Source organism: Anas acuta, chromosome 11, assembly GCF_963932015.1.
Source record: "Anas acuta chromosome 11, bAnaAcu1.1, whole genome shotgun sequence".
NCBI classification, from domain to species: Eukaryota; Metazoa; Chordata; class Aves; order Anseriformes; family Anatidae; genus Anas; species Anas acuta.
Window position 1 is genome coordinate 6286188 of NC_088989.1, and position 243793 is coordinate 6529980.

The window sequence follows — 243793 nt, forward strand, 5'->3', positions numbered from 1 at the left end:
TCATTTTACAGGCTTATAGCAAGAGGTTGTCCTTAGAACCATACATATGAGCATTTCCTCGGTCTAACCAGAACTTTAACTTATGCCACTTGAACGAGATGATGATGTGATGACAGCAAGCCTCTACCATCAGTCTTTCTGAAAGCACCATGAAGATAACTTCTGTGATGTTTGGTGAAATTCAAAACTTTTAAAGAGCACATTTGAGTAGCACTAAAAAAGGGGATGAAAGTTTAGGTCGGTAAGAGTGACACGATTCACCAAACCTGTGACCTTATTATTATCTGCTTAGCACCTACCATAATCTCCCTGTCTCCAGGCCTCCAGTAGTAAGATGTTGCATAGGGTATTTTCCCTGCAGAGTGACAGAGAACCTGCTGTCAAAGAAACAAACAAGTAATGGCATACTCTGCCTTTGCCTTATGTAGAAATGCTACGTACATGTGTGTAGAAATAGAAATATTGACAGTATTTCTAAAATTCCCACAAAAGCCTATGGGATATTCAAGACAGTTCTGTTCAGGGGAAAATAAATAAATAAATAAATAAATAAAGGGAAAAAATAGTTATGTCCTATGACAACATCTAAGCAGCTTTTTTTCATGAATCCTTACATTCTTAACCAAAATAGACACAGGGTTTGTACTGAATCACTTACCAAATTATCAGGTGTTTCTGAATTTTGCCCCCTTCACAGGTGATGAGTTCTTTTGCAGAGCAGGAGCTGCAGGGTGGGGGAGTAATTGCTATGGAGACACCCAAACACACCAGGATTAAATCTTATGGTAAAATTATTATAAGCTTAAATGTAATTTTGAGAAGTACAAAGCAAAAAATACCACAACAAGAGATGGCGAAGAAGAAAGCCTTAAGAATAAAAGTTCAAGTATGAAGCAGGAGAAGCTGGTGTACGAGGCCGGACCCCGTTTCTTAGCTCCCATATAGCGAAAGGTTGCATTATTGCTCTGCATTCTGATTACTTCTGCTGTTGTTGGAGGCACTATTGGGCCATAAGTCAATGCACCCAAGATATCCACAGGATGTATCGATTCACTGCAGCATCTCCTTCCTTTTGCAGAAGGAAATATTGCTTAAATGCCAAAGTTACACAGCTGGGTTTCCGAAACCACTTCACCATTTGGGTAGCTTTGCTCCTACTGATATGCTGCTGATCTCTTGGAACACCAGTCTGCAGATCTAGCAGACTGGAGAGGGGTGATTTCTGAAGAAAGACCTTGTTTTTATTGTCCTAAAACTTCCAGATCATGGAAAACGCAGGAGAAGGCCCGTGCTTGGCCTCTGAAGGCAGCTCCTGCCATCCCCTCTGCTGATCCAGCCCTTCTCCCTCTTTTATTGACTGCAAAGGGAGTGGAGGAGATGAAATCCCTAATTTAACATGCTAGCCCTAGCTGACCGTGTCTTCGGAGGGAGTGTGGCATGTCATGGTCTTGCAAGATGTGTACACCATGCTGCCAAGAAAAATGCTCATCAAGGACAGTATCACATCCTGCTGTTTTTACAGTTGTCAATTTTTTTCTTCCTAAAATGGAAGCAAACCTTTGCAAATTCATCCCTGGTGTAACTACACTGAAGCCAAGTTCAGTATCAATAAATCAGTGGCTTCATCAGGAAAGCAATTGCATGGTTGTTTTTATCTGCTATTATCTGTAAGTTTAATTGGAGTACAAAAAGTAAGTAAATTTTTAATGACAGCTGCATTCCCCATCCCGGTCTGTTGTGTGACCTTCAGATATTGAAAACAAATGAATAATTGAAAACAAAGCTTCGATCATGCAACTTTTAGGTGTTTTTGAAGCTCGCCTAAGAGACCTCAAAAGGCTCTTCACTCCTACCAGAAAAAAAAAAAAAAAAAAAAAAAAAAAAAAAAAAAAAAAAAAAAAAAACTACTTTAATCAATTCTTTTAACCATTTTTCCTTTAAAAATAATTAAAATATATTACCGTACTTCTTTGGTATGACAAAAACAAAAACAAAGCAAAACAAAACAAAAAAACTATATAGGAGTTAAATATTGCTGATTTTCATGTGGGTTGCTCTAACTAATTACTGAAGATTTACACTGCCCTGCCTTTTTATATGGGAACTTCAACCTTGATATTCCTAAAATCAATCCCTATTTCATATAGAAGTACTGGATTTTGTTCCAGAAAAAGGAGGAGTTGTATTTTTTTTCCACAAAGGACTTACAAGGGCAGTGTCAGACATTCTGTCCCACCCTGGGCTGCCTTAGCTGCTGTCCCCTGCCTTTCCCTCGTGCCATTCACGCTGTGCCTGCAGCACCAGGATGGGACCCGCTGTCCTGCGGGGCCACCCGGAGAGAAATCTGCAGGTGTGGTGACAGCCAACAAACTCCTGACTGCACATGAAAGCCTTGTCTTGGTGCAAGGCTGGTGGCATGGCCAGGTTACTGCCCAAAGCCATTTTCCCTTGGCTCTGCAGCCCAGCCTGGGGCAGAGGGCGGCAGGCGCTGACCCAGCGCGGCACCCAGCTGCTCCCCAGCTGCTGCCAGCACGGCACGGCACATCTGGCAGTGTGAAGCGCTACAGAAGAAGCCCCTGAGATTTCCTGAGTTGGAAGGAAAAACATTCTCTGAATTCCCTTTTGCTTCATCCTCAAGGAAAACAGCAGGGGGGAGGGAGGGAGGGAGTGAGACTGTCCATGCTGCTGCGCCCCAGAGGACGTTCTCCTGGCCCTGCAAATAGCTGCCCATGCACAGAGCAAGGAGCAGCCTTCAGCAAAACCCATAACTGCTTGTGGTGAGAGATGACAAGCTTTTTTTTACCTGCTTGTGGCAGGTAACACAGAGCTGTTGGCAGAGGTCTGTGTGCTGAGCAGTGCCTGCAGGTCACCCTGCAGCTCCTCTGGGCATCGCCATCCATCTAAGAAGGTGTTACTGCCTTGGGACTGCTCTGGAGTTTAAAACCTCCCAGAACGACTCTAAAACATTGTGCCCTGTGGGTAAAGGCTTTCTCTGCTGCACAACTGGAAGGCGGGCAAAGGGCAACTGCAGAGGCACTTCTGGAAACTTCATTTTTTCACTTTCTTTTAATTGTAGGCGTATACAAATAGTGCAAAATGTTTAATTTATGTGTATTCCATTTTATGTTTGCAGTCAGAAAGGAAATTATTCTTCTGCATAAAACAATCAATAAGTATTAATTTCCCAGCGTGGCACAAGACAGCTTTATCCAATACTTGCAGCAGATCAGTGCACTTTCACTTGTGATAATCTTCTGTATTTGTTTGCCCTTGCTCTATGTGAGCAAAAGCAAATTCACTGTTGAGTTCGTCATTGTCCTTGGCAAAGCAGTATGGGAAAAATATGAAACTGACAGTTTTTTGTTTTTTTCTTGAAAGTTTAACTTTTTTAAAATGAATATTAACTGGAGTAAACTACTGACATTCCAGTTATTGGGATGCAATAAATGCTCCTCTTTATCTCTCTGCAGCTCTTTATGAAACAAAATGATCTTTGCACAGTTAGCAACCTCAAGCAGCATTTATCCCCAAAGGAAAATGCCACGTGTGGTATGTGAGTGATCAACAGCCCCTAAAATGAATGGAACTGCGTACTACATCCCTAAAACATCTTTGAAAAACCTCAGACTAAAACCATACTCAGATGCCTCGACCCCAGCCTGAGCGAAGCATCCAGCACAGATTTCTCCCCTTAACCTGGTTTTCATTTTGAATGTGCAGTTTAGCTTCAAGGAATTAATCTTTTATATAGGAATTGGTTTTCTTAGATGCCTGGCTATCATAAAAGGCTCCAGACACTGCCAGGAATGAGATTACAATTAATATTGATATTTGTCATGATCTGTCTGCCTCTTGCTGCTTTATTTTCTGTTTTAAACTTGAATAATCTGGGCCATGCATAATAAGCACCTGCGGCTCACACACACAGGCACATCAGGAGAAAAAAGGGCACACGTTAGTTCAGAAGTGCCCCGATACACACATCCCACAGCTATGGGAGCAGTCATTTCCATCTGCTCAGCGGGAAATGACTCTCTCCTTTGTCAGATTTTGAGGAAATTTGGAATTCCTGATTTTGAGCACAGCCAAAGCACATCCTTCCTGTTTCCAGATTACAGCCTAGCTTGGATAAAACACTGCAAAAGCACAGGCTGCAAGTACAGCTCGGGCAATGGGCAGCACTGCAGAAAATGGGGGGCTCCCCCTGCACCCCAATGGGGCACAGCTCACAAAACCCTTCCTGCTCACCTGCTGTGCCCGCTGCTTTCAATAAAATAGCAGAACAGGGCAAGTCACAGCAAGCAGGCTTTGGCTTGCAGTAAGAGTTGATGACAAAAAATAACATTTGTTTTTTTTTGGAAGGCAGGTGTGTAAAACCTTACCAAATGTGTCTGCTCCCAGCGTGCCCGCTGGACCTCGTGTGAGTTTGGGAGGTCTTGTTTGTACACATTGGTCTGCTATGCATTCGCTGGGATTTCTCTTGATTGAATAAAGCATTAATGAGATAATCAAAACAAATGTCACTCCTTGGTTGTCCCCTAAGTACGGCTGGAGCAACATTAAACTGTTTGATACAACTGCTGGAAAATAGGGATGGTGTAAAACTGCAAACAGGGTGCCATATGGCTTACATGCAGTTTCACGATCAATCAGCATCAAATTAAAAGCAGGAATTACTATTCAAGTTGAAACGAAGTACAGATAACAAATGTGAGTACTTACAACTTCTAGGTCACGCTTGAGCAAGGAAATGATGCTCAGAGCTATAATCAGTTCTCTTTCAAAGGATTCTTTAATAAGAGCTCAAAATATTTTTGGAAGGAAATAATCCTAGAGTTTACCCCCAAAGAGTATCAGAAGGCACAGAGCTCGGAGTGTGGACAGTGAGGTCTGTCCTTCCCCAACAAGACTTTTTTTTTTTTTTTTTTCTGGTGCTGCCTCAGTTCCTAAAACCTGTGAAATGGGCTAGCACTCCCAGCAGCACTGCTCAAAGCAAGGACTCAGCAGAAAGTAAAACATGGCCATCTTTTGAGGACTAAAGCAATCCTGCAGCACCCTAAGCCTAGCCCTGGCCCCACACCTTCTCCTTTTGGACCAGCCGGGCCTGGTGGGGCCGAGGCAGGACAGCACAGCTGCCCCCACCCCAATTATCTCTGGGAAGGGCAGTGTTGTTCCCGGCCACCCCCGCCTTGCATTGTATTGGCACCTGATTGCATTAGAGATTTTCTGGGAAAGCTCCTTTCCAGCTGATTAGCAGGTCCCTGTCCCACCCTACCCCAGTGAGGAGGAGTTTTGGGGTGGGAGGGCCGCAGGATCAGGGCTGGTGCTAATTTCATCTTCTTTTCTCATTCACTGACTCCCACTCTCACTTATTCGATTAAAGTTTGACTTTTTTTTTTTTCTTCTCAAATCAAAATATCTACCAATGTCTTGGGGCAACGACCTTGGAAAACCAGGCCTCTTCTGAAATGGAAGTGAAACAGGGATGTGGGGCTCAATGGGGATGGTTTGAAAAGACCGAGGGCTTGGTTTTTATTTTCAGGTATTTAAATTGGGCTAAATGAATCAGGACAAAATGAGGATCAATATGAGTGGGAAAATTAAAAAAAAAAAAAAAAGACCTTTTTCATACAACAGTTTTAAAGGGAGAGTTTTGCCCACAGTTTCCTCAAGTGCTTTGGTCACCACAAACCACAGGGGAAAAAGAACAAACGAGGCTGCTGAACTAATGATGGTTGGGAAAACCTGGACTTGCTGCTGCTCTCACCAGGCTATTTGATTATGAAAATATTATCATTAATAAATGAACTGCTACCTTACATGTCCTTGTATCCCCATCCTTGTGTCACACGGCCACATTCTCAAACCCATCACAAGCTCCCCTGCAGCCCCCCCACCCTCTTCTTGTCCCCGGCAGAGTTGTTCCTCTCAGGGGTACAAACCTTCTCATTTTCTGCCTGTTTGTGTTCATTTGTTCTGCTGCCAAACTCATACAGGATTTTTTTTTACACTATTATTTTCTAAAGAAACACGAAGTTAACTCCAAGTGCCACATCCCTTTTCTTGAGCCATGCTTTGACAGGAACGCCACAGACCCCTCGCATTTCAAGAAAATGCTTGTCTGACTTTTAAAGCCCTTTTTCAACAAGACCATCAATTGCTCTATCAAACCGGGAAAAAAAAAATAATATGTAAAGCAAACAACATGCACTTTTGCCCCATCTTTAGAAGAAAAACACACCCCATGTGCCCGGCACAGCTCCTGGCAAAAGGCCACCTTGGGGACATGGGTGAATTAGCACCTTCCGAGCAGAGCTGACAAAACTGTCCCTCCTGGCTTCATGCGGGATGCTGGCCTCGGGCAGGCTCCCCTGGGATTTCAGGTGCGAATATGGTTTGAGCTTGAAACCAGGAAAAACACTCCTGCGTGCACAGGTTCCCAGGCTGATGAAACCTGTTGTTTCCTTTCATTTGCACAAGGATGGCAAATAGCTCCGGGGCGAGAGCTGCGTCCCTGCTTGGGGATGTAGTGCCCCATCGGCGTTCAGAGGTGGCTCAGGGACAGGAGGGAGGATGGTTTATAAGTAATAGATGAATAAATAAGGAATAAAACTAACATTGCCAAGGGCCATAAGGTAAAGAAAAAGAAAAAAATAGCAATGCCAGAGCGTTATGAAATCCAGGCAGAATATGGGAGCGCTTCCTTCGCTGTGTTTGCATTACAAACAGCACCCAAAAAAAAAAGTTCACACCTGTGCTGGGAACCCTGCCTAAAAAAAGCCCAGCCAAGTATTTGAAACAAACACAGTTTCAGACTTTTCTAACCCCCAGGCATTTTCACAGGGACTGCCAAGGCTCCGAGTCGAAGCAGGGAGAGGAGAACAAACAAGGCAGCCCTCGGCCAAGCCTCCTGCCTGCTGCACCCAGCCGGCGGGCAGCCCGCGGCCCAGCACAATGTCCCCAAAGGCCAGGAGGAGCCCGGCCAGCTCGGCACCCCGATGAGGAAGGGGAGAGCACACCAACTTCAACCCTCTCTGTCGCAAAATAAGACTAGATACCGCTGCTGCACAGCGGTGTCTCAAAATGTAAAAACGTGCTCGAAGCAGAGAGCCACGAGTTAAGGGAGCAAGCTGCTCCCGGGGAGAGGATCTGCTCCCTTTCTCGGCGGGCTTTGACAGCAGCTTAGTAACTCGGTGTCACCAAAATATTGATAGGGTTTCCAGCCTCGCCGAGCCCGCGCACTGCGTGGAGACCGTTTGTATCAACAAACAAAGCAACCCCTCCGTGCTGCTCGCTGTTTAGTTAAGCACATCTTCCTGAAAGGCACCGAAAGGTAATTCCTCGGCTATTTATAGAGTGACTTAAGGCACGAGACGCTGCACACAGCCTGCCCAGGCCGTGGCCTGCGGGTGCCCGGGCTGCGTTTTGGCAGCCCACCTTGCACAGGGCTCAGCGTGTGTGGGTGGCTGCTGCCAAGCAGGAGCCAGCCGCCCCAGCAGACACAGACAATTAGCAGCCTCCCCGGTCGGCCGGCTGGACTTTCTGTGTGGTCCTGCTCTTCTAAGCATGCAGGCTCAACCCCAGGCCCACGCGGAGCGTAGGAAGGCCTCCGAGGTGGCTTGCTGAGGAGACAAATCTCCACAGAGCTGGGCCATGCCGAAAGCCGCCCCGTGAGCTTTCTGCCTCGCTTGGGGACGGGATGGGGAAGGCGAGCTGGCCTACCCGCCTGCCACATGTGGGGTCTGGCCTCCGAGTCGAGTCCTTCCCACTACAAAGGTTCCCAGGGAGGACCAGGGAGAGCCCTGCTCCACGCAAGCTGGAGGGTCCAGCAGATAAATCCGAGGTTCAGAGCCGTCCCCAGTGCAGAGTTACAAGGGATGGCCAGGCCGTGAGGGATGGGTGGCAGCCCCACAGCCAGCTTTAGGTTGGGATTTGTCCTGCTGAGAGGTGGAGAGGCACCAAGAGCAGCGTGGTCCCCTCAGTCCTCACCAAGAGGCCTCACCATGTCAACTGCTGCCAACCAGTGCTCACAGTGGGGATAAACTGGGGACAGCCACATCAGCCCCATTCCCCCTGTGGGCAATGCTAAGGTGGGAAGGCACTACTGTCATCCCCTAAACTGGGCTGCTTTTTAGCACAATGCCAGGCTCCCTGGATTACATTCAAGCTTAAATTGCAACCTTTGGATTTAAGGACATAAAACTGGAAAAGACCTCTGAATCCAGTCTCCAACCACCACAAAAGAGCTAATAAAATCTCTTTCAAAAACTCCTTTTCAAAACAGGTTCTTAGCTGTTGGTTTTCATCCCAGGCTTGTGGGAGAGGAAGGTTTCTGAAGACAGGGCTCAGTTCACATCACCCCTCTTCCCTTTTCCTTCACAGCTCTGCTGAAGGCAGGGAAAGATGGATGCAGACAGGGTCCTCTCAAACCCTATTGCTGGGAACACTCTTTGGGGAAATCTGGGAGCTTCGCTGCAAAGTTTTAGAGATAACTACACGTAAGGAAAAAAAAATATATATATTTAATAAAAATAACAAATTAAAAAGTAGATATTCCAAAAGCTCCAAAAGCAGATGGGAAAGGCAGATCCTGAGCAGAGCTAAGGTGACCAACAGCTCTTACTCAGAGGACAGATTGTGTCAGGCAAAAAGCTGTGTCACGAGTCAAGGGCGAATAGTGTGAAGTAAACACCCTCCTCCCCCTGGTATATCAGGGAAGAAGCACTGATAAACCTCTTCATCTCCTGTTTCTAGTTACTCTGGCAGAGGATTCAAAGCCTTGCTTAAATTGGCCAAATTTGTCAGTATCCAGATCCCATCTTCCCCTTTGAACATCTGAAACCTGCATGCCTGAAAGGAAAGGCACTCAGCACAGGGATTAAGGCACTGTGGCTGTGGCTGTTTTGTTTCCTGGTGGCACTTTCCACCTTGGCTCCCTTGCAGGGCAGGCTTGCTCACACATCAGACTTGCTATTTTCCAGGGAAGATGACTGCAGTCTGTTGCTGAGCTTCATCCCTCTGGCCTGGCCTTTCCAGGTTGATATCATGGGTTGATGTCCTTGTCCTCTGCTGGTGGTATCTAAAGTAACCTGAGTTGTGGGCTACATGGTGCCAACATGGGTTCTTCTCACATTTCTACGGAGAACGCTGTCCCCAGACCAAGGCAGCTCTCCTGCACCCAGCATCTGCTCTTTCTCTCTGTCTGCAAATGAAATGTGATTGCATGACTGCGACTGCTGCACCCTTGCTGGAATCTCAACAACTCTGCTAGTGTCTGGGCTCCCAAGGGAATAAACAGAGAGAGGAGAAAGAGCCAAAACACCGGGGGAAATAAGAGAGGAGACAGCGAGCTGCCAAGAAAGCCTCCCTCCTGCTTGTTCAGACAAAGGTTGTCTCCCAGCCAGAAGTGGCAGAAAAATGCTGCCCTATAAAAGCAGGCAGGGAGCAAGCATAGCAAGAGATGCCACTCGCTGCGGGCTGGACACTGGGTTTGCGTGCCAGAGGAGTGGGCTGGCTCTGCCAGACGAGGCTCCCTGCAGCCGGCGTGCTGGGCACCAGGTATTTCTGAGTGTGCACCACTGGGAGGATGCCTCGGGGTGAACGCTGGAAGGAAGGAGCAGTGAGATACCCAACTTTGCCTTCTGAAAATGCTTCTGATGGCATTAAAGCTGAGAGGGAGCTTTAATAAACAGCTTGTTTTTAAGTGTCCCTGTCCATCTTTGCTGGATTTCTCCAATCCAAATGTTGAGTCGAATCAGGTACAATGTGTCCACAGAAGCCCCAAGCGGAGTTGGGATGCTGCCTGGGTTTGAAAACCCTCCGTTTGAAAACCCCATAAGGCTTGAAGATCCTAAAGCAAAGCCCACTGGAGCTGCTGATGGACATCCCTCTCCTTCCTGCGGGCTTTTTGGCTCGCAGCTGAGCTGGGACGCAGCCGAGCGTCTGCCGATAACCCAGGGTCTGGGAGAAGATGGGGAGGCCAAGCCAAGGAGATGCAGCTGCAAGTCAGGAGACCCAGACGGAGCTACCAGCTCCACGGCTCTGGATGTGTTGTGTCCTTTCTCCATTTATTGCTGACAGCACGACAAAGTCTTGTGCAACATCAATCATCTTAAAACAATAAAACCCATAAAACAGACCAAACATCTTGCTTCCAAACACATCAACATGAGTGGCTTAGATCTGTATCAGCTATAAGTGCAGCTTTGCTCTGATAAAGTAGGCTCTGTCAGTCTGATACTCTTAGAAACAGCGACTTTAATGGGCTGGAGTTTATTTTCCTGGACTGCCACACACAGCCACTGCTGAAGAAAATGGAGAGGACCTGATGGGACACAGGGAGCACACAGATAATCCTCTGCAACTTTAAAACTGATTTAGTGCTAGCACATATGTAAGGCTCTTGGATGGTTTTAATTCAGAGAAGTTGCCCAGACGGTTGTGCTTAGGATGTCCAGAAGACAGTTTTATGTGGGCAATTAAAACACGGAGACAACCCACCCCAACCGGCACAACATCTCTGCTCTGGAAAGACTCGGTTAAATATTACTTTGTCTTGGTGGCTATTGGCACCCCAACACCTGAACCCGTAACAAGGTCAACTCCAAGAGCCCAGTTTTTGTGCCAGATGTTATTTGACAAAGCCCTGATTATTTCCCATACCTTTTCTCTCTCTCCTTTTTTTTTTTCTCTCTTTTTTTTTTTTTTTAATTATTATTATTTTTTATTTATATAATTTTGCTTGGGAACATAAAGTTCAGCTTCTGCAAATACTCCTGCCAATGACATCGTGGCCTCAAAGCTTGCATGTTCCTGCCAGTGAAGCCTGATGTACTGAGTATTGGTGAAAAGTGGATACAAAGGGTGTGATCGTAGCCCAGACAAACTCATGAAGAAATCTCAGTCAGTACCTATGACACTTTTATGGCATTCGGCCATCACCAGCCTCTTGGACCTCTCCCGCTGATGTCACAGCCAGTTGTGGGGAGGGGGAAGATCTTCAATCTTCACACAGAAGTTATCAACACTTCATTGCTAAATTAGGATAACACAACTTCACTCCAAGTGCCTTGCAGCTCTCAGCATAGCCTATAAACAGCCTAAAACCGACCCTAAGCCCAAGATGCATCCTACAGTTGTTCTAGATGTGCTTTACCCTTGAAATATCAAAATATGGAGCAAACACCAAACCCTCCCAATCATCAAATCCACAGACACTTCTCTTACAGACCAAACGGCAAGTGGAAGTGGGGCATGTGATGCTCCATCCAGAGGTGACAGAGGACTTTTTGGAAAGACTTCGCATTAATGCTTAAGAAATTTAAGAAATGCGGAAATCTTTTCACAGCTCAGGCACCGAGCCACTACCTGCCTTTCTCAGAGACTCTACCTTTCCAAAATCAGCTCGGGTTTGGGGAGTGCCTGGCACGGGGCAGAGAGCCCGAGCTCAGCCAGCTCCTCTGGGTGCTGCTAAAGTACACTCCACTACTGACATTTGCTATCATCAGCAACAGTTTTAACCATATCTTTGGATATTTGTACTTCATTGACGGGAGCTTTGTTGACTCTGAAAGAGAAAACCTGTTGTGGGTGAGGAACAGCCATGCTTTCCTCTGCCAGCTTCAATCACCTGAAACACCAACTCCAAAGAAACTTCTCCATCAGGACAGATGGCATTTACTTTCTCTAGTGAATGGGATGATAAAGCCAGTCTAAACCCACAGTAAAAATGAAATGATCCATCAGGTACATCATGGCTAGCACACTGCCAGGGCACTTGGTTTGTTGAATCCACAAAGCTTTAGCAGGAAGGCTCTTAAAATCCAGTTGTCTTGTGATACTGCAAGACATGAGGTTAAATCCCTAAAATGTGCTCCTCTGCCCTAGAATTTTGAACAGCCCTGACAGGGCGCACAGCAGTGCCCAGTGAAGGATGCTGGTAGGAACATGGTCCTCAGCCCAAGCACCTGAAGGAGGTGGGAGGCATCACCTCTTTTGGGGGTCATAATCTGAGCTTTTTCCATGTCATCTGTTGCTGACATTTCTCTTAATCCCTCCCCACCTCACCGGGTGCTCTTGCTGACCTTCGATTCAGTCCCAAACCCACCAGAGCCTTTTTGTAGTCTCCTCTGCGGGACGTGATAAACTTGTGCTAGCAGAACCAAACACAAATGGCTTCAGTCTGACCTGATGTAGCTCTTCTGGGATCAGTCTGACTTGGCCAAAGAAAAGACAAATATTCGCTCCGCACACAAAACAAGACAAAGCTGCAAAAAGTTGTTCGACAGCTTTTTGTCATACAGAGGCACTTTCAGAGTTGTCAGGACATGAAAGAAAGCACTATTAAATAATATTTGACTTGAGTATTATGTCACATGAAGTAAACATCATCTGTTGCCCTGATGGCTTGCTTCGGGTTGGAAAACAACCGTCTCTGCCAAGGCACCCAGGCAACTTTCTAAAACAGGCTCTTGCCCGAGCGGAGTTTTTCCAGCTCCGCGCTGCAGCCGAGCCGGTCGCAGAGCTCAGCACCAGCCCCACGCCTGGGGGCAAATGTGTCTGAGCAGCCCCGTGTCCCTCCAGCCAGATGAGCCGAGCTGCATCCTGCTCTGGCCCCGTTTCCTGGCTTGCACCCTCCCTAGAAAGAGCTGCAGCCGTCCTTCCTCCACCTTCCCTTCCCAGCCTAAGCCAGGCAAAACCTCCCAGTGTCTGCACCAAGGGCTCATTGCCAGCACGGGCAAGGGGACTTCTGGATCTCTTCATGGGTGAGGGGATGTGAGCCTGGTTTCCAGCAATGGGACAAGCCCAACCCGTCATCCAGATGGAGACTGCAGGCCTACAGCTTTGGGAAACCCAGTGCCAAGAGTGCAGAGGCACAAGGAGAGGTAGAGGAAGATGTGCGGAGATTTTGGCTGGGGAACAGGACTGGGTTTTTTCAGTGTTTGTGAATCCAAAAATCCATTCTGGAAACAACATTGCTTAACAAATAAAAAAAGATGTAGGGGGAAGGGTCAAATCCAGCAGGTGGCATTTTGCTTGGGGGAGAAATGCAAACTGATGCATCAGGGAGGAATCAATGCCAGCCTGGAAAATAACCCCCAGGACAAAGAGCTGCTGTAACGAGCAGGCTGGGGCATGCAAGCACCAGAAGAGGTTTTTATCTCCCCTGAGGACAACTCCATCCAGGAGGCACCGGGAGGTGCAGAGGGTGGCCACCAGCCCCTCGGGATGGCTCTTTCCCCTCTGCAGCACTGAGAGATGTGCCAGGATGCATCTACACGGGCAAGCCCTGGAACAGATCAGCTCCCAGCCGGCACGGTGAGCACCACAGGCACCCCAGGGAAAGACAAAGCTTCACAAATAATGACATCTCCTTCAGTTCAGGACGTACAAAAAACAACTGGAAAAATCAGTTTTCTTGGGAAAATTCCAGCCAAGTGCTGCTGAAGTGACTTCACCACACAGAGGTTTTGCACAAAGACTCAGCCCTGCATGGAGAAGGGACGGTCTTGGGACAAGCACAGCTCCCCCCCGGGATGATCCCTGCACCCCAGGAAATTCCCTCTGGCCAGGGAAGCTGTCAAAGAGTCTGAGCTGAGCCCAAGACAATGGGGTTGGCTGGGGAATTGCTGTGATTTTTACAGTGCTAAATTTGATAGATTACCAAGATTTATTCTGTTTGTTTTTTTAAGAAAAACACTTTATGAAACCCCAAAATATTTTGCTGACAAATATAAAAAAGCCACCTACAGAAGGCTTTGTTAGTCACCACCCAGACAAATGTTACAAAGCACAGTGTTTAAACGGGGATTGGAGCCGCGGACATTGAACACCAAGAGGCAGCACAACCTCCAGCATGGGAAGTCCCAGAGCCACCGATTGCCAGCACTCAAAATGCTGCCGAGGGTGGTATCAGGGCACTCTCGCCTTCTCCTTGGACATTTTCTCTGGGTGTCTGTTCCATGGTCCCAAACATGAGGCAAGGCTCAACTTTGCTCTGACCCAGGGGAACGGCCCTAATGTACGTGTAAGCACCTGCAAGGTGCAAACATCTCCCGGAGATACGGGGGCTTTTGCCTTTGGATGAAGTACAAGAGCCAGGTGGTGGTTTACAAATAAATGCCTAGAAGATAATTGCATGAGGTTTTTGTAGGAAAAGATGTTCTTGCAGGAAGTGAAGGGAAAGCAAATGTGAGCTAATCAGGACACAGGCAGAATAAACCGGAGTTCACAGCCAAAAACCCCTAAATTCATTGCCATAAAAGATAAAAACTGGATGAGTAATGAGAGCAGAGCTCTGCCACAGCAGGAAGAAAGCTGGATGAGGTCTTTTCACCCAGCAAATCTCTTCTACAGGAGGAAAAAGGAGAAAACATAAGAAATACAATTATCCTTCAACTGCTTAGCCAATTTTCTCTCGGTGTCCCGAGTAATAAACGCAATTTAACACTTTGGGAATACAAAGGGAGAATTGTGTAGGGGACCTGACAAACACGTGACGGACACCAGTAATGGAAATCCAAGGCTTCCCGGCGAGGCAGACGTGCTGAGGGAAGGGGCCGTGCTGCTAGGGATGGGGGGAGAGGGAAAACAGAAGGACAAGCAGAGTAAGTCTCAGTAAAGCGAGGGAAAAAGAGCAAGAAAAAAGCACCACTTAAATGGGGCCTTGCTTGGGGCATTTCCTTGGGGCATTTGGGCTTCTCGCTGTCCTGCTGCAGGGGCATTGGGGCAGCACCCGGGGGTTTTAGGAAATGCCAGTTCTAGGGGAGGTGAGGAGAAGTGAGGGGCTTCGGCCCATTCATCTGTTTGCACAGCCCCCTCTGCAAGCTGAACGATTTCCCCGGGTTTATTTTTACATAGCGCTTTTCAGTGGCCGCAGTTGTCAGCCACTTTCCATCACAGGACACTGGGTTTTCAGCTGCTGTTGCCAAAATTCAGCCAGCGGGGCTGAAATTTTCCAAGCGAGCATCTGCCTCTGTCTACATTTTGGGGGGGAAATCATTTGAAATACATCGGGTGTTTCGCAGGGTGAGCTCATGGAAAACAGGGTTGTTTTGTCTACGCTAAAGAGAAAAAAAGAAACGAATCCTTGCTGTTCTGCAGAGAAACACCAGCATTTCCATACAATAGGCTGCGAGCCTAAGCGTTGCCAAAGGAGAGGGGTGTCTGCAAGTTCAGAGCCACGAGAAGAAAGGCAATGCTGCTGGGGAGGCTGAGCAGCAGCCAGGAGGCTTCGCACACAGCTGCAAAAAGCGCTCTGCCACCGGCCAGACCCTCTCCAGGACAAACCCAGAGCCCACCCGCCGTCACCAAAATCTTGCCGGGTGGAGCAATCGCACGTGGCCGCCAGCGTGCCCGCCACATGCATGGCTCCAGGGTTCTCCCTTCGATGCCTGGCCTGAGCACAGGGGTGTTTTTTTCAGGGCAAGCACAACATGGTCGTGGCTGGAGAGCACCGTGGAGATACTCTGCGGCCGGCCCACTCGAGGCACAGCTGTGATTACCTCACTCATTAATTGGTGGCACAGATGAGGATCCCATAACTCAAGACTGAGAGGAGAGATTTCTAGTGCTCTGACACTAAAGATTAAACAGAAATAAACACACGAGTATCAGTAAAAGGGACTGCGAAGTACCAGAAGGGGTAAGTGGTTAGGAGCAGATAAAAATCAGTTGTGTTAGCTTATAACAAGTATTTAACGGGAGGGAGGAGGAAGGGACATAGAGAACACAACAAATTGACAACTTCTGTGCTGTTTATGAATAAAGGCTGTATCTGGACAAATAGAGAAGGCCTTTAGAAAGGGGAGGTGTGGGCAGGAGCCTTCCCGTGTGTAGTCCATTAGGCTGAGTGTGCTGTGTTTGAGACCTGCCTGTGCTGAGAAATGATTCAGAGGTGCCCCACAGCAGCACGCGGCGTTGAGCCCGCTCAGTTCATACCTCGTGGCCCAAAGCACTCTGCAAGAGACGACGATGTCTCCACTAGACGCAGTAGCTGCCTCTGAGGCACACATGTATCAGTAATGAAATCCTACTGCTTTCAAAATGTTTAAAAGTTAGAAGTACACAGAAAAGGCCCATAAACAAGGACAGTAGCATTAGATACATTCTTTTGAATCTTTATAGCCTGTCTGGGAACAGTTTTATACAGCCTGCCATGTGCTCCGAAAGGGATGAAATCCTACAAAGAGCAATGCCAAAACCCACATTTGTTGCTTGGGACCCCGATAGCCAAGTCAAATCTCAGTCCCTGGGACCTGCAGGTGTCCCTGACACCACCCTGGTGCCTGTGGCCAGCAGGGTTTGCTAACCCCAGGTATCCCACCTGCTTTGCCTTTTCGTAATCAGGACTTTCAGATGTAAACTGAGGATGCCACACCATTGTTTCAGTAAAGAAGCCAAGAAAATCATAGTTTTTAAGTCAATGAGTAACTGAATAAAATAACTTAAACATACCTATTCACCTTGAAGCAAAAGGAATGTTTCAGAAAAACACCTGCCTCTCCTCCCTCCCCTTTGGAAAACTTCAAATCTTCAACCCATAATGTGATTTTTCTTGATTTGAAATAAAATAGCCTACTTCACATTTGGGTTACTGAGAGTTGTTTTTAAAAAACTTTCATCTTTTGCTGATTTCCTTTTATTGCTGCCCCAAAAGACTGATTCCAAATCACTCAGATCTGAAAGATGACAAAAATGAAGCATGGTGATTTTTAGAAATCTTTTGTAGAAAAATTAAAGATTTAACAATTTCAGTCTCATTTGACAGGCGCTCCAGACCTTATTTTGAAAATAAATGTGTCCTTTTCTCCACCAATCCACCTACCCCTTTCCAGTGCATTATATATAATGTGAGGATAATTGAACTCAGAAAAGGTGCTGAGGCATCAGTGTGGGCAGGGTCCAGGTCTATCTCGTGTCTGCAGGACAGCATCTCCCTGCTGAAGGACACTGCTGGCATGGGAGCAACCACAGTAGTGTCCTGTGTGACCACCAGCCTTGGCATCCTGCAGCCACTTGCCCTAGTCAAGAGAGAGGTTACCTGTAAGGAGCACATGCTTATAAAACTCTCCAAGGTTATACAAAAAATGTAAACATTCATAGACTTAAGGAATTTCACCGTACAAATTGGGAATATTCACACAGCTGAACTTCTGAAAATGAAAAAAAAAAAAAGCCAAGAAGCATCTGTTTGATAGGAAAGATCTCCATTGCTTGCATTATCAGTGGCTTCACATCCTAAAGAACTCACAGAGGGGCTGGAGAGGACGGATGAATCCCTGAGCTATTTTTAAAGGCTATTTTAAAAATAAGGCCAGCCCATAATAAAAAATGGGAACAGCGTTCATAAAAAAGGTTTTGTTCTATCTGTTCAAGTGAAGATATTTATGGTGTCTGCTGTGTCATTCCAGATTTGTCACGGGCCATTGAATATCCACCTGGATATTGCATCATTTAACTACTGGAATGCGTAAGCATTTCTGCTGCTCGTGAAAGAGCAACTATTAGCTGTACGGGGCGTAAGTGCTCTGCTGTACCTCAACAAATAAATCAGAAAGTGGAGCAGATAATACAACTGTGTTCAGTTGTGGTAGACTGACAGTTCTGTGTATTTATTTTTTTTAACCGATCATGACAAGAATGTGAGTAAGGGCTGTATATATTATTTCTGGCCTTCCCGTGAGTTTGTTAATCTTTGCCGGGTGTCAGCAGCATTTTGGAGAGCCATCTGAGGGGTCCCTTCTTGAGCCAGATGTTGTGCAAATACCGTCAGTCTCTGCCCTGGCAGCCTCACACATGGGCACATGCATGGTATGGACTAAAAAGTATATATAATTTGCTTTGAAAATGTGCTCCAAGCTCTATGTGTCTGGATGTAGAAAGTCATTGCTTTGCCAAGGCAGCTCCGACCCGTTGAGAACTGGAAGAGGATTCTGAAACTGGGTCTCAAGTTCTGCTTTTGTGCATGAAGCATCCACACAAAACCCAACCTTTCTGACAGCCACAGTGCCTTGGAGATGCAGAGCACCCTTGATGGTGCTCCTCAGACTCACCTCTTGCCCTGGCAGAGGAAAATCAAACTTTTGGTGACACAAGGCACTGAAACACATATATCACCAAGAGAAAGCACCCGAAGCATCTCATGACTTTGGCCCCTATCGATGGCTCTGGCTTATCTAAGACAAAAAAACATATTTAATTTCCTCATAGTAAACCAATGGTTGCGTTGTGGTGCTGCAGCTGTAATGCAGTTGGGTGTTGGCATGTGGTTTACAAATTAAATAGGCAGGGACAGCTCTGGAGGGGAGCTTTTGCTGAATTCAGGGGGGTTAAAGTAGTTATATTTCATTCCAGTCCTCAGTGAGGATGGTGGGAAGAAGCCTAAATCCTCTCCAAAATCAAATTGTAGTTTTAGAATATCATCAGGAAAATGAAGTGGTTCTGGGAGCTGGGGGATCAGCCAGGCTGGGGGGAGCCAGGCACGGGGCCCCAGCAGCACCACGGCCTTTGGCCATGAGCACGTCATCCCACAGCATCCCCGGGGGCTGCAGATTTTGGGAGCGTGTCAGAAAGGTCAGGAAATCTGGCAGGTCTCTGCACAAATGACATCAGCTTTGGAAGGGCTTCGTAGCGATCGCGATCCTGCTGGGGGGGGGAAGCAAACGTCTGCAGATCAGCAGTGGTGGGGGAAGGAGAAACTCTTTCTGCAGGAGGGCTTCTGGCTGCTCCACAAGTCACCCAGCTCTGCTGGCCACCCACGTAATCCCCCTGGTTGGGATGCAAGTTGCCAAGGTGCGAGGTGGTCCCAGGTAGGAGGTTTGTCCTTCCCAAGGCCTTTCTGTAAACCACACAAGTGTGAAAAATCTCTTACAGTGCTGAAGCACATGAATAGAAAGCCTCCCTCCAGGACAGATGTATTTCAAATAAGCCCATCCGCAAGACACGCTCCAGGTTTAGAAGAAAGCAGGACCTGTGAGATCAGCTCTGCTGTTCTCGTCTTTTGAGAGGGGGAAATTCTTTTCCTTGGCATTTTCCACCCCTTTTTACCTCAGCTACAGACACGAGGGAAGCAAAACTCACAGGGCAGCGGTGGGGAGAGGAGAGGAAAAGAGAGGTGAGGAGAGGGGAGGACAGGGGACCAAGGTCCTCCAACAGGTATTGCAGCTCACAGGCAGGGAAAGCCTCAGTAAAATGAGTGATCTGTCTGACAATGCAAGGCAGAGAGCAGGCAAACAAATAATGTCATGAAAAAGAGAAAAGTGATGTTTCCAAAAATCCCATCTAAACAACACTATCATCTCACTACCACTTTGCCCTCATACAGTATTACCTCACCTTGTCCAGCTACTATTAAAGCCCAAAGGGTACTTAAAATTGGTTATTCTTTTAGTCTGAATACAACAAGACTCCGCAGAGCTATTCATTACAAAGAAAGAGGGAGGTGGAAGTGGGGACTTTGGCAACGGGACCCTTTGTCGAGCAACCTGTCTCCATAGCTAAACTTCAGCTCACAGCAACAGGTAAAAGCCAGGCTGATATTTGCTTTGCTTCTTTCCCAGAGCAAGATCTGACTAGTAACAGCTGCCTACTTTATGGCTGTCTCTTTTTATTACTTTATCCCCCACCCACTCACCCCCCAAAATAGGGGGGGAAAAAAAAAAGAATGGCTAAAATTTACGGCTAGAAGAAACCGATTACTGTTGGCAAGTCAACTGAAGGGATCAATTGTTCCATACGGCAAAAGCCAAAGAACTCAGGGCTCTATTCACAAGAAAAGACTGATGTGCTAAAGGGCATGGAAATGCCACTTTTATTGTGTGGCGGAGAATTTTCACATTTGAATCCAAATTCCATCAGAAAGCGTGGTATGCAAGAGACCCAGCTCCGAGGGCTGGCCAGACGGCATGTGCAAGCAGAGTGCGCGGGGAAAGCATAATACCCTAAGCACAAAGGTTCTGTGTTCGTGTCCTCCCGGCACAATGTTGGGCTTTCACAGGCAGGGAATTATGTGCGAAATGTCTGGAAGTCAGCACCAAACGTGCTCTGAAACAGGCAAAGCCAGAACAATGTTCTCCCCTTCCCTGCCTGAGCACGGGGCACTGGTCCCATCGCCAGTGGTGGTGAGGGAAGGCTTGGTGAAACCATGAGGATCCTTGCTTTAAGGGTGGGAAAGTGAAAACCTCGTGTTTCTGGTGAACAATGAGGGGCAGGCAGAGCGTGCAGATGAGATACAGGACATGGGGCAGAGCGGGCGCAGTTGGCAAGTCAAGAGAAGTCACAAGAGGTAGGACTCAAGGAAACATGAGACCCTTGGCTCAAGGACAGACGTGCAAAATGTTTGTGTGTTTGTACAGTGGGGCATGTTGATAGAGCAGTTAAGCACAGTGGATCCGAAGAAGCCAATTCAAGCCTTATTTTTGGACACACATCAAAGGCGTCTCCCGATAGGGAAGCGGAGGGCTGGGGGCACGGCGCTGCCCATGCAGCAGCACCAGCACACCTCTGCCATCCCGACCCTAAAAATAGGGGTTGGAATAGGGGTGCTGCTCTGAAATCTGGGAAAGATGACTCCTGCCCAACAGCTGCTGATCACTGGAAGGTTCGGTGCTTTCAGATGGACAGCTGGGCTGCAGCACAGAGCCAGACGGGAATTTTGCTTCGCAGTTTTTCAAGCAGATTGTGGGAATTGGGCCCAAATTTAATAAACTTCCAGTGACAGCTAGGTACCTCGCTCCCCAAAAGGCCTTGGAAATGACAGCCCTTGCTCAGTTCAGCTTAAAAAAAAGGAAAAAAGAAAAAATCAGAACAGCCAAGTACAAATTCTTCTAAAGTTGACTCCAGCATTGAGGTTCCCTGGGTTTTGTTTTGGGATCCTCTATCTGTGGGTATCTGAAGCTCAGGACACGTGAATATTTATGCACTTAAAGGCTGGTGGCTAAATCCAAGCAAAGATTTACAAACCGAAGTGGTGCAAAAAATGGATTTGGGAACGATTTGGACCTGCACTAGCACCGAACCGAGGGCAGAGCAGCTCCCATCTGGGCCTCGCGCTGCGGCAGGCGCGGGATCGACGCCGCTGGCCGGCTGACAGCACAGATGTCCCGCAGCTTAGCGTGTGACTAATTTTAACAAGCTGCTCGCACGGTTACAAAAGGCAGATCTGTTGGCATTTTTACTTTCAACCACCTGGCCTCGGCAAACATTCCCTGCAAATAGCACATATGTCATCAGGCTGGGCCAGGGAGGCGTGCGAGGCAGGGAGGAGCTGAGGGCCCGAGGACGGAGGCAGGGGCTGGAGGAGGTCATGGCCAGCCTGTCCCCCACCAAAGAGCACAGCATGGCCATGGGAAGAGGTGAAACTTTTATAAGATCACTGATGCAGCCTTACAAGGGCTCCTCTCGCCGTTGGGTCCCCTCTAGTTCATCCCTACTAAATGCCAAAACGAGAGACAGAGCCCAGGAGAGAGAAACCCAAAAAGGAGAGACAGGTTTGACCCTTTGAAAGAGAATATGTTGAACAGTTTTCTTAAAAGGTTTTCATTTAAAATAGCTGCTTCTGTGTTAAAGCAAGCCGGGGAGGACACAGCTAGCAAGGAGCGGGGTAATCCTAGACCCCTTCTGACACAGGCTAGATGCCTACAAAGTGCCATTTGGCTCCCTAATTTCTCTTTTTCTATGAGATCCAGGACTCAAGTGCTCTGAGGGACCTAAACCTGCAGCGATGACCTCCACAGCCCCCCTTTCCTCACCCCACAGTAACATCCATCCCCAGAATTTAGGGTGGAGGGACCTGCGAATTAGCGTTAGAAATGAAGATAAGCCAATAGAAATGAAGATAAGCCAATTCAAGCATCGTGATTAACTGCGAAGATAACAAAGGAGCTGCTAACAGTCCCTGTCCCTTGACATCTTCACTTGCAGGCCATTTTGGAGCAAGAGTTACTGGGCTCATTGCCAGGCAGGCTGGGTAAATCCCATGAATCACGAAATGCAAAGTTCCAGTTGTTGATCTTGTGATACCCTCTGCCCTTTAGAGTAATCCAGTCATTCACACGAGTTTCTTCTGATTTCCTGGAGCCTGGCACAATGAAGGGAGCTCAAGTGCAAGAGAATACAAGAGAATAATGTCAGACCAGTGGGGCCATGCCAGGACTTGACTAATTCACAGCTCCCTTTTTGCAAACAGGGATGGTGAGGGACTGCTGAAAAGCTGGTCTTTGATCACGAACGGGAGGACACCAAGTGGTGCAGAAACTATCGCAATGAAATCACGTTTTCTGCCCTTTAGCGATGAAAATGGTTCTTCTCTCTGCATCTAGAAGTAACTTACTTCGTGTTGGGCAAGGAGGGGTGGAGAAGTAGGACAGTCCTGGACGTCTGTAAACCCTTTTTCCTGCTAAAAACCTACCCTGGCTCGCAAAGTGGCATGTTTTCAGGAAATGCTAGAACAATTTTCAAACTCCATAATGAACCAAAAAGTAAAACAAATAAATAACAATCCAAGAGCTTATGTGTCAGATCAGCTGAAATGCTGGATAAATGCTGGATCTCTCCTCCCCAGAAAGTGTTTCATATTTTTACTGCAATGTTACCAGAACGGGCCCCCACTGACCTGTTACATAAAGCTCATAGTCAAAACCAGACCGCTGCAAAATCCTGCACGCAGCCTCAGTCCCCAAAAGGGTCAACCAGGACTTCCAATAGTTTGCAAAATGCACACTCTCAGCTGCCTACACAACACACAAGCTCCTCACAGCTTGTTTTAAATTAGTCGTGGGACAGCAGAGAGGAATGAGAAGGATTTTAAAAGAGAGAGATTTAGGAACAAATGATAATTTATGTCTTCCAGAAAATGCAAGTCAAACCTTGCCTATTCTGGCCCTTCAGCACTGCTGATGGGAACAAGATATGCGTTTAGCATATCTCCAAGGTATTCTCATATGAACATGACAACCGGGTGCCTACTGCGAGGACAGCTATAACAAATCACCCGCATTCTTTTCAAGCCAACGCTGCAATTGTTCTTCTTGCTGGATCATCTGGCTTCAGTGTGGGCTCCCTTCAATTTCTAACACGGAAAGTATTTCCAATAGTTGACAGATGTCTTTCCTCGCTTTACACTCCTTTCTTACCCACTTCAGTGTTAGCCTTACAGGAAATACCGAGTTAATTGGAAAGATTAGGGAAGGTCTCCTACAGCTATTGGGAGAGAAAGTGGGAGCAGACAGAAGGCGGTAAAGGGAGAATAATTCCTTTAACATTTTATTTTACTATTAAACTTGAAATATGAATAGCCAGAGGAAGGAAGGACTCTAAAATTATCTTGGATGTTTGTAATCACTCAGCACAAGGTAAAGTGATCCTTCTCGTACAGGGAAATTAATTTTAAACCAATGGTTTAATTCCTTGCCCAATTATAGAAGACATTTTCCAAGAAGCAAACATTTGTAAACAGTTACTAGAAGTATGATTTGATCATGCTGTGCATCACTACAATGTACAGTCCAGCTCAGTGGCCCCACACAGCCCCCAGGTTTTTTTGTCTATTAATTTATCTTTTATGGAAGATGCAGTACTCATTCCTAAGAGGAAAAAGGTCACAAAAAGCAATACACAGAAATTTTTGGATCTTGCAGATAAAAAAAAAAAAACTGTAGAAATTGTCTCTAATATGCTTACTGGATGTGGAAGGAGACAAAGTTGACATTAAGTTTTCTAAAGGATAAGGGAGTCAGGAGTGGGATCCAGGTTTTCACCTCCATCTCCACACCCCTCTCGCCATTTCACAGGCAAAGTGAATATCTTCACACTGGTTGTGTTTGATCTGCTGCATTCAAGTGTGAATTGTCAGTGGTTCCAAAGAGTTTTCTTCCCAAAAGAACACAAAAAAACACCCTGTCCTAAGTGTTTTCCTAAATGTACTGGGTTCCATCCAAGCTCTTCGAACAGCAGGAGAGTACAACCATAATGGAGATAAGCATCACTCAATTAAATACATTGCCACTTTTGTAGTGCTGCTCTTGCAGTAACACAGGCACTTCTCTCCTCAAAAAGAGATTTGTAATTGGGAGAAGAGAGGGAAAAATGGACACCTCTATGCTGCAGAGACCAGCTGCAAAATCCCTGCATGAAGAAATCTTTCTAAAGAGAAAAGCTTTCTGAAAGACATACAGAACTCAGCTCCTTAGGTCCAGTGCGAGATGATCAGGCATGCTGGAGCATTGATGTATAAACAGATAATAAATTAAAACCATTTTTTTTCTGTTTAAACCTAAATGGGGAAGCAGAGACAGTTAGCAAAGACACGGTAATTCGAGGAACAAGCTGGTGACAGTAACTGCAGGGCTCTACAGTGTCCTGGCAGGAAATTGCTTCATTAAGGTGCAGGTCTCTGAGCTGTTACCACCATTACGGCTGGTGGGGATAATTTGGCATAATTTTCTAGATCTGTATTATTTGTGTCATGCCAGTCAGCATTTATCCTGCAGGTCAAAACTCAGCACTCATTTAAAAGACATTTCAAAGCATTACCTGCTCAGGCATCTGGAAGTGCTTAGGGACGTGAATGTGTTTGCTATTTATGCTGCTTAACTGTTCCCATGTTGGAGCGTGGTGGAAAGTTGGGTGATAGCAAAGAAAAGAGGAAAGTGCAAGATCCAGCACCTTTTCCAAGGCAATGGTATATTAAAAATCCCCTGACAGCTGTTTGCTCTTTGGTTTCTCCTTAAATCAGGTCTTGAGCATCCTGAGGAGCAAGAGAAGGAAAGTGAAGAGTAGCCAGGATTTCAGGCAAGGAGGTGACATCAGGATGAAGACTGGAGACCGGGATCATCCAGAAGAGAATCTGCAAGGATGCAAGGAACAAAGCCTTAAAAAGGGTGTTTAAGACAAGGACACTGAGTGCATGAGATTCAGAGAGGAAAGTTCTTCACAAAGGAGCTACAAAGTCTGAAGGAAGCCCAAGAAAGTTGCCATGTAGGGCTGCAAGAACACCTCTGTTATAGTAATGAACTCCTTCAAGGAGAGCAGCACAGGGATGAGCAAGGCTGTGCCACCCTGCTGGGGGATGCTCCATCCCTGGAGGACGCAGGGCCAGGGGGAGTTCAGAGCCACTGCTCAAACACTGAAGAAAGGAAAACATTTCCTTCTGAAGGGCTGGCACAAATTACCTTAAAATAAAGCAAAAAAGAGGAGACAAATGAATCCATTTGCTGTTGTCTAAGAATAAAGCTGATGAGAATTTTCTCATTTTCTTCTCCCATAACTCCAGAATGACCAGAGCAAGGCCATTTCAGCAGACAGCAAAAGGCACAGCCTCACGCAATGTTGTCTTTGAGATGTAGAGGCTGGAAAATGAAGCCCTCTGCTAGCCTCAGGAGGCAACTGCTCATGAGGTGCACATGAATACCCAGAGCTAACTACAGAGCCTAGAGATGCTGTGCAGGGTTCTTCCTAATGCAAAGGCTTAGTGCCTTTATCTAAAACAGCTCACTTTAGGGGAAAGTGCAATGTTCTGGAGAAAAACCATCAGATTTCCCTCCTGGCCCACAACCACCCCAGCAGCAGGCCAGACAGCACTGGGCTTTACCCCTGCCCCGGTGACATGCAGCAGCCCCAGGACTGGCACCTGCCTGCTCCCACAGCCAGCAAATTCCTAATCCAGCAGCAGGGAAACAAACAAATACAACAATGACTTGCCTCAACAGCAGCTTGGGGCAGGAGTCCCGGCTTGTCTGAAGTATCAATAAATTGTTCTTTGGAAGAACGTGAGGTTTATCTGCTCCGAGAAACACCCACGCAAAGATTCAGAGAGCATGTTTCTCCTTGGCTTTGGAGCTTTTTAAGACTTTCCCCCATCATCATCCCTTGGCACACAGCCTGTGGCAGTGGTCCCTGCCAGCCCCCACTGCCCTGCAGGACACAGCACCCCCAGGTGCCCACCAACCCTCCCCCAAGGCCATTCTCCAGCCTGTGAATAGGTGCAAGGTGCAGCCATAGCTGAGGAAATCCTGCAGCAGCCTGAGCTCCACATCATAACTCCAGGACCCATAAATCTGCAGGGCACAGCCCCATCCCAGACCCTTCTCATCAGCGTCACAATACCAGGACTCTGTTCCAAGAGAAGCAGAGCCACTGCAGATCCCACCAAGATGTTTTTTCTTGTTTTAATGAGTCTAAAAAAATAATAATCCTACAATTTCATCCATAACCACGCATTAACATAATTCAGATGTCTAATATGCAGGCCTCTTTTCCTGTTTTACTCCCCTTGAGCACCTCACAGGATAGTCACTTGCCTCCCCAGACCTCCCTTTTCTTATGGTTTCAAACATCAGATGTGTAAGAGCCACAAATGTTTCAGTGGCAAATTTTATTACACCCACCCTGCTACTCCAGCAGGGCACAGCACAGCCCCCAGCACCCTGCTGGATGGGCATCACCTGTCCCCACACCACCATCACACACTGCTGTGCCACCACCTGGACGAGATCTCCATGATAAGCACCCTCCATCTCCTCCTGGCCCTGTCCTCCCACCCCTTCACACACAAATACCAAAATTTCAGTCTTTGTTTTGTCATTTTTCACTATTTTTCTTCTCCAGCTAAGTTCTTTTGCTGTTGGTCTGCCAAAGCAACACTGAAACCTCACTTTTCCTTTGAATCCCACCTTGTAATTACCAGTTATCTAAGTCTTCTGCAAGAGAAAGGAGTGCCCTTTGGTCTTTAAATCAGCTCAGGTTTGTGACCTGGCTTTAAATACATTCAGCTGAAAGCCATTAGCAGTTATTCAATTGCCTTTGCTGTAAAATGGCTTAAATTACTCAACTTTAGCCCACTATTTGAAGAAAAATAGCAATTAAACCTTTGGGTTGAGAGAACTCCCATTTGGGGGACACTTAGCTGTATTTTGGTTCTTTGTGCTTGCCACTGGCACCAAGCAGAGGCCTTCTTCCAGTCACAGCTTTCCTGGGACAGCCACGTCCCATGGCCCACGTTGTGTGTAACCCCACACAAACCCTTCAGCTGAGGGCCTTGTCTCAGGGCAGGCTTTCTCCTCTCCTTGTACAGTAGTTGGGTGCCTGAAGGAACAAGGTCAGGCACCCAAAAGGGCCGGGCTGTGTGATGTGCCAGCCCTTCCCCACCGCAGGGATGGAAACAAGCCGTCAGTCCTCATCCTTCAGCCCTTATCGCCTCAGTCACAGCTTTCTGCATGCTTCCATGCTCACTGCTGCCCTTCAGCAGGCTTGTTTTCCCTCCTGCTCTGAATTTGCCTCTTCTTTGGGGCCTGGGATGTCAAAATGCTCAATCCTGGCTGTTAAATCACCTGGGCATATAACACAGCCCCCCCAGCACCAGTCGGGTGGCTGCAATCTTCACACAGTTTGACTTCAGAACCTGAGAATCCCTGCTCTGTGTTCCGCCTCTATATTCCATAGGCACAGATATCCAAATTTGCCAAAAGAGGGAGCATTCCCTAAGCGCGTGGAGGCAGCCAGGCTGTCCTGATGGAGCACTGCTCCTGCCAGCTCCAGCCCGAAGCCTGTTCATTTTTGCCACGGGGGGAGCTGACAAAAGCCCACGGCCAGACCCATACTGGTGGCGTTGCAGGCTGTTAATGCTGCAAGGCAGCCCTGCTCATGAACAAACGAACAAGAAGCCGTCTCCTAGCCCAGGACATCTTAGGGCCCACAGCACCATGCTGGAGATGCCTGGGTCTGAGCTCACCTGCAGGGCCAGGGAACCACGGCTCGGGGCAGCCAGGAGGCAGCAGCGGATGGGGATGGGGCAGGAGACGGCTTCTTACTTGATTTTTTTGGCCATAAGCACCTTGTTTTGAAAAGTTGCTCTGAAACTGCGCTGCTTTTGGAGTAACTTCCCCCTGGATCCTTGCTCAGTACAGTCTGAAGGCAGTGATGGTTGTACCCCGACACAGCTCCCCCGAAGCGGCACCAGCACGATGCCAGCTGCCGATGCCACGGGTGATGCCACCGCAGAGGAACGCTTGGCTCACAGCTCCGAGCCAGCTTCAGATGTGGCTTCCAGGCGGCTCCGATGGAAAGACGTGAGACGTTCGGAAAGGGGGAATGGAAGCCTACAAGGCGCGAGCCTCCCCCTCTGCCTGCCAACTCCTTCCACACTATTTTCTTAACAGCGCTTTCTGGGCCTGAACGTCCCTGCTGCAGAGGAGGCCAGCATGAGATCCCAGCACCACAGTGGTGGTTTGGCAGCTTTATGACGTTTTACATCACTTTTGCAAAGAACACCATAGCTATAAAATTTGTAGTTTTCCTAAACCCCCAGAATCCATTTAATCAAAACAGGCAGGCGGCCGCACCAGCGCATTATGCAAGTGCATGGCTGCTTCTCCTTCGGCTGCTGGAGGAGGAATTTGCTGACAAGTCAAGATTAAATTTTCAGTTCCTTCTGCTCTCCCCAGTCATTATGTGCTGTTAAGAAGAAATTTCAAGTTAATTAATTCAATCTCAGGAGATGAAAATGCAGGCAGGACTTCTCTAACAGGGTACAGCTACGGAGGGAGATGCTGAATGTTTACTGCTAGGCAGAAAACAGTTCATGCTCTTCAAAACTCCCTGCTCATTTTCCACTGTAAGACGCAGGGTGTTATATGGGATAGACTCAAAAATCATTGTAGTTTAATTTTTCAGGCCCGAAAAGGAATTGCACCACCAAAACTCCTGATTTGTGTGCTACTTTTTGTACTGTGTTTTGTTTTCTTCCTAGGAACTGCTAATGCGCACGGCCCATAGCTTGGCACCAGCACCAGGAGCTGTGCCTCGCCTCCTTCCGAGACAGAGACTGGTAGGTAGGTGATGCAGCCCTATAAAACACAATTAACCTTTTCCTTAAACAACATCCCCCAAAGCAAAAACCAGGCTGCGCTTAAAGGAATGGGACTGCTTTATGTTAACCGCCCGTTTCAAACCTTAAAATAAAATATTTGCGCTTGCATAAATAGTTGGAAAGGTAAAAGTGTCATAACACTGGGTGTTTGTTATTAGAGCCGGAGCTTGCCTCCTGCCTGCAGCAGAATGTCATAACAAAGCCCGCGCTGGGCTCGCTGCGTTTATTCCTCACTGCAGTGTTTAAAAGTCACAGACGAGCCTGGGCCACAAACAGATTGCAAGACAGCTTGCAAAGGCTCCTGTCAAAGCAGAGCTTATTTTAGCACATCACGGTCCCAGCATCATCCCAGGTGCTGCGAAGCTTGCCATTTTCCCCGAATCCTACCCCAAAAGCACCACCCTGGACAGAAAGCTGCCCTTGAGTCCTCTGCAGAGCAGCACGCTCCCAAATCCGCTTTTTGCAGAGAGCATCTTGTACAGCGCGAGCTGAGCCGGGCTTTCTAACCCGCCTGAGCCCAGGGGAGGCTGGAGGGAGGCTTTTATCACACTTGGCGGAGGAGAGCAGCTTCCCAGCTGCTCGCGGCGCTGGAGGAGCCAGGGCTGAGAGCGGGGCCCACCTGCTGCAGCGGGGCGGCTTGGCGGCGGTTCAGCGCTGAGCCGATCGATCCCGCTGCTGGGAGAGCTCTCGGCACTAACACAGCTCAGGTGCACGGCAAGGAGGGGCAGGGGGGTCTGCAGGGCCTTTGCAGAAGGTCAGATCATCCCTCGAGGACCTTGGAGCAAGGACCATCCATCTCCAGCGGGTCTTTGACTCACTGCCAGCACACAGCCCCTGGGCTCGTGGGCACTGTGCCGTGTGCTCGGTGGTGGTTGCTACACCTGGACCCACCCCGGTCATTCAAAGCAAGAAGAGACGTAGCCCTATCTCACCGAGACAGGAAAACGTGGCATGAGTTGTGGCACGGTGTGAGGGCAAGTAAAGGAAAAGACATCTGTACCCAAAGAGTGTGTTGGCATCCTTTTTCTTCAAAAATGCCTTAAGTAAACTACATCTGAAGACCCGCTTTGTTAGCACAGCGAGGTACTGGTCTCTGCATCCTGTAAGCTGAGAGCAAGCAGCCCTGGAAAGCCGCTGCCCTTTTCAGTGAACCCCAAAGGCAAGGAAAGCCCGTGTGGCCGTGCCTCGTCGTGCTGCAGAATCTGCTTTTGGGGCTGCGCCTGACCGATCCAATTCTGCAGCTGTGAGCAGCTGAGGATTAACATTCAGCATAAAGCAGCATGATTCCCCCAGAACAGCTGTAGAAATACTTAGCCCAAATTAAATAAGCATTACCATAGCAGCTAGGTGCTTATTTACAAATGGAGACCTGGAGGCTGCAGCCAGAGCTGCTCGCCCCAGTCCCCGCAGACCCCCCAAAGCCAGGTCCAGAGAGCGTGCGGGTTTTGCATGGGGACAGGGCTGGATGACGGATTGGAGGATCAGGGTCAGAGGCTGTGTGCCCTCTCTGTAGCTCTCTGGGGTCCTTGCAGGGATGGGTGATGATCTCCAGGTCGCCAAAGGTCAGGGATTCTGCTCTGAAGAGCTGAGCCCATGGCAGATGCCGCCCTGATGTCTGATGGCCTGGCGCTGTGAACGGGGCTCATGTCCCGCTGCAAGCGGCCCCATGGAGAGGCTGATCCTCCCTCAGCTGAAGCAACTCTCAGACCCATCAGAGGCCCTCTCTCCTGGGCAAGGAGGTCCCCTTTTCCCTGCAACTCTGACTGTTCCCTTTCCAGCTCCCCCTGACCTGGGGACCTCCACATCAGCCAAGGTCACCAAGGCCCAGAGGGAGGCCCAGAGGCAGGGCAGAGCTGTTGGGTGCAGGATGTTCCCCTTCCCCACATGGTGCCTGCTGGTTTGGCTGGTGCCAGGCTTCTGGCATGGCCCCGGGTGGGTGTTGGGGTCTTTGGGGTGGGCACAGGTGGGATCGAGGGTGCCAACAGTGGTGGCTCCGGAGCACGCCCGGTGGGCAGGGAGCCATCGCTGCTATCACACTGGCATCAAGTTCTGCAAAACACCATGGCTCCAGATAGAAAAATGCACTTGGCTGCCCTCCAGACATCGTTGCTCCAGGGAGACACCGATAACCGTGCCCCTGGCAGACCCCTCGGGATCGTCCTTGTTGCTCCCGGCCGGGGAAGGACGCCCCGGATCCTGTCCCCTCCCGGCCCGGCCTGCCAGAGCCTCCCATTTCTCCAGAGAAATTCCTACGCAGTCGGAGGATTTTACCACTTTGTTCTCAGAATATCATAATATTTTCTTTTTTAATTAAATCACATTCCCCATCTGCCTTGCATGCATGTTTCGGGTAGTTTACTTTTGCCAAACATAAGGTCAGCAGCCACGCTACTAACTTTCTATAAAAGCGCACCAGTGCTAGAACGCTGCTTTATCTAAAACCGATGTCTGCTCACAATTCTGACCACACCCAGACGAAGGCTGTGTGACTCCACTGTCCCAGACGCCCATCGGGAGCCTTTTAACATGAAGATGCTCATTAGCAGCATACATTGTCCTGCTTTCTTCGTTAGCAGGCCGGGACCTCACAGGGATGATTTATAATATTCCCATAACAATGATGAACTTGCAGAAAGGGGTTGCTGAGCTCGATGTGGGCTGCAGGCACGCGGGCAGGGTTTAAGTTCCAGAGCTGACTGAAATCAGGGGAATTCAAAGGCAAAAAGCTGCAGGGTGGGCACCAAGGCAAGCTGAACGGAGATGGCCAGGACAAGCAAATCCCAACCTGCAGCATGGAGACCGAAAAAATAGAAAGTCTGTACAGTTGGTCTGAAAGACGAACCACATAAATATAGATCTAGCAGGCCTTCTGTGATAGATGCACCAAAATGAAAAAGCCTTACAGTACTTCTATAGGCTTCTTGTTCAGAGTTCCCAGCCTTTTCCAAGAGAGGCCCATCCTCCTACTCTCATTTTATAGAACTGAAGCACGAAGATGAATAATTCATAGCAGCTTCCATCTATATCCCTCAGTATGGAAAGGACCTGAATGCATGCACTGGCCAGCGCATTACACAAGTCCAGAAGCTCTATTTGGTTCTCAGGGGAAGGATTTTGGACAAGAGCTCACCCTTTTTCATGCCGTTGGGAGGCAGAGAGCTTCCCCTCCCCATCCTGAAGCTGAAGAAAAGACTGCGCTCAGCAATAAATCTGGACTTAGATCTGCAAGGCCAAATCAAGATAAGCTCAAAGCAGAATGTCTGCAAGTATAAACTCATCTTCTTCAAAGCCTTTCAGGCCCCAGCTGCAAATTGGTTTATTCCGAGAACAAATTGTTGCTCAACTACTTGGAAGCAGTCTTCGCAAAACTTTGGGCTAAGCATCTTTGATTGAGAAGAACAGAATATCAGCGATAAATAATATCATGTGAGAACACAGGAGGAGGTCTCAGCCTCCTCCAAAAGTGAGATAATTAGCTGTGAGGCATGTTCTATTTCTCATTGCTCCACACCAGCCACTAAGTTGCCCGAATTTTCCCCATGGTATCGTGCAGAGCGTCCTTCTTCCGCTGTGCAACCCCGAAAAACCTTCCTCCACCAAGATAAACCCAGGCTACAGAAGGACAAGTATTCACTGTTAGCAGTGGGTTGGCTGGCTCAGGAATTTGGGGTGAGTTTCAAGGATGCCCAGAAATATATTTTTGGTACTTTTCTCATTAATAGAAAAGGAAAAGTGTTAAATACATAAAAGCCTCACAGAGATACCTCAGGGAAAATACATCCTGTCAGTAACAACTCTTATTGGGTTTTTGGTGCCCTGGCACAAAACTGCATTTGTTAAGGCATGTGGGATCTGATGGACAGAACAGGTAGAGCTTCTCCATGGGAGGCGGCATGAAAAGACATGAATTGCTTCACAGAGAGCTCTGTAAAAAGCCACAAGCTCTTGCTCCGACACCCAGATGGAGAGCTGCTGATTTGCTTTAGGTGAATGCTGTGGCAGGCACGTCCAACAGCACAGCCTTTTGCCTACCTCACATAGGTATCCAAGTGGGGCAGAGCTGGGAATGGTCCAAAATGCGTTCACTGAGACACCCAATAAACACACGAGGCCATATCCTTAGGTCCCGGGCCATGGTAACTCTGTAGGGCAGCACAGTTCCATCTCCCTGGAAATATTCGGGTGCTTAGCAGGGAACGGGGAGGTGAGGGGCTGCATGTGCCTGGCCCCGCTCCCCTCGGTGTCCGTAGTGAGGCTGGGGGCCACATCTGGGGAGGAGCCCCCGCCTGCACCCGATTACTCCTTTGTGCATTGACCTCCTTTTGGCTCTCCTGCTCTGCTTTTGAAGTTCCTTCACAGAGTCAGATTTAGCAAGGTCCATACCTGGGCTGAGAAATATACGTCCCAGGGGCACTTCCTCGGCAGTCCTGGCTTTCATTAACCAGCCTTCTCCACTGTCCTTTTTTCACACCCATTAAACAGCACCAAAGGGAGCTGGCAATACATTTTCCTTTGCCCTTCTCTTTTGTGCTCCCCCTTGATGAATGGCTAAAGCAGATGCAGAGTTGTCTTTGAAGGCTCTGGCGGATGAGCATGTTGAATCAATGATGGATTGGACCGAATGAATCACAGTGTGGGAGAAAGCGCAAGGCAACGATTCCTAAGTGGCCTTCACATCTTTACACTTCAGAACTCGCTTTAAAAGCCTGTTTTCTTCTTTTTATCTGTTTCCAGTTTCTGCAGTGCCTTTGCATATGTTGAGGGAGGTAGGGGGGAAGGAGGGGAACCTTTACATATAAACAGAAGATTCCACTTCTCCATCAGACAATAATGAAGCATTGTCATTTAGGGAGTTCAAATAGCTGGGAAACCACTTCAAGGCCATGCAAAACAACTGGGTAGCATCAGAAAGAACAGCAGTTGGCAACCCGAGCGGCGGAGTCCCACACTCCAGTGTAGCAAACTAACAAAAAACCGCAGCTGGTTCAGCGGCCTACCTCCCCGCACGGCGACACGAGGGCTGCGTCGGAAAGCGGCTTTGGTGAAACAACATTTTAGGATGGGGTGAATTGCCACAGATTACCGGGTGCACAGCTGCTGCTGCTCCAACCCGGGTGAAACCCGGCATGCAGCCAAGCCCTGCGTGCCTCTCCGCAGTAGTGGGATGTCTCCGGTGCCATCCCGAGCATCAGCCACTTCCAGCTCAGCTGCTCCAGGGCCCTCTTTGTGACTGATGACATGATTCTCATCAAAGGGATGGGTTTTGCCCACAGATACACCAGGGTGAGTAGAGTAAACCGAAGCCACTGGCTTTTGCTCCAGAGGTGTCAGGTTTGGATGCAGAACGTCCTCCTGGCTGCCTGTGCAGCCCTTGCCCAGAGCCCTGCAAACACCAACCATTGGCCCCGCAGGCAGGTACACGTCTGGCTGCAGCTTTCTGCTAAATGTCCCAAATGTTTGTGGCCTGGCAAACACGGCCACAAAGGCATCTATTGCCCTCTACCCATGCAGCAATATTCATGAACTGCTGTGAGGCTGAGAAGCATTGCTTTACTCATGGATAACAAAAGTAGGGATGAGCTAAAACATGATTTCCTCAGACTGTTTTTTTTTTTTCCAGCATTACATCAGGTTTGCAATGAAAACAGGTTAAAAGGTGGCATGAGCCTGGCTGTGGCCAGAAGCTGGTACTGCAGACCACACTGCTGAGAGAAATGTGGGAAATGGAGGTGCTTGGGACAAAGAGAAGTCTGTTGCAGTAAGAAAAGACTGAATAAACAAATTTGTTTCCACTTTCAACTTCATCCAGCCAGAGCTTAAAGATAAAGAACAAGGCACTGCTGATTTCCCAGTGGTGGAAAGACAGCTGGTGGCTTCAGGGAAGTGCTCATTCAGCACAGCACTGATCCTGCACCGACTCAGTCCCCGTGAAGCTCATGCAGCAAGTGCTCGAGGGGATGAATTCCTCAATCCTTTGTGGACCCCTCCAACAGGGGAAGAGAAAGGAAAGGAAGAGATGAGAAAGGAGATCTTCCCCAGCTGGCTGCTGGAGCCATATGCGAGAATGCTTCCCCTGGTAGCCCTGCAGACACGGAGCCTGTGCAGTGTGCATGGGGATGCTGCAGGGAGCAGCCCCATAAAACCCAATATCCCCCTCTGAGGGAGCATTCACAGCTCTCCCACCACATTTCTCACCGGGTGCCAGCGCCCCGACGCACACGCTGTAACCCAGCCTCAGCTTTGAAATCCCGTCCCTCCAACAAGAGCTCCCGTCAGTATGGGAGCTCCCACCCATGCCAGGAGGTGACGGCGATTAATTACCCCCCCCACCCCCCGAGGGGGGGCTCCGCAGCAGGGTCTGGCTGACAGTGATGGCTCAGGACCATATGGCCCTTCACACTCATTAGCGCCGCGCCTGCTGCACCCCGGCCGCCCCGCGCCCAGTTTCGTCTTTCACTGGGTTGGGGAAGGCGAAATACCAAAGCTCTGGGAAAGCCTCAAGGTCAGGAAGCTCGGGGAAATATGTTTATTGAAAACCAGGCTTCTTTTCCACCACGCATGGCAGCAGCATCACACAGCAGTGGTATCGGGATCCATGCCGCTGGCTGTGCACGCAGACAGCTCCCATCTCCAAAAAGACCTTGCAGAAACGCGATGCCGAGATGCCCTAATGGAGCCCCAGCTCTCCCCAGATTCAGGAACACCACACCACTTCACCCACCTCTTTTTAGGGTCCAAACATTATGGGGCACCCAGCTGTCCTTCAAACAGGGAGGCCACAAACCAGGAGGTTCAGAGTTAAGAGCACAACTGTTGCCGAGGCTTTCAGGCTCTTTTTTTAGCATCTGTTAGCAGGCAGTGGGGCAGCACCTGTGGCTTGCAGGGATGGGCCCGCAGGATATTTTTGCTCCTCCTGGGACTGGCGGCGATTGGAAGCAACATGCCCCAACCCCACAGGCCCTGCAAGCCTCACGAGCAGGTGCAGGATGGAGAGGCACTGCCAAGGTGCCCGGTGCTGCAGGCTGCATTCGCTGCTCAATCTGGATTGAAATAGCCTCAGGTTTTTCAGGTTGTTGCCTTGTTTGTTGTTTTTTTTTTTTTTTTTTTTTTTTTTTTTTGTTTCGTTTGTTTTGTTTTTTTTTCATCCATGCAATTCATCATTTCGGGTCTCCAAGCCCAGCTGAGGGTGGTGCTGCGCTCAGACCTGCTCGGACCGGTGCATCTGTCTGCTGCAGGGGATGTTAACGAGAGCAAATTCCCAGCGAAAGCAATTCCCCCTCCTGCTGCTCCTTGCCCGCCAGCAGTGCCGAGCATGCCGCGGGGGCTGCTCCTGGCTGCTCTGCAGCAGAGCAGGGCACCTGTGGCACCCACAGGGCACGAAGAGGGATGCTTGGTGGCCGGGGATGGTGCACAACGAAAGCCCAGCTCCCTGGGGAACTGGGCTGCGCTCCAGCGAGCACTGCAGCCCGGAGTGAGAAAACGCACATGGGCTTGCTGCTCCGTGCTGCACGGCCCCCTTGGCAGGCAGCGTGGAAAATGCCAGCACTCGCAGATATGGTCTCCAAGGAGGACAGTTTCCAAAACTGAGCGGAGCAGGGGGGGCTGTCCCCAGGCCAGGGCCAGCATCCAGCACACGCAGGGTGCCAGGCACCCCTCTGCTGGTGGCCGGGGGCTGTGGCTCTGGGGTCCGCACCCAGCAGGTGCTCACCCCACAAGTGTTTTGCTCTCTTATCCCATCACTGGTTGCTGGTTTATGGGAGAAAGGGTCCAGCCAGCTCAAAAATAAATAAGCACAAAGCCAAGCAGAGGGCAGATTCCAAATGACATGGTTTCCCTTGGTTGTGCAGTTCTCATCAGGGAAAGTAGTGTTTTGTTTTTTTATTATTATTTTTTTTTCCAGAGAGGGAGCAGTTGGTGACTTCTGACCCATCCCCAATGCCCCTGCCCTGGAGCTGGGCACCGCAGTGGCCAGGAATGGCCACCAGCAGCCACCAGCTCTGGGACGCAAAGCAAACCTGTGCCCTCAGCACAGCATGAGGGCATTGGGGACCAGGGTCTGCCACACCAGCACCACCCCAGGGCCCAGGACTTGTTCCTGGGGCTCACCAGGAGAGCCCGTGGCTCCTTGATGTGGTGGTTGAGGAGACGGGACCCCACTGCCCAGCACCCAGCCATGGGCAGAGGCCCCTTTGCCGTGATGCTCCCAGTCCCTCCATTGGGGAACCCTCCCCCAGAGGCATTCAGAGCCACAACAGGGGGTCAGGAGGGAAGAGAGGTGCTGGCAGAGCAGATCCCCAGCGAGGTGCAGCCCACCCCCAGCACCCTCATGGCACGCACCTTCCCCAGCCCCACACATGCCAGCAGCCCCCGCCGCTGCCTATCTAATGTATTCCATATGGAGCGCACACCTCCGAAACATTACTTAAAATGGGAATAAATCCTTCACGGGACCTCCACATGACAGATACCACTTGATTGAATTGCCAAGCGAGGAACTTTTATTTTAAGGAAAAGTCTACAATTAACCTATTGTCACCCCGCAGCGGGGGGAAGCAATAAACTGTGTATGTCTGCTCCCCAGCCAAGTCCGCCAGGCTTAGCCACGAGCCCTTCTTAGCAAGTCTCCTCCGCGAGTTCTTTTGATACCTTACGGATTTGTTAAACATTTATAACATGAAAGGGAATATTATATACACTGCCCCAGCATAAATCACAGGGCTGATCCTCTGTGTACACTGGCGATGGAAAGGGGAGCAGGGAGGAGAAGCGGGGTTCTAGGCTGCAAGGTGAGCAGCGGCAGAGGTTTCCCCATCCCTCCATCCAGCACTATGTGCACACAAAGGGATTGTGAGAAGCTGGTCCCCCCCACAGCCCCTCCAGTTTTTCAAGTTTTACACCTGGGGAAAGAAGAATGAACAATCACTGTTCGACATCAGCGAGGTGAGCGCACAGGACATTTAAGAAGTGGAAAAACATCTGTTTAGCCCAGATAGAAACCAGATGGAGGCGGAGGGGGGTGGAGGATGGAGAAACAAGCAAGAGGAAAAACAGAAACGCGGTCAGGAAGATGGCTGCAGGAGAGGAGGGCTGCTTCCAGGAGGCAAACCATCACCACAGGGACCTGCGCGTCCTTCCCAGGGCAAACAGCAGGACAGGGCTCATCCCGGTGGGATGAGGGGCTGGCGGTCACTCAAAGAGGATGTCTTTCGGAATTTGGGGGCTGCCTGGCCACCTGGGACACCACTTGGCCACCAACAGCAAGGGTCTGGCTGGTGGGGATGACAACAAACATGGGGCTCATTCCCAGCCCCAGTGGTGCCAGGACCAAAGACACTTCTGGCAGCAGACACCCAAGATGCTTTCTGCAGCAAGTGTAGGGCTTTAAACAGTAGATTTGGCACTCTTCCCTCATCCTCTTTATCCTCACGTCCACAACAGCAATCAAGTGCTCCTCTTCTGCTATAATGCAAGTTATTGTAGGGCTTTCAGAGACACCAACATGGAGCTTTTATGGGTGTAGTAGGGGCACTAAATGAAAACGATGCCTATCAGAAAGGGTGCAGCAAGCAAAACCTAAAAGGGTATGGCACAAGGCCATGGCAAGGGCATATAGTCATCCTGGGAGATGGTGGTAGTGCCTTCGGGCACAGAACAGCAAGCAACATCAACAAGAGGGCTGGAAATCCCCCAGAGCTGAACCTTCAGGATGCTGGGGAGAAACAGCATTGCAACATCGGGGGTGCTGGGGAGAAACATTGCGCAACACCAGGAACAGGCTCTCTGGGGATGTATTTGCAAAGCAGGCAGCCAGGTTTGAAAGATCACTAAAACAGGATCACTAAAACACCCCCAGTCCAATAAACTCTGATTCCTGCTGGTTTTGTGTCTGTCTTCACTATCAGAGTCCATTTCAGCAGGCAGAGTGAATGCAAATAATAATAATAATAATAATAATAAAAAACAATATATTTTTTTAAGCTCAGGAAGACATCTCCAATAGTATCAAATACTAGAACTGATGAGCAATTTCCTCACTATACAATATTTCCTAGAGAAAAAAAAAAAAAAAAAAAAAAGCCAAAACAAACTTTTTGCAGGAAACATTTAGTTTTCAGGCTATTTTGATCCATTTTTTAAATCCAGGTGAGGTGTCCCATTACTGGCAAATGCCAAAATTGAAGATCCTTTCTTCTGTTGCCATTCAAAATGCGTTTGCTTCCAAAGCTGCAAGTAGAAAAAGGATCAAAATAACCCCCGTCATGCCCAAACAAAATTGAGTGTTTGAACTTGGGTTTTCTGTTCCCTCCCATGGCACGGGGTTGGAGCCAGATGATCTTTAAGGTCCCTTCCAACCCGAACCATTCTGTGATTCTAACCTGGCCACTGTGCTATCTAAGAATTACACTGTACAAAGGCCTCTAAAATATGGTTTGAGAAAACTATTTCCCACTCTGTTTTAAAGAAATGCATTACAAATGGCCCCGAGCTACCTCTTGGCTTGATGACCTGCTTTGCAGAAGCTGAGCAGCCCATGCTCACACAAAGCCTAACTCCAGTCCTCTGCTGTTGAGGTCTCTTCACGGTCTCTTCTCTGTCCTGCTAGTTGCATGAAGCCTGTGGAAATCTATCTGCCATGGAGACATCTAGGCCAATGTTGAATTTGGTTCAGTTTGGCCTCCCTGCAAAAGCTGTATTTCTACTGAACGCGCATTAAGCTGAGCAAGGAGAGAATTTCTGTCAGAATCAGAACATGGGGTGACCGGGAGCAATGCCTTCAAGGGGCCCACCTGGCCCTTCTGCCCAAAAAAGACACCACAAAGAAGGGAGCAAGAAGCCCAAAGGCCGCAGTAGCCATGAGGCAAGCGAGCACTTCTCATGTTCCTGCAGGTCCCGGGGGAGCCTGGTGCACGCTCAGAGCTGCTCTCCCGCCAGCTTCCTCTCCGGCCGGCTCCCAATTTGTCTGCAAACCACAAGTTTAATTGGAGCTGGCAAGCGCTTCGACTTCCAAACGTATGTAACACCTGGAAGACAAGGCTCAGCTTTAAGGGGGGAGGAAACGGGATGATATCCAAGGCTATTGTCATGCTCCCTGCTGCCTGCGTGGAGCTGCCCAAGGAAGGAGGAATCAGTAGCCGGAGGGTCCAGCGCGGGCGGGCGATACACAGGCATCTCCTTCTCACTGAAACAGGCTTCTGAGATCACTTTAAAAGGAGTTAAAAAGCCCTTTTGCAAAAAAAAAAAAAAAAAATTAGACACGTGCTTTAAAGTTGGTAGTGAATTAATTCCAAGAACTAGGAAGAGATGGTGATGAGCCACCCCCGGCCAAAACCAGAGCCCAGGAAGCAGCCATGGCCCAGCAGCTAAGGGAGAGAAGAAGCAGAGCCAAGCACCCCTCAGGCTGTGTACCTGTGAGTGTGGAGAGCTGGGCACTCAGAGGTACCCATTCCTCTCCCACAGGTCTGGGGGTGACAAATATAAAGCCTTAGGGGATATCCTAAAACAGGATAACACTGCTATGGCACAGGAACATTCTGCAGTGACACTGTGTTTTACCACATTGCACACACCTGAGAAGAACACAACCACCACTTCTCAGCTTCCCACACCAAGGTTCACCTTTTATTTTCAGGTATTATGTTGTTGAAAGCCCCACTCATTCCTTCAGTTTATCTTTATTCAATGAACACCTAGATGCAGAGCACAGAAAATTTGGAAGTCTGATAGCACAGAGGTGAATTGGCCATTTCTGCAAGTCTTTCATTCAAAACATTTAGTGAGCTTTTAATGATAGATAATAACATATGAGAAATGTTAACAGAGAATGAATGTTAAAAAAAAAAAAATGGCCTACAAGGTGTCCAACAACAGCCTGGTGATCAATGTGATGCCTATAACAGATTCCCTTCCCTTTGAGGGAACCAGGACTTTTTACCTGCTTGCTGCAAAAAGACACAGAGGGCTACCGATGCTTTTCTGGTGCAAAAGCAACACGCTGCAACTAGAAATCAAGTAGCTGTTTTATTTTTACCCCACTCCTACTCACATTGCATCCTTTTTTTTTTCCCCCCCCTGCTGTGTACATACATGTTTTTAGCCGTTTAGTGTTACATTGAGTGACTTTTTTAAACCTGGGCAAATTCTTCTGAGCCAGGTTTTGGAAAACATCCCATCTGGAAAGTTTGAGTGATACGTAAGATTGTGACACTGGCAGGATTGCCACGTGAAGGGGTAGACAGTTTAGTTCATTAAAAAAAAAAAAAAAAAAAAAAAAACACTCAAGAACTTATGCAAGCAAGAGCAAGTATAACAAAAGCATGCACTGAGCTGTCTCCTATTAACAGTTCAGATCAAATGAGCCAATGCAACTGCTTCTGCTTTGCCTAAATAAATGCCTGGATCAGTCATCAAAGTAGGATTGTTTTCCACAATACACTTCCTTGAGCAACCCAGATAGCCTTTGTGTTGGCCCCAGTAATGATGTAATGGGAAAAAGTTACAGGCATTCTGTCAAAGCCATGCAGATTGCTCAAAATACTATTTCCCAAGGCTCCAGCTTCGCAGGTGCGGACTCAGCAGCCATCAAGACTCGCTATGATTAATGACTTTTTCCAACGTGTTGCCTTACATTAATATAGCGAGCGAACTTTTATTAAATTATGGATGATATATTAGTGGATTCTGGTCACCTGCAGGCTCACATATGTGAGGAAGCTGTCGAAACTGATGCAATCTGGGTATCTCAGAGACAAAGCAGTCTAAGCTTTGTATTACCTTCATGCACGGCAGTACATACAGACCTCTTCTTTATACTGCCTTCTGCCCAGCTGCCGAAGGAAGATGTTTAGGAGAAACCCAACTCCAGTCGTGAAGCCATCAGCCAAACAGACACATAACCTGTTTGGAATGGCTCGGCGAGGAAGCCACAGCAAACCAGCACCCCATAACCCCCATAAATGCTGGGGAGAGAAATTTTCCCCCTACTGTATGCAGGCAGCCCTGGTTCAAAGGGATGGGCTGCAGAGTGAAGGTGCTGTGTATCACCAGATGGTGCTGATGGAGAGCAGAGGGTACTGCCCCAGGAGGAGGCGGTGTTGCAGGTTGCCCCAGCTGGGCGAGGAGGCAGAGGTGGCTGGCTCTCTCCCATGTGCCTGCTTAGGGAGCTTCCAAGATGCAGCAGATGAGGCTGTTGCCCAAAGAAACCAGAACAAAGAGAGCCTGGCCACAGGGGACAGAAGGGGAGTGACAGAGACATCTCAGAACAGCATGGAAGCTAAAGAGCAAAAAGAAATCACGGCTGAGTTTAGGTCTTCCCTGGAGCAGCACAGCTGTGAGACTAAACTCCGTATTTTTTTTAAAGCCAAGAGACAAATGATATCATGCTGAGTTGCTGGGTTTTGCTTTAAGTTTGGCAAGGTGGGGGAAAGGAACTGGAAGCACAAGGTGTCTTGCGCCTCCTCAAAGAGCGCTGCCTCTGGAGCACCGGTCGGTAACTGAGTTAACCTCGTTACTTCTGCGTGAGCTCTTGCATTTCAGCGTGCCTGGCTGCTAGACTGCTGGAAACCTCCTTTCGCGGGCAGAAGAAATACAATCCTCCTGGGATATAACAGACACAGGCGTCGTGCATCCCTGCAACTTCCCATGGCTGCTCACATCTTGAGGGAGACGAAGGCATGTGCGAAGCGGGTGTCACCGGGACACAATGTGCTTGCACCAGTCCCAAACACCCACCCCTGCGTCCAGGGACAAAGCTGTCCCACTACAGCAGCGCAGGCACGAGGGTGCTAGACTCACTCATGAGCCATGGCAAACTCTGAAGGAGGTTTGAGACAGTTCCCATCTACTTGTTCCCCCTGTTTCTAATTAGTTATGGCATTGGCATAAAGCGGGATCTGTGTCTATTAAGTCTTCATCTGCTCCTCCTTATTCCCACATGAAGTCATAATCCTTCATGTCATCCCAACTGCGCACTATGGAAGTGATTTAGGATGTCTCCAAACAGAGAATGACCTCAGGTACTGAATAAATCGAAGGGCTGAGGAGGAAAACAGCCCTGGTGTCACACGCTGCTGGTAACGAGCACATGCGTTAGCAGAGGGAGACGGGGAGAGAAGCTGAGGCAAAGCTGATGTATCCATAGAAGAATCCGAAGAACAATCATGAGATTTTACACATGGCAGATGTCTAAGATATTTTGAGAGATTCTTCTTGGAGGCTCTAAGCCACAGCAGGGCCCTGCCACATTTTGTTCTTCATATAATGATGCTGTGCCGTTGGTATTGCAGTATTGATGCGCTCCTGGGTGGTACCAGCAGGACAAGAAGTGTGGTTAGTAGTTGGCTTCAAGGGCCAAGCAGAAATATCAGCCTGCAGTTCAGTGCCTAGCCAAGAATGAGGCACTCAAGAGCAAGGAAACAGACGTCTTTTCTAAACAAGGGATCAAAGTGTGATGAAGCAGCGGACAAATACTAATGTCTTCCAGCCAGATGAAGCAACAAGAGGCCGTTTGGTAGCAATATCCCATGGTAATCTCAGAGGCAGTAACCGAGTACCAATAAAAGCTGTCACAAGGTATCTTGCCACATTTCCAGTATGGATAAGGATCAAGTACAACAGTTGTGGAGAAAAAAATAAATAAATCTAGCTCTGACCTGCAAGACAGCGCTTGTCTGCCAGCTCCTTCCAAAGCCTGGCTGCTGTGGTCATTCTGCAATCATCTTCCTTTAATTGTTGTATGGGAGCTGGACCTTCGAGACCAGGCGTAACTTGTGCAACTTCCAGCTAAACTTGCCTTGAAAATGCTGCCAGGCATGGACCACCCTTGCTGATGGTGCTCTTCATCTGGAGCATCGAGTTTTGACAGGGAGCTACTAAATAAATGCTCAGCCTGATGGCTTCTGAGGGGGCAGCCTGCTCTAATTCTATCTGCCTGTTTTGTTTTTTCTTAATAAATTTTAACCTTCTGAGCCTACAGAGATGTGTCAGTGTTTTGTTTTGTTTTGTTTTGTTTTGTTTTGTTTTGTTTTGTTTTGTTTTGTTTTGTTTTGGGGGGAAGTGTTGAGGTAGCTTTGTTTCCTGTGAAAGTCACTGGAAGTCCATGGCCATCAGTAAGGAAACATAAGCTTACTCTGGAAGTGCTTAGGAGACTATTACTTTTATTACTTTTATTAAGCAAGCGTGTGGCTAATTTTCCCACTTAAGTTGAGGCAAGTGTTTGCAGTAAAAGGAAGCTATTTATTATTTTTCAGATGTACCTGGATTCTCTTGCACTTTTCTAGGGGAGGCTTGTCTAGAGTGAAGAAATAGTCTCAATTTGAGGCTATCCCTATCTGAAAGAGAAATTAAACTCATCCACTCTGATACTCCCCAATCTTTTTCTGTTATTCTCTGAGCAGGGGCAGGTGCCTCCTGCTGTAGCTGGATCCCGTCTTCTTTGCTCCACTTTGATGATTTCATCTAACACATTCCTCTGGGGCTGCAAGAACTTCACACTTCAATCTCAGCCTAGAGGTGAAAGCAATGAGAAGTTACACCATATAATTATAGTTATTATGCCAGTTAATAGAGCTCTTCATAGCACAAACACTATTAGCACTAGTCACTGTCGGGAATAGCTGCGTCTCCAGCCCTGCTCTTGCCGTCAGAGGCTCGGCACGGATCTGAGTCCAAGCCCAGATGTGAAGAGCAAGCCCTGATACCTCGTGCACAGGGCCGGATCTTTCTGGGCTTGGGGAAACTTCTGGATGTGGATTCTGAGCGTGATTTGGGGATGGTAACGTCATGCTGAAACGTGAGATCCACGCAGCCAGCCAGCATTCAGGCTTCAGTCCTACCAGCCCTCTTCCTGCTCTTGGCGTTGGTCCATGGCCTTGTCTACAAAAACATGCTTTTAAGTAATCGAGTGTAAGCTCCAGCTTTGAGTACCATGGATTTACCTCCAAAGTCTCCGTCTTGTGAAATTTGCCCATCCAAAAGGCAGGCACTATTGTAGAGCTAACAGTCTGCTTTCCCTCTCCGTCTCAAGAGTAAATTGCTGCTGTGGTTTTTGAGTCTATAATTAAACAGACAAGGCACTTATATTTATGCAAAAGTTTTAAAACAAGGCCTTCAGGAGAGGGAAAAAAGGATCAGAGGTGGCAATGTTGTGACAGAACGTGGATTCAGTTAATTGGATCTAGCTATTTGCACCATCTTTTGCTAACAGCCCATGCCAGTCCCAGGCTGGGAAAGCAATTTAACTCATTGCCTGTGAAAAATGAAACGACAGCAGCTACTTGAGTGAACTTTCACATTAACGAAGCATGATCTGGTCTTGATCAAAGACTTCATGTTCCTGGAGGACCAGAGTTCAAGCCCAAGTCTCCACTTTTAAGGGAAGGAAAGGTTCACGTGTCACCGCAAGGCAAGCTCTTAGGAGCTTGAGCCCAAGGTAAACATTCTTGTCAGCACTGCCACTGCCCCATACTGAAGCTTGACTTGATTATCTCGTCCTTTAATTCTTGCTGTCGTATACTGCCTCCTCCTGCTAAGCCGAGCTGGCTTCGCCCATTACAGCAGCGAGAAGTGATGTTATCGGTAGTCCTTGCTGGTAGGCACTTCTGCATCGCGTCATGCACCTCGCACGCTGCTCCGACCGAACAAGCTCTGAGGAGCAGGGTTGGGATCCAAGGCAGACCGAGACCAGCTCTGGGTGGCAAGCAGCCACAGCATTGTCCTCGCAGATCTGGTGTAACCAGACCAACTAACACACCTCTGGAATGCTGCTGCCTTGGCTGAGCTGGTCATACCAGGGAAGGCATCTCTCACAGCCTGCCTGCCAGCAGGCAAACCGAGCAGCTTGCCATGAGCAGCTGATAGCAAAGACCACTGTCAGCTGTGTATAAATGGCACTGTTGCTGTGCTGAATGATCGCTGTGATCCTGTATGCTCTCCCCACAACGCACCTCCTGTGACCTTTTCAAGCACTTGTCACCACGATAACATCGCTGGACACATCAATGTACTGCGGGAACAACACAAGGGATCGCAGCCAGGGTGCTCAGATACTTCACAAATCTCAGCACCATCGGTGTTGGGCAGAGAGCTGTCACAAGCATTGTTAGAAGAAGATGCACTTTTTTTTGCATAGAGATTTGGGGCCACGCAGCTAAAAGCACTAAGCAGGAGATAACGAAAACTGTCAAATGCAAGGATGGTCAACATGAGCTAAGGTTTGCTCTTTTCTATCTTCACTGCCTCTGACCTTCAGTCTGGCTCCAGGAGAAGCCAAGCCCGTTGCTCAGGAAGCCTGACAGCAGTGTGACAGTTGTCCCTCCAGAGTGCCACATCCACGGGGGTGCTCTGCAGAGGCCCTGGGCAGGGAGCTCCTGCTCAGCACTTGCTCTGAAAGCCAAGACATTCATAAAACGTGACTGCAGGGACTAGACTGGTAGAAATTATTTAAAGGTATGGTTTTCAAATCCACCTAGACAGATGCACGTTTGCCAGGAAGCAGAAGAGAGAAAATAAGTTCACACTGGAGACGCAGGGTGCCCTGTGCAGGGCTTGCGTGAGCTCCTGGCTGCACCCCAGCAGCACAGGGTCGCCCGAGGTGAGTCCTCTGCGGCTCCGTTCCCCCATCTGTAAAGCAGGGATGATGCTTCTGTTCTCACCTCAGTTTGTCTTCCCTGTTTAGATTTCAAGCTCCTCAGGGCTGTGTCTTGCTACGTGTATGTACAGTTCCTAGCTTAATAGAGTCATGATCCAAACTGAAGCCTCCAGGCACTCCTGTATATTATATCATTACTAATTTCATAAGAGGTTGCAATCATATTCCTTTATCGGGCAAAAAATATCCTAGAAAAGAATAAAGAAAGCTATTAAAAACTGAGGAACATTTTTGCTGAAGTGGAAATAATGGTACTTTGTCCCAAAATGTATAAAATATGTATTGCAATTAAATTCTCTATTGGCAAATTGCTCTACAATTAAAAAACACAGCAGCTTGAGTGAGGCAATTAGAATAATAGTAGAGTGTTAATTATAGCTTGATGGATTCTGCATGCTGTCAGCAATTACCTTCCAAGTGTGCACTTTCTGAACCGAGTCCAAATCCGCAAAAAGACACCGACAGAATTAGAAATATCTTCCTTGTTGGCATGCCTTTGCCATTTTAAAATTTGTTTTCATAAATACTTTTGTAAGCTATTTAATTAGATTTAATGAGGCTCGAGGAAGAAGCATCCTCCATGCTGTACACAACTCCTCTCTAGCACAGGCAGCGATGGGGAGGTGAGGGAGCTGGTGCTGGGGACTGGTTTCCAGTGCACGGCGATGCTGTGCGAAGGCGAGGGGATGCGGCATGGCTTTGGGGAGAGCTGCGGTGGCACGGTGCGATGCCAGAGCTCTGGATTGAGCGTGTGAGATGAAATCAGCGGGGGCTCTGCTCAGGGTTGCAAGAATAATTAAAAAATCCCGGGTGTCAGGTTCGAAACCACTGTGAAAGACGGAAGCGTTTCTCATTTTCATAAGGCCTTCCCCACTGGGCAAGAGCAAGCTGCTCCATAAAAGTGCCTTAAACCTTGGGTTCCCACACTGAAGAGCTAAAGGTTTATTTTCTAATTGCATGTATATTTTTATAAGACTGTACTACTTTCTGTGATACATCTCCCCTTCCTGCTCCAGGTTCCCTCCCCGGGGACAGGAGCTGCTTGCTCGTAGTTTGCAAACAGCTTTCAAATAAATTAAAGGACTAAACCTAAGCCATTCTCCTATTTTCTCTAGTTCTCGAAGGCTGAAATAAGACTCCGAGTCAGTGTGAATCTTTTCTCTCTTTCTTTTTTTTCCTCGCTCAGCATAACAAAAGCCTAACCCCCAGGTTCTACCTAGTGAAAGCCTCTGTCTATAAATAATGCCTGCTGATTCTGCCCGGGATGATTTAGGGCCGACCCACACAATACAGGCAGTGCCTGCTGAAAGGTGAGCTGCCACAGGGGCCCTCCTGGCCCTGCTGTCAGCCGTGAGGGCACCGACACCACTGAGCATCACCCAGGGAAGGTGAGGCTCTGTGGGACTGAAGGGCCTGCTCAGCCCAGCGCTGGTGGGGTGAAGCCTTTGCAGAAGTTCAGCTTTCGGTTTGTTGGTGATCTTTGCCATCTGGCAGGTGCAACGCTGTCCCAAAGGTCAAACGGTTGTTGTGCAAGCAGACTGTTAAGAGGAAAAAGGGAAGAAAAGGGAAATGTTAGGCCGTAATCGCTAACGTTCCTTCTTGTTGTTTATGGTCGAGGTGGGGGCTGGCTGCCTGACCTGGCTGCGCGCCGTGCCAGCGTGCACGTTTTCCTCAGCTAATGACAATGAACCAAACCACCTGAACGTAACGCCTGGTGATGGTGAACTTGCTGTTTGTGTGAATTTGATACGTGTCAGTGTATCGAAGTTTGCCCATCAGGGATGTCTCTGACATGAGTTAGAACGAAGAGCACCACTTTTAGTGTGGTAAAGGCTTCGTGTGATGCCTGGCTGCACACACGCACCCATCATTGCTGTAACTACCAACGTGTCCCCAGCAAGCGAGAAGATCCCCAGTGCACTGTGTCTAATGAAATTAATTACTGCATTGATGAACCTGTAAGAAATCTATGAGAAGAGAACAGGCAGGAGATGAGAAGGTTCTCCTTTAGGGTCACAGCTTCCAGAAATAAAGCTGAGCTCCTCTCACGCTTTCCCTCCCATCATCAAAGCAGGATCTGATCGCTATGATCACTGACTCGCAAGCTCTTTGCCAAGTTTTGGGACTGCAGGCGGGAATATTGAAGCCCAGCCTTGGGAAGTCCCAACTCTTTGCCTCTCTGAACAGCTGCCCTGTGATCCCCCTTCCTCTTCGGTCAGTAGATGACAATGCTTCCCATCTTGCATTCCTTGCCTACAAGTCATTTCCAGAATTAATTAAGCGGGAATTCCAAAAAAAAAAAAAAAAAAAAAAAAAAAAGGAACCAAGCTATTTTAGGAGCAAAGATGACAACAAACTGGCAGGAAAGGACCGAGATGTTCAACCCAGTGGGGTCACACATGACTGGGAGCTTCAAAAGCCCCTCTGCGAGGCCTGGAGCATGGAGCTGGGTTGGGGTGAAGTGTAGGATGGCACGACATGGCACGGCACACACGGCATGGCATGGCACGGCACGGCACAGCATGGCATGGAGGGAGCCATGGGGGGGGGTTTCCTCTCAAGCCCCCGCGCTCGGCTCCTTTTGGGCATGTCTCTTCCCCACACGCTCGGCTCGGGCAGGCTTCCAGGCACGGGTACGGAGCAGACATGACTTCATGCTCCATGCTAGGCTCGGGGCGCTGCCAAAACCCCGTCCTGCGCCGAGCACAGCCGCTTCCAGGCCTCAGTGTGGGGGCTCCGCGCTGCGGCCGGTGAGGAACCCGCCAGCCAAACCCTCTGGGCTCTGACGCCTTTGGTCAGGCTGGCTGGCGAATTCGGCATCGTGCCACTGTCCTGGTGTAGCCATCCCATTTCTTTCACCTTGAAGCCTTTGGCCTGCTGCCTCCCATGGGGCACAGCCCGGTGACCGCAGGCACACATGGGTGAAGGCGCTGTGGGGCATGGGGCACACTGGGGGCTTCCAGCCCTAAATGCTGCATGGGCCGCATCCATGCTTGGCCAAGGGCACTTGGGTGCTCTCCATTGGGCTCAGGAGATGCCTTTATGTGCGTGTCAATGCCCTAGTGTGGGTTTTGCCCAAAATGATCTTGCTGTGGCTACTTAATGAGCCATAATATGGCTGGTTTGGGGCTGGGTGCTTTCATGGGAACCCACAGTCCCCTTGCACCCCTCTGTGCCCCCTCCTCACCCCAAAAATTGCCTTCCCACAGGGCCAGGGTGGTTTCACTGATGTGGGCAGCACAATGGGGTGGCAAAACATGGGGTCCTTCCAAAATAGGGGGGAATCTGGGGAGCCACTTAGGTTTGGGGTGAAACATTGGCAAATAGGACAACCGGTGCAGGACACATGTGTATGGTGAGCACAGCCGTTTGAGTGACTCGGGAAAAGTGACAGCAGGGCTGGAGAAAGCCTTCATGTGAAAGAGCCCACGGCGGGACACCCAAAATCGCTGTTTTTTTGGGGGGGGGCGTGCGGTGGGCGCGGCCCCTTTAAGAACGGCGCGGCGGGGAGGGGGGGGCTCACACCTGGAGTGGCAAAGGGGGGCGGGCCCCGGAGGCTTTGATTGACAGGGGCGGGGGGCGAGCCGCTACCAATGGCGGGGCGCGCGGGCCCGGGCGGCAGCCAATGGGCGGGCGGGCGGGGGGCGGCGCGCCTACATGTTGCGGGGCGGCCAACGTGGGGCCGCGGCGAGCGCAGGAGGGAGCGGCGGGGCCGGGAGGGCGCGGGTTCGAGTCCCGGCGGCGCCGCTTCGCAGTCCCGGCGGAATCCGAGCCCCAACGGCGGCGGTGAAAGAGGAGCAAAGCCGAGGAGAAGAAGAAGGGGCTGCGGATGCCGGTGCCGTGAGGGTTTGGCGATGCTGCAGGCGGCGAGGCGGCGCTGAGCGGCTCCTCCGCTCTGCTCCTGGGCTGCCCCCGCTGCTCCGCTGCGGCTCCGGACGCTCGGCGGGTGCCGGATACAAAATGGCGGGGCCGGTACCGGGCGGCGGAGGGGCGGCGGCGCTGCTGCTGCTGCCGGTGTCGGTGCTGCTGCTGCTGGGCTCGGTGCTGGGCTCGGCGGACCCCGCCGCCCCCTGCCCCGGGGGCTGCTCCTGCGACGCGGAGCTGCTGGGCTGCGGCGGGCTGGCGCTGCCCGAGGTGCCCCGGGACCTGCCCCGCTGGCCGCGACACGTGTGAGTACCGGGAGGGGGTGTCCGTGCTTGGAAAAAAATAAATTAGTTAATTAAAAGGTGGGGTTTGGGGAGCCGAGCCCTTCCTCAGCGCCTGGGGCCGCTCCGCTGCCGCCCCCCGCTGGGTCCCGGGCCGGGTCCGGGCCGAGCGGCGGCTCCGAGGCCTTATTTGGGCATCGCCGCCCCGGCTCCGCAGCCGCTTTCGGCCTTTTTTGCCCCAAAACCGGCCCCTGTGGGGCGCGCGGAGCTGGCCCCGGGGCGCACGGGGGGCGCCGAGCTGCGCGGGGCTGGTTGCTGCCCTCCCCAAAGCCCCCCGGGTCCCGTTCGTTTATTGGGGTCCTGGGGGGCTGCGGAGCGTGTGGCTGGGTTCCTGGTGGCTGGGTGTGTGCCGCGGCTCCTTTTTTCCCCTAAAACTGCGATTTGGAGAGCGTAGCCCCACGCACAGCACAGCAGGACTCTTGTCCCCAAAAGCCGGGGCTGCTGCCGCGCTGTGCAAAGGGCGACAAATTCGGCTCATCCAGCTCGGTCCCTCTGACAGCTGCTGTGTATCTGAGCACAGAGCCTGTGCACGCACCTAGATCCAGAAAAATAAACGTCCCAGACCATTAGCCAGCCTCTGGAAATGAGGGTCCAAAGAGGAGGAGGAAAAAGCGCCTGGGCTCTTCGCTTTGCTGCGCCTTTCGGCCGTTTGAGCAGATTTATAGATTATTGAATCCATAAAGCTGGCGGCTGTAACAGATACCCCGCAACTCCGCCAGGAGAAGGCGGTCACCGAAGTATGGCTGGAGATCATCCAACTTCTTATTAAGAAGAGTTATTAGGGGGCTGTCAGGTTCTCCTGGCGTTACTCGCTGCTGGCCGCAAAACGCCGTGTTTTACACGAAATCGCCCGCTGCCGCACCGAGAGCAGCCTGTGGCCCATCCTAGTAAAAGCCTGACTCGCCACGTTCACCTGTTGCTGACGGCTCCTTTGCTCAGCCTCCCCGTGAAGTTTTAATCTTTTCAGCATAATTCCAGAATCCCAGCGCTCCTTTTTAAAACAGGACAGTGCGTCTTTGTTCCTGCGGAGAAACGCATTCATAGCCCACTCTGAACAAATTTATTGTCGTGTTTTTTTTTTCTTCAGGAGTGCTAATGCCCAGGAGTGTCTTATTCATGTGGAACGGGTTTTTGAATGTCCTGAGCTCAGTTTAAATTTTATGGGTGAAATAATTGCACAAATAAATCTACAGCCTGTGGGCTGTTGGTCGTTTAGCCACTTAGACAAAAATACGGTTTGTCATTTAGCAAATTCTAAGCTAACCAACGAATTAGCTAAAGAGGAAATTTTGTGATGGCTTTCCTATCTGACAATTCAGAACTTGGGGCATTTTTCCTTTTCCCAAGCTGATATAAAAAGCAGCCATTTAAGCTCTTACACATACTTCTGGTTTTTAGAGTAATATTGTTTCTATTGCTTTTTGTGATTGCTATAGGCTCGTAACTGCTAACTTTTAATGCAGGGGGTTACTGATGCGTTTAGCAGAGCAGTTCCAGGGGCTGATTATTGGGGTCTGGGGTCCCCCAGCCCAGACACTCCATCCCCAGATGGGATTGCTCGTAGGAGGATGAGAAATCCTGTGTGCAGTGGCTTGTGCTGGCTGTGCTTTGGCTTCATTAGAGTGCTTTTGAAAATCCCTCCTTAGTAGTTATCTTATTTTTTCCTCCTAATTGGTGCCGCAGTGCTCGGGTCGGATCTCAGTGTGTTTGAGGTAAAGCTTTTGTTTGGGCTGCTGGAAATGTGGCTCCGCGCGCTGGGGAGCGTTCTGAACCGACTTAATCGCTGTGTATTTTGTCAACAGGACTATCAGTGCTGAGGAAAAGCAGTGGGATCTTTTGAAACTATTGTTATTTCTTTGTTGGCAGCAGGGCTGGGAGTTGTAATTTTTCTCCTTGGCTTTCAGAGGGCAGAAGTGATGCGCAGCGAGGGGAGCGCGCTGCGGTCGCTCACGGTTAGCGCAGCGTGGCACAGATGGGGGTTCTTAAAAGGAAAAGGAGCAGGCGGTGGGTGACACACCGTGCACTTCTGAGCACAGCCAGCTCGAGCAGTGTGCAGGACGTGGCACCATGCAGGACCCACGCAGCCCTCGTAAGAGCCGCGGCACTGAGCAAAAAGCCCCTGGCTGCAGAGGAAGCTGCCAGTCAGACTGCACCCGGCAGCTGCTGCGTTTTCTTCTTGGAGTCTCACCGTGGAGATGCTTTGTGTCAAACTCTGCCTGAAGGCTTGATGTACAGCAGAGTGTTATCTGTGCTGTAACTTTTTAGGGCTGAGCTTAAGTACAAAACGCTTCATGCTCTGAAAAGCCTGGTGCAGGGCTGTCAGTGCCGTGGCACATCAGCAGCATCTGCTGTTCCTGTCTTTCTGTGCTATCTTAATTCCTCAGGAGTGGTGAGAGGAGGGACTTTTCTGCTTCTTACTGATAGAGCACTTGCTTTTCGGGCACAGCTTCTAATGGTGAGAAAGCTCGTGGCTGTGGAAATGCAGCGCGATAGCTGACTTGTTGCTGGTGTGGTCTGAAGGAATGAAAGCTTGTTTATCTCCTAAGCAAGTCTGCGGTGGTGTGACCCAGACAACTAGATGAAGTGCTCAGGATACTGGGCACATGTGTCCGGAGGATGTATGGGTTTCCCCCTGTTGTGCTAGATGCTGTGCCAGACCCGGTGCTTCGCAGACACCTCCGGTTCTGCTCTTGGTCCCCTCTGGAGCAGCCCTCACGCATGTGAGCGCAGCTACTCTTGATTTAAAGTTGCACAAGGGAAGAATTCATCCATGCTTTGAGCTAGAGCACAGCAGCCCTGAAGGACCATGAATGTTATGTTTGCAAAACAATAGAAAGGATCAAGACCTCTGGCATCTCCCAGTTGGTGGTGGAGATGCTGGGGGAGCTCTGTGTGGAGCTTCCTGCCCTTGGGTGGTTGCAGGTGCGGGGCATTGAGCACAGCAGGGCCTCTGCAGGTTCCCTGGGGGATTTGGGTGATGTGCTGCTCTGTTTTCCCAGGGAGATGGGTTTGGATATATGGATATGTTGTCCTAAGGCATTTCCTGCAGGGGTGTTTTCTGTCTGCCTGGTGCTGCTGCTCTCTGGGGAGCTGGGTGCTCCTGGAAGTCCTGTGGATGCCTGGCCACAGGCCCTGAAAGTGCATTTGATCTGGGAGCCTGGGACAGAGCCCTGCTGTACTCGAGTACGTGCACATGGGGAGATTTTTAGAGGCTATGAGACCAGGATGTTTGTGCTCAAAATCACCTATGAACTTACACTCCTTGCTGAACCAGGGCTTTCGCGTACCAGATGTTGCTGCTGGGCTCTCCTACATTTTAGGTGGCTTCTTTGGATGGGGTGGCAATCTGTAGGGAGCTTGCTCTGCTGCTGCCTGTGTGCATGGTGCTCTCTGGGGATTGCCATGGGTCGCTTGTAGCCCCCTGAGTAACCCCTGCCCCTCTGCAGACACAAGGAGAGCCAGCAGAGGAGGCTCTGGGGGGATAGATCCCGTGAGTGGCTTGGTGTCGGTCGCTTCCCTGCATGTCCCGCTTCCAACCCTGCAGAAATAATGGAGCAAAGATTACTTAATCTTCGTTAAGTAACTTTTCTTGCCGTGCCTGGCCCCTTGCAGTTGGGGGCTGCTCCGGGGAGGTGGCTGGGGTTGAACCCCCCAGGCTGGGGCGGCCGCTTGGCTGGGGTGGTGGAGGAGCCTCTCCTCGCAGAGCAATGCCTCCGCAGGCACGAATAAATGCTCACGCTTGCAAATCAATCCGCCCTGCCTGTGAACATGTGTCTGTGGATTCACTGACCACCCTCGGCATGCCGTGATATTTATTGGCTCTTGCTGGAGAACAGCAGTCAGCAGCAGGCCCTTCACGACCGCTGTCTGATCTTCTCATCTTAATCCCTGGCTCAGCCACGGCTGGGGCGGGAGTGATCCCGACCAGACTAGGATTAGATGTGCATGTGAGATTCATAAGATGCATAATGCAGCCTCAACGGGGCAAAATATCCCCGCTGAGAAGCCTTTCTGGCTGTTACAGGACTCCCTGGCCTCACGTGAAGAGCTCTAGGACCCCTGCAGCCTCCCCTGCCTCCTCCTGGCTTCTTTTGAGAAACTTCGTGGCATTTAATCACTTTGAGGCTTTTCCTCTCCACAGCCACTGCAATTTGAAACGAAAGGGTCCCATACAAAAGGAGCAAGTGCTCAATGGGCTGTGTTAATATTCAGTGCTACTTACAATGGGTGCAGCCTGAAAAGGGGAGAATGGATGGGCTGGGAGCTGGGGGCGGAGGGAAAATTCCCAGGGCAGGGAAAGGAGCATCTCAGTAGGAATCTGAAAAAAATGAACACACCAGCAATTGTTCTCTAGGAAAAACAACCATTATGATGTTATAGTTGCAGCTCAATATTTTGTCTTCGCTCGTGCAAACTGCCCTGTAGATGAGGGGCTTGGGGGTGGCTGGGCCTCAGAGGAGTGCCTGCCTGGAGGGTGAGGGATGGAGCAGGGAGCTGTGGGGCCGGCTGCTTTCCCCAGATGCTTTTTGGCTTTCCCTTCGTGTTTTGGACCTGCTGGCATGGCCTTCCCGTGGGTGGCAGCCGCTGTGGGTGCTCTGAGCCTCCTGTGGTGAAGAGCAGCTCCTGGTGGTCCTGCAGTGCCCCCAGGCTGTGCCCACACATGGCTCCTGGCTGCCCCCATCCCTTGAGGAGGGCTCTGGGTTTTGTGTTGAAGGCCAAGCTGCCTGGTGGCTCTTGTTTCTGTCACCAGCAGTGTTAAATCCTGGTGTTTGTCCCTGGCTCTGTGTCAACCGCACCCAGAAACCCTCAGTTGGGCCCGCGGGGCTCTGCACTGATCTTGCTGGCTGTGGTGTGAGACACCTCGGATTGAGTTAGCTCGGCTCATCAGCCCTTAACGCAATCACCTCGTGCTGCTAACCTAATCACTGTGCTCCCTTCATCCCCCTGATATCGGGGCAGAGAATATCTCGGGGCTGATATCTGGTGCTGCCGGGAAGGCACAGCCCGGTGAGATCCTGGCTGTGGGCCCAGCAGCCAGGCACGAACCTAGCACCTCACTCAGACTTTGTGTAAGGCTTCATCTAAAGGTGGCTCAGAGCACCCCAAGACTGGTGAGGAGCGCTGCTGCGAGCCCCATGTGGCACATGAAGGAAGCCAAGGGAAGATGGGAAGGGCTGAGAAGCCCTTCTTGGCGCTTCCTGGTGTGCCCAGCTATTAAATGATGTGCTACCAAGTGTTTTTTTTTTCTTCCTTACTGTGCACGGGGGCCCGAGTCAAGGGCCAGGGTGCTGTTGCACTAGCGCGGAAGGCGAAATGTGTTTCATTGTTGTAGCTGAGTCATCTATTAATGGTTAACCAAACGCTGCGCTGCAGTTCAAGTCCTTCAACCCCAGCCTCCTCCAGCTCCAGCACAGGACCACAACGTGTGTAATGTGTTGTGTGCCCCTCTTCTCTTCAGCACGCTGTCTCCACAGCTGCAACCCCCTCATTTTGGGGGAGTCTAGAAGCAGGCCCCAACTTTTAGGGGGTCACCTCTCAAGAGCTGACACTGCGTTGTGCCAAAGTCCAGGAGTCTGCTGCGGTTCTCTCGGTTGCATTTTCAGTTTGCGTAGGACCTGGAGGACAGGAGGCCACCTGCCTGGCTTTGTTCAGGGTACCTGCCTTGGACACGCAGGCAGGGTGCGTGTTGCTTGCCCCAGTGCTGTGCCAGCTTTGTACTTTGTAGTGCTGTGTGAACTTCATTAGAAGTATTTCAGAGGTCCTTTATGTACTGAACAGCTTTACACAGAGCTGTGGACTTAAAATATATCTAGACACATATTCCAGTGTCTTGCAGAAGTTGCATCTAAAAATGCATTACCTGGCTGAAGCTCAGCTCTGGAGCTGAAGTGTCATGTGTGAGAGAATTTGTCATAGTAGCTGTGATACTGCTGTTCATAATGAGATGATCATTTGTTTGCAGACTCCATCATGGTCTTTTTTTGGGGCCGTATTGTTTAATTGCATTAAATTTGGAAATCTGCAGAGGTACACATTTTTCTTAAGCCCTACCCCCTTGGGCAGGCAGTGCAGAGTGCTTCACTTTCAGTGAAGGTGCCTATTTTTAGATGAATCCTTTCAGATTAGGGAACACATACCTCGAGTTCGGTGGAAATTTGGCTGTGAAACCTTGAAATACGACACGGCTCCCTAGACCACCACCTCCAGCTGGCAGCTCCTTGCTTGCTGCAGAGAGGCAGAGCAAGCCCTCAGGTGCGTGAAGGAAATAAGACCTAAAACATGAATCTGGGGCTGTGCTGCTTCTCCTGGCCGTGCTCGCTGCCCTGGAGCTGGCCATCAGTGCCATCTGCTAACCAGCATCTCGCAAAATGCCACCCTGGGAGCTGGGGACACGCTTTGTGCAGGCTGGGAATTGTCACTGTGCTGAGGCTGTTCTAGCCTGCCATGTGCCAATGTAAACACAGGTTTTCCACATTATATCTAGTGCAGAATACGGTCCTAAAAAGTGATGGCTGGCACCTGTGGGGTGGGGGGGAGCTCTCAGCTAATGCCTGGGGTTTGGAGGAAGGTGTTCAGATGGAGACAGCATGTAAAGCTACTTCCTGGAGGTGCTGTGGGTGCCCCATCAGCAGAGCTTGCTGCAGCAGCGATGGGTGATGTCCCCCATGGTGTTGGGGCAGGCCAGTGTGGCAGCCGACCCCGTGGATGTGAGAGCTGCTGGTCTGTGAAGTGTGTTGCGGGTAATAAAATGGCTATCAGAGGAAACTGCCTGGCTGGAGGCCCTGTGAAAAATCACCCCCTAAATATGTTCCAGTTGTCCAAACATCGCTGCCTCTCCTTCCTCCTCTTTGTGTGTGTGAGCTGGGGGAAGATGGGGAGAGCTGGCTGTGCCTCTGCCAGTGCCTCAAGCAGCCCTGAGCAGCTCTGCTTTGTTTTCCACAGCTTATTTCAAGTGATGCTTGGCCAGGCTGTGGGTTCAAGAGCTGCGAAAGAGCACCAGCCACCTTCCTTTACCAAAGCTCTTTAAAATAATATAAAAAATCCTCTGGAGTGGTGACCCAAACTTCTGCCTTACTCAGCATGAGGTGGTTGCTTTGGGTTTGGTGTGGGTGCTGGTGGGGACACGTGCCCACAGCAGCACCTGGTGGTTCCCTGCTTACCTCCAGGCTTCTGCTTGGTGATGGTGTGGGCAGGAGCAGCGTGGGGACGTGGTGCTGCTGGCCTCTGCTCACTTCCCTTTCACCTCTGGTGTGGCCTTGCTGGGGAGCCAGGGCAGCATCAGCACGCTCCGTTCATCTGTGCAACTCACAATAAACCTTTGTCTCCTCTCGAGCCAGGGGGCAGAGGCAGAGCAACACTTGTGCTTCATTTGTTTTGGCAAAACGGGGAGACTTGTCCCGTTTTAGGAGATTTAAACAAACCATATGATGTTTCACTTTGAACTGTGTCACAGTACTTTCCAGTCTTCCTTTGCTAAGCATGTTTTTGTGCTGTTCCTATCTATGTTGGTCTATAAACAATTCTGTTCCTCTTTTTCCTTCTTAAACCAAACAAGTCTAAGTAAGAATTCTTGGCTTTCGGATGTCTTTGGATGATTTCTGGAGTATGGCACACAAGTGCTGCATTAAACCACTAAGTAATGTGCATGTTTAGATCTCTCTGATTTGCTTTGTGAGTTCTGTGCTTTTTGTTTTTGTTTCACATGACTGTAAACCCTTTCTATGTCCCATTTCCCACTTCCAACCTTTGTGATCGAGCAGATTGCCACCCAAAAGCTGCTCAGTGAGCTTAGAGTTTGGATGACTGTTCACAAGAGTAGGTGAATGACCTCCGTGTATTGCTTGTTACAGACAGCTAGGAAATAGCCTAATGAAGGTAACAGTGCCGTGCCCAGGCAAATTCAACTCTGCATGAATGGGAGAGGTGCTGGTCTTGCTTCGGGAGAAGAAGCCGAGGCTTCACCCTGATTTTAGTGCTCTCATCTCAAGTGGTGTCGCTTGGTTTGCTGCCTCTCGAGCAAGAAGCTGCCTGGCTTTATCTCTGCTCTGCAGGGACCTGTGCTTGCCCTGCTTCAGCTCCAGGGCTCTCGGTGAATGTGTCTGTCTGAATTTATCTCCGTGGGGCTCGGCCCAGCTCCCCAGGGAAGTGGCTTGGCTTTTGATTTCTTGGTGAATTGATCCCCTTCCAGGAGCTCTGATTTCATTTTTTTTTCCGAACTCAGTGGTGGAGACGTGTGCTGGTCGTTGAGTTAATCTCCTTGGACAGAAAGCTGTGTGCATTTGACAGAACACATTTGGCTTGTACTGTGTGCTTCAAACAGCAGCTGGCTTTGCTTCTCCATGGTTTTCTGCTGGATTTGAGGCAGGTACCAGTGGTGGCATCTCCTGCATCCCGGCCTCACTGGGGACCAGCGTGGTCACTTCTCCACACACAGCAGCGCTGGTGGCCGTGGTAGGATACGTTTCAGCCAAAGCAGCAAGCCCTTGTGACGGCCACAGCTGGGAATGGTTTTTGGCGACTTGCTGCTCCCATCTCGGAGCAGAGCTTCCAGGAAGGAGAAGCTTTCGTGCCTCCCGGCCCGATGGGTGTTGAGCAATCGGCTGCAGATGGATGGGACGGCCCCAGGCGCCTGCGTGTCCCCCTGGCCTGGCAGCATCACTGCAGGCAGGGCTGGGTGCTGGGGGCTCTGTGCTGCTCTGGGGGCTCCCCAGAATTTGTATGCAGGGCCACATGGCTGTGCAGCAGCCCCAGGCAATGCCGGATAGCAGCCGGAGCTGTTTACTACAGTGTTGCTTGCTCCCAGTCTCCAGCACTTGTGTCTCAAGTGCTAGCACTTTGTGGTCTGCTCCACGAGAGCCTGCCGAGCTGTCCTTTCAGCTGGCAGGGACAGCAGGATCCTGCCTTCATCTGCGTGTCCCCAGGGCTTGCTCTGGCTGCCAGGTTATCTTCTCCTTCAGGCTGTGCAGGCTTTTTCCCCAACGCCTTCCCTGCGTGTGCTGCTGCTGTTGCTATGTCCCAGTCCTGTCTTGCAGCCCCAGTGCTCCCAGTAAGCTGCTGCTCTGCTCCCAGCCTGGCTCTTTTGCTGCTGTCTGCTGCCCTTGCCTCATCCTCCAGCTGTGAGCTCTCCGGCCAGCTCCCAGGCAAGGATTTGGAGCTCCCCATGTGCAAGTTTTAGGAATGCCAGTGTGAGGCTTGCTCAGGAACAGGCTGTGCATGACAAAGCCTTCCAGGCTTGTCATGACTTTTTTTTTTTTTGAAAGTCAAAACAACAAAAATTCACCTTTCTGGGCAGGGAGGAAACAGCAGTCCAACACTTCTGGGGCTGCGTGCTAATTAAACCACAAAGCTCCAGCTTTGTTTGGGAGAGGCACAGCTAAAAGAAGAGGAATTCATCACAGGCTGCGGGCCTGCACATTTGGAGACAAAATGTGGAAGTTTCCCTGTCCAACAATTTCCAATTACTTCCTCTCTGGTTTCCTGAGTAATCCTGACCCCTGGCTATAAAACCGTCTGCCTCGCAGGGGCAGGATGCATCCCTGCTCACATCTCCCTTCTGAAACCAGGACACCATCGTGTCCCCAGCCTGCCCAGCACTCGGGCTCGCTGCCGCGGGGTGACCTTGCTGCTCGTGGCCAGCAGGAGAAGAGCTTCTTAACCCCAGGAAGCTGTGTTCCTGATGCTGGACAATAAACAGCCTTTGTGGGACAGGGAATGGGTTGAAAATGTGCCTTTTTGTGAAGGTTTTAGTCTGTCACAGCTTGGCTGAAATTCCTTCTGGCAGCTTTCCTGCCCTGGGCACCTTTTGACTTTGAAATGCAGAATTCCTTCCCTTCTGCCTGAAGGGCTGGGGAGATGTGAAGCTGGTCCTGTTTGGGTGGGAGGGGACATCTGCAGGATTCCTCTGCAGGTCTGGGAGCATGGGTACAGCCTGAAAATGGCCCAAAACTTTAAAATAAAATTGAAAGATCCATCTCATGTAGTGTAAGCCCACAAATATTGTCCTTCAGGTGGAAGGCAGAGGTCCACAAAAAGGAAGAAATCTGGAACGTAGTGTGTATTTCTAGTGGACATCTCAGCAAGGCAGGCAACCAAATCACCTACTTGCAGTTGGTGTGACTTTGGGGCAAGAATGGGAGCAATCAGACCGCTGTTAGCCTCAATCTATGTGCAAGTCCCCTCCTCAGTTATCAACCAGGGAGCGTTGTCTGTGCGAGCAGAAGACCGAGTGCATGCCTGCGCTTTGGTGTCCGTAGACGGCGAGGCGTTGGGAAGTGGGTGGATCCTGTCTGGGGGGAAGAAGCTCTGCCAAGAGCTTTTCACAGCGCAATCATCTGCTTTGTGAAGGCCAAGAAAACTTGATCTGGAAGTCTGCTTTATTTATTCATTCTAACTCCAGCCCTGCTTTGAGGGGAGCGCATGGAGGCCACCAGCCTTGCTAGGCACACAAGCTGTCCTGGCACAGCCACGCTCCCTTGTTGGAAGATCATGATCTGGGCGAGATTTGAAATGCAGCTGCTTCTGAGCAGAAAACCCACACTTCCTTCAAAGTTTTTGACTCTTGCATTTTTCATCTTGGGCAGACTTTAAAGTTTTCTGCAGCGTTGAAGGGAACGCTTTGGTTTCCCTTTGCCCACATGTCAGCATTCCTGAACAAAACAGCCTCAAGATTTGTGGAGCGGATTCTTGAAATTCTGAGGATGTTTTGAGCCAGAAGATGCTTCCAGAAACTGCCTGACCTAACAAAAAGACTTGGTAGGACTTGGACGTGGCTTGGGGAAAATGAATAAGGCATTTTTATCCCTCCTCTGAAACGAGCATCATTCCAATCAAAACCACCATCCTCGGGAGCTGTTCCGCTCTGCCACCTTGTTGCTGTTAAACCACACTGTGCTCATTTGAACCGAGCAGATAAAGAAGATATGCATTTTAACAGTGAGGTTTGCCCTGCCTTTGCACTGATTTCCCGTGTGGTCTTGCCGATGTCGTTTGAGGTGAGCTCTGAAAAGGGGTTTAGATCTCTGAAGATGGACTGAGGTGAAAGGGAATTAGCTATGTACCTGCACACTGTGAGCCATGCTTGGGGTCCAAGCACATTGAGAAAAGATTTGGTCTTGTGGTCACAAACACCACATACCCTAAACCCTGCAACACCAGTGCTGCTGTCCTGTGTGGTCCAGGCCATTGTGCATTCTCCAAACACTCCTTCGTGGTGAGCTTCTGCAGAAGAGCTCAGTAGGAAAAAACTTTACTTCTGCCCAGAAATGCAAATGATGGAGCGGGGGGGGGCTGCTCTCTTTTGCTTTTAAATGCTGTTCAAGGAGTGATTGAACATCTCTTAGTTCCTGACAAGACTCTTGCATTTCTTTGAAGATGGGTTTGGCACCGCGGGCAGTGCAGGTATTGGGAAACAGGAGGCTGTGGTGTCCGGCACTGCTGCCCCACCTATTCCACAGCCTCATTTCTGAAGGTTACAGCAGCAGCCCTGGTGCAGACCTACTGCTATTTTGCCTGAATGCGTGGCTTTTGTTGTGTTTTGCTAGCTGGTGTGCTCAGGGATTGTGGAATTAAGGCTTTCTCTTCAGCAAGGAGGCTTGAGTGGAACCGAAATTGCTGATTGATTCCCTTTTTGCCCTCCCCCACGGTCCTGTTGAAGCTGAGAACCACTTCAAAGGCTCAGATGTGTTGGTGCCAGACGCCACACAGTTATTGTTAGAAGAACCTGAAATATAATTGAAAACAAACCTTTGTTCGGCCAGGCATATCTGGCCGTAGCCTTCATCTCAAGAGGGAGATGGGTGCTGAGGCTCTTCTGGGCTTGGTGTCCACACACTTGGCGTGGTGTGAGTGGTCCGTGAATTCTCTTGCATCTGGTAAATGTTTGCAAAATATGGAAAATGTATACTTTCAGGCTTTTTTCTTCCTACCTAGGAGCACACACTGCTGCTTAAAAGTTACCAGAGTATTGGTGGAATTCCTTGCAGTAATAAATGATCAAATTGGCCTTGGCAGGCTGATTTCAGTAGAGATGCTCCAGGTTCAGGTTCCCATGCTTGGCAAGGAAAGAGTTGTCCTCTTGCTTTAAAGACTGTCTTTTCTGTGGGATATGGGTTATTGTTTGATGTTACCTATACTGTCCATGATTTTACAAGTATTTTAGGTGTTTGCATCCATTTCAGGTTTATTTGGTGTGCAGGCAGAGACTGGGGCAGGGAGCTTGCTTAGCTTGGCAAAGCCCATGAGGCTGGAGGCTTCCAAGGGGCCCAGCAGGCTCAGGTGCTGTGCTCACAGCAGCTTCCACTTGCATGCTGCTTTCTTCTCTCTTGTGCTCCAGCTGCTCGCTAACACAGTCCCGTGGGCTTTGTGGCTGCCAGACACAATGTGTTTTGGGTTCCTGTTGCTTATAGTCCTCTCACTTACAATTGAGGAGAGTACACTAGGTCTGGCTTGGACCTTGAACTTGAACTTTTGTGCAGGTTAGCCCATGGCACTGCTTTGGGGGCCACCATATGCTTTGTGTGACCTCCCGGACTTGCTGTGTCCCTCTGTGCTGCAGATAGCTGGTTGTGACTCCATAGCACAGAGGGGACAATCTGCTGAAGCCTGAAAGATGCTAAAACTGAGACCAGGGAAGCAAGGCAGGGTTCAGCGTGCTTCCTTGTGTTCCTGTAGCTTAACTTGGAGGCACAGGACCACAAACTTTTGCCAGTCCTTCTGAAATCCAACATTCAGCTGCGTGATGCTTGCTGAATTTCTTAATTTTCTTTGCCTCCCCTACCACAAGCACCAGCCTCCTTGCATATGGCTGCCCGTCTGGTGTTTATTATCTGAGTTACGCTGTGGTTAGTGCTCACACATGATATTTCTTTGGTTTCCGTACAGACCGAGCGGGTTGTCCGCCACTGGATCCAAAAATGTAAACTATTTATAAATGAAAAATACTCTCGGGTTTTAAAGAGACGTGTTGTCCTTTCTCTCCGTAGCATGTGCACATTTGGCTGATCTCGTGTAATCCCACTGATGTAATTCCAGATCCTTAACAATTTAAGGAACCAGGGGATGTGGGGAAGGAATTTTTGATATGACCTCGTGCTGGTGGGGGGAGAGCACGAGGTGATAGTGATAAACAGGGATGGAAAAATGTTGTTTGGCTGTGCCGCAGTCAGCGCAGATGCAGGCCCAGGCTCAGATAAAACTTGCTTCAGAGTTCAAGGATTCTTGATTTTTGGTTTTCTAGTTGGGCTCATCTCCATCATAAGCAAATCTTTAAAAACAAATAAATAAAAAGGCAAACTTATTAATCTGGCATGAAAGGGCCTGAAACAACTAGAGTGTTTTTGATATTCTTTACAATTAGTGTTTGTACTCTGTATTTCAAGCGTGTAGTTACAATTTTTATTGAAGTAATACCCTGTGTTCATTCTCCCAGGGAATGCACAAGACAGGATTTGATGGCCAACTTTTTTAGGTGGCTGTAGCAACCCCAGCCAGCAGCTGTTTGACCAAAAACGATGGTGCCTTTCTCATCCTTGTGCACTTAGACAGCCTTTGCTCCATAGCTGTGGCTTGTGAGGCCGTAGGTTGTGCAAAAATCATGGATTCACAGCATGGCTGAGGTGGGAAGGGGCCTCTGGAGGCCATCTGGCCAGCCCCAGCTCCAGCAGGGTGCCAGGCCCACGTCCAAGTGCCTGTTGAAGGTCTCCAGGGAGGGGACTCCACAGCCTCTGGGCAACCCGTGCCAGCTCCGTCACTTGCCCAGCACAAAACTGCTTCCTGGTGTTCAGGCAGAGCCTCCCGTGTTCGGTTTGTGCCCTCTGCCTCTTATCTTGGCACTGGGCACCGCTGACAAGAGCCTGGCTCTGTCCTCTTTGTACCTTCCCCTCAGGTGTTTACAGAGCGAGCTCCTCCGGGCTGAGCAGTCCCAGCTCCCTTAGCCTCTCCTCACAGGAAAGATTAAAAATATCGAGTGTATCTGCATTGATAGTGACACTCCCTTACACCGTAAAACCCACTGGTAGAAGTATAGGACTTGCTTTTTCAAATTTTAAGTATCCTGTGGGAGCATCTAAGCACCTTTGCCTGTCCCCCCCCTCAGGACAGCGTTTGGTGGAGGACGACTTGCAGCCAGCGAGGCCTGCGGAACGGGGCCTTTCACATCCTGATGGCGTATTAATGAACAGCCAGGCAGGCGGGCCAGTGCCAAAAAGCAGCAAGTGAGAAAGCCAACAATATCAGCGCGAACTTTGCACTCCGGAAAGTGTGAAGTGATGTTGGTGAAAGGAGTTTATTGCAGAAGTGGAACGCTGCGGCCCTCTTTGATGCCTCAATTTCTGCACTAGCAAACCAATGACGAATGCAAACCAAGGATGAGTAACCGGACATCAGTGCCCGTCTGTTACCCGTAACGTGTTCTGCACCCTTGGAAATGCTTCCCACCCTCACATGGCTTTTTAGGGTGCTTTCTCTCAATGTGTGGGGTGGTGGGACCTTTTGGAGTGCATGCAGTGGGTTTTGTTATGGGCTGTAATGCTCCATCGGGACCCTGCTCCTCACCCAGCTTTTTCCAGAAGCAGCGGGCAAGCAAGATTCCAGCCTGAAATAATACCCAGAATGAGCCAGTGTGTGAATCAATTAATGAAACAGCTACTGACAGTGGTGTCCCCTTCCCAGTATTGGCTGAAATTGGGTTTCTTGACTCCTCACCCCATAGTTCGCCAAGCTCTTTCATCCCAAGTGTATTACTGAGTCCCCCAGCCAAGATTTTCCAGGATCCCTGTGTTTTTGGAAGGGACAGCTGGTCCCTGTGGAGCTTTCCCGGGATGTGCAGGCTGCATTTAGGACACGTCCCGTGTGATGGGTGGCCAGGGCTGGCTGTGGGGCTCAGGGCTGGTGCCTGTCAATGGGCTCGATTATAGCTCCGCTCCGGAGCTCCCCCCAGGAATGCACAGCATTTGGCGTGGGGGTTTGTATCTGCTCTGCACCGAGGGATTTCTTTTTTTCAATCTAGAACATTTAAAATATTTCAGATGATCTCGCAAATATATTTTTTTTTATAGTTGGACCCGGGCCAGTTTTTGCTTGTGTCTGATGTATAAAGTGGGTTTGAAAAAATGTTGTTGTTTCTCCCTCTCCTCCCATTTAAACATTTCAGGAATGTCAAGTCTTGTCAGCCTTGGCTTTGCTGAAAAATCTCTTGAGGAGCTTGGGATGTGTTTTTTTAATGTGATCTCAAAACCCTGAGGGAAGGTGCAGAGGGAGGGAGAGAGCAGGTAGTTAACAAAAGCTTCCTTTATCCCAAACTGTAACTAGGCATTGCCACTAAATAGCAGCAGCCACAAAAAATCAACCAACCTGGCTCTTGGGTCTCCAGCATTTGTCCCCTTGCTTCATCTTGTGCTCTGCTTCCCGTCGCAGTGTTTTCCAAGGCAGATAAACCCCAAATTTGTAACATAAACCTGTTGCAAATAAGAGCAGATTAAGGCAAAGGCTTTTATTCATGAGACTTTGCTGCCGCAGCTGCGTGTAACAGCAAGTAACGTGCGTGGAAGGAGCGGGCGAAGTCTGCTTTCCTGAGGATTTCTGTCTTTAGGGCTGACCGCCTTTTTAATTGACTTCTGCAAAGTTTGCCTGTTATCTCTGCATCGTGTTTAGTATCGCCCTCCTTCCCCCCCGGCTGTCCTTGGTGTATTTTGGGAGGGCTCTGGGCTGCCTGTTTGCTGGAGGAATCGACCCGGGCGATCACGAGCTGCTGTGCAAATGGTGCCCAGCCCCATCGCTCTCCTCTTTTTTTGGCGGAGGATTTTTGGGGCTGGGGAGCCCCAGCTGCTGCTCGCGCCTCAGCCCCGGGCAGGGCTGGACTTTGGAGCCCAGCCCTGGAAAGGGAGCGGGGAGGGGGGGAAACCACCCGAAGAAGGAAAAGGAGGAAATGTTTGTTTAATTCCTTACGTAGCGTAAGGTTCAGAGCGAGCAGATTGTGAAATAGCACGGAGCGGGGAATTGCTTTGCCCGCGGTTTGCAGATAACATGTGCGGAGCAGGCAGCGGCGGCCAGGGGGAGGGAAGCGGGGCTTATTTGTTTGTCTAGTTTGTTTTTAATTGCAATAGCCTCTATAATCCTCCTCCCTCCCAACTGTAAGCGATTCCATCTTTATGACGTCCTCTCCGTGTTATTTGGTGTGAAATACAGGCACTGCTACGATGGGGATTGATTTTCTTAATGGGCAAGGGCTGGGGGGGAATCCTGTGTGTTCCTCTGCTGCTGTGGGGTTTTGGCATCACTGATGCTGGTATGGCTCTGTCCCCTGAAATTCCCTATTGCCAGCCCCAGTTGCCTGGGGGGGATCTCTCTGGGATGAGGGGGGGGTGCACATTGCTGTACCTGGAGTGGCTTCATACAGCACCGGGGGGGCAAAAGGGATGTGATCAGGGAAAGGGCAGTGTGTTACCTGTGCCCAGGAGGATGGGAGTCAGGAGGTGCTGAGGGATGCTGTGTGCACAGCTGGGAAACACGCCGGGTCTGACAGCACTTGGGCATCCCAGCTGTTTGGGGCTTTGCACTTCCTTTATGAAAGGGGAATAAAAAAAAAAGGCGATAAAGGAGCCGTTTGCAGACTTCTCATAAATATCACAGGGATTTCACAGCAAAGTGTGGAGACTGTCGAAGCTGGTCGGGCATACCAGGAGCTTTATGAAATAGTTGGATTTGATCAACACTTAATCACTCTCAGGCTGCCTGGCTCAGCCTCTCTCACCCTCTCCCCGTTCTCTCTGCTGCTCCACTGCTGTGCCTCGGGGCATCTCTAAATGCCCAAGGTAAAATTCAGCAGGTGTTTAATGATCTGTAGCCATCCCAATTAAGCAATGTGGCAGCACCAGGCTGCTGATGACCCTTCAGGCACAGGACAGTGAATAAAATCCTCTCTACCTTCTTCCAGAGATGCTTGGAGCACCCCTGTGCCTTGCAGCGAGGTTGTACTCGTGCAGCTGGTGGGGCTGTCCCTGTCCTGCTGTGGCACCCATGGGCTGCAGCCACCAAAATCAATCTGCCAGAGCCCCGTGGGTATGTGGAGGCCAGAGTTGTGGGTTCACTGCGAATGATACCTTCATTTTACCTTCATTTTAATTGCCAGTAAGTGTTTTGGATGTGGCTTCCTCAACCCTTCTTATGCTTCCATCCCCATGCAGACAGCTTCTCTGTTCCTGGGTATCCAGGCTGCTGCTGTTCGCTGGAGGCTTTTCTCCGTGGGTTTGGAGGGGCTCTGTCTCTGCAGGCTCACGCACACGTTTTGCTTTAGCCAAGTCCTTCCCAGCCTGGAATTGCTCTGCTCTTGCATTACCTTGTGGGCACGCGTCCAAGTTCGAGCGAGGGAGAAACACACTTCTCTTTTTCTTTGTGCTGAGGCACAGCCTGCTTTTCCACGAGCAGCAAGCTTCAGATATAGGTAGGAGTTTCTAATGAATTTCATAAAGTTATTAGGAAATAGGAATGGAACATTTCTCAGCAGCAACTCTTTCCCTAAGTTTACTCATAAGGAGTTTATTGATCTTGCAAATATATGGATAACAGAAGCCCGGAGGTGTATGACAGTTAATGTGTAACCATTAAATAGACTTATTTGGACACTTTTTATGTGCTCCCATAGCAATTAAAGCTTATAAGCATGTGGAGAGTGGTTTTACGCAGGGCAAAATGAGAACCTTTATCCCAGAGAAGGTGTTCATGGAAAAGGTACAGTTTATGTAATCGGCTGCACGTGACTCCACGTAAGCGTGGGGCTGCAGAAAAACACCAGCGAGCCCCGGGCTGAGGCCGACTGCGTTCTTGCTGAGCGTTGGCTTCCCTCCCAGCGGGCAATTTGGTGTATTAAAATCAGTGCCGAGTGTTTTAGTGCGAGCCTCCTGAACTGAGGGTTACGTTGCTGCTCTGGATTATTTTTTGGCTCGTGCCCCTGTGTGTTTTTTTCATTTTGGAGCAAGTTTGGTGGCTGTGTCAAGCCTGCTGAAGAAAACAAAGCGTCTTCCCACTGGCTAACCTGGGCAGGCAGGCAGCGTGTCCCATGGCTCCCGGGGAGCCCCGTCCTGGTTAAACACTTACATTAACAGTTGCACAGAAACCCAAGCTTGGTGGGAATGTGGAAACGCTTTGGTGTCTTTTCCTTGTCTTTTTCTTCCCCAGACAGCATATTTCATGCAGAGTGATGGCTGAGATGCTGGGGATTCAGCAGGCAAAGTGCACGCGTCATGCTGTAGCTCCTCTTTTCTACTAAAAGGAAAGCTAAAAAGTAAGCTCGTTCCAGGTCTGTGCAGCAATGTGTTCCCCAAACTAGGAGAGTGTGGGCAGTGGGGGAGAAAGGATGGAGGGCAGCCTGGCTCAGCTGATGTAATCAGGATTGCAGAGCTCCAGGCAAATATTGACACCAGATTGCTTGGCAGACGCGCTGCTCCTGAGGTGCCCGGTGAGTGAAAGATCTCCGCAGCACTTACTGCAGTGTGGAGCGGTCCCTCCTGGGACCATGGGGGTGGGATGGAGAAATATGGTGCATCTCAGCCAGAGGTGCTGTAGGGTCACCTGCTGAGGTCCCTAACAAACAGCTGGGCTGGTCCTGCCGTGCTGGAGGGATGGGGTTCCTCGGTGTCTGCACTGCTGGTGGGCTGAATGCCCAGGGTGCGATCATCTGCTCTGCTCCTCGCAGACAGCCGTTACCTCTTCACGTCTTTACAAAAATAAAATAAATGCCAACTGCAGCCACAGAAGGGGAAAATCGTAAAATCCAGTCTTCCATCACCAATTGGCTGCCTGGGCGTTGTGCTGGCGGGGGTGTTTTGCTGAGCACGTGTGAGATAACCTGCTTTCCCTGCTGCAGTCCTGCGGAATACACCAGAGGATTGTTAACATCAGCCAGATACCTCCGTGCTACGGCTTTGTAGCGTAGTCTGGACAAAAGGTTAAATCAGGCAGTCGTTGCTGCGGTGTTATTTCCTATACGACACTCTGGAGAAAGTTCAGTATCACTTAGTTAACTTTTGCAGAGCCATTTCCTGGAGGTTTTGTTAGAGAAAAGCTAGATTATGTGTTTCCAGTTGCAGCAGAGCTATTTGCCCCTATAAAATGCACTACAGTTTATTTTTACGCAATTTTCATTGGTTTGCAAAAGGCTTGGGAGGGGGGGTGAGCCCGTGTGTTTGGGAGATTCGGAGAGGTTTTTATTTCATACCTCGCTTGCTGTGACAAATTGAGGAAAATGCGTTTGTTAATGTGGCGTTGCTGTAGCAGAGCCAGGCTTGGGACTCCGATTACATGTTGGAGCGGGCTCCCATGCTGGTCAGGGGCTGGCGAGCCCAGGATCCTGCTGTGGGCAGCGTCTGGTTTGGGAAGGACCCCAGCAGATAGTTGGGATGAACTGCCCCGAGGAGCAGCATCTCCCCTCGGCTGCTTTGCTGGGGCCGTTTGTTGCCCTCTTCCTTCTGTGAATCCGGTCCTGGGTGCTGGGAGGAGCTGACAGTGATAGAAAACTGTACTTTTTGTGATGCTGGTAAGTCTGTGGTTTTGCAGCTGTGGTAGTGAGTTGTGTAGGTGTTTCTCATGTGGTTTTCAGGCACATGATGTGCTCTTGCCCTTTGATCTCCTTGGACTTGTCATCTTCATCGCCTACAGGCGAGGTGCTGTGGGTCCTCCATCGTGGGACATCTCAGGATTTCATCTCCTTTGTGTGCAAAACCAAACCCTTTTCCATCCTGTGTGCTCAGAGCAAGGCTTTTCACAAACCCTAGCAACTCCTGATCCTTAGGAAATGGTATCATTGCTTCTCCTTGCCCTTCAGAGGTTAACCTGCCTGCTCTCACAAGGGCAAGGCTTGAGTTCCCTAAGCTGTGGGCACACCTGTGGCCCTCCCCAAGTGATAACAAACCTTGAGAGCACTGTCTGCCTTCATTTTTTTTAAAAAGTAATTGTGTTTTGGAGTGCGAGGTGCCGATGTGGAGCCAGCCCAGGCTGCCTCGTGCCCCAGGAGAGGCACAGGGGGAGCAGTGAATGGCAAGCACCCTGGCATGGCGCCCGGCTCCCAAGGACCACTCGGAAAAGCAGAAAGGGCATTTCTGTGCTTGGCCTGACTGGAGTGTTAGCTCTGTTTGCAACACAGCCAGGTGGCCACCCACGTGGAGTTTTGTTCTTACTGGGATTATTTCTTATTCTAAGAGCTGTCAGGCAGCTTTGAGCTGGCATCGACTTTGGGTTCTGCCTGAGTGGGGCAGCCTCAAAGCAGGAGGGAAGGACCTGGTGCTTGTTTACCACCGTCCTGCAGAAGTTGGATGAAGCCTTCCTACAGATATTCCTTCAGGTGAAGGGGTTCCCTGTGCTGGAGGCCGACTGGAGCCTCCACACCTCCTGGTGGGCAGAAATACAGCAAGACATCTGGTCTTAAACGCCAAGTGGAGCAGCGTGGTTCCAGGAATAATAGTTAAAAGGAGGTGCATTAAGCTTATCCAAATACCTCCAGAATCCAGCGGTTTCCCAAGAGATTGGGTCCTTAACTGCTTCCTGCAGCAGAAGGCTAAGGAAATGTTCCCCTTCTCATCCCAGCCCTCTGTAACACAAAGGATAAAAAGCTATAGAAGAGAGTTTGGTCCTTGGTTCAACCTCAGTAACATCTGCCCACCCTGAATTAGCTGGGATGCTCTCAGCTGCAAAACTGCCCAAACCTGAGGGTGCTCAATGAATAATAAACAGGGGTACCTCCAGGGAGGTGACAGCCTTGTCCTCTGGTGGATCAGAAAATACCTTCCCCATCTGCAGGCAAAGGGTGCTTGGTTTTGGTGCCTGGCTGATGGTAACGTGGGGTTTGAACTCAGCTGGGGAGTCACAAGCTGCAGCCTGTGGAAATGGAGGTGGCTGTTAATCCTGGGATGTCCTGAGATACCAGGCTCCAGTGGGAAGGGCAAGCTTGTGGGAAGGACTTTCTAAAGTTTTACTAGCTATAAATTTTGCTTTTTCTCAGTCCTACTGTTTGAATTGCATTAATGAAGAAGTCTGGCTTTGTAAATGGAGGGAACTGAAAAATAGCACTGAAAAGCTCTTGAACGCTTAAAAATGCATCTGTAAGAGATGTGGCATTATATATATGCTGTGGCTGAGTGTAATGAAGACCTATTAGAGCTCTTTACAACTGTCAGAAGCTGTAGAGCTGTCCCAATCTCTGATGATAAAGCTTTTAGTTGTGTACCTAACAGTGGATGCGTGATCTCTGCACTCCTGCAGATGCACACGTGTCTGTGTGGTGGTGTGTGCACCTGTACATTCACATCCAGAAAGTCACATAAATGTGCAAGTTGTTTGAGAAAACAACTTTTTGTGCTGTTCTGCTCTAAAATCCTCACAGGTATCCTGCTGCTGTCCCAGCAGTAAGCACTACTGAAGGAGTTATACAAAAAAACTGAATGCTGGTGCTGATATATAGCCATGCTTCTAGCATGGGGGCTGTCTTGTCTTCCCCCAGCAGGGGATGTGCTGCGAACCCCGATTTGCAAACATCCCCATCACACCATCACCTCTGATGTGCGGCTTCAGCCCTTTGCTGCAGCTGTGTGCCAGTGAGTGCTGCGCTCTGTGGTTCGGGGGGCGAAGGAAGCTGTCTGTGCTGTGCAGGGAGAGCAAGTTTATCTAGAAAATAGCTCTGCTTAGGACGTAAAATACGGAGTAAATTAACTTGAAAGTCTCTTCTGGCTCTTCATTGTCAAGCGAAAGGTGGTTGGGTAGATTTATTTGCCTTGTTTTGCAGCAAACACGTTATATATAGCTTGGCTTTTATTTCTCTTGATCTAGGTGGAAATGGTTTCTTTGAAATGCAGCCTTTCCATCTTGAAGGTCAATTAAAACAGGTTGGAGGTCAGATAAAATAAAGGGGCAGAACATTTGCTGCTTCGTGCATCTATTTCTGTAATGTTATCAGTGCATGTGGTTTTATTTCTAGCGTTTTGTTCCAGGGCTTCCTCTAAGGCTGAACAAATTGAGTCAGTTGGATGCAGTACAGCCTCCAATTTGGGGTTAGAAATCCATTAAATTGCTCGGTGCTTTATTGGCAATATAAAAGTGCTTGGAACGAGAGTGCATTACCATTGGACATCGATTACTCGGGAGGGGAGGGTGGATGCCTGTGTTAACCACACATCTCCAGCCTGGATGGCCAACTGAGGCGTTTTTTTTAGCTTAAAATGTGCATATTTTGCCCTTAAAATGCCGCTCGCTATTACAAAGCAGCTATTTTTAAACTGAAAATGGGGAGCTGACTTCCATATGTTCTTCATGCCTCAGGGGTGTTAGAGCTGGCCGTGCAACCCGCTGTGCTGCCAGCGTGGGTAACCGGTCCTGGACGTGGGGCTTTGGGGTTACGTGTGTCATTCCTCTGTGGGCAGGGTCTCTGCAGTCAGTCAGATGGCTGGAAATCCAAGTCGCAGCACGTGCTGAGCTGGCCGTACAGCAGATGCACGTGAAGGAGCATCAAGGTGAGGCCATGGCATAGCCACGTGTGAGAGCCAACCCTGTCTCTGGGAGATGGATGCCTCGCTGCTCTTGCACCCTTCTGTATGAGGGAGGCGATGAAAAGCAGCATCAGAGAGGTTTGGGCTGCGGTAGAAACCCTCCCGCTGTTTTTCTACGGCTTCTTCCCCCCCTTACTCTTTGCCTGACTAGTTTTAACCAGCACACAAACATTCCTTTGTGTCGCTTCCAAGCGAATGTGTTTTTTGGGGGGAGATTGGCCCTTCCTGATTAACTATTAATAAGAAGAATGGCGAGGAAACAAAGCGCCGGGCACACACTGCGGGGAGGTCACAGCCCTCCCACACCACTCACAACTGACCATGCTGGGGCACACACAGGCCCTGTGCCAGCCGTGGTGGCTTTTTGGTGGCACTGGTGGCTGCGGTACCAGGATGAGGGGCTCTGTAGAAAGGCAGCACACCAAAATTCAGCATGGGTTTGATGCTCGCCCTCCCCAGCAGCCGGGGTGGGTGCTGTTTGCAGCACGAGAGCTGTGCCTGGGGATGTTTGAATAACACTTTTGATGGACAAACCGTGGTGGTGGAGCGCTGGAAAAACTTTTTCTGAGCTTACCAGAAACATTTATGGACGTGGCTATGCTCTTGAGGGATTGACGAGGTTTCAGAGCACGCTCCGATTCTGTGTTTTGGTAGGAAATGTGTCTTAAAAATACAGGTTATTGGATATCATTGAATGATTGGCGGCCTCGGATGTTTTCTTGAACTGTGGAGACTTCTGAGCAGTGCTCGGGGAGTTTCTGGGTTATCTCTTCTCCATCTGCACTCGACCTGCAGCCCACAGCTGGATTTTGCGTGGTCATGCAGTGGGAGGCTCGAGGTTGATCTGCTGCAAGCACTGGTGAAAAATTGCACAACTTTTGGGTGAAAATATTTGCTTTGCAGGAGCAGCAATACCCGAAGCAGTAAATAGCACTTAGCGCTGATTTATCAATGCAGCTCTTGTGTGTTAGTGTCAGTTAATGGAGGCTTAGCAGTTGCTGTAAGGTAGGCATACAGTAAATTACAGAGCTGTTAATCCTCGATAAATTGGTTTAGTATGTTGAATACACAGCGGGGAACCTTAATTGAAAATGCTCGTGCAGGAGCCGTGGCCTTTATCGATTTTTTCCCTGGGAGATGTGGTGGTGGAAGCGGGAGCTGCTGGGTTCACGTGGCCGAGCAGGGCCTCCAGCCCCCCAGTAGAGAGGAGCAAGGGGCTTACCCCCAGTTTGGGTTTTAGACACGTCTTTCTCTCGAGATGTGGTGCAGCAGATTAATTAAACAAAAACAACAAACCCCATGGGGATCTGGGCAGATTAAGGGTGGGGTTTACTTGTGGGTTAAGAACTTCCACATCCTGATTTTCCTTCCAACTGCTTTACCTGCCACAGGTGGCAAACCGGGGTTGTTTTATGTTAAATTAAATCCGTTTGTTTTTATTTAGATGCTCCTGGCCCCTTTGATTATTCTTTTTTTTTTTTTTTTTTGCCTTGGGGCAATTCTTGCAGCTGATAGCTCAACGTGTTTTGGAGAGAACCTGTCTCCTTCAGCCCGTGCAGCTTACCAGCAGCAAGTAAGGTGAAAAATTGCTGCAATTAAACACTGCCCAAAGCCTTGCAGCATCCCTGCTTCCCTGCGCACAATGCTGCCTTTCACTGGGCTGTCTGGTTGAGGGCAGAGGAACATGCAGCCATAACGGGAGCTTTTGTAGCCTTAGTCACTGCAGGCAGCGTGGCTGCTGCTTTTATTTTTCAGAAGCAGAGAGAGCTGAGAATGCTGTCACACCTCCTACGTGCTGTGCCCTCTCTTCTGCTGGTTTGGGACCCCGCTGGCTGCAGGGAGAGGAAGGTGCTGGCCCTGTCCCCGTCCCGGCAGCAGCTGCTCCCTGTCCTCGCTCTGCCATTGATGTGCCTTTATACAGGGCAAGTTGAAGCTGATCCTCTTTCTTTGGGGAAAAAATTAAAACATCTGGGGTGTTTTGAGGAGATGGTCTTCCGAGCAAAGCCAAACTTCTTTTGTTTTGCTAAGGTTATTAACATAGGAAGAAATAGGATCCTAGGTTTTGTCAAAACATATCTGTATAAACTGAGCAGGGCCTGAAATAACCTGACACTGCCCTTCTAAGAGATGGGTAAGAATGGGAATTTTCCTGGTAGGAGCCTGAGAAAGCCCAGCTGCAGCTTGGTGCTACCCAGCACTTTGTGCAGGAGGAAAGGCAGGGGCTGAAGATGTTATTTGAAGTTATTCAAAGGTGGCTGGAGGAATTAGGGAACTATCTCAACCACAAGTTAAACTAAGCTGCAGACTGATACAATGGGTCTCAGTGATGTGGTTTTAATTAGTATTCTTTGCATTAATGTCTGCGTGCATCTGCTGGGATCGGCGTGGTATTGATTCTTTGGTAATCATGCTGCAGGAATTTCCTTCAGACAGCATTGTTAGTCATGGCTGGGAGGGAGTGATTCATGCTGCAGCTTTCTGGGTGTCTGGATGACCTCTCAAAGTTTGTCTTCACTGTCAAATTAGCTCATATTATGGCTTGAGGGTTGCCCTTAAGTTGACTCCCTTCTGCACATAAAGCCCCTTATATGAGTGTGCTATCAACCCAAGCTAATCTGCTGCTGATTTGAGCTCGGGCACAAGCAAAGCTTGAGCTGCTGGCAGGATCTGTCTGTGATGGGGAGATTTTTGCCCACATGAGGGCTGCTTATCCTTCCCTGCTCCTCCAGGGTCCCTCTCTCCTCTCCAAATCCCCTGCAGCAGCCGGCTGGGATGTTCCCAGGGCTCCTGCTGCAAAAGCAATCCTAAGGGGCGCAGCTCACTGCAGCCCCAGGCCTGCTGAGCTGAGTTTGGGAGCAGTGGGACAGGGGTGAGGGTGATGAGCCAGCCGGGGCTGCAGAAGCTGTGGTTTTCTACCAGCTCAGCAGGTGGATTCAAAGGGCAGGCAGGACTGGCGGTGGGAGCTGGCAATGGCTGTGGTAGCTCTTCAGCTGCTCTTGCCCCAAACGAGTGGGTTTGGGGCTTGTCATGTGCATGGAAGGGGGGGGGGAACCCTAAAGCTGCTCCTTTCTGTCCTTACAGTCCATACAACTGGCTGAACCCTTGCAGTCTCTTTGATCGCTTTGTGCCTCAGCGTTAAGCCTTGCATGTCCCTGCTTATGAGGACTCCGCCATCTCTCTGGGAGTCAAAACCTTGTTTAAAAGGGAAATTCAAGCGTGCTTTCTCCTGTGCACAGCTGTATAGTTGTTGCATGGGCGATGTGCTCCCCCGGCCCCCATCCCCAGGCTTACTCAGCTGCTGCCATGCTTTTCATACCCAATCAAGTGTGCACGGGGCCTCCACGCCGGGGCTGTAAAGCCCTCCGCAAACATGTGGGAAGAGGCTGGTGCCTATTCAGCGAGCTGCGGCCTAGGCAGCTATCTTTCGACAGATTAGCCAGAGGAATTTCTATTGCAGGGCTCGATTGTTCAGGGCCCTCGGCTCCCTTTTGTGCAGGAGCAGTGAAAAGTTGTGTTATGACAATGGTTGACAAAGTGTTTAATGAAAGCCGCGGTTGGCAGGGGCAGAGCTTGGAGCCATCCTCCTCTTTCTCCCCCTGCCTGTCATCAAAAGGTGCAGAAACGCTTTTGACACAATCTTCCCCGCTGACAGATGGAGGGGTTTGATGTGCGGCTCGGAAGCCTCCACCTCCCCGAGCAGAACTCAGCCATCATCGGGGTGAGCCGCGACCAGGAGCCACGAGTCTGAGTCCTTTGTCTGGCGAGCCAGCCACACACCTCTGATCTCCAAGGCTGGCCAAGTTCCCAACACAGAGCCCAAACTTGTCCATGAACTCCCCGTGTACCCTGCACCTTGCCTGGGGAACCAGGATCGGCATCTCGTGGGGCAGAGAGCTGGCAGATCCCATCCTTGGCAAGCACGGCTCGCTCTGTGGCAGTGCTGTGACTTTTGGGAAGTGGTGCAAAGGCAGGCCCTGTACCTGGTGACTTAACAAGGCTTTCCTTTGAGTCTCTGCCATGCTCAGTGATCCACAGTGCCATTTTCATAATGCCAAATAAAGACAAACACTGCTTTCTTATTTAATTAGAGACTGGAATGGGTAAAACAGGTGGCAGAGGGCCCTTCCCATATTGATTTGACATGCTCTTGGTTCCTCATCAAGGGCATCTTAGGGAAGTGACAAGAGGGGGGGAAAACCCTACAGTCTGGGATTAGCCAATACAAGGAAGACTTAGTGCATGTAATGGGTAAATAAGTGCAAACACTTCTCATGCCATTAAATCAAAATATGCTTTAATTAAAAACCACAACGTTACACCAGCTTCTGTTCAAACTGTGGGGAGGGAAACAAGCTGACCACTAGGAACCACTTGAGCTGGTAGCTTCAAAGCGATGCCCATCTGGTTCAGGAGAGCCCTGCTCTGGGATAGAATTGGGCTCTGGGTTTTCGGGGCTCTTTGGAGAAGACACTAAAACACTAATGGCAAAGATTTGCTCAATGAGAGCTGTTGCACTACTGCACGTAGTAGTGCAACAGTAGTGGGAGTAGTAGCAGTAGTGGAGTATCCATCAGACCGGGGGCTCCATGAGAAGGAACACGCTCAATGCTATAGCAGAGCAGAAGTGTGACCATTTCCAATGATGGGACAGCCATGCCCCAAGCTCAGCATCGCCATCCAGCCTGTGCTGCTGGGCTGCTGGGTGTGCAGAAGCTGATCTGGTGGGCACGTTGCAGCTCCTGCGGTGCTCCATGCGCTGCCATGCATTTGGGACCCGTGCTTTGCGCTGGGGGAGCGCCGCGTGCACCCATGACCTCAAGTTTTGAGTTCCCTTCTGTATTTGCATTACTGGAACCCAACCAAGACTGAGCCCTCATTTCATCAGCATCGGGCGAACCAAGACAATACCTACCTCGATTTTATTTACAGTCTAAATAGACAAGACAGACAAAGGGTGGCTGTGGAAACAAAAGCTCTGGAGAGGTGATGTGACATGACCCGGTCACACAGCAGGAGATTAAGAGAGCCAGGAGCAGACTGAGGTTTCCTGACTCCTGGTCCCAATGATCTATCTATCAGAGCACGTTAATTCTTTCTCCAATTTGCATGCTGTGGCTGGCATGCCAAATACTGTCTAGTGAGGGGATCTGGGTTCTGGGAAACACGTCCCTTGCTTACTAATGCTGCAGGCGACAAATTGCTGGGCGTTTTAATGCGAGTTAAAATACAGCAAGTCTCAGAAATGGAGTAAACTGTTTATTTTGGTGTTTCTATTTTCAATTCTCCTGTTTATTTTGCACTGACACTATTTCTGTGTTTTGTTTTCCCCACCGATTTTTTTAATGGCATATTCTATGTTTGGTGAGGACAGATAGAAATTGGAGTGCGTAGCATGAGGCAAACTGAGATTTGGGCATACAAGGTGGACTTCACCTGTATTTCTGTAGCAAGCACTGGAGAGTCTGTTAAAGTGGGCAAAATACTGCTGTGCTCTCTGAAAAGCTGCTTGTGCAATGGCTTTGATGTTCAAACTTCTCAAATAGCAACAACAATAATCAGAAAGTTGCTTTGGAAGATGTTAGACCATGGCCATGAAATCCTTTAATCTGCTAAGACTTTTGTTTTTTTCACTTTTGAGCTTTTGAAGGTCATGTCAGCATCACTCAGTGTTTGAGCATGGGCTAAGCCCGGGTTCTGTTCCCTTTGACAAGCGTGCAGCTGATCAGTTTGGTGCCTGTGATCCTCAGTGCTTGGGTTGTGAAATAGCCTCTGAGCTTATTGTGGGGGAGTGTTTTGAGGATAAATATTTTCCCTTAAAAAATGCAAAGGTTTGCAGCAATAGAAGGCATAGAAATACATTAAAACAGATGGATTCAGGCTAGCGCCATGGCTGCATTTTCTCCCTTGCAATACGTCGCTAATATTTCTGTGTCTGCTTGATTCCTACTGTGTTGAGCCTATAGGACATTACCTGTTATATTTTCTTTTTTCGCCTGTATATCAGGCAGGACAAGCTCCAACCTGATTTTGCTGTGTGGTTTAAAAAAAAATAGTAGTAATGTAATCTGTGGGCAAATTGCACTTTAATTCGTAATTGTGCTATGAATACGGACTTGGCTTTCAAACGCGCTCCGAGTTTAAACTGCAGTTTGACTTTTATTTAGACAAATGCCTTTGAGTTCATAGTGAAATGGATATCTGCTGTAGGCTGGTATTGATTTAAAGGTCTCTTGAGTGTTTTAAAAGACGGTAGGGGCTCATAGGACAGCATATTTTAAAACTAGATGCTTGGTTAGGTTTTATACTCCTATGTTGCTTTAGGCCTAGTTTCCGCTAAAGGAATCCTGCGCTGGTGATTTCTAGAGCTTTCTTTCACAGCAAATACTGGCCAAAAAAATGGTATGTTTTGGGTAAGATGCAAGGTATTTCTGAAGTGATGGGGAACAGCTCATGCAGAGAACTACCGTGTGAAGGGGAATGCTTTGAGGACTTCCCATAAAACGTGTTGTGGAAGGGCAGGTGATCAATAACTGCTTTTTAGCTCGAAAGAGACGTTTATCGCTTCCTGCTAAGCACACAAAGTTGGTGATCTTTCAAGTCTTGGCACTTGTAAGTGTCGCTGTAGGCCTGAATTTTCCTCCTTGGGGTGCAGCGGAGCACATTGGGCAGGAGGCCCCTGCGCCATGGCAGCTGCCCTCCTGTCCCTCACCTCAGGCCCACCGGGGCGGCCCTGTGGATTTGGGGCCTGTTCAGGCTCCAGGCCCGCTTTGGGTACCGCAGGCACAGCTTTAAAACAGAGAAAATACACAAAGCGGGGAAGATTGGCCAGTTTTCCAGTCAGACTGGCTCGGTGGTTTGAATAAGCAGCTGAATGTTTGAGGGCTTATCTAAAATCAGGCCGTGAATCTTTTGGGTCGTGTTCAGAGGTGCAATAAGAGGGTGTAACCTCCCTGCAGAGGAGACAGGAGGGTTGAGTTTTACCCAGGATAATATCCTAGAGCAGGGTGTGGAGCAGGATGAAATTAAAGCAGGTCCCCCTCACAATTTCCTCGCAACTCCTTGCGGTTGCTTTCCTTGCTACCGCCCATCAATTTGCCTCCTCCCTCTTTAGATTACACACTCACGGTAACATGCCAACACTGCATACATCACATTAATTAGGACACTTGTTAATTTCCGCATCATTAGTCACTTGGTCTTAATTGATCTATGCTCTCCGTAAGTCCCCAAGTGCAGGTTTGACCTGTGTGTGGTGTGCTGACAGGGTGCCTCTTGCAGGGGACTTGGCTGTTGCAGCAGAGCACAGCAAAGGTCTTGCTTTTGGTGTTGCTTTCTTGCCACTTTTAGCATTATTTTGTCAGTTTGGCTCTCCTCAGCTATCCTTGCAGTGCGTTTTTTTCCAGAAGCATGTTATATAGTTGATCTCCCAGCAGGTTGTTTCCAGATAATACAACCTGTGCCTCAGCAAGGTGCTATAACATGATTTAGACGTGGGCTGTCTGTAGTTCGTGGGTTGGAGTTGTTGAGGTACAAAACCTGTAGGGCTGTGACCAGCTGAAAGCTGTTATCACTGATGCTGATGACATTGAGTGGCATACTAATGACAGCTTGTTAGAAAATGTAAAATATATTTATGTTGACACATAGGAAGTGTACCTACCTATACGTGTGTTTTGTTTGTATGTGATACACAGTGGTACATAAAACCACCCTCTGTAATGATAGCTATAAAATATTTAGGATAAGCTTTTTTTGATTGTTTCAGTTCAGACTTCAGTCTGTCAGGAAATGTCCTATTCATCTGTAATTAGTTGTGTGGTTGTGAATAACCAATAGAAGGATGATAATGTAATTGCCTAATATGAAGACAAATTAACATCACACTAATGCAAAAGAGCATAAAGCTTAGGGCAAGCTAAATAACATTCTGATCACAGAACTAAAGTAACTCATATTCAGCAGAAAAGTGCTGCCCTACTGTGTTTAAGTACTCTTAAAATAAAAAACCCCACAACCTACCAATTCCCAGTGCAATCCAGAATAATTGTGATGAGTGTGTTTTGCTGAGTACAGTGGCTGTGCGATGCTCATCCTGTTCTCTCTTACTTTAACAGAAACCTGAGCTACAACAAGTTGACGGAGATTGATCCTTCTGCCTTTGCAGAGCTGTTGAACCTGCAGGAAGTGTAAGTATTTAAGTGTAAGGCTTTAGTTTTATTTTGCAAGGGCAGCTTGTTGTACTGCAGGAAGCTGTATATAGTTTCCCAAGAAGATATCTGCCTTTAGCCAGTTTGACTGAGCACATCCGGCTTGGTGTGGAGTTTTTTCATATTGTACCTGTGCTGCTTTTTTAAAACTAATCAATTAACAAACACAACAACCAATTAAAGCAGCGTAGCTGTTATTGGAAATCATTGGTGTTTGCTTCCCTCTGTCTTGTGCAATGCTCTGAGGGAGCAGTTCAGCTAACACACCTGTACATACACACAAAGCTCCTTGCTGAAAGGATAACCCTGAAGCAAGGCAAAACAGCCTGGATTGTGATATCTGATGCCAACCTAACCCAAATCTCCCAGGAAACAAAGGTGTAGTGTAGTGGATAACAAAGCACTTAACTGTGTCTCCTCCTTTCTTAGACATTTGTATTCCTTTTGGAACCAGGACAAATTCTGTCTGGAGTCTGCTAGGACAGCCTAAAAACAGCAGAGCTGTCTTCTGCTGTGGTGGGGGAAGAAGAGCCAGCGAAGGCTGGCTGGAACAGGTCCCCTGGCTGGTGGAAGGAAATCTTGCTTGGGGAATGAATGGCAGGGTGTCCTGCCTCCTGACCTGCGTAAATGCTCAGCAGTTGCGCTCACAGGGCTGCTGTGCTTGTCAGCTATTTGCAGCAATTTCTGGAGCTCTGATTTTGGGTTCTGAAAAACGAAAGTGACTAAAATTGTAAGCGGTGGGTTGAGGTAATGAGCTCTCATTTGAATGTTGAATTGCTGGCATACTTGAGGTTTGGGCTGTGTTTGAAGAGCTACTGATGCCTCATGGGAAACTGAAAAAACATTTCCTTTCAGAAACAATGCTGTGCTCTGTGTATATCGTTCATTTTCTCTTGTCCTTTGTCTGTTTTCATTAAGTGTTGGCTCTGGGGCTTGCGGAGGGGCCAGATCCTGTGATCCTTAAATAGGCAAAGCAGTCTGCAGCAGTGGGAGCTCTGCCTGCCTAATGCCTGCCGGATTGGACTGTGGGGATTAATGCAATGTATCTCCACCTGCCTGATTGCGCGTGGCTCCCCTGCTTAAACAAACAGCAGGGACTTGCTGGGGATCGTGACAAAACGAGGAATATGCATGGGGAGTGAGAGCAGTGCTCGGGTTCAGCTCGTTGTGATTGCCGCAGAGAGCAGGAGGGGAGGGAAAAGAAAGTGATGGAGGTGAGCAAACTGTTGCCTATGGGACCTGTCTTCTTTAAACTGTGGAAAGCCTTAAATTGCTCTGTGCTTAGAGAATAGAATCACAGCCCTGATCCCATGAGACTTTTGAGTTATCCTAACATGATTGTGGCTTAGCAATAGCTTTTATTTGTGGAAGTGCCTGCAGGTGTGTGACTGGGAGCACGAAGCCGGGAGATTTGTATGGCTTCTGGTAGGGAGCCCCCGTGCACAAAGTGCTGCACGCACTGAGGGCAGGGTGGGCTCTGCACTGAACGTGAAAAACGTCAGGGTTTGGGGGAGGTAGGCAATGCAGCCTGAGGAGTGGTGGTGCGGATAACAGCAGCTTGCTGTTAGAGAGGCAGGGTAAGGGAAAAGGGAGGCAGTGGATAAGTGGATAGGAGGGAGAGGGAGCAGTCAGATGGGAGACAGAAAGGGAGGCAGAGGTCTGGAGCAAAGCCTGGAAGGCAAGCTCTGGAAAGTGTGAGGGAGAAGCTCTATTAAAAGCCCTATCTACCAATCTTGGTTGCTTTTGAATAACAGCTAAACCACAGACCACTGAAATAAACTGCGTTTCACAAAGAGAACCACATCTGTACTTCCAGAGCATCTCTTTCTGAGTTTTTAAGCACTTTACAAACATTCATGAAATAAGCATCATGCTGTGGCATGTCTTGAGAGCAAGTCAGTGTTTTGCTGTGCGCGCTGTGCTGGGCAAACCAAGTCACCCTCAGGGAATGAGATTGCCCCAAATAATAGATGCATTGATAAGACCTGAAACCTCCCATGATGCTTCAAACATGGAGCCTCTGATTCCTGAGCGTTACAGATGGGGCTCAAAGCTTTGCGTGTGTGTGAATAATTAGTGCCATATATTTTGGAAACTTTTTGTTTGCAGACATTTTCACAAAATTCAGGGGAAAACGGAGATCTAAAGCTCATAGCTTATCTTGCACGCACTGTTTTGCTTTGCTAAGATTGTAATAAAGCAAATAGTACATGGGCAACTGGCTTTTTTGATTGTTTTTAGAAGCTTTTTTTTTTTCCTTGAACTCTCACTTTGTGCAGGAGGCAATTCAGTAGCTCAAAGTGATACAAACCCCAGGATCCCATATACTCAGGAATACGTAGCTGTGTGCTGGTGAAAGCTCAGGTAGAAGAGGCTTCAGCAGGATGTTACCTCCCTCATTCAGGACACCTGTAGTTTCTCCCATGTCCCTTCCATGGTTCCCTTTTAAAGACGACCTGATCTTGTGCCTTGGCTGCAATTATAGGAGGGGGATGTTACTGTGGGGCAGCTCTTTTGTCCTTTGTGGGGTTTTCTCAGGTCATATGGGATCCATGAGAGTGATGGTTACAGGGCTCTCAGGTTTTCCAAGCTCATTTTGTAACAAAGAGGTAGTAACTGTGCTAAAATTCCTCTACAAACAACTCACCTTTTATTTTCTAAAGTGCCTTTCACTGAAAGCTCTGGAGAGCTGTGCTATTTTTGAGCAGGCTCCATTTCAGCCTGACACCAGTCTGGCAACCGGGCTAAATATTTTATATAGGTGGTCCCCTCCTGCCTTCCCTTGCCATTCAGGGGCAGCAGGTTTGTGTCCTCAAAGGAGAAAGGAGAACGTTTAATTTTGTTGAACTTGGTTGTTCTGTTCTTTGTTTTTACTATTTTGTTGCTCTTCCATGGGGGAAGGGGAAAGAGGAAAGGGAAATCCCAGAGAAATTCAGAGCTTGGCTGTCTCCTCTGCATCAGCAACTGGTGACTGTAAGCCAAGAGAAAATGAGGTGGGAGAGCTGCTTTCTGACTGCACTGTTTAACCGAGAAAGACCTGATAGGACACTGATAGTTGAAAGATCACACTTACGTCAGAGGAGGGTTTGGACACTTGTTAGATACTGTTTGGTGTTAGAGCTGCACAACCAGAGCTGGCCCAGGCTGTGGAGCCTTGGGCTGTGGGCCCAATTCTCTGTCCCCTTGTGTGGCTTTCAGAAAGATGCTGGGCTGGATGTTAATGTAAAATATGCATCTCAATGCTTTTTCCAGCCTGCTTTGCAGTGTCGAAAGCTCTAGACCTTTCTGTGGTATCAGTAACAATGAGCTTTTAGTTGTGAAGTAGAGCTCCTTGCTGTATTGCAGTGCCTCCAGCTCTTTTCCCTCACGTTTTAAGGTAGGGTTATAATGTCAGAGGCAGAGCTGAGGCTGAGAAAAGCTTTTATCCCAGCAGTACCTGGAACTCCTCGTGAAATCAAATACAGCTCCTGCTCTCGGAGGAGTCAGGAGGAAGTTCTGCCATAGATGCATCACTGCCCTCTCCCACCCACCAAAGATATTTTTCAAGTGCCAAAAAAAAAATATCCCCGAACAAGACCAGAATTTAGGATTGCCCCAACTCATGCCTGGGGTTTAGCACCCCTCAGCTGCACCACATTCCTCCGCTCTTGCTTTGTGTTTGGATGCATCTGGATGTGATTTTTCAGGATTTCCTGGGAAGGGGTGGCTGGGGAGCATGGCCCGCGAGTGTCGGGGTGCTTTTGAGCCTCGTCTGTGGAGGGAAAGGGAATAGTTTTAAGACAAGCAGAGGGCAAAGACATGGCAAGGCCCTGCTGATCAGCACAGCTGGGGGCCTAGGGAGCTGCCACCCTGCCCAGCTCTGTCTGGCAGGGGCTTGGGTTTAATGGCTTCAGCATGTGGAGGTGGGGGGGCAGCAGGATGGCTAAGAAATTAGGTAATTTTCAAGCAGCCAGACAAGTGACTGTTACAGTAATTAATTGACTAATTCACCGTACAAACAAGGGCTCTTTAAACCAAGGAAGAGCCGGTCACATGGCGAGGATCTGTTTTCAGTCAGAAAAACACTTCAAACATTAGGCCATTGAGGGGGGACATTTTTGTAACCACCTTTCCAGGAGCGGGGCCAGTCTGCAATTGCTATTAGTCCTGTGGGGCCGCTGGGGGCTGGCTGGAGCAGGTCACCTGGGTTTGGTGGCCTTTTGGTGCCCAGTGCCAGTTTTGGCGTGTTTGTGGCCAGTTCTGTGGGGCTGCCCCCTGTGGGATTTCCAGAGCCAGGCCTGGTGCAGGGAGGAGGCGGTGCGGCCTGAGGGCCGCCATGTCACCCCCGCGGCCTGGCCGGGCTTGGAGTTGGTGGTGGGAGGGGATGCAAAGTCTGGCTTGGTTAAAGAAGGTGTTGTGGGAAGGGTTGTGGAAGCTCTCATTTAGTTATTAAAGAGTTGGAATGAAAATGTGAAACTCAGATGCAGATAAACCCCTTGAGATAGAGACCTCTGCCAAAAAGCTGGTGTTCCCAGTGGGTCAGTGAAGACAGATGCCCAGCTCATGCACACCTCCTTGTAGGCTTCTCGCTTAAATGATTAATTTCTTCTTGTTGCAGGAGACTGAACAACAACGAGCTGACCACCATTCCCTCCCTGGGACCTGCATCTTCCAGTGTCCGTGCCCTCCACCTGTGAGTTGCTGTGGCCTCATTACTTTTGTCTTTCTGCTGCTGTTTGTGGGGTGGATGTAACTGCTACTCAGAGTTTCATGTGTCACACCCGCTTCTGCTAGCTCTTCAGATTTCGCTATCAGGCTTGATACCTTAATTAAGAAACATCTGGAGTTGAGATTTGTGAGATCGTGTGTGATAAACGTGCTGTTCTAATACAGCGTGTACGCGCAGGGCACAAGATAATGCTTGCAGGCTGATTAGAAATCTGCAAACTCTAGTGCAGATCATTTCTCTGATACTTAGTTTTATGGAGTGATTCAAAGTAGGCAACTGTAATGTCCGTCTTTCAGCACAGCCAAGTCTGTGTAAATGTCTCTAGAGTTTTAAAAGTCACTTCGGTTCCAGTCTGGGTTTCTGCATCTGGCTGGAGTGGAGCTGTCCGGGATTTAGCAAATTTTAATTGATTTGAAATATCACCTTTTGGCCTGCATGTCAGCAGAACCCCAATGAAAAATGATTATAACTGTGATTAATATGAAGAGTCCCTTGGATGGTGTCCTGTCACAGATAAATACGGTGGGCAGTGCTTCCATACAGCCTGCGGAAATGTCAGGATGGGCAGCCATGGAAATAGTTACAGAATAAGATTCTCCTAGCAGAAATGCACATTGAAGTTGCACATTGTCATTGTTGCATTCCTGCTGGTGGAGGAAGGCAGAAACTCTTTAATGGTTTTGTTATTTTTGTGATTGTACTCGTTTGTCTCACTAACACTTCATCCCTTGCATAACCATTGAAAACTTATGGTCAGTGGTAACTTTTGTCACTGACTTCCACAGGTTAGTCACGTACTGAGTAAAAATATTTTGTTATTCTTCGTTGTCTGATTTTGGATTTCAACCATTGTCTCGTATTGTTAAAGAAGTATATAATTTTACCTTTTCTTTATTGATTTTTCTTTTTTTCTCCTGGCGCTGTTCTGGTTATTTCTTTTCTCTTAAAGCCAGAGACTATTCATGTCTTAATCTTTCAGGGAACTTATTCCAGACCCATTTTTATGGTCTCTTTCAACTTTTTTTCTTTGAGAGAGAGAGAGTGATTGGTGATTGCAAGGCTAGGTCTGCAGAAACTTTGAAGTTGCTAACTTCAGTAGTGTAGGTGCCTGCAGAAGTGTTAGACACCTGAGAACCCTTGTACATCTGCCACCAAGGATCTCAGGTTGGGGACACAGCCGAAGGGAATAAAGACGTAATATCAGACTTCTTAGTACCTTAAGAGTGTGGATTTCTAAAATTATTTTTGCATGTGTCTGCTTGTAATGCACACCAAGAAGGAATTTTGCTGAGGTATGCATGATACCTCCCAAGTTCCTGGGAAGGGGAAGTGCTTATAGCTAATATGGCATCCAGCAAAGAGCCTGAGCAGTTCGAGCGATGTCTTCCATTGTGCATGGCCTCGAAGCATCCAGCTGCAGGCAGGTGTCCTGCCCCTTCGTAGCTGCAGTGGTTGGGCACCTCCTCATAGTGGAAAGTGCCAGTGCGCCCTCATGACTTGAAAGGCTCTGAATTACTCCAAGATAACCTTGATCAGTTGGCTAGAAGTACATTCCTATTACTTAAATCAAGGACAGAATTGACTGAAATGAATTGGCACCATTCCTGCTTTTCCATTAGGCAGTGTTAAAATATGCAAAGCAGAAGAACTCCTTCATTCCCTTAATTCAGTTTAAGGATCTAAGCTTAAAGTTGGCATCCATCTCTCTCTCCTGGCATGAAGCAAGTTTTGCTTTCATTTGAGATATGATGCCTTTGATCTGGTTCTTGGGCATGGTGTGTTCCTACAGAGCTTACAAAGAGCCAAAGTATTCCCATGCTATCAGCAGCGCTGAATCTAGTGAGTGTCTTTCAGTTTAATTGGTACGTAACCACTCCACCTCCTGGGTGGAGGGGTGGCTTGTGTCTCAGCAGTTATCAGACCTGTCGAATGTGTCGCATGCAGTTGGTGTGAAACCAACTTGTTTGATTTCTGCCTCCTGCCGCAGCCTCTCCGTGCTCGTGTGACCGCATGTGAAGCCTGCGTTCGTGATCTGGGGGCTGCTGGCTGCAGCGCCGTGCAGTAACTCCCTCCAAGCAGGGTCCCTTGTTGAGGCACCGTCCCCTGACATGAGGCCATCTGCTTGCCACTTGAGCTGAGCTCACTGAATTGCTGCATAACCCAGTGTGCAATGGCTCAGCTCATGCGCTGGGATTCCAAAACTTCAGAGACCTGATTTATGGATGGAAAGCTCGCATACAATTTGCCATCCAGGATATAGTTTTTAGGCCCTTCAAAACGCCTTTTCTTTCTCACGAAGTCTATAAATGATCTAATTTTCACAAGCCCCTGTTGTTATTTTTGCTATTAATTTAGCCTTTGGCAAAGGACCAAATTGTTAGAGCTTTGCCTTTTTATTCCTGAAACGAAATAAGCGGTTGGAAAGGAGTAACACTGACTGGTGGAAGGCAGCGGATTTACGTCTCCTCTGAAATTTCAGAGTGGTACAGAAGGAAGGGGAAGGTACAAAGCCAAATGATAAAAGGACGGTACTCTAAACAGACCTGCTCAGTATCACTTTCCAGAAATCTGTATTGCTTTCCTCAGCTGCTACACATAAATAACTCTGATAGTGGGATTTGTAATGCTGCTGTCATACCTTAGCAAGAAGGATCTCTTGTTTAGCTTATTTCAGAGAATGCCACGCTTTTTTTTACCCCTGCGTTTCCTTTTATTTTTTATCAGAGGTAAAAATCTGAAAGGTGTTTTAAAATACCTGCTTTAATTGATGTTGCTGACTAACTTGCATCGGAATGATTTGCTGAGGAAGTGAGGCTTTCTCCATCTCTGAGAGTCTTTAAATCAATTGGATGGCTTCCTAAAAGATGGCCCTTTGGTTCAACTCCAGGTTAATGGGCTCGGTACACAAAGTGTTGGGGAAAGTTCTCTGGCCTAGTGTGATGTAAGGAATCGGATTATATGATCATACTGGTTCTTTCTGGCCTTCACATCCATGAAGTAATAATTGGGGAGGTTGCCAAACCAAACCCAGGGTGAAGACTCATAATGAGGACTGTGTACTGAGCAATTGGTTTATGTTTGAGTATATAGTGTTACAGTGTATTCTTACTGCTAAAGAAAAATAAATACATTTCCTTTTTTTTTTTCAGTGTTTATAAATGTGTGAAGTGTGTTTACCTCACAAACCTCTGAAGTAGGTTTTGTATATTGCATGTGGTTAAGTATTTCCAAAGGGCTGTGAATGTATTATAAAAGCAGTGGTTGTATATTTGTCACTCAAAACGGTCCTTGTGAACGAGTTGCTTCTTTTCCAGCTCTTCCTAAGCTGGGGAAGAGACTTTCAGTCCTCTTGATGCTGGGAGAAAGAAACCTGCATGCTGCCAAACTCAAATTTAAGTTTTTTTCAACGAGCTTGGTCCCTTTGCCTATTTTGGGGTTCCCTATACCTGCCTTCATCACTCCAGATTTGCTTGACCTCGTGTTGTGGACCGTGGGCTGGTTATGCATATGCAAGCATGTGGGAATCTGTAGGGGAGAGCATTCTCAAGCCTTACTGCAAACCTTTGGATGTTTCAGGCTGCAGATGGATGCAAGGATAACATATGTATCAAACATGCTATGCCTTAACATACTGCCATGAAGTTTAATTCGGCTTAATTATTCCTTGAAGAGTCAGTTTGCCTCGCATGTTGAAAATACTGCCAAAGTCGTTCATCTCAACGAGAGCAAACATAAGGGACTTGATAAGGCTTTTAATAGAACAGGAGGGAAAAATAATCTATGTACTGGTTACCAAATAAAGACAGACATTAAATGCAAACATCTGTTAGAGCAAACAAAAGCCAGGAAATTCAGCTGGGAGGGGGAGAGACTGTGAATCTGGATTCATTCCGAAATTACATCGGAGTAGCTGAGAGGAGAATCTTGCCTGAAATTCCCACAGCATTTGTAATTTAGCTACAGTTCCTAGACTTGGACGTTTGGGAGTTGATGGCAGGATGTTTTCACTGACATGCACTTGGCTGAGGATTTCCCTTCCAAATGTTCTGCTGCAGCTCAAGTGTGTTAACTCTGTAGGCTCTTGAGAGGACTTTTCTCAAGCTGTGACCTGATCTGGGGGGGGGGAGAAGAGGATGGATGAAATCATTTATTTAAAGCAGATCTGAATCTAATTATTGACTTCAACTTCCCGGCCAGCTTGAGTGGAGAGCCTCTAACCTTGCTCGTGTGGAGGACGAGAGGAGGAGCTGAGCTGCGATCAGGGCTGAAGGGCTTTTGGGGTGGCTTCAGGGGGCGATGGAGGCAGATCCTCATCCTCTGCCCTGGCTCTGAGGTGGCCAGCCTGATTCAGCCTGATTCACGGCCACAGGCACGGGCTGCTGTGCGGCTGGAGAGCTCGGAGCAGAGCCTGCTAACCAGAGCTCTGAGCAAGCGTGGTAAACAGCGAGGAATTGGCTGGCGAGGAATTAAGGAAGTTAACAGATTAAACACTTAAAAATAACTTTCGTTTCTTTCACTGCAAGTCTTTTAAGCCCCCAACCATTTAGGAACAAAAGGGATGGTGACCCACGGCAGTCGCTGTGTGTAAGCAACGGCCAAAGCTGTCTGAGGTGCGCTGGCCCCATGATCTCGCTGTGAATAAACACAGATAACAAGGAAGTCGGAGCAAGGATTTTTTTTTGGAGCAAAAGAGTGTGAAATAGGATTAGCTGATTCACAGAGGATGCAGCAACACTCTGTGCCTATTTACTGGGGAAAGCGAAATCAATAGGACCACTCTGCTGCCAAACTGAGCATAAAAGTCTCTTGAAGAAAATCAATCTTCCTTACAGGCTCATTAATGTAAAGATCAATTCACATTAAACTGTAATTAAACAGACAGGGCTAATAGGAGAAGGGTAAATGATCTACTGTGCCACAGGCGAAATAGATCACATAAAACTGAGAACTAAATATGTGGAGAGTTGGGATCTGGGAGCGGAAGGGAACGTGCGAGGTGTGTTGGAAGGGACTGGGGGGGTGTTGTGAAGGGGGGCGCCGCAGTGTGTTCCTTCTGGATGCCTGGGGTGATACCGGCCAAAGAGCAGTAACTCCTGGATCAGGAGCAGCGTTTCTGCTTGTACCGCACAGTTTGTAAGAGCTTTTTGTCTGAAGTGTTGGGATTTCACTGTACTTCTTGGTTGAATTAGTTAAACTTCTAACATGAGCCTTTTTTTTGCTTGACTTTAGCTTTAATTTTCATTGCACATCGTTTGCACTTCGTACCGGATGAGTTGACGAGCTGCGGGGATCCCTAACGTGGCAGAATTGGGACCATAGACTTAGTTGATCTTCCTCCTGGAGCTGTTGACTTTTGTTTTCTTAGAGAGTGCCTGGGGAAGCAACTGTTAGGTTCATGCCGTTATGCTGCTTCTCTGGTGTTGTCTGGGGTTTGCAGAGCCTTTCTGAAGACCCCTGTGGTCCATTAGACTCCTTGAGCTGCTGCTTTGCTTTCATCCAAGACAAGAGTGTCCTGCTCCATTAGCTGAAACGGTGCTCGGTCACTGCACTCCCCCCATCAGAGCCAAGTGTGATTTTGGTTTTCCATTTAGATAGCAAAGACTTGGCTGAGTACCAGGAGAACTGCTGCTTCAATTCCTGACTGCTGCTTCGGTTCCTCACTGCTTGGGGTAGCCTGTAGAGAAAAGGGCTTGAAACTGCAGCATCAATTCTGTTCATAGCGTACAGCTCAGGTCTGAGATGGTCCATACACGAGATGTGAGGTCACTCGCATATAAGGATCAGTGTAGGTGGTGTTGAAAATTGGAAGGTTTGGGCTGAAGTGAGGAATTGAGGCCTGAGCAAACACAGCCATATAGATGCAGCCTGAGCCCGGCTGTGGCCTGAGATCCTGCTGTGCTAATTGCTGTACAAACACAACAACTGCCGTGACCCCCAGGAGACTTAGTCTGCAAGTCATCTTTGCTGGAGTAAGAAAAGGATGATCTAAGAATTCGAAATAAGGAGAATACTCTGTTAATTCCATCTGGGTCGCAGCAAGTGGTTTTGTGCTCATAAGCACAAAATGCAGATGAGTCAGACGCAGCCGTGTGCGGGGTCCAGTTGATGTCAGCAGGCTCTGCCTGTGTGCAGGACAGGGCTCAGGCAGCCCAGAAAACCGTGCTGCCTGCCCTGATGTCTCGCACACAGAAAGCTTTCCCTGGTAAGTAAGGCAAGGTGGTGTATGCAGATCGAGATCCAGCAGTGGGAGCAGACATAGCTCGCTCTCCTGGAGCCCCCCAGCCTCTGCTTGCTTCAGTTTTCAGTCGGTGTAATGTCTGCAGGGACCAGTTCTCCAGTGTTTATTCAGGCAGCTCTCAGAGGCTGGAGGGAGACTTCATCCCGAGGTTTTGGGCTGCGCTACAGGCTGTGCTGCCCAGCTGCTGTTTTCAAATGTGAATATATCGATGTGGAGAGGTGAACAGAAAGAACGCGACAGGCAGGATGTTCAGGGTGCAAGCAACACGCAGGCATAAGATACTCGTAAACCTACCTCTCGTGTTTGCTTTGCTCAGAGTTCATGGCAAGGCTCTGGTGTGTAAAGTCCGCTGGATTTTGAGGCCAAAGACTGCAAGAGCCTTTCCCAGTGGAGGAAATTCTCATTAATCACATGCTCCCATGCACCAGGAGAGACACTGTTTTGACTTCTTGTTTGGGCTGTTGGAACTGTTCTAATCATTTGCATCTCCTCTGCAAGCTTTCACATATAATGTGAGCGCATGGAAACAGCGAAGGATCTGAGGCTATTCCAGGGAAATGAGTAATCACTTCTGCTAGAAAAGCAGCAGAAATGAAACACGCGGTCCTCAGACTCGATAAAAGATCATCAGAATGCGATCTGTGCAGATACAGAGCAGTGGGAACATCAGCCAGAGGAAAAAGATAGTGAAAGTTGGTGGCAGCTCTTGGAATAGCAGTTACCCCTTGAGGCTACTTTATTTTGTCTTCACCAGTGAGCTTAACTCTCATGTGCAGCCGTGGCAGCTTCTGCAGATAGAGAATTGTCTGTGTGCTGCTTATCTGGCTGTGCTGGGTGAGGATTTGTTCTGGAGGAAGGGGATGGGTGACCCAAATGATCCTTTGGGACGGAGCACAAGGTGTTAGGAGTTGGAATATGGGAACAGGATCTTAAGTGCATGTTCCATATATTCATTATATCCTAAAAAATAGCCAAAAGATGGGGCATTGCCCCAGGGCAGATGTAACTGGTGAACATAAAGCATCCTCTGGTGCATTGTCCCAGGGCAGGTGCATCATGCACAGCACACAGGATGGCTCCCAACTCTGCAGCTCAAGCCTAGATTAGTTGTTGGGGTCATTTGTGACCATGATCTTTTGTTAAGGTCATTATGAAAAACAGCCTCATGTTTGAACCTTAGAATAGCCCAAAGTTACTACTATTAATATCTGTGGTAGATTGACGGTCTCATGGCACATGGCAAATAAAGCACATGTCTGCAGAGGCAGCTCCTTTGTTAGGCTTCTCAGGCTGAGCGGATTTCAAACGTAAATAACTTGCTGAGTTAAAAGTTTTTTTTAGCATATTGGACTTTCCTGCCTAAAAATGCTAGTAACTGCAATGTAGTTTGCTCAGGGGCGAGTAAAAGCAAAGTTGCAACTGCAATAAAAGCAAATTAAAGTATTTATGAATGTATAATCCTCTCTTCATTTCTCTTCTCTCCAAAAGCTTGAGACTTTGATACAGTTTCGTGACAAAATTGCAGAAAATGAAGAGATATCAGCGTGTCACTGTTTCCAGACTTTCTACTTTGCCCAGTTAGTCCTCGTTATCAGTCCGTAAGTGTCAGGTGCATTGTACTGGTCCTTAGCTCAGTGCTGCTTCCTCAGGGCACGGTCTGCCTCGCTCACCTTTGCCACAAACAGATGCACAGAGAGCAGTAGGAGCAGGAACAGGGGCAGAACGGGCTTTTTAAAATATGGTGCCGTGAGTGCTTTCAAAATCCATTTTGTTTACCTTCAAGCGTCCTGGAAGGCTTGAGAACAGGCAGTGTCTTTTAGGTCCTCTGCGTATAACAAGGCGAAAACTGTTTCGGCAGAGGTGTTAAAAAGTGAACGTGGTTCAAAGCCCGGGGACTAAAACATCAGTTTTGCCATTTACCTTCTGCTCTGCGCGGTGCTTGGCACTTCCATCATTGCTTCCACTGGCAGCGCGAGGAGCGGTGCGTAATTCAGAGTAAAGAACCACCAGTGTAAACAGCGCTCACTAAAGTGGGATCCTGCCATGTCGGGGTTGGAAAAGATTAGCAAAGAATCTCTAGAAGGCGCATTTTTAACTGAATAAAAGCTGGCTATACGCTGGATTTTCTGATATTTTAAACCCATGTTAAATTCCCCAGGTAATTGCAGAGATGAACAATAGGGATCACGTTAAGAGTTCTGATCTTACTGTTATACAAACCGCCTTGCTGGTGGTAGGCGGGGTGGAAAATCTGAACGCTGCTTATTAAGGTAGACAGGAAAATGATCAGTCATGCATTTGGATGAAACAATCACTTAAGAGGCCCTCCTCCCTTCCAAGTGTGTGCATAACTCTTGCTTGTTAACAGGAATTCCACGTGAATATTGATTGGGAGTAAGTGGTTGGGTGAGTACATGTTCTGCCTGTCAAACCATTTAATGTTCAATTGCACATCGGGGAAAATGGCAAAGGCAGATGGAAAATGAAAGAGGAGAGCAGGAGCACGCAAGGGAAGAGAAGTGTTTTAGTGGTCAAGGATCTGAAGAGAAAAAGTTGGGGAGAAGGGAAGAAGAGTAAATGGCAAAAGAAAGAATCTGAACGGCTCATGGTTTTTAGGCTTAAAATACCCTCCCCAATCCAGTGCATACTGCAGGTCACACTGCATGGAAGCAATTGCTGCTTGAGGGTGAAGTGGGGCGTGATTAGTATAAACAACCAGGGAAAGGGGACGGACTTTCTGTAGTTTTTCAGTGCCCTGGAGAAAGAGCTTCTTTCCTTACTGAAGCTTTTTGCCCCTCCTGATTATGTTCCTGGGACAGACTTCTTTCTTTTCAACGTAAGAGGAACTGAAGAAGTAACTGGTCCTATTAAAGTGACTTGAAGAACTTACTGGCTAAGTGGTGGTGAATGCTTTTGATTTTGACCATTGGTTTTCCAAGATCTGCTCTAGGGAAGCTTGGACAGCTATTATTTTACACCAGCCTGGGTTAGCACAGTATCAGTTCTGCTTCAGAGCTCAATTTTTCTTCCCTGGATCTTCCGAGATCTTGTTCAGCAGTTTCCCAAAGCCGTCCTTCCCACTTGACTTGCTGTATTAACAACAAGGTGTCTCAACTTTTTAAGAAGAGCCGTTTTCTTTCCTAGCTTGGCTGTTGCTTTTCCACACAGGAGCTATTCCTTCTTGCAGGCTGAACAGTCTCAGTGAGTGGAGCTCCCAGCGAAGCCTGCCCAGAGGCTATCCCTGCTCTGGCGACCTTGCTGACAAGACAGATAAGCCCTTTCAACAGAGCACAAGTGTGTGTCATGTTGGAGCAGCCTAACCAGCCAGCCTATCTACATCTATAAAGTGTTAACAGGAGTTTGCTTGGCCAGTTAAAAGCACGCGTTCCTCCAACCGCTGCCTTCTGTAAGGGTTTGCTGCAAGCGCCGTTAGACTCTGAGAGGTTCGTGGTCTTGTGGAGCAGACAGATACTCAAAAACACTGTCCTTGATTTACCTGCCTCAGCGTCAGGGTCACAAAAATCTTGTGTGGTTAAATTCACCTGTTTGTTGTGCTCCTGTCAGAAATGGGAAGAGCCTGTGTCACGTCCTGGTGGCATTCAGGCACCAACAGTGCATGCTATCGAGCCGTCTGCATGCAATTACAGTTTGGATTTATGTCCCAGCATCACGGGCAGAGTCATTACATTTGGTTTGCACTTAAATTGCTTTTCCACTTGTGTATTTTCCCCTCCTCGCTCCTGTGGAGAGACAAAAGCAAAACAAAGCCACCCACAAAACATATGCACTCGCTAGGCTGTGGTGGATCTTCCTTGCTTTGATCATTTATTACACAAAGAGGAACTAAAATCAGCATCAGGATTTAAGGATAAAAGTGCCTACACGCCGTGTGATCCTGGGCCCTATTGGCTTTCAAATGAAAACGCTACCCGTGTTGATTAGATGGAGGCTTGCAAAAACTTGCTTGCAGTGACAACAAAAAGGAGATGCTGTCTGTGCCGGGGATGGGGCAGGGTGGCTGTCCTAGCCCCTGCTCTGAGTTCAATTCACATCTGGCTCATTCTGATTCTCGCTGTCTCTTCCTCCTTGCCACAGGTAGGACTCCTCTTTGAGGCCAGTGATGTGATATATGAGGTGTATAGCATGAAAACACCGACCTGTCATCTGCCAGCAGCTGAACGACCCCTTTCAAATACTGATTGAGCCCCTTCAGACAGCCTGGGCAGTGCCCCACAGCCTCATTCACGTAGGTGGTGCAGAGCCACGTGGTTCCCTGCATTCTTGTATGAAATCTGCCATTTACCTCATAGGACTCTTCCTTCTGTTCCTGTAGGACATTTCGGTTCCTTCTCAGCAGAGCCTCTGCTCTCCTTTTCATCCTTCCTTAGTGCTTGTTCCAGACAGAGGCTGGGGACTATGAGGAGATGGAGGGTGCCGAGAGCAGTGGATGGGTCTGAGAGCTGGAGAAGAAGGGGGTTAAACGCTGGCCCAGCTGTGCTTGCTCACAAGCTGGTTGTTTCAAAACCACCATCGATTATGCCCAGTGGCTCAGAGGTGCTTGCCCTCCTCGTGCCAGGGCTCTGGCCAAGAGGTTTCGAGGTGGAGCTGCACGCGGGGAGGCAAGGTTGTGCTCTGTGGTGTTGAGTTCAGAAAAGATAAGGCAAGCTCCTCACGGTGAGGTCGTGGCAAATAATGAGAAATGCTTTACGCAGCGTTTTTGTGGGTCTGTGCCCTTTGTGAACACATCATTTAAAAAGCCCGTGCGGAGTGCTATCTTCGTGAAGCATCATGCAGAAAGGCTGGTGCATGTGGAACCACCCTGTTGTTGGTGGGGGGACGGCTGTGCCCGTAACAGGGACGGGCTGGTCTTCAGGAATCTTCATTTGCTTTGATGTCACAGCAGGTTGTGTAATGTGCTGAGTCGATAAGGCAGCCTCTGTTTTTAAAGATGACTAACTTCTAATCCTGCCTGCCCCACACATTTTACTCTGCTAATAGATCAAATGCTGAAAGTTTAGGAAATTGCAAAAATATACCCCAAATCATATTGTGGCAAGTTAAAGAAGTCTCGTGAGAGTAAAAGAAGTCTAGTGAGAGAGGGAGAAAGCTTTTATAAAATTATATCAGTCACCTCAGTGGATCTAATGCACAGCATAAGGTTATCTGACAAACAGAAAGTTTAAATAAATGTTCTCAATGCAGAAATACCCAGAGAGGGTACATATGGTTTTGAGCCCCACGTCTGTCCCAGCCTTTGTGCTCCATCCTAAAGCACCAACACAGGCCAGGAACATAACCAGGTGAAGGAACACCCTGTAAGTACATCAGCAGATGGAGAAATGCCTTCAGACTTCCTGCCATTGTTCAGTATGGCTGGAATAGCTCTGTCAGCCTGTTCTGTACAATTACATACGATGGTTTTAAGTGAAAACAGCCTGAAACAGTCACAGATTGTGTTTGCTGCGCCTTAGAAAGGCCTTGTTCTGCCGGAGAACTAGCGAGAGGGAAGATCCTGCTGTAATCTCAGACAGACCATGTAAGCCTTTAAGGGAAGGTTGGGATGCCTGTAAACCCCGTGCAGTTTTCTTTTCCCCCTCTCTTTTTGTGTCTGACCCCAGAATGTGGTGGCTGCTTGGCCTGCGGCTGCTCTGCTCTCGCTGCGCATGCGGCCGGCACCTGAACAAACAGAGCTGGAGCTGTGGCGGCCCTGGGGCTCCGCCAGGACTCCTCGGGGAAGGAGTGATTCAGAGCATCTGAGAGAAGTGGGGGCTGCTTCCATGCGTCCTTGCTTCCTGCCCAGAGAATAACGCATGTGGCGTTACTTTGGAGAGAAAAAAAAGCGGGGCTGTTCGCTTAAGCAAGCTCAGCACACGTTGGGTCAGCTAAAAATGTACCTTCTTGTTGGGGTACCAGACCTTGAGCATCATGCACGATGCTGGAGAGGCTGAGGTGGCAGTGCAAAGTGGCAGCAGCTTTCTCAGGGCAGCTGGGAAGCCCTAGGGCTTAGGGCTGAGCTTTGGGCAGCTCAGGCTTTCAGGGGAAGGTCTCATGCACAGAAGTAGGGGACAGCATGGGTTTTCAGCTTGTCACCTGCACATTCGCTCCGTTCTGTTGCCTTTCCCTTGCAAGGTAGAACTTTTACAAGTCCTGAAACAATAGACAAATGTTTTTTGATTAAAAGTCTCTGGCACAGCATTTTTAGGAGTAAAATGTTAAGATCATGCAAGTTTTATGCTGATAAACTATACAAATTGAGTCACAACAACGTTCTCTATCCATATTTCCATAAGAGGAATCACTTGGGACTGATTTTAAGTTACAGAGCATAATGATGTGACAGGAACAGAAATATCTCTCTCTCTGCCACTGTAAGCACAACCACGTTTTCCAGATTACGGGCTGCTCTTCATCCTTTCAGGGCAATTGCTCAGGCAGCTTCCACCGGGAAGCTGTTTCTGTGTAGTGAACAGCGGGGTGAAATCAGATGGCAGATCTAAGGTGGGAGTTTAGGAACCCGTATCTTAAATCTTCTTTAGCGTTTCTAGGAAGATTGATATTAAATCTCTGTCTTCTCTGAATTGAGAAGGTGGAGGAGGAGGAGGGCAGGTAATTCCAGGCATCACTTAGTCACGGTGTGTGTGAGCCGGTTTGTGTTACCGTGTCTTTGATCTCGCTTCTGGCCGTGCCCTCTCTGCGTGGCCTGTCTGTGACACCGAGCCTCGCATGTCCTTCGGTAGCAAACCCCATAACTCTTTCTGGCTCCAGCACTGTGTTTTTTTTTCACTGCTTTCCCAGTATGGAAATATTAACTGAACTCCGGACTTCTCCATCTCTGGCTGTAGCCTTGTGATCTCACTTATATGCTCCTTTTGAGAATGTGCTCACGTTATTAATAGAGCCTTACCGAGGTGTGGAGCCTCTTTTGAAGCTTGATTTTATTTTTGATGCCTATAACAGGTGTGGGTTTAATAGGTTTGCTGTATTAAGGCTTTCTTTTTTTTTCGGCGAGCCCAGCCAGCCCTGTAAGCTGACACGACATGAAGGCCAGGCATGTGACTGCGCCCTGCCTCTAGCCTCACTTCACACCACGCAGTTGTGCTGCAGGCTCCCAGCAGCCAAGGCAGACTTAATTCAAGCTTTGTCTAAACCAGGAGGGTTTTGTGCCGATTGTATTTAAATCAGGCTGAGCAAAGCCCCTCGTGCATTCCCATCTGAGGGGCTGCTTGCTTTGATTTTCCGCTGTCAGCTTTCTAATGGGCAGCTGCTGAGGGGAAGTAAATGTGGCTCTAACAACAAAGGAGCGTGTTTGCACTGCTCTCTGCATCGATTTCACAGAAGAGGTTTGAAGCCATGGTCTAAATTAAACTGATTAGTGTACTCCAAAGGACAGGCTTGCTGCGAAGAGGAAGGTGAATTCTTCTCCTATTAGGTCTACTGGAAAATGTTTCACAGCCTGTTTATCAAACAAATATTCACAAAGACGCTTCGAACTAGGAAACCCACCGGGATTAAAGTGTAACTTTACCTCTAAAATACAAGCTGAGATTCCTGGAAATGCTGCAAGCTTTTGACTTTGCGCCACCTGTTGTTTTCCTGCCACCCCCTTCGGCTCCCTCCTGACTTAGAGCAAACCCAAACACGCTTTGCTTCGCTGGAACATTTTGCTTGTTTTTCCTGTCTCTGAGCAGCCTGGAGAAGCGCAGAGCACGCGTTTGCTTCCCGACGTTGTCTGCATCGGCTCGGTTCAGCAAAAGGCTGGCTGAGGCTAACCCAAATCCCCGGTAACCCCCAGGGGTCTGCTGGGGAGCAGGGCAAAGCACAGGGGCTGAGGGGCTGCGGCACCTCGGGGTGTGGATGAGGGTGAAGAGGTGGTGGCTGAAGGCTCGGTTCTGCTGACCCAAGGAGCTGCCACGTGCGTGCAGCTCGTGGTGTTAAACCCACCCAGCGCTGGCTTCGAGTCACCTTGGTGTACGGCACTAGGTTGTTACGGCCTATCTGCTTTAGCAAATTGGTGTCTGCAGGAATGAGGTTACCGAGCTGGGAAAAGAAACCCTTTCAGCTACATCCTCCCTCGTTCACGAGCAAACCCTCGTGGACTTGGGCTCCTCAGTCCCTGGGATTTCTTTTTCACCAGAGCAGCTTTCACTCCAAGCCCTTGGTCCTCGGCGAGGCAGTCGTGCAGCAGCTGAGGCCGGCAGTGCATTCCCACGCAGATGGATAACCCAGAGGTAGAGAGGGGTTAAGAAACTTGCCCAAGGCGGATGAGTCAGTGCCAGAGCTGGGAATAGAAAGTAAAGAGACTTGGCTCGCACTCCTGGCTCTAATTGCTCAATCTCGCGTTGAGGCCTTGTCATCTTATACTCTTGAGGTAACGCTGGCCGAGGCGAGGCGGGGAAATCTGTTTCCAGGCTGTGATACCTAAGGAGAGGGGAGAGGAAAAGACACCTGGAGGCAAATTGGTTGTGGAAGGACCAGTAATTTGTGCTTTAAAGCCCAGTCCAGCAATTGGTACTAAAATCTGATCTGTCACCTTTGAAGCCGAGGAATTGTAAACCAAGAAGCGAGCTGGTAAAAATCCCGGCCTTGTGCAGTCAAAGGAGAGAGGTAAAGTTATAACTTCATCACTCGTCTTCCGTCTGTAAAACACCTTTGTGATAAGAGTTGGGAACAAAGGGAAACAAGCTGAAAGGCTCCAAGTACTAACAGGAAGGGTTAAATCACATTTCAGCTCTTACTGTAAGAATGAAAAATGAAATGTAATCAAGCTAGCAGAAGGTTTGGACTACGTTGCGCTCATATCACATGCTGTGTATAGGAAAAGTCAGCAGGGCTGCTTTTGTTTGAAGTGCAGTGCTTTGAGAGGGTGCAGTACTTTGCAGCAAACTGTCTGACATTCCCCAGCTGGGACTGGCCCGGGATGGTGTTTGGAGCCGAGAGCTACATTTGGAGTCAGCCCATGTTTGAAGGAGACAGGGAGAGGGAGAGAAAGCAGCCTGTTGTTTTCCTGTGTGAAATAACGCATCCATCTCATCTGCCAGCTGCAGCGCAAGCAAAGCGAGAGGCAAATGGACAGGAGTCACCTGGAAACTGCGAGCATGGCTCAGACAATATAGCTCTTTCCTGCCCTTTCCTTCCCTTCTTTAACTCAGTCCTCCGGGAAGGGCTGGGAGATCTGGCAGGCAGGCAGGCTGGATATATGTTGAGCAACTAAAGCACAGAAATATTAATACTCCAAAAAAATAACATTGGCTTCTGAGGAACAGCTCGTGTCCAAACTCACTCCGTGCTCTTACAGCCTCAGCTGCCCCGCGCAGGATTTGTCAGGTAGTTTATGGATTCTTCGTGTTCATTTGTACAAGCCTTCATTTCCTGTGCATTTACAGCCAGGTTCAGCTCAGCCATCGCAGCCCAGATGAGATCAGAGTTGAACTCGCAGCCCCTTCTTCAGCAGAGCTCCGAAAGCGTGCTGGGCTTTGCTTTCGCTGATGTCTGCGGCGAGGTACTTCCCTGACTCAGGTCGCACACACTCATTTAACAGCCTCTGTTATTTTGAGAAGGGAAAAAAAAGATGGAAATTTTTGAACTGGCGATTTTTACCTATCGAGGCCTTGCAAAAGAAAAACCAGTCCTTACGGAAATGAAATCCTTCTCACCCATGTGCTCAGTTAATGGAGGACACAAAAGCCTGGGCACAGCGAGTTTTCCTGTTTCAGTCACCCTGTTAACAAACCCACCGGAGCTCTGTTCCTCTGCATGGTGTGGGTGTGAAAATTCAGCCTTCATTTCTAGCCGTGAATGAATACTGGTCATATCACTGCTTTTTGTACTGTTCATGCCTACAGAGCCTGTGTGCCCGTAACCCACGGAGTAAGCGCTTTGGGGACTTAAACTATGACTTCCCTTTGGTTTTCCTGAGGCCTTTTTGCACCATATTAGCAAAGCATTTCTGTAGTGGTGTAAAATTTGTCCTTAACGACTTGTGAGCCTGCACTGAATTAACTAAGTAGCATTTAAAGTCCTAGCAGCGTTTCTGGGGCTATTTCCCTGGTGTGAGTGAGCATCGGGCGCTGCTCGCAGGGTGGGTCTCCAGAGAGCAAATTGTCAGGGGGATGCGGTTCATGGCCTCTTTCTGTTACCAGCACCAGCACAACTGGCAGCGAAACAGTCTGGTTTTAGTAGCAGGGAAGGAGAGGAGATCAGTGTGGGGAGCAGGACCCTTGCTACGTGCTATAGGAATTTTTGGGGGGCTTTTCTGAACACCTGGATGAGGCTGGAGGAGACCGGCTCCCAGACACCCGGCAGCTCCAGTGCCTTGAAGGCTGCAGTGGGCTCAGGGAGCAGGTTTTTGTTTCAGAGAGCTGATGCTCTGTCAGGAGAGCCAGGGCGTCCCAATTTGCATTCGAGAGCGCTTTCAGTGGCGGCTGTCTCTTCTTCTGGTTACGCAGCGGGTAGGCAGCCGGATTAAGCCCCGGTACTTGTCTGAACCCTCTCTGCTATCTCTTATTATTCAGCAAGTTCTCAAGTGTCTGCTGAGCGTCTCTATTTGGAGTGCCTCACTCGCAGCCTTGCCAGGAATATCAATGACTGGTCTAAATTCACATCAGGCATGTGCTCTACTTCTGGTGACTAATGCACAATGAATTTTTTTTTAATTGGTTACTGTTCTCTCCGCTGATTCAGGCCAGAAAGGAGTCAGAGGAAAGGACTCGGGGGTTTTTTAGTGAGACCTTGTTGAGTACAGATGAGGTCTAAAAGGTAATTAACTGTTTGACAGCTGTGGAGATCTTGAGGAGAGCTTGCACTGCCTCCTCTAAAGAAAAACATCAGATTGAGTCCTTCAGGCTGGTGCTGATAAGGCAGAGGATTGTTACAAGGTCTGATCCTGTAGGCAGTGCTTGGGCAGAGCTCACGGTACTGCGGAGTCATCCTAATCACACAGTGGGACAGAGGTGGCAGAAGATGAGGCAATGTTTGCAGGAACAACCCGTCTTACAGTATTTCTGTGTGTTACAAATCATGGTAAATAGTCCAAAGCTGAGTGTTTTCAGAAGAATCCCTAGGAATTAGGGAAGTTTTGTAACCTTTCCTGAGACTGTATGTGCTTACCTGTTTCTTGCAGAAAACTCTGAAAAATCCCGTCCTCCTTGTAAAAACATGGGCAGTTTGCTTAAACTGTTGCTCAGTGCTGCTTGCCTGCAGGATTAAAATCCAGCCCTGCAGAACTTGCATATAATGAATCTGATTTGGAAGTGCAGGCTTGTAGGAGAGCAAGCCCAAACGACTGGAAGGAGAACTGATGACTTGAGTCAGGACTTGTGGAGAAGGGAAAGCCTTGTACCATAAGAGAAAAATTGTCCAGAAGCCTGCAAATGTCTGAGACCCAATCTCTGTAGTCACAGGAACGACATGGGGGTTAGGGAAGGTGTCCCTGGCATGGTTTTCTCCTAGGATTGCTGCTAAAGACGTGCTGTAAATCACCACGTGTGAACTCAGCGGCCAGCCCGAGCGCCTGCTGCAGCCTTGCTAGTCTCTTTGTTTTTCCAAGAGAACTGAACTGTCTCCATTTCTCCTCCTGACCATTTCAGGCATCACAACAGGATCCGTAGCATTGAAGCAAGTCAACTGAAGCCCTACGTTACCCTGGAAACGTTGGACCTGAGTTTCAATGACATCACGGAAATCCGAAACGGCTGCTTTCCACAGGGACTTCACATAAAGGAGCTGTGAGTTTTTCTTGTTGGGAACTGCTTTTGTTGAGTTACCACAGCAGAGAAAAGGGCCTCAAACCTTCTTTAAAAGAAGGAAAGGGAACGACACAAAAAGTATGGGGTTATTCATCAGGATTTTAAGTGCAGAGGAGAATCAGATGGCAGCACATTGTCCTCACTGTCAGGTTATTTATTGAGCTTTTTCATTTGGGTTTCTGGCGTACCCATAAAGAATGCAGATTATTGTTTGTGTTGCACGGGAACGTTGCAGCAGTGAAAAGCTGGAATTCATCCTCCAGGTGTTGGTGTTTTCACTGGAAGCCTAGAAGCCAGAGCTGTCTCCAGCAGAACAGTATCTTCTTCCCCAGTGGGATCTGTAGGTGCCGCTTCCTAGATCAGCCCCTTTGCATCTGGAAGGGGGGAGGGTGAATGATTATTTCATCATTACAGTTGAAGCGGTTATTGAATGAAATCTCAGTGGCTAAGAACAGAAATCTCTCACTGGTAATTTGAAGAAAAAGGGGGGGGTAAGCAGAGTAATGCCCTCCCCACAGAGCTTTTTGCCTATTCAGAGAAACATAAAGTGAGAGTGAGCTGTGTTTTAGGTAAATTTGAAAAGGTGCACGCAGATGATTTGCTTCCATTAAAGTTTGCACAAAACTTACTGCCTCTGGTTGTAAGAGGACATAAGAGTGCGTGTTGTACCTGATGTTTGTTTGTTAATGTGTAAGAATAGCCTCTGTGCTAAGACCAGAGTGCGAGTAAGAAAGAGCCCTGGGATAGATGCTAAGGGAAAAATCTTAAGAAATGAGGAATGGCTGGAGTCATCCCGCACGAGAATATTCTCTGGTTTCTGGCTTCCACTCCAAACTTTCTGAAGCAGGAGGTTATAGGGGAGCTCTTGGGAATTGCACTGCACTTCTCCACATTCGTCACAGGGCTCTGGGAAAGGCACTGTGCTTTTTGTGCAGCCAGAAATCCAAGGGAACTGAAGCCACCTCTGTAATTTCACCAGCCTGTCTGGAGACCAACTAAATGCTGATAAAAGGAGATTTCTGACAGAACTGTTCATTTTTCTGCTGTGATTTATTGCAGCTACCTGGGGAGCAACAGAATCAGCACCCTGGAGCCTGGTGCTTTTGATAGTCTGTCACGGTCCCTGCTAACACTTCGTCTGAGTAAAAACAGGATCACTCAGCTTCCTGTCAAGGCGTTCAGGCTACCCAGGCTAATACAACTGTGAGTAGAAATGGGTGTTTTAATTAAACCTAGCCATGCTTTATGGAGACAAAATGCCCCTGAGGATACATGCACCAAATGTCACCCTCCCTTACCTGCTATTTGTAAAACTTAGAATAAGCTATGCACTGGTGCCCTGCCAGCACTGAGTAAAACATACTGGGAGAGTCCTTTTTGTCTTGTAGCTGTTGACCTTTCAGGCCATTCTTTTGGTCAGGAGGGGAGGGATGGAAGTAGAGCAGGTATCAGCAACTTGTGCATTGACAGGGTAAGACAAATCCATTCCCCTGAACGCTGCTGGTGTCTGTGGTGCAAGAGAGGTTTGGAAGATGCGTCTGTTGGGAGTGACAGAGCTCAGCCACCATGTTAGGTTTTCAAGACCACACAGGTATCTTTATGTGGCAATAAAATAGCAACGGCGGAAGGTTGTTAAACTGCAGTGATATTTGGGCAGAGAAAATAACACTCTAGATGAGTTAACACAAACATCATTATTGTCCTGCCTGCAGTCTGTAGGGCAGGAGCTGCGTGGAGACACATAGACATCTGCAACTATAAAAATGCTTTATGTGTAAATAGTAGCTCTAATGGCTTAACTTTTCCCTTCTGCTTTTTCTGCTGGAGAAATGGTCCCAGCCTGTGACCTGTTGTGGTCTTTCTGTCAGATTTGATAGGCAAAAGATCAACTTCTGTCTATCAACAAAAACTCTGCAAAGGCTGTTGGAACTCAGGCCTCTAAACAACAGCCTTCTGATTGAGAAGCAGATCCTTAAACCAAGACATGTCTAAGGAATGGGTGTGCATCTGTGCTTGTATACTTGTAGGATTCATAGCCAATTTGGGATTGAACAGTGTAGGACAAGAGCATGTGTGTCTTAGGAGTCTGTTGCCCCTCAGTTGGAAATTGCTGTCCATTAGCTGAGAGCTTGTAATATGCTGTGTTCATCTGCGTCCTGTGCAAACGTGTAATAAACCAAGGGTCAACTCAATCTATTTAGGAGCAGTTTTCACTGTAAGTTAGAGTGATTGGTATTCTTAGACTCTGGGACAGTCTCACAGCTGGTTGTTTAACCCTGTGAATAAACAGGAACGAATAGCAAGTTATACAGACTTGATGTGTTGTAGAATTTGTTGTGTAGAGTTCTTTTTCTGGCAAGGCATAGCTCAGTCTAGGAAGTGCGTTAGGGCAACAGTCTTTATGCCTAAAAACTTTCTAATTGCTTACTTGACTTTAATTACACTCAACTTCAGTGCAACTTCAATGTTGTTTTTTTAAGCTTACTTTTTAAAAAAAGTAAGCTTGGAGTTCGTACGGCTTCGTCATCTTTTCCAAAACAATTTCTGATGTGGTAATCTTCATCATTTTGTTCAACACAAACACCAAGTAGGGAACTACCCTTAGGTTAGTCTTGCATTTGCAAAAAGGACATCCATTTGCAAAGCTCTATCTTCAACTTCAATGTGTTGTGTCGGTGAACTTCTCTACTGCCATTATGGAACTGGGATTTCACCTGGCATGTCTGGATCTAGCAATCCATGATACTGTTTGATATGGGTTGGTGAATGGGGGTTGTGATGATGTTCCCATTGCTATTCTGGAAAAAAAAATAAAGGTATTCCCACGCTTCCAAGCTTTGGGTTCCCACTCACACAGTGGAAAAAAAAAAGAAATTTAATGAACCAAGTTGGAGATCTTTGTATACACAGAATACTGACTGCCTCATTATTGGAACAACTTGTTTCAGTCTTTATTAGTTTCTTATAATAGGGAAAAATGTGAAATTTGTAAAGGGAACTGAAAGCTTTCCTTTCAAACTAAGCCATAAAGCTTCCTCTTGGGCTCCCAGTTCATATAGCACCCATTTGTTTCAGAGCACAGTTTTTACAAGTCCTGTAAAAACGGTGGGTTGTAAGGAAAACGATGCCGACATTTAGCTGTGTCTGTTCACATGGTGTCTCTGCTTGAGAGAAGGTGAAGTGTGAAAATTGATGAAAAGGATAAATGGCCTAAAAGATATTCAGAGAGAAGAGGGTTGAAGAGGAATTGCCGCACTGTCTGTAATTCCTCTGTAGTGAGAGTCTGTCCCAGGGTGAGTTTATTTAAGAGATCACACCCAGCTGACTTCCCTGGCTGGCTCGGGGATTGAAAGTTTCCGGCGCGCTTCTGCTCTCTCTGGGAAAAGTGGATGGAGGAGTTGTTGGCATTGCTGTCCCCATTGTGTGCTGCGCAGACGATTCCGTGAGAAAGGGCTGGGATTTAATATACTTGTATGGCCTTGGTGATTTTAGGGAGCTGAACCGGAATCGCATCCGCCTGATTGAAGGCCTGACGTTCCAGGGACTGGACAGCTTGGAAGTCCTGAAACTCCAGCGCAACAACATAAGCAAATTGACTGATGGGGCTTTCTGGGGGCTAGCCAAGATGCAAGTTCTGTAAGTTGCATTCTTTTCTCTTAAACAGCCTAGACTTCACCTGTTATCTTGTCCTTTTCTTCTTTTAGCAAGGACTCCCCTCAGAGTGCCAGCCCTCATGTTTCTTTCTATGTCCTGCATGCACAGAACTGCAGTGCTACAGCAGCCTTTGTCCCATTGCCCCACTGTCAGCTCAGTGCTCTGCCAGGTGTTCAATAAAAAAATCCAGTTTTTCAAGCTGTGGCAGTATTGCTTTGTAAGTTTGATGATTTGAACACTCCATAAGTTCCCAACTGGGCTTTAAATGAAAGCCATGAAAGCCTTTCTGGCTCTGCAGATTTCTTTCAACTGATACATGGAAACTATGTGCTGCAGACCTGATTATTCTGCATCTTGGGAAACCTAGAAACCAAGCCAGCCTATCTCAGTGATGCGTTCTTTCCGTACAAGAGAGCACGCTGAACAGTCATGGCAGAGAAATACTTGAAACTTGCAATGTGATTGGCTTTCAAGTGTGTTTGCGGGGTCACAAGTGATCAAGGCAGTGTGTTTCTGGAAGCTGCTGTCACACAGCTGAGACTCTGCAAATACAAACTCCATTGGGATGCTCTAAGCCCAGTTTACATGCAGTGGAGCGTACCTCAGTCACATCTCGTTCTGGGCCTTAAGCCCTCAGAATATACTGGCTTGGTACCTCGTGAGTGTGTGACGGTGGCAGAGGGTTGTGCCTTTGTACTGCGAGGTTGTGTGGGAGTGCGTGGTAGAGGGCCTTTTGCTAAGTGAATACCTTAGACCTTTTGCTTGTGTTGCTCTTGAATTTCTATCCTTTCTTGCACATGAAATGCCTACGCATGGGTGTGTCCACATAGGTATGTAGGAAATATGTGTAGGAATGGCAAAAACCCCAGTTCTTCGTGGAGATTCTTCGTTGTTGGGAATTCTTCAGCATTTGACCAGTGTTGCTTATCTGTCGATTCCTTCTGATTTTTCTCTACAGCCACCTGGAGTATAACAGCCTGACAGAAGTAAACAGTGGCTCTCTCTATGGCCTTTCGTCTCTCCACCAGCTTCACCTCAGCAACAACTCCATATCCCGCATCAACCCCGATGGCTGGAGCTTCTGCCAGAAGCTGCATGAGCTGTAAGTTGGTTTCCCTCGTGGTTCATTGGGCAGGGTTTGATGCTAATGTAACGCTGGCAGGCAAGGTAAGGACTCTTCCCCCATCACATGGCCTGCGGCTTCCACTGTATTAACATGTAGAAATGCAGGAACTGCAGCCTCCCAAGTGGTGCCCTTGTTATTCATGATGTTATGACCTTCAGAGCACCTGTTTAAAATACTTTTGACCATATACGTTATTGTATACTGGAAGTGTACAGTGCCAAAAGACGTGGAGAGCTTGTGATCTGGGGCTTGCCAACACTTTCTAGCTAGCTAGTTACAAGACATCTGCTGCTTGCCATATAATGACTGTACAGCCTGAAGGAAGCTTTGCTTTGTCCTGTGTATTTACAAAGAATATTCTTGGTTTTAACCAGCGGAGGTTTGGCCCTTTAAAGGCAGTTGTCCTTTCTCCTATTTACACTTTACCCTTCCTGTAGGGTTCAGTTGTTGAAAAGTAAACACACTGACTTTGCTCTCCTGAGATTTCCTGCTGTGAGTATGGTCTCTTTGATAAATGAAAGAAAGCCGTGCTGTTGTGGATAGCCCCACAAGGGCGCCTTTTGGGCCTGTGGCACTGCTTAATGCCTTTTTGAGGAGACACACATGGATGCTTGCAGTATTTACAGAAGTAGCTGTCATCCCCTCGGTGGGACTGTGGAAAGATTCACTTTTTTTCTTTGGAGAACTTGACACATGTGGTTAGTGGAACTGCAATTCATTCTGCTTGATGCTCGGAAATCTCTTGTTGAACATTGTTATGGGTTCTCCTATCCACCAAAAAGCAGTACAGTAAAGCAACGTCCTGTTTTCAGAGGCCTCACTCTGGACTCAGACTAAGGGTCTGTAACTGCGTACCCAGCTGTGACTCCCTCACCTTTTGGCGTGTAGATTCAAAGGTAGTTGGACATGACACGTCATCCCAATGAGGTTAGAAGCTGTAGAATGAACCTGTAGTGCAGTGACCAATCGGGATCTTTTGTTGAGCCCAAATTACTCGTTCAAATGGGGATTTTTCTTTTGGCACAAGGAAATCTTTTGTTTTTAGTTTAATACATATGTGATTGTTTAATTACCTAATTTTTCAAACTGTTGTGAAACTGCCCATGCCTAAAGGGCTCCTTTGCATAGTGCTGTAGACAGCCATAGTTCCTTCATGTGCAGATCTGCAACTGATATTTTACTACGTTAAGGCAGTGTCAATGTAGATGTCTTTAAGAGAACAGATTAGAAACAACCACAGCCTGCTTAAGTCTGAAGCATCAAAAAGAGGTCAATCTACCTTGTTGAGGCACTCACAGCTAGATCCCTGGAATAGCCAAATTCAGATCACTACCAGATCACTACACTGATTTAGTAGTACAGCTCTGGGAGCTTTCTGCTTTGGGATCCAGTGTCTGGTGTCTGCATTGAAGCATGAGTTCTGATGGGATGGGTGCATCCCATCTGTGCCTTGCATTGCTCATGTTAAAATTTTCTTAGGGAAATCCGTGCTTGTCTCTTCTACCTGATGCTGTCTTTGCAAACCCTTAAGATGTAGATGAAAGGCTGCACCTAGTGCCAAGTCCTTTCTATGTCACATGTGGATTGGGATCTCCTACCACAAGTAGTGCCCATGGGCAGCTGTTCTGGCCTAGAGGAGCTTGTTTGGAGTCACTGCAGCAACCTGGTTGGTTTTTTGCCCCGGTGCAGAATGGAGCAGACTTGGAAAAGGGCTGGTGGTCGGAGCCACTGAGGCATGCTTGGCCTGACAAACAGGATTGTGCTAGAGTGTGGGGCCAGGGACGACAGAGCTGAGATCCGAAAGGTAATTATGCGGGTGTTAGCACACATCTCTGCAAAATATTACAAGCTGTTGCAGATGTTGCCTTTAGGGTAAGGCTGCTACAGAGAGCTATCAGATACCTGTAACTGAAACTCCCACAGCCAGAGAGTGCTCGTAGGAGAGGTCTGCTCTGAAATTGAAGGGTGAGGAAAGGAAGCGCTAGATACATCTAGACTGCCGCTGTGCGCTCCTTTGAATGTGTCTGTTACGTTCTTATTAAAAGATCTTTGCTCACCTCCCCTATTACTAAATCTGCTGGGTTTCAGTTATCAGACAGTATTGCCTCTGGTTGTACAGGGAATGAATTTCAAAGTCCTTGATTGACAAAAAGAGAGACCCAGACCTCCGCTGATCTGTGACGAGGGAGGAGGCGAGCATCTGAAGAGTTGCCTCTCCTTCAGTTGTCAGGAGAAAACATGACTCCGAGTCTCAGTCTGATGCAAAATGCAACAAGAAAAGAGATCTCTTGCCTTCTCATGGGCACGAGAAAGGGCTGATTGTATTCGCCGGTCAGGTGCTAAGGCATCAGTATCATGGAAAAATCCACAGTGGGAGCATACAATTTCATCAGATGTAAATGATGAATTGGCTTCTGAGTCTTTTTTTTTTTTTTCTTCAGAAAGGCGAAGAAGCCTCGCTTCTTACCTATGGTTCGGTCAGTGGGAAGGAAAGGAGGTAGATGTACCTGGTCCAGAACTGTCTGGCAGCAGGAGCTGCAGCTGCACAACAGATTTCCAGTTACCTGCTTCATGTATCGCTTCTGGCAGGCTGCTTTTTGGGTCACTCTTCCACTTCCTTCCCAGGCTAAAAGGGTCGTGTGTAGGCAAGGTATTTCCATGTGTTTGTCCCAGTGATTTCCCTCTGGTAGAGAGACGAGAAGGGGCAGTGGCAGAGACCTGCTGGCTTCTCTCAACCCAGATAATCCAAACTGCTGAGGAGAGGAACGCACTCTTTTGCAAACTGGCCTTTCCCACTGGCAGGAAGCAGAGACCGAATGTGTTGAAGGAAGCCGCTGCCAGGTGCTTCAGCCCCTGAAACCTCCCAGCTGGTTACAGCCACTGAGACAGACGCTGAAGGCTGCTGCTGTCCATCCGTCCTGGTGACGTCAGGAGGAACGGATGGGAACATGCTTTCACCAGTTGTAGCAGGAACCCTTCTGTGTAGAATCAAAAGGAGCTATTTTTTTTTCCTCAGCCAGGTTTAGAATTACTTCTGAACGCTTCTTTTTTTTAAGCCAAATTCTTTAATCGCAGGTGAGGACATAATTTTGACCAGATGCCAGTTCTTCATAACTAACACTACAACTTCTTTAGGAATGAAAGTATGTTGTCCCATACCTTCTTCAAACTCATTAATCTTTGCTGATTTTTTTCCAAAGCTTGCCCTCTGCCCACTCACACAGCTAAAAGATAGACAGCTCGTTTGCCAAGGAAATGACACTCGCAGTGCTTAGGAGTATGTGTCTGTTTTGACTTAGGTTTTGGCTTTGCAGCGACTTTCATGCAAGCCCTAGACATATTTTTAAGCAGAGTTACTAGCAGAAAGGACTAGAAAAGGAATTTGGAGGTTTGGAACTCAGATTTTTCTTGTTGCTTGTATAATAAAGGATTTCAGTGCTTATACAAAGCAGCACAACCCCACTTCTTGAAGTTAGCTGTCCGGTGCTTCACAGCTTCTGAAAGGACTTGTGCTCCCAGGTCACCAAGGTATTTTCTAAAATCCTATGTAACTGCCCTGTGTAGAGAGAGACACTTGAGAAAAAACACGAGAGGCAGGATGTATCTGAACGATAGCTTTATAACCCCTGCCCTGTAGGCAACTTAGAGCTGGGCACACTCATGCAGGGCACCAGGAGCTGTGGTTGAGTGCTCCAGGCTGAGGATCACTGACCAGTGACTTTGCCTGTGGCTTTCCCCTTTGCTTATTGTGTGAGGGGTGTGCAGTAGCAGGGAGCTTCCCATGCCCTACCCTCAGCATCCAGTCTCAGAAGCCTCATCTGTGCCTTGGCTGGGAGAGAAAATCAGCTTTCTCCTACCAGCTTCCAAACTGCAACAAGAGTAGCACTTAAAACAAAAACCAACAGAATAAAACCAATGGGAAGAGATGGCTGAAAGAAGCAACCCTCCAATATTAGGCACTCGTAAGTGGCGATGATTTCAGGCAGACTGTACGCTCCCTGACAGAGGGGAGCGGGAGGGAAGGCGGCTGGTGTACGGTGGATAGATACCTCCTTCCTGTGGATGAAAGAAAGCATTCAGTTGCCTTGTGGTGAAATGCTTTTGGCTCTAGACTCGGGTGGAGACACCCACGCCCAGGTGCCTGGGGCTGGCGATGCACAAGTGCGGACCGATAAGGCACCTCCTGAATACTCAGGTCTGAACCCTGCCAAGGGTGCATGCGAACTTCAAAATCTTTCGGTCTGGCAGCACTCCCCACCTCGCAGGGCAGAGGGAAGACAGGGACTGCTTTTTCCTGTAAGCCTCAGAGGGTGTCCAAGCAGGAGAGAGGATTGAACAAAACCAGGACTAATATCCCTTGCTGATATCTCAATGCTATGGGGCTAATTAAACCTGTCCTATATATCAGGGGGCTAAGGAGGGGTGCTGCTGTTGGGCCCTAACATCGCCATGGAGAAAGAGTAGCTTCTCCCCAGCATAACAGCATCTGTGTTAGGCTGTTGCTCTGATTCACTTCTGGAGGAGCCTCTCTCCCTCCTTCCCTCCAACTCATGCTCATAAGACTTCCCTATAAGCGGGTGCCAAATGCCTCCTGCCCCATGGTATCGTTGGGGAATATTTGCAGGCTGCAGTGTTATTTCCTAATCAGGTTGTTATGTACCCACCCCGTATACATCGCCTCTCGTAAGAGTGGTGTGGGAGGCAGGCACTGGCTGGTGCAGAGGAGTTTGGAAAAGGCTGGTTGGGCTGATGGGGCTGTTGTTTTTCTCCTCAGAATACTCTCTTACAACAACCTAACCAGGCTGGACGAGGGAAGCTTGGCAGACCTCGGGGGACTGCACGTACTGCGATTGAGCCACAACTCCATCAATCATATTGCAGAAGGTGCCTTCAAGGGACTGAAAAACCTGCGCGTCCTGTAAGTTGCTCTCAACTTGTCAGATAATGCAATACCCACCTTCCCTCTACAGTTTATGTTCTTCCAAACTCTTCTCCTTCACTTTGCTTTGCAGCTGTTTCTCAGCTGCAAACTCCCCTACACGCAGCTCCGTTGTCTTGAGCAGCTGTTGTGTTTACCTGTTATTCAAATTCAATGAACTTCTATTTTTTAATTAAGAGTAGTAAATTGCAACTGGACTACTCACTGTTGTAGGGTGCTTTCGAATTAGGGAGCCCCAAAAGCTGCTGTAGGAGCTCCTGGCTGCTCCCCTCCCCTCTCCAGAGGCTGCCCACTCGGCGCCTTCACCTGAAACCCCACCAAGTTCCCAGCACCCGAGTTACAGCTCTGGCCAAGCTTCCAGACTTGTTGAGTTCAGCAGGCTGATTTAATTCTTCCTTCAAAAGGAAGAAAACACACTTTGATACCTTTATTCCTCTTCAGAAGCCCATTATGGTCTGGGTAATGAAAAGGAAATGGGAACAGAGAGATCTCCCCTCTTTACAGTACTTCTCGCATCCCACTCTTCCCTTTATTGAAGTTCACAGTGGAGGAAGTGACTGGAAAGTGAGTTTGGGTTTTGTTTGTCCCCCCCCCCGCCTTTTTTTTTTTTTTTTTTAAACTTAAGCCAAAGCCTTTCAGCCACTGGGCATTCAGAAAGGGCCTTCTCGGAGGCAGCTGTCAAGACCGGAACTAAAGGTTTCCAAAGAAAAATGGAGGGGAAGGGGAGCTGGCCGGTCCCTTTGCTCGGCAGTGAATGTGGAGCCTCTTTTATGTTCAGGGCTGAGGGGGGGGAGGAGGAGAGGGAGTGTGTGAGCGAGCTCTAATTTAATAAAGAGAAAGGCCCATTGGGTCCTGCACCTGGTGAAAAAGACCCGAGCATGCTTTAATTATGGCCCATTGTTGGGGAGCCTTTGGTGGGTGTGAAACTGCTGAAATGTGGAGCTATTCAAATAGAGGTCAGGCCTAGAGACCTCAGAGCACAATGATTAACAAGGCTGCGAGCATTCAAGCTCAGCCAGCCAGAAAGAATAGGAAATTGGCAACAGGGGCTGGGAGAGGAGTTTGAATACAAAGAGAGCCAGGCCAAAGTACCCCACTCTTTTTTTTTTTTTTTCTCTTTATTTTCACCCATTTGTTGGGAAGGTTTTTTTCCTCCTTTCTAACACTAAACCTTTGAGCTGCCTCTGGATGAACAAGCAATACCGTTTTCTTTTCCTTTTTCAAGAAAACACAATGTGTGGCAGTCAATTAATAAAAGTGCATGTCAGAGGGTTCCTGCGGGCTGTTCCCACTTGTCTGCCTTTGCCATGGGAAAGGCTGTGCTGGTCCAAACACCAGTACCCAGTGGTGGAACTGAGCAGGACAAATGTCTGAGAAGGGATTTTTTCCTTAAAAACCAGACAAACAGAACAACTGGCATGGGCTTGGCAACTGTAGGGGAAGGGTAGAAACTCAGCTCTGGGAGGATATATTTGGTCTCACCCATCTTAGATAGCACAGTAACTGTCAGCACATCAAACCAGCTCTCCTGGCATTGTCTCTTCTGCCACCACAGCATTCTTTGTGCCCAGACCCCACTGGGGCATTGGGTTTTTCTCCATCCTCTTGGCATAGACGTACCCACAGATCACCCTGACATCCGTAATAATGCTGGCTAAGGCGAGTGTTCCCCAGGGCCACGGCAGTCAGGTCGCATGCTGAAGGCAGCTGAGAAAGAGGATTTGTGGCTGTTGGCCATCGCCTTTCACATCTTCAGTTCACACACCAAGGCTGAGAAAGCCCACAGCCAGCTTAGGTACTGAGGGCAAAAAGCTCAGCCCCATCCCCACTGAGGAAAGGCATGTGCATACCGAAACTGCAGGGTTAGTTCAGGATTATTATTGTTCTCTTCATATATTTTGTTGTGTGTTTGTGCATCATAGCCCAAAAGTTGTACTGTGATACCTGTGCCTGGCATTTTAAGAAATACAGGGGGCTTTGTTTTAGATTTTTTTTTGTTTTGGTATGTTTAAACTGGGATTGTTCTGATAATAATCTTCAAAAGGTGCGAAAGAGTACCTGAGGGTTCAGGGGGTTATCTGGATGATTTTGCTTTGTTGTTGGTTTTTGCTAGGTTTTAAATCTGAATGATGTAACAAAACCAACAAAGCCTATTTATTTTTTCCTTTCTTTTTACTTACCATTAGAAATGATAAATTTCTGTCTGTGTTGCTGGGTACTCATTTCTAGCTGGAACCAAAGCGCAGGGGGGAAGGATTTTTAAACAGACTGTTTAAACAGCTTTTGTGGATCTTTTTGTTTGTTCTGTGTGCTTGTTTTTCTTCAGACCCCTTTGACTTTCATAATTGATGGTGGATTTGAAAGCCAAAAGAAGCGAACTCTGAAAAAGGAATTCTTACTCTTTTTTTTCAAGTTATACAGAGTTAGGCTTGTGCAATAGTGATAGGGTTTTCCTTTGTTGAGCTTTCAAGTTCATTGCTAGAAAAAAAATGCAGTTTCATAGAAAATGAACCAAGTCATCTTCCTAAGATATGGCTGTAGGCAAATAACTGTAGACAGGAATAGCCAAATTTATCAATTTATGATGGTAGCATTTAGGGACAACTGTTAAACCTTTGTTGTTCAGGTTTAATGTGGCCTCTATCCTGGTGGAATTTGAATTGAGTGAGAAAATGAAGAAATTATTTGCCTTCAGTGGGCACCATCTGTGTGCAGTGAAACTTCACCATTGGAGACTTAATGCTGATGTAGGTCTCTCCTCGCCTCATCTTACCTACCAGTTCCCTTCAGTTCTTTCAGTTTACTTTGGGGACTTTGAGCTCGTTTTTCCTCCAATTTAGATACAGAAAAGGTCTAAAATCTACATGTTTTAAACAGTAGCTATCAGCTACTGTTGCCTCAGAAGCAGAGGGTTTCAGCTAGAGAAAAAGCTGGTTTTAGAATACACCGACTCAACGCGTGGCAGTGCAGGAAAAGCAGTTTGTATGTTATTGCTGCAGGACTCAGCTTTTTCTGCTAAGTGTCACGAGGAAATGGGAAGCTCGCTCTTTGCCATTCTCAAAGTTTCTGTTTGTTTTGAATGATGACCCTAGGATTTAGACACTGATTATGAGCTTTCTCTTGTCCTCTCCCCAGGGAACTGGACCACAACGACATCTCAGGCACGATAGAAGATACCAACGGAGCCTTCACAGGCCTAGAAAACCTGAGCAAGCTGTGAGTATCCCTGGTTCTGAAGCTGTGCAAAACAGTTGTGTGCCTGTGTGGGTCGGGTCTCTCCCCTCTGCAGTCTTCCTTCCCTTGGAACAAGATAGAAATCAACAGAAAATCTGAGACATGGTGGTTTTGCAGGCTCCCTGCAGGAGCACAGATGGGGTTATCAAGCACTCGTGTTTCTAAGCAGGCAGGAGGCGATCCTAGGCAGTGACCATCGCTTACTGTGTTGGATGCTGCAGTTAGGAAACACCAGGGAGAGTAAATTCAGTTCTTTTCAGATATGAGATTGAGCACAACTGGTCTTTGCTTCCAAAAGCAGACAGCAACAAAAGACCCCTTGCAATCTTCAGCGAAGCAGTGATTGATGCAGCGAGTAACAATAAACAGAAGAGAAAAATCTTACCATTTCCTGTTACAACAGAGGGTTGAAGCAGGATTCGTTTCTGTGGGATACTCTGTCTGAGAATGATCTTTTGGGCTTGCTTCCATGTGCAGTGACAATAAAAGGCACCATGGGGCATAGACTCTTAAAGAGATAAAAAGAAACCTAAGGCAAGCATGCGCCTTGCAAATGTTTATTGCTTGCTTGGCCCTCGCAAGTATTTTCACATTGCTCTGTACTTGTTCGTGTTCCATTTGAAATCAGTTATATAAATCAGCGCTGTCAGGGAAGTCTCTGATGGCTTGTGACAAATCAAGAGCCTTTCTAATCATTACCTCTTGCCTTTGTTTAAGTTCTCAGCACCCCCCCATCACGCTGTCTCTGATGCTGCGATGGCACAGCTAGAGGTGCAGTAAAAGTACCTCGATGGAGAGCAGATGGCTAGAATGAATCCTGGCGGGCGGTATATTGTCCTGTTCTCATTACAGCCTCCTGGGGGAGTGGGAAGAGCCGTGGCAGGGCTGGTGAGATGGAGGAGGAAAAATGGAAGGCACGGATGTAGATGGCATTGGATCGTTGCTGAGGGGAGTTACTGGATCCAAGGAGAGGGGAACCAAGCTGTAGCTACAAGTAAAGCGAGGCAAAAGGTGGGGAAGGAGCTGAGGACAGGGGGAGGCAGGCAGAGAGGTGAGAGATGTGTGGGAGGGAGAGCGGGCAGTCAGGAGATATTCCCACGAGCTGCCAGAAAAAAGGCAGAGGCGGCAGATGTGGTGGGGGAGGAGGTGGCTTGGCTGACGCTGCCGAAGTTTTGGTGCTTCTGATGAAACCAGTAAGGATGGCCAGAGGGGCAGTGGGAGCAGAGGCCTTGTCCAGAGGGAATTGCAGGCTGAAGGACTGAATCTGAAAGTTGTGCTGCTTCAACAAGGGAGAGCAAGCAGGAGGAATGAGTGGGGGGTCAGGCAGAGGCCAGGAGGTGCGGGAGGAGGGAAGGAGCCTGCAGGGCTGTGCGGGGTGGGTGCGTAGGGCTCAGGGCAGGGCAGCTCTCGATCCCTGTGAGCTGTGGCCTGTCTGACAGCAGCCAGCACAGCAGCAGCTTCAGAAGGTGGCCGGTTTTCTTGCCATAGGATGGAGAGAGGAGCAGAGAAGTCGCTGGAGTCATTCATGGTCACTGTAGGGCTGGAAACCCCTCGGAATATGAGATTATTGCACTCTGGAGCATTCTGGAGACTTGGGGGTGTTCACTCTTAGAGGGATCTGCACAGCTCTGCTCCAGCTCATCAGCACTTAAATCCCCAACATGTAATTTCTTCTAAGACTGAAATGAGTGTTATTCTTGCAGGGATTTTTTTTTTTCTTAAATAAAGTAAAATATCAGCCTCTACAGAGGTTTCACTGCCTGATTTAAAGCCTGTGTTTAAACTGTCAATAGGCTTTAAATGCATTAGCATACAAAAAATAAATGGGCACTTCAGAGGAGACCTTCCAATGAATTAATAATCACCTCAGCTCTGTGGAGATTGCCTTAAAAGCTGCTCCCCTTTGATCTGGCACAGATTAGCCTCTGAAAGGATTTAGCCAGGAGAGGGCTGTTCGCTGAAATGAAGGTGTTAAACTGAGAGGTGGGGAGGGCAGCCACTTTAGCCTTCTCTGAATTATATATGAAGCTCTCCAGGCTGGAGAGCACAGGCCTAAATTAAAACGTTTCTGCAAGAAAGGGAGAGTCAAAGAAGCACCGAAGCGTAAAAAGCATCGGTGGGCTCGCCGGGGAGCGCCGCGCTCCCTAATTATTCAAGCTGCCCAACGCACCCGCTTTCTTGATGGCTCACTCAGTGACCGAGGTCTTCCTGCAGGTGCAGAACTGGCTGGGGGAAGAGAAAACGCTGCTTCCTAATGAACTGCGTGCCTGGCGTGCAGTTACACTCGTGCAGTCACCGGGAGAGCTCGCTTGTGCCCAGCTCTGCGGAGCGCGGCTGGGCTGCGTGGCTCCGTGTGCGCCTCCCTCTGAAGGGGGCTGCTGGGTTCAGAGCATGCCCCCGAGTCAGAGAAAGGGCTGTCTGAGGTCTGAAAGGCATCGTGGCTTTCATGAGTTGGCTGGAGCGTGGCGTCATTCCCAGTGCGTTGCGTATTTCCCATGGATGTAGCCATCAAAGCGTAGGCACCATCACACGCAGCGCGGAGATGGGTGTATCCACCCCCCAGGGTCCCTGCTTGCCTCTGCCCGGATGGGTAAATTGACAGAATCGGTATCTCAGATTCTCAAAGTTCAAGATCTGCTGTAAGCCACACGCAGAAATCTCCAGTTATCAAATCCAAACCCAGCACAGCGCTCGTTCAGGATTATGGTTCATAAATGAGTTTGTCTGGTTGCTGCCATGTGGCCCGTGTGCATACAGTGAGTGAGTTACCCTATTAACTGTTCTAATGGGCTTCTCAGAGCCTGCATTAAGACAAGGTACCTTTTACCAGCTGATGGTACACGTGCCTGCAGACAGCCCTTGCTGCTTGGGGTGTTGTATAAAGCTTGTAGCTTGTGTAAAGCTTGTGTATGTAGCTTGTATGCAGCTATTGCTTTATACACTGATGTAGTGTAAAATGCAGTAAGGAGAAGCTCTGATACGCTGGTTTTGGAGCTGTAAGAGGATGCTCAGGACAGCTCTCTAGGTATTTAGAACAATGCCCCTCCTAGAGCAGGTTACAGCTCTCGGGAGCCTTGCTGAGCCCCATTTTTCCTTTCTGCTCGGTGTGGCACAGAAGCTGTTCTTTCTGGGTGGCAGTGGCAAGCCACCAGCTTGTCCCGCCACTCGGATGGTGCTTTGTGGAGAGCCCTAAGAAGCTCCTGCAAATGGATGAGCTCAGATAATGGCCACACGTTTCATCTCGTACCCCAGCCTCCTTTCCACAGCTGGTAGCAAGCAGTGCAGTGAGCACAGTTTTGGATTCTCATTAGCACGTAGGTGGCACCCTGCGTTTGAGGGAAGAATCTTGCAGGAAAACCCAACCAAGCAGAGCACCTGACGTGGCAGTCCTTTCAGCGGAGCTGTCAGCAATGACTTGTGCTGGACGCCGTGTGAAGCAAGGGGGGGGATAAAAGATGTAAAAGATGCACCTGGAAGACAAACCTCACACAGAGAGAGCTGGGGGAAGGAAAGAATTTCCTAATTAACGACATCGGTGGATGGTTTTTTTTAAACAGTTGAGGGGCTCATCCATTTTGCATGAACCCTGCCCCTGAGCAGTCAGCACCGGTCAATATTTACAGAGCCCTGTACCTCTGCCAGCAGCAGCTGGGCTGGGCTGGGCTGCCTGCAGCTGCCTCGGCCGGTGGGGAGGAAGGCTCCGCGGCCACAGATGGAGGCAGGCGTGCTCCTCAGCTCAGGGCTGGCTGTGCATTATTGCCTTTTCTCTTCTTCCCTTTGGCCCTCGAACTCACCGCGCTGCTCTTATTTATTGTGTAAAATGTTGTGTTTGTAAGAGGCCAAGGAAGGAAGTCGGCGCTCCCGTGGGCGAGGTGCTGTGAGCACGCAGCCCAGAGGCAGCCCCTGGATGCGGATACCCGATCAGGCCGAGCTGCAGCGAACAGATCGCTGCTCTTCTGCTGCCTGGGAAGAAATCAGAAATGAAAAGTGGTGCAGGGAGAGTCCCAAATCCTGTTAAACTGTCATTGCATTAATCCTGTCCACAGCCAGCCTTCAAAGACTGGAGGGACCTTTCCAAGCACGGGAGCAAACCTGCCTCTTTCCATGATACGGCACATTCCCTTTTGTGCTGTCATCACTATTAAATTCGAATACAGATAAAAGGATTTAATTTCAGGAGCGGGAAAGCGAGTGCACTGCAGTCCTCTTAATCTGCACGCAGTTCAGATTTCCTGGGACTTGCACCGAGCGCGTCCATCAGATAAAGCCACGCTAATTGTGTTCCTTCTTTTTCTGCCTCCCTCTCCCCGTTTGCTTTCTGTTTATCTGGCACTGGATGTTTGGAAACTGCAGAACTCTGTTTGGAAACAAGATCAAGTCGGTGGCCAAGAAAGCGTTCTCAGGGTTGGAGGCCCTGGAGCACCTGTGAGTAACCCACCATGCCTTGGAGTTGGGGAAGGGGGGGCTGCCAAAAGTAGCTGCTTGAGAGATCTGCTAGCAATTTAATAGCGTCTTTGTAAACTGAGAAGCCAGTCCATTTGTGGGGGCCACCTGCTTCCTTCTCATTATAAGTCCGCCTCAACTTTGGCCTTTTTTTGTGCCAGGAACAAAGTTATAGAACATATGGCAAATCTGCATGCTCTTAATTTTTTGATTTGTTCTTGGATAAATATCGCCTTGCACATTGCTTCTTTGCAGGCAGTTAGCGATGAAAATTGGCGGTTTCAGATGCAGGGCTCCCTCCTCTTCCCCTGCCCAGACTTCCTGCTAAATCTGGAGGCTGGCAAAGGAGCGCCTATGATACAGGCACCAAACATCCCCGTCCAGCTCCGCTGCCTAAGAGCGATTTGCAAGAAGTGCCTTTTGGCTGCTGCTGTGTAATATTTTTTCTGTCCCAAGGCTGATGACTCCAGCAGCGATTCATGAATAGCTTCCTTTCTGAACTAAGACAAGTCAGAGTACGTGAGATGCTGCTCTGGATGTCTCATTGGCCACTGATCCTACAAAATGGTGTGGCCACTGAGAGCGTATTGAGGGGTGAGGACTGTGACTGGGGGGCACCACCCCCGATAAAGGGTCCCTTACTAACACCGTACTGAGATTTCTTCTGCAAGCAGTGCTGGCATTTGTCTGTCCCGGACTTCACCCTAAATCTGACACTGTCCTCCTTCAGAGGACAAGGGATTTTTTTTTAATTAGCGACAGTTGCAAAGGAAGCTTTTAAGAATACCTTCCTGTGGAAACATTGCAGTGTTTTTCAAGCACTCTAATATCCTCTCAAAGTCACTTTCAAATAACTTCTCAGATGCCGTTTAGTGCAAGTATTGGCTTTCTTTACGTTTGCTGAAGGTCTGGCCTGGGATTCAACATTCCTGACTATCTTTGGTTATTGAGAGGGCTGAGGAATTTCTGAGCCCCGGGTGATGGAGGTAGCTGAGACTGAGAAAGGGTAGTGAGCAGGTGGGCTATGGACTGACTTAGCGATTTATTCCTGAGGTTTTTACTTCCTTACTATTGCTCAGCACTACTTGTTCAATATTTAAACATTTTGTGGAAAGCTGTTTCTGTGAGCTGCGAGTGCATGCTGTCCTAACAAGGAGCCACCACCTCACCTCCTGCTGCCAGTCTTTGCTTAAATACGGAGAGATTTTGTCACATCCCTTTTGCTCAAACCACCTCTGTTTGTGTTCTGCAGGAACCTTGGAGATAACGCCATCCGCTCCATTCAAGCAGACGCTTTTGCTAAGATGAAGAGCCTGCGGCAGCTGTAAGTAATTGTGCTGTGCACACCATTAAGGAGGCATGGATTTTTCTTGCCCTGGACGTGAGAAGTAGCACGTTGTTTGCAAGGGGGTGTTATTCACATTACCACTCATTTATATCCTCCTCCCGCTGTCCTCCTCGGCGGGGTATTTTTACACACGAGTAGCTGTCATGGGAACATCTTGCATTTAATAATGAGTGAAATTAGATCATCGAGACAGGTTCCTCCAGCAGGTTCGCATCTGTGCAATTATTCATCTCCGCTCAGGAAGTCCAGCCCTGGTCCTGTTGCCATCTCTCCTTCTCACGCCGTCACAGCTTTAATCCCAGTGGCCCATCTGCTCCTCTGCCGTGCCTATGTTTAGGGTCCGCGTACAGCACTGACATTTCAGTGATAAGCACCATTTGAGCTGAATCCGCTTGTCATCCAGCCTTCTGGTGTAAAAATACGGATGTGTTATCAGAGCTGCTGCTTGTGCTCCAGCCTGGGCTCCGTGCTGTTATCAGACACTGTTTCTAGTCTTGCCTGGTTTCCTTTCCTCCTCTTCTCTATAAATATTTAATCCACGTCAGTGCATTTGCTGCATTCTGGAGTAGTGCAAAGTCTGTGGAACAAGGAGTCACTTCTTTGGTACTCGGGCAGGTTCAGGATCTTCTTCCTGACTTTGAAAATGGGAATCAGGTGATGCTAGCAAGGACAGTGAGTACCTGTGACTGTGGAGTAAGACAAACGTTGCACGCTCACTGCCTCTTTGACCACTTTATCTGCTGCATCTATTGCATTGTTGAAACAAAACTGAGGAAAAAATCTGATCTAATTAGAGAAGAGCTTGTGGGATGCCAGATATTGTGAAGGAGCCTTTATGTCTTAGCAAAGGTGGCTTTCAGAGATGACATACAAGTGCAGAATACGTTTTATTAAAATCTTAAATCCTAAGGGTCTCTCTGACCTCTCCCAGCTAGCCAGCAGTGTTTATGCCATCACCTAATTTAGGGGCAGCACATCTGTCTTGGACAGCAAAGCAGACAAGTTTGGAAGGGCAAATCCCTGTGCTCCCTCATTCCATCCCTCTCCAGTCCATTTCTTCCTTTTCACTTTTCAGGGCTAGTTTCTTCAGGATTTCCCAAGATTTTCAGGTATAAAAACGGGAGGAGATTTACACCTTCCTGCCACACAGTGCTGCAGTTGGGATTCTGCTGTGCTGTTGCTTCTCTGCTATTGCACAACCTGCAGCACTGCGGGGCAATTTCTCTGCAAGTCCCTGGGGCACCCCATGCATTTGGTGTGAGGGATCAGCCTGGCTTTTCCTAGGATCTTAGACCAAACCAGACCACTCTGAATTCCCTGTTGATGTAAACATGCAGCTCTCCACTACCCTCAGAGCTATGCTGAGCTACAATTTGGCCCAGATTTAAAGAAAAAAAAAAAAAAAAAGCTCCAAAAATGAAGCTCCCCTTCATTTGCATCTTTTTCCCATTTATTTTTTTTAACAGAAGCTGCTGAGTTACTGTTGGGGTGCTGAGAAATGGTTTTGTACCATTTGTTTCCCAACTGGTCACTGCCTGCTGCCGGGGACCACTCTGAAAGTGGATAATAATTATAAGGCACCAGGGGGCACAGGACTGGGTTGCTGTATGCAGAGATGAAACGCTGCTTAAATGTGTGATGTATTTTGCTTCATTAGTGCCTTGAGGACAGCCCTGCGCTCCTTTTTTCCTTCCACCCATGCTGAGGGGAGAGGAGGAATGTGACCAACATGAAAGGGCTGGGAGCTTTGCAGCCTTCTCTCCACGCAGGAGTCACAGCAGGCTCGTGTTGGTTTTGTTCCCCTGCAGCCACATAAACAGCGACAGCTTCCTCTGCGACTGCCAGCTGAAGTGGTTGCCCCCATGGTTAGTGGAGAAGGAGCTGCAATCCTTCGTGGTGGCCACCTGCGCCCATCCTGAGTCACTGAAGAGCAAGAGCATTTTTGCCGTCCTGCCAGAAAGTTTTGTGTGTGGTAAGTCTTGCCTGTGTGTTTTGAGGTTGTATGAAGGGCAGAACTCACTTGGGAAACATTTTCTTTGACTACTAGCATGTTATTACGAGAGGGTTTCTGTTTTGTTTTGTTATTCAATGGGATCAAAGGAAGCCCAAGCCTGCATTTTAAAAATTTGTCATTGGCTACAATTTATTTCCCACCAAAACCACACAGCGCATTGCTTGCATGTAGTGTATTCCGTACGGAGCTCCCTGCGTATTAAATCAAAAGGGACTAATGCTTGTTCCAGTTCTGAACGGGGCAGCACAGCTGCACAGTCCTCTTGGGTTGATATTACCAAGACTGCAGCTATCATTTTTTTCCTGCGGCAGCGCTTTGAGCTTGTTGTGTAGCCCTGTGTTCCTCACTCATCTTTCCTCCCTCTTGGAAACAAGAACGAAGGGTTAAAAAGAGCAGAATCCCTCCATTGCAGCTCCTTTTCTTGGTCCAGGAAGGTGTCACACATAACTGACCGACCACTAACAGTTGCGTTATAATATTCTTTTTGCTTCTGCTGCTGTTTTTTCATCTAAATGGTGTTCACCTACATAAACACCTGGTTTTGGGAGCCAGTCCCCGCTCAGTGGTGCCAAGCATCGTGGCTCCTAGGTGGGGCTGCACATGGCTGCTGGATGGAGAACTGAGCTTCTGCACACACCACTGAGCTCAGCTCAGCACATGACTTGCATTAAAAACTGAGCGAAAGCTTTGTTCCAGCTGCTGTCCCACGTCCCTCAGGTCTGAGTGCTAGGGGTGATATATGGCCTCTGTCAGAGCGAGACCGGGAGGCTTGCTGCATTCGCGGGGAAGACACGATCACGAAGGCTCCATCTCCACAGCAACATCACAAAGTGAAGACAGTTTTGCTTCTCCAAGGCCTCCAGGCACACTAGTGTTCCTGGTTCCAGAGGCCTGGCTGCTTAATTAAACCTTAGTCAAATATTAAATTACACCATTTGTAGAAATCTAATAAATGAATCTGCTTGGAACCCTGCTAAAACCAACAGTCTTCAGGGCAGAGCAAGAGTGTACAAAGCTTTCCACCCTGGACGGGTGACAGGCGAATACAGCTGCTTCTGTTTTGAGTGCAGGCTGCAGTTATCCTAAACCAGGCTCCCGAGCCTTATCCGCAGAGGTGGCATTTGCAGCCCTGTGCTTTAGCTGCCCCCCTGTTCTCTCCTCCTGCTTTGTGCTAGCGCAGATCTTTTTGAGGTTCAGCCTCACTGGTGAGGAGAGCTGGGCACCTTCGGGGTGCTTCAGGCCTCTGAGCGACTGCCTGACTCCGCTGATCTCAGCAGAAACCAGAGGAACAGAGCCCTGGAGCTGTGCATGGCACATCTGCACTGTCCCGAAGGTGGAGCTGTGCAAGAGCAAGCAGTTTTTCTGGTGTAGACAACAGTGGATGTACGGGCAGATGTGCAGTAATGTGCACTTCCACACTCGTTTTCTGTTGCATCTCTGCCTGTCCCAGTTTGCCCTCGCAGCCCAGCACTAACCGTGCTTGCTCTTGTCCCTCAGATGATGTCCCCAAGCCTCAGATCATCATCCAGCCTGAGACAACGGTGGCAGTCCTCGGCAAGGACATCCGCTTCACTTGCTCGGCTGCCAGCAGCAGCAGCTCCCCCATGATGTTTGCGTGGAAGAAGGACAACGAGATGCTGCACAACGCCGAGATTGAGAACTTTGCCCACGTGCGGGCGAAGGACGGGGAGGTGATGGAGTACACCACCATCCTGCACCTCCGCCACGTCACCTTCGCCCACGAAGGCCGCTACCAGTGCATCATCACCAACCACTTCGGCTCCACCTACTCCAGCAAGGCCCGGCTCACTGTTAATGGTGAGTAGAAAGCTGCTTTCTGGTTCCTGCCCTCACCCTGAGGTGGTTCAGTTCTCTGGGGTCTGCTTTTGGCCAGTTGTAACCCTCAGTTACTCCTGAGGGCCCATTCCTGCTGGTGAGAAGCTCCCAGCCAGTTCACACCAGCTGCTTGCATCGCTGGGTGCTGAGAAACGCTGTGTGAGGTGCACGTGCCAGGCTTGTGACGGCTGCCATGCAGCCAAGCACTTCTGCACACTCTCGGTGGCGTTAATCACCTGTCTGTGGCTGTTCCAGAAGAGTCTTTGCCCATGGGAATGAAAAAGGATAGAAATAAGAGCGACGATAGTGATTGAAAGCTCTCTGTAGGAGGGATAGGTGGGTTTTGGTTCAGGTTAATTACAGAAGAAAATCAGTTCTGATCCCAGCTCTAACGATGCTGTGTGTGGGGGCACCTCAGCCAGGTACGTGCTGTAGAAATGTGGGGTTAGCCCTCAGCAGCTGAGATGTCTACAAGCCACCCACATCCACATCCTGCCTGGGAAGGAAAGCAGTTTGAGCTGCCTGGAAGATGGCGCGTTCCCCAGGGAACTGCTCACCTCTCCTCTTGTTTTTCTCTCACCAGTGCTGCCCTCCTTTATCAAAACTCCCCACGACATCACCAGCCGGACAGGGACGACGGCGCGGCTGGAGTGTGCGGCTGAAGGAGACCCCACCCCGCAGATTGCCTGGCAGAAAGATGGGGGCACCGACTTCCCCGCCGCCCGGGAGCGCCGCATGCACGTCATGCCCGACGATGACGTCTTCTTCATCACTGATGTGAAGATCGAAGACATGGGCGTCTACAGCTGCACAGCTCAGAACCCCGCAGGGTCTGTGCTGGCCAACGCCACCCTGACTGTCCTGGGTAAGATGTCTTAGTGCCCCTGAGGGACCACGTGGGAACTGGAAGGGATTGCAGTCCAGGCTCTCTGGCAGTTGCAGACACAGAAATGGGACAGAGGCGGTACTTACTCTGTGTTAATCTTATTTCATCCTTTTACACTGTAGTTAACTAATGAAAAATACCCACTAATTAAAAAAGGAGCTTTGAGTCACATTTCCTCTTGTGCCAGGGAAGCCCCTCTAACCACGCTATTTCCTGGCTGGGAAAATTACTTCAAGAGGAAATTGCTCTTCTCTCAGGCCCTACCAGATTATCCATGTGTCAGCCATTGCCCCTGATCCCAGGGCTTTTCTTTGCTGGGAAGACCAACGCCAGCTGGTTAAGAGAAGGCTTTGGTTGTGATTTGGTTGTGATCTGTCGTGGTGTGCTCCTGGGCCATGGCCACTCAGCGCATTGCTGTGTATTTGTCTGCAGAAACACTGGTTGTGTTCAGTACTGTTAAAAGAAATTGTCACACCACAATAATTAATTTTGGCATTTATTCCCTGCAGAGACACCGTCTTTGATCCACCCGCTGGAGGACCACGTGGTGTCTGTAGGTGAGACCGTGGCTCTCCAGTGCAAAGCCACGGGGAGCCCACCCCCGCGCATCACCTGGCTGAAAGGCGACCAGCCCCTGGTGGTGACGGAAAGGCATCACTTCACCTCCGGCAACCAGCTGCTCATCGTCAGGAACGTTATCCTGGAAGACGCTGGGAAATACACCTGTGAAATGTCCAACACCCTGGGGACGGAGCGCGCGCACAGCCACGTCAGCATCTTGCAGTCCCTGGGCTGTCGGAAGGACCGTACCACGGTGGGCATCATCACCATCGCTGTGGTGTGCAGCATTGTGCTCACCTCCCTGGTCTGGGTCTGCATCATCTACCAAACCAGGAAGAAGAGTGAAGAGTACAGTGTCACCAACACAGGTACCTCTCCTCTCCTGCTGAGGCTTTCCTTAATCTTTTGTCTTGTCATGCTTCCCACTGAGGCCAGACTGGCATGTCGGGTAGCCACAATCACACTGGAAAAGCAATTGGCTTATCTCTGTGGTTCTCGTGGCTACCAAAGCTGGAACCAGCATTCGCTTGCTGCTGAAACATGCTTAGAGCTGTGTTTCTCTCCTTGGCTGGCTCTCCAGCTTGGTCTTTTCCATTTGGAAGTATTTTGTTTTTTTTTTCCCTTGCTTTGCTACTTTGATGTTCTATGACCATAAATGCTAACTCTCGAGACAGTCTGGATTGTGCCCATGATGCAGGGAACCTGTCTTCTTGGGAATCTGTATTTTCAAAGGCTTTGTATTCAAAACATGGCAAGAATAGACTTGGAAGATGGAAAACCCTTTTCCATGTTGCCTGTAAGAGCTGTTGTAACCCTACTGATGAGGGGCATCCCTCACTTTTTGGGCAAAGAAGAAGCGGTGTTTACTGCTTCCTGCTGAGCTTCAAAGGGGATCATTTGGTGCACTAAAAGTAAATGGTGCAGTGAAGAAAACCTCTCCTGCCCTCAACTTTATACAGCTTCTGTACAGAAGTATGGCAGAACCAGCTTAGGGTTTCCGTTCCCTTCTTGGCTTTGCAGCCTTGCTGTGTTACTGCTAGCTTTAGAGTAGTGTGGCACAGTGTTCTGGAGACATGAGCTAGGTAGGAGGTATTGGGTACCATGTGGCTGGTGCAACGTGTAAGTAAGTGGGATTTTCTCTTCCTTTTTATTCAGTCCTGGTGTATTTGAGTTTCATTTGGTGTTTGTATGACAGAGGTGTATGGCACTTTGGTGTTTGTATGACTGAAATCGCCTGCTAAGAAGTGGGGAAAGCCCGGGGTAGCTAAGGGGGGGCTTAGACGGCCTGCTTCAGTGAATCAAAATGCCCACTCCCCAGAAGTCTGCTGCTTATGACTTTGCCTCATTTGATTCAAGTCCTCGGTCTCCCATTCTGAATTTCTGGGGATAAGGATTTGCATGTTCTGAAGAGCCAGCTCCCCTGCAACCTACCTCTTACTGACCATGCCAAATGCAAACATCCAGAATGGCTTAGCAGCGCTAAACCTCCCAGCTTCGGGCTTTGAAAAGGCAGGAGCAGGGACTCTGAGGGGCATGGGGTATTTTGGCAGCTCAACTCTTAATTCATTGCACTTAGGGAAAATAGCATGGTCCCAAACAATAATAATTTGGTCCCAAATTCCTCTTGCATATGTGCTTTTAGATGCAATGAAAGCAGAAGCCTTTACGTCCTACTAGGAATTCATATTTCTCTACTCCCATTGCTCTAGATGAGACTATTGTGCCTCCAGACGTGCCGAGCTACTTGTCTTCACAAGGGACTCTTTCTGACAGGCAGGAAGCGGTCGTCAGAGTAGATAACCAACAGCCTAACGGGCACGTAGACAGCAATGGTGAGAACCAGTTTAATTATTTCTTCTGTAATGCTGTATCTGAATTTGATATGAGGAGGGAAAAATCACAGTACAAAGTACTTAGTGCTTGTTAAGAGTTATCTGAAAGATCTTCACCATGTAATTCTCCAGCTACTGCACTTATGCAAAACAAGGATCTGTCTTTGGCTTTGCAAAGCCACCCTCTCCCAGTAATAGCTGCATTTATGCATGGAGACTGCTTCAGAAACTGCTCAGTCAGGCCCTAAGGAGTACCTTTTTGCTAATTTTGGATTAGTTCTTTGGCACCAGAGCTACCCCTGGTTAAGCTCTAGTAGAGAACACATTAGCATTGCCTGTCCCTGCCTTCGGGCATAGGAATTAATGCTGGGATGTTACAGTATTTAAACACAGTACATTAGGGAGGAAAAGGTAAGTGTTCTGAACTAAGATTCTCTTACGATTATGCAGCATTTATTCTATTAAACATTAACTTAAACTTATCTATTACCTCCGTTGCTATTTTTCTCCCTTTTGGAGTTTTTACATGTATGTTAGAAATGAGGCTAACAGCCGTTCGGCTGAGGGCAGATGGTTGTAATCCTAAGCCAGATGGTTCATTTGTTGCAGGTATGTGTCAGACTGATGCTGGAAGGTGTCCAGATGTTGAAGCTCCCACTGTAGGCTGCAGACAGCCAAAGCTATGTATCGGCTATAATAAAGACACTTGGAAAACTGAAGACATGGCTGATGGAATGCTTGTTCCAGATAAGACAGGTACAAAATCCATTAATCTGGAAAGGTATTTCGTGTTTGTACAGATCAGAAAGCCCTCCAAGTCAGACAGCATTAAGACAAGAAATTGTTACCTTCAGAAGAAAAAAAAAAAGCCCAGAATGATTCTCAGGTGTGAGTACACTAAATTTACTTTCTCCTGCTTGCTTTGATCCTCTATCAAACTTGTATAGTTTGAATTTGAGGAACCATCAGAAAGAGGCAGACTAAAGCTCATGATAGCCATGGCTTGCAGCTGGCTGATCGGTATTTTGATTTGAGCTAGTCCTGAAAGCACTTTCAAACTGAAGGTGTTAAAATTTTTCATGACCTTTAAAGGGGCTGCCAACTTCAAAGCTCAGCATTAAAAAAAAAAAATCAAAATGTAAATGTTGGTTTGGGCACTCCACCTGATTATCTTCTCTTTGCCAATTTCTTGGTTCTATTTTTAGGATGAGTTTTGTGTTCTTGTGCTGTATTGTAGTGTCCACTGAAAAACAGTCAGTGAAACACATTTTCTCTCCAGGAGAAACTGTAAAGTTGAATAATGGAAAGCTGTCAAGTGCACTAAGAAAGTTAACTTTCAAACCTTAGAAGCTCCTTTCATCTTGCTGCTTTGAATTCTGCTCATCTGTTATTCCCACTAGCAGTAATAAAGCATCTTGAGATAACAATACATTTTGACAGTGATCTCTGTAAAGCAGCAGCACAAAAATAAGAAAGGTAACTTGGTATTATAAAACACTTATAAAAAAGGTTCACTTTCTAATTCTGCCTTGACTAGAAAGTTTAAAAAAGAAATAAGCACGTAATTATTTAAAAAAGTCATCACCTCTTAGGAGTTAAACCAACCAAACAAAAGCTGCGAAATAAACGCATTAATTGGAACTACTTTTTGTGATAGGACAGCTACTGAGTTCTGAAAACCACAAGTATTTACTAGCCCTGTATAAAACCCGAGATGTGTCCATATTATTTAGTGAGAGATTCCCACACTGCTGAGGGACAGATGAGCTAAACAGAGTTGCCTTTTCCTTCCGCAATTTGTGTGCTCCGGTGCTGACACATTCCAGCTGGTTGACCCCCATTTGTTGCTGTTCTCCCTTCCTCCCACACAGGCTACGGCCTGCCAGTCGTGTGCGCGGACTGCAGCGGCAGCACGGACAGCATGAACGTCCACATTTACCCCAGGGAGCCGGAGTACTACTCCGAAGGCCTTAAGACTCTGGATAACACCTACCACAACGCACTGAGCAGCAAGGAGCGGAGCAGGAAGAGGGCTGCAGGCACCGGCCTTCTCCACCCGCAGCAGTGCAATGGGATCGCCAGCGGCAGGAGGACGGAAACGGATGGGACCCTCTACCCCAGCAACCACGACAGGATAGGGCCCGGGAGCACAACCAGCCCGCTGCTAGCAGACAAACACGGTACGTCGCCCCCCTGGGATGCCTTTCTCTCCCCAGCTGTTCCACAGCATCACTGGGGTTACATCAGAGCCCTGTTTTTTAACTTCGATCAGCTTTTTAAACTTGGCTCAAGAGTACGAATGACAGTGGCAGGGTTGGTTTTATGAGGCGCGCTGTCAGGCCGAGCCAGCTGGCTCCAACCACCAGCTAACCACACTGGTTCTTTCCTTTTCCGCAGGCTCTTCACAATCAGTAGCAAAGCCTTCAGAGCTTAACAACCTGAATTTGGTGAGAACTTCACCATCAGGAGGGTCACTAAAGCAACTGAACGTGCTTCCTGAAGCTTCCCCAACACTACTGGACTTGCAGAGCGAAGCAGAAGTGAAACAGGCTCTCCTGTCCAACGGCTACGCACCCACGGCGTGCGACTCCATTCCTGAGTTCAAGCCACCAAACAGATCGATAGACTGAGAGGACAGACTGCCATGTGCAAATTAACAAACACGCTATTATTATTATTATTATTTTTTGCACAGAGTATATAGGCTACTTACTTCTACCTCAAATCCTGAACTGATGACCTGTCAAAGGCAACACAGCTGAGGTATGAGAAACAAGCTTGTATGGGGAACAAACTCCTGTTCGAGCGTCATCTGTCTGTACATAGTTTAAAACTTCCCTGAGAAGTATGAAGCGTTCAAAAGTTGACTTGCATATGAAGCACATAAATGCAAGGGATTATTGTGTAAAGAGAAAAGTATTTGATACAATTGTACATAAGAGTTTTCATATATAAATATATATATATAAATATATATATATATCTTTTACAGAGGCTATTTTAATCTTTAGTGCATGGAAAACTGAGTGAAATTTTACAATTTTGGCAATATTGTTTTCAGTATCAGGTTGCTGTTAAACTTTGTGAGAGAAATAATTCTGGTGCCTTAAATGCATAAGCAGAACTTTAAAAAGCCAGACTGTTCCAAAGGGATTGTCCTCTTTTCAATGGAAGTTCCTTTAAATCAAGGATCAATTGGGTTACTTAGCACAAATTTCCTTCCCCTTTGAAATTTATTGCACTTAACACGTTTAAACAGAGATCTGCAACTGTTTCAAATGAAGTTTATACGAAAAAAAAAAAAAAAACAAGCAGTGAGAAATTACATAGCAACCTGATTTTCTCCTGTTTGTGGAAGAACTTATATTCCCTTAGTTTTCAAAATTGCATAAAAATTAGTATTTGAACTGTGACCGTGCTACATTAGAGTGGACCACACAAGCAGCACTAAATAATTCAGCAACAGGGCAGAGCCCCAGAACTACCCAGCTATCATGGCTGGTGAACAGCCATTACCAAAATAAATAATTCATGCAGTAAACTGTGGGGTGGTCCCAGACATTGCACCCTGCAAAAGCCTCCTAGCAGAAGGCATTATCTGCCCACACGTGCTCTTACAGCCCTGCTCACCTACAGAGCCCAGTGCAGACATTTCCCCCCGAACGGACACAGCTTCACCTGTACAAGGTGCGTTTGGGAGACGGCCTGGCCCTGTGAAGCAGAAGGAACAACCTTGGCCAGTACAATGCATTTGCTACCCAAGAAAAACACATCTATTCTGGAGGGAGTTTGAACCCGTGCAGCTGTTTTGACAACAAAACCTAGGCCAACAGCTGTGCCATGAATTCATACAATGCTTTTACCTTTTTTTCCTACACCCCAACATTAGGCTTTCTTGTTTGACACCACTACCCTGAGCTGCAGCCAGACTCTTTATGTGAATGTACCCGCCTCAAATGAATTACGGTGCTCCGTGCAGCAATGCTAAGCAATGCAGAAATACCCTCACTTAGAAGGGAAACTCTGTATTTAGGGTTGAAAGTTCTCTTTTAAATGGAAATGTCCCAAATATTTTATGTGGTCTTTTAAGTTCATCCATGAACGGGGGAAAAAAAATACCTACATTGGTGAAACAGATCTTTGTCACGTCTAACTTCACTACAAAGCTTTTTGTTCCTAGAAAGGCTGCTTTCTGTTGGTACCTGTGGATGGAGGACTCCCTTCCAGCTATTTGTAATTTGAGTTCTGCTAATACGCGGTTGCTAACCCTGGTGATGACTACTTTGGGGAAAGGTTTTTTGGGGAGTTGTTACTTTTTTCCTTAGGAGCAACACAAACGCCAGTCCCACTGAAGCAGAGTCTAGTGGAAATCCACCTTTGTTAGGGCTGTGGCTCAAAACAAGCACTAGAAATAGGGGCAGAAAGGCTGCATTTGGGGTTCAGATTCATTACTTCTGGATCTGCCTGAGCCCTACCACGCAAAGAAGCTGCACGCTGCCCTGCACCAGCACAGCACCCATTCATTTTAAGCTGTTCATGCCCAACCTTAGCTCAAGAAGCCACCACCTCCCCTCAGGGAAGGACCTCTGCCTTTTGCCTAGCAGCTGGGGGGAGTCTGGCCGCAAGCTATCCCCCCCGAGTCCCCCGTTAATGAAGCAAGGCGTAATTGAGCCACGTACCTGTCTGTACCAGTCCTGACCATTGACGCATTTGCACTTTGAGACAGGTGGCTAACGATGTTGAGTGCCAAGCCTACTCCAAGAAAAGGAAGAGGACGTTAGACAATTATAAACCGAACGCGTTTTTCCCTTTAGTCAAGGGCTAAAAGAACCAACTGACAAGGGGAAAACAGTGGGACCGGGAAGAGGGGGAAAGACCGACCCAACTGCCTCCTTGGGCTGGCGACGCGTCATCACCACTGCAGACACAAAGCATATTTGCCACGTTAACATTTGCAAATGACGTTTCTAAATAAAGTTAACTGCCTAACGTTATGACTTCCACTAAATATGTGAATTTGCTGCTTCTAAGAGGCAATGTGAAAGAGGAAGTATTACTTTTGTGTACAAAGTTATTTATTTATTAGAAAATTTGGTACAATGTTGTACATTGACAAACATGTAAGATATTGAAGTGTCTAACAAATGGCATTGAAGTGTCTTTAATAAAGGTTCATTTATAATATTACAGCTTTTTTGTTGAGTGAGCTTTTGGGAGTTTCAGTTGAAAATTAAATAAAATTCTAATCCATTGCTACACTCTTTTCTGTCTTTCTCTAATGAAAATGCAGAGTAACTGCCAGAATATCCGCTTGTGAAATTAGATCCCCAAATTTAACATCAGATACTGCGGATCAGCGTGAGATTCTGGCAGTCGGGCTTGTGTGTGGGGTGGAATTTGGGGGCTGCATTGAAAGATACAATAAAGAACTCATACGAAACACACTTCTAAGATATCAGCTGCGTAAGTATCTGGCAAGTACCCTTCTCTTGGCACTGAGAGCAGAACAGATGGGGGTGGGTTAGTGTGTAAAAAAACAGGGCCAGGACAGCCCCAGAGTCAGCTGCAGTTTTGAACACCTCTGGCTTGCTCAAATCCAAACCCCACCCTCTACAGAAATTCCAGAGGCAGCTTTGGAGATAAGCATGAATTTTTGCTCTAGCTAAAATCTCAACTCAATTTCTGTATATCATTTACAAAATAAAGTATTTCCTTCTCCAAATTCTAACCTTGAATATAACGCAGCTTTTCTGAGACTACGCTGCTAAATCCCTTAACACATTAAAGTACTTTAAAATGGAAAAGCAAGAGCCTTTAAGAAGCTGCTGCCCTGAGCTTCAAGTTTTCTTACCCACATTATCTCAGTAACAAAATAAAATGAGTTTTTCAAATTTCAGTAAACTGGAAATAACTGCCAAAATGTGGCTAAACCTCAAGGCAAACAGGCAGGATGGGAAAAGAAAACAAACACCGAGGAGCATTTGCCAAGTTCCCCCCTAGTCCCATCACCAAAGGTGTCATTTGCAGCGGGCTCAGCCAGCTGCGTGCACACCAACCCCTCACCACCACTCGCCTGGTGCCGTGCCGGGGTGCAGAGCTGGTCCGTCAGCGCGAGGGATGAGGGAGCAGCGTGGGGGCTGCTGGAAATGCTGAACAGGTCGGCGAGGCCAGCCTGGATATGATACCTGGTTTGGGCAGCACAGCTGGAAGGCGTTGGGGCTCGCTCAGGTGGCAGCGCCACTTTGTGTGGCAAGAGCCGTGTGTCCAGGTGGGGTCTGAGCCTTGCCTCACCTGCTGCGTGTTCAACCTCGGCAAACTAAAGCAGGAGCACACGCTGATTCACACAGCCATTAATAAGTTAGCACGGACAAACAACCTTAATACAACAGCATTGCAACAGTCTCCCCCCACCCCATGCACTGTTGTTTGCCAAAAATTTGGCTTTTTTTTTTTTTTTTTTTTTTAAGTGGTGATGACAAAACTGGTTATGTAAATATTAAGTAACAACAACAACAACCCAGTATTTGGACCCGAGGACTACGAGGCGTGATTACTTTCAGCTCAAGTAATTAAACAGCCCAACTGCAGCCCTAGCCCCTCAGCTGCTTGAAGAGCTTTAACAGAAAATATGAGTTCGCTTTTAAGACTAGGTAATAAATCTCTCCCCCACCCCCCATGCCCCTAAAATCGGGCCTGCTCTACATAAAGCTTCATAAAAGACACAGCCGTGGACGTGCTGTGCTGTGCCAGGGCAACTGGGAGATGCAACCAGCCACAATCGGACTGGGTTGAAATTCACCATTTTAATTGAAGCTAATTTGTAAGAATTACAGCCTTTGTTCCGCACATTTTACTCATCTGCCAATTATTTTGTAAGTTTTGGACTCCACAAAGCCTGATTGCTGTGTCATGGGATGACAGGGCAATAAAACAGCCCCCCTCATAACCGATGCCCACGGCTGTGTCTCGGGGCAGCACTGCCCATTGCTCCGGCCTGAGGCTCTGCCCATGCCCCTGCCCCCATTTTGCACTGGCCCCAGACTCCCTACACCTGGGCGGCTTCCCAGTGAGGAGCACACCCTAAGGTGAAGTTACAGCACCCCAAGGTGCTCTAAATGGCCGATCATTTTTTCCCCGTGTTCTGGTGATCATTTTAACCCGGTAATTTCACCACCTGTTCACCAAGCTTGTCCCAGCACCAGCCTGGCCCCACAGCTCCTCCTTCCCAACAGGAGAGCAGCACCAGAGGTTCCCTCTGCTTGCTCAACCCCCTGAGCCCTTTGGGTCCGTCCATATTTCGCCAGGAGAACTTGGGCGCTCTCCCTGCCTTCCCGGCCTCCCTCCTGGGTTTTACCATTTCCAAACTCCTGCTCCTTCAGCTGCTGAGGGAGGAAGACCTAAAAAAGGCCCAACTGCACGTCTTTGCGGAGGCACAGCTGTAAAATAATCCAACCCCGGGCTTTTACTGGAGAAATGTGAGTCTAATTAATAAAGCTGCACTGGTGACCAGGCAGGAATGCTTGCTGTGCACCTGTAGGTATAAACAGGAATATAAACTTTCACAAATATGGCTCAAATCAGAAACAAATGGATTATTGTCTTTTACAAAGAGCCCTCCCAACCCGGAATACTTTCAGTGCTGTTGGAGGGCAGCAGGCCGTAACTCTATCGGCCTCTTCCACCAGCAGTAAAACCCTCCCCACGTTACGAGGCAGGTGCCACCGAATTATGAAAACTTGCTTTATTTCAGCCTCCCCGCCGTCCGGAGGTTTGCAGAACACTTCCCCTGCAGGAGTTCTCCCAACGCCTTTCTCAGGCACCGTAATTAGCTGTTTACCCCCCAAACATCACTTTTTTTGGCACGACTCTCCCGATGACTTCACTCACTTTCCGTGCAGGAAAATTTCACGTTTGGGAAATGGGATTATTTGAGGATTTACTTTTCTCTAACAGCGAGAGCGGCGCTCGGGCTGCTCGGCAGCTGCTGCGGGCACGGCGAGGAGGCGGCAGGAGAGGAAGGCTGCACTCACGGCCGGGCTCCTCCGGCTCTTCACAGGACAGAGGCAGGAGCTGGGTCAGAGCAGCAGCTCGCGCGTCTTCTCGTAGGTCCCCAGGAAGATGAACCCTCCCAGGCTGATGGCTGCCATCCGCGGGACAACACCTGCAAACAAGCTGAAGGCAAAGGAAAGGCGGCTTCAGGGTGAGTGGCTGCTGTGTGGCTGCCTGCAGGGGCTTCAGAAAACAAAGCCAAGAGAAACCCGTCTCAGATAAGAAGTGCCCTGTGTCCCGCCACCCCATCCAGCCTCAGCAGAGGTGCGCTGAGGCCAGGACCTGCTCTCTCTGCCAGGAGCTACCCCACCACAGACCCAGCACCACAGCCAATCCCCAAAAACACACAGCGTGATCAGCCACGGCGGGTTTTAGGCGCCTGATCCTAACAGCTCTTGGAAGTTAATAGGGAACTGATGCAAAGCCCATTACCCTACACATCTAAGCCCGCAGTTGGTCTAATAACTCCACGACAGCCCAGCGTATCCTCCCCGAGGATTACAGGCTTCATTACAGGCTTCCTTCGTTGTGAGCAAGGATTAAACACCAGGCTCGGACCTATTTGGCTTCCTCTGCCGACCGAGCGCCCGCACCGCGGGAGGCCTCGTGCAGCGAGCTCCAGATGGGCTGCACGGGGACGCCGCTGCCCTGGGCTCTGCTGCCGAGCCCCCACTGCTCCTGCCCAGCTCAGGGCCTCGTGCTGTGCCCTCGTGCCATGCCCTGAGAGAAAACGCATGCCCCGAGCAGCCGGGGTGCTCAGCAGCTCTCGCTGCGCTGCTCAGGGCGAGCCGTGCCTGCGGGAACTCCGCTTTCCGCTGTAATGAGCTTTGCTAAGGAGCCTGGAGCAGCCGGGCAGATGGAAACATTTTATGGCTTTACTAGACAGCAATTGGGTCTATTACCATAATGACAGCTTTAAACCAGAGTAATTTGTACAAGGCATGTACGGACAGAGCGCTGGTGGGGTAAATCCTCCGGTGCAGCACCCCGCTGCGTCAGGCAGCCCCAGCGCAGGAGCAGCATGGCCAGAGCTGCAGGTTCAAGACCAAACAGGGGCAGATAACTGAGTTACCCGGGAGCTGCAGCCCTGGCAGCACCCACTGCTGGCCATAACCCCCGGGATCCCTGGCCCTGCTCCATTTCCTCACCTGCCCCCACGAATCTGTCCCCCGCAGCCCCTCTGCTGCAGGCCTGACCCAAAGCGGACCCCTCCGAACCACATCTGCCCCATCACCTGATGAATTTTATTCTATTTTTTTTCCCGCTGGCCCTATCAGAAACTCCTCTGTGGGGCACAGCTCCACAATCCTTTCCCACCGGTCAAATGGCACTTGGCTTTCTCACCGAGCTGGGAAGCTTCCTCCACCGCTTTCACAGCGCTCCTTGCACAAAAAGCAGTCGGAAAAGCTGCAACCTGCAGGTGGGAGGGCTCCATCACCCTGCTGGTGAGAGCGAAGAGCCACAGGGATCCGTCCACCTCATCCCTGCTCCGTGTCCTGCAGGCTGTCCCAGCACAGAGCGGGCCGTCAGGCCTCGCGGCGTGAAGCAGGGGGATTTACTAGGTGCAAAACAGGAAGCCGAGCCCCGCGCTCTGGTTTTAATAAGGTGGCAATAAGCAATGCATCTTTCTGCCCCTAGAATTCCTCCTCTTCAAATACTAGATTTATTAGAGACGCCGTAAATCAATTCGTGTTGCAACTAGCCAAAAAAGCCTGACATTTTTATTGTTTTTGATTAATAGATTTATAATTGGCAGCAGGCATGGCAGTCTCAGCGTTTATTTTTCCCAAGACTTTCTTCCTTTTCCTTGTAGCTGACGCAGCTTGGCCTACTTTACATTTTCCTTCTTCTCCAGATCACTTATTGTTTTGATTTCGATTGCGTTGCGTTCCCTTTGGTCCCAGGCCCTGGGTACTATCTTTAGGCAGAGTTTAATTTGGGGCTGTTTAGAAAAGGGCACTGCTGAAACACCCTGAAGGGAACCCAAACGCACATTTTCTGCTCTCTGCTTCCCCAGCCGACCCCCTGCCTGTTTATGCCCTTCAGTGCTCGACTTCCAGCAGTAGCACAAGCGGCCTCGCTTCTCTCAGCCCCCCTGAAACCAAGCCCTGGAGCCCACCAGGAGGACCTGAAGCTCGTCCACAGATGGGGAACCTCGAGGAGCAAACCCGAGAGCCCAGCTCTCCGTGCGGGCTGCTGGGGGCACGCAGCTGGACGGCTTCCTGCACTGAGTGTCCAGAACTTCCTGCAATTTGTTTTGAATTATTTCCCACATGTGGAGAAAGAGGGCTGAACTGTTATTAGCCGTGGGAGCAGAGATCAGATGTGAGGAGAAAGCCCTCTCCCACCACGCCAGACTGTACGTGCTGCTTCCAGCAGCAGTTTACAAACGTCACAGCAGCACCCCGAGAGCATCGGCCACACCAAGAGGATGAAAAGCCTATAAAAATGACAGCGAAAAGCACCAAGAAGGGTTCCAAAACCCTTCATTTCTCTTCCAGCCCCAGGGCAGGTGGGACACGGGCCCCACCAAAGGAAGCACAGCCACACCTCGTGGACTGGAGGAGCCTGAGCTGGCTGCAGTGAAGGTGTCACACTGTGTGTGCTCGCTACGAGAGGCCAACAGGCACCCTGACTTGCACTCTAAGAGGGCAGGGGAACAGAAACGAAGCAGGTGCCTGTAAAACCTAATAATAATTTATAAGCCCCTGACACCTTCTTCAAAAGCTCTCAAAATGTTCTTCAAACACTTGCAAAGGATTTTTTTTTTTCACGACACTGCTCCAAGGTCAGGAGAGTGATTCTCATTCTCAGACGTGAGTAAAGCAGGGCAGGTGAGAGATTGGATCAGCATCACCCCAACTTCTCATACTAGTCAGCAGAAACCCAGACCAACATTTCTACACACCAGTGACAGCAGGAAAGCAGCTGGAGAGTTGCTCTGAGGCTGCTCAGATTGATTCTTTGAGCTCGAGCTGAACGAGATGTCTCCAGCCTTCCTGCAGCTCCTGTCCCTGCACCAGAGGCACTTCTGGTGCTGAGTTACTGCCCGGCGAGGCCAGGTTGGGAGTGCTCCTGGTGTACAGCCCCACACTGCTGTGCACAACACACGTGTTCCTGGAGGTAAGTCCATCACGGGTTCCTGAACACAAAGCCACCTTTGCCTCAGAAGTCTGGAGCTAACGTTAGAGGCTCTACCAGGGAAATATAAAAAAATAGCACCATTTCTATGCTCCTCCATGGACACTGCTCCCAGCCGGTGCTAAAGAGAAGATACCGCACCGGAGAGACCTCAGCCTGACCCAGCATGGTTTGTGCCTACCTGAGGGGTGCTCCCTGGCCCTGCGTACAGCAATTACAAATCTTTCCTGTGTGACATTGTTTAAATACAAGCAGACTGCCCCGTCCTCTCCCTCCCCTCCCCACAGGCAGGGAGACAAGCCCTGAGCTGTGCTGCTTCAGCGTGGCCTTACCCCGACAGTCCTTGTGTCCTCCAGATGCCTCCGAGGGCAGCCAGCACGTTCCCGCTAGCCGTGGCGGAACCAGCCTGCACCAAAAAAAAGCAGAGTCTGAAAATTGTTGCCAGAGAGGTTTGGTTATTTACCGAGCTGTGTGTCCCACCTTACAGCAGCTACAGGGGTCCTAACAGTCTGGGTATCCTGGCACAGAAAAACAAAATAATCACTCCAAGGTCACAGAGCGGGTTAATTACAGGACTGGGGCTGCAGTCTCCTCTGCACTACACTCTGCTTTACGTCCAGTAGCTGACTCTGGACTAAGGCGTTAATAAAAACGCACTCTAAAAGCACCACCAAGTGACTTCACTACTCACTGCCTTCAAACCCACATGTTAGCAGCCTGGGATTAACTTAAAAAATACAAATTACAAGTAATGGTTAAAAAACATGAGTAGTGTTTTGCATGGGGAAATTACCTTGGGTGAAAAACAGGACAAACACCAGGGCAATTACATTGCATGTGTGATCTGGTTAGCGTGCAGTGACGAATAATAGATGCTGCTGGAATGGTCTCAGAACATCCCAAGGCACCATCACCCCTCTGCCAGTGCTGACCTGGTTGCTGAGGACAGCAGCAGACACAAACGAAACCCAGTTCTTAGAATTTTATCACCAATGCTGCCCAGAGGCAAAGAAGCTGCACCAGGTACAACACCAGAGTCACACCGAGGTGTGCACAGCTGCGTGTGACTCAGCTGAGAGGGTACGTGTCATGGAGAATAAACAGCCCTTCACTGAAAGATGTGAGCCACAGGCTAAAAACCACCCTCAGACACCCCAGGATGCCTGACCCCTGCCAACACAACTTCTCTTTTCAGGGCAGGGGAGGACTTTAGGAAGATCCACCCACGGAGGGCTTTTAGCTGCGTGGCTGCTTAGCTCTGCTCTGGGTCAGGAATGACGGAGATAGTAGATTTACTAGCAACTTAACTGCTTACTAAAGGTATTAATCTTACAAGCAATTGTCCTTCTGCTTTGGCTGGCAGAACTAAGCCACCATGAGCTCTGTGGTTTGAAATTTTCAGACAGAAAATCCAGTGCTGAGCTGTCCTCAAAAACCACACACACACACACGAAACCATTATCAAAACAACACAGGAACAAATTCCTGGTGGGATGTTTAACTTTGGGTGTCGTTGCGTAAGACCCTGGAAGCCTTGAGACCAGCACAAATGCAGGCCCTACTCAGAGAGCTCCTTTGGGAAGGGAGCAGAAGAGGAATTCAAGGAAAGGAACGTGATTTCATTAATTCTGTGTGTGGTACCTGCTTGCATCTGATCCTGTCTTGAAGAACAAGAGCTGAAGTCATTATTACTAGGTGCTGGATTTTTTTCTGCTATGACCATTCCCCTGGCATGTCTGCTGCTCTCCTCCACTCTTACCTTTGCCAACATAATTCTCGTCTTCGCTACGTCGAGAGGCGTGGTGACGGCAGCTGCGAATCCACCTGAACAAACCAAAACACGAAACACAAGTGAGACATTGTTGGCTGAACACGAACGACACCCTCCCTGTAATTCCCATGGCTGTGGCCAACACTGCTGCATTATTAATGCCTACGGCATGTTTCCTAGGGGCAGAGTCCAGGTACATTTGGTGAAGGTCAGTGCACCCAGCCTGCTGTGCTCTGCCTGGAGAACTAAAGCCTGACTGTTCAAATTTTAGAAAGAGTGAGCGAGGAAGATGCTCTGTGTCTGCAGCACGCGTGCTACAGGGCATCGCTGGCCGCAGGCAGCAGAGAGATCAGGTGTGAATGGCAGCTGTTAGACCTGGGATTCTGCCTCAAGGAAAACGAGACGAGGCACAGCTCTGGACAGAGCTCATCCCCAACGAAGATCAGCTGCATTTTGGAGGACAACAAGGTGAGTCTGCCCACAGATCTCGGGAACTGTCAGGAGGCTGCTGCCACAAGTGCCACCTTCTCCTCACAGGCATTTTTATTCTCTCTAATCACTCCCAAACGTCACCCTTGGAGCTCATTACTTTCACTCAGAGCAGCCAGCTCAGCTGTGGCTTTCTTCCCAAAAGCCAGAAATCTTAAGCTTATCCATGTGCATGTCTCACCCACAAATGTGTGTGTCTATTTCTCCGTACTTTAACCCTGTGGGTACAGCCTGGCCTCTCATGCTACCTAGGGACCAGCTTTGCTGGTTTTTCTCCCAGGCTCTTATTCCCTTTGCCTTATTTCACCATCCTAAAATTAACTCTGAGCTGTCCCTGCTTTCTTCACAATATCCCAAGCAAGTAATTCATGTTGTGGCACAGAGAAAGGAACTTAAAATGCTGGAGCAGCACAGTGGTAAGCAAAGAGAGAAAAGGGACAAAAGGAGGGAAGAAAAAGAGAGACTCGTTCTGAAATTTGTCTCGCTTGTTCCCTACTATTTTTTTCCTCTGGAGCTTGGATAAACCCTGTGTCTGCTGCAGCAGGGAACAAAGCGATTCCAAGGGCTGAAGCCTACAGCGTGCCCAGGGAATAAGCTAAAAATAATCTGTTTTTTTTTTTTTGCTCCAAGTTTTACGGAATGTAGAAAAATTGATCCTTCTTTTCTTGGGACGGGAAGGGGGAAAGCATTTCTTCTAACATCTGTCAAGTAATGAAAAAAAAAACCTCTCTTCCCCATCGGCTGGTGATTCTACCTGCATCTCTCTCCCCGTTACCTTGGCTGTAACACCCGAAAACCCTGCTTTATGTCAGATGGGGAGAGGCCAGCTGGCACCCCAGGGTGACTTCTGACAGCTCATTGAGGAACGTCCCAGGACAGCTCAGGGCACAGTGAGGCAGATGTGCAATCCCTTGGATCTCAAACAAGAGGAGCAGGGAAGCTCCTGAACCACCCAAGCCCAGCTTGGAGCAGCAGCTTCAGCTCCTGTAAGGTCAGCCCATCAGCTTCACCCTGCCGGAAGCTTTCTAGCAGTGATACCTCATGAAAAGGCAGAAAAAATGGGTTGTGTTTAAGAAACCAAAGCAGAAACTATGAGCAAGTTAAAGTAAATTCCAGCCCGTTCTTGGACCTTCTTTAAGGTCACGAATCTTTTCATTGTGAGCCAGTTTTTGACTAAATGACCCAAAGGCTTGGAGAGAACGATCGGGTTAGGAACTTGGTACTCATGTCAGCAAAGTATTTTTAGAGCAGTAAAAATAACCTCCATGGAAAAGAGTGGGGATTTACAAGTTTGGATGCAGACGTCCTTCCTTCGCCCGCAGTGAACCACGAGGCTGTTGGGCCTGTATCGGGCAGAGATCTCAAAGCACCGCTCGGCTGCGGAGGTGACAGCTAATTTCCCTTATCAGACCCTGTTAATTTTTTAGGCACTCACTCCTGAAGGCCTCTCATTAGCAGAAGCTTTGATCTGCATTGACGGAGTGATCAGAACAACCAATTCCTGCGGATACGACGTTCCCCAGCACTCGCAGCCCAATGCCTTCAGCAAGCCTGGTTGGTTTTCATTTTTCCCCAGCTAACATCTGGATGTCTCAGACTCTTTTGTTATTAACATCTCTATGTTTCTTTTTCCATCACTGGGAAGTATTTGGTACAGATTTACCAATCAATTTAGAAAGACAACAGCAACAATAAAATGCTTCATAAGCACAACAAGCAGCAGGATAGCGGCTAAATTAAATGCAAGTTTGCATATGCCTGACAAAAACACCAGATTAAAGCTGGCGTTTGTTGGGAACGACATTTCAGTGCAGGCAACAAGTCTGAAAAATTAATTTCCTCCAGTCTTAACCCTAAATGTCCAAAGTAATTTTAGAATGAGCTCTTCAATGCTACCGCATGGATATCCTGGGACAGGCTGCAGTGCTAGTGGGTACTGTGCCGTCCCACCTGTCCTAGGTGGGAAATTCAACATACAACCTGACTGCTTTCAGTCATCAAACTAATAAAACAAATCCAAACGAGTACAACCAGAGTCTACTCAATCGAAATAGCAGCACTGTGCGCTGGCCTGTCCAATACTCAGTAAAGGCCAAAAGATCTTTGCATGCCCTGTTACTGATTTAGCCTAGTCCTGCTGTCACCAACTTCTCCAAGAGTTGCCACACAAGGCTGGAGTCCACTCAACAAGCAAAAAAAAACAGGTATCAAAGTATCAGGGGGGCAGACACGGTCCAAACAAATCCTCCCTGATGCTCCTAATCATTCTCCCTCTGCAGAGCTGACAGAAAGGCACCTCCAGAGGCAGCCCGTGCCCAGGCGGGCGGACTGACTCACCTGCTCGCTCCTGGAGAAGGCTCCTTTTATCCCCTGCCCTAGAAGGATCTGTCGGTGGCTTGGGCTCAGCAAGTAGGCATAAAGATGGATTTGCGCATGGGAAAAGGCTCTTGGCTTGTTAATACTCCTAGCAGAGTGACAAACTCCTCAGTTGGGAAAATAAAACTCCATACTAATGGAAAATTCATCGCCTGTCTCCCAAGAAGTTACAAGAGATGCTGTATATTCACACATGTCAGCTGAACGGCCCCAAATTTACCAAGTGCAGGGTGTTAAACAGAAAATCCCCCTGCTAGTCACACTTTCCCACTGACCAGCTCTTGATGGAAGTGCTAGAGACAGACAGTCCCTGTGCTGAGGCCAAGCAAAGAGAGCAATTTCCCTAGATTTGGCAATAGGAACAAGGAGCCTTGGAGACTAAGATATTCCCCTAGGTTCTTGTTGGCATTTCCTTTTTAGCTGTCACATGCAAATCAAAATTGAGAAGCATCAGAACAGAATGAAATACTTCACTCGAGAACAATAAATAACCCGAGGTCCTAGCGGTAAGGTGGCTCCTGCTGAATTTCCTGCTACCACAGGGAAATGCCCCCCTGGCTCCTTGGGACACTCTGCAAGTACGATCCTACGAAGGGAGGAAGACAAGTTATTCTTCAGCTCCTGTATCTTTTTTTTTTTGGTATCATTTCAATTTTTTCTCACCCTTTCTGAAGGGACCAAGGAACCCTTCTGGCCAGGCCTCACAGGTTTCTGTCACCTCGCTGGATCCCGGCACCCTCATCTGAACACCAGCCCTGTCCTGGAGGCCAGGCTTGTCTCAAGAGGTAGGAACTTGAGTCTGAGAATTAAAATGTATTTGTTTGAATCAGCCCACCTTGGGAGAAGGAAAAAAAAAATGCTGATTGAGTTGCATTATTGCCTGTCTTCACTGCTGATTTAGGATTAAATCCCAAATTCTCATGGAAAAACTGCATAGCAGTGCTCTAACATGAACTACTCACTACCCCTCACAACACCTTACACTGACTGACTGCCTAATTAACTTTTTCAGAACTTTTTTCAAGATTTTACTTTTTTTCTTTTTTTCAGAACTCTTCAATTAACTGTTTTTTATTTGAAGTTGCATCATATCGACATTAGGTCGATTTTAAGAAGCTGTTCCAGGTCCTTTATTCCTGCAGCACTGACACCTGCCAAGGGCAGAGCAAAGTGACCCAAGAAAAACCAGCAGAGGTACCAAGAGGCAAGGCACTGCTCCTCCAGGGATTTAATCAGCTCCGGCTGAGAAGCCCCGTCCAAGAAGGCACTGAAGGGGGATCTTGAGAACTGCTCAAAAATTTATCCAGAGCTATAAACAGGCTTTTAGACACGGCGTGTAATCTTGTCAGAGCCAATTAGGTGAGAACAAAAGTGATGGGACGCCCTCCCTGTTAATGTGCAAAAAGCTCCCGTTCGTGCTTTATTATGCACTAGGCTTGCACCTCCAGTCCCTGGGACTTCTTCACCACAGGGCATAAATTATTAACAGCAAGCCACACTTTTTTTTTTTTTTAACACTAGGGAGAAAAAGGAGGTGTCTTTAGCAGGGGCAGTTTTCAACCACATTAAATGGTGCTTTGACGAGCAGGAGCTGCTGGAAAGCCACCCAGAGGCCCCTTTGGGACAGCCTGCCCTGGCACAGAGCAGGGCTGGGGTGCAGCGGTCCAGCCAGGCAACCTGAGCCCCAGGATGGCTCGAGCATCAAGAGCAATGAGAGTGGGGACATGTTTCCCTCACCTGCCTCCTGCCTGCCAAATCCTGGGCTGGTACCCAAACAGCTCAGACACCAGGCAAGTTCTGGTTCCAAACCTCAGGCCTAAAATATACCACGGATCTACCCTTGGGTTCCTCCCCACTGCTCGCATACCTCCTTCTCTCACTCCCTGACTGCTCCAAACATCTCCTCCAGTTAAGACACCAAAGACGATGATAAAGCTGGACAAGGCCTCCAGGGATTAAATTATTAACAGATGAGACAGGGAGGGTTCCAGATCTCTGATATTTATGCTCGCGCCTATTAGGTTTCTATAAAAAGCCCACGGATCACATACATACATCTGACACATGTGTGCTCAACGAGGAGGAGTCAGGCCTCTGGCAGCACTTTGGCTGAAATCGCTGTTATTTCACAGGCGCTGGGGATGGAATTCAATATATTGTTACTCTTTGTTCTGTCCTCGCCAAATAATCAATTATGATTTAGCTAGGAACTAACCGACACACAGACACATGCATGTATGTGTGCGAGAGCCCTAAAGGGAAGCCAAACAGGACTTCTCTTTCAGTTTGTTTCAGCTTATTACCCTGCCCCTCAGGACCTCTAACATATTTTTAGAAAGTATTGAATTCAAGCAAAGAGCACAGGAGAAAAGCATGTCTGTGTGGTTTCTCCATCCCACTGCTACCATGGTGGCATTTGATAGCATCTCTGTGTTTAAAAGTTGTTTTTTGGATAATCTTCTCCTTTTGAGGTTTATAACGTGATGACTTTAAATCATTCAGATGCACACACAGCCTGTTTTCTTCACAGGGTACTGCTGGCATTCTGATTTTTGTTTTGGGGTGGAAAAAAAGGGATAAAGAGCTTGGTCTGGTTTCGCTTCCCTCATCTGAAGCTCCAGGTAGGTAGTTAATTGTTTTTAACTGTGGAAACCATTCCTCAGAAAGCAGGAAATTATTTTTCCACCTCCAACACTCAGCAATGGAGCTGAATATTTTCGGTAAAACAGAATGGACACAGAGCTGGTTTAGATCAATACAGGTCCTGCCTGTTGTGTGTCTGCTGAGGGAGGGAACGGAGACCAAAAGGTAAGGTTCTGGTCCAGAAAACGTTTAATCTCATGAGCTTTGAAGCAGGCCCTCAAAGAACACACCAGAGAGGAAGTTTAAAATGCTCTTGGTAAAAAGACAAGAATGGGGAAGGAGAGAACAAAGAAGGAAAACCAGGCTGGAGGAAGCGAAGCTGGAAGGATAACCCACAGAATATATCATCACCAGCTACATCACGAGCTACAAACCAGGACTGAAGGTCTGCAAAGATTCCTGCTTTGGGAATTGAGCCTACAAAGTCAGGGCTGAGCATGAACCACCTGAGCACGAACCTGGAAGCCTCTGGGCTACTTCAGGACCTGGGGTCTCCTTGAGCACCCAGTGCTAGGGCTCCTCAAGGGCGGCGAAGTGCTCATGCATGACTGCACCCCTGGAAGCTCCCTCTGCAATATTCCTGCTGGAAAGCGAGCAGACACTACCAACCATCCATCAAACAGCAGCAAGTTCAAGCACAACTGGTCAGAATCAAGACATACACAGGAGGAAACAGAGGCACCGGGCTAGGTTTCCAACTGAGGCACCAAATTGGACTTCAGGAAATTACTCCACAGGGCCTTGGGTAAATCAGATAACCTCTCCAGCTCTCTGAACGTGCCTGAACACAGTTTTTGTATCAATCTGACTGTAAAGAAATCAGCAGAACTAAATTAATGATCTCCTATCACACCTGCAGACATACAGATTGCATTTTAAAGCATTTTTAGCCTGATGGCTTGTTTTGTTTCCAAACAGAAATGAACGATCTGCTTCAACTCAAGTGCTCTGATTTTGCTTGCACTGATTTGACTAAGTCAGTGTAAAATCCAAGAGACCAAAATTTAAGCAGAACAAAAACTCCCTTCATATCACATAAACATAGAAAACACAGCTGGACACACCACAGATCATCTAAAATATCCTCTCTGCCCCAAAGCAGAATCAACCCTACCTAAACCATTCCCAGGCTGCTTGCATGACTGATCTACTGAACGGAGTGCAGTTAGAGCCACAAATCCTCTCTCCGTTGTGTCGTTACAGTGCCTATCAAAATGAAGCCTCAGCCTCTGCTGGAATCCTGTTGCTATTAATACTTCAATTCCCCTAACAGAGCTTATTTTTAAAAATTACATACGATGTAATGGCTCTGATTTTACAAGTCATCAAAGAACAAGCTTTGCTTTTGATAATCTCTATTTCAAGAAATGTTATAATTTCTGTTTAAGCAGGATTTATTTTTTCCACATATTCTGTTACTGGTTTGGAATCTCAAAATGTATTTTAGCTCCTTGGGGAGACGCTCTGGCTATCCATCTCTTAACTACTAATCTGTTTTCTCTGTTAAGACAGTTGAGTCTCTCCTCCCTTTAACTTGTCAGCTATACTGATGAGTCATTAATTGCCCCCCCAACTTTTTTTTTTTTTTTGGAAAAAACTACAGTAGGCTAAAATCAAGCAAGAAGCCTACCGAAGAATTCAATTAACTTTTGGCTTGTTTGGTAATAAATAGTGCAGTATTGTGTTCTGCCACTCTTTATTCTTGCTGTAGTGTCTGGAGATTGCCCAGATGTTTCGTCCTCTGTTTTTTTGCTGTGGAAGGCTTTTGCCTCCAGGCTGTGCAGTGCTAGCCTCTGCTCTCCTGACTCTAGTTAATCTACATGGCTGTCAGAGCTGTCACATGAATGGTGAATCACGGCCTCTCGCTGCAATCACTTCAAGCCCTGGGGAGCTGCTCAGAGCAGACAGCTGCACAAACCCGCACCCAAGCAAAGTTTTCTCCTGGATGAGGATTTTACAAATCAACTTTGAAATAATCGCAAAGCCTGACTGACAGGCCCCTGGTTTTTAAATAACAGAAATTTGTCAAAAACAAATTGGTTGTCTTTCAAACAGACACCCTGTTTGAGCCTTTTTTTTCTTCCCTTTCCTTTGCTGACTTCCCTACTTCCAAACAACAACTGGATCCGTTTTCTTCTAAACAAACTTGAATTACAAAGGAATGTTGTTCTGCTATACTTAATAGATTTGCACATTTTTCCCTTTCTTCTTTAGTCTTTCCCAGTGTAACATATAATCCTTTGCACCTGCAAAAGCTCCACAGACTGCTGACTGCCAAGAATCCACCACGTGACCCTGCTTCCATGACCAGAGATCCTGTGTTTAAAGAGAAAGGAAAATAAAAAGTTATTAAATGTTTGAATCTATCTGATCCCCATGTGAGTTAGCTCCGAGGATGGGAACTTAAGTGAAAAGCTATTTTTGTGGCATTTTTCAGTGATGTAATAAGTGATTTTTCCCAAGGAACTTGTGTACTTGAACAAGCAGATGGAGTGAGAAAGATGTCTGGAACTGAGGAGGGCTTGAAGCAAATTGCTTTCAGGGGTTTCATATGTATGCATTTAAGCCTGTGGCCATGCAACTTTGCAAATATTTTGCAAAATTATTTTCTTTTTGGCAGATAAAATGGTGCAAAGCAAAACACTAAGCCAGGGGGACAGCATGCAAGAACCAGCATCAGGTCAGCCCAGTACCAAACACCCCCGTGTGGGACGAGCAGCCCCCAGCCCAGTTGGACACAAATCCCGTTTGCTCCCCTGCCTTTCGTAACCCAGCCCCTCCCCGAAGAAGCCATCATTAAGAAATTACTCTTATCACTCCCGTTGCATTCGGAAGCAGGTATGTCTGTTTTTCGCTTGGCGTCTTTGGAGACCACACACCCTCCTCCTTGCCACCGCTCCCACACACCGTGCTCCGATCCCTTGAACTCACAGCATCACTTAAACACACCACCAAGAACGGTGTCTTCCAAAACACAAGCATTAAGGATCACGTCAAACATGCAGTTTGAGGACTCTGATTGAGATCAGCAGCAAGGGCCAAAGCTTGCTGGGAAGATCTGTGATGATGCCAGCTACGGTCACATTGTTCTCTCCTCCTCCCTTCACCTCATCACCCTCTTCTATCTCCTGAAATGCTCTGGAGGAGAGATTTCTGTTTTATGAAGTCAGGAACAGTGCTTAGCAAAAAGGGATGGGTTCCATGGCCCTTTGAGGCCTACCACAGAGAAATCAATAATTTTATTTTATAGCTGTGGCGCTATCTCATTCTTTTTAAATCCGTATTACTCCTATACTATAAAACTTTCCTGAAAGCAACCCGATAGCTTCAGAGGCTGAGATGCTGCTCTCAGGCTCCCGGTCTGCAATGCAGCCACGCTCCACTGGGGCACGAGAGCTCATTTCCTTCATTTGCTGACTCTTCATTTAACGCACTGTCCTTGTGACTCGCTTCTTCCAACTTGGCTGGTGGTTATATTTCAGTTGAATGTTTTAAAAATCAAACTGTTCAAGCAACAATGGCCAGCCACAATGTTGTTTGGTATCCTGCCATAGCTAAATAGCTGCAGCTCTGCTTTACGAAAGCACTAAAGGGATTTCAGTCTCTTTAATGCTAGCCATTCTTCTTCCTGGTGTTTTCAGTATGAGTTCCTATTCTGCTGTCACCCACAGCAGAAACTGATTTTCATCTCATAAATAAGCAAATAGGGATTCATAATTCTTCAAACCCATGAGATGTTTTTCTGGAATAACTTCCACCCTTTGGACACGCAGATTTCTTGCAAGTCAGTCCTGCCGGATGAAGGACACATGCCCCCTGAGACAAAGGGTGCTGTGCTCCAAAGCTTCTAGGTACTGTCAAAGCATAAATCCCATCTTCAAAACCCATTCCCCCAACACTAAAAGCACTTAAGAATCCTCAAATTGAAAGCCAGGGTTTAGAAATGTAACTGCTGCAGCCACTTGACAAAAACAGAATCGCTGTATTTTTTCATTAAATGTTCTCCAAACGCACACATCCATAACTCAACCTGAGAACTCCCAACAGCTTCTTCTCTAAGGCAAAAACCACTACGCAAGATCTGCTGAAGGACGAACAGAAAACAAGCGCATCAATATAGACATTCTGAAGCCTGATCTCAGTCCTGATGGGGTTTTGTATCAATGGTATTGTCCAAAGAGTTGTAAAACGTATTTCTTATTTGTTGGCATGTGCTTCTGAAACCTAGTTTTTGATAAAGTCTGGCTTCCCAGTACGGTTCTGTACAAAAAGCCTCTGCCAAGCAAGGCAAACTGTGCTGAATTCCCATCCGTTATGCCTGCAAATTGACAATAGGTATTTGCAAGAGTCATGCAACATGGAAAATTATTTAGAAGGGTGGAGCCAGGAACAGTTCAATTAAATTAGGGAAAAGGAGATTTGAGGCTAGAGAACAGGAAGAAAATTCCCCAACAGTGAGGTCTATTGAACAGCAGAGCCAGCCTCCCCAGGGAGGAGAGGAAAGCCCTCTCCTCTGAGTCATTTAAAAATAGACTGGAGAAGGCACTCGAGACTGTACTGTGGGGAATAATCCTGCATTGGCAGGGGCAGGACGAGATGACTTCATGCATTTCTTTCCATCTCTGATTTCGGTGATTCACCCACAGCTCCAAACCTGAATATGCAGAAGAGCGAGAGAGAAGCAGGGAGAGAGAGGGAAGCCGTGAGGAACAAGTGTCACGAGGCCAAGAGGCCTGGCAGGTCTCTGCTCCAAATTCCTGCTAACCACGCTCGCACCGCGGGCCAAGCTGACGTGCTGAAGGTCACGCATGTTTTCTCTCTCAGTCCACAGAGCATTAATTGACAGGGCTTTACGGTAAGTTGGGCTGGTAACGTCTTCAAAAACACTTGCCTTGGAGCCGCACCGAGCACTGTATTGATACCACTACCACAGGGCAACGCAGAGCTATTACAGGCTGTGGATACAGGTAATAACAGCACTGCCGAAACCAGGCCTTGTTGGCCTCGTTCCTGAGGAGAAATACATGGCTAACACACCTATCCCAAACCGCTGGCTGCTGACGGATTGCTGGTTATTTGCAGCACTGCCTGGCTCACTCCCCACCATCCTGGCTGGTGCACAGACGCAGAGCAGCTTCCCCTCCGTCGCTCCCCACCAGCGCGACGAAGCCACGGCCCCGCGTCACGGTGCCAGCCGTGCTCCCCGCTCCCTGCTTGGGGCCTCTGAGGAGGTCGAAGCGCCTGCCCAAGTCCCACATAAGCCTCAGTATTACGCTGCTTTTTCGACACGTGCCCTCTGAACACGAAACACAAACTGGGAGCTGCTTGCAGCACACCGCAATGCCTTGGTCGGCCTGGTTTCGCCACCACCAGCCAGCTCCGACCTGACGACACCACACTACTCCTGCAGGCGGCAGGAGATAACGGGGCTTTTCCAGGGCCATTCCCCTTCCCACCAGCTTTCGCAGCCTAGGAAAGCCAAATGACAAGGAGCACATTACATGAAAGCAGGCCGCCATGCCAAGCCTGTGTCATGTGTATTCTATTAAGCTGAAGGCTGAATAGAAGACTTTGTTTTCCACTTCAAAGGACCCCATCCCAATCTCTCGCTCTTCCCTTATGAATAACAAATTGGAAATAAATCTTCTGGCTGAAGCGCATGGAAACTCGTACAGTTGGGGCCCTCTGCAGCTTCCCAGCTCAATCACATGCTAATTTTTTTGTAAACACGTTTCTGTGATATATATGTAAATCTCGCTGTGCGCTGCCGCGCCATGTAAAGCAATACAGCGGCTGTGTCCTCGAGGGATCGGCCTCGGCGGGAAGCCTGAACGCAGAGCTCCAGTTCTGCACAGGGATAACGTTTGCAGAGAAGGGTCCAGTTTTATACGTGAGCCATGCCTCACTTTTCTTCCCAATGATCCCATTACACACTGTCTCAGAAGCTGGCGCACTCCGCCTCTCACCACAAACATTATTTAGCCCTTTTGATATAGAGAATACAACAGACACCCTGTTTTGCTGGGCATAATTCACATTGGAAAAAGTCCCTCTTCAGATATATCAAAGACCTTTCAATCCAAAAAATAAAAATGAAATAAAAATAAAAATGAATAAAAAAAAACAAGTTTACCATCTCCTTTAAACACAGAGGGAATTAACGGTGCCCCCAAACATGTGGCACCAACAAGGCTGCTTATCTGTTGAGGACACCTGGCCACAAGATGGCCAATAACTTTTTACTCTCTCCAGAACTCCTTACCTGGGCACATCTGTCATCTCTGCCTTATGTTTGTGGTAAAAGTTTGGGGCAAAGATCAGCCTTCAAAGGCTTCGTGCTCGCAACACCGTTGGGTCTCAGTCTATGTTCAGGACACCTTAGCTATGGTGATACTAGGACAGGACACCACTTGCATCTGTCTCTGAAACCTGGTGACCAGAACAATATCCCAAATGCTGCAAGAGGCACTGCAGACATCGAGACATCTCTGCCTTGACTTCACTATTCCTCAGACGCTAAGAGGCAAGCAGGCCTCATGGCATGCTCTAAACTCGAGGCCTGCAGCTGAGTAAATATTACAACTCGCTCCGATGATACGCATCTGTAGTATTTCTCTGCACCCCTCTGTTCAACGAGTGTTCAACTTTATGATAACAGGAGGGGGAGTTATCTCTCGGAATTAATCGCGTTGATTTGTGCCTATATGCAGTCCTGCAGACTGAGGAAGGAAAGCATTTTCATGCTTGCCTTTGCTGCTAGGTATTTTATTTGCAATGTGGCATTCTGCATGGCTGGTCCTTACAGATGCGTGGCACATTAGCTGTAGGAGAAGCAGAAATTCGTAAGCAGATTGCAATTTCTAGACGTAAAATCAAAAAGCACAGAGACAAATGCCATCCCCAGTGAATTTTTACGCGCATATGTGCAGCACATGTGCAGTACATGTGTATATTAATCACGCAGGAAACATGCAAGCCCAAACATGGGAAAAATTCGATGATCTAAGTTAACTGTTGATATAAATGTTGAGACTCCTTTCACACTAATGGAGTTGTACTCACTTACGCCAGTACTGAATTTGGCCCTAGAATTAAACCCACCCAAATCCTAGATAAATTGAGAGAAAGAGAACAAAAGTTGGCCTACACGCAACAGCATATTTTTCATGTTAAAAGCGTTTCATTCCCTTTCTCTCCCCATATAATACTGCATTGATGTCTGCGACCCATTTGGATGTAAATCAAAATGGATGTGCTAAAAGCCTGGTTAAATAAAATGTCTTCGAAACACTGTTCCCATGGCAAGGCAGAACATAATATACCAGCCACACTCAGTTTCCATGGCACAAAGGGCCATCTATGTGGCTGGGAAGGAAAATGCAACTCTAAGAAATCACTTCAAAGCTAGGCCAGCTTTCCTTGAGCATATGCACTGCTACTACCTGCTAGTAAATGTGGATTTCATGCAGGCCTGGGTGAATAAATTACATGGAAGAATTATAAGGGGTTTTTAAGCTTCTGCAGCAAGAACAAAGTGTCTGAGTCAAATGGTGAGCCCTTCGCATCAATTGTTTCTATATTCTACTAAATGTCCCCAAACATCATTGGCAAGCTCCAACTTGTAGAGAGCTGCTTGTGGTCTAGGCATGACCAAGAGCATCACAATCTGGCTCTGTATCTACACACTGCACAAGCCTGTTTTATTTCTATGTTTTAAATGCTGCATTGATGATCTGAGGCCATCTGACTTTCCCAAACGTGTCTGCAGCGCTCTGAGTGAGGATTGCATTTGTTTCTTTCTCTTCGGTGCAGATGGTGCATAGCATTCCTTCGGCTGCGCTTAAAGACTGTGTGAATGACACTTATTGTGCCACTAATAAAGCGGGGGCTGTTTGCTGAACAGCTGTTGGGTACATTGTTCTTTTGTGAGAAAAATGCAGCCGTTATGCTAATGGCATGCACACGCCGCATTGGCTGCAAGTTACATCACGCCTTGAAACACTGCCGTGGAAATCTGTTTTCCTGATACTGCACCTAAGCAAATGGCAGACACGTTAGCGTTATTTAACGATTAGGACTTAATCCCTAAATCCGCCCGATCGTTACTCAAAGACCGAGCGAGGCATGGTAGAACACTTACTATGCTGCCTGCAAGGAAATGGGTTTAAAGCCGGGCCTGGGTTTCATTTACTCTTGACCTACATGCAGCTGAACGCCGCAGAAAAGAAACACTCAGCTGCTCCTCCAGGAAAAAAAAAGGAAAGTTGTCACCTTCCTATAGAGCCGGGAAAGCCATTTTAGGCCCACTTTGGCTACATTCCTCTGTTTTCTACTGATTCTGTTAAACGGCACCAGATTTGATTGTAAATTTTAGGAGGGAAATAGCATGTGGTTTATTCTTTCAGTGGTGGAGTTATAAACACATATTACAGCCAAGGACCCCAGCTGCCCGGGGAGAAGCATTCTGTAAACTTTTCATTCTTAGTAACTTTAAAAATCAGGTGCAATGAGCTCAGCCACGATCAGAGCCCTCGCCCTCACAGAAAACCCACTGAGCAGTCCTCGCACGGCTTCCTCCGAGGTCTGTCTGCACGGACAGTTATGGGCAGGGCTGAGCCCACCTTGCCACCAGAGTTGTTCGCATCCTATACTGAACACCAGATTTCCCAATCTTTGCTGACTCCCAGCACAGGTGCCTTGGGTGACAGCTGAACCCAGACAGAAAACAAGGGACCTCAGGAGATGCAAGCCCAATCCCAAAACTTCTCTCCACCCAGAAAGCAGTTTGGGAACAACATAAGGGCTCTGACCCAACCACCCTCCTGCTACCGCTCAGATTCAGAGTGGCTGGACTCTCCTTGTTCCCTTTATTGCCATGTCCTGCTTATTTCACAGGGTGGAAATGTGCCCGTCTGTACTCTGCAAACAGTTCTCTGCCTGAAGCCATCAAAGCATTCCTCTGCTTGTTCAGGGTCTTACACAGCTATCACATGCCAGTGCAGTCATTAAAAAATCCCACAAGAGAGATCTGCCCATGCATCTCGGCTCCCTCTCTCCAGCTATTGCCTCTCAAGGTGCAACCAAATACATGGCTTTGTAAAACACCTGTCAATTTGGGAGATTTAAAGATTTGAGAAAATTACCTTACGGCTAAAACCAGTGACAAAAACCATGCGAGTTCACTAGAGCTGCAGAAAGTCTGAGAGCTTTGTTTTTTGCCCAGCACTGAGACTAAAAGGGAAATCCTGGCTCCGTCCAGTGCCAGAAAAGCCATACCACCACCTTCAGCACAGTCAGTGTGAGATTTTTATCTCGCCTCGCAGGGCCGCTGAGCAGCACCGCCTGTGACAGCCCTCCCAGAGGGGCTGCCTGTGCAGGAGCAGCGTTTGGCAGGGTGAAGTCAGCCTGACCCTGATGTTACGAAGTTTTTGCAACCTGCAAGTGTCTCATCTCAGAACTGGATGTCTGATGAAAAAGACAAAAGGTTCCCAGGATACTGGGTTTGTTCTCCCTCCTTAAAACAAAACCCAACCAAACGAACTAGTAAAGAACTAGTCAAACCTTACTTTCCAAGTCTACTCATTCGAGACCTGTGTCCTCCTGTCCCGCCTGTTCCTTCCCTCCTCACTGACTGCCAGAGCCTTTGCTTCAGACGTACGATACATTTGGTCTATAAAGGGAGCATTCTTCATTTACAGCTGCACTGGCGCAGTTCTTTGTGGCTCTGAAGTGCAGCCAACAGGCAGAAATATAAAACCCAAGAGGACTGAGTCTCATTCCACCTGAGAAGGGTTTGTCTTACACGCAGCATTGTTCTCCTAGGGAGCTGATCATTTCCACTCAACCATAAATAGGAGGCATTTGGGGCAAGATGTTGCTCAACTCAAAACTAACCAGCAGTGGTCTATTTTGCAAGTTTGTTTTAAACCCTATTTTGTTGGAAAAATAAATAAACAAACAGGTGCCCTGTATTTCTTCAAGATGCCCCCTAAAATAACTTATATTTGACCAAACTGCTACAGTGGTAACTGGCCATGGTGTTCGTCCAAGGGCTGGTTTAACATAGAGTGAATGATACTTAAAACCCCCCTTCTTTTCCTGAACTTTAAGACTTTAAAAATTATTTTAGCTGTACAGCTTGGGATAACGACACAGCAGCACTACACAGCTCACTCTAACAGAGAATGACAATGTCTGTTTCTACATCTGACATGTCATAGTACAGTTTCCTTCTCCCCTTTGTTTTTTTATCAGTAATCTTTACCTAAGTAGAAATATGAAAAAATGAAGAAATGGGATGGGAAAGGATCTTAAGCATGTTTTACAGCAGTGGATGCTACCCCTCTCTCTCTCTCTCTCTCTGTATATATATATATATATGCCCCTTTGTCAGCACCAACAGCACAAGCAGCCTGATGGTTCAGTGACCCCCACAGCACTCTCTCCCTTTCCTACCTTACTTCCCACCAGTGCAAGGCACGCAAGTTTACTCTCACACGGGACAGCTGGCCCACATAAACAGGCACAAGAAAACTGTGCATGTAAACTACGTGGCTAAAGCCAGCTGGAAGCAAAAAGAGTAACCACAGCAGCCTAGAGCAATGCAGATAGAGAAGATGGGATACAGAAACACCTGATTTGCTGCCTACAAAGCCTTTATTAAGCTTCTTTAAGCTTAACACCTTGCTGCTGGCCTTAGCCAGCACATATGTGAAGGAAAAGAAAACTGTTCTTCCACATGCTCCGCTAACTTTACAATGGAAAGATAATTTTCATCATTTTTATGGTTACTAGCTTGTTTAGGGAGTTCTAAGACTGAGCCTGTCATCCACCAGTTTGTGCAATTTTGTATTAATGGCTTTAAAGTCACCCAGCCACAGCACTTGTTCTGTTCTCCTCTGCAGGATGACCTGCACACATCATGCATACACAGCTACTCCTGCATTTACTTTCTCAACCCCATTGCTATAGAGCAGAGAAGTCCCTCAGACATTAAGTAACCAACAACTTCACCTAACTCCGGTATATTTAGGCTTTGCACCTTTTGCCTCATCCTCTGCACTATTATTGCTTCTCAATTCCTGTCTCTTCGTGCTCCCTTCAAAGCACCCAGGAGAAGCCCTGTGCTGAATCACGCTGCTCTTGATGCTACCAGCCACATCTTGCCAGCTGCTGGGGCCATCATGATTTTCCTCCTTTGCTTTACTGCCACAGTAAATTTTTTTTAAGAGCTGTATGTTTTCTGCCATCACTGCCTAGCTTTGATGTGACAAACCTTGAGCTCTCTCCATGTGCTAAGCCAAAGTGACTGAAGCATGCGAGATTGATTTCTGCAGATTTCTGCTCTTGGTTCCACAGGCAGAAGAATATATTGCAACCAGTCCAAAGAGCAAACTAACCCAGTTTTGTTTCTTTTCAAACCTGCACTGACCTCTTTAGATTAAACCCGATGCCTCTCATCCTAAGGGACTCCCTCCTGGAGCCAGCTAAATTCAGACTGTCTTCTTTAACCTGAAATTTAAACAATACATTTTAGAGCTGCAGCTACACGGACATTAGTTAAAACAACTTTGTGTTCTGAAAACAACTCCACTATGGCGCTGTTTTATGTGGTTTTGGAGAGAAGGCTGCACTTTTTCTCTTTAAGTACTGCCATCTCTAGCTCCCAGCGGAGGCTGCTGCACTGACAATTGGGGGTCATGCCAGCATCGCTCCGAAGAGTTTACACAAAGCTGTTCCTAGACACTGGCAGGAAAACAGATTCCTAATAAGGCAGCCAAAGCTACCCTGCACAAGGGGATGATACCCAGACACTGCAGCAGGCTGAGCTCATGGAGCACCTGCAGAGCCCACAGCAACTTACAGCTCCGTTATATGAAAGCTCTCGATGGATTTCAGGCTTCTCCTCCCTGTGGACTCCTCTTTAATTTGCCTTCCTGAAACCTCTAGATGCTCACGGTCCCAATGTGGGCTCAGAACCACCCCAGCCACTGACACAAATGAGGGGGCAAGCTGCAGGCCCAGACAGGCATACAAAGACAGGAGAACATCGGCACTGCTTCCTAAATGAAAGCAGCAAGGAGCAAGGAAGAGCACCACCAGCTCCCATCCTTCCCAGTACTCCTTCCCAGTTTGGGTCTCAGTGCCGGGCTTTCTCGGGAGTCCAGCACCCTTATCAGGAAGAACATGACTCTCTTTCCAGCTTCCCTCTTAAAAATTCTGTATTTTGCTACAATGCTTTTAGCGATCTGCTATAATTTTCTGTGTTTCCAAGCCAGGATCTCAAAGCAGCTAAAAGGCCCCGACTTTCCCTCATCATTCTGCAGTGAGGACCACACCAGTATTACCATTGAAAAGGAAAACCAGAAGAACAGAGAAATTACACAAATTCAACTCCGTGCTCAGAAAAATACACAGTGACTGTCCATGATAAACAAAGCAAGCAGCTGGTGGGAGAACAGTGCATCATTCTGAAAGGCTGTGCTATTAAAATATCATCCAATTGACACCTTCTTTAAATGACCTTTGAAATAATGTATATACAGCCAATCAAAATAGCGTGTCAGTGATGCACTGAGAGTTTCTCCCTCTCCACAGTAACAGGTTCCATCAGTCTACTCTGTATCGTTTGCAATTTCCTGTTACCTTGAAGAGTGAAACACTAGAACGGTTAAAATAAAACCAGAATAAAATAAAATAAATCACACAACACCAATCGTTCCCACTCTACTGCAATCAACAAAAATAGCTAGGGCAGCAAATAAGACTTCTGGCACGCCAGGGAGTAAAACGTAGACTGCATGGCACATATCGATGGTTAGGTGTTCCCTGTTATTTTTCAAATATCCAAGCAAACGATCACATGCACGGGTAGGGTGGCACATGCTTACTGATTCTTGGATGTGCCCATAATTGCGATAATCAAGTTAAATAAGCTACCGTGTACAGCCTGTGTGAGTTGCATAACTTATATTTGTATCATTGAAGAGGACTTACCTTTAAGGCCTCCCAGAGGGGAAATTGTACCAGAGAGAAAGGAATCTGCAGAGGTGGGAAAAAACAACAACAACATAACGTTACGAAAGCAAATGAGGTTGGCGTGTTCCTTGCCTGGCTAAATTAGGAACAGTTATTGTTCACTCAGGGAACTGCAGCTTATTACATTTGCAAATCTTTAAGGACACTTTATGTCGGCTGCCATTAAACGACTGGTTTCACTAAAGCAGTTTTACTTTGTTTATCACATTCCCTGCTGAGAGGTTAATGTATTGTTACCAGGGTGGCCTAGAAGAGCAATAAGCAGTATGATCTAGTGCAGGGACATTCTCAGTTTGATGCTCAGCCAAGAAAGCCATAAGGATGGTTCAAGTAACACGCTCCCAAGGCCAGGAACACAGCCTGTCAAAAAAACATCTTCAGTAACACACCCTCACAAACGCTGAGCTGAAAAGAGCTGTGCTCGAACCGGGGCTTTGCAGGTCGGGTATCAGCTGCAGAGAGAAACTTTTCTGAACATCTCCCCGTGATCTCACATTAAGACGCTCCCTTGAGAATTAAAAGCAGGTAGAGAAGAGGTGGCAAGCCCAACCAAAGCCCAAAGGGAGAAGCTTGATGTTTCCCTTATCAGTGGACAGACGAGGCTCTTCTGTCCAATACCCCGTATCTCTACCTAAGCTCATTCCTTCTGCCGTGTGTCCCCAGCAGTGCCTGTGCATTTCCAGCTCTGTTACAGATTTTGCCCTGATAAACATCTTGTGAACCAACTCAACTCTTCTGGCTCTTCCTCCTGCTCACCACCCTGACATCCATCCAACATCCATCTCTGGCACTGACTCTGCCTTTACTACCTCCAGCCCGGGATGCCCATCTCAAGACTTTTCAGAGGAAGAAGTCCCTGTGACAATACCAGCTCATGCCAGAACTGCCCTACAGCTCTAGCTGCAGGTCTGGTTTGCCCCCTGCTCAATGCTCACGCAGTACCTGCTCTGCTTCAACAGGCAGTCAGCCCCACTTTCAAACCTTCTTCCAAATATCTGGTTTCTTCTCCTGTGTGCATCTTCCTTCCCCGAACGTGATGCACACTGAGTTAGTTTCCTCCCTTCTTTTGGTTTGTAGTTCATGCATCATTTTATTAGCCTCAGAAAGCACTCACACACCTTTTGCCATAAAAAGTAGAAGACAGTCAGAGTGGGTCACAGGTAACACACACATCTTTGCTCTTTGTAAGATGAGTAATGTCAGGTTAAAGCCACTCATTACAGAGAAACGAACAGCTTATTAAATCTAAGCTCAAGCTTCACAAAGGAATCTGAAGTGGTACAGCTATTTAACAACACAGGAGTTAAGGAGTATTGTCTCCTTCACTGTGTTGCAACTAATGATTAATAAATGAGTCTATTAAGTTAATCTGCCAGGCAAAACTAAGCTTGACAGACACCTGCCACAGAAAATTTGTTATCTATTCAGGCAGGAAATGGCAGTGAGAAGAAATCAATGTCATTGCTGTACATTGAGCTGACAAACTGAAATCTCAGAGGAAGTTTGTCATCTTGAACAATGAGCAATATCCCTGGTGGCAGCTCAAAACCCCACAATAAAGGTCAGACATGGCTCTTATTTATCAGGGCCTTGAAACTCTAGTGTAGCAATTAAATTTCGTTTTTAATACTGGGTGAAAAAGTCCAGCTATTTGACAGTAATGTGTGGTAATATATTTATGAGAAGATGTATGTATATCCGCATGCTGCTGCATCACTGCTGATTTGGAGTTAAATGGCATGATTTCCTTGCCATGCAAAATGAAAAGCAACAGAATATTCTATTATCTAGGCCAAAAAATAGAAAAAAGAGAAACAATACCCACTACATTTGCTTCAAATTTGTTAAAAGGGAGAAAAGGAAACGCTCTATATCCAGCTGTACACCCAACAAAACAAGCTTTCAAATGCAGCCTCAAAGTTTTGCTTTTTCATACTTGAAAACGAGTGATAAAATTATGCAGCTGTTAATAAGACAAGAGAGGCTTTTTGACAGAGCCCCCTTTTTATCTGCAGAGCTAGCTAGAAGCACTTCGGTCAGAGAGGAGACTTGTTCAGGACCGTTGTTTGATTTCTGCCACCAGTGGTGTTTGCTTGCTGTGTCCTGCTCTGGGGATCGGAACCGGACGGGGATTATCGGTTTCAGCTCCCTGTGCACCCCACAAGCTGCAGGCTTCCAAAATGCCTGGGAAGGTTTCGGATGGAGGTCAGTGGGATTTGCACAGCGACGGGGCTGCCTCCTGAACTGCTGGCAGGATCAGCGGCTAACCATTCATTAATCGTCTTTCAGTAGAATTTGAAAACCCGAAAGAAATGAGCAAAGAAGCGCCACGAGCAAAGACAAAGAGGCACCTTGGCCAAGAAGACTCCAGCAGGAGATGTTCTCCATCCCTTCTCTTCTCCCCTTGCACGCCTATTTTCAAGAAGCTTAAAAGAAGCTAAACTGATGTGCCCCTCTCTCTGCCCCACTTCTGTGGCCAACACGTCCAAGGGCATGCAGGCAGGCACGAGCCGCACGCTGCTGGTGTTGGTGCGCGCATCCACCCTGCTTGCATAAGCCTTGTTTCCCTAAGAAACCAGACTAAACAGCCCACACCCAAAAGCAGGATTAATATATGCAAAAAGAAATATCTCTGCGAGGGGAACGAATCCAACAACCGAAAATCCCTCGGATGCCTTTCATCCCTTATTCCTCTATGATGGACGTGACAAAATGGCTCGTTTCGAGGCTCTTCTCAGTCCGAACATTTACAGCGTTTGCCATTTGATTCCTTTTTGCTTTTAAAAAGAAAAGCTCTTCAGCAATGAAGAGAATCACACCCTGCCAGGCAGCGATATTTATGCCTGAAATAGGCTAAGGCAACAATAAAAATGTGGTCCACACATGTGGCTAACTTGCTGCCAGCAAATATGAAACCCTGGCGAGCTTCACCAACCTCTCATTCGACGTTAATATAAAATAGACAGAGAGTACCAGTTCTCATGTCTGGCCTAACGTTATATAACTGTGCTGTTTGTTCAACAGAGGCAAATCTTACACCAAAAGGAAAAAAAAAGTTTAAAGCTCCCAAACAGCTGTAAATCATTATTCTAAAATGTTTTATAGGTTAGTGAAATTGTCAGTTACTCTGGTCCCTGTGTTCCTTAGCACTTGATAGCTAACAATGTAATAAATGTTGCAGATCCGTATTTTTAGTTTCACTTAATTCCTCTGATACAGTTTTTTAAGATATTTTTTTAATAAATTACTTGCAGAAAGAGTAAGGCTTCACAGCTAGAGCAACAGAGATCTCCACTTCCAAAATACCAACAGCCTGCAAGTACTGAAGATCTATCACAGAGCAAAAGAAGCCCTACCAAATACTGCTCAAGTAAATCAGAGAAATTTGAGGAGGAGTTTAAAACTAGCATCCACAGAGATGTGTAAATACAGAAAACTGGTAGTGGTGACAATTTTTGTAACCAAAACGCACCATTTGTATGTAATTCAAAATTCCCTCTTTCAGTATCTGACGCTAAACTGCAAGCTGATACTGTCCAGAAGGAAAGAGAGCAGCCAGAGAGCAAGGAGAGCACGCTGAAGGACGGCAATGAGAAGGGAGTGGGAGGGGGGAGCTGGGGGAGGGGGAGAAAAGAAAATAAATAAATAAATAAAAACCTCATCAGCCCCTTCAAAACTGGGATTCCCTACAAAATATGAGAATTCTTTCACATAAAGAGGAAACAGATGTCCATGGCTGGAATTTGCATGTGGCTTTATTCTCTTCTCGGATACAATAAAACTACTCTTCTTCTCATCCTCCGAGCTAGAAATTAAACAGTGGCATGTCATGCAGAGTCCAGCTGTGCTTTCTACCTCCAACCTTTATTAGCAATATATTTAAAAAGCAGAAGAAAACAGAGGCAGAAAGAAAGGGAGAAACTCGAAAAGCACAAGAAATGAAAAACTATGTGGTATGTGTTCTCAAAACAATATAAAACCTACAGATGTTCTTACTAATCTGTGGCACATGTTTGTTTATTCAGGTTTTCGCTGTCTCCAGTTCAGCGGGGCCTTGCTCTCCAGAAGAACTGTTTTTATAAATGCTGGAGTAAATACTGGAGGAGAGATTAGCACAAACAGCCAGCGAAGGAAACAGGCTCACCTTGTAAGGGCTCGCTGAAGGCTCCTGAAAATTATTGTTGTCAAAACCTGGATTCATTGGGAGCACTCCACCACAGCATCTGAGCTGCAGGTGCCAATCTGTGGCTTCCCCACTGCAATGACAAGGAAAAGTCCAACAACCTAACAACCCGCCTCTAAGAATGAAAAATTAAAACATTTTCCAAGGGTACACAAACTACACATTTCGGAAGATCTATCTTTCATTTACTTAAATCCCTTCTACATTCCTTCTTTATTTTTATATCAGCTTCTTTTTTAAAAAATGGTTCTTTCCAAATAGGTTCAAGTTACAGGAGAGCAGAAAAACCCTGCCCGCTCACTGGAGCTAACACCAAAACATTTCAGTTAACAATTGCAGCAAATCTGCTTCCGTGTCTCGTCCCCTTCACATTCCTAACACGCTTACCCGGTACATCTGGGTTGTGATAAACTGGTGTTCCAACTCTAACTACGCTTTCCTCATAATGGGATTTGAACGGGGAGCATGAAATGAGGTAAGCCTCTCCCTCGGTCATGTCAGAGGTCATAGCAATAGACACGGCTATATAAAGTGTGGTATAAAGGCCTGCAGCTTTCCACGGCGCTGCCAAAAGGTGGAGGTGTGGAGGAGCTCGGCATAGCCATCTCCTGTGCTGTCCTGAGGCTGACAAAGTCAACTGATTTTCTTGCAAAGCTTCAGTGGATGCTGCCTCCCAAATCCTGCTTGATAAATTGCAGACTCCACAAGGAGCCTAATGAAAGTAATTTGTAATCCTAACATGAATGAAAGGCTGTCAGAGCCATCAGCCGTTCCTGTAGCTCTGAGAGATGAAAGGAGCGAGCATGGTGAAAGAACGGACAAGTTTATCTGTTAAAAAACTGACGTAGGGCTCTGTTAATAAACACTGATGCAATTAGAATCAAAAGTCTTCAAGCAAATGACAACACCGGTACAACAATCAATAGAGATCTTCTTGTGGCTGCGTTTCTCAAAGAGAAGCAGTGAAATGTGATTTTCCATACAATGCCTTCCTATAAAACTGCAAAACCCAAAAAGTGGCGGGACCCTAGGGGAAATCGGGGCCATTGGAGGTAAAACTCTCGAGCTCCATTTTCAACACCAACTCTTCATGCTGGACGTGTGGCCCTGCAGCCCTGGTGGGAGCAAAGGAACAGCGTTTAGAAACACCAGTCCCTACAGTGGCAAAAGTGATGTTAAAACAGAGGTTTTAGCTTTTGCATCAGCAGTAACCTGAGCTAATCTGCAATTCCCTCATTTTCAGGCAAATGACATTAACCCTGCCTGAGCTGTGAGCTCTAAATGGGGAGAAATCCCAAATCCCTGAATTATAATCATTATTCTGATTTAAACATCTACCAAGCCTCAAATATCTGTACCTTGCTTCCTCTGGTCCTCCAGCTCTAAAAACAAAATAATTCCACTCGTACCTGGGCTATGTGAATGCCTGGAAGTAAATTATTTCTGAGACAAAATACTGTACACCCTACAGAGCTGCTTTATTTGGTCGCAAGCCATTATCAGTGATGTCTTTTGGATCTGTGTGACTGCACTTCCCATACAACAGCATTTTCTTTTAAGCAGCACTGCACACTTGTTGTAACAGCAGCACAAAAAGGGCTTTATGTAGAAACAGAAGAGTAGGTATGTTTTTGTAAAAGGAAAATGCTATCCTGTGTTCCCTCCACTACAAAAGGGGTAGATGATACAAAAAAAAAAGCTTTTCTGGAGAGGCGATGTTGGTTAGGGAAGGAGGAGGACACAGCCAGAGATCTGGCATAACTGCACGTTCCCAGCACATGGGGAAAAGGGAAGCAGTGAGGCAGATGCACAAACTCAATGCAAGATGGATTGATTTAAGGGAGCCTGATGATCACAGAGCACTAACTTTTCACACGCGTGAGGCCATCAGCTAGCTATTGAAGGCTCCTTCCTCAAAGAAACACGAACAGCCTTCAATACTCCTTTCACGCCAGCCCCTTGCTTTGCTGGGAAGATGGGATAACTGTGAGAAATTGCATGATGCTGGCACTAAGTTGATCTTATCGGACTTCTGCAAGAGTTGGACTGACCAGGCTCTGAACAGACAAATAATATCCACATTCTCCCATCCTCCAACAAACGAGCACTAAAGGAAGCTGTTCCTTCTTGAAAACACACAGCACAACCCTCCACGAGCAACCGAGTGTGCTAGCACCAATTTGTACAGGCTGTTTTCAAGGCGCAGATAAAAATCTTGTAGGATAAAAGATGAGTTTAGCAGCTCTCGAAGAATGAAGGTATTGTTTAACAGGAAGCAGATGTATGTCAGATGGCAAACTCATTAAAGTGTCCCATCGTTAAAGGAAACAGGATAACAATGAGCCATCTGAAAAAACCTGAACTGATCAGGAAATATACAAGCCGCAGCTAATCTCCTATTTATTGGTAGGTAATGCCTTTAAGTCATGCACATGCATTGCGTTTAGGACCATGAAGGGCTGATCTTTGTTCTCATGAAAAAAAACCCTACGAGCAGAGCTCTGGAGCATGGGGCACAGCGTTTCTGCAAAAGGCTTCTGAGGAAAAAGCTCGGCATTTGGAGAAGCTATTACATAAACCGTGGGCGCACACACACGCATGCTTGTGTGCTGCTGTCAGTGGAACATGCCGGTGCTGTAACTCTGAAGGTATGTTAATGTATATTTTACATACACGCAACATTTTGAACGTAAATATAATTTCAAAAGTGTCTTGCAAAGGGCAACTATCAAGCGGGACCCTCCGAGAACAAACACACAAAACCTAATTCCGGACAAACTGATCACAGAGTGCCCTGACTGACAGACTCAGTATCACAGAGCTGCACAGCTCCTCACGTGAGAATTTTGAGTGAGATACAAGGAGCTGGGCAGGGAATTAAACCAGCAGCATGCCTGATTCCTAAGGCAGGTGGATCTGGGGAGAGGGGTGAGAGAATTGCTTCATCCAGCAAATATTCCATCAAGCAACTTGACAACAGCGCAGCTGTAATTGCACTGACATCAGCAGGGGAACTCTTGTCCTCAGAGTAACAGCTACAAAGAACTAACAGGCTGGAAAGAAACAAGTGTTTCCCTCTCCCTGGACCTGTCTCAGTCTCTAGCAGGTTTGTTAGAAATGTCTTGTTACTCACTGTGATTACAAATATAACATAGCAGCTCTTTGTTAATATATTAAACACAGCTCTCACCAGGACACCTCGGTGTGGCACTGAGAGCAGCTCCATGGGAAAACCCACACCTTCCTCTGCGCACAGGTCTGATCCGAAGGTCATCAAAACTGCTGGGAAACTCGTACCCGTGGCTTCAGTAGGTTTGGGATCAGGATTCACGCTCCAGCTGGAGAGCAGAGAGCCAACGCAAGGGTTCTGGCACATGGCACAAGGACCAACACCTTCAGGTGCCACCGCGTCCTTCTCAGGATGCACAGTCACACTCGTGGTGTCTCCAGGAGCTGGGGACGTGCCCTTGCTAAGCTGATAAACAGAAACTGCTGAAAATTCCCTGCTTGTACAGAAAGAGGGACAGCAGCCCCGCTAGCAGCTATATCTGAGCCCTGACTGTGAATGCCTACATACAATTCAAGGTCCCAATGATATCAATGTGAGCTAAGCATATTCTTCTGACTGCTCGACCAAATACAAACTTTGGTGTTTGATCTGGTAACAGCACTCCTGCGCATTTTTAAAGGAAAAAAAAAAGGAAAGAAAAAAAAGAAGGAAAAAAAAAGAGCAGAACCAAACAAGTAACAGCATGTTGCTATAAACACAACACCCAGAGATAAGTATGAGAAAATTATTTCATCAAGGCTAGTGCTAAACCAGCACTAAAGAATAACTACTGGAGAACAACCACTCTCCTTGAGCAGCTTTTCCTTGCGGGGTATGACCCATACGGCGCTGCGTATGGATCTCACACCATTATCTCCATCATGTGGCTGAGAGAAAAAATGCAGATTGATATTACATTTAGGAAATGCTACTCATGTAAAGATATTTTAGTTACCTTACACATTTGTGCACACATTTGTGTGTAGGCACGTTCCAAATGTGGCTCTCACCAAACGGGGCATTGCTGAGCTTTATTCTGTGCCTGTTGAAGAGCCGCTCCTGCACCATGCACCACAGCTGGAGGAGGCAGCCTTGTCCTGCAAAGTGCTGACAGTCGCTGGGGCAGCACCAGAGGGTGACAAGGTAACGAAGTGAAGAGGGAACGGGAAGCTGCGGCAGGCCAGAGTGAGTGGGCAGTTGCAGGGCAGCCTGCACAGGCAGTCAGCACCCATAGGGCTGCAGATCTGACCTTCACAAACTGCTGGAAGGAGTTCCCACCTGTGCTTTCTGCCAGCGTTAGCCCACTAGCAGTCGATTCTGCAAAGAACTGAAACACATCTCCAATACCAACCATTATAATACCCTGACGACAGTGGTTTCTTCCAGCATTTATGTCCTAAGGCATGAGCTGCCCTGAGTTGCACTTCCACAAACTTCGAGCTGAATCCACCTTACAACAGAAGGTGACAAAAACCCACAAGACATCAACCCCAAGTGAGCAGTTTGACAATGCACATACAAATACAGGAAGGATGCTCCCATTTTATTTTAATTTTACCCTTTATAACTTCTTTTTTCTTTGGCAGTTCAACCAACTCTGCTGGCCCCGTGACTCTTTAAACAAGCCCCCCGCTCACAGGAGAGCTGCTCGGCTCCTGCCGCAGCACCGCTTCCCCCAGGAGCTGGGAGTGACACCGTGGGGCTGCCTGGAGCTCGCTGCCTGCCCAGGTGTGGACACGCAGAGCAGTCCATGGTTATGGGGCCCCTGGGCAAGCCGTCAGGCTGCTGCAGCCCCCGCCTTCCTGCTGCCAGCGGCTGGGGAAAAGCTTTAGGCTGTGCACAAAGCACAGTGTGCAAGGAGGGGCTGCTACACAATCCCTCGCAGGCTCCCTCGGAGCAGCCTAACCCAGCACAAGCACTGTAGGAAATAAAACACCATTCTCAAGCATCACTCTCAATGATTTAATTTGTTTATGGAGAAGAGGCTTTCGCCGTAAGCAGTCGAATTCGTTTGCTTGTCTTTAGGCGGCCACCTTATTTCCGTTTGCCTTGAGGGTCACTTGAACCATGAGGCTGAGTCGTAAAACATCCCAAAACACCCCAAAACATCCCAAAACACCCCTCACACAGCGGCTGGACACAAGCTCTCCTCCTGTGCCCACCCTGCAGGGCATTCACACACCCTGCTACAGATCTGGGCCATCTCCTGAGCCAGAGCACAGAGCACGACAGCAGCAAAGCCCTGCTCTATGAAATCCCCGTTATTGCTGCGATCAGCAAAGCAGACACTATTAAGCTTCCACTTCACCAGTATAAATCATCCCCTCCGAGCTTGGCAAAGCACTTAAGCACATGCTTAATTTTAACTACTGCTGAACAGCGAACAACATTTTGCTTTAGAAACACTGAGGGCCAGACCCAAACAAGTTTCTGCACTCCTCACTCTTCCTTACGCTCCCAACCTCTCATTAATCTCAAAGCTCCTCCAGAGCTGGAGCTGGGCCAAAGTGTTTTGTTGAACTGACGCCTAAACAAAGTTTTCTGCTAATTTGGTGTTGTAACCAACGTGGTGAATGAAGAGAAAAGCCAAAGAAAATAGTCTAAACTTTTCTGTGGCTCACTCTAGGTGTACAATAAAGAACTCCAAGTGACCTCCAACACCAAACACGGGATAAGCAAAGGTAACGACACCGCTGCTGCTTCCTCCACGAGGTCTGAGCATCACGGCGAGGAGCAGACAAACACGAGCAGTCAGCGTGACAGCCAGGGCCCCAGGACAGGATCCCACCAGTTCCAGCACGTTCCTCTCTCACGCGGCAGGTCTGAGCCCGGCATCTGTTGCACTCATGGGCCCTTTAAGAACCCAACTTCTGCAGAAAGCATTGACACCGAAAGGAGAAAGCCAAACTGCACGCCCACTGCAGCGCGGCCTCCAGAGGGAAAGGGATGGGAAACGCTGTTCTCACAGCTTTAATTCATTTAGAGGCCACTTTGCGTCCAGAAGGTTCCCCTAAGCTGATTTCTTTCCCTCACTGATTTTGCAGCCATGCCAAACGCCCATCAGAGCCACGGGGCAGATGTGCCAGCTCCCTGGTGTCACTGGTGGATCCACGGCACTCCCAGTGCTACGGCTGAGGTTGTGTCGCCTGTTAGGGGCTTAGGTCTGTGATACACAGCAACGGAGGGGATTTACCTACGTGTGATTTGAACCACAGCCTCCACGATTGTTTTCCAGATGGAGAGCAGAACGGCAGCAATGAAATGATTTTCACGATTACGGTTGTTACTTGAGAGGAAAGAATCGAACACAAAAATGTTGGTTGGGGAAACAGCCAGTCCTTTCCCTAAGCACAAGGAATCTCCAGAAATTGCACCTTTCTCGTGGACAGCATTTGAGTAGCTGCCTGAGAAACCTGCCCCTATGTGGGTCTCCAGATTGGCTTCTGCTCCTGCAGCATCCCGCTGCCTTACTCTAGGAGCCACCCCCAGATCTCGTGATACCTGCACGATGCTCCTTTCACCCCGAGACTGACCGGGATGGATCTGTCCAAATTAGCTCAGCAAAATTGTCAGACAGCTTCTGAAGACAAAGAACACAGCACCTCGTCACAGATGGGGTATCCCTGAAACAGCACCGCACATACCTGGATATAAAGAGCTGGGCAATGCACGGTGTGTTAAAGAGAAATGAACACGCTATTTAAGGACCAAAGGGAAGAGGAAAGAAAGGAATGTTATTGTCTAATACAAAGAATAAGCTGGTCTCAAGACAAATGCCTTTCCCAGTGTAACATGATTCACACACACAGTTTTAAATGCTATCATGATGCCAGTAAAGGACCTGACTTTGTGGTGGCTTGGCTCCTTTTGTGACTGCCCCATTCCCGTTTTGTGCCAAGAAGCCAGGTTAAAGGTGGGGAACTGAACGCTGAAAGGATCCTATCCACATTTCCAGACACTTTATAAGACCCTCTGGTTAAAAAAAATAAGTAAAAAGCAAAGAACTTGTGCCTTTGCATGCAACACATAGCAACTCAGTAAGATAAATGACAAAAGCCTTTACTGTGGCAGAATAGTTAAATACAATCACAATAAAATTCCACCTGTCAGCTCCAAAAGCACCCCACATGTAGAATTTACACAAGCTGAACCGGAGCTGGCTCAGGGCATGTCATAACAGTTAGTCATTTCTGCACTGCGCACTGTTAAAATTGGCCTCAAGATGAATTGAGTGCCTGTAAAGGGCACCCATATTTCAAGCAAACCAGGACATGCTCAGGGTAGTTGGACTGCCCCTTCAGCTGCATTCCTGAGTGTTTAATTTTTGCCACTCGGTTTCATGAAAAATATTTCCAGCACACTTCCAAAAAATTCAGCAGTCCAGTAAAAATACTTTGCGGTAAAACTGCAGAGGAGGAGGGAGAAGAAAGGTATTAGTTTGTATTGAAAGGACTTTGCAGAGTATTATTCAGACCTACACTCCTAAGAGAAAAAGAATCAAAAATATGTTTTGCTCACATAAATTGTCTGCAATGTGTCAGTACCCAGAAACCAAAATGCGGCGTGCCGGTATAATCGCATCAAATGAGGTTTTGTTTTGAATCTCTGTCTGTTTTGTCTGTGTTGGTGATGCATTCCAGCAAAAGCCCTCTCTGCCCCTATGAGACAACATTAGGAAAATTTAAATAGGAAGGGCACTGTACATGATTTCACACTTACACAGGTTTCTCTCAAGGGGCTTAAACTCAAGAGATATTCCCACTGTGTGCAAGACTTTTGAATCCAGCCCGTGGCACTGAGCACCCTCATGCATTTTTCAAGTCAACTTAACTTTGGGCAAACAGGTATGGAGGAGATAATCAGGCACAGCCCTTCCTAGAGGGCTAACGTGTACATTAGAGAAGTCATTTTGACACGAATAAACAGAAATCCTCTTGGGCTTTCTCTGAAATTAAGGCACCAATAATGCAAAATTAATATGTAATAATGAGCCTATTTTTTCCATGTCACACAAACTACATGCATTAGATCAGCCCACCACACGCACTTTGAAGCCAGCAAATTACACTGTCAGCAGCAAATACGTTTCAGATGTAGCAACTAAAGCACTCATTAGTGGTAATTCCACAGCAGAGGCTACGCTGAAGCAGCCTTTACCTCCACAACTGACTCCAACCTTCAGACGCTCAGGTGCACAGGCACTTTGAGTGACACCTTTTTACCAGGCATTTACCTTCAAAATCAAGCAACTATTTTTTGCAAGTGATTCACTTTTAAAATGTGCCTATTCTCACCATTTTCTCGATTCTGCCCGCTCCTGTTTCCATTTCCTGGTGCTCCTACCAGGACCCACTTCGCAAAGCCCACTGTTCAGAGAGAGAAGGAGAAAGCCAGATGTCCAGCTGCACAAGGCTGGTGGTGCCCTCTGAGAAGGCCAAAGGCTTTTCTGGGAATAAGGAATTGTACAGGGAGTGATGGGGCAGCAGGAAGAACTGATCGCCACATTGGAGAATGTGGAAAAAGCAGCTAAAATTTTGTTGCAGGTCTCTTTTGTTTCAAACACTTCACAAATAACAGATTTGCCCCAGGATTTGCAAAAATATAGCAGGGAAGGCAAGTATCATCGCTCAATTCACTTAAAAGAAATGCAACACAGACGCTGCAAGCCTAAGTGCCACTGTGGTGACAGTTTATTCTCAACAGATAAATCATTTATACACCTGACACAGCTCGTTTCTTCCTCTCGTGATAATTATAGTTTTAGGAGCCCCATTTAAGGGGTGCAAATTAATTTCCAAATTCCACCTACTGTCAAAGAGTGTATTTTATTAGGTGATTAATTACCTTCAGGAGCACTTCAGGAGACACCTTGAAGGCAAACAAGGATTGCCGTGACAGCTCCTTTAAGATATGGCTCCGCTCCTAAAGCCTGATGAGCCCAGAGATAAAATAACTGCATACAGGTGTTATCATCTGCAGTACCTTGGGATGTTTGTGCTTCAGAAAATTGCACTTCCCCTCTAGAACAGGCAAATATTCAACTCGATGCTGTAGCCTCTGCTGTGTAAGATGTCCGATCAACTACCCAGGGCTGGGTCCATGGGTAGAAAGCAAGGGCAGCCACGGGGAAAGTGCTCATTCCTCAACCTCAGCACGCTCCTGCGGTCATCTGCGCTCACAAAGCACAGGTTATATGACTGTAAAACCACCACAATGACATACAAACGTTTCAAAACTTCTGGGCCAAAAGTGCTTTAAGTTTTTTAACATGTCAGTCATAGATTTTAGTCTCCCTTCTGTACTCATTTTGAAGTTACTTCACTAGGCACTGAACAGAAATGACAGACGACCCGTTTTTCCTCCTGTTATGACAGATTTGCCTCGGTGCATGCACCTTGCAGAGAGCAGAAAACAACTTCCAGGTTCTCCTCTTTGTTGAGAAGGAATCTTGAGGCTCTTGCCCGTGGAGCTGGTAGGTCTGTATGCACAGAGGCAACGAGCACAGCAGCAGAAGCAGAGCTAACCTGCCCTTACAGCCCTGAGCAGTGTAAGCAGGTCTGTATCTTAGCTCGTACCCAGAGGGCAGGGCACCTGGCCCCCTCTGCAGCAGAGGTGGCAGGATTTATAGCAAATTTTACCACTACCTGCCATTTCAGATGTCCGCACTGAGAGGAGTTGCCAGCAGAGCTAAGCTCCTCACAGCACAGCAGAAAGACCTACCTGTGCGCAGTGGGACTCCCCCTTGCGAACAGCTCGATGCCCAAAGATCACGGTGAGAACAATCCAAGAGTCCAGCACGGCTCCTACACACAGCTCCACACCAGCAGCCACCTTGACACACCGCCTAGATACTGAACAAATCTCCACAGGGAAACAACTCTCCCAGTCACAGGTGCAGCCACTCAGTTTAACACATTTAACAGACCGTCTCCACCTGGTTTACCAAAGTCCCTTGTACACAACCACCCAACGAACTGGTGTGTGGCACTGCTGTCACAAGAAAAGGTAGCTCTGCCTCCTTGCACTTCTTGCTCACCTCGTACAACTACACCTGCTTTTCCCTGAAATTACGTTATTATGGGGAAAACAGGATTCGGAGGCCCTTCATTCCCCTGATCAAGGGCAAAGCCTGTTCTCAGCATGTTTGTCTAACCTCATTTTATGGCTGCTTGTGATGGATGGGCTGCAGAGATGATCAACTCAGGTGCTGCGTGGCTGGATAGTTCCCCAGAGTAACTTCAGTCACTGCTTCTTCACCTCCTCATCACAGGCATAGGAATAGACCTTTCTTTTCTCCTTCACAGAAAAAAGTTCAAGCATATTTGCCTTTATTTATCATTTTTCTTCCCTGTGCCTCTTCCAGTATTTTTCCTCTCTTTCACACACGAGGACATCAGTTTCAGTCTCACCGTGTATTTCATCAACAAGCTTAAGGCAGATTGTTAGCAAAAGCTGGTTAAGTCTACGGCAACTTTAAACCTACATCTGTCAGCACGAAATTTCTTGTTCTGATTTTGGGCTGGTGGGGCGTCACAATCTCACTTCAGTTATGTATTGAGGATGAAACATTTCTGAGGTGGGAGAAAAGAGAAAAATTTTGAAAATCTGAGGACATACTGATCTCTAACAAAATGAAAGGCTCAAGTCTTTTCAGAAGCATTCTGAGTAACTGAGGATACATGGTGAAGGGAAGGGTTGCTCTGCACTCTGAAAAACCCATGTGAATCCAGAATGTGCCTACAATGATCGTTTTTAAGATGTGGATGTCTAACATGACCTATTAAATGAGTATAAGCCCTTGACAGAACTCTCAGCTAGAACAAGATCAGAAAGCTACTTGCTGCACTTTCTTGCTCTCTCTCTCCCTCTCAAAAATCCAACAACAAAACAAATCAAAAAAAAAAAAAACAACAACACGCAGACTTTCCAGAAAAACAATCTGCTCAGAGATCAAACTGGAGCTTATTGCTCCAAACCTGTCCCTGATTAAGTGTGGAGCTTTCCACTACTGTCGTTGTTACCAGGTTATAGATAGAAGCCTCACCTGAAATGTCACACAACCCCAAAGTAGCTAACCAAGTCCGAAAAACACCCCACTACAAACCTCCTTCAATTTTAACCCCTCTTGTATGCTGGAAGCTTCCAGTCGAACATTCTGTATTTTCTCGCTTGCCCACATACGCTCGTTATTAAAACCACATGCGGGCACTGAATCATTTCATGGTTCGTTTAGAGACAAACATGCAGAAAATTGTGGGAAACAAGTATAACCCTAAGAGCCAGTGCAAGCCTGCGTAGTCTCAGGCACGCCGTTGTGCAGAAGCTGGAGGAGCAGGCCTGTGTTATTCTGGGGCTCCAAAGCAAGCAGGAGAGAAGTCACCATATATGTACACTGAATCTCTGAGCAGATCATCAGTGAAATCAGCCAGCGTGACATCTGCAACCCTCAGTGCCTTGCAAAACGCTATGGGTGTGCTCAGCTGGCAGTCCCCAACAAAACCCTAGAGGGAGGCAGCAGGACAGCCTCTCGTTTATGAGGGTGCTCTGGCCCTCAGGAGAACTCACCGAGCATGCAGGAAGTGAGCGGCATAACCTCATGGAAGCACTCCATCTTTACAGACCTGACATCTGGACAAAAATGGTTTCCTTTTGTCTTGGCCGTTGAACTAGAAGATGTGCAGCTCAGGGCCAGCCCTTTGCTGTGAGGACAGCCAGAAAAACAGGCAGAGAGCACTTTTATAGGCACTGTTCATGTTACAGCAGTGACTGAAAGACCAAACAAAACGTGCCAGCTCAGATGTGCAATGAAAACACACGTGAAGTGTGCCTGAAGACACACTTTCCATTTGTAATTACTGATGCATTAAGAAGCAAAAATTCCCCAAGGAGAAAACAGCTCGGGGACAGACTGGGCATCGGTCAGCGGGTGGCGAGCAACTGCATTGAGCATCACTTGCTTTGGATGTTCTATTATTATTATTATCATCATTATTTCTCTTTCTTTTCCATTTTATTAACCTATCTTTATCTCAACACACAAGCTTTTACTTTTTTTCCCTCCCGATTCTCTCCCCCATCCCACTGGGAGGGGAGGTGGTAGCAAACAGCCGTGCGGTGCTGAGCCGCCTGCCGGGTTAAACCCCGACACAAGGGAAATTCAGGTTCTGCTGCACATCTCCACTTGTGCTTCAAAGCCCCAAGCAGCATGTACAAGCCCCAGGTTTCTCGTTGAGCCCTCTATCAGGACTGTAAAAGGTTAGATCCTGACGTTGTAACACAAACACTGCTAGGAGCTGCAAGATCTCAACTTCCCTCTCACCGGGCTGTGTGTACACACACGCACCAGAGATTTTCCACGGAAACCAAGTGCCTCAAGACTAAATTAAACCATTAAATAATGAGATCTTCCAGGAAGTTCTAGGGAACACCTCCTAAAGTCAACTGTGATCAACCGGCTGTCTGCTAGAAAGCCTCACAAAGAGGTTGCTTGTGAAGACAGACGAGGAGGATGAGAAATGATAAACCCTCTGGCCAGATGAGCAGCAGGCACTGCTCACCACAACATGGGACACGGCTGAGAAGGTGGAGGGGAATGGGGTGGCTGGATCCCCAGATGAACAGGCACATAAGGAAGAGAACAATATCCATCAAGAGGATGATTAGTGCAGTCATTTCAGAACTGGGGAAAGAGATGTCTTCAGTGCCAAAAATTCTAAGTATGCACTAAACTTGTTTCTGACCAAGCTTTTGGGATATTAGGAAACTGTATTCACTGCTCTTCACTGCTCCAGGAAGAAGTGTTCCTTCCCTTTCCACTTGCACCAACGGTTAGCCATGGGCATAACACAATCCTTTTCTCCTGTGTGTTTCAGAACAGAAACAAAGCTTTTTCCGTGAGAAAAACCCATATCTTAGAAGGCAAGAACTTTATAGTGCAATCTAAATATCCATCAAAGCTCTGCTTGTAACAGCAGGAACTCAGCACGAGGAGGCAGGTGGTGTCGATAAGAATTTATGGGATGTCTGTAGCCATATTAAATGTCCCAAGTTCTTCAAAGCACAGGTAATGCTGAAATGGGGTTTACAGACACAGCTGATTTAAAATATGCACAGTCTCAATCCCTACTCCATACCTGCTCATATTAAACCACATTCAGAGGACACCATCTGCTCTTTATAGGCACTGGTAATCAAAACGTTCTCTGTCCGGGTAAGCATAGCCATGAAAGGATATACTGGGGTAAGGTTCATGCTAAAAAGCTAAATTCTGCTCTCTTCCATCCAAAGGTACGCCCGATCAGAAAGTTTATTCAAGCTGTGCCATCTGGACCGTGCCCATATTTATGACACTTCAGTTTTCAAAACCTGCCAAATATTTTTGGTCAGCAGGATTCCCTAATGCCAATTCGTTACTGTTAAAGGACAACTTGTTAGGCAACGAACTTGTTACATCTCCTGATTATTCTCATGGAAAAATACAGGGAGAGACAGGGCACTGGTAATTTCCTGTTCCCTCAACATGCTTCATCAAGTAAAGAAGGCCAGGATATCTCCCATCTACATGCCTGCAAGCAGTCTGATCCTGCAAACATCCCACTCAAGCACTTCACACTTAGGTTAACACAAGCTTGGAGAGCAGAATAGCTGTGAACACATAGCAAAGAGCATTTTTATTGTGATTTTTCTTTGCTGTAATGCAATATTTCAAAGCATGCTTGCACAAAAGTCTTTCAGTAACACAGAATATTAAGATGTGACTGAACAGAAAAGCTTTATGGTCACAAAACGCTAACCAATTTTACCATCTCTGATCCAAACTGTATCCATGTAGCCCGAGTACCCATTTTCCAACAGAACTAAAACCTGCTGGGAGCTTTACACCCTCTGAACTGCTGTTAAGCTGCAGTATAGAATTAATTACAGAAACACCTCTGACAAAATTAAAGAGCAGTGTTTCCAGTCAGAAATAACATCTCCAATGGCAGAAATAACACTGATAGATTGACCTCAAACCTGACCACCAGTGCTAAAGCCTGAAACCAAAGAAGCAAAGATCAGACACAAGCAAAAGACATCTAAGGCCACTCAAGCAATTGTAAAACTTAACTGGTCTGGATGCAATTCATTGAAAATAACCCAACAATGGCAAAACTTCACCTCTGCAAATATACTGGATGTGCAAGTCTGATTCACCATGAGCAATTACAACCCAATGCACACACAACAGCATGCAATTCTATTACCTTTGCTTTAAGCTGCCTTTTATATGCTTTTTTTCTTGCTATTTCAGGAATTTCACTACAATAAACTATGGAATTCTGCTCGTTGAGAGAAAATTCCATAGCTAAACCTCCAATTAAGTGCTCTTATATCTACCAGGAAAAGGAGAGCGGTATCTCAGTCCCGCATCATGATTTTGTTGCTGGCAGACTACCCATAACAATTACTGAAAGGACATCTGTGCTGATGAAGCCTAAGGACATTTTGTACTGAGAAGTATTCCTCCTTTTTAATCCCCGAGTGGTTGCAGGAGTTCTCATAACGTACCTTCCATTTGTGAATCTGTACAGGTATTTGGACTGTAGCCCAGGGATTTTCAGTGGGTACCTGAGATGCAATAAATGACCACTTTTGCTTATTACAGTAAAACTCAGTGTTTTTGTCAAGTATTAATACCGTAACGTGGTCCTGATTCAAATTTCAGCATGATTTCAGCATGGGTTTTGCCTTCCACTGGCTCCAACTACACAACGTCTGGGTGGTAAGATTTGAGCTGATTGCTTGGATAATAGCACTTAATTGGTACTACGGTTTCCATCTCCACCATATCCTTACAATCTGGCTGCAACAAATTTGATTTATTTAATACAGAAAGTTATTTTACTGATGTACCTGTAAGCAACGAAACAAGATATTAATAAATGTCACACTGATCAGCCCGTGTAGCTGACTCTACAGAGGTTCATTTTCAGACTGGTTTACGATAGAAGCAGTGTGTGAAATTGCCCTCTTCTTCTTTCTCCTGAGCTTTTGAACTCAGTGTTTAGTTTTAGGCACAGAGGACAGAGGTAAGGATCTCAGGGCTAAAGAGCTCCTAAAACTTCTGTGAACATCCAATAGGCATCTCAAACACGTCTGAAGGTATTTTGGTTGAGCAGAGAGACCCAAACTGGCCACCATACTCTGCAGGAAAGGCTGCAGAAGGAGCTCAACAATTACCTGGTTGGTTGCCAGCCAGGGAATCGGTGGGTATGCACAGGCAGCAAGCAGCACACAGCCACCTGGGGATGCACCCCAGCGGGTGTTATCATCTGCACAGCCGACAGCTCGGGGCTGTGGGACAGAGCCCAGATGTTGGAAGGAACGGGGGGAGCTTGGGGGCCACGCATGCAGGGCTGGAGTCAGCACAACAGGGACAGCAGGGATGCTGTGGATTACAGGTCCATAGAGAGCGTGTTTATGCTGTTTATAGTACCTCAGTAAAAAAAAGGTGTTGTGGCCGTGAGAATAGGATGCTGGACATGCTTACACCATGTTCAGAGGACATACGAGTGTACAGGGGAGCCATTAAGCATACAGCTAAACAGCCTTTCAGAATTTCCTATGGAGAACAGAACCAGACAAAACAACCAGGGAAAAAAAAAAAAAAAAAAAAAAAGAAACAACAAAGAAGTAACTGCAGACCTGTGTAAATAAATGATAAAGCTGCTTAAACTCCAAGGATTTCTGGTTTGTGGCGCTGGATTACGGGGTAAAGCAAAAACCTAAGAGATTGTGCCTGTTTTCTGCCCTCAAACGAAACCTGTTGCATAAAAGAAAGACTGACGGCACAATAAAGATCCAGTGGCTGAGGACCAGAGTGCAACTATTAAAACTGAAGTGCGCTTTAACAGGGCTCTAACAAACATGCTCTCTGTTGGGAAGCTCTGTAGACATAGCATTCACTTAGCCCTTTTCCAAGGTCACGGCACCACCTACTCTTTCCTGGCCACAACGGGGTATTGCTGGCCATTTAGGACACGTGCAGAGCCCTCGGTCCTCCCAGGGAGATAGGGAAATCTGTGAGACTGACAGATCAGCAGACATCTGAGGAACAGCTGCTGAGAACTTCAGAAGTTCCAGGAACCTTAAAGTTGATTAAAAATAGAAATAATTTAATCAAGGTCACATTTGCCCTCAGAGAGGAGGAAGGAATTCTCTTTATATACACAGAACTGTAAAAGCACTCCCTGTGTTGGTAACTCATGGGCCTTGGGAAAATGAGTATTTTAAGTTGTCCTAGGCCCTACCACTTCAACATCAGCATTTCCCAGCGGACTGAGAGATCAAACATTAACCTCAACAAGTGGCCCCATGTTTCAGTGTGTCTCCGTGATATCACCACACTTCAACACGACAAGAGGAGCCGAGGCTCCGTACCTCATTTTATGCTAGGAATGTGCACAGAAACACCCCTTAGGAGCTGGGGGGAGGCTCTAAACATACCCTCGTGCCGCACACGGCGCTGTGTGATGTATGTGGCTGATTAAACATTCAGAAGGGATCTATAGATACAGGCACAGCTCCAGCCTTGGCCCCAGGCTTCCAGGTGGTGATGGGATTTACCCAGAGGCCCTTCTCCAACAGGCCTCTAAGAAAAAAAATAAAATAATGATTTTTCATATTCCTAGATTTCTCCACACATTGCAAAATCACACGAGAGGAGGAGCAAAAGAAAATCCTACCTTTCCATTCAGGTAAACAAAGCAAACTGCAGCTTAGGAGGTGACAGCAACTGGCAGATCAAGGAACGCTCATCTACAAGGGCTGCAACTTAAAGTTTGGAAGGATAAACTTCAGAATGCAGTTTACTGTCACAAGCTCTCCAACAGTCAGGAAAGTCCCTGACACAAGAAATTCAAAATAACTTCTGACCATCATAAGCAATTTTTCTTCCCATCCGCCCTGCCAAGCAAGGGCAGGGGGGAGAGCCAAGCGCTGGGAGGAATGTCCACATCTTAATCCATGAGCTTCAACACCTGTAAGTATGCCATGTAATCCAGGCAGGATTTGCACTAAGCAAGTAGCAGAATATTCATACTAGATACTTGTGTTGGCTTCTTCCTAGCAACATCACCCAGCTCTGCTCCCTACTTCTCCATCTCAGTTATAAATGGGGGAAGTTGCAAAGAAAGGAAATCTGGCCACGGGAACGCTTTCTTTAATGCACAGAGGAGACATTTCTAACTCATATATGAAAAAGTTGAAGAGCTAAATTTAAATTCAAACACTTCAGCAGCCTTATTTATTTCTGGAAGTACTGAGCTCCCTCCCCACTGTCAGTGGGGGCTCTGCACGTCTGGTAGTTTTGGGGAGGCACGACCATGAAACGAAATCAGCGGTGAGAGTACGCGCTCTTTTTGGGTCCCTTGGTAACACACAGGATTCCTGTGGCCTGAATTAGTTAATTCCTAAACTGCTGGTGCAGATGCTTGGGGCTGTAAAGAAAGCCATGCTTTACATTCCCTTCTTGATGCTCCCTCTGTTGATGTGCATTAAGAAAAGAGGCTAGGTTGTCAAACCACGGATATTCATGCGCTGAGCCGAGAGCCCTCACACTTGGTGGTCTGGAAATCTTTTAAAGGACACAGAATTAAAGATGAGTTGGACAAAACTGGAAAAAGAAAGGTACTTCTAGTTGCTCTGAGCAGAAGACACAAATAGGCAGATTGAGTTTTCCTAGCACTGGCTGCAATAAATACATCCCAGGGCATTAGGGGTGAGGGAAGAATGGGACGAGGACGGATTCTTGACTGAATCTGAGTGTTTTGTTTGTGCCCAATGGCTTAAGAAATTTGTTCATCCTTCCTTGAAGACTACATTTGTAACGCTGTACCACTGCTGGGGTCAGTCAGAGGTTAAGTTAGTGGCCGGATAAATTCTCACTGCACAATTTCTGTTCACCTGATGTGTGGATCTGTGCAGCACATTGACTCAGGTGTCAGAGGAAAACACAGGACTACAGATCTGTTGCATCTTGCTTTTCACCGTTTTGAACAAGACGCGGCCCTGCAGTATCTCAGGAAGAATTCTCTCCCTTTGGTTTGCCCATCCCAAACATTTATTTTTAAGTATTTCTTCCTTACCCAAACTGTTATTGTTTTCTGTCGTTTGTTTTGTCTTACAGGCATCCCGAACATCTAGACAGGGTGAGTTTGCTCTCAGGCACCAGGCACAGAAGCCACTGTAGTTCTCCAGCCTCCTAAACTGCACAAATTACACTGCCTTATTCAAGCGCCCTCCTAAAATCCTGAATCGAGCATCAACCATCATGAAACAGGCTCTGAAAAGTACAGGAATGAAAACAAATACATCAAGGCTCTTTTGTTGGCCTGTGTTTGAAACTTCACCATAGAATTCTGCTCACTTCTCAGGCATTTTTTTTCCTTGGTCGTTAGATTTAGACACTTTTTTTTTAAAGCAGGTCATATTTTACATATTCACATCAATCTGAGAGATGTGGATCATAAAAAGCACAGTGAGAAGACAAAATAACATCCGAGTTTATCCAGAGAGCGTTTATCCAGCAGGCATATTGATATTGTCTCTCTGCAGCATGTGACATGTATCATAACATCAGGGAACAGCCTGCTGCAGTGCTTTGCAGAGGCACCGAGAGCTTTATTCTTCTTCCAGTCAACGACAGCTGAGGCCAGAAGTGCCTGACCTGCCACAGAAATTCCGGAGTTCAGTTTCTGATTTCATTCTTGCAGAAACTACGTGTTCTGTAAATAACTGCTAGTGCCTCTAAATATTCAGAATAGGCATCTCTTAACTACATAAAACTCAAGGGGACGGAATAAACATATACCTACATGTAAAACAAACAAGAAAAAACCAACGCAATACAGATTACTGGTGACAGAGCTGTGAATCCAGAACTGAATTCCCACTGATTACTTTAAATAAGTTGCCCCTCCAAATCAATTATTGGTGTAAGCCATCTCCGAGCCAGCTGCATCCATTTCAAACGACTAACGTAGAAGTTTAGGATTTGTAGTACCTAATTCTTCAGTCTTTTTTTGCTGGGGTGCTGGTAGTAACACGGACTGACTTGAAGGGAAGGTGAATGCTTGCCTTCTAACAGCTGCCAGATGTCAGCCCCAAACCCAGCGCAGGATCTTTCCTACCTCCTGCCCTCCCTGAGGATTCCCCATCTGGCCCCAAGGAGAGACAAGACACGGGACTGGCCAGAACAAGGAGCTGATCCCATCAGCCAAAGCCAACTTTCCTACTTGGGTTTTACCATCTGCCACCCACGGAAATAAATGCTCCACCAAGTGACAGCTATCTGGCATCTTATCAAGGGACTATGAAGTGAAGAGGGACGGGGTTCCTCAGAAGAGAAGCTCGTCTTTCTGCTCCATTTCAAGCTTATGGGCTGGAGGGGGGAGGCGGAGGGTTGCAGTGAATTTGCACTGGGTACAAAGCTGTAGATTAAGGTTTGTATAGGACAAGAACTCGATCTATGTGGACCCCAAAGCAGTATGAAAACAACTCAATCATTTGTGGGGAATTTGGGTAATTACACAGCTAACTATGCAGCAGAAAAAAATAATACATCACATTACAGCTAAACGCTGAATTTTTCTAAGCAAAACAGTGGGAGTTGAATCACAAACAATGGAATTACCCAGCTGGAAAACGGATGGTAAAAACACTGAGTATCAGTAATTCCCTCATTCCTTTGCTACCAAGAAATCACACAGCCCCCAGAGGTAGCACATTTAACTACCTATTGTTAGTTAATGTTGCTTATTGAACTAGGTCAGCACCTGCGTATACCTTAAGGAGTAACAAACAGGGTCTGCCTGGGTATCTCCAGCTCCTGGCTGCTGCAGGGAACATCGTGGATAAAATAACCCACAGTTGAAGACTGAGAAAAAGGCTGCCTTGTGCAAACTACAGCAGGGAATGGATTTAGTGCAGTAGGTAACCAAATGGTAGAGTGAAAACAAACCTTTGGTTCACTTCTTTTTTTTCATGCTGTTGAGAAAGCGGAAGGCTAACAATCGCCATCAGTATCACAGCCCCTCTGCAGCCAGGAGAGGGTTGCTTTTCATTTCCCAGTGCAGCTGCTGAGCTGGTCTGGGGTACAGATCCAGACAGAAGTGTTTGCTGCTCCTCTTAAAACATGAAGAATGAAAAGAGCTATCTTTGGTAGCTTTCTCCACGAAATCTCAAAACATGAATAGCCGCATTAATCTGATTCAGAACTATAACTAGAAGTGAGGTCTATATCTAAAAGCAAAAGTCATGAATGCGTTTGATGTATTTTAAGTAAGGCACTGAACTGCAGTTGTTATTTACAGATCAAAGAAGCTCCAGCAGTGTCCTGAAACAATCTAAGTGAGAAATGCCAAAATCTGATTTCATCCATGTCCATATGTTGCTTTGAACTCGTAATTCACAGAATTGGTCACTATATTGAACTAATTATCAAGCTTAACGCTTGCCAGTTTTGATGGCTGTGCTCCCTTAACAGAAGAGTCGGCTCTGAAGGGAAGGAGGATGATATATTGGAAGAGGTATTGCCTTTATTGAAATCTGGGGAGGAAAAGCAATGAATCCACCAAAAATGCCCCTCCCTCCCATAAAACAAAGTTCATTTAATTTTCTAAATGATTGCTGAGACACAAATTAGCAAAATAAATACTGTTTGCATTAACCAATACTTATATAAAATAGAGTGGTTAAGTCCTCCTCCCTCACAGCAAGTTTCTTTTTTAAAGTTAAAGGGAAAATATCTATGCTAAAATCTGATGAGGGCACATATTGCACACAGAAGTAAAATTAAAACAACAGATTCACAGCACAGCCTAACATGTTTAAATTAAAATACTAATAAAAACAAACACTGAGAACGTATTTCTTCTGCAGACAGGAATATATCAGCAAGTCGTATTCTGATACCACTAACAACTTTTAGAAGCGAGTTTTTTTTTACCACTTAGTTACAGTGGTTTGAAATGTCCACAAACATTGGTTTGCTTAAGAAGCGATTTCAGGAATCACACAGCTTAGGGTATAATTAAAAAGCAATCTATGGGAAATAGGTTATTACCAGTATTTAGCAGCTAATTTGTTAGTTAATGCCTTAACAAAGCTCTCCTTTGATTGCAGTAGGGGGAAAAAAACACAACTTCAAGAGGATTATTTGCTATTAAGACTTGTACTCAATTATGGAGAACTGACGTGCTCCTTTCAGGAGGCTGCAATTCCCACCCCATAGCAGTCTCCATGCAAGCAGGGATGGATTGAGCAGCGCTGCAGCCAGCTGTTCCCACATGCAGGACAGGAGTTCAGCCTCTCCTTTTTAAGAGAATTTGCAAAGTACCCTCACTAATATGGGTGTTTGCTAATAAAGAGTTGCAACCTGCGTGTTCCTTGGTGCCCATAACGCTTTTATTTTATCACTCACATCAATGCTCCCCCTCGGCTCCCCCTGTACCCTTTAATCTTGTTTCTGAAGAAGCGGCCACACAGCTGCTGGAGTCTCTGGACAGCATTTTTCATCAAGATAACGTGCCGCTTCATTTGCTTTTCCTTCTGACAAAAGGGACAACACAAGATAATTTTTATCGACTTCCATGAACACCGTATTTAAGTCATGTTACTGGAAAAAAGCATCGCTGAATATGTTTGTAGGTTACAGCTTCCTGACAAGTTATAATCACCTTGAAGCTGCCATTTACTATCACAGTTACCATCACGCTGATCAGGGCAAGGCTTTAAATACCACGCTAACCCCAAACTTAACCTCAGCCACGGAAAATGTAACCAACAAACTTTCAGATAACACAACAGAGGTGGAAAATACAATCCTCACCCACTCTTACAAATTGCTTTTCCTGCCACTACCACCTCTTCAGACCCCATTACCATATTTCAACTGCAAAGACTTTCCTATAGCAAAAGCTGCAAATAAAAATATTTTTAACAGCATCATTGACTCTGAGGCATACTTTTTATGTAAAAGTTAGTCTGGGGAGCTGTAGCCCAGCAGAGACAGAACCTCAAGAAGCCTTCAGCTGCAGAGCAAAGCAAAGAGGCCCATTAATCATATTTATCAAGATTGTCTACCCTGGCTTTCATGCAGCGAGGGGAAATGTGCTATACTACTTCAGCAACAAGGAGCAAGGCTAAAACAAACTGACCTAACTGCATGGGTCACTTCCAGAAATAGAAAGTATACCAGCAGCACAGCTGTACAGGCCAGAAGGCAAAATGCTGGGAGAGTTGGAGAAAAAGGAAAAAAAAAAAAAAAAACACCCCAAACTTGTGAGGTATGTAGCCAGTGGCAAGATTACACTGGGCCAAATTTTGCTTTAATTGGCATTTAGTATGTTAAAATCTACAAGACAAGATTCAGTTAAGTGCTTCGGAGTCTTATATTTCATGAGGCTCCTAAAACACTTTCTTGTGCTTCAGGATTTCATATCAGCAAAAGCAGGAATGAAGCAGATAACCTCCCACTGAGGTATGAGCACATTACTTATTTAGATGTGTAGGGATACTTCTTTATGGCTCTTCTCTTTTCAAGTTGGACAGTGCAATGTCAAATGCAAATTCAGAATACAATGTACTAGCTGTTCTCCCATGGAACGCAGGGGTAGTATCCTGGTTTATGTTTTTACTCTTTTTGGGGGTTTGTTTTGTCTGAAAGAGCATCCAGGGGCCTCAGTTTACTCATGACAAACTCACCCATGTCACATACTGTGCATCACTGGCAGTATTTAACTGGGAAAGATCCAAGCCTGGAACAGCCAGATCTGGTAGAGTGACCTGAGGGTTGCTCTATCTGCCATTCGAAGCCAAAATATTCAGGCCAAGCTCTGCTTTATTGTAGCCAGGCCTGCTGGCTCTGAAAAGCAAGAATACAATTTTCACTTATTCAACCCGCATAAAAAGAAAATTTGCAGAGCTTACACTTTATTGGCTTCTATAAAATTAACAGAAAAGTAAAAGCGAGATAAGAGGCCGGTTTAATAACACCATTTCCATCTGCAGCATATGCACCAGGCCTGCTTTGCCTACATTTCTATAAAAATAATGAAAGTCATGCTACCATCCATCCCGTCCCTTCCCCCACGTGCATTTCCAGTTACAGACGCAGTGACTGCGAGCCCTCCCATTACACCTCCAGTTCTTCACTCTGTGCGAAGACCAAGCCAATCTGCCTCCTCATTCTTAGGAAATTCTTAGGAAAGACCCAAGAGTCCTTCCTCCTTGGAGGGAAACCACAGCCAGGCTGCTCTTCCGAACTGCAGATACCTGACCAGAAGCATCCCATGCACTGTGCAGACCCAGGTTATGAGGGAGTTCTGCTCCTGCATCTTGCAACCACAGGCAGCTCTCCTCCTGCCTCACAGGAGATGCCACGTGCCTCTCAAGGTGTGACTTCGGCTGATCACTGTGGTCCTGGACACAGTAGCCAGCAGGTAGCTCACCTGGCCAGGCAGGGCAAGAGAAGCCCTCTGCTTCCTGCTAAACAAGCACAAATGGAACCAGCCACCTGGTATCAAACAAACAAAAAAAGCAAAGCACAACCAATCAAACCGAAAGTATCAGCCTCGTATTTGCACTGCCATAAAGGTCCCTGGCTATCCTTCAGATTTTTTTTTTAGTCCCAGGAAATTCAATGGGACTGCTCCCCAGAGTCAACAAAACAAACAGCATTTCAAGTTTTATGTTTCCTTTGCAACTGGGTTGAGAGGCAGGATTAAAGCAAAGTCAATTCCAAGCTCCACAGGGCACCCTAAGATTGGATCCCTTGCAAGAGGCATTTCCTTGGGCTGGCGCTGCAGCAATCACAGGCATTGTGTGCCCTCTAGTGTGTGACTGCTCATAGCGCTCAGTCAGTCTGCACAGAGCAAGGGAGAGACCCAAGAAAGGTCACTGTGCTCCAACTTTTTTCTTTTTTTTTTTTTGAAACAGAAGCAAAAGTTCCCATGCCCAAAATTAACTTCTTTTCCCTTAACCAGACAAGATGTTTACTATAAGGATTGATTGCTAGTGAATTCCCAGAATATCCCTTAAAAAAAATAAATAAGCAAGTTGTTTGATCTATTTGGTTAGCTAAAACCAGCTGAATCTGGCCCTTAAAATGTTCTGAGGCTAGGTATGACTTTGGCTTTAAAGCATTTTGTTTGGTTGGTTGTTTTTTTTGCTTGGTTGGTTTTTTTTTGTGTTTTGTTTTTTGGGATGGGGGGGTGTCACATCTCCTCTGCTCACAACAGTGGAATCAAAACTTCTTTCCTGCAAGATAAAAATAAGCTGGGTTTTCAAAAGAAATTTGTGGTGTCACCTGCGTTAACCACTTGGAAGAGCCACTCTTGTAGCCAACTGTCACAAGTGCCGTACTTCCAAAACGTGGAATGGGGGAACACGGAATTTACCACAATTGTGCTAAATTAAACAAGCTCTGCGGCAGGTCTGCTCTGTTTTTCCACACCTTCATCCACAATCTTGGGTTTTCAGTTTCAACTCTTCATATCTCTCAGTTGGTGCCTAATACTTAGTTTGATGTACACATACGTAATCTAACAAGCAACAGAGCAAGCATTCTATCCATACATACGTGCATGTGTACAGATAAACGTATAAAAGAATTTAAAATCTAGCAACGCATCAGGGTTGGGTGGAATTATTTATGGCTAAATGAAGCCCGGTTTCAGCAACAGCAATCTAAATTAAAATCAGTTTCTTCTCTTCTGCATGTTTTAGCTCCATCCCTCCAGTTCTGTTGGTGTACCTACAGATGAAAATCACGATTGCTGTTGCCTTCAAAAATCTGCACAAACAGTAAGTCAAGCACCGAGGCTGCCTCCAAAACCAGTACTGCTGACGGGCACGGTATTATGGACACGTGCAGATCTGAGCTTTCATATCAAGGGTATGGACAATAGATTCCTAGAACCAACACTGGGATGATTTAAGAGATTTTTCCATCTGTCTGTCCCATCCTACTGCCAGAGGTTCCTTATCCTGGGTCAGACCCAGCAGAAGCTGGTCCACATCAGGCCCTCCGAACCGCAGTTCAGAGCCCACCACTCTGCAGTGCTTTAAGTCACCAAGATGCTAACCTCCTAGCAGAAACGGGGGGTCTCTTCCAAACAAGTCACTAGAGCTCACCAGGAAATGCTCGCAGACCTTTCTCTTGCTGAACTATTTCCACATGCTACAGAATTTGAAATCATCATCTTTCTGATAAAATCGAAAGCAAGAAGACAGTCACCATGTAGCTTGGGGCTGGAAGCTCCCAAGTGCTAAGCGCCAAGCCCAAGGCTAAGCAGAAAGCTCCATAGGACTGTGCTCTGGTCAAGAGATGTGCTTCGGGACCTGAGGGTGCAGACACTCAGCTTTTTGTGTTAAAGCAGAACTGCTGCTTAAGAGAATATCATGCAAGGAATTTGGGGAAAATGCTTTTGATCTTGGACTGCTGAGTTTTCTGTTCTTCAGCAGATGTAGAGAAAACCAGGCAATAGCTGCCCCAAGTAGGAAAACCAGATAATTGCTGTTAATATTGACAGCAGTATCGTTCTGTACATGGAAATCTTCCACTGTAAAAGTCATTTTTTGGTCTATTTCAGGCAAGAATTTAATCCTTGAAAGCATGTCCCGTATCGCCAAACTGCTTGCTGTTCCAGACCCATCATACACACTGAGAGGACGATTTGCCTTAGAGAGTGCAAGACCCTTGATAAGGAATTATTAAAAACAACGCCGTTTTTTACATGTATATGCATGCGTGTCTCTGTTCAGATTTTATACAAGCATTTATACCACACACGCACCCCTATCTTTTTACGGTTAGATAAGAACCTGCTTCAGCACAGCCACCAACGAAATGCAGCCTGCACCGGATCCAGCCCGGGAACTCATCAGCCATCTGCACGGTTACTGCACAGCGTAGAAAAGCAGGAACCCTCGTCTCCTGCTGAGAGCTTCAGAAAGAATCCAGGCAGACAAAATACAGTTGCCTGTAGAGGAATGTAGCTGTGGAATTAAAACTGGGATCGGCCACTCAGCCAAAAATTCCCCAAGTTTTTATATGATTCTTTTTGCCGTTGAACAGTCACAAGTGTTACGGGCAGCCAAATTTCAGAAGTAGGCAGAACTCTCCAATCCTACTAGACATGAGAGGCCTTCAGTGCCATGCCACCAGGCTGTAATGGTACAGAGACACCCCATACAGAGATATCCCAGGTATACGAAGATACAGAGTTATCCCATTAATTCTAACACCCTTAGCTTGCTTTGGAAAACATCAGTGTTACTCATCCAGTGATACTACCAGATAAAAAAATAAAAGTAAGGTTAAGTATCTTCTATAATTGCTTCTATTTGCTACCTATTGTTTTTACTACTTTAAGCCTTTCCTCTTCCTTTTAACCATGAGGAGTTATCTGTTGCCTGTCCTCCCTCCTATTACAGTGGGGAAACAAGGTTCACATGGACATTCTCCACTGGAACCAGCACATCGAGCATGCTCTCCAAACCACTGCCAAACAAAACTCATGGGAAACCAATGCAAAGCACAGTTCTTAGGTTGTTTAAAAAAACAGCCAACAACCAACCGAAGATTTTACAGCATGAAGAAAAACCAGAGTCAAGCATCTTCCTCTTCCCGACTTGTTCTTGCCCACAATGTCACTACTGACCCACAAAATATGTTCCTTACATCAAGAACAATGCAGAAAACATCATTTGCAAGTATGCTTTAGTGAGGTGCTTAGAAAAAGTAAGGGAACAGTACCTCTATTTCAAGCACGTGGTGAAATATGCTTCCTGCAAGATGCTGCTTGCATACACTTCCATTTGGAAAGCATCTGCATTACCAAACCACATAAGCCATTTTTACTGCACAGTTTTTGGAAGTGTTTTGTCTGTTTGGAGAGCCTAGATGCAAGGCTATAGTCTTCCAAATATAGAAACACGCTGCATATATGAAATTCTTTTCAGATGAAGATATCCACTGATGTCAGAGACCCTACTAATTGTATGCTCTGGTAAAAATTGATTTACCAGGGGCAGAAAGGATGGCTGCATTCTGCTTCTAACCGATGAACGTGGATGCTGCACCCAGCCTGAGAAAGAGCACATTCAACTGGCAAATCTGGGATCACTGCACGTGCTTAACCAAAAAAGAAAAAAAAACATTAACTTTACAGGGAATTTGCTTTCCATCTCTGCCCATCCTGGCCAGTTTATTTGCCATTCAAGTAGGTCACAAAACCTACACAAAGCCTTTTTAGATCTCCGTTTTAATTTCCGAATACTACTCCAGTGACTGCAGAAAGTAAGGAGTGTGATGAATAACACACAAAAACGAAGGACAGTTATTTCCTTTGTACATTTGTTAGTGTTCCAGGTCCCGAGCACCTGGATGTGCCTGAGCCTTTACACCAGAGCACGGAGCTGTCTCCTGCTCTTATACCGCAAGAATCACTTTTAACCCTTACATACCTTCCAAAATCAAAATCCATTGAGTATCGATATCTAGAAAGATACAGGTGCCCTACCAGATACCTGGTACAACTCCAGTAACACACATTCCAGAACACAGTGGTGTTATGGGCAGGAGGAAGCAGAGAGATTCTTTTTTCCCCTCCCAACTTTCCTCCTATTAATCACGTTGCATAACTTCTGCATAATTTCTCACATGGCAGGGACTAAATTAATCCATTTTATAGTTCCCAACCTTTCTATGAGACTTATTCTATATGGAAACACCCAAGCCTAAGAAACGTTGGTTGCTCAGTACAAGGCAAAACACCCAGTCTTACAGATCTTGCCTGGCAAATTCCTGGTTAAATCTAACCTCTCTAGAATCCCAAAATAAAGTAAAGCCAACTCAGTTTTCCAGAAAGTAACAAAAGACAGATACTGCACATATTTCATTAGAGAGGATGTTTATTTTTCCAAATATTGTATTAAGATAGTGTCCTGTTTGCCCATTTCAATCGACATCTGCTCTGTAATACAGAGAATGATAGAAGATCAAAGATTTAATTGTGCAAGAAAAAGAATGTCTTAATAACATTCTTTCTGTCCTACAGCAACAGAGATAAACTCAAAAAAAAATCTAACAGCTAGGAGAACAGGATATTTATATAAAGATGTCCTAACAAAAGAAAAGCATGCAAAACTACCTCTGGTGGATAAACAAACTAGGCTCCCTGTTTGCAGACTGTTCTCTATCGAGCTCAGCCCTCAGAGATCCCCTCCCTTGCTCGGTCAACAATGTTTTAACATATCTCAGCTGGCTTCCACATTTTTATACATAACCTTTTCAGCATCCTTTGTCCCTTGACCCTTTAAATTTAGGAATAGGCAGCAGGTGTGTCTTTAAGACTCATTTTGCTTCCAGCTGTTTCAGAGTGCCTCTCACCTTCTCCCTGGTAGTAAGTCAGTTAAGAGTGGGGTTTTGGTCAGTCACCTGCACAGGCTGCACTGCATTCCTCCCCATCCCCGTTGATGGGGGCACTGTGACAGGCCATCAGTTGTACTGCCCACAGTACCTCTGCCTCAGGAGACGTTACCTCTGGGGTTTTGGAGCCTGGAGAAAGCTTGAGCTTGTTGCCTGTTTGTCAGAGCACTGCCGCCACTCATTAATGCAGTGGTTTACTTTTAACTAATTCTCCTCCTCTTGCCCCAAATGAATATGGCATAGAGTGCTGTCTCCCCGCAGAGCAGCCGGATCTGCCTGTGCTCACTCAGGGCTCCAACCTGCACACACCGAAGGAAAACAAACGTGTGTCCCCCAGCCAAACCTACAGCTGTACTAATTCTCAAAGTTCGGACTCCCAGAAATCACAGCTAGGTTACCTCCCTGGCAGTAAGATCAGCAGCATGCTACACAAGAGTGGGTTCAGATTTATCAAATTATCTGTCGAACTCTGAGCCCTGAGATGAGTTCTCGAACACCACTGCTCAGGGACTCATCATTACTGCCCCCCTGAACAGAGGCCATTACAAGCCAAGAGCTCGAATTTTCTCAGAGAAGTCTCTGAGGCAATACAAACAACAAGCAGAGCTACCTGCACAACAAGGACTGCCATTTGAAAGCAATTCTCTGCCTCCTTTCAAGTCGTATGTGAATTATAACCATCGATTCCTTAAAGACAAAGGGATGGAGGACGAGTTCAATGTCCATTTTAGCTCCTTTCGAGCCTAATCCTGAGTTAGGGCCCCATCCCTCTGCAATATTTTTAGCAGTGACAAACTAGATTAAACCAAAGCACCCACTCAGTTCTCCCAAACACTTCCACAGCAATTTGCAACAGGAGGGACACCACATTTAAGTGTGGCACTTCTCAGCTGTGCAAAGCTGAACCCTTCATACAAACATGCAGAGAGTAACGTGACTCACTGTCCAGCAAGCTGCTGCACACGGTGGAACTGGACAATGCACTTCATTCTCTTGCGTTGTCTTCCCGTTCATAATAGTGTCCTTTAAGACATCTGCTAGGCTCCTGTAACATTAATGGAAATGGATAAACTCCAAAGGGAACTCAGGGGCTTCTGTCTTTTTCCCATGAACTGAACATTATGGAATTTTAACAGATGTTCTACTCAGTCATAGTTAATAAAATGAATTATGCAGGAATTAAAAATCTGGCTCCATTTGCTTATATAAGATCTCAGCAGCAGAACTACATTCCCATTAAGAAATTCTAGAGGATTTACAGTGCATTTACAGCCTACTCCTGCCTTGTTATAAGATGGCAGGAGATTTTACAAATGAACTCTCTTCTGGAAAACATGACGACGTTTACCTGCTCGCTGACTGCTCTTAGCAGCACGATCCAGTTTGCGCACCAGTGCACGCTGCCATACTGTGACCACAAGAAAGGCCAATTCTCGCTTTGATTTGCTTTGGAAGTGACATCATGGGAATTCCACATCTTTTCACAGCCTCAGATTTCTGCCATTATTTCAAAGTCTCATTGAACAGCTTAATAACCATACTCTCACTTTGTGCTTTGTCACAAAAACTTTCCTCTTGGAACACGGATGTCTCTTGCAGGCTACTACTGCCAAAAGAATGATGCACCATACCTTGTTTTCCTTCAGATTTTAGGATTAGTTCAGGGCAGGTGAAAACAGCACAGCCAAAACTTCACAATTTATCCTCCACTGAGACTCACTCAAACAAAGATATTTCCAAAAGCATTATACATTTAACCATCTTCCTTCTTGTCTGATACTTGTCTGTATAGAAGGTATTCCGTTGAAAAGATAAAGGGGGATAAGAGAAGGAATGAAAATCAAAAGTGAAGGGTGAAACAACCATCTCGCACCAAAACAGAAGCAGCACAGCAGCTAATGCAAATTACACAGAACAGAATAAGGCTGCCTTGAAAAGATCTACAATGCTATGGAAAACTGAAGAGATTTCAAGATTGCATTCCTTTTATAAACATTCAACCTCATTTTCATTTAAGTCCAAGCAACTGGCAAGCAGATCTCTGTCCAGGCACTGATACCTGCTCTATATAATACGCAAAATCTTACCCTGATGCAACAGCTAAAACCAACCTCTCAAAATCTGGCTCAAGAATTTTGACTGTGCAAGAACATCACCATCTTCGAAGCATCAATATCCACAGCCTCTTCCATTACTGGTTTTTTGTTTGTTTTTTTTTTTTAAATGAATAATTGTTCATTGAAACCATTCTACCCAAAAACCTGCTCTGCTGTAACTAAACAAAGGGCTTTGTCTAAATAAAAAAAATAAAAAATAGAACAAAACAAAACATACAAATGAACTCTATAAGCGTAAAATTCAGCTGGAGTCTACAGATGTCATGCAGCTACCTGGATGTGTCCAATAACAAATTAATATAGATTTTTATCTGAAAATAAAGACTTTCCCTAAAGGAAGTGTATTTCAATAGAGGAGAAAATATCAAGATTAAACATCAGGCTTAGAGTGGTTCCAGCTGTAGGTTCAGCATGCAGCTCCTACTTGCATGGATATTGCTTTATGTATTTAGTGTCTGAAAATGCAATGGCCTTAACTGGCTGTTAAATTCAAAGATTTTTTTTATTTTATTTTTAAAGACATCACTTATGATTTGTTTCATTTTGAAAAGAAAGCACATTTCATTTGGTGATCATTTATTTCTCATTCTATCGGACAGGTTCCCCTGAAAAGCAATACTTCAACAGAAATCAGTTCTGAAGGATCTTTTATGAATATACATAATGGAGAGGACCCCCATTAAATTTCCAACAAAGTGCTGCCATTTTGAGTAAACAAAGTTATCTCAGCAGGGTCACACACTGTGCCATGAATATGGTCTGCAAATTAATTACCACCCTGACATATGTCAAAACAAATTTTAAGGAGAACAACACCCAGTTGTAACTGTGTGTTTTATCTACCTGTTAGTATGCAAAATCTGTATTCAATAGCACCTAAATTTATTCATTTATTCAGAACCCCTCAGAGAAATCAAAATGACTCGTTGGCCTTTTTTTGCCCGTCGCCAAATGAAATCTGAGTGAATAACATGTGTTTAGTGAGCCAGAAAGTAAGTACAGGATGAAGCTATGGTGCAGGATACATTTCAGAAAAGCAGGTGTCATCTCTGCAAAAGCAACTAATTTTTGAAACACTCAGAACTGCTCAAATAAACTGAAGTGCACTGTCATTTTTCAGCACTTTGGGATTTCTTATTTTAGGTAATATCCATCTTTATCCTACGTTGTAACAAGAACTGGCTAACCTAAGTGCCCCAAAAATAGTTTGCAGCAAGAAGAAAGGCTTTTTAAAGAAGAGCTACTGAAGGAAGGCTTAAAAAGCCTCTGCAACTAGCTTTGTTATCAATGGCAACACATCCAACCAATCTGGAGGGGAAAAAAATTTAAAAAAGCAGAGATCTAAACCTAGTTTATTCAGTTGAGCTATGTAAGGAGAGAACAAACCCCCGTGTGCCACACTGAACACTGTAAGTAAATAACCCTTTCTGAAAAATAGCTGCTATGTTTTCATACGAATCAAGCCTTGCCTCTTTATTTGAGGTACTCATGGAGAAAACTCTGCTTTGTCAAAAGATGATCTACCACCTGTGATGTGATTTTTAAGCTGTTTTGGATTGGGAGTTTATCAGTTTATGTTAAAGGCCAAAAGAAATCTGTCTACTGGCTAACCTGAAACAGCTTAGAGAAGACTACGTACATTTTATAAAAGCATTAACGTTAGGAAATTCTTGAATTTAAAAAAAAAAAAAAGTTAAAAGTTCAGGGAAATCATAGGGGCAATCAACTGTCCTAAATGAGAGCTGTTAAGAACTCACACAGATGTCATTTAAAGATCTAAAAGTCAGAGCTATGAAGGCTGTCAGCCTGCATGGGGACTGCTGTGGGCAGATCTCAGGTGCCACAGTTCCAGATGCACAAGAAGAGTGCCAGCACCGAGCACAAACTAAATCCATAACTGAAGCCATGAGAACACGCTGCACAACAAGATCAGAGCCTCTGCCCGCCCATCACTTTCAGTGGGTCCAAACCAGGGTCATAAAAGCCAACAGAAGAACTTTTCTATTTCTTTTGTAATGCCTTCAGTCCACACAGCATATCAAACACTTCCATGACACTAATCCTAAAATTGGTAGTCTGTTTATGAAGAGATTTTAAGTTTAGAAACTATTTACTGCCAAGCAGGCCAAAATATTTTTAGCTCCATTTTTCCCACCAGTGAAGTACTTCTGATTTGCAGTTAAGTAATGCCATATCAGATCCACAGGCTGGATGACTAAATGCATTTCTTTCACACATTCAGGAGAAAAAAAGCGCACACAATCCTCCCTATATACAGATGACAGATAATCTCTTGGCATCTGCTGACAAACACATTTAAAGAAAGCCTAAATCTGTGCCAAACTTGGCCTGATGCCACCAGTTCACCATTGTTGAATTACATACTTCACATGATGCAACCACGAGACTTGAAGTTTCCAGGGCTTTAATTTTATGGTTTTCATTGTGTTAATACATATATTTCCATTCTTTTACAATTTAGCAGCAACAAAAGTAAGAGACAGGAAGGTAGCTGACTTTTTGCATGTATCGTAGATTTCTCTAAGGCATGTCATCAGTAATTATTTAAATTACAGGCTGGTAACTTACCTGGAATGAAATATGCTAATATTTACAGATTATGGTTAGGGCAACTGATCTCAGTTCTACTAGTACTACCACCACCTCTTGTTAGTGAACAGAAAAAAAGTGAGGGAAAGGAATCAATGTTTAAAAAAAAAAAAAAAGGGAAAGATAAGTGTTTTACCTCTCTTAATACCGTGCTTTTATAACCCCGATAAAGTCCTTGAATACCCTGTAAACCAACAAAAGAAAGCATCAGCTATAGGGAATTAGTTTGTCAAAGACCACAATTTATTGGTGATTACAAGGCAAGCAGTGCAGCCTTACTTAGTGTCAGACCTGACTTCTTACAAATTGACTATATTGATTATAGCATTGTATACTGTATTCTGTGATTTACAGCGCTGGGCAGTTTTATGTTCATTTCAAAAAGCATTTAAACACTGTTCACAATAATCAGTTACAGAGAAGAAAATATACCTTACAGTTAAAATTAAAAGATAGCACAGAAACACATTACTCCAAGTTCTGCTTGACTAATCCTGGGCAAGCATCCATTATCCTCCATATATGTTGAAACTACTCCTCTTCTGCTTAAGTAGCCTACCTAAAAGTGAACACACAGGATGACAACTTACATCCACCTCCTTACCTTTGATTCACAGCTTTTATGAATATATTTTGTATTTTTAACCAGATAATAATATGCAAAACAATTAAGAATCCTTTTTAAATGTACATATAAAGGTAGGTTTAATATCTTACAGGACAGTTTCTTGGATGTTTATCAAATCCTACAGTTCCTTGGTCAGCTACACAGGAGGAGAAAAGAGTACAATCTGGAGAGCACCAGCTTTTAGAGCAGAACGACCAAATCACAGAGTGAAGTTCCAGGGACTCTCTCATACAGGGTTATCAAAATAGTATTCATTTGCAAGCAACTAAAAAAACAACTGAATCATTAAAGGGTCATATATATGTCTTCCTTTTCCTGGCATTTATACATGGAAACTTGTATAACATTTTTCCCCACAGTATCTTCAGGAGTCACTTTCTCTTATGGGATAGAATTTGAAAAATGCCCCTTTTGAAACGCAGTAAAAGCAGTGGCATGCAGGTTTTCCAGAAAGAAATAGTACAACTACTGAAGAGATGACAAAAGTCCTGATTTTTCAAAAGTTACTGATACTGGAAGTGCATTCATTTCTCTCCTGAAGCCTCTCTGAAGCCTTTAGGATATCTCCCCCGAAACCTCCTTCAAAAACTAAAAACCAGCCAGCAAACCTTAGATACAGGGTCTCGATGTCCTGCTGTCAGAGACAAGGGCTGTTTAGATATATCCAAGTTGATCTTTTCACAGCTTTTTTTTTTTTTTTTCCTCCTCTTATGTAGGTGCCCAATATAAAAGGAGGAGGAAAAAGTTGTTTAAAGTTTGCACGTGTGTGCATTTAAGTGCACACACATGGGGAAGGTGTGGGGTTTGGTTCCCTTAAACATTAACATGCCTACTGCTTCCAGGAACAGAAGAATTTTTGGAAAAGTGCTGAGAAAGAATAAGACTGTAGTAATGCTTCTGCACATGTACAGCATCAGTGGGAAGAATGAAGCAACTTCTTTGAAATTTTGCTCTGAACTCACCTCATGGTACAAGGTGTGGGTAAGAATCCGAAAGGTACTTGCAGAAGGTGAAACTTGGGCCCTTTGCTTGACAACTTCAGATGGAACCCTTATGAGGCACGCAACCTGCAAAAGAGCGATACAATCAGGGAGCAATTCCTTTTGCTGCCTTCATACAGCTGACGCATTTGGAGTTTGTTCCCAGTACAGAAACCTGAGAAACCAGGAAATAATTTTTGTAATTATATGAGTTGAACTTAAAAGCTGTTTATAAGGCGCTGATGTGTTTGCTCTCAGAGCTACGTGCTTCCAGAAGGTGAAACCGTACTAACAGAAAATTAAGCACCCTCGAAAATAACACTTCAGTTTTTAACCTCCAAAACAGAAGTAGGTTTGGATGAGACAAATCATTGATGAAACCAACATTTTGAAGCCATCCTGTTTTTTGGCAGCTACAGGAAAATCTCCCCTACTTTCACAGATCTAATCTGCAGATCTGGGACTGGAAGAACAAATTTCGTAGATAGTTCCATTGTGCCCTCTAGTGACTGACAGCAAAAGACGCTCCAGTTAGTGTTAGATGCACACAACACACTCAAGGTTTACCTTAAAACACACCGGACTTCATTCAAGGTGAAGCATCAGACTGATTCTTTTCTACGTAATGAACTTAACTAGGCAAGAAAGGCCCTTGTAGCTGGACGAAATAATGTGGCTACTGCCATAAATCTCTAGCTTTTATGAAATAGCTAAACCTGGCTTTAAAATGCTCACCTGCCACCACAATTTCAGGTAAGAGTTAAGACTGCATGCACATAATTCTGAGAAACGAGGACACTGAGGTGTCAGAGTTATGAGCCTCATCTCTACAAAATGCCTGTTCACCAGCACGTAAACTTTTAGGAGAAGTTGTTGTCTTCAGCTGATCCCAGGGATACTTAAAACAGTGCTGGGACCGGTGGCACGACACCGGAGATGCCACAGCCCTTTGCTAGGCTTTCAGCTTTCTTCGGTCCCTTCCTGGGCTGGGGTGAGCAACCCACTGCGGTGAATTTGGTTTCTAGCAGGAAAGGTGATTACGTATGCCACCAAGAGTTGAAATTCAGGAATTCAGTGCCAGACACAGACACACAAGTGCGATGTAACTTGAACGATCACTCACGGGTAACACTGTGTAAAGTTTAAGTTCCATTTTCGCAGAGACTAAGAAAAAGTCTGTTATCCTGTTATATTCCTACAAGTTTACCAGACAACAATATCCAGAAGTCATTACAAACAGATATAACTCCATGTGCTCTTCAATCCTCAGGGTCAAAAATAACAAGTGACCCCAATATGTCAAGAAAATAAGAACTGTCAAGTTTTTTGATAGTTCAGCATAAATATTTATAGAACTTCATGCTTCATAACACCCCCTGTCCTTATATTAGCTTTTTATTCCTTAAGAATATGGAGGCAGGAGGAAAACTTTAAAAAGGCTCAGATGAAAACAATCTAGTCGGCCACGAGCAGACAAAGAACACGGCGTGGCTTTCTGACACCTGGGTGCTGCTGGTTCGGCAAGAGAAGGGTGGCTACAAAGCGATGGCTCCATTTCTCCGGACTACTTGGGGTGCCTTGCATTTCAAACTAACTTTGATGTTTCTCCCATTTGAATTTGAGCTTAGAAGGGAATCTCTGGCTGCACAAGAACAAAAGCAGTGATTACGCTGTGCTGTTATGAAAGGAATTAAAGGCTCTGCTTTCAGATTGCCTCCATGGGGCACTTTGGGGGCTAGAAAGGCTGCGAGCCTCAACTGCCCACGTCAGGCTGCATGCTGACATTTCCAGCGTGCACCCAAACTTACAGCGTGCTACCTTAATTGCTTGCTTCTACACGGGCACCTTACCAGCAATAAGGATTCAAGCAGCCTTTTGATGTCAGTCAACGCCGCTCTTTAGAAGGGAAGTAGGAAGGCCAATATCACATGTCTCACCAGCCCACAAGGTGAAATAAAGTTGCAGGCTGGGACAGATGGGTGCAAAGAATCGTACCCAGTCTAACCCAACAGGTTACTTTTTACTCACTGCTGTTCACATAGGTGTAGCCTGTAGCGTGACACAGAAGAGTGCGATACAACCTGCCAAACTCAGCCATTCGTGGTGAATCCTGCTGGTTTGAGGGATGGCCCAGTGACGAGCTTCTGTCAAACAGCTGTGTAGCCAGCAATGGAGAGGGTTCAGAAGCAGGCTCTCAGCTACCTCAGCCTCCATTAAGGCATCCGACAACAGCACCCAATTGACAGGGCCATGCTCACTCCTCCGAGCTAGCTCTGGAGCCAAGCACAATTCCTGCCTGTCGACGGGACCAGAAATCCAGAATGAAGATCCTACAGACCAAGTTCAGGGCATCAATGAGTACCACCCTATGAAGTCCCTCCTTATTCTCCCTGTCTGCTAACACAATTCTCCAGTTTTCAGTCCATCTCACAGGTATGTATACATGCACTACATGGGCAAGAGACAAACGATGAAAAAGAAGCTCAAGGAGTTTTAGCTCTAAGCTTGAGTAAAACCCTAATTTGTAGCTGAAAGCATCGCTATTATTTGTTTACACAGCAGGTAAACCAAAGTGACTATTACCATCTATTATCTGTCCAGTCTTTTAACACTACAAACGCTTCTGAACAAAAACACAAACAAGAAGGAGAGGAGTACTGAATTTCAAAGTCATTGTCTTAAATCATTACCAGGCCAAACCAGTGACTCAAGTGTTCAGATGCAAACCTACATTAGCCAGTTAGAGACAAAAGCTAAAATGGGATTATTTTGTTAACATTATACTGTCTTAGCAATAGATAATCTTCCCATTAAATGAAGGTAATTTCTTTTCCTCTGTCGGTTTGGGAAAAAGCATTTTTATTTTCAGATACTCCTTGCGTGCATCAAGGCTGCCATCTCCTGGTCAGATTTATGTTGGAACCAGACTTCCCTGCTTGCTCTGACCAATGTGTCAACTGAGCCTGAAGTATGACCAGTGCATTTTAAAGTCTCAAAACTACACTAAAATCAACACAAAGCTTCTTTATACATAATGATTTAAACAGCTTGTTTCAGTAGATGAGAAGTTAGATAAAGAAGTCTATTTCTATGTGGCTGCAGGTAAAAGAAAATAAGGCATGCTACAAAAAGAGCACAACTCCTCCTGGTCTTCAGAACTGTATCTTTTTTATTACCCAAATATGAATAAATCTCAGGTAAATTATCAGCCTTTTGGTTCCACCCTTTGTGCTCCTGGCTAATCATTTTCTACATAGCTGATTTTTCTGTAGGACTGAGTAGAGAATCCAAGACAACGATGTCATGTTTGTGCATTTGTTTTCAGGCAGCTATACTAACCTTGCATGCTTGATCTGTGCAGGAGCTCCATCCAGAAACATTAGCGAGAATGCAGAGCAGGTGTTACAGTTGCTGGTAAGGGTTTATGCCTTTGGATATCTGCAGGGCAGGTTTTTCTCAGATCTGGGGACACAGCTGGTGCACCGCAACTCGCAGCTTTGTACCTTTAAGTGGAGCAGCTTGAGAAAACATCTCCTTCTGCAGCCTGGCATGGACCTTGCACAGCAGATGATCTGGCTCACGTACTTTAAAGCTCCTATTAAAGTCTGAGCACTTTAATAATAGAGAGATAATGCCCATACTCCTAAGACCAAAGCACAAAGACCAAGAGCCCAATCTGCAAAGCCGCTGGCACTTGCTGAGCTCTTGGCTAACAAGCTGATCTATTCTCTGCACTGTTAGGGACCCGGGTGAGGATCAAGACCAATTTTTTCCATGCTGTAATTAGCCAGCTATTCAACCGCAAATGGGGAGAAGAGAAGAGTAGTCTGAGGACATGGAACATGTTCCATTTCTGGAACATGTTAGTGGCTGGTGGTTTAGGGACACACGCTCGACACCTCCAACAAGTCTCTGACCTCCATGCCTAAGCCTGCTTTGAAAACTGGGTACAGAAACAGGTGATAAGCTCCAGAAAACCTGTCTGTGTTGCAGCTGTGAACCCTTTAGAACATACTTCCCAAAGGATTTTTAATTTTCCTGAGCAGGAGGTTACTTTTAATAACTTTATCTGCCTTGAGTAGGCTGGGAAGTTTTAATTGATGTTCCCCACATAAATATAATTTAATAACTTCAGACAGAACTAAAGGAACATACCTGAGGAGAGTTATTCTTAGGTATCATTTGCATGAATTTGTTCTTAATCAAATAGGAACCTAACACATGACACTACACAACTTCATATCCAGAAAGCAGACTTCAACCCAACCCTCAGCATCCCAGGACAATCACTAAGCCACTCAGGAGAAAAAGCTGCTGCAGGGAAATGACGACAAAGAGTTTGAGTTATCAAAGGACATATGTTTAGGCTGTAGTCAATCTGGAAACAAAACCCTAATCTTCCACCCCGTTCTTGAAGGTCAGAGAGATTGCCTGCAGCAACACAATGCAGAAAAGCCAAGAAAAATTGAACTCTAAAACCCCATTCAAAGGGAAGAAGCAAAAACAGAATACATTTGTTTGCTTGGATTTGTTGGTTTTGTTAGCTTGCTTTTGTTTTAAATTCATTTTGCGTTAGCCTTGGTGGCACTCCTGCAAACAAAAGCTACCTTATAGTTCAGGTTGGTTTGTTTACAAAAAAATGCTGCTTCCCAAAACAGGTTAATAAACATGACACAATACAAGCACCTCAATTTCTATGTCAGATGCCCCATCTTGGTTTAAGGCTTGTCTCTTGACAAGACTCATATTCAACTTCCCATGCCTCTCCAAATACTGAGAAGTTATAGCTGGTTCTTCAGAGATTCACTGAAAAGAAAAAACGAGTGTTTTCAATGCAGTGTTATGAGATTAGCAAAGTACTTTATCCTCCAGATAATTGTTTCTAAACTCTGGCCACAAGTCTGGGATTGGAAACGTTCAGTACCAGCGGAGGTGGGAGCAAGGGATGTACCTGCAGTCAGAAGGTGAGCTGCCGTAACCTTTCCACCACCATGAAAATTAACAGGAGAACAGGGATAAATGAAATACACATTTGTCGTTTGGTCTCATATTTTCTTTGAACAGAGAAGCCTGAACTGCTGCAATCACAGACCCTTAACGGTTCAAACAGCAGTAAGTGTTCATCTAAATAATTGCTGCCCTTTTGACCAAAGCAGAAAAAAAGCATCAGCATGGTCTGTAATTTGCTGTGGATCACAAGCTCAGGCAAGCCCTTCCACACGTGCTTGTCAGCAGGCTCTGCTACCTGCTAAAGCACAATGGAATAGGAGAACTGAAGCGTTAACACCTATTTTAATGAGGAAATTGTCCCCGGGGACAATGGGGTCTGCCCATTACATGTGTTGTGTGCTCTCAGTTTCTGCTTTAAGTGCCAGCCCCAGAGAAAAAGTGTTCATCTTCAAAATGAAACCTCAGAATATTTAAATCCTACTTTCCCCTCCCACGCTCACACACAGCATGGCTGTGCCCTTCCAGCAGAGTTAAATTCTGTCCTGTGCAAAGCTGCTGGGGTCATGAACAAGTGCCTCCACTCCTAATTTAAAGCCCACAGAGAGAATAAGTTTTGACTAATGGGCTCTGGATAGGAAAGTTCAGACAACACCAACCTCTTCGTCCAGTCTTTTCCTCTGACTAACACAATAGGGCCTTCATTAATTTAACTGCAGCTCCCCTGCATGCTGGCAGGAAACATTTCTTCAAAGAGCAATCTCACCCAGCAAGATCCCTCAGATCTCTGCACTTCCCAGGGCTTAAAAACATACTATTTCAGAGATGAGACCATGCGCATGGACCGAACAGCACAGGCATTTGGAAAACTGGAGCTTCTGCACAAATGTTTTTGACTTCCTCCAACTTTCCACCTTCGAGGGCTCTGCCTGGAATTTGCCCAACTGTTGAGCAGGGTACTGTTTCGTCCTTCGTCACTGTCAAAGGTAACTCAGCTCCTTATTAATGCTTTCCAGAGCCCCCTTCTTCCTGCTCCAGAGCATCACCCACACCCCCACATGCTTCTTCCTTCACACAGGCCATCTTGACTGAGCCCTTTCACCCCTACTGCCTGAAATCCTCAGCTGGATGCTTCAGCAGCCCTCTCAGCATGGGCTCTCAGATTTCTTTCCCCAAACATGGCTCTTCAATTGCTCAGCAAGATGCCCTACCTCTCTTGCTGTGGTCTCCCTGCCTACCTCTCCATCAGCTTTGTCAGCTACACCTTGGTAACTGACCGGTACCTTCTGTCCTCAGACAGCAGAAATTGGTGCTCAGCTCTCTTCACTGCAGTGCAGACCAAGTGTCCCACAGAGTTTGAAGTTCCTGAGTCACAAACAGTTGGATTCAGCCCTTGAGTGGCAGAAATCAGGCACTTGAATAGCTTTAGAAATACCAGTATATCTTCATTAATCAGGCTGATGCTTGAATCATCAGTTGCTACCCCTCTTAAACACAGAAAGCCTTAAAGCCAAAGAATGGAAGGCCCTGAATTCACCATACAGAACTGTCTGCACGACCCAACCTATCCTAGCAACACTTTCACCACCGTGAGCCTGCTAAATCTATTTTAAAAGACTTAAACTAATTACATCCACCAGCCAAACGGTTCTTTCAGCAAAAGTTCCCTTCCACAGCAGTGTGGTGCATCCCATCCAGCACAAAACTGTTTCCAGAGAGCCAAGAGGGGTCAGACTGTGTTACAGGAGGACAAACGTTAATGAGATTCCAGGCAAGAGAACACAGGCAATATTTTCTGAAAACACATTAAGTCTCCTGTTGAAAGATGACTAGTATTTTACAGCTTGCTCAGGCTCTTGGGGATACACTGGCCCAGAACATGGAAATTTCAACTACATTGTATTTTATCAAGTATTTTCCTCTAATTGATCCCTTAGTCTTTCCTACAGCCTTCTCCCCTGAAGAATTACGGGCTTGTTCACATATGGAGCTGTTCAGAAATAGCTGACAAACCCTGTACAGAACCTTACACTGGAATAAACGTCCCTTATTTTAAGCTCCCTCAGCCCTTTCCAAAGCTGAGTCTGGCAGAATAAGTTGCAAGCCAGGAAATCCATCAGGAAATCATTTTAAATTATTTATTTCTCATGCATACTCTTTAAGCCAAGTTAATTTTCCTTTACAGTCATGGACTTCGAGCTACAAATATTTTTAAATCAGCTGAGTATCAGCCCTGGGATGGTGAGGCCCAGCAAAGAGATGACAACCTTCCAGTTTCTACTCTGTGAGTAGAAACAGCATGTCCTTTAAGTCCTGACCTGAACTGGTAACATGAAGTGATCTAGGAAGGCCAGCTGACAAAGAAGAGGTAATACACGGAGTTAACATGGAGCATACAAAAAAAAGATCAGCGTGGGTGGCTGGCTAGGTGCTCGACAGTTCTTATTTTGCTGTTTCAGTCTGTAATTGTATGATGAATTTGTTGGCAGCAGTTGTGAATCATGCCTCTATTTGTCTCTATTTACAGCCAATTTCCAGCTGCAGCTTTGGGTTTCCGTCCACTAACTGCACTCCTTCTCCCCTAGCTCTTAATGGCACCAGTCTCACATTCACAACCAGCTTCCAGCCACTGCTCAGCTACGCTTCTGCATACGCGCTTGGCAAAGGTTCTGCAGCAGCTGTATAGCAGACCTGGCCTCACCTAGGTTAATTTACGAATATCTTAAAACCCATCGTGATTAATTCAGGAGACCACATACCTTGCTGCACTCCCCACCGCTGCTTGTCTTGCCAGGGTCGGCACATTCCCCTGCTCACTGCCTGCGTGCATCCAGATACAGACAGCACAGAGACACAGACCCAAAATGACAGGCCCTGATCACTGAAAATAAAACCACAAAACACATAGGAACTGTGGAAGGAGTCCTGTCAGACACTGATTACAGTCAAACTTAGGATAATACTTTGAATATTATGGTCTGACAGCCTGTACTATGCTGGCTGGGAGACTGAAGGCAAAGCAGAAAATGGAGCTTTTCATTTTTAAACAATTTTGTTAGTTTCTTAGTTCGGTTCTTAGAAAAAGGATATTTAAATATTCAAAGCCATTACCCCAAAGTCTAGACACATTAAGTGCTAAATAGCCTCTTTGCTCCAGCAGATAATTGTTGATTAGATGCAACTCTCCCGAGAATGTCCAACTTGCCTGTTGAACTGAAAAGCAACATCTTCCAACATGTTAGTTTTTGGAGTCTCAAACAGCTAAAACCTTAACTCCACGTCTGACGTGAGTGGTTGTTTCATCTCTGTTAAATCTGACTCCTGCAAGCCAGTCTTCTAGGGCTTACAGTGCTGCAAAGCCCAAACCAATTATCCTGCTGGGGATGCTTTCATGACATTACTCTTTGTGGATCTGTCTGGCTCAAGCCTCAGTCTTCTCCTCAGAACAGGCATTAATAGCAACTCTCCTCTCTGATCTAGCCAGCTACTCTAATGGAATCCATACTAATACACTTCTAGAAATTGCTGCTGTTCTATTAAATTCAAACTAGTTAACAGTTTTGAAAGACACTGCCACAGCAGAGGGAAGAAGAAAGGGCTGATACGTGGACAGAGAGAGACAAACAACATCACGTTTAAATGCATACTTTTTTTTTTTTTCAGAAGGAAGCCTAAAATACAAAGCACTCACTTCCCTTCTTTTTTAATTGAATGAAAAGTATCCTCAAAATGTCATTCTACAAAATTGCGATTTGTGAACTGTAAACTTGCTTGCATTTGGACTTGCTTCTCCCAAGAAACAAGTTAGGACGAGTAGCGAAAGCTAGCTGAATTCCCCAGAAAGCTCATTCCTGCATTACGAAGCCTTTCTATTTGACACATCCCAACAGCAGATAAAAAAAAATTCCAAGTTATTAATACTGAGGGTCCGATGCCAATCACAGATGAACCACACACTTTGCTCTTATCACACAGGTATCTTAAGTGGCAATAAGCTGCAAAACACAAGTGAGGGTGGAATTTCACCTTGAAATACCTGTCCTCACCTTGCCCTGTGGAGCCACAGGAGGTGACAATGCCATACCACCTGCCTACTTATTTAAGCCAAGATGAGGTGGTAAACTGAATGCCCAGCTGCACGTCTAGGTTTCAGTTCCTGCTCTCCTGAGCGCATTTCTCCCGTTACTTCATTTAGTTAGTTGGAGTATGACAAGTCAGCCATTCTCATCCCCGCACCCCAGTAAAGCCACAAACTTCTGGCCATTTTGTTTCAAATGTACTCCGCATCCCTCATTTCTCAATTCTGGAAAAACGGTTAAGTGTGAGGCTGTGCCAAAATGCTTGTTGTTGAAGCCAGCCAAGCCTATCACTCTTGGAGGGAGCAGTCCCTACCTCAACATCAGAGCTGTCTCAGAAGACCTCAGCTCAGCTCTCCATCTTCTCCTGCGAGGTTCCTGCTCCAGCAAAGCCTGGTAGACAGCCCAAGTTTCAGCATTCTTGGAGCCAGACCAGAAACGCCTTTCTACACCTGAAAGCTTGTCCAGAATTATACGACCCAAGGGAGCGCAGTGCACAGACACCAAAGCAGGATGAAAACAAGCCAGCTGAGGAGCTTAAAACGTATCGTGCCTACATCTGCTTCAAAATTAACAAGCAAATTAACGCAGGCACAGCATCTCTGATACGACTGGGAAGCCTCCAGGATCTGAGCTGCTTTCTGTCGCGTGCTACTGCGCCCTGTGAAGACACATCACCCTCCTGCAAGCAGCCTGGGATCTCACAGCACCGCAATGTCAGCACATCTCCAGCACTGTTCTCCTGAAGTACTCTGGAAACGTACAGAAGGACAAAAGCAGCTCAGTAACTTCAGCAATCTACTTGCAGAGCAGCACCCTAATGCTTGCCGCCAAAAGAATGGGACATCGACCTCCCATCCTGGTCTTAAGTCCTTCCCCCATATTTTCTCATACAATTGAGCTAGAAGTCAGGCGGTTTGCTTTCCTACAGAGCAGGAACAATTACAAAGCTACCAAAAAAGCCCAATCCAAAATAAAAGGTCAGAAAAATGGTAAGGGTAGACCTGGTATTTACAAGCAACAGCCCTAAACTTTCACTAAATATCTTGCAAAGCTCAGATTGTAACCATAACAATATCTAAATATTAGATGGAAAAGGCTGTTGTCAGCTAGCTTTGCTAGAACGTGATCCAAATGACTTTATTCTCACCTCCATGGAAAGCCAGCAGGATGTAAAATTAACTGTGCTGAATCCAAGCACTTTGGCACTCCTGAAGGAAACCTCATCAGCTGAACTGGGACAATCTTAAATTTGCCCCATAAAACCACACTTACAGGATGCCGGCAGTGGTGGGGGCAAAGCGCAACTTCTCATTACCAAGGTTTCTTGCAATTAGTAGTGTATACTGCCACGTTACACCACAGCTAAAAGCAGTTACAAACTCCATCAGTTCTATCTACAACAAGCAGCCTGCTACTCTAAAAGCGGGCGCTGGGAGGTTAAAAACACTGCTTCACCTCAGGGTTCCTTACACCGCCCTAGAATATGAAAAGTAAAATTTGCGAACATCTGGTTTTCCTTTCCACCCCCTATGATATCATGTTTTCCAAGCGCATTTGGCAGCTCACCGTAAAGATACAGGCAGACTAAACATGCAGGGCAATAACGAGTCAAGATGAAAAATTCCAAAGTCCTGGATGCAGTAAGTGTGTTTCCTACCCCCAAATTTCACAGTTAGGCAAGTGGTACGCTAAGAGGTTTTTAATCCCTTTGGTAACTCATGTGTTCTTCAACCTTCACTCTTCCTTGATGAGATGAAATGATATGCTGCATAGCTGTCCTCTACGGTTTGGGCTCTGCCTTGGTATTTTTTTTCTTGTATTATGGGATATTTGGGGTTACTATACAGCAAGATTCAGTTATAGGAAAAATAATTATGTTTAATGGGGTCAGATGATACGTGTCCTTTTTTTGTTTTGTAAAAAATCCCACCCCTGAAGATGAGGTTACTCTCCTAAATTATAAAGTATAAAAGGAAAACAAACAAACAAAAACCAAAACACTACAATCACTGCCCCTTCACTGCTTGGTTTTATTCCTCAGCCTGTAACTGAGTAACTGGACCAAGCCAGCTCCAGGGGACTGTTCCCCATGAATTTACACAGGCTGTAAGCAGTAGGGAAGAGTGGCTATTACAAAAACCAAAGAGCTCCCATTTAACCAATTTCTCTCATATATTTTACCATATTTTGATGCAGCATTTTCATTTTTCTGCCTTTACCTATTTTATCATTTTTAGCTGGGCACATACAAAGCAGATTAGTCAGCGTTAACATACCTTTAGGCTTAGCACATTTTACTAATGCACAAGAATGCAGCCAATTCATCTATGCTCACCAGTAAATGAGCAGCAAACCTGGAAATTCAACCCCAGTTTCTCGATCTAAATCCAAATTTCTGTTTTGCAAAAAGACAGCTTGGAAACGCAAACAGATGTCTTGGGAATCCTAACATGACCGAGCCTTTGGCTTATTATTTTACATTTAAAAGCAATGTATATCAAAGTAATTATTAAAGTATACAGAAGAGGGAAGTATGTATTCAACAAAAACAAAACAAGAAAACAACTGACAAAATAATAGTCCCAGTGGTTATACCTTGATTAAAACGTAATGACTAATCAATATAATTATAACTTTCAGTCTGATGCAATTTGGAAGAGTTTATATATCTTGATTGATCTGTTAAGACTTTATTAAAAAACAACTGTAAGAAGATCTTGCTTAGTGTTATTTTTATTACAGATTCGCTGTAGCAAATCTCTAAGTCCCTGCCTCAATATTTTACAGTTTATTTCTCTCAGCACACCAAGAGAAGAAGAAAAGCTAGCAAAAAGCAAAGTCTTATTGGCTGAGAAATGGTTGTGACAACATCACAGTTTCCACACCATAAAGTAAGATTGCCATTTCAAGGCTATCACCACACATTTCTCTGGCCTTAGGGCAGCAAGAGCCAACCACACAAGGCACAGATAAAGACAGCCCTGAACAACTCATTTAACTATGCAGCATCTCAGTTTGAAAAAAAATGAAAGCAGTGCCTGCCTGAGTTGTAAGGATCACACAAACACAGACCACCTTGGAACAGTCAGGCAGCAGGTTCTGTCATCACGCACAGGAGTCAGCTGTAGCCGACCTTTCTCTGGCTGCTGCTGATTCAATTACCCAGTTGTGGTTTTCTTGCAGGATACTCACAAGCAGAGGAGGTATACTATAAATAACCCACTCGCAAAAGAAGAGAGAATTTTTCAGTGGATTTTATAACAGAACACTGGTACCTCTTCCTAAGCCCAATCACCACTTTGCTTGATTCTGAAACAGCAGTAGGGAAGCTTAAGGCACCTGTTCTGTGATGTTCCAAGCAAACAAGGAATTTCAGAGCTATGCACTGCCGTGGTGAAGAACCTCTAACAGCCTTTGTAGGATTTCCATAGAAATAAAGTCTGTGCACTGCCTGAAGTTAAACATCATAAGCTAGCAGTGCAGACTCTAATCAAGATCAAGAAGAATCCGCCTGAGGAGGCGACACAAACGTATCCCACCCAGCCCTAAATCTACCATCTTCTATCTACTCCTGCCTATGATTATACTACAGGAGGGGTATGCTGCATTCACCTATCTTCATGTGCTTGGTATGGTAAATTAAGTTCACTGTCTCAGTCCCATTCAGTCTGATAAGTATCATTTCCACAGAAGAATAAAAATTACTTGGGAATCAAAGCTGAAACCACGGAGAGCAAGAATAGCTGAACTGCTTCCCAGGGGAAGCAGCTATGCCAGTCTGATATAATAGCAAGGCATCGCAGAGCTAAGGCAAAATGGCACAGCTCCATCTGCACTCCTTGCAGCCTGGGACCAAGGCACTCAGAGGAGCATAAATACACAGCTACGTGCGAAGGAGGGAAAGCAGCGAGCTTCCTGAGAGATTAAAAACCTCAGTTAAAAGCAAAATATGGAACCAAAGACACAAACCGCTCTTCTGCCCCGTATCACAGGCTGAGTTTAAGTTGCAAAAGAGCCAGAAATATTAATTTTGTATAGCCCGCTGCCCTCCCCTTGACCTGTGGGGAGGCAGCCCACACCCCACCTCATCACTGCAGCCAGGAAACACCCAGTGTGACAAAAGCAGGAACAAGGAGGGTACAGCGCTGGCAGCCACAGCAGCGGACTGTTTACAGCTGAACACCCAGACCTGACCACTGCCAAGGCACAGTTCCAACCCTGCAGTTAAAAACAAGAGGGACATCCAGAGAAAGATGGACTTTGCTGAACGTGGAAAATGTTGGATTCAGCTAACCCAAAGCAGCTCTGCTCTTTTTGTTTGAAACAATCTCAGAATTAGGTTTTTTAAATGTAATATTCAAGCTGGTCTGTGAATTTTACTGCAAAGGAAAGGCAGCTTCTAGGCCTGGATCGCGAAACAGTGTGGATAAAGCATCTCTGATATCTGCCAATAGACAAGTTTGTGTCTGGATCAGGCAGGATGGAAGCTCTGGTCAGTGACTGATCACATCAACAAGCATTCTTTTTCAACACTTGCTGCAGACTATTCAGACAGGAAGTTATTTCCAGTTTCTGTCCCATACTACCCCTTCCCAGAGCTGAACTTTCAGCTCTGTGGCTCTACGTGCTGTCTAGTCATCCTGACATGGCATATTGGTGATGAAAATACTTTTAGGATATTAATCTGGAATATAAAGTCACTTTTAAATGTACCCTTGACATTGATTTAGTATTGAAAAATTTTCCCTCCTCTTTACAAAAAAAAAATAAAATAAAATATTGAAAACAAAAAAATCTTAAAAGCAAGAAAAAAATATATACATATATATTTTTATCAAAAGAGTGGTCAGTATAAGATAGGAAATAGCCAAAAAAAATATACCATATTGGAAAGCCAAGAGGGCAGAAGTATTTTATTATTTCAGTCCAATAGTTTAACATTGCTTGCTTGGGTAGTGGTTGGACTTGATGATCTTAGAATTCTTTTCCAACCTAAATGATTCTACTTTATTTGTTTGGATACTGTAAGTTGCAAACAAACAAAAAACTACTTCCACCCACTACTACATTCTACAAAGCCCACGCTGTTAAGAAGGGAAGGGCAACCCAGGTATCAAAAAAAAAAAAAAAGCAAAGCTTTTCTGGTGACCTTTCTTATTGATCATCTAAAGTGTTCAATAGAACTTGGTCTCAATTATTCTCGGTACTGTTTGAACCTTGGCAAAGCAAGTTGTTACTTGCAGCTCCAGGTTCTGCTATAAACAAAGTAATTAGAATTTAAAGGATAAGAAGCACAGCAACTTTTCCAAGGAGTGGGTGGAAAAACATTTTAAAAAAGCTTGTATACAGACATGATTTTCATTATTCACTTTTTATCCTGCAATAACCCAACCAATACACAAACCTAAGGGCTACTGCTACCAGAGAAACTATGAAAAACCGTCACTAAAAGGTGCCCATTCCAAGGAAAGAAAATCATTGCCTACCCATGACACAGGCTTTGTCGGAAAAGTGCCCAGGGCACTTTCAGTAGTTCAGTCACCATCCCTGGAGATCTTTAAGACGTTTAGACGTAGAGCTCAGTGATATAGTTTAGTGGAGGACTGGTTAGTGTTAGGTCAGAGGTTGGACTCTGTGATCTTGCAGGACTATTCCAAACTAGATGATTCTGTGATTCTGTGTTATACATTAGTCTGTGAGTGAAGTTACACAGCTGCCAGTTGCCATATCCTGTCCTGTGTACATCCACTAGAAGATTCTGTTTATAAACACTAGGAAGTCTTTTCATCAGCATGACACTCTCTTTCAGGAAATGGTGTTGGTTATGAATGCATTCAGGGAAGAGGAGAAAAATAAATATTAATTAATGAATACAGACTTTTACCACCTAAGCTGCATGGGTTTCAGATGATGGCACCCACCTGCTTTACTGCTGTAAGACAGTTGTGTTGTATGCAAAAGCCTTTTAAAAACAAAAATAATTTCCGTGACTACCCTACCTGATGTTGAAAGGCTGTGAACTCAAGAAAACCCTTCTTGAAAGTTAATGTTGACACACAACCACTACAGTGTGAAGGTGGATTCATATTTCAGAGCAATGCACAGTTCCTACTGACATAGCAAGCTCAGCCTAAGAACTCGTTTATACACTTGGAAAGAATCCTGACAAATATCAGCACATCATTAAAAAAAAAAAAAAGAAGTATTATAAGAACTGTCAAGCGCGTATATGGGCAGCAGTCAGAAAAGACATGACACCAAATAGGAGTTCTGTAATGGAATGGTTTCTTCTCGTTCCACAGAGGCACAACATATAAAGTTCTTTCTTACCACTTCCCCGAAGGAGGCAGCCACCATGTGTGTTACTGGAGTCAAGTATGATGCAGAGCCATGGGGCAGCACAGATTTCACATTCTCATAGGTGATAAAAAACGCAGCAGCTGAAATTCAAGCATACATTCAGTCATTTAACCGTCCCTCCATTCTTTCATCATAGAACTAGCCCTAGAACATAGAACTAGAACATTTAGAGGTGAATTCTGTCACCTATTATTTTAAAAACACATTTGAAAAAATATATATATATTGCCCCAAAACTCTAACACTGTAGGAAAACAATCTGTAGGTAAATCTTCAGCAGTTTATGCTCCTAGTGGGCACATCTCCCATTGACACCAAAGGTGCGAAGGCTTCAGGCAGCACGTAGTTTTGAGATAAGGAAGGAGATGTTAATGAGTCCTGACTGTCCAACAGGTTTTGAAAAAACCCTAATCTTTCATACCTGTGGAGGGGAAGGTAGAAATGATACTGTTCTGTCCCAGTTGAATTGGACAGGTGACCTTAAATAAAGAAGCAAAAATAATCAAAATAATTGATACAAACCTGCTACACTGCAATCTGCAAAACCATTTCAGTGGCAGTTATCAGTAACTTCTTCCTAGTTCAGCATTTTACACTTTAGCTCCAGAAAGAAATTCTTCTGAAGTTCCAATGGACAACCAAGTGGAAACACAGAAAACTAAACTGAACATAACAAGAAAAAGTGCACTTATTCACTGCAAGTCAACTGCAAAGGTACTTGCACCTTAAGGGTTACTTCTTCTCCTAACGATAATTTCAGTTTTGAGTCATATGCTGGAAAGATAAAAACACAGTTCAGATTTTGAAGATGTAAATCTTGAAAAAAACTGACATGTCTTGCGGGGGAACGGATTTTAATTGTAAAGAAGGACTACGTGAATTGCCTTCTGCTAATCAAAAGATGCTTATCACCTCAAAAGGAGATAACCGAGCAGACAAGATAAAGAACTGAATTTTTTATATCATCTTATGAAGGACATCAAACATCTGAAGGTGTAAGGGGATTTGTCAGCAAAGTTCTCCTAACATTTACTACTGACAGCAGAGCTTGGTGTTTTTTTTCTCCTTTCCTACAAAGACAAAATGGACAAAGGCATTAGGATTTTTAGATGCCTTTTCTCTGCAGGGAGAAGTATTAATTTTTTTTTTTAAATGTTGCAGTTTCAAAGGTATTCCTGATGTCTTTTCATTTTAAGTGATTTGTAGCTGTTTCTCAGGGAGGAAAAGATGTGCAGAGAATCCCCAGGACATTCAGTTCAAAGACCTCCAGTGCTCAAGCACTTTCTGATTCATCTCCATCACCATGGAAGGCCAGATCACGACAAAAGCATCCACGGCAAGCAGAACTTGAGTCTTCTTTGGCACCTGGAAATGCCTTGGGTGCCCTGATTAAGTAAGAAGTGGCTCATAAGGCATATCCAGGAACACTTCCAAGGAATAAGGGCCATGCAGGGAACATTTAACATCAGCAGCTACTTGCCCACTTGTTAACCTTTACAGCTCATTTATTTAAGATAGGTTTGAACTGCTGGGCTATGCCAATCACTTCTGCACTGCTCCCACCACAGAATGATGCTTACAATAGCAGGATTCATGCAGATGTTTGAGAGAGTAAAAACACAGTGGAGGAGGGCACCAAACCGCACCCACATTAGAGACGTACGCTGCCTGTGACACCAGGACAGGCTTCTTTAAGCACAAACACAGCCTCCAGGTCCCACTGACAGGGGACTGTTCTTTGCCAAAGCTTTCAGAGAAGTTCCCTACAGCTTGGAGCTGAACTGGAGGAATTAACCCACAATGAAAACCTCAGATACGAGCTGCATGTTTGCAAACGTTCCTGTTCAGGCAAGTTCCCAGCTGAAATACAGCACTAAGGACAAACCACAAGAACAGAGTAAGTACCCAGCAGCCTTTACTCCAAGCGTGCTCAGAGATTCTGTTCAGTGTCATACAACCCTAGAAGCTGTACTTCACAGCTGGACACTGTCCCACAGAATCCAAATTGTCACCTGCAGTAGAGGAAGCCACTGACATTAATGTCCTGTGCTACCAAATACCCACTTAAGGGAAGATAAAGCACAATCCGACCAAGATTTACCATTTGGAAAGGATCCTATAGCAGTGGAGGGAACACCAGCATAGATGCCACGAAAGCCACCAGCCTTCCAAAATCCTTGGGGACTTTGCAGTCTGGTTTTGACAGTGTCCAGAGGAAAAAGGATCAAGTCGACACAGACACCAGCAACTCCGCCAGCCTTCAAGATAAAATCACAAAGTGCATTAACATTCATGGGCGTGAAGCTGCGGTGCTTATGTGAGCATCGAAGACATGCCTAAGCCAAAGCACTACCGAGAGTATCCTTTCTGAGATCAAATTATAAACTGATAGTCCCACACAGATCTCCTCAACTTCTACAGCTATAATGAGAGATTACAACCTTTAAACCATTTAAAGGTGTTTTCAAAATAATCTCATTATGTTGCAGAGTACAAGCAAAGCAAAGCAGCGCTTATCTACCACACCTAAAAGCAAGACAGCCAATGTCACTTATCAAAATGCCACAGCACAGAACCACCAATACCCCTAGGAAACTGTGTGATAAGATCAGGGAGGACAGAAGCACTTCTGCTTCCCTGTGAGCATCTCTAGAAAGCACACTCACATTTCCTAGCAAACTTCGTACTTATAGTGTTCCTGCCCACCCTTTTCCTTTGTTGAACAAAGCCTAAAGCAAAACTTTTTTGTTGTTGTTGATGTGAGCACATAGAAAAAAAAAATATATGAAAGCGATAATATATATATCGCTTATATATCACATATATATATATCACATATATAATATATAATAATATAATAATATATATGAAAGCGATTCTTCCAAAGCCATAAGGAAAAGTGGAAGGTTTTCTTTTTTTTTTTTTCTAAAGCAATTCCTAATACTACCCCCCCCCAAAATAATTTCAACTAAAGTTCAAGTTTTCTCAGCATCTGTGTTTCTAGGTGACTTTGGTTTTAGGTTTCCCCAGAACGTGGCTGATTTGTAGAAAATAATTACTTGCCAACAGCAGGAAGAAGGGATTGAAATAAAGTGGAAAAAAAAATAAAATAAAAAGGAAAAAATATTTAGTGATAATTCCTTATATTCGATGTTATTTATTCATTGCTGTTCAGAACAAGACACACTTTGCATAAATCTACCGCATATAGACAGCAGGCAAGAAACTATCACAAGTTTTTAACTCAGTCTGAAAGCAAATCACTTTCTCCTGTATTACTCTGATTTTTTTTCCAGTGCCAACAGAGGATTCAGAGAGGTGTTGAGTCGCTACTACTGGAGTTTTAATCAATAAGTTAATTACTCTTTTAATCTATTTGGCTATTTTGCATGCATTGATTTTTCTTCACTCTTTTTCATCAAAATCCTTATCTGCTCAAAATAGCATTGATCAGATTTAATCAGATTTAACCGAGCCATCTGCTAAAGCATGAATCAAAAGTTACTAATTGCTTCTTTACTTTGCAAACTCCTGCATCTTAACGCCATTTAAATGCACGAAGCAGCGAGGGGCGCACCTGCCAGAGGGTGCCAATACCAGCGTGCTTATAACTGCAGTAGAACAGAAATGATTTTAGGCAAAAAGACATCCAAAATAATTTAATTCCCTGGCTGTGAGTCACAATGGCCTTACGAGGAGCTGGGGACACCCCACAGCGGGCACCCCACTGCCCTTACATGGAACCAGACCCCAATTAACAGCACCCAGCGCGACGAAGCGCTGCCCGGCCCGGGGACACAGGGGGCGCCCTGCACCCCCCCGCACCCCCAGGCCAGGCCCCCCCGCGCCCTGTGTCCCCCTCGGGCCCCCCCCAAAGGCCCAGCTCGGGCCTAGGCCGCGGCCCCCGCGTCGCCATGGCAACGGGCAGGCCTCGGCCCCCGCACTCACCGCCAGGGCCGCCCACGACTCCCGCGGCTCCATGTGCGGGGGGCAGCGGCACAACCCGGCACGGGGCAGCACCGCCCGGCCCGGCCCTGCCCAGGACGGCCCTAGGGGAAAGGGAACCGGGCTCAGGTCCCCACAAGGGCCTAGCCCCGCATGGGCGCGGCCATCTTGGGGCCCCCGAGCCGCGGTCAGGTGGGCGCCGGGCCCGTTGCGCATGCGCCCCCGCGCCCCCTCCGCGCATGGCGGGGAGCGGCCACAGCGCCTCGGTAACGGGCACCGAGCGTTAATGAGCCATTAATGAGCCATTAATTAGCGATGAGTCGCGTGCGAGCAGCGGTGCTGCTTGGGAATCTGAGGTGGTTGCCGCTCTTCTGGCCACGAATACTCCTGAGTAGCCGGGGGGCGTTTCTGTGCCCCCCCCCCCCCCACTGACTGTGAGGAAACGAAACCAAAATCCAATAAAAGTGAATAAAAATAAAGTGTTTCTGACAGGAAAACAATTCTGAAGTCACTTCTTTTTTCTCAATTACCAGCGTAATGACGGCAGGGGAGGCAGTGGAACACCCAGCATGCAGACCTACTGCTGCTGCCCTCAGATTCCCCTGCGAACACCAAACTGATCCCAGCCATGGCAGGGGAACAAATGAAACCTCCTGGCAGGGGTCACCTCTGCTGCCTGGCTTCCCAGGAGCCAACATCAGCTTTCACTGGCAGAGAAAATGCTGCCCTTAGCTCCCATCCCCTCAGAAACGTTTCTGCATCTTGTGTTGGGGTCTCTGAGGCTTCTCACCTTCTCCACAAAGGGCACCCAAACCCACAGTGGGGTCAAAAGATACGAAGAGATTTTGATACAGAGCTCTCGCATAATCCTCACCCAGCAGAAAACCACACTTGAAATTATAGGAAATATGATTCCAGAGGAGGGAAAGGGGGGTAGATGTTAGAAAGCACTATAGACAGTGCATGCAGAGCAGGCAAATCGGCAGGCTTTAATTCAAGGTTTCCTTGGCTGAGAGCGCTCTGTTTGGGAAGACTTTGGAGGCAGAAGCTGAGGAAGCAATGATGCCTCACATTTTCACCATCAGTAACCATCTTCAGACAGCTCAGCCCCTCTTTGGCAGAGCGCTGAGGATGTTTGCGTGTGGGAAACACTCAACCTATAACATCTGCCCTCAGCAGTGCAGTGGCTGACGTCAAAATGGAGTTGCCAACTCTAGCAAACTTACTACAACCCTACTACAACTCAGTGGTTTTTCCTGAACACCTGCATTTCTCAGGGACATGTGATGTTGGTTAGAATAGTCTTCATATTGTCTTCATTTTCATTCGAGTGAAAAGCTCAAAGCTCTGCAATCAAATATAGAAAGAACCTGAATGTGTTATATTTCTCACTCTCCTTTAAGGCAGAACTTGGTTTTCTGGTCCTAATTTACAATTTTTTTCTGCTCTGGTGTATTATCAGTACTCCATTTTAATTTAGTCTTTGTTACGTTCATTGAGGATCACCTTCTGATTTCCTATCAGCACATGATCAAACAAGTGGACTTCTTTGACTTTACAAGCACTCTTGTCCCCATTATGGCTGGCTTTCCTTCCTTTATTCCAACACCTGTGATTCCTTGGGGCTTTGGGGCCAACCAGAGCCAGTTTGCTATCCAAGGAATTACTTCCTGAAAACTTTGGGTTGGATTCCTGGAAGAAACAGGAGCCAGTTACATGTGTCAGCTATAATAAAGGGAGCATGGGACTGAACAGTTATTAAAGTAATACCCAGCAGAGTGCCTGACTTTCTGAAAGAACCCTGCTATTTAGGTAGAAGTAAAAATGATCCAAAATCTACCATTTCCAGCTGGTGCTCTGCTAAGTGACTAAATAAACACAAAAGCCTGAAAGTTCCTCCGTTTCCAAGTCCACATCTGTCATTAGATTAGGTACTTCAGAGCAATATTAAGGGGGAAAAAAAAAAATCAGACGTCTGCAGTAAATGAAGCATAATTTTAGAGCTACCCCTATATAATCCACTGATGGCAGCACTTGAAAGAAGACCTTATTTTCCATGTGTGCCCAGGTCTCTTGATGTAAAGGTGCTTCGGGTCATAACAAGAATTTTTCACATTGTTCAATGCAAAGCGTTCAAATACACTCAGTGGCAGTCTCTTTTATTTAGCACCTTCTGTCAGAAGAACTGCAGCTGGCTCAAAGAGGTCACAACCTCCTCATCCAAGCCAACATCATGTCTTAAATAAGCCAGCTCCGCTTAAATGCTACAGGCCAAGCACTAATCTTTGTGCAGAGTCCTTCAATGGACTCCCCCCAGGCTTGCAGAGTAAGTTGAGTAAAGAAGTCCATTTTCTCACGTCCTTTCTGAAGCTCAAGGGCTGAAGGATGAGCTAAGGAGGCTGAGGCATAGCCCCGTGGTGCTTCTTCCCCACAGTTCAGGTGGTTGTCCGGTGGTTTTGACAAAGTCAATCTACCAGATGACTAGGCCAGCTAGGGCTTTCAGACCTGCCAGTCTCCTAAAATATAAGCTGATTATAGCTTTTCTCTCACTACTTTTCTACTCAGTAGGGTCCTGGTTTCTGTTATAACACATAAGTTCAAAGTTTTTCAGTCAATTCATCCACATGACTTTCAAGCACTGAATAATTTCACACACTTTCTTCCTGCCTGTAGGATTTCTTGTTTTCCTCTCCCCCGGTAGCACTCTGTCTTTAGTTAAAAACTACAGCCCAGGAACATCCACCTGCTCAGCCCTTTTTCATCTCTGCCCTTCCCTGCCCATGGCTGCAGGCTAGCAGGAGTGCTTGCAAAAATGACCGCCAGGCCTACAGCACCTCACCTGCTTCCCCCAACCTTTGCAGCACATAAAAGCCTTGGCAAGAGATGAAAATCCCTTTAATCACAGTATGGTAAAGAACACGTTGCGTCTATGGATGCCCCATGTGGAATTTTGAGTTGCCGACATCAGAACAATCCTCTGTGCTGTGCAAAACATAGGGAACAAATATGGGCCGCCAATAGGGCCTCTTTTTATGGGCTGCTTAAGCACCATTTTGAATCTGTTTCACATTATTAATCCTCCCACTGGTGGGTATTTATGTACAAAAAGGCATATATATGAGCGTATATATATGGATATATGCTTGTTTACCTGTATTTTCCCCCCGTCTCTAGCTGCTGTCAGGAGGCTGACACCAGCAGCAGAAGATATATTGATCTGGTCATAACATATTAAGGCCGCTGAAGAGCAGATGTTAAAAACAGACTTTTGGCATATATCAGCCCCTGGCGGTATCAGTTGCACACATGTTCCAGTTTATTTATTAAAGCAATTGCTCTCCTCATTCTGTTTATTATCTTTCTCCTGGGCAAGCCAGGCGCATCCGAGCCAAGCCCTTCCAGTCAGCCAGCCCCTCGCGGGTCGCCAGGTTTGCCTCAGCGCAGACAACACCCTGCAGCTCTTCCTTCCTGAGAAACCAGGCCCGGCCTGCTCTTGGGGAAAGCAGATGGAAACTCAGCCCCTGCAAAAATGTGTCCTGGCATAAGTAGAATAAAAATAAAGGCTCGTGAATCCCTCTGATTTGAAGCTAAGCAGGTACGTGGCTGAGCCAGGGAGGCCATCTGCAGGGGGATGTCGGCGATGTGGCTGCGTACGGCACCCAAGGAGCTGGGATGTACTACGGGAGCACAGCATGGCAGAGCAGGCCTGCAGACAGAGACCAGAAACGAAACAACCTCTTGGCCATCAAAAACTTGTTTGTCCCCATTTTAGAACAAACTGCAACAGAACCGTGAAGTTGGAGCAGAGCAAGAGGACATCCCTGAGACCACACCATGAGCGTATCTCCCTGCAATGGAAGGAGTGACACCGGCCCTTCTCCAGGTGACAGCATTGTTCTTCAACACCCACCACGTGCACACATGAAGGCAAGGGCTCCTGACACAGTCTTGCACAAGCACAGAATTATTTCCTACAACTTATTTCTGCCAGGGATGGGCCAGCAATGATTTAGTCACAGCTTTAGTGCAGTAAAATATCAGAGGCAACCTGAGGCCTAGTGATCGGGGCTGTGAAGAAGCAGGGTCCTGTGCCCAGTCCATGCCCCAGAACTGCTCCTTGCCTCCAGCTGCCACCTCAGTGCCCCACAGCCCCTCTGCATGCACAGTCGCTGTGCTACAGACACCAGCCCAATTCCCTGGCTGCTGCGTGGGCTGGTGGAGCTGCTTCCTTCAGGAAAAAAAAAAATGAAAATGAATTAAATATTAACCTAACATCTCGCCAGCAGCAGACAGCTGGACCTGGATGGGCAGCAGTTTTTCCAGCCTCTCCTCATTTTGTCAGGCACACTTTTATTGCTTTGACCCTCTTGCAAAAATACAGGGAAGGCTGTTTTAATGAGGATTTTAGAAGCATTTTTTGCTACTCATACACCATAAGCTCCCCTTCACGCTTACAGTAGCATTCCCTGTTCTTAAGAAATCTGGCCATTTTTAGAAATTTTGCTGAAATACTAATTGCAGTAAATTTTTGTGGAAGCAGATGGGGAACCAGACAGCCAGAGATTTAATAACTCCTTTGAGTACTTAGCAGCAGAAACGCTAGTCCCCAAATTCATTAAGAGAAAAGTGATTAATGAAGTTGTAGATTTTGCATAATGATAGAAAGCCTTAAACCGTACAACTTTCTGGTGATCCTCATTTATCCTGCCTTATTGGCTGCCTGGACAATTGGGGATGAGTGGTCTGGGAAAGACAAAATGTCCATTTTAACTACTGGGTAAAGTAAGTGAAATAACAATCCAATGGCAACACGGTGACCTTTTCCATGTGAGCATATCTGCCAGAGTCTCTGCAGTTCATCTCACAGCACAGCTGAATTAATCTAATATTTCCATTTAGCACATAAGAGAAATGGAGGAAAATCTTAATTATGCCTGCGTTTGTGGCTACAGTCCAGTGACCTGACAACTGGAATCGCTCACATCTGTTCTCAGCTCATTCTGTGGGCTGATGCAATGACTTAGTTGACTCAGGAAGCAGAGTTAAGAAAAAGTTTGCGACAGGATGGCCCTAAACTGCCCAGGCAGCTCTGCAGTACCAAACTCTTCCAGGGGAGCACCCCGACATTCCCAAAGAGTGGGTTCCTTGGGCAACCAAATTGCTTGAGTCGTTCTCCTGGTGGTTTAGTGCCTTCCTCTCTTTTAAATAGAGGATTAGCAGACCTGGTCTCTTCCAAAAGCTGCAGCCAGGGTTAACAAAACACACAGTGGGCTGTCCTCTAAGAGAACAAAATTTTGTTGGGCCTATGTAAAGAAGGACTCGATTCCAATTGTATTTCCTCAAATTTCATGATGTTTTGTTCCCCCATTCCTCAGAGCTGGACACTGACACCCCACCCTGCCCAAACTGAAGCACGAGGCTGCCTGGTCCCTTCCCAACGCCCCCAGATCCTCCGTCCTTACACCCTTGCCACAGGGACGGCAGCCCCAGAGGAGGTGTGTGGCCATGGCCCTGACCCTCACCTCCACCGCTCAGCTCCATCTGCCTCCTAGCAGAAACAAGTTGCGAGCGTTTCCATGCAGACAAGCAGCAATATTCTAGAAAATTAGTTCCTTGCCAGCTGTTTGCTCAGCTCCTAGTTTTTATCAGCTCAATTCCTTCTCTGGCTCCCAGGAGCGCGGCTGATGGGAAGTGCTGGCGGTGACACCGCAGCCGTAGCAGTGCCCCTACAGGGAGGTGCTGCTGAAGGAAGGAGCTTAAGGGCTTATTTGAACAGCTGAATTTCAGCATGTAAACCACAGCTATTTTTAAATGTAAACTGTAAAAATTATGACATTTGCTTTAAAAAAAGCTGTGTGCTGTGTACTTGCTATAATTCATTTTTAGTATCCTTTAATTCAAGGAAAAGTCTCTCTCAGGCTGTTTTAGCTACTCAGAAAAGGGCAAAGAAACCAAGTTGTCCATGCACCACAGAGTCTGCATCAGAAATCCCAAACTACCCAGCATTATTTCTATGGCTATGTGGCTTTGGTAGCTTGGAATCCCCACTACCTTTTTGTAGAAGACTCACCAGTCTCCAGAAAGCTGAGGTCTTTGAGGGGACTTGTGCAGCTCCTTCCACCAGCTTGCACAAGTGGTAAAAGCCTTATCTGCAGGCAATGCTTGATTTTTGGATTATAATAAATCCCGAAATGTGATTAAAAATTGTGATATTCGTCCCAAGAGGCTGGGATTGCAGTGATATTAAAAGGGAGATAGAATATTGAAAGTCTCAGTAGTACCTAAATATTTTCAGGTTCATAGATCTTGTTGACTTCATTTGAGCATGTGAGGAAGTCCCCAACAGCTGAGCCCCAGCCCAGTAGCCAGCACATGATTTGCCCCTGCAAAAAGATGTCATTTTATCCTGAATAGCACACAGCACCCCCAGACAGCCACGCTGCTGCCCTTCTGCGCACACCTTTAATTCTCTACTGAGCTACTTCAGCCTTCAGTCTCCATCTCCACTGTTGTCTTTGACATTGTGCAGCCCGTCCCGTTGGTGAGAGGCGGCCAAAGCGTCCTTCCCAGGACCAGAGGAAGGAGGCTGATGACAAGACATTCTCGTTCACCCTCCTGAGAGTTTCCAGGGCCCTTTTCCTTTTCCTCCCGTTGTGCAGCGAGGGAACCTTGCCAGCCTTTCTCCTTTCACTGAGCTTATCACAGCCACCTTCCGATGCGAAGTTTCCCAACAGGGAAAGTTTCTGATCATTTCTTCGTATCACGCAATCGGGAGGTGCGTTGCCACTCCTGGCAGATAACCTATCGTTGGTATTCTGCTGCAGAGAAGCCATTATCTAAGGGAAACAAAAGCCTGGGAACACAGGCTGTTTGTACGCGGGGAAGGAGAAGCATATGACATGTGAATTTGCCAGATGTTACCACTCTGAATCTTATTAAAATATGCCCTGTGCTGACCACGGCTGCATAATCTACGCAAGGAAGGAGGCAGAAGATAAGAGGAATTTCACTGACAGCATTATAATGGCCCGAGCAGGCAGGCTGGGAGCAATTCCCTGACACAATATCTAAGTTGCTTGAAGAGGTACAGACAGCTGACCTGGCTTTTGTATAGTCCTGACCACTGCTTCGTTTGACGCTATCCTGCCTCCACATCTAGGCAGAGACTTTTTCCAGAAAATAACATAGGCTTCCAACATGTGCATTATAAAGGGTCCTGACTTCTGTCCGGCTCAGATGAGGTCTCAAGGCATGTTTTAATGCTCTTCTGCTAGCGTCATGTGTTTGTCTAGTTGGAAGTATTCCAGGTGACTCAATTTGCACACAGCTTCTTAAAGTCTATTCTCTATGGATTTATTTCACATATTTTTGGCTTTAGAGGAGGCTGTTGCAATTCCCTATTCCCCCTTTCCTCAGTCCCTCACATCTCACACCTAGAAGCGCTTTGGGGCATGCTGTGGGGATGGAGAGGCGTTGAAGGGCTCTTTGAATTGTTGCCTACAATCCCAGCTGCTTGGTTCATGCTAGCTCAGGTGCAGAAGAGCCCCATCGGCTCCTCTGGGGCTGAGCTCCCCTGCTGTGCTGCTCCTAAGGGTGTGCTTTGTGTGCAGCCCCAGTCAGCAGGCACAGAGAATTAATGCCCATCCTTCTCCTTTCACCGTCCCAAAGCTGCTGGTGCACTCCAGAAATGGTTCATACCACCTCAGGGGCAGGTGTTACAGCTGCCAGACCTCCATCATCCTGGAAAACTGAAATGCAAAGACTTGAGCCCAGGCTTCTCTAAAGTCTTGCAGAGTGCCCTTAAGTGGTGCCTAGTTATTCCTTATTGCCTTTTACTATTTACAGGAAACAATATGGGGAGGCTGTGCCAGAAATACCGATCTTGTAATTGTTTTTTATGACGGAGCAAGCAGGAGCTTATTGTTTTAAAGTCAGGTCAGCTCCGTACCCTGCAGTGCCTCAATTTGGAAGTTCACACTTGAAAGGAGAGAAAATTGTATCCATACTCCTCGTTTGTCCTTGTCGGCAGGCTCAGGGCTGCGCTGATGAGCTCTAATCACACACGTGAGTCCAAAACAGGGAGAAGCATCATTTCTCCGTACACAGAATGATCAACTCCAAGTTAAATGCAGTGCTTTAAAGTGATTTGTATCCATTCTCACCCCCACCTCCTCAGTCTAATTAACTTCTCTAATAGAATTAATCAGCACACTAAATATGAGACTCACTAGCAACTAAAAAAACCATACCACTATCTATTCCAAAATACAATTACACTGACAAACTCAATTACATGCCTCAGTCGCTTCTGAAATTACTTGCTGATATTGGACTGCGCACAGTTTAAGTTTCATTGTTAAAAGAAATCATAAACACTTTCTAAATCGTACAATGTTTACAGAAATACACAGAAGCACAGCTTTTATTACCCATGTGGCAAAATTAATTTGACACATTGAAAGCAAATGAATAGAGCTGGAGGACTCTATTCAAGCAGCATTCTTCCTACTGATACAATTTACACTGGGGGAACATCTAGCGCATTAACCTTATTAGACTCTGATGTAGGTAAATAGCATTTCAAAGGGAGGGAGGAGGGATCTGAATCAAAATTCTTTCTGCATTTGAATGAGAAACATCAATTACTGCATTTCTAACTATTCATTTAGCACAAAAAGCTCTCTCGCTAAGTAGATTTTTGCTCTGAAATCAGCAGAACTTTTGCAGCAGGGGCAGCCCACAATATGCAATTACGATCTTGGCTTTAGTCTTTTAAGTCTGTGGTGAACCCTTCAGCTGAAAATAAATTCCAATCAGATTTGATAATGCAAGTTTAGCTTCATTTGCAAGTCAGATGAGGGAGAAAAACGTTGCTTGTTTTTTTAATAACCAAGTTTATCAAAGTTCATCTTGATCTGAAGACACAGATAGAGGCTTGCTGAACTTCTTCTTTGTCTGGTCATATGCAACACCTGCTTCTCAGTTTAATTTAATTTCAAACTAAGATACCAGTCAAGTGGTAATGTTTCTAACCTAAGGGATGGAGCTACTCTTGCTTGCAGTTGGCCAGAAGTAGATTAAGATTCAAGCTCCAGTCCAGCAGAGCATGCATTGAACTAGAAACACCAATATCCTACTGCAAGAAACCTCCCCCTGTATTTGACAACAATTTATGTCCTTTCAGAATTAATATGATGAATAGTAATTTCCGTTGGCAGAAGCATTCGGAGACCTGGTACCTGCTCCACAGGCTCTTTGCTTCCATAGCAGGGCACTCATAGAAGCAGTCTTTGCAGCTGCACATTCAGATGGACCAAGCCCTCATGCTGTGCTCTGCGGATGACCACCCCCTGTCCTCCCACTCCAAAGCAGGAGAAACCAAAACAAAGACCCAAGGGAATGATATGAGGCTGTGACGGGTGGGATTTAGGTTGGATGTCAGGAAAAGGTCCCTCACCAAGAGGGTGAAGATACACTGAAGGAGAGGGTGAAGTCAGGCACTGGGACAGGCTCCCCAGGGTGGTCACAGCACCGAGCTGCTGGAGTTCAAGGACAGTTTGGACAATGCTCTCAGAGACATGGTCTGATTTTTGGGTGGTCCTGAGTGGAGCCAGGAGTTGCACTTGATGATTCTTGTGGGTCCCTTCCAGCTTGGGATATTCTGATTCTATAAACATGGCATAAAAACAAGACAAAATGATTGGCCTGTGATAGAAAAATTCTCATTCCTTTCCCCTTAAAAACTAGGGATGCTTGTTATATGCTAGGGCAGTAATATTTTGGGGCCAGACAACAGAGAGAAGGCATCTCCAGAGGAGCCATTCCCACCCTCTTCTGGGGAATGTTTGTCTTATTTTGGGCTTTTTGACCTAGCTTTTAATGTCAACATGCCAGGCACCTGTATGCAATGCTGTGCTCTTCTTGCTAGAAAGCTCCCTTCACAAGCAGCCTGACAGCTCACGCCCATCCTCTGTCCTCTGCTCCCTTCCTCTGCTTTGGATATTTAGAAATAGTGAAATATTAAAATAGAAATGGTTCTAATCTATGCTCGCGACCCCACAGCCACTCCTGTTAGCAGTGCCATAGCACAGCCACATGATTTTGTGGCTGCAGGGAGACAAATAAATGGATGGTGTCAAAGCGCCGCTTTTACAGGAGCTCAAGAATAAGACTAGCTTTGGGAACAGAGTAGATTTTATACTTTCATCAGAGGAATATCATGCATCAAACTGAAGCCTTTCAAGAAGATAGGAGGTGGTTAGCTATTCCACATCCAGGCATCCTCTTTATTTATTCCACACATTTCTCCAGTCACCAGTGATGCATTAGATGACACTTGCAAAGGATTACAGACCTGATACAATATTAGATAAAAATTACAAGTGAGAAGCTATTTTACTGCCATTTATTTTCATCAGCTAAGCATCGCTCTCCTAAATGCCATTCTAGGTTGGTCGATATTGGCTTTTCAGGCTGCTGAAAAGTTTTGTAATTCTTTTTTGTTCACAGCTTATGTATAGAAATCAATACTAGTTTGCAATCTGTTGAAACTGTGAAAGAGTCAAGTTACAAGTAATATATGCCTGAGTTCTCTTTGCGTTCTATTCCCAGTCCATCAGAGTGAAAATTGGATTCAATTCTCAGTCAATCTGATATCTCATAATTAAAAAAGGTTATTTCCAAGTTCCCCACCCCCACATTTTCCCCTCACACTTAAACACATGCTGAACAAAACAAGTAGGAACACATCTGAGTGTTTCTTAACATCACTGTCAAAGGGAATCTTTTCTTTGATTCAGAGCAAGCTGGAAGAAGTCCCCTCCCTAGCCAGGGCATCTAACGTAGCCTGAATATTGGTCAGCGAGGAGCGGAGCCAACTGAGCCTCTTCTGCTTCACTGCTGCTATTTGATTCTTCTGTTCTTGAAAGTTTATGGCATATGCAGATTTCATTTCATATAAATATACCTGCGGTACTGAGCCTTAATGATTCTGACTTCTCAGGGGAAAAGCAGATGAAAGGAAATGTCTTGCAGTGTTGGGCTGGCTACAGGAGATGCAAATTGAAGCTTCTGGGCTGCCTCCTCCGGAGCAGAGGCTTGAACTTAGAGCATGTTAGAGACCGAGCAAAGAGTTTGAGCAAGTGGGTACTTTGTGACATACACAAAGCTGACTGTACCTGAGTAATCACATCGGATACAATTAGCATGACTTTGTATGTCAACACTTGTTTATTCCAAATTTAAAACAAGCATTATAAAATAGCCAATCTAGGACACTTTTATAGTGTTAGGTAATACTTGCTCATACATCTGCTCCAAACTGAGGGGGGTTGGGGGGGGGTCTGCCATGTCTTCAATGTCCCATTGACTCCAGGCATCGACGTATCTAGGGACTGGGCTTTAAAAAAATAATAAAATAAACCAGAATTTGTGCTCACGCCATCAGAAAGATCTCACTGGTGCTTTCAGGAATAGTTAACCACAAAAATTGTCAGGCTCCAGATCCGCCTTTTCTGGAAATCATCCGGGAGTTTGTTACAAACTTCAGAACCTGCGAAGGGTTCGGCTTGGAAAAACACTTCCCCATCAGCTGCTCTCAAACTGCGCGTTGGGAGAAGCAAATCCCATTGACACACACCCAAAATTCACAGTCCCCACAGCTCCAAGCGTTTCTGGGCTGAGACTACCACCTAGCGTCCCCACCGCAGACTGCGGCTCCTTCGCGGGGAGAGGCGCACACTGCAATCATTCGGGCCCCTCGCTAATGACATTATCATAAGTTATTCATCTCCTGAGACGCGTACAAAGAGAAGGCAGGCTGAAGGCTGCACAATGTCATCGTTTTCCCAGCTGAATTGGAATAGAAAAGTCAACTGGGCTTGGGGTGTTGGAGCTCAGCCAGTTTAATAATAGCTGGTGTAGGAAGCCGAAGTGATGCTATTTAAGTGACAGTCTGCAAAATCAAGGCGATGCAATGAGGTACCAAGGGGTCCTCAAGCCCTGCAAGGGCTGGAAGAAGGGGAAGGGGACTCAGTTCTGGCCAGGCTGCTGCAGGGAAACTGGAAAACACTACGGAAGCCACTGAAATGTTAAATGCTTCCAAATAAAGTGCCTTCTCCAGCTTTGACTTATTGAATTACCATTCGTTTTTTATTATACTTCAGAAAGTAATTTTGAAGCAACAACAACAAAAAAAAAAAAAAAACACAAAAAAAATAAACAATGAGAAGTTCCCTCTGACCCAAGAAAACTCTTGAGTCTTTTCCAAATGAAGTTGCCTTAAAACCCTCCCCATGCCATCCTTCCAGTTTGTGTGCTGTAACAGCGCTTTCAACTAGAAGATTGCATTAGGAACTGTTCAGGCAGCTCTATTTCTTGCAGATACTGAATGAGCTGTGACAGACTGCACCATGCCAGGCTTGTTACATACATCTTCCCCGAAAACACTGCAGTTTAGAGAAAGCCTTTAACCCTCTGACAGCAAAGAGCCATTACATCGCTTTTGATGCTAAAGCCATAAAGGTATCTTATTGCTTCAAATTGACAATTTCACAATGTTGTAAGGGGGCCTGGACATCCTCAGGCAGAAGGCACCGATGCTTTTGAACCATTTTTAGAGCACCTGCCTTTCATTTTCAGCACACTTGAATTATTCACAGCCTACCGGAGAGCACACATCTCAGCTGTCTCCTTCAGCTCAGGCAGCCACGCTGTGATCCTCAGCACACCCAGCCATCCTCCGCAGGCTGGTGAGGCCATTTGAAAATTAGAACTGTCCACTGGTGGGAGCCAAAGCGAATTTTGCTATGCCAGCATGAGAACTGAAGTATTTCTGCCACAAAGCAGTAGGAGCAAAGCAAAAGGGCAGGTCTCTGGAGAGCAGAGTCTTCTGCTCCTTCACAGTGCAGGGGGAGAGAGGGAGGAGAACTTTCCTAGGAGAAACCCATCGCCTGCCCACCCAGGCTAGAGCCAGGACTGACACAGGCAGGAAATCTCAACCCATACTTGGGTTTGGAAAGAGCCACTTGTAACCACATCAGGCATCCCTCTCTTGCTGCCCTGTGTGACTAAACTTCTCTGCAAGCATCTTCTGGTCCAGCCAGAAGTGTGACAACAGGGAAAAAACAGCTCAGGATTGGCAGGCAAATCATTCCCTCTAGCATTAAACTGACACTGCTGACATCTAAACCTGATGGCTTCTTTCTCTCCTGATGCTAGCTTTGTGGCAGTATCCAAGAAATCCCTTTTAGGGGAAAGTAGTTTCATTGATTTTGGAGAAAACCTTGCTTGACAGATTTGTCACCAACATTTTCCTTTGCCACAGATAACCCAGAAGTAGAGGGCACCCAAGAGGTCATTCAGAGATGATTCCCACCAGCCTGGGGCTGATATCAGCAGGATTTTTCCTGACCTTTCTCTCCCCTTCCTTTCACTTCTCTGTTAGTGCCCTCAGCACACAGAGCTGACTGAGCACATCACCCCCTGCTCCTGCAGCCCCCAGGGGCTGCCCAACTGCTTAGGTTGGGCATGGTCACTTCAGAGCTCAAAACCCAAAGGCTGATAGCTTAAGAAAACTGATAGTAAGAGGAAAGAGCCCCGTCAGAGCCCACCTACTCCCTTCAATAGAGGGCTATGATAACAAAACACCTCTGTGAATCACTCAAGACAAGCCTACATTTGCTGTATTAAGTGGAAGCTACTTCCCCACACCTGGAAACATGTGCAAGAGCTTTCTTCAGTGCCTTGGACACCACACAGGAAGAACAGGACAGCTGGCTTTCATCTACTGCTCATCACACATTTCTGCTTCAGGGTTACCCTAAAGCCACAAGTATATCTATATCTTTAGCCAGCTGTGAAAATCTGGAAACAAACTTATATCGGGAAACCTTAGATGAGCAACCAAGCACAACCCAGAACAGCGATTGCAGACCTGGAGGTTAGCACCACATAAACACAGAGGCTGCCTTTCATCTAAAGAATACACCAACGAGACTCAGGATCATCTTGCTGTGCAAAAAGAAGGATCAATGCAGAGAAGCACTCAGCTCCTTCACGCTGAAGGGCACTCACTGCAAGAAAAAGAGCTTTACGACTCACCTTGATCTTAGAATGCATCCCTGTATGCACAGGCAGACTACTAGCAGCTGCCCCCAGCACAGAAAGCTTTTGGTGTAGAAGAAAAATGGCTGGTAGCTGCACTTAGCTTTATCTGTGATGGATCACAGATCCCTCCCTTCCTCAGCTGATCCCAGTTACCAGCAATCAAAGCCACTCGCTGCCTGGGCTGGGAACAACAATCCTTTAAAAGGATGGGGAGGAGGGGGCTTCAAGGGAAGGGTTGTGTCTTTTCTCCTTTCTGAAAGAGAAGTAGTGTAGGATAGAGGGGGGAGAAAAAGTTCAGAAGTCTCCTGGTTCCTAGAGTAGTAGGGTAGAGTTAGAAGAGTAATAGGCCTCAGCCTGAAAAAATAGAATCCACCAAAAGAAGAGAAAGCTAAAAAGAAACTTAGGTGAAAGTAAGATAAAAGAGTAGAACAGAAAGGTAGGAAAAAATCTATTTACTCTGTTTCTTTAATAGCTACTTCTGTTACTACTTCTGCTTAGGAATTTTATAGAGTGCTGTGTCTGGCTGAAGTTGTCTTAAATGCTGGTCAGCTGGCTGGAGGATGTCCTGGTAAATATGGGCTCCAGTCCAGGTCAGAAGGGCAGTGTGAGTACTGCAGGTTCCTGTCTAAACCTCAGCAGAGCGCTTAATGTGACCAGGTGGGTGTCTGTCTGCAGAGTTAATAATCTGGAGTCTAGAGGCAACACTGCCATGTGGCTGCTGAGCTCCCTAACAGAGATAGTGAGGGTACCATGGTGCAGGTCCTGAAGCACTATTTCAGCCAAGGGCTCTGAGATAATTCAAGACCATGGAGGCTGGAGAACTGCTGGCACCCCAGCTGCCCCCCTTTACAACCCATGTTTAGGGAAATACTCACCAACAGGTTAAGCAAGAGAATGGAAGGGGGTTGTATAATGGGATTTCAGGCACTTCCCTTAAGGAATTTTCCTAAGCAAGCTTCTCCAAGAGCAGTAGACAGGATCAAGCTCCTCTTTGCACCTGCAGTGTGCTTGCCAAAGGTCCTCAGGGAGCCTTTTGTGGCATTCAGAGCACTGGTAGGGCTCAGGGCTGTGCCACCAGCTCCCTGGGGTGGGCAGGGAGGGCAAAGCTGCTGGGTCTGGGATTGCTCACTGTGCTCCGTGTGTGGCTCGAGTTGTTTGCTGCAAGCTGCCAAGCATGGCTCAGAGCTGCCTCTCTGTGAACCTGCAGCTGGAGGAGTGGTGTCAGGGTTGCAGCTCTGTGGGTGTCTCTGGGCTGGGCCTTTGCAGGGCCTGGCCTCTCGGCCTCTGCTTTCTGTTTGCATTGTGCAGGAAGAACAGGCACTAAAAAGCAAAATGGGAAAACAAACTGAAAAAAAATAAGCAGAAAAGAAAGCCCTAGCCAAACAACAGACTGTGTTAATTAGGAGTGAAGGAGAAGCTGTCATGCACCAACACCAGGCTCCTGAAAGCTGCTGTAGGAGAATATTGAGCTCTGCTTGAGTCCCCATCCTCTGGCTCTTCTAAGTGGGTTGCTGCTGAATAACAAGGCTCAGGCAGGCAGCTGCTGCAGGGCTCAGAGAGCACCCGCTGGGAGTGCAGTGGGCTGGGAAAATCAGGCACCAGCACCCGGGGTCTCGGTCACAGTGGGAGGCAGTGTGGGGGCTTCTCTTTTCTGGCCAGGATGGGGGAGAGCTTCAGGAGCAGGATGTGGAGGATGCCTTTTCCTCAGGGCTGAGGTGGTAATAAAAGGCTCTCTTAATGAAGAGAGGACACCCTAAATTTGCCCTTAGACAGGGCACGGTGATGGAAGTCATCCCTGGGCTGGGATTTCTCTGCACTTGTCCTACCTGCACTATACACTTCTCATCCTCTGTGATGCTGCCCAGCTCTCAGACTTCAGGGTGGAAGGAGATGCCAAGTGTGGTATTTATGGCCCCTGTTCTTGTGCCTGGACATGTGCTGTGGGACAGCCCTCCAGCCTGTGCCCTGCAGAGCTCACCCTGCTGCCAAAGGCAATTCCCAGAGCTGTGTGGGGGGCAGCACCCAGGCCCTGGTCTCTGAGCTCATTATTACTGAGCACTCTTGAGAAAGCTCTTGGGTCAAGTTATTCAGACTTGCAATCATCTTGCCATGCTCTAAATGCTTAAATGGGAGCAGGATCAGGTCCTTAATGTATTTAAAATTGTGAGGGTATCTCCACTAGAGAGGTGGCTCTAACTTCCACAGCGAGGACTCGGCATAGATAAGAGCAGTTCCATTTTCCAAGAGTCAGAACTGGTGTCTTGACATCCTGTTTCTTCCGTCATTTTATTTAATAATCCATTGCCCTTCGGTTAATAGCTTTTTCCTTGATTAGCCTGTATAAATCAAAACGTCACGGCTTTCTCCCTGATGTGCCATATATGCTGAGATGAGGGTAATGAATTGTGCCACGGGTTGATGTACTCTGCCTCCCGTTTAGAAAAAGTCCCACGTCAAGGAAACACCTTGGCTTTCAAATTGAGTTGTCAGCATGCTGTCAAGACTTACAGGAGGAAATGCTGAGGATCCTAATAACATGCAGCCAAGGATTACTTAGCTCTGAGCGGGGCATGGAGCTACAAAGTCTCTTGGAAAAGCAAGGCTCCTGGAGGCACTGTGGGTTCCCCCTCCACATGTGAACCCCATGGGGGGTGAGACTGCAAGCAAAACCTGCTGACTGCATGCAGGCAGAGCTGGTGGGGTTAATGCAGTGCCCTGCTGCCAAATCTTACTGGTGAGGGGCACCTCAGCAACCTGCTCACCACCTCCTCCAATTGAACTGCTCTGCAGAGTGGCTCCTCCAGAGCTGTTTGCCAGCCCACCCCTCCTAACCTCTCATTTCCCCATTCCTGTAGCAAGGCAGCTGAAGCCCTGGTGGGGCAGGTGGCTTGCAGGGCTCTGTGCAGATCAGGGGTCCTTCCTAGTCCGTAGCTCTGGGCTAATGCATGTGACTGCTTTTGTTGTATTTCTGCCCCCAAATCCTCTGCCACACTGCCTTGCTTGGTGCATGGAGCAGCAGCCTTTCTCCTGCTGATTTATCCCAAAAAGGAGCCTGAAGTAGCCTGGGGGCTCTCAGGAACCTATTGCACCCCACAGCCCAGTGCTGCTTGAATTGCTGGGGACGTATTTTTAGTGGAAAATGCTGGTTTCCTGAAGGCAGGCCAACTGCAGTTTGGGCTCCAGACTTGAGCAGCAAGGAGAGAAGACCCAGCACCGTGCCTGGGCTTGGTCATTACTTTCACCCCAAAGCAGACTTTGCTCTGCAAAAGAAAAGCATCGCTGTCCCTTGCCACTAGATGCCACTCGTGCTGCACTGTAAATCCTGTGGCATCCCCAGCCTCAGGCCTTGACGATTTCCCTCGTCTTTCTGTATGGGTGTTGTTGGGGGGCGTTGGATCTTTTTCACAACCTTCCTGTTCCACTACCAAGTCTCTTCTGCAAATTTCTTCCCATTAACTGCATGTATTTTGAATGCGAAGTCATCATTTTTGCCACAGCCACCACCCGACTACACAGCTGTGGTGCTCTGATGCTCCTCCTGGAGCTAGTAGGGAGGACAGAAACCCAGTGAGTGAGTGGGGAGTAGGCTATTTTCACCCTGAAGCCAAGCACAGGATTTTACATTGAGCTTTCCAACCCCTGCCACTTTGTTCTCCCCTGTGGCTGTCATGCTGGGTGTCAGTGGGGCTGGATGGAGCTGGCAGCAGGAGGGAAGCTCAGTGTGGGGCCTGGAGCAGGCCATGGGGTTAGGGGAGGACACATCTGTGGGGCTAGAAACTGGCAGCATCTGTAGGCAGAGAAGGGCTGGAGATGATGACCCGCAGGCCTGGTGATTGTATTTTTCTTTGAAGACTGTGAGATGTTCACATTAAGCGATTACCTCTTGGGAGAAGCAGCAAGGTAGCTGCTCCATTAGCTGTGGGTTTTCTTAGAAAATCTCAAATAATTTCTTCACAGGGTGCCAGATGAGATGGCTCAGGCCTGCTGTGAAAGAAGCATAAAGTAATGCTCACAGTTTGTAATATTTCTCCAAGCTCTTTCATTGAAAAATGAATGCCTCCTGTGAAATGCTTTTAAATGACAAATCCACTCATGTTCTCTCCAGCCTGCTGGAATGTGGAGCTCAAATCCCCATCTTGCCCCAGGTTGGCCAGCATCAGCCTTGCTGTGGGCAGGCAGCCCTGAGCACATTTGAAGCCAGTGTTGCCGTCCATCAAGCTCTGCGTCAGCACGAGTGGGGCTGAATGGAGACAAAAGCTTCCTGAGGCTGATCCTTGTGGAGGAGAGCAGCGGTGGAAGCTGAGCCTGGTGTTGGGAAGCCGGGTGATGCTGAGCTGTGCAGGTGCTGTGGTCCAGCCCAGCACTGCCCAGCCTCTCCTCCCTAACCAGGGCTCAATTGGTTTTGATTCCCATCAAGGGAAAATCCAGCAGAAAAATAGAAGCAGATGTTTCTAGACAGTGTCTCAGGCTCCTGGAGCTTCAAAGAGCTTTTTGATTGCATAGGATTTAAAAAGCATATAAAAAAGCCTTTCACTGTATTTTCACTAGGGCAAAACCCTCTTTGAAATTTGTATAGGGAGAGCTTGTCAGACCGAGCCAGCGCAGGGGAAGCCTTATTGCTCACAAACCACATTTAAAATCCTTCTACCATTTTTTTTAGGGTGCAGCCTTGTGGGCACATTGGGTCCTGGCCCGTGCTGGTCACTGCAGGCAGAGTGAGGAGGGTTTGCAGCTGGCAGGGGCTTGCTTCCCCCAGCCCTGACCTTGGGCAGCTCAGCTCAGGGTGTCCCCTGACCCCTGCTGATGTCTCCAACATGTGGAGAAGTCACAGCTCTGCCAGGTTCTGCATTTCGATGTCTGCATCTGTGTTTCTGTAAGCAGCTCTGTCAGACCCACAGGGAATTGCAGGGACCGGGAGAAGCCCCCGCTCCTCTGCACATGGGTGTGATTTTCATCACAAACGCAACTGCTGACACTGCTCCATTTTCATTTTTTCTCTAAGAACTGGAGGACTGTTATTACTGCAGGAAGGACATGAAGATGTGTTTTCCTCTTTAGTAACAAATTCTGTTAAAATTCAGTATCATTATTTCTCTTGTAAAGGCTTTCTCTGCCTTTTTGAAAGGCTTCTGGGAAAGCTGCTGCTGAAACAGGTGATGTGGATGTGCTTCGAACATGAAAAAGTGCACAGGGCTCCCAAAAGCAACCCTGTTTATAAAATTTATTATATTCTGCAGGCAGGTAATGTGTAAACACTCCCATGCATCTCCAAGGACTTTTCTTTCCATTTGCAGAGCCACCTGACACAGCTCTCCCACAGCACCGGGGAACCAGTGAGACCATGAGCCTTCAACAGCAGATTGCAGTGAAAATAATAGTTGGGTTTTTCCACTCTCAGTGCAATTTCTTGCAAGCATAGCTTTTAATTTTTTGGCTTGTCTCCTCCTGTGGTGTACACGCATCTTGCAAGCCATGAGGAATTTGGATGTCGGTTCTCATTTCCTCTCAGCCTTCTCAATCCAAGCCCTGGTTATCATTTCTCCTTCAATATGGAGAAACAACAGCTTGTTTGGAACCAGCTGCGAAACTCCCAGCCAAAAGCTGAGTAGGAAATACCTTGGGATGAGCAATGGGTGTGATGTGCTGTGACTGCCAGCCCTGCAGCTTCTGGGATGCCCGTGTGAAGTATGTTTGTCTGATTCGTGTCAGTGTGGAACAATGCTAGGGCCGCATGGTATGATGAATGTGACCTTCTGTCTTACATACCCTTGTATAGCCACAAGTCTAAGAAAAACAGAGTGGTTAACCCAGTGCTGTTTGCTTACCTCTATTCCTTTAATAAATTGTAAACTTTGATTATAGTCCTATTTTGAAGACTGAGCCATTTATTACACCCAGGTGAGCAAGGGCAGTATTTCTCAGCTGAGTGACTTTGTAGTTGGGGGCTATAGGAAGTCAAGCAGCCCTGGCTATTTCCAGTCCTGTTTTTGTCCTCCTGGTTGTTTTTGCAGGGCAGGGAAGGGCTGCAGGTGCTGTGGGGACAGAGGCAGTGATGTGGACAGCCTTGGCGTGATCCCACCAGAGACATTGCTCCCAGCTGGTCCTGCAGGCTGTCAGCAGCAAGTCATGTAGAGAAACATCTCCATGAGAGCTCCCTGCCACAACTTTAAAAGCACAAGATTGTGCAAGGAGATATAAATATATAAAAATATATTTATAGGTATGTCAACTATGCATTGGGTCTGCACAAGGTGATGAAAACATGCTCCTGTCTAGTTTGCTTCATCTGAAAAAAACAAACAAACAAACAAAAAAAAACACAAAAAACTGGCATAATCTCAGGGACTGCAGAGAGTTTAATATCAGGCTGATGCTAATTTAATTAAATGCCAGCAGGTGGTGCCCAAGTAGGAAAAAAGCCTTAATACCATGTTCTCACCCAACATGTGGCTGTGCCATGCTCAAGTCATGCTCTGGCCATTCAGTTTCAGACAGCGCAACTCAATATTGGCTCTTAGTTTTCTTTCTCATCCCAGTTCCCCCAGAAATCCCCCAAATCCCTATGAGTTGTGAGAAGGCTAGAAGATAGCAATCAATACTGAGCAAAATGGTGTTTTTTAAAAAACAGTGGCCCAAAGGGGCCACTGGGTCCCACCTCAGTTGATACACAGCTTGATTTCACTCCAAGTCCATGGGCATCAATGCACTGCCATTTAGGCTGGGGCACAGAGAGGGGACAGGTCAGCCCAAAGGAATGTCTCAGGGTTTGTAGGCTGCAGGTTTTTTTCCAGCTGCAATTGTTACTTTTAGAGATTTATAACAGAATGTGGAAAATAATGAGCCGTGTTGAATATTTTATGCAGGAGACAGAAGTGGCTTCTCTTAGTCTCCTTTGAAAAATATAAGGAGAGAGATTAGGTTGGACTTGATGATCTTGAGGTCTCTTCCAACCTAGAAATTCTGTGATTCTGTGATTTTGTCATCTACTTTTTCTTGAGAGGGGAAAACAAAAACCAACCATGAACTTCCTCAGCTGGTTCCCACTAAGAACACATACTAAAGAGATGCAAAAACATCAGGTTTATGTATTCTGTAGCTCTGGCAAGTTGCTGATCTGAGTGGTTTTTGCAGGTGCTAAAACACAGAACGCAGCCCTTGCCTCTGCAGGGCTTGCGAACGATTTAAAGGAGCCTACCAGCCCCTGCAATTCCTTACTGCTTTCATTTTTTACCAGAGGTTTTCTCTCTGGGCTAGGAGAGGAAAGCTGCAAAGAGCACTGTTATGTTTCCTGGCACTGCTAATGCCCAGTGCAGCTCTGCCCCGTGCTGCTGCAATGAAAACAGAGCCCGAGGTAACCAGGTACTGCCTAGGAGCAACTTTTTTCCTCTGATCAAGAAGGGTAAAGGGCCCATGCCACCAGGGAGCAATCTCTACTGGAGGAGATTTTCCTCCGGATTGAAGGCAGAGCCTCTCCTGTCCCTGCTTGTGTTGAAATTCCCGACACGAGCAGGCAGCCTGATTAGCATCAGTATATACTGGTCCTTTAGGAGCAGAGCGGACTGTCACGGAAGAAATTGCTTCCACTGGTAATTTATGCAGCTATTCTCCTTTTTTTTCTTCCCCCCATGGAGGACACGAAGTGGTTCTGCTGGAGGAGGGCTGAAATATTTCAGCTGTCCCCAGAGCTCCCGGTGCCCCCGTGGCCTGCGGGCCTTGCGGCAGGTTGGGCCCTGGGCTAATGGTGGCTCTGCAGGCCTCGTAGGCCTGGGGGCCCCTGGGGAGCTGACTGAAATAAAAGGCAAAACACCTCAGGGCCCACAGGCATGCCCCAGGGAGGAGGTGAAAAGCAAGGGTATTAAACACCAGGCGTTTGGTTTTTCTCCTTGGTAAACTGATTTCCCGGTCCTCGCTGAAAATACGCAGTGCACTGATGGGTCGAGCCTGGTTGCTGTCAATGCTGCGGATGGTTGTGCTGCTCCTCCTGCTGTGTTCACGCAGACGGCCACGGATCACTGAAAGGCTCACAGAAAAGATCCTCTTCTTGTTAGAGTGCCTGGTGTGCGTGCTGGGGAGCCAGCGCAGGAGCTGCACACAGGGCACACAGGCGCTGGCTTGCGCTGCTCCCCTGGCACACACACATACTAACGATATATTTCCAAAGCTTCCTTTGAAAAGTGTGCTGGTGAGCCTCAGCTTCCAACCAGGACCTCCCCGAAGCCCAGGTGCTCCCACCACTTGTGTACTGGGTGAGCCCGAGCACAGTCCTGGGCCTCCTCACACATTCAGAGAGGGCTGTAGCCAAATGGCCTCAGGCCTGCTCCTTCACAACCCGCTGCAGCACCTCACTGCCATGCAGCTCATGCTGTTGTTGCACCAGGTCCTGAGCCCTCCCTGTGTCACTCAGCTGTCAAACCAGGACACCTCGTGTCCTCCTGAATCAGATGGTGCCCAGCAGGGAAGGGGGCACCTGCCAGGACAGCCCCCCCCAGGCACCAGTGGTTGCGGTGCTAGTGCCAGGCAGTGCCTCCAAGGAGATAATTTAGTCGTGTCCCTGAATGTACCCTTCCCACTTTGCTATTTCCCACAGCAGCAGAGGCCAAGCGTTAGTGCACAAGTCAAGACAACAGCGTGCTGTGTTCGGCTTATCTGGGAGATAACATTTTATCGATGTGCCAAGAGCTACGAGTAATGAGGCGCAGAGCAGAGGAAGCCAAGTCAGCACTGGTTAGCACCGTCCTTCCACGCCCTGGTAGCAGTCACTTGCAGGAAGAGCGTACAAAGAACTAATGAGGGAATGCACAGGAACCAAGCAGTGCCAGCAACGTCCCTAGATGCTTGGTCTGTTCTTGACAGACCCTGCACATTGCCCTTGTGCAGCCAGTAAGCGCTTACATGGCATCTCAGTCACCCGTTTTAATTTTTACAGAAAATGTAAGCTTTTCTGAGCAATCAATGACTGGATCTTGAGAGTCCCCAGTCTCAAAGTGAGTTGCTGATGGGCCACAGATAGGTTCATGCTGTCAGCCTGGGCTCTCTACCTTTCCTTGGCTCTCCAAGCAGCAGGTCCCTTGGCGGCATTATTCAGGACAGTGCAAACCACCAAGGCATGCACAGGGAGCCAAGCCAGCCACTGACAGAGAGAGTAACACATCCCCGGACACCCCGCTGCTTTTGAGAGCAAAAAAGCCTTGAAATACTCTGGGAAAGTTGTGCTTGCTTCAGCCCCTTCCCCGGGGCAGCTTGGCAGGGGCAGGGGGCTGCAGGGGGAGCAGGGCTCAGCCCCAGCCCTTGGAGGCAGCCAGGAGGCTCAGCAGAAAGGCAGCAAGTCCTGGGCAGGGGGAGGGAAACAACGGCTCCTGGAGGAGACTCAGCTCCTGCCAAGAGCAGGAGGCTGAAGCAAGAGGAAAGAAAGTGTTATGTGGTCAGAGGAGTAAAGTCTCTTTCATAATGTATGTCTAATAGAGAATGGCTTAAGGCTTAAACGTGTGATGGCAGAGCCAAGTCAGCGAGGAACCTGCTCTGCCACACTAATGAGCTTCAGGGTGTGCATTTGACTCCTTAAAAGTCCTTGCTTTTTTTTTTTTGTCACATTTTCCAAGAAAAAAACAAGAGCCTGATCACCTACCTGTAGTTCTAGTTGTTTTTTTTTTTTTCTTTCCTTCCATTTTTCTGGTTAAGAAAGAAATTAATTTTATTTATTACCATCGACTAAATGCTCTGCTTCGTTACTGGCTGCCATTTCTCACGAAGAAATAAAGCTGAGCATCAGCCGTAGTTTAGCAAGCTTCTGTGTGGGCTG

At 47.0% G+C, this 243793-nt stretch overlaps 2 protein-coding genes and 2 long non-coding RNA genes across 20 annotated transcripts in view; 2 read left to right on the top strand and 2 right to left on the bottom strand.

The window, feature by feature from the left end:
* The window catches only part of LOC137862510 (uncharacterized), a 12601-nt gene extending 11187 nt beyond the window's left edge, over nt 1-1414 (bottom strand). For all 3 annotated transcript variants that reach the window (XR_011100339.1, XR_011100337.1, XR_011100336.1), the window contains exons 1-2: nt 442-1414; nt 300-355 (exon numbers count right to left, since the gene is read on the bottom strand). This is a non-coding gene — a long non-coding RNA (uncharacterized lncRNA). The remainder of the gene's footprint in view (nt 1-299; nt 356-441) is intronic.
* Nucleotides 1415-50150: 48736 nt separating this feature from the next.
* LRIG1 (leucine rich repeats and immunoglobulin like domains 1) lies at nt 50151-135270 on the top strand. 3 transcript variants are annotated; one of them, XM_068694420.1, is made up of 19 exons: nt 50151-50677; nt 81357-81428; nt 86047-86121; nt 103981-104118; nt 105199-105342; nt 107632-107775; nt 108752-108895; nt 113694-113837; nt 116994-117074; nt 121446-121517; nt 122788-122859; nt 124692-124855; nt 126395-126715; nt 127317-127598; nt 128129-128548; nt 129890-130012; nt 130604-130768; nt 131884-132192; nt 132410-135270. In XM_068694420.1, the coding sequence occupies exons 1-19, from the start codon at nt 50166-50168 to the stop codon at nt 132640-132642; spliced, it is 3615 nt and encodes a 1204-aa protein (XP_068550521.1). In that variant the 5' UTR covers nt 50151-50165; the 3' UTR covers nt 132643-135270. The 3 variants fall into 3 exon arrangements, with proteins under 3 accessions (XP_068550521.1, XP_068550522.1, XP_068550523.1); XM_068694421.1 differs by having other exon boundaries at nt 50175-50677; nt 130622-130768; XM_068694422.1 differs by lacking the exon at nt 129890-130012 and having other exon boundaries at nt 50176-50677; nt 130622-130768.
* Nucleotides 135271-137738: 2468 nt separating this feature from the next.
* On the bottom strand, nt 137739-234057 carry SLC25A26 (solute carrier family 25 member 26). Of its 13 annotated transcripts, XR_011100238.1 has the most exons (13): nt 219892-220026; nt 218045-218201; nt 216668-216717; nt 216365-216422; nt 215914-216023; nt 200540-200644; nt 199086-199133; nt 161478-161522; nt 159913-159992; nt 150728-150797; nt 142962-143026; nt 141535-141608; nt 138121-138184 (listed from the first exon to the last, which is right to left on the bottom strand). XR_011100238.1 is itself a non-coding variant. In XM_068694424.1 (12 exons), the coding sequence occupies exons 1-12, from the start codon at nt 234004-234006 to the stop codon at nt 138088-138090; spliced, it is 897 nt and encodes a 298-aa protein (XP_068550525.1). In that variant the 5' UTR covers nt 234007-234021; the 3' UTR covers nt 137739-138087. The 13 variants fall into 13 exon arrangements, 11 of the variants coding, with proteins under 11 accessions (XP_068550525.1, XP_068550524.1, XP_068550530.1 ...); XR_011100239.1 differs by lacking the exon at nt 150728-150797 and having other exon boundaries at nt 137739-138184; XM_068694424.1 differs by lacking the exons at nt 159913-159992; nt 219892-220026 and adding an exon at nt 233989-234021 and having other exon boundaries at nt 137739-138184.
* Nucleotides 234058-234237: 180 nt separating this feature from the next.
* LOC137862707 (uncharacterized) lies at nt 234238-239850 on the top strand. The gene is made up of 2 exons (XR_011100486.1): nt 234238-234430; nt 239289-239850. It is a non-coding gene; the product is annotated as an uncharacterized lncRNA (long non-coding RNA).
* Nucleotides 239851-243793: the final 3943 nt, after the last annotated feature.

Excerpts from the sequence above, each read along its gene's own strand:
- LRIG1 (XM_068694420.1), top strand. The coding sequence starts at position 50,166 with ATGTTGCGGGGCGGCCAACGTGGGGCCGCGGCGAGCGCAGGAGGGAGC. Across the intron at positions 86,122-103,980 it reads AGTGTCCGTGCCCTCCACCT|GCATCACAACAGGATCCGTA; the intron begins GTGAGTTGCTGT and ends TGACCATTTCAG. Across the intron at positions 117,075-121,445 it reads CTAGAAAACCTGAGCAAGCT|AACTCTGTTTGGAAACAAGA; the intron begins GTGAGTATCCCT and ends TGGAAACTGCAG.
- SLC25A26 (XM_068694423.1), bottom strand. The coding sequence starts at position 219,924 with ATGGAGCCGCGGGAGTCGTGGGCGGCCCTGGCG. Across the intron at positions 216,718-218,044 it reads TATAGGATCCTTTCCAAATG|CATATGACTCAAAACTGAAA; the intron begins GTAAATCTTGGT and ends TTATCTTTCCAG. Across the intron at positions 143,027-150,727 it reads AGTCTGTGGAGCTTTTGCAG|GTGGATTCGCAGCTGCCGTC; the intron begins GTGCAAAGGATT and ends TGGTTTGTTCAG.